This window comes from Rhinolophus ferrumequinum, assembly GCF_004115265.2.
Source record: "Rhinolophus ferrumequinum isolate MPI-CBG mRhiFer1 chromosome 15 unlocalized genomic scaffold, mRhiFer1_v1.p scaffold_54_arrow_ctg1_1, whole genome shotgun sequence".
Classification (NCBI taxonomy): domain Eukaryota; kingdom Metazoa; phylum Chordata; class Mammalia; order Chiroptera; family Rhinolophidae; genus Rhinolophus; species Rhinolophus ferrumequinum.
The window spans coordinates 5211191-5439300 of NW_022680357.1; the positions used below are offsets into that span (position 1 = coordinate 5211191).

The 228110-nt window shown below is 42.3% G+C and overlaps 2 protein-coding genes and 2 pseudogenes across 4 annotated transcripts; 3 read left to right on the plus strand and 1 right to left on the minus strand.

Moving 5' to 3' along the window:
- Positions 1 to 42318: 42318 nt before the first annotated feature.
- On the plus strand, positions 42319 to 43321 carry LOC117019347 (annexin A1-like; annotated as a pseudogene).
- Positions 43322 to 70052: 26731 nt separating this feature from the next.
- On the minus strand, positions 70053 to 196036 carry ADCY9 (adenylate cyclase 9). 3 transcript variants are annotated; one of them, XM_033101188.1, is made up of 11 exons: positions 195998 to 196036; positions 188887 to 190623; positions 101913 to 102103; positions 90046 to 90150; positions 88818 to 89035; positions 86278 to 86380; positions 85268 to 85476; positions 81004 to 81163; positions 79913 to 80061; positions 77276 to 77317; positions 70053 to 72092 (listed from the first exon to the last, which is right to left on the minus strand). In XM_033101188.1, the coding sequence occupies exons 2-11, from the start codon at positions 190577 to 190579 to the stop codon at positions 70901 to 70903; spliced, it is 4062 nt and encodes a 1353-aa protein (XP_032957079.1). In that variant the 5' UTR covers positions 190580 to 190623; positions 195998 to 196036; the 3' UTR covers positions 70053 to 70900. The 3 variants fall into 3 exon arrangements, with proteins under 3 accessions (XP_032957079.1, XP_032957076.1, XP_032957078.1); XM_033101185.1 differs by lacking the exon at positions 195998 to 196036 and adding an exon at positions 190915 to 191467; XM_033101187.1 differs by lacking the exon at positions 195998 to 196036 and adding an exon at positions 190899 to 191467.
- On the plus strand, positions 145138 to 145643 carry LOC117019475 (60S ribosomal protein L32). Its single transcript, XM_033101189.1, has one exon. It carries the CDS (start codon positions 145189 to 145191, stop codon positions 145594 to 145596), a length of 408 nt encoding a protein of 135 aa, XP_032957080.1. The 5' UTR covers positions 145138 to 145188; the 3' UTR covers positions 145597 to 145643.
- Positions 196037 to 222846: 26810 nt separating the features above from the next.
- Positions 222847 to 223150, plus strand: LOC117019388 (non-histone chromosomal protein HMG-14-like; annotated as a pseudogene).
- Positions 223151 to 228110: the final 4960 nt, after the last annotated feature.

Genomic DNA, 228110 nt, shown 5'->3' on the forward strand with positions numbered 1-228110 from the left:
TCCCCTTGTTTTGACTCTTCCAAAAACGTTGTGCTCAGAATTGATAGGGGAATAGCAAGGAAGTTAGCTGTCTGCCTGCACATCCTTAGCTGGGGATCAAGGTCAACATAGATAAAAGGGACCCAACACTGTTGAGTCCCTTCTGTATGTCAGGCCACTTTGCGACATGCTGCACTTGGATCAGCACTTCCCACAATCCTGGAAGGAAATATCATTGTCTTCATTTTATAGATGAGGAAATAAAGCACAGAGGAGGGCAAGTCACTCAGTTACTAAGAAGCTCAACTAGGGTTTCCAGGCAGGAATTCCTGCCCGTTCTCAGGAGTTTTTTTCATTTTCCCGTTCCCGAATCCCAAGATATAAACTGTTTTCTGTTCTCCATGATGAATCCTTTCCACAAAGTGACAGCCAATACTACCAACCAGCTGGGTTCAAGGAGCCGATTTTCCCGATTTCCCGACCAACTTTTCTCGGGATTTGGGAACGGGCAAGTGAAAAAATTTCATGAGAATGGGCGGGAATTTCCACCCGGAAACCCTAGGCTCAACTGGATTGCAAACCTAAGGCTGCCTGCTCTTTCCACAGACCTCACCCTCTCTAGTCAATCCCAGAGGCTACAGGACCAAGGAACCCCACTTACAGAATGCTTAGGGGCCAAGAGAATGAGGTGAGGAGGGGCCAGCAGAGGAACAGAAGGTAGAAATCAATCAGGAAAGATTTCCTGAGAGAAGTCCATTTGAATCCCTCAGCCGATGAATGGATACACATACTGTGTTACATCCACACAATGGAATAGTATTCAGGCATACAAGGAATGAAGCACTGACACAGGCTACAACCTGAATGAACCTTGAAAACGTTATGCTCAGTGAAAGATGCCAGTCACCAAAGACCATATATTATATGTTTCCATTTATATGAAATGTCCAGAATAGGCAAATTCACAGAGACAGAAGGTAAAGTAGTGGTTGCGGGGGCGGCGGTGGGGGCAGGGGCTGAGGAGAGAGGGGAGATAGTGGATGGTAGTAGCTAAAGGATATTGGGGTGATGAAATGTTCTAAAATTAATGATGATGATAGTTGAACAACTCTGAACATACCAAAAACCATCGAAATTTACACTTTGAATGGGTGGATTGTATGGTATGTGAATTATAACTCAATAAAGCTTGTTTTTAACATATCAATTTAGAAAGAAGGAAGAGAGACCAGGAATGACGGAGGGAGGCAGGGGCTCCCAACAGAGGGAAACAAGTCAAGGGGCCAGCTGGTGGAGCACACAGAGATCGGCACGGTGGTGCCAGGAGGAAGGCTCCAGGAGGGGTAGATTTGATGTGACTGGGATTTCCCAACTGGGGGCTGAGGGATGAACTGGCACACAGTAAACGAAGACCGAGATTCACAGACTGAACTAGAAAAAGAGGAAACTGAAGAGGAGAGGCTTTCCCCCCACACTCCAGTTGCACAATCAGCTGCCTCCTGCTTTGGACCCCAGTGGACACCTCACACCCAGTGGGCTGCACACAGAGGCCACAACCCTCTTCCCACACCAGCTCCTCCTCACGTTCTCCCCGTCCCAGGAACACACCCCTCTCTTCTGTGGCCTACCTTCCCACCTCCCCTGTCCAGAACCTTTACCCCCTCCCCCAATGACTCCTCTGGAGGGTTTATTACCCTCCACAGGGAACCCTTACACGGCTCCATCTCTTCCATTCCCAGACAAACTGCTTGACCAAGTTGTCTATACCACAGACCTCACCCTCTCTAGTCAATCCCAGAGGCTACAGGACCAAGGAACCCCACTTACAGAATGCTTAGGGGCCAAGAGAATGAGGTAAGGAGGGGCCAACTTGCTTCCTTTGCTACCATTCACGGTTTTGATTTTTTCTCACGAAAAATTTCATTCTGGGTGATGAACACACAATGTGATTTATAGATAATGTAATACAGAATTGTATACCTGAAATCTATGTAACTTTACTAACAATTGTCACCCCAATAAACTTTAATTAAAAAAAAAGAAAAAAAAAGAAAAGTTCCAAACAAGTAGAAAATAATACATAGACGCTCTGTCTACGTGACTAAGGTACACAATGTTAACATTTTGCCACACCAGCTTCAGATCTTTATTTTACTTATTTAAGAAATAACATGTCAGAGACAGAGCTGAAGCTACCCCCTATTTCCTGTCTCCCTCCACCAAAGTCACCACTCTACTGAAGTTGGTGTGTATCATTACCCTGTAAAATGTGGATTTTTGTTAAGTCGAACCATATGAAACTGCCAATATTTGACAGTTTTTGATCCTGTCCAACATAACAACTACTGCATGTGAATGTTGTATGGACCCTGATTCCAACAAATTAAAATCATGAGACAACTGAAAATTGGCTGGTAGGGAATGATAGTAAGAAATTCCTGTTCATTTTATTAGGTGTGATAATTATATTGTCATTATATATTTTCAAATAGTCCTTAGATTTTAGAGGCACAGGCCGAGGTATTTGGAGGTGGGGTAATATGATGCGTGGGGGGAGTAGATGGGGAAACGTTTGGAACAAGTCAGGTGATGGGAACATGATTCAATGGGATTTATTATATGGTTCTGCGTATTTTGTGTATTTTTAAATATGGTTCTGCGTATTTTGTGTATTTTTAAACTTCCCATAATAAAAAGTTTCTAAACTATTGAAATATTGAGTATTTCCATCCACAAATAGCTGTTTATTTATTTAAATTTTCTTGTCTTGCAATAAAGTTTTATAATTGTTTCATAAAAATGCACATCTTTGGCTGATTTTGAAAAAAGCAAATTTGCTAAAACTGTCTTATTATTTCTAACACTACTAATTTTTCTCCAGAATCTTTGGATTTTCTATGTAGGCCATCAGTTCATGAGTTAAAAAACAAAAGAAAGAAATTTTGTTTCTCTTGTCCAATACTCGTAATTTCCATTTCTTTGTCTTGTTATACACTGCTGGCTAAAGCCTCCAGAATAATGTTGAATACGAATAGTGATAGATGCATCTACGTCTTGTTACTGACTTGAGTAAGAATGATGGCTTTTGTAGGTTCGTTCATTCATTCCGCAAATATTCATTGAGCACCTATGATGTGCCAGGTACTGTACTAGGCACTCAGGATATAACAGTGAACAAAACAAAGGTCCCAGCCCTCACAGACCTACATTCCAGCAGGCAGAGAGAGAAAATGAACACAATCAATGAGTAAATCCACAATATATGTGAGAAGGTGATAAGTACTATGGAGAAAAACCGTAGAGTAGGTTAAAGAGGATTCAGCGTGTCAGTGAGGTGATAGGTGTAAATTTAAATAAAATGATGGAGTCAAACCTCACTGAGAAAATGATACTGGAGCAAAGACTTGAAGGTGGAAAGGAGTGAGTGTGTGAATTTCCAGGGAAGAGCTCTCCACGCCTAGGGCTCAGTCAGCTTACAGCCCTACAGCACTAATGTCCTTGGCTGTCTGAAGATGAGAAAGGAGGCAAGTGAGACTGGAGAGCCTAGGCAGACTGAGAGGAGGAGGTGAGCTTACAGAGGAAATGGACCAGGGTGGGAGCGGATGGTGGAGTTGTTCACTCCATTCTTGGACCTCCTCCTAGTTTTTATTTTATTAAAAAAAAAAATCTCATTCTCTACAGCATCCTGACTTCAACAATACTTAGACCCTCTGGGGACTGTCAATCCATGAATACTGTCCCTTTCCATTGTGCCTCAGCCCCAAGACTCCCTTTTCCTTTCTTACCCAGCTGAAATTCCATGGTCAACTGTCCTGCATACATGCTCCATTTTCCACTCTCACATTATTGTACTTGGTTGGCAAAACCACCATCCTGAGTAACTCCAGCTCCTTGCCTACTCTTTATTTACACCCAAGTGTTGAACATGGCTGGAAAAAAGCACATGACCAAACTGACTGGTGTCACTTAAACTAATGGTCACAAATCTTGAATGGGTCCGTACTGCACTGGGCAACCATACTGTGATTCTACAGTCATTTGCTTTCCCACTTTCCTCCCAACTCAAACCTCTCCTTCCCCATCCTCTCTCAGCTGGATGACTTCTTCTCATTTTGCTGAGAGAACTGAACCAATCACAAGAGAGAGAACTTCTGCACACTCCCCGAGGCACATCTACCCATGAACTTGCACTGGTGCCTACATACCTATCAGCCTTCTTCCTGGTGCTGGTACCTAAAACCAATCCCCCCACCTCTGAACTCACAAGATTCACCTTCCTTTGGCCTGTCGAAGCTCTTATCTCCAAGAACTCTCTCTGACCTATGCCATCAATTTCCCCCTTTATTAGATCATTCCCTTCAGCGTATAAATATGCTCTTACTTCTCTGATCTTAAAAAGAAAAAAAAGCCTTCTCTTGACCCCATTTCCCCTGTCAGTTACCACCCCATGTCTCAGCTCCATTTTACTGCGGAACTTTTAAGATTTGTCTGTACATGTCGTCTCCTATTTCTTTCCTCCAGTTTTCTTTTTTTAAATTCCATTTACCTGTCCTCCTTCCTATGTGATTGTCATCTCTTTTACTTCAACATGCATTAATATACCTCATCTAACACGTTATCATTTAAACAGTCAATTGTTTTTAAGTGAATTATAAGAAAAAACAAGATCTGTTATATTTTACCCACTTATTCACTGTTTCTAGTGCTCTTCATTTCTTCCTGTAGATCTGGGTTCCCATGGAGAATCATTTTCCCTCAGCCTGAAGGGTATGCTTTAGCATTTCTTAACATTGCTGGTCTACTTGGCAACAAAGTTTCCCAGCTTTTGTTGATCTGAAAGTGAATTTATTCCACCCTCAATTTTTGAAGGATATTTTTATGGATATAAAATTTAAGGCTGGTGGGGTTCTTTTTTTTTTTTCTTTCAGCACTTGAAAGATGACTTCCCATAGTTTTGCATAGTACACAGGGCTCCATCACTACTAATGAGTCATTAATAGGCATTCAGAGTTTCCAACTATGTAATATGTCTTTGTTCTCTTGATTTTTTCAACACTTTTTTTTTAATCCTTGTTGTTCAGCAATGTGACCGTAATGCATTAGGTGTAGTTCTCCTTTCATTTATTCCTGCTTTTGTGATAAAAGTTAAGTATATTCTTTATTTGTCATCAACCTTGGGAAATTTTCCACCATTATTTTCTTAAATGTTTTTGTCCTCATGTGATTCTCTTTCTGGGATTCCAATTACATGGATGTCCAATTGCTTGATATTGTCCCTGAAGCTTTGTTCATTTTTCTGCAATAATTTTCTCTCTGTTCTTCAGAGTGAATAATTTCTATTGATGTGTCTTCATGTTTACTGACTCTTCTGCCATATTCAACCTACTTTAAGTCCATCCAGTGAATTTTTTTCACTTCTGTTATTTTATTTTTCAGTTCCAGAATTTCCATTTAGTTCTCTTTTATATTTTCGATTTCTCTGCTGAAATTCTATTGGTTCACTGTTCAAGACCACATTTTCTTTTAATTCGTTGAACTCATTTTCCTTTAAAAAATATACACTTAATAGCTGCTTGAAAATATTTGTCTGCTAAGCCTAATATCTGGGCCATCTTTGATTCAGTTTCTATTGACTGCTTTTTTTCTTCACTTTGGATCACATTTTCCTTTTTTTTTTTTTGGTATGTCTAGTGACTTTTGATTGAATAATAGATATTTTTATTAACACATTGTAGAGGTGATGGAGTCTCTTATTTTTCTCTACAAAGTATTGATTCTTGTTCTCTCAGACAGTTCTACGACTGGCTAATCACTTTGAACTTCTGTAGGCTCATCTGCACACTTGTTACCGTAGATCTATAGAAACTCAGGGTTTTCTCCAGGGCCTCTGACTTGGCGGGACTCAACCTTTCAATCTGCCTCTGCTGTGGATCCTTTTGTGGTTTGGTGTTAGACTTTGTTAGAATGAGTCTAGGATACATATTATTCTAGGGCAGGTTTTGGCAAACTACAACATGTGGGCCCAATCCTCCCATCTTTACCTGGTTTTTGTAAATTAATTTTTATTGGAACCATATCCATTCATTATGTATGTCTGTGGCTGCTTTCACAACACAACAGCAGAGCCGAGAAGTTGTGGCAGAGATCAGGTAGCCCGCAAAGCTTAAAAATGTTTAATATCTGTCCCTTCTCAGAAAAAGTTTGCTGATACCTGCTGTAGGGTACGGTCTTACTCCTAAGGCCCATGTCTTAGCTGAGTGCCAGAAGTCTTGATGAAATGTTCACATAGTCTCTCTTCTCTAGCAGGGCCAGAACTCCAATGCTCTCCCTCCAGCTCTGCTTCATCCTCCTGTTTGGAACAACCACTTTCTAATAAGCTTGGTGTGGTTTCAGCCCTGCCCCCAGTCATGGACTCATAGGGGACCCCCAAGACTTTTGGGGACCACCTCTCTCCAGAGCTCCTTTCTAATGCCTCACCCCACTGATTTCAGCTACTTTAGATGTGCTGAACCCTAATTTCTGCTTCCTCATTTTAGTGTGGCCTCCATGCTTTTTTCAGAGTCTGGCTCTTTGACTAGGTTGAGAAGTGGTCCTGAGGCAGAGAGCTGGTCAATGGTGGGACTCACTCATGAATTTCCCTTCTCTTGGGGGTCACAGTCTTGCACCGCCTGGTATACAGTACCTGAAAACTGTTGCCTCGTATATTTCTCCGGTTTTATAGGCAGTTATGTTTGCAGGGCTAGTCCAACAAACATTTATATCATGGCAAGAGGCAGAAGCTCCACATATTTTCTTAAACCCATTTCAGATCGGATTTCATCCCCACCATTCCACTGAAAACTACACTTGTCAAGGGCACCATCAACCTCAAAGGTGCCAAATGCAATAGTTAATCCACAGTTCTCATCTTTCTTGGCCTATCAGCTGCATCAGACACAGCTAATGACTCCCTCTCTCTGGATTTACTTTCTTTACTTAGCCCTGAGGACACCACACTCTCTTAGTTTTCTTCCTAGCTTTACTGGTCTCTCCTTCTCGGTCTCCTCTGCTGGTTCTTTCTCTTCTGAGTTCTTGATGGAATGTTAGAGGGCTCGGTCCTTTTCCTTGGACTTGTCTATCTTCATTTATGTTCTTGGTAGTTTTATCAGTTCTCATGGCTTTAAAAACCACCTAAATGCCCATGACTTCCAAATTGATATCTCTATCCCAGACCTCTCTACTAAACAACAGATACAGATCAAATAGATATCTCAAAATTAACAAACTCCAAAACTGACCTAATGAGTCCCTCCATAAAACCTGTTCCACTCAATGTCTTTTCCTTCTTGGTGATTACAGCTCAGCTTTTTCCAGTTACTTTGGCCATAAAATGTAGTAATTCTTGATTCTACTATTTCTCTCACCCCACATCCAACTCATTAAAAACATCCTCTAGGCTCTACCTCAGAAACATATCCAAAACTCAACCCTCTTCATTACTTTGCTGCTCCCTCTCTGGTTCAAGGCACTGCCATCTCTTGCCTAGATTATTACAATACTCTCCTAGCTCGTCTTCTTGCTTCATCCTCACCCTACTACAGTCTATAATCAAAGCAAGGTTCACAAGGATAGTTTTAAAAATATAAATCAGATCATACGCCTTTGCTTGAAACTATCCATGGCTCTCCCATTTTTATAATCATTCATTCATTTAAAAAATATTTATTGTGAGCCTTTTACGGGCCAGGCACTTTCCTAGGAACTTGAGTACATCAGGGAACAAAACAATAAAAAGTTCCTGTCCTGGGCCGGCCCAGTGGCTCAGGCGGTTGGAGCTCGGTGCTCCTAACTCCGAAGGCTGCCGGTTCTATTCCCACATGGGCCAGTGGGCTCTCAACCACAAGGTTGCCAGTTGGATTCCTCGAGTCCCACAAGGGATGGTGGACTCCACCCCCTGCAACTAAGATTGAACACGGCACCTTGAGCTGAGCTGCTGCTGAGCTCCCAGATGGCTCAGTTGGTTAGAGCGCAGGCTCTCAACCACAAGGTTCCCGGTTCAACTCCCGCAAGGGATGGTGGGCTGCGCCCCCTGCAACTAGTAACAGCAACTGGACCTGGAGCTGAGCTGCGCCCTCCACAACTAAGACTGAAAGGACAACAACTTGACTTGGAAAAAGTTATGAGAGTACACACTGTTCCCTAATAAAGTCCTGTTCCCCTTCCCCAATTAAAAAAAAAAGTTCCTGTCCTTATAGAGAGAGTCTAAAGTAGGGAGACAGTTAGTAAGCAATAAACAACAAATAAATTCTACAGTGTATTAGAAAAGAATAAGTGTCTACTGAGGAAAGATATAGAGCAAGGTAAAAACAAGTTGGGAGCCGTGCGGCAAGGGAAATTTTTAAATAAGAGTGTCAAGGTAGAGCTCATTGAGAGAGTGAGGTTTGAGCAGAGGCTAAGAGGTTAGCCATGAGGGCTTCTGGAGGAATGGACCTCCAGGCAGAGGGAACAGATGACAAAGGTCGAAGGCAACAGCAGACTAGACATGTTCTAGAAACAGCAAGGAGAAAAATGGCTGGGAAGGAGGGAGTGAGAGAGAGAGTGGTAGAAGATGAGGTCAGAGACATAACGCTGGACCTTGTAGTGTTATGTAGGGCAGTATAAGGAGTTTGCCTGTTACTCTGAGTGAGATGGGAGCTGTTGGAAAATTCCAAAGCTGAGGAATGATGTAATCTGAATTAAGTTTTAAAAGAATCCCTTTAGTTGCAAATCATATATTAGGTAAGTGACTTGTATCTGGAATATATAAAGTACTATTACAACTCCATATTAAAAGATAAATAACCCAATTTAAAAATGGGTGAAGGATTTAAATAGACAGTTCTTCAAAGAGCATATACAAATGGCCAATAAGCACATGAAAAGATGCTCAGCATCATTAGCCATCAGGGAAATACAAATCAAACTACAGTGAAATACCACTCCACACCCACCAGGATGGCTATAATAAAAAAGATAGAACATACAAGTGTTGGCAAGATGTGGAGAAATTCAAAATGTAAAATCGTGCAGCCACTTTGGAACAGTCTGGCAGTTCTTCAAAAGGTTAAACACAGAGTAACCATTTGACCCACCAGTTCCACTCCTAAGAATATCCCCAAGAGAAATGAAAACATATGTCCACACAAAAACTTGCACATGAATGTTCATAGCAGCATGATTCCAAATAATGGCCCCAAAGTGGAAACAACCCAAATGTCCACCAACTAATGAATGGATAAACAAAACATGGTCTATTTATACAATGTAATATTATTCAGCAATAAAAGGACTGAAGTACAGATACATGCTACAACATGGATCAATCTTGAAAACAATGTGCAAAGCGAAAGAAGTCAGTCTCATAGGATGACATATTATATGATTTTATTTATATGAAATGTCCAGAAGAGGCAAATCTATAGAAAATTTATCAGTAAGTTGCCTAGGGTTGCGGGGAGAGAAGGTGGGGGAGGCATGGGGGAATTGGTGGTTATTGACTTAGGGGTGCATGACTTCTTTTTGGGTAAGGAGAATGTTCTAAAATTGATTGTGATAATAGAGGCACAAGCTCTGTGACTACCTTAAAGGCCATTGAATTGTATCCTTTAAATGGGTGAATTGTATTCTAAGGGAGTTCCATCTCAACAAAACCATGTTAAAAAAAAAAAAAAAGGATCCCTTTGTATGCTGCACTGAGAGTAAATACTGGGCGGGGTGGGGGTGGGGGTGGGGGACAGTGGGCCAAGCTGGAAGCAAAAATTCCAGGAAGGAGATTGGCACATTGAGCTAGGTGGCGGTGGCTTGGACTAGAGCTAACAGTGGAGATGGCTAAGGAAGTCACCCCTCTCATCTTTGTTCACCAAGAATTACCAAAAAGAGTGTTGAAGTTTATCAAATAGTTTTTCAGAATTTAAGATGAAACTATATATTTTCTCCTTAATCTGTTAATGCTATGAAATACACTAGGAGATTTTCTAATATCAAACCTCCATTCTATTCCCGGGACAAACCTTACATGATCCTAATGAAATTATGAGTTTGTTTATTTGTTTTCCTGTTATAATTTTTAATATATTGCTGAATTTGGTTTGTTAATATTTATTTAGGATTTTGCATCTAGTTTCATAAATGAGATTGGCTTGTAATTTCCTCTATTCAAATTGTCCTTGTGTCATAGAATTAGATGAATTGCTTTCCTTCATTTTTATTTTTTCTTTTCTGGAATAGTTTGTATGGGATAGGATATAATTATTCTTTGAATGTTCAGTAGAACTCACCTATAGGATAACTTTTGTGTGTGTGGTTTTTGTTGTTGTGCTTGTTCTTTTACTTTTATGGATAGAATTTTAACTACTGAATTAAATGTTTTTATGGTTATAAGTTAATGCATGTATTAAGCCATTTTTAAAAAATTGTCTGTTTTATCTGTTTTTAAAAGTATTGGTAAAAAGATGTTCACAGAAATATCTCATTTTAAAAACACCTGCTATATCTGCAGCTATCTTGTTGATTTGTGTTTTCCCTATCTTTTTGTCTATAGGTCTCTCCAGAGTTTGTCTGTTTTTCTTTTTATAAAGGTAACTTTTGTTTTTGTTGATCCACTTTATTGGTTCCTTGTTTTCTATTTCATTAATTCCTGCTCTATAGAACTATATCAACGTAAATGGCCTTAACACCCCAATTAAAAGGAAGAAATTGACATGTTGGATGTAAAAACAAGATACAACTATATGCTATCTATAAGAAATTTTAGTTTCTAATTATACATTAGTTATAAAGACACAGATAGTTAAAAAGAAAAAGATCATGTAAACACTAATTAAAAGCAAGCTACAGTGACTATATTAATACCAGACAAAGTGGTTTCAAAAACAGGAATATCAGCAGAGATAAAGGAATATTTTACACTGATGTTAAAGAGGTCAATTAAAAGTTCATAATAAAACTAAAAGTACATATACCTAATAGCAGAGCTTCAAAACACATGAAGCAAAAACTGATAAAACTGAAAGAATAAATAGAAAACTCCACAGCTAGACTTGGAGATTTCAACTTTCCTTTCTGTCCACTGATAGCATAAGTGGACAGAGACTCAATATGGATATAGACTTAAAAGACTTGGTCAACCCATTTGACTAAATTGACATTTATAGAGCTCTATACCTAACAACTGTAGAACACTGGGGGTGCCAAAAATATGTGTACAAGTGGACACTTGGGTCAGCATTGCTCAAGCAGTAGTTCACCATAATCAGAAGTGTCTGGACGCTGATGGTAACCACTGTGAGCACCTCTTGTAATTGCAGAAGTCAAATGTGACTTGTATGCATCTTTTGTTATCAGTATATAGTGAGTATTGCAATTTTAATAGTTTTCCTTTCTTAAAATGTGTATACATTTTTGGCACCCGCTGTATACATTGTTTTAAAACACCCATGAAACACCTACCAAGATAGGCCATATTCTGAGTCATAAAACAAGTTTGAATAAATATCAGAGGATTTAAATCACATAAAATATGTCTCCTGACCATAATGGAAACTGAAAAAAATAAAGGAAAGCTATCTGAAGAATAACCAAATGTTTGGAAATTAAGTAACATGATTCTAAACAACCTATTGTTCAAAGAAAAAACAACAGAGATATTGGAAAATATTTTGCACTGAATGAAAAATTACCACACATCAAAATGTGTGAGAAGTACCTAAAGCAGGGCTTAAAAGGAATTTTTTAGCATTAAGTACCTAAATTTAAAAAAAGAAAAAGGTCTCAAATCAATGATCTAAGTTTACATGTTTCGAAACTAGAAACAAAAGAGCAAATTAATAACAAAATAATGAGAAAGAAAGAAATAAAAAGACAAGAGTGGAAATCAGTGAAAGAACACAGAACAACAACAGAGAAAAATCACTGACACCAAAAAGCTGGTTCTTTGAAAATATCAATAAAATTGATAAACTTCTAGGAAAAAATTAAAATTTCCAATATCAGGAATTAAAGAAGAGAAGCCTTACCTACCCTGGTGGGAGGGGTAATAAAAGAATACTATGAACAACTTTATGCCAACAAATCCAAAAACTTAGATGAAATGGATGAATCCCTTGACACAAACTACCAAAGCTCACTCAGGAAGAAATAGATTTAATTTTTATGTCTATTAAAGACATTACATTTGTACTTAAAAATCTTCCAACAGAGAACATTCTGGGCCCATGAATTTGACTAAACATTTAAAAAAGAAAATAAATCTAAATCTAAACAATGTTTTCCAGAAAACAGGAGAGGAGGGAACACTTATGATTTCATTTTACGAGGCCCGCATTCCTCTACACCAAAACCAAACAAAGATTACAAAAAACCTGCAGACCAATGTTCCTAATGAACACGCACACAAAAAGCAAATTTAATACATCATGACCAAGTGGGGTTTACCCCAAGAATGCCGTGTTTGTTTAACACTTGAAAACCAATCACTGCAATTAAACATATTAGCTGACTGTGGTAACCTAAAAATGGCTCCCCAAAAGATATCCATGTGAAATCCCTGGGACTGTAAAGTGACCTTATTTGGAAAAAGGGTCTTTGCAGATGTGATTAGGTTACAAAATTTGAGATGAGGAGATAATCCTGGGTTATTCAGGTGCCTCCTACATCCAATGACAAGTGTCCTTATAAGAGAAAGCCAGAGGGATATTTGAGACAGAAAAGGCACAGACTTGAGGGAAGGCTTGTGAAGACAGAGGCAGATTTGAGTAACTCAGCTCCCAGTGAGGAACGCCCCGGGGCCGCCAGAAGCTGGAGGAAGCAGGAAGGATCCTCCCCTGGTGCCTTCAGAGGGAGTATGACACCTTGGCTTCAGACTTCTGGTCTCCAGAACTAAGTAAGAAAATAAAATTCTATTGTTTTAAGCCACCCAATTGGTGGTAATTTGTTATGGCAGCCTCAGGACACTAATACACTGAAAAACCTGTGATCATCTCTTTTGATGCAAAAAACCCCTCAAATTTGACAAAAGCAAAACCTACTCATGATTTTAAAAAAAGAAAAGAAAAACAAAAACAAAAAGCCTCTCATCGAATAGAACAGAAATGGAAGGGAACTTCTTAACTCCGACAAGAGGCATCTACAGGAAACCTACAGCTAACAACACATTTAAAAGAGAAAGATTAAATTATTTTCCCCTAAGATTAGAAACAAGGCAAAGATACCAGTTTCACCCATCTTATTCAACATTGCAGTGGAGGTCCTATCCAGCACAACACAGCATGGACAGGAAATAAAATGGATACACAAAGTGAAGGGTGAAGTAAAAGTATCTTTATTCACAGATGACATAATTGCCTCTATACAAAATCCTAAGGAATCTAGAAAAAACTATAGGACTAATATGTGAGTTTATCAAGATTATAGGACACAAAAATCAATAGCATTTCTACATACTAGTAACAAAAATTTGGAAATTTCTATTAATTAACAATAACATCTAAAATAGCATAAAAATATGAAATATTTAGTAATAAATTTAACAAAAGATGAGCAAGACCAGTACCCTATAAATGGCAAAATATTTCTGAAAAATTAAAGACCCCAATAAATGAGGGGTGATACTGTTGTGGTCTGAGTATGTTGTTCCCAAGTCATTTATTGAAAACCTAATGTCCAATGTGATGGCATTAAGAAGTGGGGGCTTTGGGGCTTTGGGGGGTGATTAAGTCGTGAGAGCAGGATCCTCATGAATGGGATTAGTGCCTTATAAAAGAGACCCCAGAGAGTTCCTTAGCCCGTTGTTCTATGTGGGGATACAATGAGAAGTCTGTGACCTGGCAGAGGGCCCTTGCCCGGCCATGCTGGCACCCTGATTTCGGACTTCCAGCCTCCACAACTGAGAGAAATCAATTTCTGTTGTTTATAAGCCACACAGTCTACGCTATTGTATTATAGTCGCCTGAATGGAAAGACAGATACCACGTTCAAGAATTGGAAGACTCACTATTAACATGTCAATTTCCCCCAAGTTGATCTCTGGATTCAATGCAATCTCAGTCAAAATCCCAGCAGGACTATTTTAAAGAAACTCACGTGCTGACTAAAAAATGTATATGGAAAAGTTAGGGACCGAGAAGTACAAAAAGGCCGTTCTGGCTATGAAGTATGTACATTCATAGTGTGCATAGAATAGATTGGAGGAACAAGACCAGAAGTAGGAAGGCCAGTTAGGAGACCGCTGCTTGATAACCCTGGCTAGAGACTGGCAACAGTGACAATGGAGACGGAGAAAAGTGGATGGTTTTGGGAGAAATTAAAGAAAGACCGTGGTTTTGGAGATTAAATGTTGAAGTGTGTGTGTGTGTGTGTGTGTGTGTGTGTGTGTGTGTGTGTGTGTGTGTTGGGGGGGCAGTACCAGATTTCTGATATGGGAAATTGGGTAGACGGTGGAGGTATTCATTGTGACAGGGCACACAAGAAAACTAATTTGGAGAGGAGAAATGATAATATTAGTTCAGGACGTGATAAGTTAAAAGATCCTGCAAAAGGACATGTCCAGCAGGCAGCTGCATTAGTAGGAGTCACTGGGGACTGGAGGTGCACTTTCAGGAGTTATCAGCAAAGAGATGGCAACTGAAGACAGAAGTGGATGAAATATCCCAGGCGGTGTGTAGCGTACGAACCAAGGTCAACCCATTGAAGTGTTCTCAGCATGTGGAAAATGAGCTGTGTATTAGGAGAAACTGGTTTGGAAGTTACTGCTTTAGACTTGTTGCTGCTGTGGTGGTCTAGACCAAGGCAGAGGAAGTGAAAGTAGAAACACTTGGATTGATTCCGGTGATATTTAGGACTTCTATTCAGGCATGGGCAAGGAGCTCCTAGTGGATCAACCCTTTTAAAGCTTGCAACTACAAATTCTAGACCAAATATTAAAACACAACTACCTAAAGGCCCTGGAGAGAAATCTAAAGCAATACTGGAGGGGCATTAACACTTGAAAGAATGAAACTGCTTTAGATGTTTCACATTTTTTATGGTTTCTAGCCTGAGGGAAGGCCGCAGTAACTGCCACTCCAGATGGCTAAAACTCCAGTAGAAAACTCATAGCTTTATGGGTTTGAAGAACCAGAGGACAATTTGTGACAAGCATAGCTGCGGGAAAGGAAGGGAAAACCTGGAAAGAACAGAAACAGATGGAGTGCTCCAAATTCTATAAACTCGGAAAAATATCTAGTTGACTCATGAACAATGCATGCACATGGCACCAAGCCAAGGCTAAAGAACTGACCCGAGGTTTCAACTGCTGCTCATTATGGCAAAGACAGAATTTGCAAACTGAGTACAACCAAGTTAAGTGCCTGCTAAAAACAATAATAATAATGAACACTCTTGGGAGGAGAATAACAGGATTCAGAGTCTCTGCAATGTATCATTCACAACTCAGTATAAGTAGACATACAAGGACCTAGAAAATGTATCCTACTCTCAAGAGAAAGGAGAATGGAGACTGACCCTATGGTAAACAAGATGTTCGAATTAGCAGACAAGGCTAGTACAGCAGCTATCATCATTTATATTGGCTGCCATAACAAAATACCACAGATGGGATGACTTAAACTGTAGAAGTTTATTTTCTCACATATCAGGAGGTTGGAAGTCCACAATCAAGGTGCCAGAAGGGTTGGTTTCTCCTGAGGCCTCTCTATTTGGCTTGCAGATGGCCACCTTTTCTCCATATCCTCACATGGCTTTTCCTCTGTGCACACACATCTTGAGAGCTCTTTCTCTTTTTACAAAGACATTATCATGTGGGATTAGGGCCCCGCCATTATGACTTCATTTAACCTTACTTACCTCTTTAAAGGACCCATATCTAAACACTGTCACATTGGGGGTTAGGGCTTTAACATATATATGGGGGGGCACAATTTAGTCCATAACATAACTGTTCTCAAAGATATTACGTGTGTGTGTGTGTGTGTGTGTGTGTGTAGAGAGAGAGAGAGAGAAAGAGAAAGAGAGATATGTAGATACACAGACACACAAAGTTAGGATATAGAATATTTCAGGAAAGGGGATAGAAACAGAAACCAATAAAAAGAACAAAATGGAAATTCTAGAAAAAATATCTTTAATAAAAATATTCATTGGATGGGCTTAATAGCAGATTAGACAATGTAGAAACAAAAATCAGTGAACTAGATGACAGGACAACAAAAACTATCCCGACTGAAGCTTAGAGAGAAAAAAAGCATGGAAAAAAAAAGAAGAAGAAGAATAGCCTCAGTAACTTGTGGGACAAGATCCAATGGTCTAACAGATGAGTGGTTGGAGTCCTAGAAGGAAAGGAAAGGAAAAAAAGGACAGAAAAAAAAAATATTTGAAGAAATAATGGATAGAATTTCCCTATGTTTGGCAACATACACTTACAGATTCAAGTCACTCAGAAAATCCCAAGCTGGATAAACACAAACAGAACTACATCCAGGCACTTCATAGTTAAACTGCTGAAAACCAAATATAAAGAGACAATCTTGAAAGCAGACAAGAGAAAAGTGAAACAATCAATACAAGGCAACAAGGATCTGGATGATACTGACTTCTCATCAGAAACAGTGGAGGCCGGAGCACAACGGAACAACACCTTTAAAATTGTAAAAGGGAAAAAAATCTATCAACCTCAAACTTTGTATCCAGTGATATTCAACATTTAAGGTGAAATAAAAACATTTTCAGATAAAATTAAGAGAATCTATTGCCAGCAAACCTTTACTTATAAAATGCTAAAGGAAGTTCTTTCCATAAAGACTGAAGAGACATTATATTACTAGGAAAATGAATTTTAAAGAAAAAAACAAACAATATTGAAAATGGTAAATATGTGGATAAATGTAAGATAATATTTTTCCTTAATTTTGTTAAAATACATATAACTTTAAAATAAAAGTAAAAAAATGGATGTAGATAGAATATATAGGACAACAATAGCATAAAAGGATGGAGTAAGGAGTAAATGGACTGGTACAGTTACAAGGCTTCTACATTTTGGGTGCAATAGCATAATATTAACTCTAAGTAGACCAGGGAAAAATTAAGGAGCTACATTGCAATTCCTAGAGCAATTACTAAAGAAATATTCTACACAGGTATTGCTAAAAGTATTCAATTAACACAAAAGATGGCAGGAAAGGAGGAACACTGGAACAAAAATAAAGAGGGCAAACAGCAATTAAATGGTAAACCTGAATCCAACCACAGAAATAACTACACTGTATGTCAATGAGCTAAGCACTCCAATTAAAAGGCAAGAATTATTGGAATGGATTTTTTAAAAAAGCAAACCCCACTGCTGTCTATGAACAATTAACTTTAAATAAAAAGACAGGTTAAAAGTAAATGGATGGGAAAAGATATGCCATACCAGCAGTAGACGTAGGCTGCAGTGGTTATATTAATGTCTATTTTTAGACTTCAAGATACAAATTATTACCAGAAAAAAAGAGGGATATTTTATAACGATTAAAGGGTCAACTCATTAGAAAGACATAACAATCATTAATATATGCATTTAAGACTTCCATTTGAAGATGGCAAATCAAACATATGCATTTAGTTCTACCTCCTCAAAATACCCTACTAAAAATGATACTAAGAAGATATACTTATTATTAAAAATTCCAAACCTACAAAAAGTATAATGAATTCCCACTCACTCGTTATCTAGATTTAACACTTATTCACATCATACTATATTCGTTTTTCTTCTTTTCCCACTGAAGTATCTTATAATACATTTAATTTTTCAAAATTTTAAGTGGTGGCATTTCACCCAATGAAGTCATTTTTTTAAATTAAAAATGCATAAATTCAATAACACTTTTAGAAGAAAAATGGGAGAAAATTTGTGACCTTGGGTTAGTCAGAGTTCTTATATATGACAACAAAAGCATAACAACATAAAAGAAAAAATTGATCAATTGAATCTCATCAAAATGCGCATCTTTTGTATTTCATAAGACACCATTAAGAAAATGGAAAGGGGTCATCAAAACGGCGGCGTGAGGTGAGCCTCTGTAAATCTCACCTGGAATTTACAACTAATCGGACAACAATAACTCCACAAAGGACTCTCTGCACAGCAGACAGGCAAGACGAAGAGGCCCACTACTGAATTCACCTAAAGGTGGGCGAATTGCACAAGCTGGGGAGGAAGGAAGTGAGAAGTGCGGAGACTGAGCCACGGGGCGCAGGACGCAGACCTAGCTCAGTGCTCCGAGCTCGCTGAATCCTGGAACTACCGCCACTGTGGGAGAGGGAAGAACTCGGACTGCTAGGGCTCTGTCTATGGCCCACAGGGCTGAGGGGGCAGCATATAACACGGCTGAACCCAAAGTTCACGGCAGAGACCTCGGAGCAAAGACTGAGGGAAGAAGGCTGAAAACGGTGGTTTAAGCCCTCACTGCTGAGCAGAGAATGGAAGCCTTAGGCACTGAGACTAGCCGCCCCCTCCCTACCCTCCCAGAGCTCACCCCGCCCCCACCAGCCCGGTGCTAGAAGCGGAACAGTAGCAGTGTCAGATCAAAAGAACAGAATATTTGCTGTTCTGAGAACTGTGGACCGCAGATACAGATTCGCAGCCGAACTAGTTCCAGCAAAGGGGAGGGAGCTGTGGAAGCAGGACCGGCTGTGGTGGTGGTCGCCGCCATTGCTCTGGGCCACCTCTCACAACTCACCCTGCCCCTGTCCCCACCTATCTGGGCAGATCCCTGCAGGAGTAAACAGAACTTCTGAAACATACAGGCTCTGAATCTGGTGCAGGAAGAGCTTTGGAACTTCAAAAGCTCTCCACATACCCACACGGACACTGCGCCCTGTGATCCAGGCAAACTATTAACAGAGGAGAAGCCCGTCTCCCAGGGAATCCCCCCATTGTGTGAGAAGCTGGAATAGTGCAGAGAAAACATAGCACTACTGTGTGTGAGAGAAAAAAAGGCTGCAGTCAGAGAGAAAATAAAACATTCTACCAACAAGTACTGGAAAACAAAAGGAAGACCTCTTCCTATCAACCTGTTGCAGAAGTCACTCCTGTAGATGTCTAGGAAGAGAAATAATAAATCAGTAATTGCCATGAATAACCAAGGCCACAAGACAGCTCAGAAAGAAAGTGAAAAGTCTCCAGAAAAGGAACTTAAAGATATGGAAATATGTGACTTAAATGACAGAGAAGTCAAGATTGCAGTTCTGAAAAACTCAATGAGATGCAAGAAAACACAGAAAGGCAGTTTAATGAACTCAAAAACACAATCAAAGAACAACATGAGCATTTTACAAAAGAGATTGAAATTTTAAAAAAGAACCAAATAGAATTTCTGGAGATTAAGAACTCAATAGAAGAAATTAAGAATGAAATAACCAGCTTAGGTAGTAGAGTTGATCAGATAGAGGAAAGAATCAGTGACATCAAAGATAGAAACCTGGAAATTACACAGATGGAAGAAGAAAGAGAAATGAGACTTAAAATAAATGAAAGAACTCTACAAGAACTTTCTGACTCCATCAGAAAGAACAATATAAGAATAATAAGCATACCAGAAGGAGAAGAAAGAGAGAAGGGAACAGAGAATATATTCAAACAAATTGTTAATGAGAACTTCCCAAACTTGTGGACAGAACTGGATCCTCGAATCCAAGAAGCAAATAGAACATCTAATTACCTCAATCCGAACAGGACTTCTCCAAGGCACATTGTATTGAAGCTGTCTAAAATCAACGACAAAGAAAGAATCCTCAAGGCAGCCAGGGAAAAGAAGATGGTAACCTACAATGGAAAGCCCATTAGATCATCATCAGATTTTTCAGCAGAAACTCTACAAGCCAGGAGGGAGTGGAAACAAATATTCAAACTATTGAAAGAGAAATTATGAGCCAAGAATAATATATGCAGCAAAGGTATCCTTTAGATATGAAGGAGGAATATAGACCTTTCCAGGCATACAGAAGCTGAGGGAATTTTCTAATACACGACCTGCACTACAAGAAATACTAAAGGAGGCTATTTGACCACCATCAACAGGGACAATTTGTGGCAACCAAAACATAAAAAGGGGGAGAGTAAAGGCCTGAACCGGAATATGGGAATGGAGAAAGTAAGCGTGCTGAAGAAAATGGAATACTCTAAATATCAAACTTTCTTTTACATAAACTTAAGGCTAACCACTCAAAAAAAAACCAGAACTGAAATATATACAGTAATAAAAGAAGAAACAGAGGGAAACATCATAGAATACCACCACACAGAAATAATAGACAACAACAAAAAGGCAAAGAAACAATGGAGACACAGCCTTACCAGAAAACTAAAGATAGAATGACAGGAAATCCTCACATATCAATAATCACCCTAAATGTAAATGGACTGAACTCACCAATAAAAAGGCACAGAGTAGCAGATTGGATCCAAAAACTAAACCCAACCATAGGCTGTTTCCAAGAGACACATCTCAGCTACAAGGACAAGCATAGACTCAAAATGAAAGGGTGGAAATTGACACTCCAAGCAAATGGTACCCAGAGATAATCAGGTGTAGCCATAATGATATCAGATGAAACAGACTTCAGGGTGAAAAATATAACAAGAGACAAAGATGGACATTTCATAATGGTAAAGGGGACTATACAACAAGAAAACATAACAGTCATCAACATTTATGCCCCCAATCAGGGAGCACCGAAATATACCAAGCAACTACTAACAGAACTAAAAGGAGAAATTGACCAAAACACAATTATACTAGGGGACTTAAATAAATCATTGACAGCTATGGATAGATCATCCAAACAGAAAATAAATAACAAAATAGCAGCCCTAAATGACACATTAGATGAAATGGACATAATTGACATATGTAGAGCATTTCATCCTAAAACATCAGACTATACATTCTTTTATAGTGTACATGGAACATTTTCAAGGATAGACCATATATTGGGACATAAAATCAGCCTCAGCAAATTTAAGAAGATTGAAATCATACCAAGCATATTCTCTGATCACAAGGCTTTGAAATTGGATATCAACTGCAAAAAGAAAGCAGGAAAAAACACAAATACATGGAGATTAAACAACATACTTTTAAAGAACGACTGGGTCAAAGAAGAAATTAGAGGAGAGATCAAAAGACACATAGAAACAAATGACAATGAAAATACATCCTACCAAAATTTTTGGGATGCAGCGAAAGCAGTTTTAAGAGGGAAATTTATATCATTACAGGCCTATCTCAAGAAACAAGAAAAATCCCAAATAAATAACCTCATGTTACACCTTAAAGAACTAGAAAAAGAAGAACAAGTGAAACCCAAGGTCAGCAGAAGAAAGGAAATAACAAAAATCAGAGCAGAACTAAATGAAATAGAGAACAAAAAGACAATAGAAAAAATTAATGTGACAAAGAGCTGGTTCTTGGAAAAGATTAACAAATTTGACAAACCCTTGGCTAGACTCACCAAGATAAAAAGAGAGAAGACACTAATTAACAAAATCAGAAATGAAAAAGGGGAAGTTATCACGGACACCACAGAAATAGAAAGGATCATCCAAGAATATTATGAAGGACTATATGCCACCGAATTCAATAACCTAGAAGAAATGGACAAGTTCTTAGAAACATATAGCCTTCCAAAGCTGAACCATGAAGAACTGGAAAATCTAAACAGACCGATCACCAGTAACGAAATTGAATCAGTCATCCAAAACCTTCCCAAAAGCAAAAGTCCAGGACCAGATGGCTTCACTAGTGAATTCTACCAAACCTTCAAAGAGGATCTAATACCAATCCTGCTCAAACTCTGCCAAAAAATTGAAGAAAAGACAGTACTCCCTAACTCATTTTATGAGGCCAACATTACCCTGATACCAAAACTTAGTAAGGACAACACAAAAAAAGAAAACTACAGACCAATATCTCTGATGAGTACAGATGCAAAAATCCTAAACAAAATTCTAGCAAATCGAATACAACAATGCATTAAAAAGATTATTCATCACAACCAAGTGGGATTCAGCCCCGGGGCACAAGAATGGTTCAACATCCACAAATCCATCAATGTGATACATCACATAAACAAAATAAAGGACAAAAATCATATGATTACATCAATTGATACAGAAAAAGCATTTGACAAGATACAACATCCATTTATGATTAAAACACTTAACAAAATAGGTATAGAAGGAAAATATCTTAACATAATAAAGGCCATATATGACAAGCCCTCAGCTAATCTCATAATTAATGGTGAAAAACTGAAGCCCTTTGCTCTACGTTCAGGAACAGGACAGGGCTGTCCCCTATCACCTCTGGTTTTCAACATAGTGTTGAAAGTCCTTGCCAGAGCAATCAGGCAAGAGAAAGAAATAAAAGGCATCCAAATTGGGAATGAAGAAGTTAAATTATCACTCTCTGCAGATGACATGATGCTACATATAGAAAACCCTAAAGACTCCACCAAAAAGCTATTAGAAACAATCAACGAATACAGTAAAGTTGCTGACTACAAAATCAATGTACAAAAGTCCATTGCATTCCTATATACTAACAATGAAATCTCAGAAAAAGAAATACAAAAAACAATTCCTTTTGCAATTGCAGCAAAAAGAATAAAATACCTAGGAATAAACTTAACCAAGGATGTGAAAGACCTCTATGCTGAAAATGACAAGACATTTTTGAAAGAAATTGAAGAAGACACAAAGAAATGGAAAGACATTCTGTGCTCATGACTTGGAAGAATCAACATAGTTAAAATGGCCATGTTACCCAAAGCAATATACAGATTTAATGCAATCCCCATCAAAATCCCAATGGCATTTTTTAAAGAAATAGAACAAAAAATCATCAGATTTGTTTGGAACCACAAAAGACCCCGAATAGCCAAAGCAATCTTAAAAAAAAAGAACAATACTGGAGGTATCACACTCCCTGACTTTAGCTTGTACTACAGGGCCACAATAATCAAAACAGCATGGTATTGGCAGAAAAACAGACACATAGACCAATGGAATAGAATTGAGAACCCAGAAATAAAACCACATAAATATGGACAGATAATTTTTGACAAAGAAGCTAAAAACATACAATGGAGGAAAGACAGCCTCTTCAATAAATGGTGCTGGGAGAATTGGATAGCCATCTGCAAAAGAATGAAACTGGACTGTTACCTGTCACCATGTACCAAAATTAATTCAAAATGGATCAAAGACTTAAGCACAAGACCTGACACAATAAACTGCATAGAAGAAAACATAGGTACTAAACTTATGGACCTTGGGTTCAAAGAGCATTTTATGAATTTGACTCCAAAGGCAATGGAAGTGAAAGCTAAAATAAACGAATGGGGCTATATGAAACTTAAAAGCTTCTGCACAGCAAAAGAAACCATCGACAAAATAAAGAGGCAACCAACTGAATGGGAGAAGATTTTTGCAAACAGTGCTTCCGATAAGGGGCTAATATCCAAAATATACAAGGAACTCATGAAACTCAACAACAGAAAAACAAACAACCCAATTGAAAAATGGGCAGAGGACTAAAGAGACATTTCTCCAAAGAGGACATACAAATTGCAAATAGACATATGAAAAAATGCTCAACATCACTAATCATCAGAGAAATGCAAATAAAAACCACAATGAGATACCACCTCACCCCAGTTAGAATGGCTATCATCAACAAGACAAATAGTAACAAGTGTTGGAGAGGCTGTGGAGAAAAAGGAACCCTCATACACTATTGGTGGGAATGCAGACTGGTGCAGCCGTTATGGAAGGCAGTGTGGAGGTTCCTCGAAAAATTACGAATACAATTACCACATGACACAGCAATCCCTCTGCTGGGTATCTACCCAAAACATCTGAAAACATTTATACATAAAGACACGTGTGCTCCAATGTTCATTGCAGCTTTGTTTACGGTGGCCAAGACATGGAAACAACCAAAATGTCTTTCGATAGATGAATGGATAAAGAAGTTGTGGTATATATACACAATGGAATACTGTTCGGCGGTAAGAAAAGATGATATAGGAACATTTGTGACAACAAGGATGGATCTTGAGAGTATAATGCTAAGCGAAATAAGTCAGACAGAAAAAGCAGAGAACCATATGATTTCACCGATATGTGGTATATAAACCAAAAACAACAAAAGAACAAGACAAACAAATGAGAAACAAAAACTCATAGACACAGACAATAGTTCAGTGGTTACCAGAGGGTAAGGGGGGTGGGGGGTGGGAGATGAGGGTAAGGGGGATCAAATATATGGCGATGGAAGGAGAACTGACTCTGGGTGGTGAACACACAATGGGATTTATAGATGATGTAATACAGAATTGTACACCTGAAATATATGTAATTTTATTAACAATTGTCACCCCAATAAATTAAAAAAGAAAAAAAGAAAAAGAAAATGGAAAGGCAAGTAACACACTGGGAGAAAATCTTTCCCAAACACATATCTGTTCAAGGACTTGTACCCTCCAGAATATATAAAGAATTCTTACAACTAAATAAGACAAACAATCCAGTCAAAAAATTGGGAAAAGATTTAATTAGGCCTTCACCAAATAAAATATATAAATAGCAAATGAGTACATGAAAAGATGCTCAAAATCAATAATCATTAGGGAAATGCAAATTAAAGCCACAATGAGAAACAATTCATACCCACTAGAATGGCTACAATAAAAAACTGAAACCCAAAAAAAACAGATAACAAATGTTGGCAAGCATATAAAGAAACAGGACTCATGCATTGCTGGTGGGAATATTAAATAGTGCAGCCACTTTGGAAAAATAGTTTGTCAATTTCATAAAAAGTTAAACATTCTTTGATATGATACCAGAAGCACAAGTGGCAAAAGGAAAAAAAAGATGAAATAAACTTCATTAAAACCGAAAAGTTTTATGCATAAAGAACACCATCAATAGATTAAAAGGCAACCCACAGAATGGGGAAAAATATTTGCAAATGATTTATCTGTGGGTGGTAACCTCCAGAATATATAAAAAAATCCTGAAACTCAGCAACAGCAAAACCAACAACCCAATTAAGAAATGGGCAAAGGATTTGAACAGACATTTCTCCAGAGAAGATATACAAATAGCCAATAAACACATGAAAAAATGCTCATCATCACCAAGATTAGGGAAATGCAAATCAAATCACCGTGAGACAGCAGTTCACTTACTAGGATGGCATATAGATATCTCCAAAAGGCAGAACAGGGGTGGCCGGTTAGCTCAATTGGTTAGAGCGTGCTGCTAACACCAAGGTTGCCGGTTCAATCCCCACTTGGGCCACTGTGAGCTACGCCCTCCTCAAAACAACAACAACAACAACAACAACACAGAAGACAAAACAAAATAAAAACAAAAAATAACAAATGTCAGTGAGAATGTGGAGAAATTGGAACCCCTGTACAACTTTGCTGGTGGAAATCCAAAATGGTGCAGCAGCTGTGGAAAACAGTATGGTATTTCCTCAAAAAATTAAACATAGAATTACCATATGACCCAGCAATTTTATTTCTGTATATAAACCCCAAAAAGTCAAAGCAAGACTCAGTTATTTGTATATTCATGTTCATAGAAGCATTATTCACAATAGCCAAAATGTGGAAGCAACCCAAGGGTCTAACAACAGATGAATGGATAAACAAAATGTGGTGTATATTATTATTTTAATGTATTTTTCAATTAAAGTTGACATACAATATTATATTAGTTTCAGGTGTACAACGTAGTGACTAAACATTTTAAAACGTGGTTTATATTATTCAGTGGAATATTATTCAGCTTTAAAAAGGAAGGAAATTCTGACACATGCTACAGCATGAATGAACCTTGAAACCATTGTGCTAAGTGAGATAAGCCAGAGTCAAAAGGACAAATACTATATGCCTCCACTTATATGAGGTATCTACAATATCAAATTCATAGAAACTGAAAGTTGAATAGCGGTTACCAGGGGCTGGGTAGAGAGGGGCGTGGGGAGTTATTGTTTAATGAGTACAGAGTGTCAGTTTGGGATGATGAAAAAGTTCTGGAGATGAATGGTGGCAAAATGAAAACATATATCCACACACAGACTTGCACACAAATGCTCGGCAGCATTATTCACAATAGCCCCAAACTGGAAACAACTTAAAGGTCTATCGACTGGACAAAATGGATTATATCCATGCAATGGAATACTATTCCGCAATAAAAGGGAATGAACTATTGATATATACTATGATATGAATGAAACTCAAATATCGTGATAAGTTAAAGAAGCCAGATGCTGGAGAGGGTCAAAGACAGAGTCTCTGAACTGGGAAACACCAGATGCAGTAAGGGCAAAGGATGGATACTGAAAATATAAGGATTAAATGCAAGTTTGCAAATGAATGCAGAGACTCTCAGTGGCTCTCCCCCAATTCAGATCCCGTGACAGTGGTACTCAGGCCCTGACTCTCCAGGCAGGAGATGGGAAGGTCTTCTCTTGGGATCCTGACCAGACTAAGATAACAGATCTCAAGATGTTCACAGATGGAGTTCTACTTGCCACAATTCCAGGCAGAGGGACCAGTCCTTACCACATGCACAGAGCTTCCAGTCTGCCTTCTAGCAGCCCACTCTCAAATAAGAGTGGGTGGTCAAGGATAATCAGACATTTGAGAAACACATCTAATTGCTCCAACCACAAAAGAAAACCACGCAAACAAATAAACAAACAAACAAACAAAATGAACAACCTGGAGGGAATACAGACCATGCAGGAAGAAGATAAAATAGCACATTAAATAAAAAGAAGAAACTGTATTTTAAAAAGGAACATTCAAAGGACATTTTAAAAAGCTTTTGGAAACTAAAACTATGACAGCAAAAATGAACAATTTTAAATGGAAAGGTTGGAGGAGGGAAAAACAGCAGAAAAATAAAAGGGAGGGAAGGGAGGGAGGGAGGGAGGAAAGAAGGATGAAAACAAAAAGAAGGAAAAGGAAATAAGAGAAAAGCTAAGAAAATTAGGAGACTTACACAGAAGGTCCAACATACAAGCAATGAGAGCTCCAGAAGGGAAGGAGAAGGTGGCAGAGAGGAAATCATCTAAGAAGTAACTCAAGAAAATTTCCCTGAATAGATAGACATGAATTTCCAGATGAGTGGATACCCACCAGTGCCCAGTGCCAAGCCCACTCCAAACACTTTGGGGTCTTGGGCAGGAGTATAAATGGAGGCCAATATGCCACATGTCTAAATTTTTTTAAGTTATGAAGTTAACAAACTAATAAGTAAAATATGTTCGGTCCTCCTACCTTGAGAAATATATCTTCAGAACTACCTGGAAGGCCAGGTTCTGATATAGAATACTCAGGCTCTTTGGAGTTCTGCTCCAGAAGATGGTGGGATGGGGACTATTGGCCACTCCATAGCATAAGCCCACAACGGTGTGGTTTGTCCTCAGGACAGACCTAGGGAAGATGTCCCAATGGGTCTTAGAAATGGGCTTCGGCCTATTTGGGCAAGGAATTCCAGGTTTCCAGGTATGTATGTACCTTGGTTATTGTCAGAGTGTGGGCTCTGAGTTGCCTAGGAGACTCTTTGTCCTTTGGGAAGAAGCGTGGCTAAAGGACAGCCAGAGAGGGGCTCTCTGAAGGGCCTAGAACAGGGAACACTCTTGCCCACGTCTCAGGATGGCCCTTCCCAACCTGATGGATGAAAAGAGACACACACCAAAGCACATCACTGTGAAATTTCAGAACACTGGGACAAAGAGAAGATTCTAAAAACTTACAGAGAGAGAACCAACTATCACAATGACAAAGGACTTTTCAACACCAACACTAGAAAAAGTAGAAGACAAGGAAGCAACACTTTCAAAATTCTGAGGAAAATGGTTTCTAACCTAGAAGTCTATATCCAGCCAAACTTTCAATTAAGTGTGAGTATTGAATAAAGGCAATTATAGACATTCAAATTTCCTTCCACGCACCTTTCTTTAGAAGCTCCTGGTGAATGTGCCTAACTTAAACCAGGGAGTAAACCAGGAAGGAGAAATGAGACAACTAATAACTTTCTGGGAAATAAAATGTTGCTCAGGAAAGAAAAAGTAATCATAGCTTCTATGTGGCTCAGAGGTTTGAATAGTGTGCATATTATGACATAGTCATAATAGTGAAAACCCAAATACTGATCTAACCAAAAAACCCCACTTATCTAATTTTGGAGGCTAAGGGGAGAGAAAGTGTGTGTTGGAAGAGAAGAGTGAAATGCTCATCTACCACAGTAGAAAGTGTCTCTAATTTAAAAGTTAAGAAGAAGGAACATAAGTACACTACATTTAGCGATAGTGAGGTCAGTAGTGGCGGGAAAGTCAGGTAAAAGACTTAAAAGTGAGGTGGGTGGACAGGGAACGACCTGCTTTGTGATGAATCTTGGTGAATTCCTTTACTCTTTATGTTCATGTGTATCTTACAAAAAAATACAAATTTAATTTAAAGAGGGAAAATTTTAGAAAACTGACATACACAGGCCTTTAAACTCAGCTCTCCTCTTGTTGTTACCTAAATAGTCTTAACTGCCTGTGGCTTCACCTCTTGCTTATTTGCTGGAGACTCCCAACTTCTCGCCTTTCCCCCAAGGTCTACTGTGCAACAAAATGCTTCCTGGACATCTCCACCTGGCAGACCCACAGCACCTTTACCTCAAGTCGTCCAACCTGTCCGTTTTTCCTGGCTCCCAATCTCACCCCAAACCTGCACCTGTGTTTCTTGGCTCAGTGCACCTGCCCAGGTGTTCAAGCCAGAGACACCAGAGGGTTCCAGATTCCCCCTGGCCCCTCACTCCACACTGAATCAATTTTACCTTCAGCTCTATTGCCACTCTCGAGGATCACATATCTAATATGGACTCTTGTAATAGTGTCCTCATCTTATTTCTTATTTTCTCCAATTGATCCTATGCACCACTTCCAGAAAGATCCTTCAAACAAACAAACAAACCAACAAACAAAGGTTTGTTTCAGCCTCCTCTAGCTGACTGCAGGGTAAGATCTAAAATCTTCAGCACAGAACACAAGGCCCTGTCCACCTACCTTTGCACATTCTTGACAATCATTGTCCTAAGTGTAACCTGTGTGTTAGTTGTATAATATCAAACTGCCTACAGCCCTCATCCACTGTCCCCCCCAAAACCACACATTTCCTCCTCCAATTTCATCTGCTGCACTGCCCTCCCCCCTCCCCATCTGCCCAAGAAATTCCTACTTCAAGTCTGCTGTCCCTCAAATTCACTGCAGCCATCACACTGACTCCCTCCTCTCTTACAGCACCATGGACCCCTTGAAATCAGAGAAAGTACTGCATTGTGAAGGTTAGAAAATGCATGCTGAATGAACGAATAAACAGAAGCTGTGTTTGGGAGACCCTTATCGGTTAGGAATCTTTTCGTTGCAAGCGACCGAAAACACAGCCACGCTGTCTTATCCAAAGGGAAGTTATGGGCTCACATACCATGAGCTGTAAAGTCTGGGCAAGGCTGGCTTCATGGGCCTGTGAGCTGCTTGAGGCAATGGTCTGCTATGACTGTGTTGCAATTCTTTATAATGCCTTTGAACTTGTGTTTTGTAAGTCAAGTCTGGTGGGACAACAGAGCACGTGTGTGGGCGGAGGAGCAATACCATGCAAGTCCGCTTTTCCTTGATTCTCATTCACATAAAGCGTGGAGATGCCCCACGAGCACAGAATTCAGGGGACCCACAATGTGTGGAATTTTAGCAAGATTCAAAGTGAACAGAAAGTATTTGAGGTCTATGACTGAGTAGTTGGGCAGCACTCACACCCCCAAGAGACCACACCTTCCATTTGGACCAGAACTTGCTTCAAATGCAGAAAGAAGGCAATGGTGTTCTAAGAAACAGAAAGGCAATGGTGTTCTAAGAAACAGAACCATCAAGGAACTCTCTCCTACCTTTCAGAATTGCATGTCACATTCTTGCATCCACCAACCAATTACACTGAAAACAAGGACGTAGAAGGAAAGGGACAGACAATGCAGTGGTAGTTCCTCTTCCTTTCCATCCTTCCTTACAAATCAGTAAGCTGGAGGTTGAGAGTATCAGTAAAATGTGCTCCTATCAAAAAGTGAAATAAAATAGCTGAGTTAGTTTTTTGCACTGTATTTCTTCTGTTCTGGAAAGAACAAAATGTATTCATGTGCTGTGCTATGTAGTCCAAATTGTGTAATTTTGGTAATTCCACATATGAGTTAAGGCTCTCATACCTGCGTTTAAAACTGGCATTGTACAATGTAAAGATTAAAGGCAAAATTCATCTAATAATTTACAATTTTAATTTCTCTTGACTTAGAATGACATGCAATAGCAAATTTTTAAAAAATACCACAAAGAGTTGACAGAGAGAACCTGGAAGAGGGAAAAAAGCTTTATATTTTAGTTTCTTTAACAGCACTTTGCTCCTGCTTTTGGAACAAGGGGCCTGTATTTTTATTTTGCATCAGACCCTGCAAATGATGTAGCCAGGCCTGAGTCTGTAAGTAGGTCTGGCTTCAGATGCCTCTGGCTTCAGGATTTCAAATGATACAATCAAAACTTGGCTTCTCTCTGTCCTTCAGCCCTGGCCTCCTCGTGCTGGCTTCGGTCTCAGGTCTCAAGTGGTGGCAGGACAGAGGCGGTAGCTCCAACACTAACAGTTGAAGGCTTTTCCCCAGAAGCCCCAGCAAAAGTCTCCTTGAGTTTCCACGGGCCTCGTGTTTTCCTGAACCCATCACTCCTAGTGGGAGGTGTGATGCCCAGATAGGCTTCATCCTGATTCACTGAGACTCATCTGAGCTGAGAAGGGGGGAGGGGCAGATCTGCACAAGAAAATCAGGACACAGTGACCAGAGACGAGCAAAGGGGTTCAGGTCCTTCCTGGATGCCTAATAGCCACACGGGCCCTCCCTCCTTACACACCCTCTTTCCTCACTTACAGCTACATAGATACATTTGTCTATATACATACAATTTCTTCGCTCCCTCAGGGCAGAAAACTCAACGTTTATTCGGTCGCAGTTTCCTACTCTAAGACCGTAATCTCTGGGGGCTTTGCTGTACTTTCTGCCAGGACTGGGATTTGGGTCCCCATAGTATGGCTGGCTATGGCTGAATGACGAATTTGACCAACCTCAGCACATGAATAGGGTATTCTAGAAAGAGATCTGTAAAACCACCCCTCTTGGAGAGAGGAGATTGTGAAAGACTCCTCATCAGTCCATGGCACATACATTCTGACGTTCACAGTCCCTACCCCACCCCCACCCCCATTCTGTTCTCTGCAAGTCCTTCCCATAGCCCTTGCTCTCTCAGGGTGTGGTGTGGTCCATTGTGGAAACATCTGAGTTGGCTATTGGGGAGAATATCCCTTCAGGAGCCTGCATATTTTCAACAGGCTGCTTCTTATTGGCATAAGAGAGCACGCAGAATATAAGAAATCGCCCACTTTTGTCAGCCAGATTTGGGATTTTTCTGGGGACAAAGACCCTGAAGGCCTAGCTCAGCGTTCTATCTATTACATCCTGCTACTTCCACAGGCTGGAGTAACAGAAGCCAGAGATCTGTCAAGTCAGAGTCTCTGGATATGAAAGGTGGCCTGGGAATTTCTGTTTCCTAGCAACAGGCTTCCATGCTTGGCCTCTGCTCCAGAAGCTCGGTGTCATGGCTGCCCGTTGGGCCAGTGCCGCCATTGACCCCCACCCACATCCGGGTTTCTGCCACGGGGAAAGTGGAAACCATAGCGTCAGAGGTGGGAGGTATTGCAACCAGCTGGCAGGCCCCATGCCAGCTACGTCTTTACAAAATTAAAGCGAGGCCTTGCACAGACCAATGCTGAGATGGAAGGAAGAACCAAGGAGCATAAGTCACTTAATCCTCTATGCCTGGGTCAATAGTAAACTAGAGGGCGAAAAAAAGACTAAATACAAATTCATGTATCACTTGTATAATTTTCAAAAGTTGTATTTAAAAAATCATGAGAAAAACTCAATAACCAAAGGAACCACTGTCAGGGAAGGATTAAAACCTACTGAAGAACATCATTAGCTTTGACGAAGGGCCAAAGGCCTCAAAGGAGTCACCGGGACCTACAGATGACTCATGTGTACACAAGGCCTGTAAGTGAGTGGGTTGAGTAAAGACACCAGAGTGGGGCTGAGCTCTGTTCAGCCATCGCTGGGGCTTCAGCAGCTCCCATGGAGCCATCAGCAGGAACCTGAAAGACAGTGCTTTCTCTCATCCAATGTTAACAGCGGATGACCATACAACACAACATAGACTGAGCATGGAGGGGAGTTGAGTTGTGAGCAAATACACTTGCAACAAGATTCTGACACGTACTTGGTACTATGCATAATCCTTGCTGGGTAACATACCATCAGCATCCGTGGCGAGCATGTGTAATTAGTGATATTGCTGGTGGTTGACCAAGCGTACCCTGGTCAACCACGGGGAGAACTGGAGCGGGGTGGACAGAAATATGTGCTAAGGCCCCTCTTAAGTCCCTGTGACTGTAACTCACTGTGACTCAGGTGGATCCCCCACAGGAGATATCCATGAAGCCTCATGCTGACAGTTGGGCTGATCCCCCTTGAGCTGGGAAAGGCACAAGGTGGGTGCTGTGTTCCAGGTTGCATTGGATCGGGGTGAGGCAGCCCTCTTTCTCCTGAAGTGGAGGAGCCCTCTGCTCATTGTTGGCTGAAAAGTGATCAGAGCTGCAGGAACACTGCAATGACTCTCCCCAACTGGGAGATCCTCAGGGTTGAAGGATCTCATCCCCCAACTGGGGCGGCGCTCTGAATTGCCCTTGGTTGAGGAGATTTGCCTCATTCGAGGTCATGCCTCCTTCCTGGGGGTCTGTGTTTCAGGTGATAGATGCAGGGCTAGAAGGCTCAGCCGCTTGCCCTAGCCCCACTCTGAAGGGCCATCCTGACATCTATCCCAACTTTGCCCTCTGCCCGATCCTGCTTCCTTACTTTCCCCACAAGGGCACCCCTAATACACCTCCTGCACGCTCATCTCCATCTCAGAATCTGCCTCCCGGGGAGCTCAGCCTTCTACAACAGCACTTGTATTAGTTTCCTATGGCTGCCATTTACCACAAATTGGGTAAAACAATAGAAATTTAGTGCTTAACGCAACAGAAATTTACCATCTTGCAGTTCCGGAGATCAGAAGTCTGAAATCAAGGTGTTGCAGGGCCATGCTCCCGCCAGAGGCTCTAGGAGAGGACGCTTCCTGTCTTTTCCAGCTTCTGGTGGCTCCTGGCATGCGTCGGCTTGCTGCTGCATCATTCCAGTCCTGCCTCCATCTTCACATCTTCACACACCCACCGCCCCTGTCTCAAATTTCCCTCCTTTCTTGTAAGGACACTTGTCATTGGATTTCAGGCCCACCCAGATAATCCAGGATGATCTCATCTTGAGATCCTTACCCTAATGTCATCTCATTAGGGAGATCCTCATTCCAAATAAGGTCCCATTCTGATATTCCAGGTAGAGACAACTTTGGGGGGCCCCAGCTAAATATACTGTAGCAGACCAGGCTTATGTTACTATGGCAACAGTGAGAGCAAACTGTGAGCTCCAGGAGGGCAGGGATCTCTGCTGTATTGTCTCCGAGCCTCCAGAGGCCCCTCAGAAGGAGAGATGGAGTGAATAGCCCCACTTGCCACTGGTCTGTAGAGCTGGTGCTGAGAGTAACACAGAATGTGCAGCAGGGAGACAGACCTCATCCTCTACACCAGCACCCCCAAACTGCAGCCACTGAGAAAGCCTGGCACACAGTGGGAGCTCCACGTAGGACTCCATGGGATTAGGGATGCCTGCCTTCATGTCCCACGTGGGTCTGGGAATCCGTGAGGTGTGATCATCATTTCTCTGCATATTTATGAATTTTACTCACTTTGAGGCACACGGGTGTTTAATGACTTGCCTAAAGCTAGCTCCAGCGAAAACCACCACGTCCTACTACTGTGGGGTTCTAAACAAGGGATAGAACCGTGTTTGGTCCACATGACTCATGATAGACACACAGAAGCCCTTAAATGCTGCAAACGTGGTTGTGTGCATTTATATATCCCTGGATAGGTTCATGGACTGTCTCTGAGATAAATAGTAAAGGCTTACTGGCAAATAACAGATGAGCAGGAATGCTGATATCATACTCCGTGAAGTTGCACAGTAAGCCTCGGCACCCCAAACACAGGCTGGTTTGCTGCATGGGTCAGGGGACAGTGGAGCTGCCTTGTAGAAAAGGTGCTGAGAGCTACAGGCACTGGGGGTTTCCCTTCTCCACAGGAGGCGGAGCCAGGACCAGGATCCAGAACTTCATCCTTGGTCACTCTCTCCTGCTACCTGGTGGCCTCTTCTTTCCCCTTACATCCTTCTGTTCCTCTTTCCATTTATCTCTACCCCTCCATGTGTGCCAGCACATGTCCAGCCACGAACTTTGATGGATGCTTTTGTCCCCCCTTTGCTACTCTTAACACTTCCAAACCAGCCCACAGGTGAACCGTGACATACAAGTATACGATCTGTCAAAGGTAACAATACTTCACCTACTTACATAGTGAGATGAATCTTGGAGTAGAAATGGTTCCAGGGTAAATGCATAAGACCAGCCTTTGGGACATTGGTGGGTCTGATGCGGGTGGGCCCCTTTCTCTCCTGACCCAAGGAGGTTTTTGTCCTGACCCCTCCATCCCTCCGCATCCAGACCCCTCAGGAGTCTGACTTGCAGCGTGCAAACCAAAGGCCGTAGGAGTAAGAGAGTCAATGTTGATGGGATCCCAACACTCCTTTTGATGAGCCACAGCACTGATGGAGAGCAGGGCAGCTCCATGTAAACGTTCCTAGACCAGCACCAACACATCAACTGTATGAAATGGAGCCACCCTGCTGAATGGTGATGATAAACTTGGACAGCTAATGTCCTCTGAGTGCTTACTATGTGCCAAGGCTGAGCCAAGAGCTTTCCTTACATTGTCTTGTTTAATCCTGTCCACAGCCCTGGGAAGTAGATGCTGTTCTTATTCTTCCCATTTTACAAATGGATCACCCAAAGCTCAGAAGTCAGAATATTTATTCCCGTATTGCAGAGAGGCGGCTGCCCATGCATTCCCCACAGCGTCAATCTGCCCTTAATTGCATAGCTGGGAGTGATCAAACAAGTTCTATCACATACCATCACCACATCCCCTCCGGCTCTTGCGAGACTCCAAAGCACCTCCTGGTGATGGACCAAGAGCAGAGAGAGGAGGCCTCTGGTCCCACCTTCCCAGCCCCACTCTACTGAGAGCCTTGCCATCCACCTGGTGGGTTGGCCCCTCCAGGCCTTGATCCAGCCCTGACTCAGGCAGCACAGGAGGTCCCGTCTGGACTCGAGTTTGTGTCTGAACCTAGTGGGTACCCTGCGCACACACTCCCTCTGGCCCTTACTGCACTGTCTCGGTTTTCCAGTAGGGAAACACTAGGTTGAGGCTTAGATTTGGCCCATGGCTGGATTCTGACAATTTTGGAAATGCAAATTGAGCTGGTGGGTCTGGAAAATACCTCACCTGAGGAAGGAAGTAGCCAGGCCCAGAGAGCTGACCCAGCACCTGGGTGACTTATATGAGGTACTCACAGAGCTGGAGGAAAGGGAGAGCCATAAATACAAACAAACTGGGACTAGTTGACTGTCTAAAACAGGGTGCAGGCACTGCTCTGGCGGTTAGAGCAGCCGCCATACCTAGAGAGAGCAGACAAGGTCTAGCAAAGCAACAGAAGCCAACTTGTTTGAACATACTCTCAGATACAGACGTCTCTTCAGGGGCTGTGACGAGGCCTATGGACTCCACTAATGTGGCAGCTTCCTGGTCTGTGACCACCTCTCTCAGCAGCACGGCATCAGAGGAAGGACCCAGGCTCTGGGTTCTAATCCCACTCCTGCCACTTCCTTGAAGTATGATGTGGGGCCCATTAATTAAGAACTCTCAACCTGGGGTGGGAATGATGCTGCCCATTGCAGTGGTATGTCTGCAAATTCTTTGATTTTCCTTTCTTCAAGAGGTGAAGCCTAGTTCCCCTACCCTTGAGTGTGGGCCAAACTTAGCAATTCACTTTTAGAATAAAACAGAAGTGACCCTGTACAACCTTGGAGACCTGGTCCTAAAAGGCACTGTGGCTTCCTGCCTGTTCCCTCTCTTGCTCTTGGATCCCTCATTCTGGGGGAAGCCAGTTGCAATTTATGAAGAGAGGCCCACCTATGAAGAACTGAGAGGCCTCCAGTCAACAGTTATGTGATGGTGCCATCTTGGAAGTGGGTCTTCCAGCCCCAGTCAAGCCTTCAGATGATGGCAGTGCCAGCCAATATCTCGACTGCAACTCATGAGAGACCCTGAACAAGAACCACCTAGTGAAGCTGATTCTCAATTCCTGACCCATGGAAACTGGGAGATATAAATGTTCGTTGTTTATTTTAAAAAGTCAGTACATTTTGGTAGTAGAGGTGGGGTAATTTATTTTATGGCAATAGATAACTGATACACCCATCTCAAGGTATTTATCGAGATTCACTAGGATAACATACACAAAGGACCAGATGTCTGATGGATACTCTGTCTGATTAGCTCCTTTCTACTGTAAGGTTTCAGCAGGCCCCTCCCCAGGGGGGGATAAGGTTTGCACTGTGGGTTATGCCCCTGCTGGGCCTGCCCTTCCAGCCAGGTTCCTGGCTTCCTTTCCCTTTCCCCTGCATGGCTTGCCCGCCAGAGACACTGTCATACTGAGGGAGGCTGGTTCTCTCTTTTATACAAAGGATGAAAGAAATTGGTTGGCATACAGTTTAATCCAAATCCTGTGGCAATACTGTACACCAAGGTCTCTTCCCAGATTTATCTTCTGTACAACAACACAATTTGCATGCCCAAATTGAAAATCAGTTCACACCACTTCTTGCTTAAAACCCTCCAGTAGCTTCCCTTTAACCTCAGAGTAAAACTCCTAACCTGCTACCATGGCTACAAAACTTGTGATATGCTCCACCTCCATTGTATAACCATTTATTATGGTCCAGGTTCCCGTCTTCCGCATACCTCTCAAACATGCAAAACTTCTGCACTTTGTTTCTTCCATGTGAAACAGTCTCCTGCCAGACCCTCACAAGGCTGCCTCCTTCCTATTATTTTGAGATTTTGAGCTTGACTCAGTGTCACCTCCTCAGAGCTCAAGCCCCACCCCAGTTCCTCTCCACCATATTATTTTATCCTTTTTATCACCAGCTAAAATAACCCATTGGCTTATATATTTCCTGAAGCCTACATTGGAGTGGACACTCCTGCAGAGCAGAGCTATGCTGTGCTTACTTTGGGAGCTAGAATGGTGCCCAGAACCTAAGAGACACTTGGATGAATGTTTGTGGGCCACATGGCTTTTTGAAAATCAATCAAATTCCCTTTTGAAAGCTTTGGAGGCAGCTTTCTTCATGAGGAATGCTCTGGAAAATCCTTCCATAAAGGGAATAAATCACCTTCAAACTTTCTAACAGTGGGTCATATTTGCATCATAATCATTTTAATCCAGGAAGGGTCTTGATAGGGATTTTGAAACACTGGTATTATAAGGGGAGGAAATCTTCCTTTGATTTGGTTCCAGGAAACATATGTGAACTGGAACATGCTGATGATTTCCCCTTGGCTTGGTGTTCATGTGAGGTTTGCCAGGCCAGCTGTCCCTCTGCAGAGAACAGGAAGGATTCTGAGTATCTCAGGGCCCCACGTGCAAACCTCCCCACCCACCAGGAGGGCAGGATCTGAGCAAAGGTGACATGAAGAAGCCAGAATGTTCTGAGATTCTAGAGGGTGGAAGATGGAAAAGAGAAAGGAACAAGTGGGCCCAAGCATGGGACTGAGTGGGACCCACTCTGCCAGAGAGACAGACTACAGGGCCATCCCCCAGTTATAAGGGCCAGCAGATGAGGTGGCCATGGCTTCCAGGGCCAACTGGTAGACGACTCTGCTTGTTCCTGCTTCCAGTACCTGGGAGTTGTACTAACTAGTCTCCTTGCTTTTCTTGGTGCTTGAACACCAACAGAGTCATCTTCTATAAATAAGATCACATCATTCCTCTGCTGGAGGTGCTCCCCCTGTTTTCAAGATACAGACCCATCTCCACACTGATTCTCACCTCCTCCAGCCCAAGCCCCTGATGCTCACTGTATCACTCTCTTCCCAACCTTGGCCTTCTCTCAGTTCCCTCTGCTGCAGTGCTGTTTTCCACCATGCTGTCTCCTGAAGGAGACCATCCAGGCTCTCCTGGCCAGTCTAATCTGTCTCTTACTCCTCCCTGTCCTGTGTGGGAACAGCACTGCCACGCTCTCGGCTCTGAAGTGTGTTCTTGATTACTGCCTGCTGCCCTGGCTGCAGTGGACTCCCTGGAGAGCAGGAACGTTGTCTGTCCTACCCACCACTGCACCCAAAGGGGATGCCCAGGGGAGTCCCTGACACTCAGCAGACCCACAGAACATACTTAGTGAATAGGAAGCTCTCAGGGTCAGGGTCAATGAGGCATCATAGGAAATGTGATGAAAATGACAATCGGGGCTGGAGACCTAGCTGAAGAAAGTTCATGCAAGTCTTGGGTTGTGTCTCTATCAATTTCTTGTTTAATATCTGCTGAATAGATGAGCAAATGAATGAGTGGACTGAAAATGCACACCCTCTTATGGATCCCATGAGCCCCTTCCTTGGCTCTGAATTCAGGTAGAGGGTACCACTTGTGTGGTCAGGAAAATGTGGGTTCTGTGAGGATGCTGAGATCTTAGGGGTCCCCTCACCCCAAAGTGAGCCCACATAGGCTGGCTGTGAGGGACACAACATCCTGCCAGAGAATCTGAGGGCAAAGTTGCAATCCCCAAGGGCTGGAACTTTGAAGTCTGGGCTGAGCACAGTGGAGGATTGCCTTAGATGCACACTGCTGCGCTGATGGGATCTTTTCAGCACAGACATCACCTTTGAGCCCGTCTCATGGCACATGGGCGAGATCCCTGTCTTTGAAACATTGTTGGCATTGCCATGGACCAAAGAACTATCACTATTAAATTTCACTCTCCATTCTGTCTGACAATCCTACTGGCATTTTTTTTCCCCTCTGGAAATATTTTATTCTGCCCTGACTGGCTGGAAAGGTGGTAACACAAACAAAAAGAGTGGTAAAAAAGGATTTAATTAAAGGGCATGGGCCAAAGCAAAAAGCTGTGACATTTCATCCTTTTCTTAGCACCACACTAAGGGTAGTAGATGGGAGAGACCAGAGAACTTCCCTTACTCAGTTCTTTGGTGGCCTCAACTGGGAAGGTTTCGGCCAGATATTTCCCAGGATAGGAGCTGAAGGTAAGTCCACTGGGGGTGCAATGCACATGCTGTACCTTTCCCTCCCCTGAGCTGTGGGCAACTGGATGACCCTCACCTACTTGTGATGGGTCCCTTGCCCTGCACAGCCCTGGGCAGAGCCACTGGGTCCACATGCTGTCGATCAGCAACAGGAAGTCAACTTGCTGGCCGACCCCCTGCATACATGGGGGGAGCAGCGCAAGGGTCCAGACCATAGAGAGGGCAGGGAGGAAGCCGGCTCACAGAACTAGGAAAACCTGTTCTGGTGTAGGAGGCGCTGTGCACACAGCAAGCCCTGATCAAGGAGCTGAGCCAGCAGGAGACATTAGGGGAGGACCTAGGGGATGGTCTTTGCAAACCTTGAATGGATCCCTGGCAGGGAGATTTTTAAAAACTTGTATATAAATTGGGTAAGATGCATTGTTTAATCAGGAAAGGGGGGAAGAGATGAGGCAAGCAACTCTAAGACTTAAAGAACACCTGTGAATTCTGACCCTTAGTGGAAAAGCTGAAATAGAGGGAAAATCCTAATAAAGATGGAATTAAGCGTTTGCCAGTCTCACTGACAAAGATTTGGAAACGGCTTTCTTTCTGCAGAATGAGCTCAATGGGTTCACCTCCATCCAGAGGATGAAGGTGAGGCAAGGAAGCTGAAAACAGAATCGGAAGTGAAAATGAAAGACAGCATTGCTCTTCCGGGCAGGTCAAGATATGGTGGCATTATTCATCACCATCGGGGGAGCTGTGAACCAAAGCCACTGATACACCACTTCATGCCCACTAGGACGGCTATAATAAAAAACGCTGGTAATAGCAAGCGTTGGCGAGAATATGGAGGAACTGGAACCCTCACACACTGCTGGTGGGAATATAAAGTGGTGCAGCTGCTGTGAAAAACAATGCGGCAGTTTCTCAAGAGGTTAAACATAGAGTTACCATACGATCCAGCAATTCCACTTCTGGGTAAAGAGAAATAAAACCTTGCATCCACACAAAAACTTGTCCATGAATGTTCATAGCAGCATTTTTTATAATAGCCCAAAGTAGAAACAACTCAAATGTCCATAGACTGGTGAATGGATAACAAGCTGTGGTCTATCCATACAAGGGAATATTAATCAGTCATGAAAGGAATGAAGTGCTGACACAGGCTACAACGGATGAACCTTGGAAACATGATGCCCAGTGAAAGAAGCCAGACATAAAAGGCCACATGCTGAATGATTCCATTGATGTGAGATGTCCAGAACTGGCAAATCCATAGAGACAGAAAGTAGATTAGTGGTTGTCTAGAGTTGGGATTGCAAAAATGGGAGGATTAGGGAAATGATGATTAAGGCGTGTGATGTTTCTTTTTGGGGTGATGAAATGTACCAAAGTTGATTGTCATGACAGACGCACAACTTTGTGAAGATACTAAAAAAGTCACTGAACTGTATGCTATAAATGAGAGTGAACTGTATGGTATGGGAAGGATATTTCAATAAAGCCATTTAAAGGAAAAGGATTTTGGTGGGTCGGTGAGTCTCTTCTCAGCCTGAGGTGGGGGGGCGCTTGTAATCTTGACAGCCACTACTGGGTCTGTGAAACGACCACCTGAGCCAGACAGGGCAAACAATAAAGAACTGCCTTATTATAATAAATGTATAAGATAAGGGGTAGATTCCACCCTGAGACACTCATAGAATGTAAGGATTAGAAAAGAAAATGGCATTCTGAAAATTCAGAATCAACACAGAATCAACACAGAATGAATGAGTGCAGCGATCTACAGCCATGAAAGAGAGCGCTGGCTTGTTCTGAAATCTCTGTCTGGTGGACTGCACCTTCCCTGCAGCCCTGTAGGTTTCTGTGTTCCCTGCATTACAGCATCAATATGTGTCCTGGTCTCTGGCTCATGGATACACTAAATACAAGATGTCTTCCCCAGGAGGCTCTGAGCTCCTTTAAGATTGAGATCTCTTGTTTACTTCTCTTTGAATACTTAATATCTCTAAAATAGTAACTTACATAGAGCAGGCACACACACAAAAATATTTGCTTTAAAAAAAAAAGTGAAGTGGGTACTTCTATTTCTAGTAACGATGGTATAGGTAATTGGTACCAACCACGACACTGGAAACAAAACATTAAAAATAGAAAAGAGCGAGCAAGATCATGAGAACTACTGGGCCAAAATCTAGGCAGGGCAGAGATTTCCAGAGGTGAGTTCCACATTATGGATGCTCTCTGTCCAACAGCATCAGGACTGTTTGATGACCTGAAAAGACAGCCAAAAAGCTGAGCTTCATGTTTTCAAGCTTCATGGGGCTATGAGAAAAAAGTTGCTGCATTACTGTAGCCCAGCTGCAAGTGATCAAGTAGTCCAGAAAATACCCAGTCCTGAAATAGGATTAAGGAGGTTCCCACATTGCTAATGTCCCCAGACTCTTGGCCAAAGAAAATGAAATCCTCTTTGGAGTAAGATAGCATTATACCAGGCCCCAGATTATCCTACAAAAAAGAAAAAAAAAATACAATGTCCAGCTCAGAGATAGTTAGGCTCACGTGGTGACTTGACAGAACAAGAACCAACAGGAACAACAGACCACAGAAATAGCTCTACAGGGCTCCCAGGTATTAGAATCAGACACAGACTATAAAACAATTCTGCTTGCTATATGCAAGAAGATAAAAACCGAGCTTGAAAATTTTGGCAAGAAAGTGGAAACTATATTTTGAAAAGTTTGGGAAGAGAATCTATAGGAATTTTAGAACTAAAAGACTATATCATGATCAAAATTAAAAATTCAGTGGAGAGTGTGAAATGATCAGAGAAGAATCTCTCTTTAGTTCTTGGAAAAAGGTGAAGAAAAAGAAACTTCTTTAAAAATGGCAATAGTATCAGAATTCCTCAAGCAGACCTGGTTTATAGAAAATGAAGAACAGGAATACATTAAAACTGTGAAAGGGTCCAAAGGTGATCCTGGGTCAGCAATGAGCCCCTATCCCAGCTTCCATCCATCCTCAGATGTTGTATAAATAACAGTTGAAGGTGTGGATGAAACAACTATAATTGACATTCTAACTAAGAGAAACTGCGCAGCGTCAACAGATGAAAGCAGCATATCTTCAGGATAAAGGAAAGCCCCTGATGAAGCTCTGAAGAAAGCTCTTACAGGTCACCTCAAGGAAAACTGCTTTGTCTCTATTAAGAACTCCAGCCCAATTGGATGCTGATGAAGTCCATGTTGCCATCAAGGGCCTTGGAACCGATAAAGGCACTCTGAATGAAATTTTGGCATCAAGAACTAATAGAGAAAATAACAGAGTCTATAGAGAAGAACGGAACAGAGATCTGGCTAAAGACATCACCTCAGACACATCTGGGGATTATCAGGAGGCTTTGCTTTCTCTTGCTAAGGGTGACTGATCTGAGGACCTGGGCGTATATGACTTGGCTGTCTCGGATGCCAGGACATTATATGAAGCAGGAGAAGGGAGCAAAGGGACAGATGTGAATGTGTTCAGTACCATTCCTACCACCAGAAACGCTCTGCAGATGTACTGCAGAAGTACATCAAGTATAATCAGCATGACATGAACAAAGTTCTGGAATGAGAGATAACATCAAGAAATGCCTCACAACGATCATGAAGTGTGCCGCAAACAAATCAATGTTCTTTGCTGATAAGTTTCAACAGGCCATGAAGGGTGCTGGAACACATCATAAGACATGGATCAGAATTATGGTTTCCTGTCCTGAAATTGACATGAATGATATCAAAGCATGCTATCAGAAATTGTATGGTGTCTCTCTCTCTGCCAAGCCATCCTAGATGAAACTGAAGGAGATTATGAAAAAATTCTAGTGGCTCTCTGTGGAGGACAGTAAACATTCCTTTGATGATCTCAAGCTTTTTTCTCAGGAGATTTTAAAATCATATCTTTTCATTCTATATTATAGACTTGAATAGGAAACTTTCTTCAGCAGGATTAGTCTAGCTAACCGCTTTCTGAAAACTATAGCCTATAAATCATTTTTATATCACAACTCTGTATAATAGAGATAAACTTTTAAATAATATATTTACCCCAATTATTGAACCCCATAAACAGGTTGTTCTAGTAATATTACGCAAAAAAGATGTTTATGTAACAGAAAATAAAATGATTTTCTAGGACAAAAAAATCCCCCAACCCCCAAAACAAACAAAGCTCAATGGAATGGTCTAACAGGAAATTAAACACAGCTAAAGAGAGAATTAATAAAATGGAAGTTCTGTGTTCTGTGCATGGTATAACAATTTGTGAGGGATGTGTCATTTCCCTCCCAAAAGTAAACTTCTTTTGATGTTTTACCTCACTTTGTTCAATTGTAAACACCTTGTTCTTACAAAAGGTCATAAACATGTTTATGTGAAACTTGTTTTTGAACATGATATTCTTGAGAAAACTCTTTCTAAAAAGGAATTAATGTAAAAAAGTGGCTTGCATTTGTAATAAAGCCTAAGGAAACAAAACAGTTTAATACTCCTGGTTAATATAACCTCTAAGGTCCTAGTAGAAATTTTAGCATAAATTCTCAGCCCACTCTAATGCCACTGGGCACTGAACAACGATCTTCCCACATCTCTCTGGAGAACATTTAACTGGGTATTTTGCAGGCCACAACACAGAGACTGTGAGGATACTCCACCCTCATGGCTAGCAAAGGCCACTGATGCACCCATTGAGTCAGCAGTGGCTGAAAAAGATTGAGTGATTCTGATAAGGTCATATGTACCTGCCTGTTACCCCATTTCCCCCTCCCCACTGACTTGCTCCCTTCTTAGGTGAAGGTGTGTGAGTGTGAGTGTGTGCGTGTGTGTGTGAGATCAGTAACTTCCCTCAGTATTGTGTAACCTTTGACATACACAGCTTAAGTTTTTATGGTAAACCCCGAGTTAATACTCACAATAAAACAATCTAGAGTGAAATATGAAGAGACAAAAGAACAGAAAATATAATAGAATAGCTAAAATAAATTATTTGCAAAGAATGTCTAACAGGTTGAATGTGAGTTTCAGGAAGAGAGGAGAGAAAAAATAAGGCAGAAGCGATGTTTAAATAAACAAGCTGAGAATTTTGCAAAACTGATGAACACATCAATCTACAAATTCAATGAGTCAAATAAATCTCAAGCAGGATAAATAGAAATCCATACCTACTACAGAAATGCCCCAAACAATGAATTTAAAAAGTAGCCAAAGAAAAACAACAGGCGACTTTCAAAAGTTGTGTTTACTTTTCAGCTGAAACAATGGAAGCCAGAAGTACTAGAATTATATCTTTGATGTGTTGGAAGGAAAACTAAACAACACAACAATAGTAAACCTGCCAAACTAGACTTCTACTCAGGGAAAAAAATCCTGCATTAAAGGGTATTCTAGGGTGTTCTTCAGGCAGGAAAAAAAATTGTCTCAGAAAGGAGATTGGGGATAGAAGAGGAATGAAATGTCAAACGCAAGGGTAAATGCAAATGAACATTGACTTTATAAAATAATGTCTTGTTGGGTTTGTGATATATAGAAAAATAAAATTCAAAACAACAAAAGAGAAATGTAAATATCCTAAATTCCTTGATTTTTCTAGGAGAGGAGTAAAGGTAATAATCCCTATTTGATGGTGATAGGTCAAGGTTGCATATTATAATTTCTAGACTATAATCATTAAAGACAATGGTAAAAGCCTGAATAACTATCAAACTAACAGATGAACAAAATGAAATATAAAAAACTCAATCAAATTAAACCAACGCAATAAAAAGATAAAGGAACAAAGAACAGATGTGGTGAACAGAAAGCCCATCATGGTAAGACAGTAAGATCAATAATTATATAAAATATAAGAAGGTCAACTGCTCCAGCTAAAAGACAAAAATTTGATAGATAGATACAAAATCTGATATATGCTAAAGACAAGAGACATGTCTAAAACATAGGGATAAAAAAGACTGAAAGGAAAATTATGAAAAATTATATACCATTGAAATACTATTAGGACAACTGGTGTAGCAATCCTAAAAAAATACCCAGAAAACAAAAACAAAAACAAACAAACAAAAAAACAAAACATTAAAATAAAAAGCATCACTAGAATAAAGAGGGTCATTTTCAATAATAAAAGATTATTCTGGGGTGGCCGGTTAGCTCAGTTGCTTAGAGCATGGTGCTGATAACACCAAGGTTGCCGGTTCAATCCACACATGGGACCCTGTGAGCTGCGCCAAAAAAAAAAGAGAGAGAGAAAAAAAAAAAGATTATTCTAAATCTGTATAAACCTAATAAGAGATATATAGAGCATATGTAGAGAGAATTATATGGAAAAACAGACAAATCCATATTCATAGTGGGATATTATGATGTACTTTTTTCAGTAATTAATGGAACAAGTAGATAAGAAATCAATAACACTGTAGAAGATTGGAAACAATGTAATTAACAAACATTAATTTATGGATATATATAGAATGGAGCACCCAACAGCTGCAGAATACATTATTTTCAAGAATATACAATCCATTTTAAAATTTGAGTATATGCTGGGCCAAATACAAGTTCCAACAAATTTCAAAGGATTGATATAAAACAGATAATGTTCTCTAACTACATTGTAAATAGGCTAAGAATCAATAACAAAAATATAATTGGAAATATCTCTGTATTTTGAAAACTACACTTTTGAGTAATATGTTCCAAAATGCCCTTTTAACTAATGCATTGTCTCAGAAGAAATAAAAATGGAAAATAGAAATTATTTTGAACTAAATCATATATAATGAAAAATACAGCACAAAATTTATGGAATACAGCTAAAGCAGCATTTGAAGGGAAATTTATAGTTTTAATTGCATATTTTAGGGAAGAAAAAAATCTGAAATAAATGAGCTAGGCATTCATTTTAAGAAGTTAGGAAAAGGGGGCTGGCCCGGTGGCTCAAGCAGTTGGCGCTCCATGCTCCTAACTCCAAAGGCTGCTGGTTCGATTCCCACATGGGCCAGTGGGCTCTCAACCACAGGTTGACGGTTCAAAGTCCCGCAAGGGATGGTGGGCTGTGCCCCCTGCAACTAGCAACGGCAACTGGACCTGGAGCTGAGCTGTGCCCTCCACAACTAAGGCTGAAAGGACAACAACTTGAAGCTGAACAGCACCCTCCACAACTAAGATTGAAAGGACAACAACTTGACTTGGGAAAAAGTCCTGGAAGTACACACTGTTCCCCAATAAAGTCCTGTTCCCCTTCCCCAATAAAATCTTAAAAAAAAAAAAAAGTTAGAAAAAGAACAGAAAATAAACCCAACAAAAGTAAATGTGGGGAAATAATTTAAAAGTATAAATAAATGTAAAAGAAAACACACAACTGAGAGAATCAACAAAGCCATACCTGAAAAGACTAACAAAATTAATAACCCTCCAGTGAGAATGACTAAAAGAAAAGACAAGGCATGAATAGCAAGTATAAGAAATGAAAAAAGACTTCCCCACAAAAATAAGAGGATATTAACAACTTTATGCAAATAAACTTGAAAATTTAGGTGAAATGGAAAGATCCGGAGATAAATACAAGCTAACCAACAGAAAACAAAACAGAAAATATTAGTCCTCTAACTATTAAAGAAATTCAATCTATTTAAAAACATCTGATGATGAAAATTCAGGACACAGATGGCTTCACTGGGAAATCCTACCAAACAGTGAAGAAGGAAAAAAATGTTTACTTACATATCTCTTCCAGAAAGTAGAAAAAGATTCACAAACAAATTTTGTGAAGCTAGTATAACTTTTACACTAACACCCAACAAGAATAGTACTAGAAAGAGAAGACACAGGCCAATATCATTCATAAATATAGGTGCAAAACTCTTAAACAAAATTTAAAAAGCCGAATCAAGCAATATACAAAAGGATAACACACAATGACCAAATTGGATTTATCCTAGGAATGCACATTGATTTAACATTAGGAACTCAATTAATAGAATTCACCAAATTAATACATTAAAATAGAAAATTCATGATCATGTCAAGTTTGGCAGGAAAAGTGTTTGATAAAACTCGATATCCATATACAATAAAAACTCATAGGAAAGAATGAAACTTCCTGAATTGAGTAAAGGACGTCAATAGAAAACCTACAGCAAACATTATACTTGGTAAAAGTTGAAAGCTTTCAGCTTGAGATTGTGGATGAGATAAGGAAGTTCACTACTATTATTTCTATTCAGCATTGTACTGGAGGCTTTAGCCAGTACAGTAGGTAAGAAAAAGATATAAAAGGTATAAGAGTTGGAAAGGGGGGGAAAAACCTAAGGCAGCCATTATTCTCAGATAAGACAATCCAAAAGACTACTGATAAATATTAGAACTAATAAGAGATTTTAGCAAGGTTACTGGATATAGAATCAATATATGAAAAACAAGAGTGTGCCAGTAGTAAACAGAAAAATAAATTTAAAAGATACCATCTACAATAGCTTACACAAATCAATGCCTAAAGAATAAAATTAGAAAAAGATATGCAAAGACATCCAAACAGAAAGCTAAAAAAAAAAAAATTAATTGCAAAAAATTTCAGACCTAAATAAATGGAGAGATATAATACATCCGAGGATAAGAAGACTCAATAATGTAAGTACATCAATTCTCAAACTGATCTACAGATACAAGGCAATCCTAATCAAAATCTCAAAGGTTTTCAAAAAATGGAACTTGACAAACTGATTCCAAAAAATGGAAACAACTCGAAAGTCTACCAACAGTAGAATGGATAAACAAATTGTGGTATATCGAGAGGATGGAATTAAAATGGGTTAACAACATGCAACAACACGAATGACTCTTGAGAAGCAAGACACACACACACACACACGTAGCCATAGGATTTAGGAATGCATGTTTTGGTGAGAAATTATAGGTAAACACAAGGAAGTGATTAAATAAAAAGTTGTATGGGAGTGGAGATTTGTGACAGGAAAGGGCATACAGTGGGTTCTGGGATGCTGGCAGTATTCCATTTCTGTATTTGGGTAGTGGTTGAACAAGTATTTGCTTTATGATTAACCATTGGGTAGTACTTTTTTATTTTGTGCACTTTTCTGTATGGGTATCATATTTCACAATGATTTTTGAAAGATATAGAATATTTGTTTTCTACTCTTAGAACCAGGGTGTCTTAAGTCTCTGTTGCAGAGACAAACTGAAAGTGAATGCAAAATAAGCAGTTGTTTAATGAACTGCAATATGACAAAGGCCATAAGGGAAAGTAGTGGCCTGGACCGAGTCTAGGCAAAAGGTTGCCAAAGGCTAAGAAATTGCTGTTGTTTATTCAGCACTAACAATGGCAGAGGGACACTGAGTGGCACAGGATCACCAGCCAGGAACAGGGATGAGTCCATGTTCCACCTCAGCCTGGACAGAACAAATGCTGCACTGCCCCACTCCCTGTGCTCTGCCTCTAGGCTCACTAAGAAGCCTTCTCACGACTAATTCGGTTTCTTGAGTATTTAGAGACGAAGGAGTAAGTCGATTCCTTGAATAAAAGGCATGAATATTCAGATTTCAAGAAAGGTATACTTCCATTATAAATTAATAAAATGACACCTTGATATAATCATTTAGTCTCTACAGGCTTGTACAGTATGATGCAATTCCCTAGGTAATTATCATCTTTGGGTGATCAGATAAAATTGAGTTCTTACACCTGTATAGCAGAAGCTCAGACCGTGGTCCCAGATTTACCCACCAAATGTACATACTAAGAGACCCAGGTGGAACTTTCAGCCAGATTATCGTATCTCATCTCATCATCATTGGCTGATTATTACAGAAGGTATACTTGGGAGCAAGACTCTACCCGGACAGGATCCTGGACTTGGAAATCATTTCTGTGGGGAGGACTTCCCAAACCTTCACATTTTATTTAAGAAGGAAGTAGGGCTCTGTAAAAAGACATTATAAAAAAGAAAACTATAGACTAATATCCATCATGAACACAGACACAAAGAGATTTGTACACACATGTTCATAGGAGCATTATTCATAATAACTGAAGAGTGGAAACAGCCCAAAAGTCCATCAGCTGATGAATAGATAAACAAATTGTGACCTATCCATAAACAGAATTCTATTCAGCAATAAAAAGGAAAGAATAGCTGATACACACAGAAAAACATGATTGGACAACGGATCACTGTGTAGCTCCTACCAGGTAGCCCTGAGCCAGGCACAGGCAGTGGGTGATCTTGGCTGGCACAAAAGCCTCTCCCCAGAACCAACACACCCAGAAGCTGGCTTCAGACCACAACAGAGCACTACTCAATTAGTCCCACACTCAAAGGGTGGTCTCAACAGGCACATGAGCCCACCAGAGCGAATTTCGCTCTGTGGGGTCGGCCCCCACACAACAGTTCATATGCTGTGGGTGTGGCCAGTCCTGTCAGCCAGTCAGCCTGAGAGTCAATCCCACCCACTGATGTACCAACAATAACCAAAGCTCAACTACAACAGGAGGGTACAACACACCCGACAGAAGGGTCACTCCTGGAGCACTGGCTCAGGTGATCAGGGAAACTGCCACACTGGGCCACACAGGACACCTACTACATCAGGCCACCCGATGAAGACTGAGAGACATGGGAGATCGACCTAATACCTAGAAACAAACACAGAGAGGCAGCCAAAATCAGGAAACAAAGAAACATATCTGAAATGAAAGAATAGGAGAAAACTACAGAAAAAGAACTGAATGAAATCGAGGCAAGCAGCCTACCAGAGACAGAGTTCAAAACTGGTGATAAGAATGTTCAAGGAACTTAGTGAGAACTTCAACAAAAGAGATAGTAAGAATAAAAAAGGACATGCCTAGAAACCATAAAAAAAACACCAGTCAGAAATAAAGAATGCCATAACTGAAATGAAGAATACACTAGAAGGCATCGATATCAAATTAGATGAAGCAGAGGACTGAATCAATGATCTGGAAGACAAGGCAACAGAAAACACTCAGTCTTACCAACAAAAAGAAAAAAGAATGAAAAAAAAATGAGGATAGTTTAAGGAACCTCTGGGACAATATCCAGCGTAACAACATTCGCATCATAAGGGTACCAAAAAATGTGGTAGGATCTGAGAGGCGTTATGTTGAGCAAACAAAGCTGGACCCAAAAGGGTATTCATGGAATGACTGCAGTTATACAAAGTTCTAGAACAGGCAATAGAAATCAGATCAGTAGTTGCCTGGAGCAGGGGTAGGGGTTGGGGAATTGACTATAAAGGAGAATGAGGGAAGTTTCTGGAAAGATGAAAATGTTCTATATCATGGTAGTTATGTGGGGGTATACATTAGTCAAAACTCATCAGACTGTAGACCTAAAATCTATGTATTTTAATATATATATAAATTATACAGTAAACTTGAATAAATGAATATAAAAGAGCATGGGCTCTGGAAATAAACTACCTAGGTTTGAGTCTTTCTTTCTGGCTCCACAGTTCAAAAGCTGTGTGACCTTGGACAAGTTACATATCCTTTCTAAGCCTCAGTTTCCTCATCTGGAGAATGGGGATGTCACTCAGATGTAGGAGGGGAGATACACCTGTTGTATCCACATGTTGTATGTGCATTAAGAACAACTCTGTGCTGTGTCAAGCACTGTGCTGAGCAGTTTGCACAAAAGGGCAACCAAGTGGAGGGGGAGAAGAAATGTGTGCACCAGGCTCCTGGGCTACTTTTTCAGCCTTGAACTCCAGGGATGGGCTTGGGGTAGGGGTGTATTTGTTTTGGCAGCTAGAGCTGCCATAACAAAATACCACAAACTAGGTACCTTAAGCAACAGAAATTTATCTTTTCATAGTTCTGGAGGCTGGAAGTTCAAGATCAAGGTGCTGGTAGCTTCAGCTTTTCCCCGCGGCCTCTCCCATTGGTTTACAGGTGGCACCTTCTTGCTGCGTCCTCACATGGTCTTCCCTCTGTGCGCACATCCGTGCCTTTCTCTCTCCTAAGGACCCCAGTCAGATTGGATTAAAACCCACCCTGATGGCCTCATTGCAGATTAATCACCTCTTTAAAGGCCCTATGTCTACATGCAGTCACATTCGGAGGTCCTGGGGGTTAGGACTTCAACATAGGAATTTGGGGGAGGGGGTGCGGGGTGGGGGGGGGGACACAATTCAGCCCAGAATAGGATGAATCCAGGTTTGACCCATCTTGGATAGGAATGTCCTATCCAAGAACAGGACCTTCATCCTCGGCTAGTAGAGAAGCAGCTCAGAACAATCGATAGAAAGACCAGATTGGCTATCCATTTTGCCATTTTACAGCTACAGGACCATAGATGTGACACTTAAAGTCCCTGAACTTGACCGCACTAAAAGGGGATATAGTCTTATCTCATAGGGTTATTGGGAAGAGCACATGGAATGACACTTGACATGGGATTAACTGGATCAGGCCATATCTGTACCATGTAACAACACAGCTATTGAAATGGTAGGGTAATTATCTCAAAGTAGAACGTTTAAAAGAATGATAGCATAGACCTGTATATATCTGCGTATAAAGAAGCTCCATGATACACAACTGAACGAGCAAAGCAAATTCCAATGCAGTATCAGTGGGCCTCAACTCTCCTGCCTCAGAATCACTGTGGATTCTCACCCAGCTGACACTGGTATTTAAAAACAAACTAACTAAAAGCAAACAAAGTTTTTTCTCATATGTAGCTCAGAGCTAAGAATTATGGAGTAATAAAGGCAAACTATTATTTTTGTCTTCACTGTGTTCCAGACACTGTTCGAAGCACTTTGTGGATATTAACTCATTGAATCCTCACAACCACCCCATTTTACAGATGAGAAAAGTGAGGCACAGGGAGGTTAAGAAGCTTGTTCCTGATCACGCAGCTAGTGGATGGTGGGGGTGGGATTTGAACCCAAGCAAAGTGGTTCCAAAAATCTAGAAGAATTCCATGTGGTGGGGAAAGGAGAAGAGCAGAATTTGGAATTTTCAGTTTGAGTCTCTAGGGGAGGGGCCCAGGAATCCAAAGATGGGCCAGATTTGGAAACCTAGGACAGTGGTTCCCAACTTCTGTAGAGATGGCTAAACATCTTTAACTGTAGAGATGGCTAAACATCTTTCCTGGGGATTCTGATCCCAGGAACCCGTATGTTTAGCCAGGGTCCCAGGCAGGGCCGGCATCATGGGCGCGGGCTTCTGCGGTCACATAGGAGCTTTGGTTCAAAGCTTTGCTGTGGACAGCTTGAAATTCATCATAACTTTATCTTTCAACTCGTGTTTTGTAAGTGATGGGACACTGTGACGTGCACTGCGGGCTCAGAGCCTGGCCCACCTGCGATCTCGCCTCCCGCCACCTCTCTGAAACTGGTTCTCTATAGCCAGTGCCCCACACGCTGCGGCCCTGGTGACGCTGCTGCTCTCTGCCCCTCACCCTCTAGTCCTGATTCTGCCGGGGGTTCCGTCTCTGCAAAGGCAGGTTACTGCTTTTCAGTCCTCCCTCCCCGCGTCTAGGGAGACAGGAGAGCACAGGAGAGGACAACACCAGAGTTGTATACCAAGCCTATGGATAAGTTCATTCAAAGAGGGGGTGTGAGCACAGGAAGCAATTCAGAGAATGCGGGTGCAAACAGGCGCGGGGCTCACTCCAAGTGCAAGACTATGTTCTTAACCCTTAGCTGTATGGTACCACAACATCAGCTGGCAAAAGTGGAAACTATTGATGCCCCACCCTCCCCCAGTTCCATGGGTCTGGGGTGGGGCCCAGATACTAAGAAGTTCCCCTGTGATTCTAATGACCCTGCAAGGTTAAGGGACTACAGGGGCGTCTGGAAGATTTCCATGGATGGATTAGGGGCTGTGGGTACTCTGTGCAGTTAGACTCGGACTCTCAAAGCTGGAAGCACCCCGGATGTGCTCAGGGCCACTCCTGCCTGCTGTCACACAAGAAGAAATTGATTCCGGGAAGACTGAGGTGGGACTAGGACCCTGTCCCAGCTCCCACTCCTTCCTACCCTAGGCACCTGGACGCCAGAAACCCCAAAGTGAGCGTGCCTCCATGCTTGCAGAACGCTGCGCGGAGGAGTCTGCGAACACCAGGCTGGCCATGACATCCAGGTGTTCCTCCAGCTTTATTTTATCCAGGGGAGGAGCGGGGCGGGGTGGGATGGGGGCGGCTCCGGGAGCGGCAAACGCTAGGTGGCGCCCGAGAGCCGGACCTGCTATGCTCCCCGGAGTCCTGGGGGTTCTGCGGCACTAGGCGCAGAGCATCGCCCCTTGTGTGGCCCCGTTTCCTTGCCTCTTTCACAGGACTGTCAGGCAAATTACCTGTAATAGAACTTCTCAAGACCTACCACTGGTCCAGCCGCTAGACAATGTAACGGAGGGTACCTACCTTCCCTCTTGCCTTCTCTCACTAGACAGGCCTGGTTTTCCAGGTGAGTTGTGCATCATTGTTAGCAAATCTGGAATAGTCTTCAAAGTTTTCCTGCTCAGTGCGTTCCTCAGAGGACAATCTATTGGCAAGAAAAGCACATTTTTTAAAAACAGGCAATTTATCAGAATAGAGTCAAAGAACATATTTTCTACACTAATCTGATGGGACAGTAAAGTCACAGTGAGGAGGACCCTGAGTCACTATAAATCCCGACTCATAAAGAATCCAGTTTTATTCAGCGTTATTTCATGTAGCTTGCTTTAAATACTTTATAACAATGTTAGAACCAGGGACCTATCCCTGAGGCTACTACCAATGGTAGCCCTCCCTAACACAGAACACCACAGAAAACCCAACAGCCAAACGCATTTTGAAGGTGTCATCTTGCAGTTCTGAGTACTTAAAATATTTCCTTTTTAGAAACTTGAGTTACCTAGCTTCTGCAAAATGGTCTTTCCCATTGTTACCAATTATTTTTTTCTCCTTCCCTATTTTATTTAAAAGCTTTCTTAAACTAAAATTTATTTGCCAGTCTCTGAGTCAGACCCTGGAAATATTATAATAATAATAATAATAATAATAATAATAATAATAATAAACAAAAACAACATAAAAAAACCATCCCTACCCCTCGGAAACTCACCATCTATGGGGAGAAAGGAAGGTATGCAAATAACGCCAACACTGTGTGTTCAGGGATTTTATGGAAACCTGTGTGTTCAGCAGAAGCATAAAGGAGCAATTCATTAATTTTTTTAAATTTTTGTATTATGAATAATTTGAAACAGAAACAAAAGTAAGAGGAATAGTATATGAATCCTCTCTGTCACTCAACTTACAAAATTATCAGCATTTTGCCAATCTTGTTTCATCTATGCCTCACCACCATGCTGGCTTTTTTTTTTTTAAACAATGTTATTAAGGTATAATTACAAACCATAAAATTCACCCACTCTAAATGTATGAGTGTAGTGCAATGATTTTTAGTAACTTTATAGTTGTGCAACCATCATGACAAGTTTAGAACATTTTTACTATCCCCAAAATTTTGCTCCTGTCTATTTGCAGTCAATTCTCATTCTCATCCCTAGCCCTAAGCAAACATTCATCTTCTTTCTGTCTCTACTGATTTACCTTTTCTGGACATTTTATATGATTGGAAATATATAATATGTAGTCTTTTGCGTCTGGCTTCTTTCACTGAGCACAAGATTTTCAACGTTCACCCATGTTGTAACATGTATCAGAACTTCATTTCTTTTTATTGCTGAATGATATTCCATTGTATGAATATACCACATCTTATTTATCCGTTATTAGTTGATGACACATTTGGGTTATTTCCACTTTTTGGCTAGTATGAATAACATGTTTATGAATATTCACATTCAAGTACTTGAGTGGATATATATTTTCATGTCTCGTTGGTAGGTATATTGGAGTAGAATTCCTGGATATTTGTGGTAAGTTTATGCTTAACATTTAAAGAAACTGCCAAATTTTTCCCCAAAGTGAATATTCCATTTTAAATTCCCATCAGCGATGTAGGAGGATTCCAATTTCTCCACATCCTTGCCAACACTTATTTCTTTTTAATTATAGCCACTCCAGTGGGTATGAAGTAGCATCTCCATAGTTATTGATTTAATTTGCATTTCCCTAATGAATAATAATGTTGAGCCTCTTTTAATGTGCTTATTGGCCATTTGCATATTTTTGTTGAAATGTCCATTCAAACCTTTAGTCTACTTTTAAAATAAACTTTTTAATTACAGTTTTAGCTTTACAGAAAAATTGTGAAGAGAGTACAGACTCTCCATATCTCTCACATCTAGTTTACCCATTATTAACACCTGACAAGAGTGTGTGCTTTTGTCACAGTTAACCGAAATCCACACTTTGTTCAGATTTCATTATTTTACCTAATGCCCTTTTTCTGTTCCAGCGTTCTATCCAGGACAGCACATGGCAGTTAGTTGTCATGTCTCCTTAGGCTCCTCTTGGCTGTGACAGTTTCTCAGACTTTTTTGTACCTTGACCTTTGATAACCTTAGCAGTTTTGAAGAGGACTGGTCAGATATTTTGTAGAACGTCCCTTAATTGGGATTTCTAGATGTTTTTCTCATGATTGGAATGGGATTATGAGTTTTTCAGAGAAGAACTCAGAGGTAAAATGCCTGTAGTATTAGTCTCCTCAGGGCTGCCGTAAAAAATACCACAGACAGGTCAGCTTAAACAACAGAAATTTATTCTCTCACAGTCTGGAGGCTGGAAGTCCAAGATCAAAGTGTCAGCAGGGTTGGTTTCTTTTGAGTCCTCTCTCCTTGGTTTGCAGATGGCTGCCGTCTCCCTGTGGCCTCACATGGTCCTTCCTCCATGCCTGTCTCTTACTCTCCTCTTCTTATAAGGACACCAGTCAGATTGGGTTAGGGCCCACTCCAATGACCTCATTTAACTTCAATTACCATTTTAAAGATTCTAACTCCAAATACAGTCACATTCTGAGGTACTGAGAGTTAGGACTTCCAACATTTACATTTTTTTGGGGGGAGGGTAGGAAGACACAATTCATCCCATAAGTATGCCATTCTCATCATATCAAGGGTCTGTGTTATCAACCTGACTTATCACTATTGACCTGGATTACCTGGCTGAGGTATGTTTTTCAAATTTCTCCACTGTAAAGTTATTCCATTCTTTTGTAAGGGGTGGGGATTATGTTCCATAAAACTCTCAGAAGAAACACAGGGGTAAGTCTTCATGACCTTGGTTTTGGCAATAGAATCTTAGATATGGCATTTAAAGCACTAGCAACAAAAGAAAAAAATAGATAAATTGGATTTCATCAAAATTAAAAACTGTTATCAGAGGATGTTATCAGGAAAGTGAAAAGACAACCTACAGAATGGGAGAAAATATTTACAAATTATCTATCTGGTAAGGGTCTAGTATAGAGAATATATAAAGAACACCAACAACTCAACAACAAAATGGCCAAACTTTAGCTTTTACAAATAAATGCTATAATAAAGAACCTTGTGCAGAAGACATTTTGCATGTTTGAGCAGATCTGTAGAATAAATTCCCCAGGAGGACAGGTACTTTTTAAATTTTGACAGCTATTGCCAAATTGCCCTTTGTTGAGGGTGTACCAGTTTAGTTTCCTGCCAGAATTCATTTCCAAACCTACTCTGAAATATGCTGACACTGACCAGACTGCTCATGGCAGTGTTATTCATAATAGCTCCAAACTGGAAAACAACCCAAAGACCCTCTCAACAGGAGAATAGATAAATAAATCATGGGCTCATCATACACTGGAATACTACAAAGTAATGAAAAAGAACAAAGCTCTGCAACCCACCATGTGGAGGAATGTCACAGGCACGTCACTGAGTGAAAGAAGCCAGACACAAAACAAGGCTTACTGTGGGATTCCAGTGACACGAATCAATCATGAAATTAAGAGGAAGATGCAATCTATGGTGACAGAGGTGAAAATAGCGGTTAGCCTCGGATGGTGGGGGTATTGACTACATGGGCGCAGAAGAGTCCCCTGAGACGCTGGAAATGTCCTGTACCTTGGTCTGGGTGATAGTTACATTGGTCTATAAATACACAAAAAGTCATCGAGCTATGTGTGCTTCACTGATGTAAGTTATAGCTCAACAAAAAGGAAAAAGATTAAAAAAAAAAAAAAAGCCACCACTAACGTGCTAACGACAGGGCCAGGGCAACAGGCGGCGGTCTTCTTAGCTCTGATGAGTCATGTGCAGACCCTGTGTCTCTTTCGTCTGGTTTTGAAGTAGCTGTGGGTTCCAATTATAAGGAGGGGAGGCCTAGGAGGGAAGGCTCACAGCTCCCTCCCCGGCTGTCTAGGGTTCTTCCTCACGCTCAGAGGTGCACCCCGTTGGGCTGCTCTCTTAGTGAGCTCTTCCCCGCGCCGCCCCTGCCCGGACCATTCTCTACACCAGCTGTTGAGCAGCTGCCTGGTTATTTATAGCCTTGGGGCTCTGCATGAAAGGAGCCTCACTCAGCAGCTCTTTCCTCCTTCCATTGACCTCGCTTCTGAGCACTTCTCTCCCCACCCCACCCCCAGGCTTTCATGTTTCTGGAACATTCCAGGTCCCACTGCTAGGCTATGTATTGCTGTGGTGAGGGGCCTGTTCTGCGGAGCTAATTCCTGGGGCTCACCTCTAGGACTCTCCTGAAGTGACCTCAACTCTCTGAAGGGCTTTTGGGTGAGACAAGAGAGCATATTTCTCACCAGACTCAGGCCAGGCCCAAGGGTCTTGGGCATTCAGCTGCCATGCTGTCTCTCTGGGTGAACACCCATTCAGAGGCTCAGGACGGGGGGTCAGTCCCTTCCTGGGAAGCATGACGGTGGCCCTGGCCTTGCCTCCTCAGGATCTCCTGGGCCTCCTGGCTAAAGAGGCCAGCCAGCCTCTGTCCATCATGCTTCTCCTATGCCTGGTGCAGGCCTCCCGGAGACCTGGCATTCCTGGTTCTGAGACCAACCGCCTCCAAGACAATTTACAAGGGGCTAAACTCTCGTCCCTCCTCCCCAATCCCTCTACCAGTGGGGCCCGATGGTAGCGTCCTGCAGGAAACTTGAATTTTTTCTCTAAGCCCCACTGGGCCCCAATTTAGTCTTTTTTCTTATTTCAGAAAATCAGGATGCTCCTACCCCTGCCCCAAATTGGAAGGGTGGTTGGCTAGCCACCTCATAAGCCACAAAGAGAACAAACCAGACCCCATGCTTTCCACTGTTTAGCTGAAAACCCTGTGGGGAAGCCCACTCCCTGAGCATAAGGTATAAAACCTCAGCTCTCTCATGTTCCCAGAAGAAGGGCACTTACTGCAGGAGACATGTTCTGAAAATGTCATCTGGAAATGGGTTTAAAAATCAAATCCATTTAAAAGTAGTAAAGGTAATTGCCTGTCTGCTCCTTCCTTCCTTCCTTCCTTCCTTCCTTCCTTCCTTCCTTCCTTCCTTCCTTCCTTCCTTCCTTCCTTCCTTCCTTCCTTCCTTCTCTTCCCTCCCTCCCTCCTTCCCTCCCTCCCTCCCTCCGTCAACTGAAGGATCTGGTCAGGTAAACCAGATTTAAATGGACTTCACTGCATTGGCGAAAGGCCTAAGGGTCCATTCTCTTAACAGACAAGCTGAGTGAATTGCCCGCCCCCTGGATGGTGGGACTCCCCCATCTAATGGGCTGAGAGGTGGGACTACCAGGCTAACCTGTTCAGGAGCAGAGTTCACTTTGCTATGAGCCACCACCTCCGTAGGTCCAGGGTTTTCGGTGGCCTGCGTGCAGCGGATGGATCAGAATCCCCCCTCAGGCACAGCATGCGGGGCCAAGGCGTTATTGGCAGAAAAACAAGAGCAAAATTAGTTTGCGTCCTTTGAGTCTGTGGCTGCCTGCCAATGTTTCCTTCAAATACGCACATTCTCATTTTCATTCTGGAAGTTTTTGTCAGGTTTATTGCAAATGAAAGGGTGAGCAGACAGAAACAAAATGACATTTGCTGAGCTGGAAAGACCGTTCCTAAACCTATTCTCAAGAGCACACCAACGTTTGTGCGCTTTTCTGGGCGACTTTCCTTCATGGGGGTTTAGAATCCAAATCAGAGACGGCCTTATTTTACGACCAGGCTTGGGTCTAGACGCATGCGCGTTGCCACACGTGCACAGTAAATAGGCATATGGCCAGTATATGGTGAGGACCATTGTAAGCCACCGCTGGAAACATATGCAAGACAGATGGGCACCAAATCCACAAGATAATGGAGAATTCTAATGAATTTCATTGGCATCAAATTTTTATGTTCCTATAAACTTATGAAAGCCATGAAATTAAATGACTGACTCACAACAATACCAGCGTGACTAATTTAATTGGAAAAGAAAAAGAAAAAGCACTCTAGAAAAACTAATTGATAAATCCAAACTAAAATGAATACCCTTTTAAAAATGGAGAATGATATCCCTGAATTTCAACGTTTGCTCCCAGTTCCCTTTGGCTGTAAGAGTTTGTTATACAAGGTGGTTTCTTATTTTTCTAAAGAACGTGATAACCAGGGTACTCTGGCTGAGTCAACGGAAGGCTCTCTCCAGATGGTAATGGGCTAGGTATGCCCTGTCTCTCACCACACAGGGCACGTCCGAGGTGCTACCTGGGATGACTAGCTCAATTGCAGGAAAGCCACTGAGCTGCAAAGGGGCACGTTCCAGGGCATGAGATGCTTTTTCATTTTCACATGGGCTTGATAGAAACAGACGGTGAACAAGATCTCCTTCATGGACCAAAATGCCCATCAGGCATTTGTTCATATGCACAGCTAAAGACCTCTGTCCTCATCCATCCCCCTGCACATCACTCAGTGGCGTGGAGAGCAAAACTGTTCTTTCTAGACAGTTGGGCTGAATTTGAGAACAGAAACACAAAGCCCAATCTTCTCCCAAGGGGAGCGCAGCTTCTCTTTGTATTGTGTTTGCTAATCAGCTTTGCAAACCTGTTTATCTAACACCAGCTAAAAAGTCAAACTCTGAGGCAAAAACTACACCCCAGCTAAAAAGTCAAACTCTGAGGCAAAAACTACACCCAGGACAGTCCCACAGTCCGTGCAGGAAATCTGACCCAACCGCGCACGTGAAAAGAGCGGTCTCTGACTCCCGGGCGCCTAAGCTTGTCGGCTCATTTTCAGCATATTCTTACAACCCAGGGAACTGGCAGTCACACTTCCAACTTAAAAGATTGGGAAACTGGGCCAGTGAATAAATACTTACTTTGGATCTGTACTATTGGATCCAAAAAAACAGTCATTGGAAAAAATGAGCCCTTTTCTTCTATTTTTGCTCAAAGTAGTCCAAAGAAAACAAGTTTTTGTTCACTCCTGTCCATGAGCTCAGTTCAGTGTTGAACAAACTCCAGCGAAATCAGAGAAAATTGGCACCAGACATGTTATATAGCAGTTCATCCCATTCGTGTTCCTTAATGTAAGGGTTTCATTTTCCCCTTCGGCTTGGGGAGGGAGACCCTGGGGAGAGGGTGCTTCTTTGCTCACTTTCTATATTTTCCTGTCTGCACATGTTCCTCCTAGAGGAAAGGGGCCACTGAACCATCCAATCTCAAGGGTGGCATTCAACGCCCTGAAAACTTGCAGCTACACAGTGTGTTCTGGACATTTCTTCTCAAGCTTGGGGGAACTGATGGCGGTCCAGCAGAAGGCAGGCTGGATCACGGGCTGCAGCACCTTCTTCCTGAAGCTCCTGCATCTGGACTAAACCAGTCTGCGACCCCACTGGGCTACACCGTGCACACGTGTGGGTAAGCTCTATGTGAATCGGTTTCAGGAGTCTTCCAGATAAACTCAGTGTCTGGTCGATAATTTATATTGAGCACAGTTTTTACTTGAAATTGTGCCAAGCCCAGAATAAATAAACAACAACATTTGAGATAATTATACTGTATTTTGAATTATTTTCCCAGCTTTTCTTGATCAATAGTGTGCAGTTTTCTCTGATACAGTAAAACATTTTAATATACAACAGATTACAAGGTCTGTAGTAACGAATGAAAGATAATGTGCTTTTATCTATATACAGAGACAGTTTAATATTTCACAGATACAATTCTTCCTGGTTTTGGTTGACAGAGCATAAGCAGTTTCTTATTTTTTTATTTACAACTAGGCTCCTTCGCTTTAACTGAAAGGAAACCTTGAGTTCCTCTCTCAGCGGTGCTTTTATCTTCTGGAAAAGAGAAGATAGCTAAGTGTAAATGAGAAAAAGGTTGGAGGGGAGGAAAGAAAGAACCACAGCACTTTCTACAAAATACAATGATTAGAAAAGAAAATTATCCATGCTTTGGAATGGAAAGATTATTATACTCTTCTGTGATGTCTTTCTGTATCTCATGATAAGCAGGGTGCAATGCCCAGGCGTAGGAAGCCTCAGTCAGCTTGTGTGACAGAATGTCAGTTTTGAGATAGAACACATAACCACCCACAAGTCAAAAGTCGGCTTGAACAAACCGTGTTACCCCTTCGCAGTGATACCACACCAAAAACAAGGAAAACATGCTCTGGCAACCTGTCGGGACAAAGCTGGGTGGGGGGATGTGACTGTGTCACGTTACACCACCGCTCGCGTCTCACAGAATCGGTTTGGGTATGAGGATAGCTGCATGGATTGACAGTGGAAGTTCATTTTAGTAACTGGATCGTCTCAGGGACAGTTGAATCCTAGAATGCTGTCTGTTACAAATTGTGCAATTGACACAGGATTTCCAAGAGGATGTTAAGGCTTTGGGTTTTTCACTCGGTGCTCATCTGTGGGTTGTCATTGGTGCTTCAGTTTAATGCTGTAGCGTGAAGAGGGTGCAGCTGGAAGCCCTGCTGGCACACCCTGTCTGATGGCTTATGGTGCACCTGCAGCTGTGGCACTTGAGGGGCGCAGAGGTGGCTCAGGGCTGACGGGGAGCCGAGCCTCGCTGCATTGTCACTGAATGTTGGTGAACTGTACTTTGACATTCCCAGCTGGTCCTCTGCTCTGTTCCTGCCCACGTCCAGGACAGCTTGTCCCCGTCCAAGTCCAAGGACAGCTTTGGGGCGCCCAGGACCATTGGTGGAATTGGCTGGGGTCTCTGTGGGTTCCATGCTGGCCTGAGAGTCTGGCTCAGTGCTGCGGGGCCAGCCCAGGAGCAGAGGGATGAAGACCCTCTTCTAAGCCCAGGTCGGCCCAGTGCACCCAGCCTGCCACTCGGGCAGCTTCTTGGGGCTGAAACCGCAAGGGGCTTGCAGACAATTTAAAGGGTGGTGGGTGCCACAGGCTTGCCCAGGACCTGGTGGTCGTTTATGGCAATGGGCTTGGAGCATCTCAAGGTGGGTCAGTGCATGAGGTGCGGACGAGGAAAAGTGTTACAAGCAGACATGAGGTCACCAGAGTTCACCAAGAAGCCAGAGAGGCAGCAGGACAGTTGGTGCTATGTTGGGGCTCAGAGGAACTGGAGGAAGGGCCAGTCTCCTCCCTGCTGTCAGCTGGCCTCAGGGCATACTGGATGCTCTCACTGTACGGTCAGAGCTCCTGCCTGAAGTCATCCACAGGGCTGTTGCTATGGGCACAGATGTCCAAGGTCTTGTGTTTGCATGGTGGTGACAAAAGCCACCAGTCGGGGAAACTCTTTTGGAGTTCTGGTAACCATCGAATGGCTAATTCACTAGCACTCGCTAGGTTTTCTCTCAAAGCACGCAGGTCTGAGCCTATTGTAATTCTGCCAACAAAATGGATGTTGAAGGAGGTGAGGAAGTTTGGAAATCAGATGTTAGAAGGATTGAAGCAGCCCGTTGTATTGGCTACGTAAGTGAATTGAAGAATTTGGATCACTATCCATGTGATTCATGCAATAAATGCATTCAATACATTTTGTCCCATTTGAAATATTTTAGAAAAAAATGATGCTTTTATCCTAAATTATCTGGATAACTGCTTCAAATCTCTCTTTTTTTTCAAATAGTTTTCGTTTATCTTCTTAGGCTTTATTGAATTAATTTCCTGTAAGTTCATATAAATGACATTCTTCAATGTTAAAAAACATACAAACAAATTTGAACATTCTTCCTGGTAGATTAGAATTCTTGAGAAGTCTATGGAAGTCTTTGAAATTTGGGGGAAGTACAACTTAGCATGCAATTAATATAAGTAGGAGACCAAGGAAAATATTCACACGTATTCTTCTCTGCTAAATGAACATTCTAAATATATCTGTGAGCCTCAGAAATCTTTATTCTTGAGGAAGAAGGGCTATCATTCTGGCAAACCAAAATTACCAAAAAAAAGTTCTGCCAACACACCATGTTATAAAACAGGTGTTTTAGATTTCCTTGGCACAAATCTAAATCTTTGCTTCTAAAAAGCAAACTCTGGGCTTCTTCAGTCCTCTGTAAATAGTGAGCAGTCAGTTTTTCACCCAAGATCCCCAAAATGGTGTGGAACTTGCAAATTCTGTTCTATGTTATTTATTTCAAGTTAAATGGCCAATCGTCAAGTTTTTTTTCTTTCCCTCTAATATTTTCCTGAAATACTGGAGATGTACAGATATATAATAAAGGTGATTAAAAAATGACCTAACATTATACAGAATAAAAAATGTATAATTAACAGGAAACAACTCGATTTTGTGTTAAAGTTACATGACCCATTTCTGTTACATTGGCGGGTAATACAGGACACCAACATAATTTGTGTTTTACGCTGATCTTTCTGAAGGCACCGCGTGTTGTGAACTTTGCCTCTCTTCCCTGATGGTCTTTGTTAACACATGGACACAAGTCCATATGAACACTTGAATAATTTAAAGTCTCCATTTTAAGCACACACTAGAGAATAACTTAAATGTCCAAACACATAAATAGCCAGTGTTACAAAAAGAAGGGGAGAGGGAGAGAAGGGAAGATGTATTTTACCTTGTTGGTCACTTGCTCACTACCGTCTACTCTCACCATTTAAATGCACAATGTCCCACTTCACCACCTGGATTCTTTGTTCTTTTCTGGCAAAAGAAGGAGGTGGCCAAGAAGTTAGATCATTTGGGTTTACAGCATGCTGTTTTCTGGCTGTGCAGTTGGAAATCAGGGACAATGGGCTGAACCTGGGAAAGCTCCTCAGTGGCTCTGAACCTGATTTTTCCAATCTGTTGGAAAAAAACACCTCTGCCTACCTACTTTGATGAGGCATCTTGAGGTGTTTTAGGTTTCATTGGTAGAAATGTATCATATAATGGGAAACTACTTTACATGTAAAGGCATATATGCATACGTGAGAAGTGAATTTAGTGGCTAAAAAGTTGCTTTCTTTAAATCTAATAGAGTCGATTAATAAAGTTGCTGTAGTTTTATCTATATTCCTGAAGTTAAGGAATGACAATGGCATGGCACTGAAACCTACTTGGCAGGTCAAAGAAGATGGTGGCATGGGGCTGGGGGCACACGTGTCCTTGGAGAAGAATGACCATCCATGACACACAGAGATAGAACTGGGCAGAGCTGGTCCTCGGCTGGAAGATTCCGAGGCCAGTTCTAGAGACCACAGAGGCTGGGGAGCTGGGAAGAACGAGAGATGGCAGTCCTAAGGAGGAAGGCGTGGTGAGCCGCTGAGGCCCGACTTGAGCACGAGGATATGTGTCTACCCACGCCCAAGGGAGTCCAAGCACAGCATGTGTGTCAACATCACTCTCCTTTCCCATTCTGCTTTTTCCCAGAATCACATGGACAAGTTCAAACAGTTCCTCTTTTTTGATACCATTCCTTACCCTCCCAACCTAGAGGGCAAGAGTTTTTGTTTGTCCAGAAGATCAAGGTCAGAGGAAGATGGAAAAAAGAGTAACTCTGTCAAAAGACTGCTGGAAGCCTGGCTGTCTTACCTCATGGCCGGCACAGGGCGGAGATGGGATCAGCAGAGACTTCCAACCAGCATGCTTCTCTCCGAGAGCAGGACATGCTTTCCTGGATGGTGTTATTCCGGAATGGCGCCCACCAGCCAAATCAGTCCAAGCCAGTGCCTTGTCCTGCTCTGAGACCATTGTGCTAGGACCCCAATCACCATCAGGAGAGGACTGTTTTAAAAATAAAACGTCTGATCTTATGAGAAGCATGTGGAGTGGCACCTGTCTAGTTGAGGGTCCAACACAATATTGCTGTAGTTGTTTTTTCTGAACATTTCTCATCTGTTGCTCTTTTGAGAGACTAAACAATCCATAAGACCATAAACATGAAAATAATTTCTAATGGGTTATAGAAGACACTAAGGAGTCAGTGTTTTAAAACATCAGTAAGGAGAAGGACGTCACTATGTAACCCCAAGTATCTCAAACTCCCCTGCAGTTTACTAGTGGAATTCATAACAGTAAAGTCATCATTAAAAGCAGTTTCTAATCACATCTGTCCCTCAAATAGTCTCAAGTATCACGGTGAATATAACAACCTAAATAAAGGGAGCTTTGGCATTATTTGGCATTGTAGTTACTCAGTAAATACTGGATAAATATTACTTATCTGTTGGGAAGAGTTTGACTAACTTTATATATTGAAAAGCTCATTGAGTGGCTCTTCAAATATATTAGGTAACTCAGATATAAAACTCTAAAACAGAATTTTGATTGGAGAAGTATAAATAAACAGCATTAACATGTTTAATCAAGTCCCCAATGGAGAGCCCAGAAATGCTTGGAAACCGGATCTGCAGATAGTTACAACTAAAAATCATCATTCGTCTAGTTATTGCATATCAGGGGTACTTTATTTGGATCCAGGATCTCCTGAAATTGTGTGCAACATTAAGAGGGTTTATTTTTATGTGCATTTTTTCTGGAGAAAGGAGCCACAACTTTCATCAAATTATCAAAGGCTTTGTGAGCCAGAAAAAGGTTAAGAATTGCTGCTGTTGATGACAGATATCAGGAGGCACTAAGATTGCTCAATACATCATTGCCTAATTCACTTCTCCTTCTGACTTTCAGGCCCAGCAGGAATACGAGAATTCCCCAAGCTTAAATTACTCTAATATATAGTAACAACTCTCTGGAGTCATGTTATTAAAAAAAAAAACACAAAAAAAAACAACTCTTACAAAGGAACCACATAAAAATAGACGCTCAGGAGATTTTAAACTTACACATATATGGCGTGCAAGTGTGTACTTTTTCTTAATCACTTCCTGTCACTTATCTCTTTCCCCAGTTAGCTTCCTTTTCCTGGAACTTGGGATCTAATCCAGGTGGCCAGGATAGATTCCCACAGCAGAACAAAGTAACCACGTGTGAAAGAGATTTTACACGAAAAGAGAAACCAAAAATAGTAAGTTCTGAGGCTGTTGTAAAGATTAGATGTTGCCTTTCAGGGCTGTTTGAGAAATTCTCTAAGTTCCTGGGTGCCCTTTCTAGCTGAGAGACCCACGTTCTCATCAGACCTTCCATGCAGCAAAGACCGCCATTCCCTAACGTCTGGAAAGGTCCCTAGGGATGCCTGCAGCACAGCCAGGGGAGGAAAGAATGCCCTCATCAAGGAATAGCATCCTCACTGGCATCAGGTCCCAGCAGAGAATCACCTCGAAGCTCCATCCATGTGAGCTGATGAGCAAGGATGGACGGTCCCACACCTTTATCTCCCTTCTCTGAGTCTACAAGATAATCTGTGTGTTGATTGCTCAGAAATACTGGACCCACCAGGAAAAATCCTTTCTTGGAAAAGGCTCTCAACATCAGCAGATCCAGTTTGGCTCCAACTTTGGAGTTGTTGTGAAAACCTAGGGTATGTATAAAGGCCATGTTGTGTTTCTGGGAAGAGGCTCTGTGACTTCAAACAGATTCTGAAAAGGCTTTGTGACTTCCCTGTGATACGGGCATCCCCAGAAACTCTGCAAGGGAGAAGCTACGTGGCACATCTTTTCAGGAAATCAACTTCATTTTCTCAGTCAATTCCTCTCTTAAGATATTGCAGAAAAAACTACTTAGAAGACCTAGCAGGGATGTTGACGCAAGCAAAACTAGTCCTGCAACCTGCTTTTTCTTTTTTTTTAAGTTCCATGTAAACATAAATACTTCTCCTCCAAAGTTAACTAGTGCAAATATGTCCATAAAAACCCCCAAAACACATACACAAATAGGGTTTTTTTGGTTTTGTTTTTTTTAGTTGCCTTGTTTTCAAAGTCATGACGCGAAAGAAAAGTGAATCTTCCTATTTCAGCCACAAATTGCAGGAAACGAGGGGTGCCCCAATCTCTGAAGTGGTACTCATCTTTTCAATGAGGAAATACCAGGCATCAAATATTTAGATTTTAGAATATTTTAATGTCCATTTCTTCAGTGGATGCATTTTGAAATTATTAGAATTAACAATTTAAAAAGAGTAGAGCAAAGGAAAGCTGGAAAATGCAAACAGTTGGTTCTTGCTAAATTAATTTCAGATTCTAGACATGATGTGATTTTCTGAACCAACCAACCAAAAAATGCTTACCTCAAAACTCTAAAAATGCAAACGCAGATGGATCTTTGGAAACTACAAATTATTACAGCCCACGTAACGGGAAGCATGAGGCCCTCTGGCTCTCAATGTCATGTGCAAATGTGCAGGTGTCATCTCCACGAGTGAAGTCAGTGTTAACGGAGTCGTGTGCAGGTGTTGCATAATCTGTGCGACTCTTCAAGCTACTTAAAGGTTTCATAACTGATGCTCTACATTTGTTTGCATTGAATAAAATTATGTGCTTGTTTATACATATATATATAATTTGATCTGACCTGGGGCCAAGAAAATAGCAATTGCAACTCAAAGCAACTATTTACACACATTCAATTCTGAAGTATTGCTTCCTGCCCTAAGTTCAGAAGAGGTATTGCCACTCTGAAGAATGCATCCGTCGTGTTGGTAGCACTTGAACCTGCTGCTTAGAAACCCATCTGTCCTCCGCAACTATCTGTTCAATGCCAACAGGGTGAGATGCACTGCATTTCCATTGCAGAGATTCTGTGGTTCCGCGTTGAGGTATACTTCAGAGTGGGGAACTGGGAAGGACCAGAGAGCACATCTGGACTGGTTAGTTAGGAAGGTTCAGGGCGTTTCTTAAACACAATTTTGAACTCTGGGTGAGCCGCCCATTAAAGGCTCCAGTTTGCACAATGCTGAACCAGACCATCAGATGGCATGATTCTCTCCCTGTGGTTTGCAGCTTCTTGGGTTCCCAGGGTCCGGAATCATAAACCCCTTTGTAGGAGGGGAAGGAAAAAGAAGAGTTTGGCAGGAAGGAAGTGTGTGCAGAGACGAACTTTGTTGAGCACATTTTGAACGGAACAGCAGAGACGCCGGTAACTCACGGGCAACTGCCCAGCCCCTTAGGTGCCACCAAAGCTACAGAGCCCGGAGCAAGAAGGCAAAGGGACAGGGTGACACGCCAACACACATCTTAATACTGATGGCAGAAACCCCGAACGCGCCCACAGTCCTACGGACCAGGTGGGCGTCAGGCAGAGTTTTCAAGACAAAATAAAAATAAAAATTCTGCAGTATTTTCTAGGAATACATTCTTTAGAAGCAAGAGGTATTGTCACAACCATCCTTTCTCTGGCACTGGAAGAACAACAAAGTGACAGTAGAACCTGAAGGAGTATCTTAGTTACTGAGAATGCTCTCAGTTCCCCAGGGTGTTGAGATCTTGGCTACGGCTGCACAGCGAGGTGGTCGTCCCATGCATGTCCCCTGGAAAGATGGCTGATCAGAATCAATATTTCATGATGCTGGAAATGGCAGATTCTGTACATATTTGGGCAGGAGGAGTGATAACGGGACTTAACGCAGATGTGAAAGTTACAGATTTATCAGTGAAAAACAAATGCACAGGGCACGTCGGTGAAGACCTTAAACAGAGAAGGAGCTAGTCCGCAAATTATCCCATGAGCTGTATGTCAGCGTCACCTTAAAAATAACTGGGACTATGGCAGGGCAACTCTAGCCTGAGTTCAGTTCTACATCAACTTCAGACTCCACGTGGCAAAATGTAATTATAAGCAGGATTGGCAATGAAGGGCACAGAAGTGTTTCCTAGGTTTTCTATACTGCCCATGGTTCAACACCTTATTTGCATCCAGACAGTTCTGTCCCCACATACAGTGCAAAAACTCCATTTAAAGAGGGCTGGCATTCGCTCACCTGGTCCAGTCCTGTCAGAAACAGGCCCTGTGCAGGGCAAGAATGGGAAGGACGGAGAAACTTCTTGAATGTGTCAAGGCCAAGACAGCGCCGGCACTGCTTGCCACCCTGTGCTCTGCCCAGACCTCCTGCTTCACACCCAGCAGGGTTCGGATCCAAATCCTGCAGCGGCACGCGGGGCAGAAGGAGCGGCATTCGGTTTAAAAACGGTGGCAGAGGGCTTCTCTGACCCAGAGCACTGGCCGTGTCCGTTGGGGTCCTGCTTGGCCCCCAAAGTGGCTAAAGCACTAACAGACACGTTCCCATCCTCTGATGTGGGCCCTCTGCTTCCCCCGACTCCCCCCAGAGCCTATTTCCCTTCACCAGAATGACCCAGCTCCCCCCACCCCCTTCCTGAAACACACATTTCCTGATTAATAAATAAATAAATAAATGCAACCCTCAGATGTTTATTTTCATTTCCCTCTCAGACGAGTCAGACTCAAAGCCAAACCCCTCGCTCCCAGCTGGAAGACCCCTTGGCACAGGGGCAGACTGAAAACAGCTTTTAAATCCCTGAGGCCTGGGTTCACAAGCTTAGTTACTGGTTAGCATTTGTAATCCTGGCCTGTGTGTGGACACGTGGGGAGTGGGGCACCCATAGCCCACAAGGGCCCCGGTGCTCTGGAAGGCGCAGGGAGGGAGGGGCACCAGGCCGTCCTGGCTGACCGCTGACCGCTGTTCTCAGCCCACACCCCCACTTGACACCCTCTCTCAGGGAGTTACTGGCACTTGATCTCAGATTCATAAAGCAAGTGTGTGTGCGTGTATGTGTTTACATAGAAAGGTCAGGTCATTGGAAAACTCTACTATGTATATAGAAAAAAACAAACCCCAGAAACATTGTATTAGCAAAAAAAAGTGTCTTGTGAGAAAAAGCAATAAAAATGATATCTTAACCACAGTTTTTGTTTTCAAAGTCCAACGACACCCGATGCCATGATCTCCACCTGCGGCCTCTGTCCCTAGACTCCAAAGCCATGGCCAGCCCCTGAAGGCACTTGTTCTCCACGCTGCTAAACGGTTATACCAAGGGGAGAGGGTTGGTTCCAGGGGGGAGAAAAAGGAAAGCAATGGATGAAAATGAACCCTGAATAACTGTGATCCACACAGAAGTTAGGGCTGCAATGACCACATGACACCACATCCAGGGACGGAAACTGTGGTGCCTGGAACGCATAACAGCCAAATACAAATATTATTGTGTTGCGAGGAGCAGAGCACCGCGGGCAGCATTCGGGCACTGTGTCACATACTCTTTGAGACATTGAGCTTGGTGAGTTCATTGGCTTCTTCCATCCCCATTTCTTCACAGTCGCTTTTCTCTATGGCTTTGCCAAATCGACATCGTTCTTCGGCTTTGACAGGCTCTTTCCACAGTCTCTTTGAAGACACGTGAGTGTCCTTGGCCTGTGCATTGTTCTCAGAACCCAGAGATGTCTTGTCCGCGTTCTGGACAGAAGGCACCAGGTTGGCAATCTCGTCCGTGGGAGAGCGTCCAATGCTGCCGTCCACCTGGACCCGGATGTCTGGGGAGATAGACAGCTGGTGCTGCGGCACGACCCCGTTGTCCGTGCACTTTGGGTAAAGGTAGGTCTTCATCTGCCCTTTGCCCTTGACGTTCACCGTGCCCCTGTAGTCAAAGTCGTAGCCCATCTTGCTGAGGACGCGGTAGCTCTCTTCACTCACCTGGATGCGACACTCCACCCCCGTGGTGTCCATCCTGCTGGCAATGTTGACGGTGTCCCCCCAGATGTCGTACAGCAGCTTGGTGGTGCCGATGACCCCCGCCGTCAGGGGCCCATGGTTGAAGCCCACTCGGAGCTTGAAGTTGAACCACAGCATGTTGTTGTTGAAGTCGTCCACCACACGCATCATCTCCTTGGCAAACTCGAACAGGATCTGCAGGTGCTCCTGCGGGTGGCTGCCGTCCTGGCACTGGGTGGCGTTCAGCCCCGACGCCGCCATGTACGTGGCGCCAATGGTCTTGATCTTCTCAATGCTGCTGTAGTCTGGCTTGCTCAGGAGCTCGTCAAAGTCCCCGATCAGCTCGTTGAGGACCCGGTAGCACTCCTTGCCGCCCTCGTAGTTCTCCTCGTAGAACTCGCTGAAGTTGACAATGCTGGCGAAGATGACGCCCCCACTGTCGTGGTTCTTGGAGTAGGTCTGGGACACCTTCAGCTGCTCGGCCACGTGGTAGGGGATGATATTCCTCAGCAGCCAGTCAGCCTGGTCCCTCATACTCTGGATCTTCGTGCGGTGCAGGTCCGCCTCCACGTCCCCGTGGTAGTGAAGGCGGTAGCTGACTTCAAATTCTCGGTTCAGGAACCAGACCAACAATAGCAGGAGAAAGAAGACAAGAATCACCTCCTGGCCAATCAGGCTGGCTGGTTTCTTGCTCTCATGCAGCAGTGAACTATTGCATGGATGCCTCTCGGAACTGAAGAGGAAAGAGAAGAGAAAGGATGTACCTTCTTAAATGCATCTTTTAAAGAAAAGGTTACTCAGTACTTCCAGGTTCTGAAACATCCCAGCTAACCAGCATCCTGCACAAAGTTTTGTTGAGCTCAAACCTTCAACAACCTGCAGCTGCATAGTAACCTGTTTCTGTTTAGTTGGCTGGCTGAAGATGTGGAGAGATAAAGAGTAACTTCTGTAACTGATTTCTTTAATAAGTGCTTTGTAATTGCTTTATTTTTCAGAAGTTTGGCTCCTTGATTTTAAAAAGTATGTATATTTTCTTTTTACCCAACTTTTTATTTTGAAAAAACTCAAACCCATAGAGAAGTTAAGAGACTGTAGCAAAACCAACATTCATACATCCTTCTCTTGGATTCAACATTGGTAACATTTGTTTCTCTCTGTCCACACACACACACACACACACACATTCATCCTCCCTGCATGAACCACACGTGCACACACATTTTTACTGAGCATTCTGAAAGCTGCAGACATCGTGACACTTCAATCCTGAATCTCTCAGTACATATCGCCTACAAATAAGGACCTCTCCCTACATAACCCAAGATTATCATACCCGAGAAATTTAACAGTCTCTGGTATACTTACTTTTTAGATTCCGAATCCAACTTTAGTTTTAAAAGATGTGTAATTTTACAAAGAATTTTTCTAAGTTCTCTACTTTCTACCTGTATAAACGTTTGGCAAAATAGCATTCCCCCCAGTCTGGGTTAGTTCTGTTTTGTCAGAGTCATTTAAGACAATTTTAACATTTTTTAAAAGAATATAAAATGTGTACTTTTAAGAGTAACACACTGCAAGAACCTCAACCAGTATAAACAATGGAAACTTAGTGTCTTTCCTCCAAGGTAACCAACATGTCATTTTCTTGACGTTGTGCATTATTCTACTATATGGATGTACAGTAACAACTAGTCTCCCGGTGGCCTTAGGCTGGGAACAATGTTGCAGCAATAGTCCTGTGCAGAATCATTGGGCATAGGAACGAGTCTGTCTGTGGGATACACTTCTGGAAGCGCAATTGCTGAGTCATTTAAAATACTGCACATTTGCAATTCCACTAGAAATTTCCAAATTGCCCTTCTAAGGGCTGAACTCATTTCTATTCCCTAGCCAAGCGTGCTTTCAGGGGCTGTTCTCTGGTTCCACAGAGCTGAGGGGAGACAGCTGTGACTGGAAGACTGAAGATTAGCACAAGGAACACATCGTTTTCTAAAGTTTATTTTTTAAATATAAATTTTTTTTCATTTAAAAACACTACATACTCATCGTACAAAATTTAGAGAAAAAAATAGAAAGGAAAAAAAAGATTCATCTGTTGTCCTACCATCCAGAGTCAATCACTGTTAACGTTTGTTGAAGTTCCTTCTCGTCTTTCTTCTATTTGTTCACAACACTGTGATTGTTCTGTTCATATAAGTTTTGTACCCTGATGTACTTTTAAAGTACACAGAGTGGGCTACTAGGTTTTATATAACAATGGGCTGGGTCACCATATAAACATAATTATATATAAAACGGGTAGGTCCTCAGTTTAGATAGCTCCATGGCACAAAAAGCTGAGTTCTTTAATCAAAGTATTTAATGAGTTTCACTGTTTCCTGTAACCTAAGGATATTAAAAAATAATGAAACTGACCCTCTATAAGGTGTCACAAAATCCCTGGCCTTGGAATGATGACACCTGGGCTCTGTCCTGGCTGGACCACTGCAGAATCCTAGAACCTTGGGCAAATCATGTACTTTCCAGATCTCAGTTTCCTAACATGTAAACTGAAGACGGGCTGGGGCTGGAATATCGCTGTGCAGAAAGGAGTAAACATAGCAGGACTGAGGCTGTCATCTGTAGAAAAACCTGCTCCAACGGTGCCCTAGGCTGGTGTCAGACAACTTGGATGTGGGGAGGTGCCCACCATTCCTTGGTGAGGGGCTCACTATGCCTAGAATGTCTGCACAAACAACACAGTTTATGCTGAGTACCTGCCTTCCTTCTGAAAGCCTGCACTTTGGGTACATGCTAGGCAGAGGGTGCCTATGTGTCCATCATCCAATAAAAACCCTGGGCTGAGTCTCTAAAGGGCTTCCCTGGAGGACATTTCACACGCATTGTCACAGCTCATTGCTGGAGGAATTAAGCGTGTCCTGTACGACTCCACTGGGAGAGGGCTCTTCAAAGCTGACGCCTAGTGTCTTCTGGACTCTGTCTCACGTGCCTTTTCTCTCTGATTTTGCTGGGTGTCCTTTTGCTGTAATAAACCATAGCCATGAGTGTGACTATGTGCGAGTCTTGAGTCGTCCTAGCGACCTTATCAGACCTGGGCGAGTTTGGGGGATTCCTGAGAGGTTCCATGACTCAGCGCCTGTGAACTAGGAATCCAAAAGGTATCTATGGTAAGACACCCACGCTTCACTTATTTATTTCACCAACTGTCATTTAAACAAATGGCAGTACATATTATGAATCTCAAGTACTACACAAAGTAACTATTTATTTTAGATGACTACAGCAGATTTATGTCTGGCCCCTCAAGCCTGTGGCCTGGCTTTAGAGTAGGGAGAGAATCTGGAACAGGAGAAAATAAGCCTTCTCTGTGTGAGTCCATCTCATTGGGTTAGGACCTTTCTTTCTGTTTCTTCAAAGTGGTGACACTGAGGAACAGCCCTCTTTATGAGCAGATGTCACCAAGCCTTAATGACCGACAAGGCATTGTCAATCCTGCGGTAAAAATGGGTGATGTGTCTGCGTTTCCTCAGTTGTTCTACTGCTCTTGTCGCTTTTCTTGCTGTGTTATGGCCAAAGCCAGCAGTGTGGCCTGACTCTGGAGACGGACGCCAGCCAGCCCCCTCTGGATGGAGGAGGAGAAGAGCAGCAACAAGTGGGTATGAGAGGGAAAGGGGAACAGACTGCACTGTTTGCTTTTACCTTTCTGCTTTCTAGGACCAGCCCTCATACACAGAGTTACAGTTAGTACCCAGGGGCTGCCCTGCAACAGCAGAGAGCCATAACACGCATGTGGGAGAATTACTTCCGATCTGTAACGCGCTTTTCTTATTTTACTACAGAAGAACAAAGGTGATGGCCCTATTCCTAAATCCAAATAGCAGAGGCCAGGTCCAAAAGGAAGAGTTTATGTAACTAAATGGAAGAATAAATTCATGACTTCATAGTTGGACATCAAATCATGAATGAAAATTAGAGTAAAATACAGTATAGTTTATTACCATGAACAAGGATTGAAACATAGAGAAAAACAGAAAACAAAGATCACTCATGGTCCTAACCAGCTAAACACAGGATTTGTTAACATTTGGGTGTATTTCAGTGCCATTTAAAATCTATGCCTAGGATGCAGGTGTGGGGGGCATCACCTGGAGGGGACACAAGGGGGGCTTTTGGGGTCCTGGTAATGTTCTTTTTCTTGGTCTGCATGGTTGTTAAATGAGTGTGATCACTTGTGAAAATTCATTGAACTGTATTCTTATGATCTGAATACTTTTCTTTGCATATGCTATATATAAATAAAAAGTCAAAAAAAGCTGCTTTGCTTTTAAATACTATAGTTGTAATCACACGTAGAAACACATTCACATTCTGCCTTTGTTCCACAGTCACTTTAATTCTCCTTTCAATGTCTAAATGTCCACAGATAAACTTAATTTTTTAATTGCAGAAACATAAAAATGTCATCCATCACTCATTACTAAATCATAACTATCACATCTTACATTTTTTTATCTATATAAATTACCCACCTGTAGCTACACAGCATGTGCAATTTCACAATGAAAAATGAAAACCATAAATGTTTCCCATAATGCTGCGTTTTAACAGTTGCAATATTTGAGTACATGTATCATAACTGATTTTTTTACTGGAAAATAAAGATTCTGATGAATTTTCAAGATTATCAATTATTGTGATGGATATTTTGGGGCATGCAGCTGTTATCATATGCTGAATTAACTCCTCAGCAGGTAAGCAAAAATAGAATTACTAGTTTAAAGGCTATGGACATTTTTTATAGATTGTCAAATTACTTTCCAAAACAACTGTACCATTCTAAGGAGTAACAAGGTAGGCAGAAAGAGCGTGGTCTGGTAGTGAGAGAGGCCAGGGTTTAAACACTGCCTGGCACCACAGGCAGGTTCTCTAACTTCTCTGAACTTCAGTTTCCACTCTGGAGAATGGGACAAAGTCCATCTCATTGGGTTAGGACCTTTCTTTCTGTTTCTTCAAAGTGGTGACACTGAGGAACAGCCCTCTTTATGAGCAGAGGGCTTATGTGTCAGGTTATTGTGAGGATTAAATAAACATATTTTGTATGTGCCTGGCAGCTCAACAAAATCAAACACCACTAGCAATTTATGAATGTGCCACACCCTCTCCTGGGTAACCCCATTGTAACTTTTTGAAGATCTAATTTAAAAGACCACAAGGAATTTTGTAGTTATTTTAATGTGCAATGACTTCAGTAGTAACATCTTTAACTACTACCTCCATTTCTTCTTGTGAATCTTTTGTTTTATTTTGTCCTTTACCTATGCAGGACTTAATTAGCTTTTCTTACAACAGTCCCACAAATATTTTTCTCAGTCTGCTTTGATCTCCCTACCAATCAATCTGTAAATTTTATCTCTGTGTGTGGTTCTATTATTATTTGTAAGATTGGAAAGTTATTTCTGTCTTAGAAGCTTGGGGATTTAATTTTATTTTTTCCAGATTTTTATATAGTTTTATATAATTTAACTTTTATTTTTGACTATTTAGAATTTAGTGTGATGTTTATAATAAAGCAGGGTCTAACATTTATTATTATTTCAGATTTCTAGTCAGTTATTTCAAAATATTTTGGGGAATAAGTACTATTCTTTGGTGAGACTTCCTTTGAAACATGCTAAAAGTCTTATATAAAATTAAACCAAATCTAATACATGTCTTAACAATCATTTCATTTTCCCAATAAGATATTATAACTATGATCTGATATTTTAATGAGTAGATATTTTCCACTTACTCTTTTCAAAATGTATATATTGTTCTTTTTATTCAAGATATTTTAGGAAGCTGTTTTTAGGAATACACAGTAATAATATAGTTACTCTCATTTATTCAGATATAGGCACAATGTTAAAAGCTTACCTGAAATTCTGTGCTGCGTCAAGGTGTGACATTACTATGGAACTGAAATTAAAATGCAAAAAAATATTACTATAAAAAGCAAAGAAGGCATTATATAAAGCGGTCTGAGAAGAGATTAAATAAACAACTTTTCTTTTTTTATGTGGAGATCCATTTAGATAGTTAATGATAGTTACCTTTTTACTATTATTTGATACTGTGTGTTGATTAAGAATCACAAAAGGTAAGAACAATGATATAGCTTAAAAGCCTTCACATCAGCTATGGGAAGTAGATACAATGCCAAAGAGCACAATCAAACAGGAAAATTCTCTCAGGCACTCATTTTACTGTGAGGACTTATCCATGGTGCCCTATAGAATAGAAACTTTGGTCACGTTCAAACAGCAATGCCTACTGACCAAGGGTCAATTTTGAAAGGTACTGCTACAGGCCTTGGCAGATTTCATCTTACCATAAAGCCAGACTTTGCTACTGGTGGTGTTCAAGGCCATCACATTCCAATTTGGGGGCATCAAAACCACCCATAATTAAAGAACTCTCTCTTGGTGTTAGGGAAGGTACTCTCCACACTCTTAGCAGCTTCTTTTGGGGTCATATTACACCCACAACACCCAGTGCTGCACTCAACAGGAACTTTCCCACCCAGGGCGCCTCATGCCCCGACCCTTTTTAGTCATCAAGATGCAGCAGCCATGCTCATTGCGAAGGCAGATGTGGCACAGCATGTGTGAGCAGCTCTCCTGGGCAGCAAAGGCCAGGTGAGGGCTCAGAGTGGCTTTTATGATCACATGAGGTGTTAAGTGACTTTACAGAAAAGGAAAGAAAAGCAAGAGGTACACAACACACAAATGATAAGACGTCACTTCCTCGTTACGCCCTGTCCAGACACAATTGTGACAGCACTATAATCCACATCTCTATGTCCCCTCAGAGCTTGCCACAGTTCTCAGAGTCCCCTCCCCTTTAAAGGAGTTGATTAGTTTTTGCTCATCACCCCACATACTCCCTACCCTGGACAGACCCAGCAGAGACAAAGGGCTGACCAGGCTCAAAGGAACTTGTGTGTATGGAGAAGTACTAGGACAAGGGGGGATTTAACTGACAGCCCTACCCCAACTATTTGAATTCTGGGCAAAGAGGTAATAAGGAGGTCCCCCGTTACAATGGCACTCTAGACCCAACTGGAAAAGCCCCACTCCGGTGACTGAATGATACTGTGAATAGCTGATGAGGTATTTGTGATAGACCTAAAAGGTTAAAAGGCAGATTGCTGAATTTCAGGCTCTTGGGGAAAAGCTTTATAATGACCATAATTCCAGATAGCTGCATCTTCAGAAAGGAAAAAGTAGGCTTTGTTTTGCTTAAAGTAATTTAACTACTCATTAAAGTTTCCTTTCAAATACTGAATGATAGTTCTACTTTATATCCCCTTTTGATCTTAATTTGCAGAGAACCTGAATATCTTTCATGTCGTTACTATTTTATTAAGTAAATTGGGGAAGGATACTTTGTCTATTTCCGACCACTGCTTTGGTCATACTCAAAGATACATATTATGACGACTTCATTTGATATTGATACCGTGACAAATTGGATCATTTCCTACTTTTGAATTTGCTAAAAATGGTTCTCAGCAACAGTAATAGCATTCCTGAGGGGCATTTCGGAAACATTGGGATTGTTTCTGGTTGTCATAATAATCTGGGGAGCCAGGAATATTAGCCGTCCTGCAAAGCACACTGAATAAATGTCCCATGTAACTCTGAATAACCTGCTAGCCTAAACCCACTGTGATTATAAATAAGTGGTCCTTCAGTACGTGGTAATAGTAACAGGTTTTTATAAGCAGTTGCACAAAAAGTCCAATATTTAGGAGAAGTCTGTGCACAGCAGTAAGAACTGGTCTTGTCCCCAGGGGTCTCCCACATGGCTCCTACCCCTCTTCCCTTCCTATCCATTCTATCCTTGGCACTTTTCAGTGATATGCTTTTGAAGGCTATATGAGTCCCAGGGACTGAATGTAATTCTTTAATGTGAGGGGGGATTTCAAGCTAAGAGATGTATTTCCAGTGATTCATCAGTATTCTAATGTTTCATGTCAGAACATAGGGACTATTTTCACACAATATTTATAAATAATGCCCAGGTCACTTGCAAGACCATCACCCTCTTCATTTCCTCCACTTCAGCAAACCACAGTCTGTCTCGGTACATCAACCCCACTTCAAATAAGGTTAGAACCCGCTTCCTCATTTTACTTTTGTGTTGCACCTCTATTCCTTCATTTTCGTGATCATCTTTTATGAATTGGCTTCTGGTCCTACAATTCTAAATACAAACGTCTTCATTATAAGTAACTGCATTTTGTCCCCCAGGGGACAAGAGAAACCCAAGAGTTTCTCTATGCAAATGCATGTTATGTTATTAAAATTACTATCTTTTTCTTTTTTTTGCATACTACTCATTGGGCATTTCATTACATGTTGACATTATGTGTGTTGAGAGCTATCTCATGCTGTGACAGTGAATATCTGTTAGAGCAGAAGGTATTAGTGCTGATGCGAAAATGCAGTGAGAGAGACATAAGCGACGTTGGAAGAGGCGGCCAGCCCGGGACCGCAGGGGCCTACGTACCTGTCGGGGCACAGTGAGACGTAGAGCAGAAACAGGGGCCCGGCCCCAACGACAGTGGCTAAGGAAGACCGCATCCAGGAGCTGAGCTGGCAGAAGTTACAGTAGTGTACGACGGCGATCAGGACAGCCGAGCCCGTGAACACCGTGAACTGCAACAAGGGCAGGCGCTCCGTTAGGAACCCACCCACCGCCGCGGCTGGTGAGCCCACTCGCCACCTGCCACCCGAGCACAGTGAGACCAAATGATTTGCTCACTTATCTGTGTTTCCATTTAATATAAAAATATTAACAAAATATCCAGGAGTTTCCAGGACAGATCGTGAATGATTAGGCTAATTACCCAGAACTTGAGGGTGCAAGTTCTCGCGGTACTAACATTCTCCAGATGTGTGGAAATCGCATTATGGAGGAAAGGGAAAGTAAGCTGCCCTGTTTGAGAACTACCACTGTGTAATCAGTTACCTTCAAAAGGCCTTTCCTTCTGGCATCTGCTGTGTGTCAGTGGAAATGTAATTTGGTGTTAAAGTATCAAACGTATCAGCCTAACCTGGCGGTTCATGTTACAGTCACTTTCACCCAAAATATAATCTTCCACAACAGCATTAATTTACTCTTGTGGGGTTCAACTCTGAAGCTCCTTCCCTAATCACCAGCAGCAGATTCAGGCACAAACTAGTTACCTGTGCCAGACCTGCAGGCCAGCACATTATCTTGTATCCCTTGGAACGTTTCTTTATGTTGTAACACACCTAAGAAAATAACGGATTTGGACCTTGGTGGACACCAAGAAAGGCTGGACAGGACACATGTCCACTGGGAACTCTCCCCGGGGCAGGGCAGCATCTAATCAGCATTCATGAGTACGGTCAAGGATAGGCGCGGGCATCTGGGCAGGCCGCATGCTAACCCCCCTGCCCGCGCCTCTGTCCCAGGCAGGTCTTTTAAAAAGACAAGCTCACAGGAGTGACAAAGAGGTCGCACCTCCTTCAGGGCCTATATTAGTTTTCCCAAGTCATCAGGCTTATTTTTTTTAAGTGATGAGAGAGAGAGTCCAGAGAACACAGAAATAAAATTGTCAAGCCTTTACTTACATGTATGTTTGTCTCAAATTCCGAGGTGATGTGTGAATAGACTGCGAGAGCGGGCAGTGATATCAGGATGGCCCCGATGAAGTGGCGTGGGAGCCAGCCGGCTATCCACTCCAGCAGGCGCTTGGTGCACGTCATCACATCCTCCAGGAAAAACACCATCCTGTGACAGGGAGGGCCAAAAGGAGAAAAGGGATGTCTGTGGGTAGGTCAGTGTGCCAGGGAGGACGGGGGTGGAGGACCCACAGCCTGCGCCAGGCCCCGCTCTCGTCCATGTTGCTGCCATGGCGTGAACTGCAGGCAGAGCTCCCAGGCCCCTCACTGGTAGATGGCAAGTGCACTGGACTTGCTCAGCTTATCATCCCTTAAGGTCACTTGCTGCATTCTGATATAGGTGCTTGTAAAAAGCCAAGCATCAGCCTCTAAGGGTCTAACCGGAACAGGTAAGAAGTAGGCACACAGATACTAACAGGCCTTGTGAAAGGTGGCAACCTTGTTGTTGTCTGCTTCTGGGGCACGAGGTCTCGAGTGGACAGTTCAGGAGGCATTCTGGAATTTTGTGGGGCCTTTTTGGTTGCCACAGTGATTGCGGGGTGCTACTGGCATCTAGCGGGCAGAAGCCAGCGATGGGAGGCATTCTGCCCTGCACCCCACACGACTGCCACTTGCCCCCTGGACACGCACTGAGGAGAAACACCTGCTGACAATGACCTCAGCCTAGAGGTTAGGTGCATTTCACTTACAAACAGGAATTGGTTTCTACATGGTATTGACATATACTTTTCCAGGAATAAACTACTGTGTGAAACAAACAAGATTACCCAATGTTTTGTCTGAGACGTCACCAAGAGTCATTCAGCATTTCAGAAATCATGTCACAGGCTGCAACCCAGCTCATGGTGCTTGTGCCACCAAACCTGCACACCTGATGGTCCACGTTTGGAGCTGTCACATTGGCAGATTATGCACGACGGCAGACAGCTGACAACTCCGTGGGGGTACCCTGGCACAGTCGAGGTGAAGTACTGTGTGATTTATTTTATTATAAGTGCCTTTCCTGTTGTTTCTTCATAGTGGAGTGACAGCATTTCACTGGTTCACTTTGAAGCTTTGCATAGGCGGGCTATTTCAGGATAGTGACGTGGACATCATAAAATACTTTTCACAAAGGGAGCTGAGTGTGTGGGGCTGAGAACTGTGGTCCTAAAGGAAGAACGGCCTTGGCTAAGCAAGGGATCCCAGGGTCAGGAGGGGCCTGTGCCTCCTGGGAGATGGGGGACAGGGCAGCAGAGGTCTCTTTCGGGAGGGAGACCCACGCATACAGTCCCTCTCTGAAGCCAGCCCCTGGGGAGAGTAGAAGGGTGCCAGGCCCGCTGGAGGGGCCAGGAGCCGCTGCTGAGCTTCAAGAACACAAAGTCCTGTTGGAGCGTCTGTCAGACACACAGGCACCCGTGCCTGCAGGCCTGGACACCTGCAGTGCACGACCACTCTGGCCTCCAAAAGGAAACCCCAATCTTGGCCACCTCCCATGCAGAGCCAGGTCCCATCTGACCCTTTTAGGTCCCGGATGTTTCTGGCCTCCTGATGTTAAAGGATAATAAAATCCTTGGAATATTTCCAAGAATAACCACAAATATGCTCAAAGGCAGTCTGCATAAGCCCTACAAGGAGACAGAGGGAGCTGAGTCCCAGCCAGAAGGCAGGACTGAGAGGCCCTCCACGTGGGTCCCCAGGACTGCAGAGTTCCGAGCATGAGACCCTGTTCTTATGCCTGCCTAGGGCACAGCGCAAACAGCTGGAGTGGAGGGACAAGAGCCCAAGCCGAGATGCGGGCAGCCTGAGGACGAGGTGCCAAGCTCAGAGCTGGCCACGGAAGCAGCCTCAGAAGCGGCCTTCCTGGGCACCTACGAGTAGGTTCTTGTTGGTCGGGGATCCTAAATATAAACATGCCCTTGGGGTCCTGACTTTCCCCAGGCTTTGAGAGTGAACTTTTCAAGTTGCACCAGAGGTCATTCAGGAGCACAGTGGCCACCTCATTCGCCTAGCCCAGCATCCCAACACCTGGGCAAAGCCAGGCTTGGTGTCTGCAGTCTTTAAATGTGGGTTAGCACAAACACTGCAGAATTAAGTCTGAAGGAACAGAGAACGGTATAAAAGTTTTTTTAAAAAAATGTATGGAGACAATGCTAGCCTCAGAGAGACCAAGGGCCTTATGTAGTGGTAGGCTCTGTGCTAGACAGAAACCTGGGGCTAGGGCGGGGGCGGGGACAGGGAAAGCGAGGGAGGGGAGCAAATGGGGACTGTGCTTTCTTTGGGATGATAGAAATGTTCTAAAATTACATGGTGATGTTTGCACAACTCTAAGTTTACTACAAATCACCGAATCGTACACTTAAATAAGTGAGTTTATTATATGTGTTATATCAGAATAAAACTACATTTAAAAAGGAAAGAGGAGGGGGCCGGCCTGGTGGCTCAGGCGGTTAGAGCTCCGTGCTCCTAACTCCGAAGGCTGCCGGATCGATTCTCACATGGACCAGTGGGCTCTCAACCACAAGGTTGCCAGTTCAATTCCTCGAGTCCCACAAGGGATGGTGGGCTCCGCCCCCTGCAACTAAGATTGAACACGGCACCTTGAGCTGAGCTGCTGCTGACCTCCTGGATGGCTCAGTTGGTTGGAGCGCGTCCTCTCAACCACAAGGTTGCCAGTTCAATTCCTCGACTTCCGCAAGGGATGGTGGGCTGTGCCCCCTGCAACTAGAAAACAGCAACTGGACCTGGAGCTGAGCTGCGCCCTCCACAACTAAGACTGAAAGGACAACAACTTGACTTGGGAAAACAAACAAAAAAACTGAGATGTAACTGACCAAAAAAAAAAAAAAAAGGAAAGAGGAGCCTGAGAATGCCTGGTTTGGGTTCCTCAGAAGTACAGCTGCTTTGGGAGTGGGTCTCAGGCGGCCAAGTGAGGGGTGCAGCGCCGGGACACCGAGGGGCAGGCCCATAGGTAGGGCTGTGTTATGGAGGAGTCACTTGCTGTGGGCAACGTAGCTCCCCGCAACTGGAGGGGAATTTGGGGAGACAGCAAGGACATACCTCAGAGTTACCTCAACCAGGGAAGAGATGAGGGTGTGGCCTCTGGCAGCAGGGAGACAGCCCTCCACAAAGAGCCCACTCGAGGGGCCTCAGGGCTACACCTGAAGTGACTGCTCGTCTGGGATGTTGGGGAAGAGGAGCAGAAACTCAAGGTCAGGGCCCTTCTCCCTGTTTCTGTTTTACCCCCAGCTTCTGGGAGCAATTGCCAGTGGGACGTTGCAAGGCCGAATGGCTGTCCTGTTGGGAGTGGCATGGCTAGACAGAGGAGGTGGCTGAGCACACGGACCAGTGGCAGGCGTCCAGGAGGCAGACGGCGCAGGGGCTGCATGTGTGTGCGGGGAGTGCCCTGTGCCTTCACACCTGCCCAGAAACGTGCAGAGCAGCTGCGAGATTCCTCGGTGCCGGGTGGAACCCCAATATCAGGCAACGCCGGTCCTGAGGGGCCACTGCTGTTTACTTAGACCCTCTGTAAATGGGTGGTCTTTTTATTAGTGAGCTGACAGCATAGATATTAGACCCTGGACATAGATATGACCTGCAAATACTCTCTCCCACTCTGCAGGCTCCCTCTCACTTTCGTGACCAGGGTGTTCTTTGAACTTAAAAGCTTTGAATTTCAACCAAAGTCCAACTTATCTATTTTTTCCTTTGGCTACTTGTACTTTTGTGTCACATCTAAGAAACCATAGCTTGATCCAAGCTGACAAAGACTCGTGTCTCTGATTTCTCCTAAGGGTTTTACAGTTTTGCTCTTACATCTGGGAAAGGTACCTGCTGCTCTGCTGGCAGTCACCTACCTATCATTTGCACCCTATACACTTCTTTTCTTTTTTCTCTTCCCTTTCTTATTCCGTCTTCCCACTTTTTCTTTTTAAGTCTCTGACTTGGGAGATCCAGAGACTAGCTGGTGACATCGGGCTGCAGAGGACACTGATCCTCTGGTAAAGAGGGTGCCCGCCTGTGCCAAGGGCCAGGGTCTGCGAGGGAGGAACCTGCGAAGCAGGGCTGGGGGAGGGAAGGAAAGAGGACTTGTCCTGAAATGAGCTCACAGAGAGCTGATGTCATTGCAGACTGCTGGTCAGTTGTGCCACCAACTGTTCAGTCATAAACTGTTGAGCCAGCAGAGGGAGCTAAAGGCTAAAAGCTGAGACCCACCGTGCCCGGGAGGCTTTACCTGACAGAGACCACCAGAGACAGCACCTCCAGCAGCAGAGCCGCGCTGAAGACAGCCAGTGCGGCGGGCGGGGGAGGCGTGGCGGCAGCCCCGTATTTCAGGAAGCAGGTGATGGAGAGAATCAGAAACACTGTTGTCGACAGAAACACATCCAGGAGGGAGCTAAAGGTAGCACTGGCAAAAGTCTTTACAGGAGAATTCTTCATAACCTGTTGGGGGTAGGAGGGAAGGTGGAGGAGCATGACAGACGGCCGCGGGGTATGATTTAGGTGGAAAAACCCAAATGTTTACCGAGCACTTGCCTATCCCCGACCAAGTACAGGGTGATAAGTACTTTAGGTGGTCAGCTCCCTAATAGCCCTCCACTTAAAAACTAAAGAACAGAGGAAACTAAAGAACAGAGAAGTTAAAAAAACACTTGTCCAAAGTCATACAGCAACTGATTATAAACCAGTAAATTCTCACAGACATGTTACATATTGAGCCTGAAAGGTGAGTTATCAACTAGCAAAGTCAATGAATCTGCTTTCTGTACAGGTAGTCACACGAAAGCCATGTGCTGGAAGCTTCCACTGAATGGCTGGGTCCCAAGTTCAGAACGTGTGAAAACTTGGTTTATGCGGGAAATAACAGGCAGGGATTGAGGCAGCACATGAAAACATGGGTGTGTCAACTGACAGGAAGAGATGCGCATGCCTTCACCCAGGATCTTTGGGGGTGCTAGGGGCAGGCGCGAACCAAGGCCCGAGGGGAGCTCACAGCCTAACGGTGGATGCACCACCCGCAGAGGAAAGGGGCCAGGAAATGACAGGCCTGCGCGGTTAGATAAAGGAGCACAGAAAGATTTGGATTTTTCTCCCTGGTGTAGATAAATTCACAGAGATGAAATTTTAGGGCTTAATGATTGTGGGAAATTAATATGAGCCTTCATTTTCCTGCCACTCAGGAAAACAACAAAGGCTGCCAAAGCACAAAACTAATCGTAAACAGACATTATATGGAACACACACCTCTTCTTGATAGCTGGTCCTGTAGGCTTGTTCGAGTTCCTGATCCAGGAAGTTCAAGCTGAACTGATTAATGGGTGGCTTAAAAAAATAATCTTTCATCAGGCTGTAAGAGACGAAAAATGCAATCGATCAACATGCAGCACAATCATTCTATTTATTTTATCAGAAGATTGCCAATTAGCTACCGAAACACCATTCATTAAGCACATCAAAAATGTTGTATCTAAAAGTCACTATGTTAGAGATGTGGCTCCATCGCTCTTTTTAGAACATGTCTCTGGAAAGTGTTTCCAAACATAACCACATTTTATGCTTCCCCTCCACTAAAGAATGACCATTCACCATATTTATAACACTCATCATTAGAACCCTGCTTTTGAAAACATCTTCCTGATGACCAGACCGAGAAGAAAGCAGCTTTTTTGTTCCATGAAACCATCCTTCTGAAGGACCAGCAGATCCATGCACTGACAGTACTTAAGTTGATTTGGAGGCTTCCAGTGAAAACATAATTCAGAGCTGGCTGTCCTGTCATTCAGAGTACAGACAGTAATCACCACTGTGAAAGCTAACAGGTTGTTATTACAAAACTGTGTTTACAGTTAGTATCATTTTGGTGCTATTGTCGCAAATGCAAACTGCGTGTGAAACCTGAACAATGATAATGCTCAATGACTTTAATGGCAGAGAAATCAAACCTGTTTTATGTGACTCATTCTTTTGTAGATTGCTAGCAAATAGTAATATCCTTTTTCTACTGCAGAAAATTACTATAAGTTTAAGGAAATGTTAATTTCATTTCAGGAGGGAAATATAGCCGTGGGATGTATAGTCTCTCCCCCTAATATAACAACTACTAGACTTAAATCAGATGAAACAGGTAAAGTGCCTAGCACGTGCTTGACACACAGTAGGGTTCACTGTACATATGCTCCCTGCTTCCCTTGCAGCACAGTGGACTCTCTTTTTTCTTTTTTGTTAAGTGTGCAATACCTTACTGCACTCTCAGACTCGAAGAGAAAATTCTACCCCCTGATGTTGACCTCCTCATTACAACACCCTATGAATGCTAAATGTTTTTTTCAAGTGCACATAGTATGTTCACCAAAAAAGAACACGTGAGGCCACAACACAAGTCTCAATAAATGTAAAAGGACTAAAACCACATAGACTAGATCTTTGACTATGATGACATGAAATTAGACAAAATAACTGACACATTTAAATCCCATTCATCACTGAAAGGAGCAAGGGCTCTTTCAAGAAATGGCTGACTCCTGAGCTGGCGGAGGGAAGATACAAAATGAGCCTGGACTATCCTGTTGTGCAAGAATGTAAGAAATTGCTCAAAATCAATGATGGAGCCATGTCAAAAGGACACCAGAGCCAGCCTAAAGTGGGGCTCCCAATGGCTAGACTCAGGAAAACTAGAGGATCAAAGGAGAGTAAGGGCAGTGATGGACTGTATAACCTATTAAGTAAAACAGGACTCCATGAGTCCAGGTTGATAATAGTTGGGTAGATAAGGGAATAAATGGGGAAGGGCTTTTCTTTACAGTAGAATGCCAGGTGCCAAATGATAACTGTGCAGTTGGTGCTGGAGTAGGAAAATCACTGTTCTGAACCATCAGAATAAAGATTGTTTCAGGCAGGAGCCATCAGTGATTACATCTAGGGGAGGTTGATGAGGAATGGGATAATTACATGATCGCAAAGGTTCTTCCCACAGACTGCTTATTAGGCACAAGGAGAAAATCATAACTACAGATTGGAGACGTTGGCAACACTTGCCTGGTTGATCAAACTTACTATCGCAGATGAAGGACAAATGGGCACCTGTTACTTCTGGATATGATACCTAAGAAGGACACACCCCTTCTGTAGGGTCTGTCCAGCCTGAATGTAATCACAAGGAAACATTACACAAGTCCAACTTCAGGAATATTTTATAAAAGAACCGGGCCTGTATTTTCCAAAAATTTCAACGTCATGAAAGACTCCGAATGGCTGCAAAAGTGTCTTAGATTGAAAAAACCTAAAAAGGCTTGACAACTACATAATGCAGTCTGTGATCCTAGAAAGGAAGAGCTATCACGAATGTACTGGACCCAGTGACAAAACTGGAATATGTATGGCAGATTAGATCAAATATCAGATCAACGTTACATTTCCTGGATTTGATAACTATGATTATATAAAAGAACACCCTTGTTTTTAGGAAATACTACTAGAGATAAAGACAGGGATGTATCCAACTTACTATTAAATGGTTCAGAAAAAATGAAAAATAAATTTCAGAGAGAGAGAGAGAGGAGACTAAAGCAAGCGTAGTTAAATGTTAAAAGTTGGAAAATCGAGCAAAGGGTATAAAGGGAATTCTTTGTATTATTCATGCAACATTTCTATAAGTTTCAAATTATTTCAAAACAGAGTAATATACTCATACCGGAGGGCAAACACGTGAGGGATAAGGTAATTCAGAAAAGGGGAGCAGCTTCCACCTGCAAACTTGCCTCTAGTGCCCATGGCTCCACTCTTACCTGTCTTCTTTGATAACATCAACGAAGTGGGCGTCCGTTTTCTCCCGGATGTTCTTGAACCTCAGTGGAAGGAGAGCAGACTGGTCCAAGCTGACACCTGCCCACCTTCCCTTTTCCTGTAGGATCTCACACAGGGAGGTCTGGCTGTTGGTGAGCTTCTCCTCTTGGGGAGGGCTCAGAAGTCCATTTTGCGCTTTGGCATGAGGTCCTCCAGAAGCCTGTTTCAAGCCAGGGAAACAGACACAGAGGTGACCCAGGGATGTGTAACAGTGCTATTCCACCAGACCTTTCTGCCCTGCTGGGGTGCCAATGGACTGACTGCATGCTGTACCTTCAAATCTCTGTCTAATCCGAATGCTCAAACCTCTCTACCCATTTGCTTTTTCCCATCCCCCTAGTTTGACAAACGCACCTCCAGGTGTTCAGGCAACAAGGGAGGTGATTTCACGGCTAGTAGGAGGTGGAGAGAAGGCTAAGGGAAGAGCTGAGGCTCTCAGAGTTTGCTGACCACAGAACCAGGGTTCCAGATGGCCCTAGGGAAGGTTTGGACATTCAGGGGAAGTACAAGGGTGGATCCAGGAAATGTAAACCCAGAGCCATAAGGGCAGTGACTCAAGAAGGGGTGACTAGCTGTAAGTGACACAAACTGACCCAGCATCATACAAGTCCACAGGCAGATGACGCGAGGGTAAAGGATGGCAGACGGAGGCTTCCCTGGAGGGTCAGCCTGCAGAAGCTGCTTGAAGGGCTCTTGTGTTTGGCCTTTATTCTGCTTTCCACTGCAGTCCTGGCTCTGGCTTCCAAGTGAGACTTCTCTGGCAGTCTCCTTGCTGCTGTCTCTAACCCCACACCCCTCTTCATGGTGCATGTCTCATCCCGAGGAGGCCCCTCTTCTCTTTGCACATCCACATTCCACCATATCTTGAGCCCAGCTTCCAGCCCCACAAACCTCCCCTAACTACTCTAATCCACACATCTTCAAACCCTTATTGCCCCTTAGGGGTCCCATCCAGTTCAGCATATGATTACTCTGCTTCTCGTGGGTTAGTTCTGACTCTCCACCCTGTTCTTTATTGGTTTGTTCAAAGCCAAAGGACTCTAAGGTATGGAATGCTATCACCTAAGAGGAGTTAGTCTCGGAACTGAGATGATGACAAAATAGGAGTGTCATTTCAGGTGGGTGAGCCAAGAGAGGAACTGACAGGAATGACAGCCAGGAGCTTGCTACCTTGGTGTTATTTTTATGCTCCTCTTGACAGCCGTTTTGCACTGCTCCTCCTTCTGTGCCAGCTTCCGATTTGGGAGCAAACGTGATTCCGCACGAAGGGCAGGTCTACAAGAAAAACACAGATCATAGGAACTCACCTAGGAAACAAGACCACAATATGTAATTCAAACAAGCCTGCTATTGTTGCAATTTGCTGTCACGGAGAATGGCTGTAACCAAACGGAAGGCTTACTGAACCATTCAAGGCTGAGTTAAAGAGAAACTGGCAAAGAGAAAACGGAAACATATCCACACAAAGACCTGTAATGAATGTTCCATAAGAGCCACAAAGTAGAAACAGCTCAATGTCCATCAATGGATGAATAGATCAACAAAAGGCAGTCTATCCACACAACGGACAATATTATTCAGCCATCCAAAGGAATGAAGTAGTCACTCAGGGTACAACATGGATGAATGCTGAAAATATTACATTCAGTGAAAGAAACCAGACACCAAAGGCCGCATATTCTATGATTCTATCTATATAAAACGTCCAGAAAAGACAAATCCATAGACTTGGGAAGGAGACTGGGTGTTGCCAGGGATGAGAGGGATATGAGAATGGGGAGTGATCTAATGGACAAGGGATTTCTTTTTGGGTGATGAAAATGTTATAAAATGGATTGTGGTAATGGTTGCACAACCTTGCAAATATACTAAAAACCACTGAATTGTACACTTTAAAAGGCTAAGTTTTCTGGTATGTGAATTACATCTCAATAAAGCTGCTATTGAACAGACAACCTGGCCACTACCCTATCTGAGCGCACCAAGCCAAGGGCCTCGAGCTGTGTGTGAAGGTGAGCTGTTTCTATAAAACAGGCTGACTAATCAGAGTGACCTGTTTACAGACCTAGGAATTCTTAAAACGTGCAGGAATTAGCTGACCTAGAAAAGAAAAGGCAAGACAATACTGACAGAGTAGAAAAGGCAAGCTTTTGTTTCTCATAAACCGGGGTTCAAATCCCATCTCGATTCCTTACTTGTTTGGAGAGTCCTGTTCAAATCACTCACCTCAGTTCTCTCATCTGTAAAACATGACTGACAACACTTTTCTCGAAGATCTGTCATAGGATTAAATGAATACGTGTATAGATAGCCTAGCATCATTCTTGGCTCTCATTGTATCGTTAATAAATTTACTATTATTATTAATGTGATCCAGTGAACTAGGAACCGTCATTGAGATAGCAACCAACTGATTCCAGTGGAGAAGACAAACTGTAGCAGGAAAGATTTATTAGGACTCAAACAATATCCATGCATAAGCATTGTTAACCATTGGACAACATTATAGGAGGCCAGATAGTACCTCAGAAATTTAAAATAAATACCACTTACTGCCTAAAGACAAGGATATGATCACATCCCAAGTAAGATGTCAGGTGTATACTGTATTAAATAAAATAAACACTCTATAAAGATGTGTAATTTGGGAATCTGATGTAATACACATACTAAGTTTGAATATTAGTATTCATTTGAAAAATGAAAATATACATGCCAAAAGAGCTGGCCAAATCATTAACATACCTGAGCAAACAGTAGCACCTAGGTAAAATTTATTTATAGCTATGTAAAAATTGACATTATTAACGGGGTAAAATGTTCTAGTTGTCAGTGACAAACAATATAATGATTTTAAAGCACCTCTTGGTATTGACTGAGTTAAACTTCAAAATATTTTACCAGTGGGGCCACTGATCTTCTCAACAAAAAAAAACAACTAATACCACGTACACAGAGTGACCCTCCCAGCCATCAAGAGAGGAGTAAAGTACTGGGGGTGCCAAAAAAATGTATACAGTGGACACTGCGGTCAGCGTTGCTCAAGCAGTAGTTCGCTGTAATCAGAAGTGTCTGGACGCTGACGGGAACCACTTTGAGCACCTCTTGTCATTGCAGAAGTCAAACGTGATTTGTACCCATCTTTTGTTATCGGTATATATTGAGCATTACAATTTTAATACAGTTTTCCTTTCTTAAAATGTGTATACATTTTTTTAGCCACCTCTGTATATGTGCCCAAGACACACCCAGCAAGATCCTAAGGACACACTCTTGCTGGGATGGGAGTAAATGGCTTTGGTGGTGGCAGTGGTGGTCGGTTTGCTTCTCTAAGGGAACACCACCCTTTTCCGGGGCCAAGTGGTGGCCTGGGGGTGAAGTGGATACAGCTTAGAGTGTTGGGACGATTTGAGAGACTCTGATTTCAAACCCATACGAAACAAGGTCGAGGGATTTTCACCAATCTCGTAAAGACACGATGAAACAGTAAACAGCTATTTCTCTGACTACGTTTTAAACATTAAGACTGGAGAACTAGTGCAATAGTAGTGATTAAAGGCACTGGCTGTGAAATCAAACTGTCATGGACTAAATCCTGGTTCTACCACTTACTAGGGAATCTCTCTGAGTCTCATTTTCCTCCTTTGTCAAATGGAATTGTATCTACCTTGAAGAATTATTATAAAGGCAAACTGAGGAAATATAAGTAAAGCATGTCAGAGGTATTTTAAACCAGCTTCATTTTGTGCACTGAGTCTAATCCCAAGGCACGGACTTCCTACAACAGTGAACTGAGGATGATGAGCTCCCGCCCTGGCCCAATGGGAGGAGAACTGTGATTGACTGGTGATTTCTGCCATGGGTAAGGGTTGGACAAGTAGAGGCACGCATGTGCATATCACACTTGGCTCCACACAATGCTTGAAGTGTTAGAGAGTGTTCAGTAAATGTTGGTACTTAATATTAAAACTTCTGGTCACTGTTCTCTCTAGTTGTGAAGATAGTTCATCTGGTAACTTAATGGCCTTGATCACAGACAGGACAGCCATCCGTGTTATCTATTCTCGCATAGCCATTTCTTTTTTAGGTATCTCTTGACATCAGTTTGTTTCCAAGTATTTTTGTCTCCTCAGCTACACCTGATGTACTTTAAGAACAGGCCATCTGCTTCTTAGGAATTCCCATAGCACACTGGCTTTATGTACAGAAGATGTTTTATACATTTTAAGCCACAAATATACAACAGTGACTACTGAACCTATTGGACAGCAGAGGGCACACACCCTCTGCAAAGGATTCCCTCAGTAGAAATCAAGACCATGTAACTCAGATTTTGCATGCTCTCTGTGCAGGTCTTGGCTGTGAAGGGGTTGGAAGGCTAGTGGAGACTAGGGGTGCCCGTGGGGGCTGGCTGATCCCAGGGAGCCGGGGGTAGTGGTCTTCACAAATGGGCAAGTCAAAGTGACATCCCTTTGATAAAGAGAGGCTATGTGACCTGTACACTGCTGCGATAAAATGTTCTAATGTGGAGGTAAGGTCTCGTAGAGCTGCCCACAAAAGAACCTCAGGGACTGAAGGTGCAGACATATACTGCCAGAGCCCAAATGTTCGTAAATGGTCTAGGAGTCTGTACTCAGGGTGGTCTGGGGACTCACTGGGGTACCCTGCCACCTCGGGAAGCATGCCTGAGCAACTGACTCGGACAGAGGCAATGGTGGAAGGTACATTAGATAAAAAGCGCTGCTGTACTGATAGCAGCTGCTCTGGTTTAGAAATGGCAGGGTGCAGAGGGCACATCAATGAACGACAATCAGGTCCTTATCCAGGCGAAGTCTGCAGTCCCGTGTACTTGATCTCAGTGAATCCTCGTAATACTGGGAGGCAGATGTGGTCACGCGGGGCTCCTGGCCCTTGACTACCATGCAGCCTCTCTCGGGCTCTGCCTGGCACAGGAGGACCCAGCAATAATCCTGGCACTCTGACCTCCTCTGCCTCATTCCCTGAGTGACCCACACAGTTGGGACCACCTCCTGGTTCTTTTAAGTGGCACTTTTAATTGGCACATTGGGACCAAGGGAAGCTTCATCAAGAACAGCTAAGGTCCCCAAAACAGAGTACTCTGCAGGCCAAGTCATGTCCTGGCCGTTGCCTGGGAAACCTGAGTTCCCTGGAGAATGCCCAAGAGCAAGCTCCGCATTTCCCCAGATTATCTGTGCTCCTTCCCCAACGCGGATGTGGGCTCGAACGGAAGATTGTAACTATTTCTCTAACACACTTGGGCTCATTTGCATTTGTTTCTAACACATTTCCATACATGCACCCTACATTCTGTTCAGAACACATGGCACAGAGCTATAGTTTTTTCCAAGGCCATTTCTCTTCACAAGATAAATCATTTCTAAACCAACAGCTGTCCTTTTTCATAACTGTCAAGGGAGGGAGCAGGGAAGCCTCTTTTCTGAGAAATGAGGAGGAAACATCAGAAAAGCCCTGGCTTTAACTGTTTAGTCTGCTGAACATGACTTTTTAGCAAGCTGTCCTGTGACCAGAAGCACCTCTTGCTCCCCAAACTCAAGGTGAATATGGCAGACAAAAACATGTAGTAAGAGCAAACGTGGCTCACTGAGGCACTTTCCAAGTTCCAGGCTCTTTGCCTGTATCACTTCATTTAGTTCTCAGCAGCACACATGAAGCCGACACTATGATTAATCCCATTTTACACAGGAGGAAACTGAGGCAGAGAAGAGAAGGGACTTGTCCGGAGTCACACAATTAGAGAATGGCAGGGAGATTGGGTGGTCAGTTAGCTCAGTTGGTTGGAACATGGTGCTAATAACACCAAGGTTGCCAGTTCGATCTCTGCATGGGCCACTGTGAGCTGTGCCCTCCTTAAAAAAAAAGGAGGGGGGCCGGCCTGATGGCTCAGGCGGTTGGAGCTTCGTGCTCCTAACTCCGAAGGCTGCCAGTTCGATTCCCACATGGGCCAGTGGGCTCTCAACCACAAGGTTGCTGGTTCGACTCCCGCAAGGGATGGTGGGCTGTGACCCCTGCAACTAGCAACGGCAACTGGACCTGGAGCTGAGCTGCACCCTCCACAACTAACATTGAAAGGACAACAACTTGACTGGAGAAAAGTCCTGGAAATACACACTGTTCCCCAATAAAGTCCTGTTCCCCTTCCCCAATAAAATCTTTAAAAAAAAAAAGAAAAAGAAAAGAAAGAAAGACAAGAAAAAGAAAACAGCAGGGAGAGGTTAAGGCCAGGTAGCAGAGCCCTCACCCTAACCATGCATGTGACATCTCCAAGTGAGCATGAACTGCCTGCAATGTGGGCAGAAGTCACCCTCGCTACTACTGCCACTGACAGGCCAGCCCATCACCACTCAAGGTAAGGGATTAGGCACAGGTGTGAGTACTTCCAAATAGGTGACTTCTGCTAATCAAATACTAGAGAAAAAGAGGAGCCAAATATTAGAGGAAATAGAAGCAGTAATTGTTACAGAAAAAGAACAGCAACCCCGAAGCAATAAGAACAGGAAGCGGACAGACGGAGAATACTGAGAATACTAGAGGCAAAACAACAAAGAAACAAAACACAAACCTGTCAAAATCAGGCACAAGATCTCAAGAGTCATGAAGTGGAGAATCATAGAACCCTGCTCAGATTCCTGAGTCCTAAATGGCTACTGCATTTAATAACTGAGGCCAATAAGGCAAGAAGATTGTTAGGGAAATATCCCATCAGAAAGTCAGAAAAAGAAAGTATTTGATATTTTGGGAAATTTCATTTATGTCCAATATCTGACGCTGCCAATTAAATGATGTTGGACTTATCTTCCCATTTCAATTCATAACTAGAGACTTTATTCAGATTTCCCAGTTTCCCCCGTGATGTCCTGTTTCTGTTCCAGGATCTCATGTTCCAATTACTTGTTGCATCTCCTTCGTCTCCTCCTGTCTGTGGCAGGTCCTCAGTCTTTCCTTGTCTTCAATGACCTGTCACCTTTGAAGTATCCTGGTTAGGTATTTTGTGGATTGTCTTGAATTTGGATTTATCTGATGCTTTGCATGAGTTGACTGAGGTTTAGGATTTGGGGAAGAACCCCACAGAGGTGATGTGCCCTTCTCAGCACCTCACATCAGGGGGTACGTGATGCCATTAGTCTTATAAACCGTGACACCACCTTCATAATCTGGTGAAGGTGGGGCCTGCGACATTTTCCAGCAATTAAGTTCACGAACTCATCCTAGAAAAAGTGCTACATACCTCATTGCTAAATATCACTACGGTCACCTTCGAAATACTCCCCTTGGGAAGCTATGCACCAATGCCAGAGTCTAGTCCACCCTTCAAAGCAATTTTGTAACTCTTTTTCTGGAATGGCCATCAGAGCTGTCATTGTATTACCCTTATGTCCTGAATGTCATCAAAATGTCTTCCTTTCAATATTTTCTTTATCTTCAGGTAAAGAAAGAAGTCATTGGGGGCCAGATTAGGTGAGTAGGGAGGGTGCTCCAATACAGTTATTTGTTTACTGGCTAAAAACTCCCTCACAGACAGTGCCGTGCGAGCTGGTGCGTTGTCGTGATGCAAGAGCCATGAATTGTTGGTGAAAAGTTCAGGTGGTTTTTGTCTAACTTTTTCACGCAGCCTTTTCAGCATTTCCAAATAGTAAACTTGGTTAACTGTTGGTCCAGTCGTTACAAATTCGTAATGAATACTCCTTCTGATATCAAAAAAGGTTAGCAACATCATTGCAACAAGTTCGCAAACTTAATTGTCAGACCTGGTATTATTCTTCCCTTTATAATGAATAAATATCTGTTGGGGGAGACATACTTGGAGGCTACGCAAATACCCTGTTTCTCCTTAAACTTATACCCACAAATTTTAGAATTCATTGACGGATCTTGCCTGAAGCGACATTGCTGTGATGTTCTAAATGGTGAGTCTCTTTGACTCATTCCTTCTAGATCTATTAGCTGAAATTCTGTAAGGAAGACTTGTCAATTTATATATGATATGCTCTCTCTTAATTGAAGGAAACACACAATTTAAAATACAGGTAAAACTTGAAAAGTCCCTTTTTAAAAAACTTACTTTATATCTACATTTCAGAGCCAGCAGTCACATTACTATTTATCTATTTTTATAAGTTTTACTGAGATATAATTAACATACCATACAATTCACCCATCAAAGTGTATAATTCAATGGCTTTAAGTATATTCACAGAATTGTACAATCATCACCACTATCAATTCAGAACACCACTTATAATACTTATTTAATTACTGAACTATATATGTGTGTATATGTATATATACATATATGTGTATACATGTGTGCATATATACACAGAGAGAGAGATAGAAAGATATCTACTACCTTTTCCATTTCTATAATGAATTAAAATTAAAAGCAGGGGCCTTCTGCTTCCTCAAACTGAGCCAACTGAGCCTATTCATAATGATTTTACATAAAAATAACAAGAAGATAATAAAAGAAATGATCATTTATTTAGAGTCATTAAAAAAGTCACTGCAACTGTCACAGAGGAGGGTCCCTAGGGCTAATGACCTTAGAAGGAAAGTATAAGCCTTTTGAAAACAGGACAGGTCCTCTCTGAATTGCCCCATGGGGCAAATCCACACCACTAACCTCATCACGGACTGTAAACATGTAGAAACACCCAGCAAGCACGCAGCCCTGGGGTTCTGAATATAGATTAAGGTAAACTCACAGAGACAGCCATGCAGGTGCATTTCCAGTGATGTCTTTCAGAGATGAACTAAGATGCTGTCACAGCTTACGCAGTTCACTTATTAGGACTGATGTGATTAAAAACCATCCACATCTTTGGATTTTATTTCTTTGTTCTTCACAAAGACGTTAGAGCAGCTATTGTTATTGGCATGTGTCTTGACCCATCCATCATCAGCAGCTCCATGACAAATCAGAGCAGACCTCCACTGCAGAGCTGAGGTCACACTAAACAGGCCAAGTGCCCATGCTCCAATGTCACATTTGTGACGTGGTGACATCTGCCACAGGAACAACCAATGGCAATAACCAAAGAACCTCCCTCAAGTCAGAACAAGTGGAGAAGGCGAGATCCTCCCAAGACAGTCAAGGACTCCTGTGGGCAAATCAACAGTATCTCTGTCTCCTCCTGCCCTCTTTCCTCCCACCATGCCCCTGTCCATCTCTGCGTGCCAGTCAGTGAACCTGTGTCCTGGTGTTTACTGTCTACTACGAACGGAGCATTACTTCAGTTCACCTTTACAACACCCTGAGAGACTGCCTCATCATCACTGTTTCACTGAGGAGTTAGGTGACTTGCTCCAGTCCCAAAGCCAAGGCTTTGCAAAGCATCCTGGATTTTGAGTTCCGGCCCGCCCACAGCACTGACGCTGCCTTCCATGGCTGTGACAGAGCCCTGGGTTCCTTGCCAGGTTGCCTTCTTGACTCCTCCTTCCCTCAACCCAAACCATAGGGCTCAGAGAGCTGAGTGCCCCTGCCCCGGCCCCCCATTATGCAACGCCAGGGCTTCTGATGAGAAACTCACTGCCAGTCACTCAAGAAGCCAAGGCTTGGGTGTGGGCGGGCTCTCTGACCTTGACTTCGGGGCCAAAGCCCTTGCCCTTTGACATCACTACTGTTTCTTGGTAGGTTATCCCAGTACTCAGACTAGGTTACGAAATATTAGGTAAGAATTTGCCAGCTATGAGATAACTTACAGACAAAGAGGACACATGTGCTAGAACGCAAAAGAAATGCTTCCTAGACACTACCTTAGTCCTATTTAGTTCTATTCAGGCTTCTAAGTTCCATCCTTCTTAGTCTGCCTGTGCAGAGCTCTATCTTTCTGTGTGTCATTAAAGAATTAAAAACTTAAGTCAAAGGAAAGTTGTAATTATCTAATATATGCCAGGCACCACCCTGGGCACTTGGGAAGTCTGTTATTTAACATATGGGCCCAGCCTGCATTCAAAGAGCTCATAGGAAGGCGCATAACAAGCATAAGGCAAATACCGAAGACTGCGTACATCATAGCTCTAATGTTACAGCATCCTTAGGTAGAGGAGTCAGAGGAAGCCTTAATGAAGCTGAATCGTGAAAGGAAAAGCGTTTTTAGGGAAAACGGAAGCAGAGGGTCCTGCAGGTGAGAGGGACAACAGGACCAAGATATGCATGTACTCATTTCATGAATATTTACTGAACACCTTTTCTCTAATGTCTTGGTTCTTGCTTGAAGCTCCTTCTGCTAGACAAGCACTCCCCCAAATGGCACAGCTTGAAAAAAGATAACTGTGATCAAAGAGGCCTGAGAATGCTGCATACCACATCCATTTTTGTGGACCTAAGGATGCACATTAGCATACCAAAGGCTCTGAGAAGTCCTGCAGTGAAGAAAACTTCAGTGTTGTTTAACCTAGAATTTCCCCAACTTACCTGACCACAGAACCCTTTTTCTACACTTGACACTTATTTCCATCCTGAGAAACTACTGCTCCAGAGAATGCACAGGAAACACCGCTTTACATCAGGGGAAGAGGGAAATGTGAGGTTGGTGTCCAAGCCTCTAGCTGGATGAGGTGATGGCAGCAACAAAGGAGACTGAAGCCTGCTGACAGGAAGAGTCACCAGACTGAACAGAATTAGGAGGAGCTAGTCTGCTTCTCGCTGACGAGAAGAGCTAGCTGTAGTTCAGACAATATAAGGCAACAAACCAGTGAGGCACTGACAAGTTTAGAGGACAAAGCCACCCAAATAACGTATGAACAAGCAACAGTATTTTACATTTCTCTTATTCTGCAATTGTTACTTGAGGGAAGGCCTGATAAGTTGATAGAGCGTCTAAGGGTGTAACCTTTGAGGCAGACCTCGGTTTTCTGCCTTTCACGGTCAGGCTGCTAGCACACAACGATTCCCTCAGTTACTCAGTGCGTAGGGTCCACAAGGCACCACAGAGCCCTGCTCTCAGCTGATCCTCACCACAGGCACTAGAAGCACAGAAGGCAAGAGTGTGGCAAGGGCTTCCCAACATGGCAAAGCCTGGAGTGGCGGCCAGGTCTTTTATCTCTTCCTGCTCCTGCCATGCCAACTGCGAAGCCAAGGAATGCTAACTTTCTGGGACAGCCCTGGTCGCAGATGTCCTGTTATTCTCCCCATGCCATCAAAATACCCCAGAAACTATTCTTCAAGATCCAACTCACCTACCCCTTCTGGAAGGGGCACAAAGGTCCTTTTTTTAATTTTTTGCTCAAATTCCTTTTGGCAAACACGGGCAACTTAACAGATCACAAGATTTTCAGAAAACTTTCAATGATTATTTGGAAAATGTATACAAGGCAATAGAATATACTACATAAATAGTTTTTGTCCATCCAGATTAAAAAAAAAAAGTAAAGTCAGCAACTGTGCTCCCTAATGGATAGAAACATACCTACACATAATCTAAAATGGCAGCAAACACAACAAGTCATTTATTTTTGGCATTGGGCTCTATTTCTCTCCTAAAATACACCTGTTTGAAGCCTGGTAGAAATCATTTCTCCCCAGGTAATGAAACCGTATTTGGAAAGCCACGTTTTTTGTGCCCCTCCCCACACGATTCTTCCCTGCCAGACTCAGTGACAGTCAATGCACTGAGAGCTCCTTTCTGGCAGCTGCAAAACCTCAGGCCAGCATAGAGGCTGTCCTGGATGTGCGCCGGCATTAAGGAAATTTCAGGTCTGTCAGCCGTTACGCAGGTGCCAGCGCACACGGGGAAGACAAGGTCTGATACCTACACTGGTCCAGCCTGCGGTGATTTTACCCTCTGCAGCCCTCAGGGGACACTGAACGATGTCTGGAGACACTCCTGATTGTCACAATGGGTAGAGGGGGTGCTACTGGCATCCAGTGGGTGGAGGCCAGAGATGCTGCTCAACATCCCACCGTGCACCGGGTGGCCCCCACCACAGTTGTTGGCTCAAAATGGGAATAGTGCCGAGGCTGAGAAACCCTGCACTAAGCTGACAAAGCAAACAATGAAAATGACATATGAGTGCTGTCAATAAACCTGAACGCAATAATTACACAAAGTAACGGGACGATAGGCACTATGGGTTCTGACACAGTGAAATAATCTGGATACCCCAGCTGATTGCCACGTTTTGATGCCTCTTAAGCTTAAATTCCAGCATAGCTAGTTTTCGAATCTGTTACTGAATGTGAATACGAAGGAACGTACTGGACTAAAGCCGTAAGAACAGGCCATCATCCTGATCAACCCATCACTGTGTTACTTGAAAGCACAAAACAATGAAGTGCATATATCTTAAAACTATCTCTTTAAATAAAAATGCAAATGGCAAATATTTAAACTGTAAAAATAAACAAGAGGTACCAGTAGGAGAACTAAAGCAAATGTGAAACTGAGGAACAGCTCATAAACGAGAGAGATTTCATATGCCCACGATCCATCCCGCTAATTCCTTGGTAGGCTATTAAGATAGAAAGGGGTACTTCTAGACAGCCACCACATCTCTGTTCCTATAATGAAATACTGTAATGTTCTTGGCAAGACTGCACTCTTTCAGTAAGCTACATCATCAGTTTTACCCACACCAACAAAATTTAACATAATCATAAAACTATGCATTATAGGAAACGTAGGAATACTTGAGAAAGTGGTCTCTGAAATAAGACAGCAACTAGCACTCCGGCAAGACGTAAGGAGAATCACCTTTACTATCATTTATGATTAGCTTTTAGAAATTCCAAGACATCGTAAGTCTCAGAAAAAAAACACAACTCAAGTGAGAAGCATTGTTATGTTGGACAGAAAGAAAATGGAGGTGCAGAATGTCGAAAAAAGCAAAGATTAAAAACGCAAAATACTGCTACCTTAACACTACATTAAAAAATAATAAAAACCAAATTGAAGGGCATTCCAAATCTGCCACAGACCCGAAGGCTGTTTATTATTTCACATGTTCTACTGCAGGATTAATATAAAGTTTTAAAAATAGGAAAAAAAAAAACTAACCTTAAGGTTATCAAAGGTTTTGACAGTCTGCGCCAAGTCACTGACACTCCCTGGCGATGCTGTCCCCTGTCCCCTAGGGCCTGAGGACACCCGGGAGCCGTCAATGACCTCAAAGCCAGAAAGCAAGGCCTCTGAACAGCTGCAATGAGACTCCTTCGCTCTCTGACCCGCTATCAGGTATGTCTTCAAACCTATGGATAAAAATTACAGTCAGCACAGGTTGAAACCACCGTTGGTTGAAATGCAGCTCCATCTTGTTCTCGGTGCAGGATATGTTCCTGAAAAGTTGAGAGTAAAGTGAAAATGTGAATATATCATATTTTACTACGGACTTCCATCTTTTCAGAGACACATTGCCTCCAGGAAAATGTACGCCTCCAAGACACACATTACATTTTCTCTAAATAACGGCTACATGTTTTACCTTTGGGGACTGAAATGAACATTAAAAAGTTTCTCCTTGAAAGGGTCACATTGACTTCTTTTTGATGGCAGCAGAGCCAACTGATGGTGGATCCTATACATTTCTTGGGTTTATTTTGATCTGTCAATACCAGTCACTGACATTTATAATAGATACTGGGTGATGTAGAGTATGGACCATTTTACCTATGTCAGAGAAGGCAAAACTACCATGAAAAGTGAAACCATTATATCACCAACAGGGGTAATTAAAACCTCACTTGATTCAGATTTATCAAGTATCTACTTTCTGTTGGATCAAATATTCACAGCAAAAACATTCACCTTTTGTCCAGCTCCAGTCTATGTGAATTTTATTCTTTCACAAAATCTTCATTAAAAAAAAAAAAAGTTGGTTAAATGGACAATTAACCTACATCTCTATGATTTTCATTAAAGGCTAAAAAAATACACTACTGTATTCTACACTGTTAAGTAGCTGTAACAGGTAGGTCCCTGCTCTAGGTATTCAGAAAAATTATCACTGGGAAAATAATGAGGAGCAGCTTTTCCAGACAGAACTCAAGAATTTCTGAAAAAGTAGACATTATTCAAAGAAATTCACTGTTAATCCTTACTGGAATTTAACCAAACTACAAATGTATTGAAGGGGGGTAATGATGTAATTTATTCAATAAACATTTATTTTAGGCCTGGTGTATGCTATACATGGAGAATAATAAAATAAAGAACAAAACAAGGTCCCTCTCTTAGAGAGTTTAAGCTCCAGCAGAAGGTGGTAATGAAATGCCACCATGGGAGAGCTGGTCAAGATGGTGGAGTAGGTAAATGCTGTGCTTACCACTTTGCAATGGCCATATCAAAATTACAACTAAACTACAGAATAGCCATTATTGAGAATTGCCTAAATTCTAGCTGAACCAAAGCCCTACAACTAAGGACATGCAGAACAAGCCACCTCAAGACTGGTAGGAGGAGCAGAGATGTGGAACAGGCTGGTCCCACATCCACGTGTGACCATTAAAAATCGCGAAGGATAACTTGGCTGCAGAGGACCCCACCACCAGGAGTGAGGGGTCCCAGCCCTAGACCATGCTTCCCAGCCCAGGGTCTCAGTGGTGGGGAGAGAAGTCCCCACAACTTTTAGCTGTGAAAACCAGCGGAAACTGTGGCTGAGTGAGATGAGAGCAGCTGCACTCTCAGCCACTGCTCTTCAAGGGCCCGTGCATGGACTTACTTGCTGATGGACTCATTCACTCTGAGCTCCAGCACAAGGGCAGTAACTCAAAAGGTGCCAGGGACATACAGGGAGGAACTGAGTTGTCTGGCTCCAGGAGGAGGTCTGGAGGGGCAACTTTCTCCCAGATGGAGGAACTGGCAGAAACCAGTTTCTTTGTTGAGCTCTCCCACTTCGGGTGTGCAGACACGGTGGCTGCCATATCTGAGTCCCTATCAACCTGGCTAACATCGTTCCTTTGCTCTGATTCCCTGAGACCCCACCCCACCCAACTTTCAGGCCCACCCGAGAAGCTTCCAGTGGCTTTTCCATATGAATGGCTTGTTTTGGCTCATGCTGTGGACTTTCCTAAAATTTTTCAAAGGTTCACAAAACCCAAACAAGCTCATCTGGCTTTGTCATGTCCCATATCTCTTTCTGAGCAGCCCTAAGCCCAGCACTAGTGACAGTCAGCCTCAGTTCATGACTTGGCCTCTCAAAGCACTTCCAAGCCTGGGGCAGGCAGCAAACATCTGCAGATTGCTTTGTGGCTCATGCCAGGTGGCCCCAGGCAGAACATAGGCTGTGGCTGAACTTGGCCTGTGGTGGGGCCCCTCCCAGGAAGCCTCAGGGCTAGCACGCCCGGTGGCCAGCTTCAGACCCAGCCAAAGCATTACCTGGCCACCTCTGGGGATGACATAAACAAAGGGCAGACTGCAAAGGCACCAGAGCCCTGCTGAAGTAAATCCTGCTCTATAGAGTCAGTCCCTGCACCACAGCTCCTCCACTGTAGTCATGGCCGGTCCTCACAACCAATCAGCCCAAGGGTCAATCCCTCCCATTGATGTGCAAACTGCAATCAAGGCTCAACTACAATTGGAGGGCATACACAACCCACACAAGGGACACACCTGGAGCACCTGTCTCTTTTGACCAGGGAGACCGAGCCATTGGGCCCCACAGGACACCTACTACATAAGGCCATGCTACTAAGACCAGGATATACAGCAGCTCTACCTAATACATAGAAACAAACACAGGGAGGCAGTCAAAATGGGGAGACAAAGAAACATGTCCCAAATAAAAGAACAGAACAAAGCTCCAGAAAAAGAACCAAGCAAAATGGAGACAAGCAATCTACCAGATGCGAAGCTCGAAACACTGGTTATAAGGATGCTCAATGATCTCAGGGAGAACTTCAACAAAGAAATAGGAAACATAAAAATGGAGATAGAAAACATAAAAAAAGAACCAGTCAGAATACAATTTAACTGTAATGAAGAATACATTAGAGAGAATCAACAGATTAGAAGAAGCAGAAGATCAAATCAGCGATTTAGAAGATAAGGTAGCGGAAAACATCCAATCAAAACAGCCAAAAACAATCCAAAAAAATGAGGATAGTTTAAGGAGGCTCTGGGACAACATCAAGCATGTACCAACATTCGCATCATAGGGATATCAGAAGGAGAAGAGAGAATAAGTAATTGAAAAGCTATTTGAAGAAATAATGACAGAAAACTTCCCTAACCTGGTGATGGAAATAGACATACAAGCCCTTGTATGTAATAGACATAAAAGTGCAGAGAGTCCCAAACAAGATGCATCCAAAGAGGCCTACACCAAGACACATTATAATTAAAATCCCAAGGTTAAAGATAGAGAGAGAATCTCAAAAGCAGCAAGAGAGAAAAGCAGTTAGTTACCTGCAGGGGAGCTCCCATAAGACTGTCAGTAGATTTCTCAACAGAAACTTTGTAGGCCAGAAGGGACTGGCATGAAATATTCAAAGTGATGAAAAGCAATGACCTACAATCGAGATTACCATGTCCAGCAAAGCTGTCATTTAGAATCAAAAGACAGATAAAGATCTTCCCAGACAAGAAAAAGCTAAAGGAGTTCATCACCACTAAACCAATATTATAAGGAATCTTAGAAGGACTTAAGACACAAAAAAGATAAAAAGTATAAATAATAAAATGACAATAACTACATATCTATCAACAATTCTTTCAATGTAAATGGATTAAGTGCTCCAATCAAAAGATAGGGTGGCTGAATAGATAAGAAAATAAGACCCTTACATGGTGCCTACAAGAGACTCACTTCAGATCGAAAGACAAACAGACTGAAAGTAAACAGATTGGAAAGATATTTAATGAAAATGAAAACAAACAAAACGGGAAAGCAATACTTATACTAGACAAAATAAATTTTAAAACAAAGGCTATAACAAGAGACAAAGAAGGATCCAGTAATCCCACTTCAGGGTATTTATGTGAAGAAACCCAAAATGCTACTTTGAGGCGAGGTGTGCATCATCCGTATGTTCATTGCAGCATTGTTTACAGTGGCCAAGATGTAGAGGCAGCCTGGGTGTCCATCGATGGATGAATGGATAAAGAGGAGGTGGGACCTATATATTATACAATGGAATATTGCTCAACCAGAGAAGGGAATGGGTTTTTGCCATCTGTGGCAACATGGATGGACCTGGAGGGTACTGGGCTGAGTGGAGTGTCAAACAGAGAAAGACAGATGCAGTGTGATTTTGCTTATTTGTGGAATATAAAGAACTAAATAAACAAATAAAACAGAAACAAACTCATAAATATGAGTACAGAAAACATTTTGATGGTTGCCAGATGGGATGGGGGCCGGCAGGTGGGGGTGTGAAAAAGGGGATGGAATTAAGAAGTACAAATTGGTAGTTATAAAATAGTCATAAGGATGTAAAGCAAAGCGTAGGGATTATAGTCTATATGATAACTATGTATAATGCAAGGAGAGTACCTGACTAGTCAAGAGGCTCACTTCTTAAGTTATATAAATGTCTAACCAGTATGCTGTACATCTAAAACTAATATGAAATAATATTGAATGTCCACTGTAATTGAAAAATTTAAAAGGGGAGGGAAAGGTGAAGGGGGATAAGAGGTTCAAATTTCCAGGTATAAAACAAATAAGTCATGGGGATGTAAAATACAACATAGGGAATATAGTCAGTAATATTGTGATAACATGGTACAGTGTCAGATGGTTGCTGGACTTATCATGGTGATCACTTCTTTAGGTATAAAAATGTTGAATAGGGCTGGCCCAGTTGCTCAGGCGGTTGGAGCTCTGTGCTCCTAACTCCGAAGGCTGCCAGTTCAATTCCCAGATGGGCCAGTGGGCTCTCAACCACAAGGTTGCCAGTTCGATTCGAGTCCTGCAAGAGATGGTGGGCAGCGCCCCCTGCAACTAAGATTGAACACGGCACCTTGAGCTGAGCTGCAGCTGAGCTCCCAGATGGCTCATTTGGTTGGAGCGCGTCCTCTCAATCACAAGTTTGACTCCCACAAGGGATGGTGGGCTGCGCCCCCTGCAGCTGGCAACGGCAACTGGACCTGGAGCTGAGCTGCACCCTCCACGACTAAGACTAAAAGGAAACAACTTGAAGCTGAACAGCACCCTCCACAACTAAGATTGAAGGAACAACTTGACTTGGAAAAAAAAGTCCTGGAAGTGCACACTGTGTCCCAATAAAGTCCTGTTCCCCGTCACAATAAATTCTTAAAAAAAAAAAAAATGATTTGGTATTAAAAAAAAAAGTTGAGTAACTATGATATACTCCTGAAACTAATTGTGTGTTAGCTATATTTTAATAAAAATCTTTTTGAAAAGACTGTATCTAATAGCAATGGGAGACATTTATTGGATACCAAGTGAATGCATCGAAAAAACTAAGTTGTTTTCCAGTAGGAATATGTTCCTAAAATAAAATCTTACACATAATAATTTTTAGAAAGCCATCATGGAAAGATTCAATCAAGAGGTGATGTGTCTACACTGCTGAACCTGCATAGTTTCTTACACTCAGTACATATTTAATAAATGCTTTAAAAATAATCAAATAACCAAAGAAGTACTTAATAATCCTTAATCATTTTATAATCACACCAGCATTTCATCACTTAATCTTTCTTCATCTCCTCTCTCCTCACAAAAATACTATACAGTGTATCTTTTTAAGTCAACTGTTCTGAGAATTTGGCACGAGTCCTTAAGACACCTAGGGAATGCTAGAATATAGTCAAATCCGAGGTGGGAATCAGAAGACTTAGATAAATAATTTTAGATACTAACTGACCCCAAAGAAGATCGTTACATGATTACTCTTAACTAAGGTCCTGAAGTTCCTTTTTTTCTCCAACAAAAACACACATCCCAATTTATGTATAGGACCAACCACAGTTATAACTAATTACATGCATAATCCTGAATTGGATACATGAACTGGAATATAATGGAAGAGTAAAAGCACCTCTGTATGAATTTCTCAGGCTCCTGTCACAGACAACACTGAATTGATTATGTCATTTTGCCTTGGGAGAGTTGAAAAACACAACCTCTGGGAGCTAACCAGAGAAAAGGCCTATTTCTGGCCTGTCTTGGAGTCTGCCGGGGTTTATTCCTGGTTGATCAGAGAAGTGCATGGAGAGGCCAGGCCCTGGAGCTGCTCTAATGATCTCTCCCCTGACTCCCCAGTAAGGCAGGTAAGTCACCCAGCAGTGGGTGGGGAGAGGGGCCCGAGGGAGCTCAGGAACACATGCTGCCACTGCAGAGGGCCACCTGGGAGACCAGAGGAGAAAGATCATTTTTTGATTGCAGAGGGTGAGGAGCTGCCACTGAAGGGAGAGGTTTTCTGTTATATCTGCAGCTGGCCCTGACCCCGGAATAGCGTTCCCTGGGAGATGCCGCTGGCTCTGGGCTCCCCTGGAAGCTGTGGAAGCCAGAGAGACACCCTGCTTTCAGCCCTCAAACTCAGATAACTGCCTGTCCCCTCCCCGTGCAGCTCCGGACCTGCAAGAGCCACTGACGGAGGTGTGACTGCCAAAGCAGAGACCGGGCTGAGCCAGCAGACCTGAAGGACCACAGCCTGAGTCCTACCAGGACATGCATGATGCTGAAGCCAGCGCTTCCCAGCAGGAGCCTGCCCACCTCTGGGAGGGCGAAGCAACAGTGCCAGCTCTGCAGTCACAAGCTCTGACACAGCCTTGGGGCGCACACCCGAGGCTTATTGTTGCTGCCATGACCAATGACAACTGAGGCCCTGTGCATTCATCACTTATTAAGCGCTTCCTGTTTACCATGCACTGTGGTGGGTGCTGAGAGGACAGGCGTGAACGTGTCAGCCACGACCCTACCTGTCTGGGGCCATCCCCTGAAGAGGGATCTAGACAGCAGGCCGGTGTGACCACAGTCCCGGGACGAGGTAGTGAGGGTGCTCTGGGAAGCCCAGAGGGCGGTGCCTGGCAAAGCCTCGGGGGTTAGGGACGGCCTCCTGAATGAAGTGCCCTCCAAGCTAAGGACTGAAGACGAAGAGAGGGCCCAGTGAAAGGCAGCAGGGCCAGGGGCTGGCGCAGCCATCATCAGGCCGTGAGTGCTACTAGAACAATCCATGAACAGGCCCTCCAGAAAGGAAGACTTTGGCATGAAAATGAGTTTAGTGTGGTCGCAACAGAGAATGTGTGTGTGTGTGTGGTTGTGGGGGGGATGGCCAGAGATGAGCGGGGGCTGTGCTGGCACAATGTAGACCAGCTCCAGGCGTCTTCATGCTGCGAACAATGATGGGGATGGTGGGGCAAGTGGTGAGTTGGCACAAGGCTCAGGAAAGGCCCGGGAGCTGTGCAACCACCAGCTACAGTGGGTGGGAAGGGCGTCAGGGGAAATGGGAGGCAGGAAGTAATGGTGGGAAGGGGAACCTGCTCTCCCCCTAATGTGGTGGCAATAGCAACGCTCCCACGCCAGGCCGTGGACACATGGGTAAGGGCAGGGCTTCTGCAGAGCAGCCTGATTCAGGCTCCACCCTGCTCACTGCAGGTCCTGTATAAAGTACCCTAGTGTTCTGCATCTCGGTTTCCTCATCATGAAGTAAGGCTAACAACAGGGCTCACTCCACAAATCTGACATGAGGATTAAACAATTAACACTCATGAAGGCTTTACAACAATGCCTGGCACATGTAAAAACTCAGTAACATTACTTACTATTATCAATGTGGGTGCCTGACCTGCTTCTCACTGGAGTCTTTTTCATGCTCCTCCTATGTATAAAAGCATTTGCCAAACAGTTAAATCAATAATTGCTCCGAGTTTGTTTCTAACTTGCATTTTTCTCTAGGGAGCCCACAATGACCAACTTGTATTAATAACACACTACCGCTAGTGTTCCCAGGGTCGAATGTACATGTGTCCATAGCAAGCAAAACTGGTGAACAAATTAAGTATCTTTGTATTTATGCTTTGATACGGAAGTCTCAATTTAAAGCGAAAATTTTGCCCAAACTGGAGGGACATCAGCATGATAAAGCAAGGCTCAGCTGTCTGATGTAGAATACCAGGGAAATATATCTGGACCGGGGTGACTGAGCTCCAGCCTTGTCAAGTCTAAGTCAAGAGAGTTTATAAGAGATAAGGATTTAATGAGTAACCACACACGTGGACCCCGGGTCCAAGTTCATTAGAATGACTCTTTAGGAGCAGAAGGTCAAAACATGGCAGTTAAATGATTTATTTTGTTAAGTAGTGTAAACAGGAGAATGATTAATAAGATTTCTTATATTCTTTCCTGATAATTAATTTTAAACCTCACCAGCACTGATGCTTTTTATCAGCTTAATTTCACAGAGGCTGGGGGGCAGAATACACATTTCCTATCCTGGGCTCCTAACTGACGGAGGAGCTGGTATGTGGCTGCTCAAGTCGAGAGTGTCGTGATTAATATTCTTAAGGCTTCTTAAGTATATCACCAATTATCTGAGGACAAAACCTGTGCCTTGCACACAACCGATGCTTAGTTTTGATGAACTGAGTAGAATCTGAGTGTCATAGTCTAGTTTGGAAAAGAAAAGACTATTTTGGCCTCCTTTCTATACTGCAGTCTTTTTTCTGTGGGACACTTGCTTTGGAGTGAGACTTCCTCAAGCAACGAGAATCAAGGACCTGACTGTCAACTCTACAGAAAGAGGAGAATAATCAGGAAGGAAAGAAAGTTTGGAGACACAGCCTTGGGAGCTAGCAGCATAACATAATAAACACCTAGAAGCTTGCATCACCAGTGATTTGAAACAATAAACATACAAGAGGCGATCAGTTTGGTCTAGTTCATACACATTCTAAAAAGTTATTTCACTTTGTCCTGCATTTTTCCTCATAACTAGGTATGTAGTATGAGTAGCACAAGGATTATTTAAACTAAAATGTAGTCAGTCAATAAGGAAAATAAAAATGGAAAGTACTCTTAACCTTAATCTACCAAATAACCCAAGTGTACAAAATTATAAAGAGGGTATTTCATAATTACCTATTGCTCCTGATTAAAAAGACCTAAAGTTTTGGTGGAAAAAAATAAACGTTTTTCACCTTGTTGATATTAAAACAGCCTGGATGGGTTTAAGTCCTTTCTACTCCTACATAAAACAACTAATCACAAGGACTGATTCATCCTGGTTGTCCCACCACTTGAAAATAAATCACAAGTTCCTTCAGCAAATGGCTGTTGGTGAAACATCTCTAAAAAATGAAGTCCCAAGCACTATAATGAGACAGATTTGCCCAAGCGGGTGAAAGAAACAAAGGTGGTCACCATGCTTGATCTTGACTCAAACTTTTGCCAAACGAAACTAACTTTAAAGAACACACACACACACACACACACACACACACACACAACGTCTGCACCCTGCTCCTGAAATGGTGCTATCTGTACCCAGCTCCCTCTCTCTACCAGTAAAGGGTAATGTGGTGCCATGACAGCCCACGGTGAGTGGTCAAGTAACCACTTAGTGACCACGCCCGTGCACAGTCTTCTTAGCTCACATATTTGGCATTAATAAATGCTGCCTTGCTATATGTTATTGAATATTAACACTGGGAGAGTCCAGTGGTAACAAACTTCAGAGACCCACTCCTCCCACCATTAAAAATCTCCTGCATTATGTTTTAATACCACAGACCTTCACAAAGGCTACAGAAGCGAATTCTTTGAAAGATAACATTTGGCACACCCATGAACAGCCTAACAGGTAGTATCTCATGCATTCATTTGCTCATTCACCTACCAACAAATTAAATATTAATTGAGTATTTACTGAGGGTTAGGACATGGGCTTAATGTTGAAAGAAATGATAGGGGGAAAAAAGTACTCCAGTCTCAGAAAATAAGTACTGATGAAAACTGACTTAAACACGCAACTTCAGTTCCCTCATCTATAACACGGAAATATTAGTAACATAATAACACCATTTCATAGGACTGTTGCGAGGATTACATGAGATAATGCACATAAAAAAGGAAAGGCAGCGCTTTTCCTTATTCTTTACGAATAACTCAGTAAATGGAGGAAAGGCATGAAGTAATGCTCATAAAAATTAAATTAGAAAGGATGGCTGTGAATGTGAGGACAATAAGTAAGTGATGACACACATCTACAAAAAGAGAGAATGACATGAATTCAAGTCTATATGCTGACAAGGATGTTCATAAGTGACAAAAGGAATTTTACTGTGAGTTTTAGAAAACCAAAAAAAAATTAAGGTCTACGATAACTATTTTGGAATACTGTAACAGAGTTTAAATAATCAGAAGAGGCTATGAAACAAGAGAGCTAGAAGGAAAAGTGTCTGGAACTCAGACAGACTAACAACTAACAACTAGTTATTCACCAAATGACAACATGGAATGCCACCAAACAGAAGAGAGTGCGTTGGGTTACATATGAAGTAGGTATAAGAAGAATACAAAAAAAAAAAAAAAGAAGAAGAATACAAATTGTATTCTTTTCCCTAGAGAACTGAGAAATAATAGTTGATTTTAAGAGTTTAATAGTTAATTGTTAAACTAATAGTTTACAAATCAATAATTTTAAGAATTACAGATTTAAGTACAAACATAGACAATGGAAAATAGATTCCAGAAAAAAGATAAATGAAAGACTCAATTTAAAATCTGTGTATATAGGTGGCAGCTAAATAATTGAAAAATAAACCCAAAAAAGGGGAATTCACTGAAAATAGAAATAGTTACATTATGCTCAGTGAAAGAAATCAGTCACAAAAGGCCACATACTGTATGACTCCATTTATATGAAATGTCCAGGACAGGCAAATCCATACAGACAGAAAGCAGACCAGTAGAAGGAGCAACTGCTAATGGGGACAGGGTTTCTTTTGGGGGTGATGAAAATGTTCTAAAATTAGTTTGTGGTGATGGTTGCACAACTCTGTGGACATACTTTAAAAAAACCACTGAATTGTATACTTTGGAGGGGTGAATTTTATAGTATGTGAATTATACCTCAACCAAGCTGTTTCTTAAAAAAGTTAAACTATGTGAACTTCAACAAGATGCAACAGTTCTCAGATTCGGAGAAGACATAAAATAAAGCCAGTAAATAATACACTATTTGGGGGACTTCAAGGTAAAGGAAAGGGCAGTGGCAGGTAAAAGAAAAATATTGAAAAATCAAGGCTTGGAAATAGATAATGTGGTAAAGTGAGGATAGAAAAACAAATCAATAAGAAATGAGGCTAAATAACCTTGAAGGACTAAAAATTGAATATGGCCAGAGTTCAGAAGTCTGGGAGAAATGAAACAAAAGTTTGACCTTCACGAGATATCTCCAAGAATCATCAAATTTGCAACTCTCACTGCTGCAGTCTAGTCCAAGAGAGCTGGGCCGACACCCAAGCTGTCTTCTTAGATTGCCAACCCAATTCTCCTTGACGGCAAGAGTTCAACGTATAGCACAGCAAGGCTGCCTGAGTCATGCCTGCCTCTGCCACCACAGAGCAGAAGGCTCAGGCTTTCCCTGGCTGCCTGCAACAATGCTGTTTCCTTTTCATCCATGAGGATACGTATTTGCAAAGGCATTTTCTTCTGATGCAGGGGCAGTGCTACCCACAATGACATTTCCTGTGAGCACCTTCAGCTGGGAAGAAAGACAACAAAGCCCGCCTCACCTTCCCTCACCTGGAAACTTCATATTATACAAAGCAAAATACGCAATTCTTTATAATTCTTGACTGGCCTTTCCAATGCCTTCACCACCTGTTACTTCATGGAAATGTTTATCCCGGCTCTGGCTTGCTCCCAACTCACATTTCCAGCACAAGTCACATGCTTGCTGCGAATCTCCTCACTTTTCAAATCTACCAGTTTTCAACTCAAATTAAGGCCTTTTCTCTTTTGATGAACGTTTTGCATATTGGCTGGAGCACTGACCAGAGCAGTTCCCCAAGCTGCACTGTCTTATTCCTATAGAGCACATGGCAGCCTTGCTCAAGCCATGAACTGAGAAACCCCAAACCTCGATTTTCTGATCAAGAAGCAATATCTTCTTAGATAGCTCCAATTTCTCTAATTTCATTTCAGCACTGGAGGTGGTCTTTCTTTTTCAGACCTTTCTCAGAAGAATCAAAGTTGTGTCTAGGTAGTATATTTTCAATAACCTTAGAAGTGTTAATGGGCATCAGACGAGAAGTCAAGGGTAGAGCCACTTTGCCACTGTAGAGGTCACTGGCTGGGTGATTCGCTCTCCCACGCTAGCCTCACACCGTGCCAGCATGTGGCTGTCCTTCATGCCTCAAGAAAATCACAGCCATGTTGAAGACCCTCATATAAGCAAACCTGCAAGCGAACCCCAGGCAGTGAGTAGTGAGTGCCCGTATATGAGCAGATGAGGAGGGACTGGAGTCCCGAGGCCATCAACACACAGAGATGTGGCTTGAATGAAAACGTGACCTGGAGCTGCAGTCAACAGCCCGTCATTCACGAAAAGGGAGGATGAGTCTTCAGAATTTCCCTGTCTTAGGATGGAAAGTGGAGCTCTGCTAGACCCTAAAAGACGGAAGTGAACAGAAGGCACATACATTCAGACTCCACGGGAAGAAAGGTTCCAGCCCCTCTAGCAAGCAGGTCCCTGGATCAGTAGAGGTGCTGGCCCCAAACATAGCAGATGAGTCTTTGGAGAAGAGAAGACACAAGAGCAGCTAACATTGTGGGGAAGAAACAAAGTGTTACTGTGAACAACATCAGACTATGTAAGAACACAAGGTCTGAGGATCTAGACTAAAACTTGGTGACTATAGTTGATAACACTGATTGATAGTATAATTGAAATTTGCTAAGAGACTAGAGTTTAAATGTCCTCACATACATGAAAAAGAGTTGTGATGTGAGGTGACAGAAGTTAATTTCCTCCCTTTTCAAGTTAACCAGTTTTCAACTCACATCAAGGTTTTCTCTCGTTTGATGAGTGTTTTGCATAAGTGTTAACCAGATGGAGGTTAACACTGTATAGTATTTCAAATCGCAATGTTCACTTTGACTATTTTAGGACAAGAGGACTATGGAAAACATTCACTTTCTATATTAGAAATTTTCCCCAAATATATGGTGATGGAAGAACTGACTCTGGGTAGTGAACAAACAATGTGATTCATAGATAATGTAATACGGAATTATACACCTGAAATCTATGTAACTTTACTAACAATTGTCACCCCAATAAACTTTAATTAAAAAAAGAAAAACAAAAAAAGAAACTAAAAATAAAAGAAAAACAAAAAAAGAAATTTTCCTCATTTATTTTCACTTTCTATATTAGATATTTTAAAATTTACTTTATGTTTAAAATAAGCATGAAATTTTTTTATTAGTTTCAGGTGTACAAAACAATGTAATAGTTAGACATTTATCGTTTATATCCCTCACACAGTGACAACCCCCTTCTCCCCATTCAGTGCCCCTCTGACATCGCACACAGCCATTACATTTCCACTGTCTCTATTCCTAATGCTGTACTCCGCTTCTTGTAATTATATTTGATTACAAAATATTTCAGACATAGAAACACGAAAGGAAAAATAGGCTGAAGACTCCTGACCTCACCTAAGAAACAAAATGTCACCTGCTTGCAGGTTCGCTGTGGGCCTTCCCCCACTGCAAACCCTTTTCCTCCACACAGTGGGTGACTATTCTGAATGCCACTGCCACGTTGCTCCTTCCCATACATTTCTTCAGGTTTTCACTACATATATACATGTGTGTATATATATATATACAATGTTAAACAATACACAGCTTTTTAAAAATATGCTTTTAAAATTTACATACATGACATCATGTTACAAGTATTCTTCTGAAAGTTACATTGTTGTGTCCAGCAATGTTTCAGATTCATCCACATTGATATGCATGCTCTTTGTTCATCTATTTTTAAAACTATAAAGTTTCGCACTGAAAAAATATACCACAATTCAAAAAAGAAAAACTGAAAGATTAAATTAACACCAACTATGAACTCTGTGTTCTGCTAAAAATAAGAAAGAAATATAATAAATAGGGTAAAGATATATTTAACACAAAAATACCACTGATTCAAAGAATACACCATAAATAGAAATTTAAGAAAGAAATGGAACTTCTGGAGACCAGGAAAAAAAATAAAGTCAGGAGAGGAGCTCAAAGAAGAAAGAAAGTTGTTGGAAAAAAAATCAAAGAAATCACACTCAGAGAAGGTGGTAGGCCAGGCATCACAAAAATCACATTAAAATGGAAAAAAACAAAATAGAGAAATAAAATAAAAGGCATACAGAGGTCTTCAAATTATTAGTTAACAAGGCTGAGAGTGGACAATCCCTGGTTATCCCTGGTTAAGGAAATCCTCATGCCTGCTGTAGATTAGGCCAATACGCCTGCCACTTACTACAATTATAAAATGGACAGGGGGTCCCAGGGAATAAAGCAGGATCGGGCTGACTCATGGCCAGGTAAAGGGCAAATATCGGCCCAGTCAGGTCAAGGACTCAGCATTATGGCTAGGCCTTGATATTTCAGCCATACACAGCTGGGCTTAGAGGAGTATGAGAAGAGAAAGTTCCAGATGGTTCCAGAAAACTGGAGAGAGTTTCATCAAACCCCTGAAAGCAACTGTAAGTGATGAGATAATACAGGAAGTGGGTTACTGGAGTGTATAAAGAATCTAGACCAGGGTTGCCCAAGAGAACTTTGAAAATGGAAATGTGTGACAATGTTATCTGCCAGTTCAGCAGCCACAAGCCATTTGTAGCTACCGAACACTCAAAATGCAGCTAGTACACGTGAAGAACTGAATTTCTAATGTTTTTTGTTGTAACTTAAATTTTAAATAGCTGGGCCAGCCCGGTGGCTCAGGCGGTTAGAGCTCCATGCTCCTAACTCCGAAGGCTGCCGGTTCGATTCCCACATGGGCCAATGGGTCTCAACCACAAGGTTGCCAGTTCAACAACTCGAGTCCCGCAGGGGATGGTGGGCAGCGCCCCCTGCAACTAAGATTGAACACAGCACCTTGAGCTGAGCTGCCGCTGAGCTCCCAGATGGCTCATTTGGTTGGAGTGCGTCCTCTCAACCACAAGGTTGCCGGTTTGACTCCCACAAGGGATGGTGGGCTGCGCCCCCTGCAGCTGGCAACGGCAACTGGACCTGGAGCTGAGCTGCGCCCTCCACAACTAAGACTGAAAGGACAACAACTTGAAGCTGAACGGCACCCTCCACAACTTGGAAAAAAGGCCTGGAATCCCCAATAAAGGCCTGTTCCCCTTCCCCAATAAAATCTTTTTAAAAAAAAAGACAAAAACTCAATCAAAAAATAGGCAAAGACATGAAAATAGAGTTCACCAAGAAGCTATATGAATGGCTAAAAAGCACATGAAAAGACACTTAACATCATTATTCATTAGAGAAATGCAAATTAAAACCACAGTGAGATTCCATTTTAAAAAAAATAAATTTTAAATAGCTACATGCGGCTAGCTGCTACCATATGGAACAGTGACATCTAGATAATAGAGGCATCCTTATTGAACAAAAGGAATGAATTAGCAACAGAAAGCTCTCTCTTACCTTTATTAAGCAGAGAAGAGGTGTAAGAACTGTTAAAAGAAGAATAGGGAGGATAAAGAGGAAAACTAAATGTGAAGCCAGTAAGTATTAGTTTTCATTCATTATAGATGTAGTAGCAAATACAAGGGCGAAATTACCCTGTATACTAATAGCAGGAACAGCCAATTGGAAAATAGGATAGAAACAGATACTCCATCAAACAAAATGGTAGATAATCGCTAAGAATAAGAAAACAGAAGAGCTTGGAAACATTGAATATATTTTTTAAAAACTTAAAATGGGTTGAAAAAGTGGTTCAAAAAGCTAATTCAAAGCCCATCTGTATATAGCTCAACCTTGCTTGACATATATTATTCCTAAAAATGTTTTTAATATGAATATTTATAAGACATGCCATATTTTCTCCTTTTATACACTTTAAATTTTACTACATGATTCCTAAAAGCAGTATGTAAAACGAACACCGAACTCTCTGATCTTTCACACCCATTAAAAACAACACATGTAGTAAAACACACGACTGAACAAATTACCATTTCGTGGGGGTTCTCTCTGACTTGAATGTTTAACTAGGCACACAGCCACAATGCTAACAGGATTTGGCACAAACCCAGGAGGCCGGCTCAGGAGAAGGTTTTCCAGGAGCAGCGTTACTGTACTGCCCCTTCTGCTGAGGCCTCAGCCCCAGGCAAATTCTTGAAGCAGGTAAACTCATTCTGGTCACCTCTGCCAACCTCCCCTCCTCTTTCTGCCCCTCCAGGATCCCACTACCTCCAGGGTCCCCTCTGGCCTGCCCACCTACCGTCTGAATGTCTACTAGCAGTCCACGTGATCGCAGGTCTTGTGAGCAGTGTGAAATCATGCGTGACATGCTGGGAGCACGAGGGACTTACCCTGCCCACTGCTCCCACAAGCCATCAGTGGTCACGGAATTCACCCCTGCAGCTGACTGATTGCATATTGTATCTTCCTGACGTGAATACAACATCTGGTCCCCCCGTCGTAGCCCAGAAATTCCTGTATCACCAACACCCAAAGTTTCTGAAAGGCACTGCACGATGGTGCCTCTGCACCTAAGTGGCAGGTCCCAGCAGAAAGTTCTGCCTCATCTGGGGATCAGAATGAATCATGACATTCCTGTTGGTTCTTTGAAATACTTTGAATTCCTTGAGGTCCCATAATAATACCTTCTGGAAACCAGACGGTGAACTACGGGTTCTCAACCCAATTGACCCAATGGCTCCTTTCTACTACATTTTTATTACTTAATTTGTAATGTCTTCTTTACTATTCTGAATAAAATTAAATTCATGGACAATATATAAACCTTCATCACTAAAACCATCAAAAACACCTCTAACAATTTCCCAAACGCCCTTTGCGTAGCCTTTCATCAAGCCACCTTGGGATACACCAGTGGGTGCTTGGCCAAGAGGGGCAGTGGCAGAGCCCGATGCTCTAAGAGCAGTTGGAAGTCCCAGGGCCCTCTGCCCATCCTTCTCCCTGCCAAAAGAGAACCAGCTTGAAGGATATCTGAAAGGCTAAAGATTCCACAATGCTGTGTGTATATCTATGACATAATTGTTTATATATGAAGATGTGTGTATATATCTGCAGCAATTTAAAAGGAAAAGATTTCTTATTCTATTCTTTCTTTCAACAGATAGTGAGCTCCTGAAATCTGCCAAGAATGATGTTAGGCCTACTAAAAATGCTTATAATACCTTATGTTTGACGATGTTTTACTCATCTTACTACCTACAATACCTAGCTGAAAGCCTAGCACAAAGCCCACTCAACTACATGAACAGAATCGATCTCTAGAGCTGTGGTCCTTCTGCAAATAGCATGGACATCAAGGAAGGGCAGAATGAAGCCTGCAAGTACTGGAACTTCTCTGGAGACTGAGTTATACAGTAAATTTGCCTTACACAATATGGAACAAGGAGTTATTTGTTTATTGATTCCATCTGAGCACTGGCTAGATGCCAGGCTAGACACTAATGATAAAACTGTGAGAATGACATTCACCATCCCTGACCACATGAAACTAAACACCATCTGTGGATAAGGACCATGAAAAAAAACTGAAGGTTTCTGCAACAGAGAATAGTAGTGATTCCTAGTTTGAATATGGGAGTCAGGGAAGGCCTCTCGGAAGAAAATGGTGTTGAAGTGGAGACCTCAGTGGTGAGAAGGAGCTGATCATGGCGTGGGCCTAGGGAAGGCCTCACTGGATGGAGGGATCTGTGTGGAAAAGATCGTCACACCTTTACTGGCTGAAAGAGGGCCACTGTCTCCGAAGCACAGTGAGGGAATACGTGTGGCATTCCAGGAGGCTGGAGGGTGGGCACGGCCAGGGAGCCATCCAGAGCAGTCTGAGTTCCGTGCTAGGTCAGGGGAAGGCCTCAGCAGAGTTTTAAGCATGGAAGGACATAATCGGATTTACTTTCTTTCATTTTTTGCATCTTAATTTTTAAAAAAACTTTTAAATTTGAATTTTAGACATACAGGAAAATTACAAATACAGTACAAGGAGTTGCCTTATATTCCTCACCCCACTTGTCCTAATGTTAACATCTCACTGTACTATATGAAGCACAGAGCAATAATCAAGAACAGAAAATTCACATCAGTACAATATTATTAACTAGACTACAGACTTTATTCAAATTTCACCAATTTTTTGTCTGATTTCAGTTCCAGGATCCTACCCAGGATTCCACATGGCTGGCTGGCTTTTTTAAAAACCCACTCAGCTGTAGGTGGTGAATGGCTTGGGAGGCGTCAAGAGTAGTAGCAGGGACTCATTCTGAGGTTGTCACTGTGGTCTAGGCCAAGGGTGAGAGTGGCCTGAACTAGGGTGACAGCAGTACGGGAGCGGGCAGATTCAGGATGTAACGTCTGGGCAGAACTGACAGGACATGCCCACAGACTGGATGTGGGGTGAGGAAAGGGAACAAGGACTCCCCAGGTTCTGCCTTTAGTAAATGGATGGATTACGCTACGTTTACTGGGTGAATAAGACCGGGGACGGTGAAGGTTTGGAGGGCAAGATCAGAAGCTCAGTTTTGAACCCTTTAAGTGGAAGATGCCTGGAAAATCCCCAAGTGAAGACGTGAAGGAGGCATCATCCCATCAGAAGGGACATCTAGGCTAGAGCTGGGATGTCGCTGGAGAGGATGACAGAGGGGAGAGGGCCAGGAGGTAAGCCTAAGGACCTTCGCTGTTAAGAACGGTGCAGGAAGGGATCCAGCAAAGAAGTCCGAGGAGGACACAAGGGCTCAGAAGACAGTCATACAAATAGGACTCCAAGGAAGCACAGAGCAGTGAGTGTCTCAGGAAGAAGGAACGGCCACCATGTTGATGCTGCTGAGAGCTGAGTGTGATGTGGCCAGAAAAGTGACCCTCCATTTGGCAGTATGAAGATCGTCAGCATTACTCCAAGTAGGGGTGCACTGGGGAGGGTGACAGCACAGGCCAGGCTGGGCGCGCTGACATTTGAGTGGAGAAAAGGAGAAAGCACATGCGGTCAATCCTTCGGAGAACTCTGACTATGGAGTGTGGCAGAGAAATGGGGGTGATGGGAGGATTTGTGCAGGGCAGAGACCAAAGGAGGCAATCTTCTGTAAAGGAAAGAAGAGAAAAACACACATCTATGTAGACTTATGGGGAAGCGGGACACGTTTGATTTGGTGGGAGTAGGGGCAGGAACGTAGGACTCTCAAGGTGTGGCTGCGGCTGAGAGGGTCACATCAGGTGAGGTTCAGACTGGTACAGATGCTCTCAAGGCAAAGTACCTGGTGCTACCAGCTGGACAAATGACAGTGGGAGCTAGCTTTGCCACAACACTACTCAGAAGGCAAAGGAGCAGCAAAGGCACAACTAAGGCACTCAAATAGCTGTTGAATATATATATATATATATACATATATATATATACATATATGTATATATATATATACATATATGAATGAATAGATGGATCAATTAATCAACTCACAAATTAAAGCCTGTTATAAAGGCAGAGCAAGAGGATAGTGGAATAACAAGATATGCTGTGAACACCTGGAGATGAAGTATATAAAGAATTCTTATGATGAACAATAAACACAAATAACCCAATTAAAAAAAAAGGCAAAGGGCTCTTTTTGAGGAAGACACTGCAACCATGGCTTTAAAGATACCGGAAAGGGGCCAGCCCGGTGGCTCAGGTGGTTGGAGCGCTGTGCTCCTAACGCCGAGGTCGTCGGTTCGATTCCCACGTGGGCCAGTGAGCTGCACCCTCTACAGCTAAGATTGTGAACAATGGCTCTCCCTGGAGGTGAGCTGCCGTGGACTACCGTGTGCTGCTGTGTACTGCCATGAGAGGCCGGAGGCCAGAGTGAGTGGCCAGCAACTGGTGAGAGCTGCCGTGAGCTGCTGTGAGCGGCCTACCGATGACCGGTGACCGACGGCCTCAGCCGGGGACAGCGCAAGGCTCATGATACCAGTGTGGGCCAGGGAGCTGTGTCCTACACAACTAGACTGAGAAACAATGGCTTGAACCGGAGTGGGGCGGGGGGAAGGCGGAAGAAGGGGAAGAAAAAAAAAGATACCAGAAAGACACCCGAGGAACCAGAGGTGGTGGGTGATTCACCAAATTGGAATTACTCTAACCAGTTGCAACATAAAATCCTTGGAGAAGGTTGTGCTGACTTCATCAGAGGCGCAAAGGAAACGAATCTCAAAGTGAAAGGACCATTCGGATGCCTACCAAGACTCTGAGAATCACGACAAGAAAAACGCCCTGCGAGGAAGGTTCTAAGACTTGGGATCGTTTTCAGACGAGGATCCATCCACAAGCGACTCGCTGACTTGCACAGTGCTTCTGAGATCGTGAAGCAGATGACCTCCATCAGTACAGCGCCAGGATGTAGGGTGAAGTCACCACTGCAGATGCTTACATCAACCTTTCTAATAAACTGACTATCAGTTGTTACAAAAAAAGAAGGCAAAAGGTCTGAATAGACATTTCTCCAAAGAAGACACACAAACGGCCAATAAAGCACATGAAAAGATGCTCAACTTACCCATCAAGGAAACTGCAAATCGAAATCACAGTAAGATAACACTTCACACCAACTAAGATGGCTATGATTGAAAAGACAGACAACAAGGGTTAGCAGAGATGAAGAGAAAACTGCAATCTTCATACACTGCTGCTGGGACTGTAACATGGTACGGCCACCACAGAAAACACCTGGCAGTTCTTCAACATGCTACGCACAGAGTTACCAAATGAGCTACCAGTGATTCTGTTCCAAGGTATCTACCAAAGAGAAATAAAAACATATTTCCAAGCAAAAATTTGTATACTAACATTCATTACTAATATTCATAACAGCATTATTTGTAACAGCCAAAAAGTGGAAACATCCCAAAGGACCAGCAAGGTCTATCCATAGAATGAAATATAAATATTCAGCCATGTAAAGGAATGAAGTTTTGATTCACACCACAACATGGGTGGACCTTGAACCTTATGCTCAGTGATCAAGATGGCAGTCACAAAAGATCACACATTGTATGATTCCATTTCTATGAAATGTCCTGAAAAATAAAAACAAGCAGGAAGACTTCTTGTGTTACAAGATTCCAATACTCTTACAGAGCTATAGTGGTTAAGACAGTGGTGTACTGCCACAAGGAAGGGCAAATAAAGAGGAAAGAGTTCAGAAACAGACTCACACATATGGACACTATTTGTGACAAAAGCGACACTACAGAGCATGGGAAAAGCAAGGCCGTTTCAAAAATTGTGCTCAGCTCGGAGTGGATATCTGATGCTTTCTTTGCAGCCACCTTCAGGTCCTGGGCTTGAGAAAATATTCAACATCATTAGCCATTTAGAAAATGCAAATTAAAATCAAGAGATGTCACTACACAACTAGCAGTATGACTAAAATGAAAAACACTGACAATATCAAGTGCTGAAGAGGATGAGGAACATTTATACATTGCTGGTGGCAATTAAAAATGGTATAACCACTTTGGAAAAATCTTCAGCAGTTACTTACAAAGCTAAACATACACTGACCATATGCCCCAGCAACTCCAATCCTGGATATTTACCTTGGAGAAATTAAACCTTATGTTCACACAAAATGCTTTACACAAATATTTGCAGCAACCCTATTCATAATTGCCAAAATCTGGAAACAACCTAAATGTCCTTCAGTGGGTGAATAAACACACAGTAGTACAGCCACAGGATGGAATACTGTTCAGCATAAGGAGGAATGAACTACGGATCCACAACTAGGATGGCTCTCAATCTTTTACTTATACTAAGTGAAAGAAACCAGTCTTAAAAGTTTACACGCTGCATAGTTCCATCTTAATGACATGCTCCCAAAGGCAAAACTATAAGGATAAATAACAGATTAGTTATTGCCAAGGGGATAAGAGGGGACAGGAGGTGGGTCTATAAAAGGATCAACATACGGAAAAGACTGGCGGGGAGAGTTGATCTGTTCTGTATCCTCCTAATTGTACTGGTGGCTACAAAATCTATACATTTGTTCAAAAAAATCATAGAATTATACACCATAAAAATAATGTTAATTTACAAAGGATAATTTTAAAAATAAAATTATAGGGAAATTACCATACAACCTTGCAATTCCAATCCAAATCTCCACTCATGAGAAATGAAAACATCTATCTACACCAAGACTTGTACACAAGTGTCCAGAGAGCTTTATTTATTATAGCCAAGATGTGGAAATAATCCAAATGGGCACCAGCTGGTGAATGGAAAAAAACAGTGGTCTAGCCATACAATGCAATTTGACTTATTAATAGAAAGAAACTGAATACCGATCCACGCTACAATACGAATGAACCTCAAAAACAATATGCTAAGTGAAAGAAGCCAGATGCGAAAGACCACATATTGCATAGTTCTAACTAAACGAAATGTCTAGAAAAGGCAAATATGTAAGGTCAGAAAGTAGCTTCCTGGTTGTTGGTTTGGAAGCAGGTATTGCCTGCAAATGAGCACGATGGGCCTTGTGTGGTGATGGAAATGTTCTGAAACCAGCTTATGGTGATGCTTAGTCGGCTCTGTAAATTTTCTAAAAATAAGTACACTTTCATGAGGTGATTTTATGATGTGTAAATTATACCTTAATAACAATGTTAAAAATAAACAGTGCTTAGACAATTAGATAGCCATACTTTTTAAATGAAAACTTGACCCAACCTCACAGAATACACAAAAATATTAATTCCACATGGACTATAGATATAAATTTGAAAAGCTAAACAATAATGTATTTAGGAAATAATACAGAAGTATAATTTCATGACCTCAGAGGTAGAGTAAGGTTTCCTAAATAGGACACAAAAAGTATTAACCTAACAAAGAAAAAGACTATTGCATATTAGGTTGAACCCTATGAAATTGCCAACATTTGACCATTCTGATCTACAAAAATGGTACTTTCATAGTTAAGAAGGCAAAACCAGAGTGGGAAAAAGTATTTGCCTCACATACAACTGACAGAGGGCTGGTAGTCTAATTATAAAGAGCTCCCAAAAGTCAAGAAGAAAGCAAAACAAAACAAAAACAGATCACTCAGTAGAAAAATGTGCAAGAACCTGAACAGGCACTTCACAAAAGAACAAATCCAGATGGCCAAAAGACTAAGAAAATGCACTCAACCAGGGAAATGCAAATCAAATCAGGAAATCAAAATGAAAGCTACCAAAAGAAACTCCACAAACCCACCAGAGTGGCTAAAATTCAACAGACTCACAAATGCTGGATGCAGAGCAACAGAGACTCATTCATCCACTGCTGGTGGGAGGAAATAACAGGCAAAGCCACTGGTAAACAGTTTGGTATTATCTGTTAATTTTTGAAGATACTCATACTCTATGGTCCAACAATTGCACTCCTAGACATTTATTTACCCAGAATCACAGGCAAGTGTGCATCAGGATACAGTACCTACCTATTCATAGGAATTCTGCAGAAGCTAAGATGGGAACAAGCTACATGTCCATCAACAGTAGGATGGACAGATTGCCATACAGTGAAACAGAGAGTATGTCACAGCAACGAAAATGAACAAGCTCCAACTAAAAACAACAGGAAACGAATCTCACAAGCATAATACTGAGTGACAGGAGCAGCCATAAATTAATACATATTGCAGGTTTCATTGATATGAAATCCAAACACAGGCAAAATTAATTGATGGGGCCAGAAGTCAGGAGGTGGCTACCTATAAGAGGAAGGGTACACAAGGAGGGGGGCTTCTGGGATGCTAGCAATGTTCTATTTCATCTGGCTGCTGGTTATATGGAAGTGTTCATGTTGTGATGATTCTGCAAATGTACACTTATGCATTCCTGCACTTTTGTTTATGTGTATTACACTTCAATGCAAAAATTTCTTTTAAAAAACAGGCATCCAAATTCTTCAAAAATGCCAACATCATTAAAGGCAAAAGAGGCTGGGGAATAGTTCTAGATCACAGGAGACAACACAGATGTGATAACTAAATACAATAGATGATCCCTGATTGGATCCTAAATGAAAAGAAGAAAAGCTCTAAAGGATACTATTGGACAACTGGGGGAACTTGAATATAAACTATATATTTGATAAGAGCATTTTGTTACTGTTAAATTTCTTGAGTATGATAATTTATTTTGTCTATATGGGAGAATGTCCTTGTTCTTAGGAAATACATGGTGGAGAATTTAAGGGCTCAAGGCCATGATGCTTGCAACTTACTCTCTAATGATTCTATGGCTCAGGAGAGAGAAAAAGATACACACACACACATATATACACATATACACACACACACACACACACATATATATATGGATATAAAGGATATATATACATACACATATGTGCATGCATGTATGTATTAATATATACATACATTTAGAAAAAGACAGAAAGCAAATTTGGCAATGTTAACAATCGGTGAATCCAGACGAAGGCCGTATTAGTGTTCATTACACTATACTTTCAACTTTTCTATAGGTCTGAAATTTTCAAATAAAAAGTTGGGAAAAAACAAAAACCAAAAATCTGATAAAACCAAACAACTTAAGCCAGGAGATTGAGGATGCACACCGTAAGGAGAGAGGGATGTGACCCCAGGTCAGGGAAAGACCATGGTCACCTTGGCAGGGAGGGGACAGGGAGGGGTGCACCGGAATGACGGCGGTTTCTCTTTTTTAACCTGGCGGGTAGATACAAGGATGTACACTTGACAATCATCAGGCTGTACGTTTGTTTATGCGGTCTTCTGCATACTATTTCACAATTTTATAAAATTGTGGCTTTACAAAGAACAAACAGACTGCGCAAAGTAGAGTTTTGTGTGCAGTTTTGCAGGAGGGAGAGAGATCAGCCCAGCTTTTGAGCTCCAGGCTGCCATGGATTTGCCACCACACTCTGCCAGCCCCACTGCGTCGCTTCTGGCGTGGTTACATAATCATGACAGCACTGCTGTCTCTTAGCTGCCAAATGTTCTCACAATTTGGTTGCTATGAAAACACACCTAACTTATACTGCAGACTGATTTATTAAAGGTGTTGCAAGATGGTTGTTTTTATGAAACAAAGATGTTTTCCAGGAAGTTACTTTCCCATAAGTCACATATAAACACTTACCAAAAAATATTTAAAACTCCCATAGGTTTTGGTCCTAAATTCTTTTCTCCTGCTATTGCTACAAAGATAACAGAAACGAAATATTTATTGTTTACAGCTGCTTGGAATTTAATTCCAAACAACTTGGTCAGTAGACTCATTTATTGAAGAACTAAATATGCAAGATTCCAAGTTGAGGACAAATTCTCTCCACACAGGACGAAGGAACCCTTGACAGCCTCTCATTGAAGTCATTCGTGACAGACTGACGACAGTATCTATGTTATATTCAACTCATGGGCTCCAAAGCCAAACTGCCTGGGTTCAGACCCCAATTCCTCCACACACAGCCTGTGTAGCCTACAGCAAATTACTTACCCTCTTTGTGCCTCAGTTTTGTAATCTGAAAGGACATGATAACATCACCTCCCTTATACGGTTGTTATGAGGATTGCTTGAGTAAATATCCATAAAGTGCTTAGAATTGTGCCAGACACTTGCAAGCATCGTATAAGTGTTTCTTGAAAGTCAGTATTCAAATAAATGAGGGAAACGGTGGTGCAGAGAAATCATCTGGCTAAACAACCATGCGCAGAGAATGTGGTTGAAAGGGTCAAGCAGAAAGGAATGGGATCGAGACAGAAACAAACTGCTCTAGAATTTAAGAACATAGATTCTACTGCCAGGCTATCTGGCTTTAGGGACCAATCTTACCACCTTAAAACCAGCTATGATTTAACAATCTGTGCCCTAGTTCACTGGTTTCTAAAATTGGAAAAATGAAAGTTACTAGCTTATAGGATTGTTGTGAGAATTAAATAATACATGAAAAATGCCTAGCACATAGGAAGAACTCAATAAATGTTTACTACCACTACACCAATGTATTTGTGCTATGCTGCCCTATAAGATAATAGGGCTGTGTACCTGATTCTGGTCTCTTCAAATATTATATTATCATTTGGTCAATAATTTAGAGGAAGACACGTCTGTTTGCCATATATGCAGCGAAGGTATTGGAGGAGCTGCAGGCCTGACGGCTGCCGCATGCCAACAAAGTCAGCCAGCAGATCAGAGACGATGTGCTCGAGCTGTAGCAGTTCCTGAGGCCCCTGCACTGACTTTCTGAGTGTGAAAAGAATGTGGCTGCTGCTTCACTTCTGCCTCCTACATCTTGTGCATTATCTCTTGTGGCCCAAGCTATATACAGGGCTCCCATTTAGCCAAACTGACACAATATGAATCAACCACAATCCATCCCTGTCAACTTGCCATATATATCTATATCTATATGTAGATCTCTATATATCTATCTACATATATAGATATATAGATATATTTATATCGCTATATATAGACCTATATATAGATATATATAGGTATGTAGATATATATCTTTTTAACCATACTTAACTTCCAAATAAAGTCAATCGTAAAAATCAGGCTCCCACCTAATAATGCAACTATCCCTTCATACAACCAAAAACATGCTAAACCTGTCTCCAAAAGAGGATCCAAAGTCCCTCTGTGCTCATTTCTCTTCTAGCTGAGTCATTTCCCCTTTGATAGCCTGTGGAATAAAGAGAGCGATCAATGTTCTGACATAAGGCTGGAGAGCTGATAGAACCCTAAGGCATAACCGTGAAGGTAACTGTTGACCCTGCCAGGTACAGAAGAAAAAACCTTTCACTAGCATGCCAGGTGCCAGGAAATATGCTGATTTGTCCCAGCAACAAAACCACATCTGGCCCAGCAGCTGCAACAGGGGCCACCACCTACTTAAGTTTATGTAACCCACTGTCAACCTCCAAGATCCATCCTACACAGGCCAATGAATGGTGGGATGAATGGAGATGTGGCAGGAATCACCACCCTTGCATCTTTCAAGTCCTAGATGGTGGCACTAACCTCTGCTATCCCTCCAGGAATATGATATTGCTTTTGGTGTACTATCTTGATGGGTAGAGGCAGTTCTAGTGGCTTCCACTCGGCCTTTCACACCATAACAGCCGTCACTACAGGGAGCCAATGTCAGAGTTCTGCCGGTTGCTGAGTATGTATGTTTCTGTTATGCTTTCTAGAACTTGAGAAGGAACCACAGGATAGGTAATAATATTTTAAAAATTACTTGATATATAATATGCAATAGGTATGGGTATTGAATATTATATATTAGTAATTATTCTGAAATTGATGAGAGTAAGTTGACATAAGTGTAACACTGAGTGATTATGTATGCTCACTCAAAAGTTGGCCATACCTATTCATTACAGACAAAAACACAAAACACACATAAAAATATGCTCAGATTACCCTGCAAAGCCTGTGTACGTGAGAAACCAGTCACACACATGAGGAAAGAAAGGAACACTGAGCAGCTTCACTCTCTCATGGAATCCTCATTTCTTTCTTCCTTGTCAGGGAGACTCATTTCTCCTGGCTTTCTTCTGACTTCACTTCATGAATGCCACACCAGATCTCCAACTTCCCAGGTCGTGGCCATAAAGATTCCATGGGACTCTGGTCTCCTTTGTCTTCACCAAATACAAGCCAGCTCCTCATCATCGGTGATGCCAGGACTAGACCTTGGACCTCCTCTCAGTACACAGGATCAGTGCCTTTATCTTCCATCTCTCTCAGTAGGTTGGTTTTCATCCTCAGATGGATAGAAAACCTTGGAACACAACCCAGGAGATGGTGTTTCTCACGATCGTGTCATAGTAACCTCTGGTCCTCTCCAACTTCTCTGAGAACTCACAAAGGTACGAGTTTTGTGCATAATGTTTTTGGCCACATCTAGCAACTGTCTTCAAGCAAAGAGACCTGTACTACAGGAGATCACACATGTATTAGAATGCAAGGGAACCGACATGAGAACTATCAACTGGCGCAGGAAACAATAAAGGTTTTTCCTCATTTTTAAAACCTATGTAACAATACAATCTTTACAGTATGAAGGCTCCATAGTGTCATTTTGGAAAGGATGAACGGAATAGTTGGTTCCTATCCCCAAAGCTGCTTTTCTCCTGTTCTCTGGGGCATTCATTCCTCCATCATCCAAACCAGAGGACTCCATGTAACTTTGTCCTCTTGCTTCTCTCTCACCATCAAGACCTGTCAGTCTCCTTATGGAATCTGTCACCTTCACTCCATCCACTGCCTGATCCTTCATTTGCCTTGAGTACTGACAAACAGCTTTTTAACCAGTCTACTGCCTTCCAGTTTCTCCTCTTCCAATTCATTCCCTATACTGTCACCCAACATATCATGCTCTAAAACCTCCCATAGTTGTCCTCTGATAAACAAAAAATAATAGCAACAACTATTACAACTCCCACTTAGAGAACACTTGCTGTGTGTCAAAACTGAGCTCAGCACACCACATGCATCATCACAGGTCCAATGAAGGAGGTACCATTACCAATTACTCGTAACGACGAAGCATACACCCCAGTGTGGCACAGACTGCCACTCAACCCCAGCTCCCATGTCCCCATGTACCTGTAGTGCAAGTTCCCAAACATCCCACATATTGTCACACTTATATGCCCTCGTGTTGTCACCTTGACTTTTTAGGCGTTCCACTAATGTCCCAATTCTTTTCTTTTTAAGTGTTCCAATTACCCTAAAAATTAGTGCAGGATTTCACATTTGAAAATTAAAATTTTACCTTTACTAAATGAAACAACTAAACGTAATGTTCTTTCATACAAGTAGCTCCACTTATGGCTTTAATCTAGTCTAAAATTTTTCTTTCTATGAACACAGTATTTTACTAATAATTGAAAGTTCTCTTATGCTCCAAGGCAGATAGAGCTCCCGAAACTGAAAGTATTTGGGAAAAAAATCTAGGTTTTAGGACATAAGCTATGCAATTAACTCAAACTATGGTGGTTTGTTGTGTGTTTCTGAGGTTTTTTTTCTTTTGTTCATTTTTACTGAAGATAACCTCTGTAGAAGCAAGGAAGTTGCAAAGTAATATTCTCTGGAACTCTGGTTCTGTGAATCGCTGCTTTTAAGACAAAGACTTGGTGAAGGTGATGATCACGGTCATATTTCCTGGTTTCTTCCTTACTTAATTAAAAAAGGAATTGCTCATTAAAATGACATTCAATTAAACATTTAACAAGTGTCTAGTGAGTGTAAGATACTGATTCCAGGTTAAATAAAGTATTAAAACAAGTCTTTTTACCTGCTGATTAAACTGTCTTTAATAACTGTACTTCTTTACATTTCCATTACCTCATTTGATTTTCCGATGAGACAGGTGAAATAATTCTGCCTCCAAAAGAGATGGGTTCATGGAAGTGGGAGGGGTTGTACTTAACTGCACGGTTCAGTTTCAAGTGGGAGGTAAATATGCATCCAAAACTCCAGGATGGAACAGATCACACAAGACAAGGCAAAATATCAAAGCTTAGAGAGGAAAATCACTAAACACCAGCAATGTCAGAAGACTGCTTGAGGAACAATAGGTTCTAGAACAAACTTAAGTTTGGGTAGGAGCTCACTCTCAGTAAGGGACCCATTCATAATTTTCTGTGTTTCTACCCTTACTTTTTTCCTTAAAAAGCTAAACTCCTTTCTAAATTTTTAGATTTATTGTCAAACTCAAGGAACACTTGATTGCAAGAGCGTGTAACTCTGAAATCACAAAGTACTAGCAAACTTCATCTTTATATACTATCATTTTACTGTCATGTTAGTACCTTAAAAAGAAAATAAAAAGTTGATAGCTCATGAGTTTAAATTTAAAGTTTATTTTTGTTTTATTTATCTGTATCCATTTAAAAAAAAAAGGAAAAAATATGCTCCCTCCCGCCATTATTATTTGATTAGATTATTTTATAAGCTGAATTCTTGCGGTATTTTCCCTATTTCTTTCCAAAAAATTCATTTTTACACCAGGACCTTAATCTAACTGATTCTGCTAAAATAGAATTTAATTTAGGTAACTTCCCAGAGGACCTGCATTCAGAGGTTAGTTTAACTGAACTTCATAGTTACGGGGATCTGTAATTATCTGAAATTAATTATCTGAAAGAGAATGAACATGTAGTTTTGGGGTTTTTTAAAAGTATAATGTGATATCAAAAGATACCTAGAAAACTGGACCAGACCAGTGCTGAGCCAAAAGCCACCGTCACCTATTGAACTCTGTGCTACAATGGTCTGTTTTACAGTATAGGATGTGACTTCTTCACCTATAATACTTGCTTTCTCTGGGCTTTCTGGACACCATTTGGATAAACTGTTTTTGACAAATCTAGTTTTGGTCTTTTAACTTACCAACTATACGACTAATGTCTCTGTGCTTCATTTCTCTCTTTTATAAAATAGGATTAAGAATATCAAAACTACTCCACAAGTTTTGCTTTGAGAATCATATAATTTCTAATATATAAACTTAAAGCTTCATTTTAAGACAAGAGAGTGTACCAATGGAACAAAATCAAACGAAGAATTCCTCATTTTCTAATAATTTTGAGTCTTTTACTCTTTGCCTAGAATTTTCTGTACATTGCAAGAATGAGCACATTAAGAAGTTCAAATAATGAAGTGGCTAAATGCCTTCGTGACCTTGGGGGCAGGGTACTCAAGTTCCATGGACCTTGGTTTCATCTTTTTAAAAAAATGAGATCGTTTAACTAGAATCATCTAAATGATAAAGTGCCTTTTATTAATTCTAAAATATTAGAAAATTATAAAATAAATTTCTATGATTTGATATAGCAATTTTGTCCAAAATGTTTAGCAATGCCTGGCAAAGGAAATCTAAAAAGAGGTTCCGAAACAAGATTTATGTTTTAGAGACTTGGACTTCTCAGTCATAAACCTACGCAGTCAAATTGTTTAAAATCTACCTACCACCAGTGACAGCAGTTTAATATCAACAAACATATTTGCTTTTAATCTTGAACACAGAGGTATACAGCTGTTTTTCATGTAAATCGGCTTTGTCTCTGGATATTCATAAACCCCAATTCAGAAGGATGATCTGTTTTAAGAGAAACACAGCAACAGGGTATCGCTTTTGAACCTTAGTGCACATAAATAATGTCTCTAAGTTGAGCGCCTGCATCAAAATCCTACCAATTTTCCAGGACCCAGCTCAGAGGCTGCTCCAGCACTCTGGAAAGGCAGATGAACTCACTCCATCTTGCTTCTGTCGCCCCCAGGGCAATAAATCTTTTCTCAGACAAATATTCCACTTCTCCACGTTAGTGATGAGCTCCCGGCTCCCCTAACCAAATGTAAATTCTCTAAGACTGTGCTGGCTCTGCGTTGTTCATGAAGCAAGCATGCAATAAATATTTGTTAAAACAAACTGATAAATTAATATAATCTTAATTTATGGGCATAACTACAAATTACAAAAGCATTATAAGCGACTCTGGATAAAGTTCTGAACTGAAGAGCCCTGTTCCAGTTTTAGACACTTTGATGCTTTGAGTGGAGGCTGAGGGTGGAAATAAGTGGCTGCTGAGAAAAAACTGAAGCCTAAGTAAGAAAAAGCAGTTTGATCTGTTTTAATTAAGGAGGAGCCAAATAATTTTGCTTCCCAGTTTTCTTGATTCATCCAAGAGGAAGAAAAGAGCTCAGATAATAACTAGCCTTGAAAATATTTATGAATTTACAATTCATTTTAATGATGAGCCTGACGCTAAGCTTTAAGTAAACTGTCCAAGGTTACATCAGTAGTGAGTGGCAGGGCTTAGCTCGAACCACAGCACATGCATTTCCCCATATTTGTGAAATTCATATTGATCAATATATTCTGTACAGATTCACATGTGAGCTCAGCTACAATTCTCATACTAGCTTTGGAAATAAGGAAAAAGTTATATTGGCCAGGAAACTTTGTTATGTGTGTTTTAAGTACTAAGGATATAAATGGAGAAACCAACAACATTTCCACTCATCCAGAAGGAATCACAAATTCTGAATGGGTAAGCTAGTAGATATTTCTAAGGCAATGTTAAATGTGGAGACTCCACAGAAAGGTATTGTGGCTGTTTCAATGCCCTTTCATTTAAACTTAGAAAGTGTGCTTCTCTAGGTGAGCTCTAAAGAAAATAAGATTCTCTAAAAATTCTGGGCTAGACATCAATGTTGAAAATCTTAAACCAACATTTTCTCCCTTATCAAGGTAACATTTCTCTCCAGTTAATGACTGGATTTACATATTTGTTACAAAGTCACGATGTAAAAAAATCTTCAGTTCTTTTGGGTGGGGGGTATTATATCAATCAAGAGGTTTCCTTTGCAACCAATTCACTTATGTGTGGACCTTGAGACACATGCTGGTGTTCATTCAGGATGGAAAGCAACACGACGCGGATGCTGCAAAGAGTCTTTAAAGCTCTGCCTGTGTGTCACCAAGAAGCTGCTTCTGGTTGAAATGTTTCACGGCGATGGTAACTAAATGATTAAGTTCTATCTACTTCAACACACATTTTTTTTAATAAACAGAATTTTGGATATTTTTCATTCCTTCTTCTTCCAACACTACATACACAGCTGGCTCAAGGACTGGCAGACAGCATATTTTCCTGAACAGTAAGCTGCAGGTCTAGTCCAAGGTTACCCACAGACTGTGCTGACAGTGCCTAAAATTTGCAAAGTATTCTGAGAACAGAAGATGAATGATCTTTGTTTTTGGATGAACTCGCATCCCCTCAAATGTTTGCTGTTGTTTTAACTGCAGATATCCCCTAACTTACCCCTGGCAGCAATAAGGCCTCTTGGTGAGAGTTGCTCTTGAGCTGTACTTCTGTTCTCGCTGGGGCCCCACCCTGACCCACTTGGACTTGTAATGCCATCCTCCCTTCAGCCCCACGAGAGAACCCAATTCTCCACTGTGCTCATCCTGGGCGGAAACAGGTCTGAGGCTGGGAAGGGCGCCAACAGAGGTCTTTTCATTGGTTTCTGTTCCCTGTCATTTTGCAGGGAAAAGGAAACACCCAACAATCAGAAATTGTCAAGCACACATAAAAGAGATTTAATTAATCATAAACACTATTTTGAAATTGTATTTGCACTGCCATTTTAAAAGTAGGCAACACTAACAACATTAACATGAAGTCTGTTAAAAGAAAGGGACTACATATTGATCAAATTTCAATTACTTCTTTGTTTGACAATGAAAAATCATCCTCAATTAGTTACACACTCTTACTGTGAAACACATTAGTTCATCTCTTTGTCACACCCTTCTGTAGTTTATATAACTTCTCTTTGTTCAACAAACGGCAGTACAATATCACGATGGAGTTTATTATAAAAATGGAGCTGGGGGGATCAAATATATGGTGATGGAAGGAGAACTGACTCTGTGTGGTGAACACACGATGGGATTTATAGATGGTGTAATACAGAATTGTACACCTGAAATCTATGTAACTTTACTAACAATTGTCACCCCAATAAATTAAAAAAAAAATGGATCTGGTAAAGCCTACCTAAGAATTAACAGGACTCTACAACTCCACTACTTGCAAAGGGCACGGTGAGGTAGAAGGAAACATCAGAGCCCTCAAGAACCACTCAGACTGGCATCTCAGTCCACCTCCACTGGAAGATCAAAACAGTCACGACGGAGTATGACCACTTCCAGCTCCCTACCTTCCTAAGGGTTGCCCATTTCTGCCCTTTCTAGATTGAGTGGAAACTCCTTGCAGTTGGGAACATGTGTCATCCTTATTCACTACTCTCTCTTCCACAGAGCCTGACTCAGTGTCCCCACAGGGCTGGTGCTCAATAACATCAACATTCCTGAGTGACCCCACGACCACCCTCTAGCAGGGCGGCTCCAGTTCCCAGACCACTCGGAACCCTGGTGCTCTCAAGGAGCCACCCGAGCAGGTCCTCTAGTCACTCACTGGAGAAAACCCCATAATGTCTCCGTCAAGTGAAAACCCCAGTCTCCAGAACATGACTCAAAGCCCAAGTAAGTGACCAGAAAGTTCCTGGGGCCATCAGGACTTTCACTGACCAAGGGGCCTGTATCAGTCACAGCTCCAATAAGGAAACAGTAATCCGAGATCAGAAAGCTTTTAAAAACAGGGAAGCACAGGGCCGCGGAGTAGAGGTCAGGAGACCAAGTCTGAAGCAAGTGACTCATGGCGTTCAGCAGAAGGCGCTACCAGAGGAACTTCCAGGAGAGCCGCTGCCAAGCACCTGTGATGTGCCAAGCACCTCGAACACCATGGACAGCACGGCAACTTCTCCCTGCCTTCCACAGCTGAGCAGAGCCTAACCTGTGGCCACATAGGAAAGGCTGGGGAAACACAGCTGCAGGCTTTCCCTGCAATAAAGGCACAGTCCGAAGAGGACAAGGGCTAGCCAGTCTTAGACAACCAGGCACAGGCGCCCCGATGATGCTGAACACAACCCCTCAGCATTCCTGGACCCATCGGATGCAAGCCAAGCCCACGGTGAGCAGCTAACAAAACACTGGATGCTTTCTGCCTGGATATGTCGTTCTGTTTAGGCTGTTGCTATAAAGAACTATCTACAGACTAACTACATGTCTTTTTAAGGCAAAAGTGTAGATTTAGAAGTGCATGCTGACACAGGCTGACAGGAATCGGCCCACCGATGGGGGAATGGACGCTCCTAGGGCTGGGGAAAGTGACAAGACATAACAGCCCGTGGTTGGGAAGACTGGTTACATACAGGGAGACTGACCAAATAAATGTTTGTTTGTCACAGATGCTGGGAGCCATGGGATAGTCTTATTGTTGGAGAAGAGAGGTATGACCAGGGAAAAGAGGAAAGCCAAGATGAAACATGATCTGACTAATTGAACACATCACGGCTCCTATAGCACACTGGGTATATAGAAGGACAGAAAATATAAATGTATATGTGTGCATCTGCATATATGTACATACTTCTGTGTGTGTGCACATGGTTGAGAAGTACTCGTACATACATTAGTTTCCTAACTACACCCACGGAGAAGGCCTAGTAGCCATGATGTCCCAATAGCAATGGACACACCTAGCACTCAGATCTTGGTTTCTAAAACCCACTTTCCACTACAAGGAACCAAGGCTGACTGGAAAAATGGCTAATTCCAGGGTTGGGGCAAGGACAGTTCAAGATAGTCCTGAATGTGTTGTTCCAAAAAGTAAGGAAGTGCTCAGAGAATAATGTAGACATGTAAAAGGACACAAGAATTAGTTTGAATCTGGGACAACCTGAGCATCAAAGTAGAGAATGATAGCAATGGACTATAACCCCATGAATAAGATAGGAATCTATGAGTCTATTGTTAGGAAGAGAGGAAGGGAAGGAGACAGAAAGCGCTATCTTATAGCGGGACACCAACTAAGAAATGTAAAATAAAAGATGCAATTAGAAAACTACCATCTGGCAACTATCATATGAATTGACTCAGGAATCATCAAAGGATGCTAAAACTAGCAGGTGAGAGTTTAATGAGAAGCAGGATATTTACATGATCTCAAAACACTTCCCCACAAAATACTTACTTAATAATTAGAAAATGCTAATTAATTTCACAGTGAAGAAATCTAGTAGATACTTTGTCAATCCTGTAGTAAAAGTTAACATCTCTGGAAATGGGACCAACCCTGTGCCCTCCTGTTGTGATGCACGGGGAAGGCACAGCCCCACTTCTGCATTCCTGCTGCCAAAAATGTATAACCTGAATCTAATCATGAGGGAACATCAGACAAACCCACACCGAGGGACATTCTACAAAGTAACTGGACTGTTCTCTTAAAAAAATGTCAAGGTCATGAAACACAAAGACTAAGGAACTGTTCCAGGTTGAAGGAGACTAAAGAGCTATGACAACTAATGCAACATGTGATCCTGGACTGGCCCCGTGCCCGGAAAGGTCATTGCTGGACGCCCCGCCAAATGCAAAGGGGGCCTATGGTTAAGAAGTGTATGGCAACAATGTTAATATCCTGAAACAGGTGGGTATATAGTGGCCACGCAGGAACATGGCCTTGTTTTTAAGAAATATACACAGAAGGATTTAGGGACACTGTCTGCAGTCTATTCTCAAATGGTTCAGGAAAAATAAACGTGTGAGTGTGTGTGTGTGTGTATGTGTGTTGTAGAGACAGAGAGAGACACATGTGGCAGAATGTTAACAATTTAGAGAATCTGGGTGAAGGGTTGGCACAGGATTGCTGGGTACGCCTGACACCCCAACTACACAGTTCTGGTCACACACCCCAGGGGGCAGCTCTTAAGACAATCTGCTTGGATTGGACGACCACACAGAAAGGCATGTTTATGGGGTCTCTCTTACTTTAAATACTAAATGGTGTTTGATCGATGCCAAGAGTGAAGAATCGGACATCACAAACTCCTTGAGGAAAAGGCTATGTCATTTATCTACGAATCCCCACCCCCATGCCACTTTTAGTGCCTTGTAAATATTCAAACAGGGTGCTCAATAAATACATGTTGAATGCAAGCCACTTATAGTGGGTTGAATAGTGTCCCCCCAAAATTCATATCCACCAGCACCTCGAATGTGGCCTTCTTTGGAAATAGGGTCATTGCAGACGTAAGTTAAGGATCGAGATGAGATCACACTGGATTCGGACGGGCCCTACTTCCAACAAGTGTCCTTACAAGAGACAGAAAAGGACAAACAGAGTCACAGGGAAGGCAACATGAAAGATGGAGGCAAAGGCTGGAGCCCAGGAACACCGAGCACTGCCGGCAGCACCAGAAGCTGGGGGAGAGGCATGGGATGGAGTCCCCCTCAGAACTTCCAGAAGGAACCACCTGCCCACACCTTGATTTTGGACTTCTGGCCTCCAGAACTCTGAGACAATAAATTACTGTTGTGTGAAGCTACCTGGTTTGTGGTGCTTTATTACAGTAGCCCTAGGAAATGATTATACTACTCAAAGAATATTTAAAATGGCTTTTCAACAACACTAAAATCTCACGTAACATGTTAACTAAGGTAACTCACTTTAACATTCACATTTCAACTAAATGAATGTGACTTAACACCTTAAGCCACACACTGCACAGACATAGTTTCTTCATGCCATTAGCTGCTCTTAATCATACGAGGAACAGGAGATTGTCAGAGACTAACATGAGCTGCACACTGTGCATTTTTTCCTTGAGAGACAAACTTACTTTAAATTACTGACAACCTACTATACAAATGCATAGTTTCAGATGTTCTGACATGTCACAAATAAACTACAACAAAAATTTTATGGAATAGGACCTAAAAATATGGAAATGAACAGGATACTAAATAGGCATGACTTTCCAGCCATGAATCATACCACTTACACATCACAATTATCCATAAATCTATCACTTAAAATTGGGCCATATGAAATTTTAAAACGCAGTGAAGTGGGCCATCAGGCAATCATTACTAAATAAACACAAGAAATATCTATAATTAACAGCAAGGAGAGAAAGTACTTTGGATTTCAATATTGGGAATATTTAAATTATGCAGTGCCTCTGCAGAAAACACAGTTGTTGTTTTTTAATTTAGTCAGTGAAACATAAAATAATGTTGATGATGTCTGAGAAGGGCTTTCAATGGGAACAGCAGTGTGCGTTCATCAAGAAGGCACTTGCCCTTCCTCTGGAGCGTTTCACATTCAAGCCTTGTGTCTATTTATAATGGCTGGACACATGTCACTACAATGGTTGATTGTACTGTGCAGCTGTTTGTGTGTATCGAAAAGGGCAGCCATGTACAGCCTGCACGCTGATGTTTCCCTTTTGGGGAGATTTAAAATAACATTTAAAAAACTGCCAACCAGCAAGGTCACAAAATATTTTTGGATGGCACAGGGAATGATTGCAAACTTGTGGTTCACTTCAGATGCGGGCGTCTGGGCCTCGGCCAACAAGCCTGATTGCACAACATCCTGCCAATGCCAACTTCAAAAGTTATTTGCTTCGGGGAGCTCACAAACTACTCCTCCCTGGTAATAAAACCATGTTTTATACATTTGCAGAGGGTCTCCCTGATAGGGAATATCCAAAGAAACAAGGATTTCCCTGACCACCTTCTTTATTAATACAATTGTAACCACCACCAAGTCTCTCTGCTGCCTTCAACCCACAGCACCCCAAAACCCCTGCCCTTCCCTGCTGAATTTTTCTCAAAGCATTTACCATGGACATACTATTATGGTTTTCTAATCTATGTGTCAATTTTTGACTCCCCCACTTTATCCTATATGGTCTACAAAAGCAGGACTTTGTGTGTTTCTGTTCACTGATGTAGCCATAGGACTGAGACTCGTGCCTGGCACATAGTATTTACTGAGCACATACTTGTGGAATTACTTAATTTAAATAGCAGAGACAATGGTTTCAGGAAACACATGGGAATACCGACTACCAGTACCAGATTCCAGAATGCTGTCCCCCTCCTCCCACCACACACAGAGTCGGGTTTTGCTCACATATTTATGACATGCAAAAATAGAAATGGACCTAATACCTGATTTTCCAAAACTGTGGTAGACTAAAAGGACTACAACCTCACAAGGCTCAATTCTGAAATAATATTCATTCAAATTGTACCTCTGAAACTCTTCAGATCACTGTCCATCTGCCAAATCTGCTGGAGATTAGATATAGGAAGCACCTGAACTAATGAAAAGTGTAGCCCTAATTAAATGAGGATTAAAATATCATCAAGTTATGCAAAAAAAATTTACTGGACTGTGTACAAAAATTCTTGAGATTTTAGTTTTTTTCAGTTTTACATCAATATATCATGAAAACATAACTAATTATTTTAGGTAAATAAAATTCAATGATACACCCACCACTCAGAAATTCTGGAAGGACAGAAAGAAGCAGAGAACAGGACCCAATAAAAGGGGAAGAGGGCAAAGAGAGGCAGGAGAGCAAGTGGAGAAGGGGTCAGGGGCTGTGCAGATAAACTCTGCAAAGTCTTTATTCCACACAGTACAGAGATGGGCGGAGGGGCAGGGTAGAGCCGGCCACACTCAGAAAGCTGGTTCAATTCAGCAGAATTCACAAGTGAAGCAGCCTTAGAAATGCTTTTTGGGAACCCTTCACTAGCAGAATAAAGGTGCCGCTTCCTAAGTGAGTAACTCCTTATCAAAGACGCCTGAGTGAGCAACAAAGCCCCTGTAGGTACAACAGCAAGACGACTTCCCCCCTCAGAGGTTGTCTTTAAAATTTTTGTGTATAAAAGCAAGTTTAAAGGGGGCAGTAGACCTCCCAGGAGTCAGAACTGGACTTTAATGTAAAAAAGCAGAATTCTGATCTCAAAATTGGTCTTCTGGGGACACTGGGAGTCAACATGTGACCTGTAGGGACCAACCAACAGACATCCCAACTCACCTCTGCATCAACAGCACACAGTGCCACGTGTGGCACATAATGGGTTCTCAGAAATATGCTTCCTCATTCTATTGGAGCATGTTGAAGCCCAGAGACGTGCTGAGTGTGACATGTGCATTCTTACCAGCTCCCACTGACAAGGCAGCCATAGCCTGCGTGCCCATCCCTACCGCTGTCATTTCCGAAGCTGCCTCACCATGGCAACACCACCCACGTCAGGCCCTTGGATCTGGCGAGTACAACTCGCTGAAGCCCTCCTGGGGGCCAAACCTGGTGCTGACGCATGGCTGGTCCCAGCAGAGCTCTGCCTAAGCACCCAGTCCTTTCATTTCAGGCCACGTGCACTGATGGAACGCACCTCAATCTTATTCTGCTACTATTATAATGCATTTTGGCAAATACAATAACATTCTTGTTTTTTAACTTATATTTGTTTTTTCATCTTAAAAGCAATAAATACTTATTGCTGGAAATATCTAAAAGATCTGAAAGTGTAGTGTAATGAAGTAAAAAGATGATCACTAACCCCAACTGGAGATCAACGGCTGTTAACGTCTTTATTTCCTTTCCACTATTTTTTAATAATGACTTATATTGAGATATAATTCACATACCATACAATTGACCCATTCAAAGTGTACAATTCAGTGTTTTTAGTATATTCACAGAGCTGTACCACCATCAGCACAATCAATTTAGAGCATTTCGTCACCCTAAAAAGAAACTCCACGGCCGTCAGTAGTCACTCCATCATCTCGGCTTGTGTTCTTCTGTGCCTGTCCAGCCACTGTCCTGTTCTGTTTTCTTCGCGACATCAGCCTCTCTTCTCAGCCTACCATCTCCCAGCCAGCTCAACATCCCGCAACCTGTAGGAAACTCCTGACTCCGCTCAGTGGTGTAACTACCACCAAAGCTTCTCTTACTTAGCACAGAAGAGGCCCCATTCAAAATCGTCTCTCCTACCTGGAATGTCACATTAAGGGGTGCGTCCTTGTCGGTAATAATCATATGGTATCAGTGACAGGAGGAGGACCAGGGGAAGCACTGACTGTGTGCTCCCAAGGTACTAAGCACTGTTCTAATGCACATTACACAGAGTATCCTATGACATCCTTATTACAACCCAGTACAGCAAGGACTATTACTGACCCCACATAAAGGGGAACCACAGTAAGATTAACAGCTGACTTCACATTAGAAATGAAGGAAACCAGAAGGCAGTGTCAAGACATGTTCTAAGTGCTTTAAAAAAAACAACAGGGCTGGCCCGGTGGCTCAGGCGGTTAGAGCTCCATGCTCCTAACTCCGAAGGCTGCCGGTTCAATTCCCACATGGGCCAGTGGGCTCTCAACCACAAGGTTACCAGTTCAACTCCTCGAGTCCCGCAAGGGATGGTGGGCTCCGCCCCCTGCAACTAAGATTGAACACGGCACCTTGAGCCAAGCTGCCACTGAGCTCCCGGATGGTTCCATTGGTTGGAGCACGGACTCTCAACTACAAGGTTGCCGGTTCAATTCCTCAACTTCCGCAAGGGATGGTGGGCTGTGCCCCCTGCAACTAGAAAACAGCATCTGGACCTGGAGCTGAGCTGCGCCCTCCACAACTAAGACTGAAAGGACAACAACTTGAAGCTGAATGGCACCCTCCGCAACTAAGATTGAAAGGACAACAACTTGACTTGGAAAAAAGGCCTGGAAGTACACACTGTTCCCCAATAAAGTCCTGTTCCCCTTCCCCAATTAAACAAACAAACAAACAAACAAAAAACAAGAATTCTATGTAACCAAAAACTATATGTCAAAAATAAAGTAGAAATAAAGACATCCCTAGATAAATAGAGACTGAGAGAATTTGTTGCTAGCAGGCCTGCCTTACTAGAAATACTAAAAAGTAAAAGGATGGAAAAGATATACTATACAAACAAAACCGTAAGAAAACTGCAATAGCTATACTAATACCAAACAAAATAAACTTTAAAATAAAAAAAAATTACTAGAGGAAAAGAGAAAAATTTTATAACGATAAAAGGGTCAATTCATCAGAAGATATAACAATTATATACATATAAGCACTTAACAGAAACCCAAAATACATGAAGCAAAAACTGACAGAACTGAAGGGAGAAATAGACAACTCAAAATAATATTTGGAGACTTCACTATCTCACTCTCAGTAATTGATATAACTAAACAGAAAATCAGCAAGGCTATCCAACGCTCGAATAACACTGTCAATCAACTTGACCTGCCATCTACAGAATGCTTCCAGCAACAATAGCAGAATACACATTCTTTATGCACACACAAGTAATATTCTCCAGGACAGACAATAGGCTAAGCCAAAACAAATGTAATAAATTTTAAAAGATTAAAATCATATAAAGTATGCTCTCCAGCACAATGGTATTAAATTGGAAATCAAGAACAAAAAATTTGGAATCCCCAAATATTTGGTAATTAGGAAATATGTCTAAATAATTCAAGAGTCAAAGTAGAAATCACAAGGGAAGGTGGAAAATACTTCAAACCAAATGAAACAAACACACAGCAGATCAAAATTATGGGATACAGTTATGGAAAGTGCTTAGAGGGAAATTTATAACTGAAAAAAGTCTGTAGGAAAAAAAAGAAAAATCTCAAGTCAGTAACATAAACTTCCACCTTAAGAAACTAGAAAAAGAAGTGTAAATAAAACCCAAAATAAGCAGAAGGAAGGCAATAATAAATACCAGAGTAGAAATCAATGAATTAAGAAAAAACAGAGAAAATCAATAAAACCAAAAGTTCATTCTCTAACCAGGAACAAGGCAAGAATGTTCATTGTCACCGCTTGTGGAGGAAAGACTGTTCCAAGCCATGACCGCGGTCTGCCCTGCGAGCTGGACCCAGGCCAGAAGGGGGAGATTGCTTCCCACAAATCCCCCCTAGAGATTGTCTAATCATAATCGATGTTCATTCTGACATAAATCAACACCCCTCCCTGCCTCCCACTACATGCTGGTTCCTGGAACAGGTCGCTGTCCTGACCTGGTCAAGCATGTAAAGTCATTTCCCTTACGTGGCAGCATTCAGGTACTAGGACCTGTGACTGTCTCTTCCTTTTTACCCTATATAATTCTTTGGCACCTGCCAAGCAGGGCAGAGAACATCCACTTTGTTTTGCAGCCACTCAAGATACTTCGCATATGTAAGTTTCCCTTAATAAACTCTATTAATTACACGACTGGAGTGGCCAGCCTCTTTCTTCCGCCCTTCCCCGCCCTCCACTTATGGAGGCAGCATTTCAGCCCCAGGGCGTTTCCCAGGGCGTTTCCCTAGGTCTGCATGTATGAATACCACCTCAGGTCAACACCATCAACACCGTACTGGAGGTTCTAGTCAGTGCAATGTGGCAAGAAAAGAAAACTTTAAATATATGGAGTGGAAAGGAAGAAGTAAAACTGTATTCACAGAAGACATGATCTTGTATACAGAAAACATGAGTCTAAAAAAAACAAACCTACTAGAATAAGTGAGTTTAGCAATTTCACAAGACACAAGATAAATATCCAAAAATCAACTGTATTTCTTTATACTAGCAATGAACAATCCAAAAATGAAAGTAAGAAACAATTCCATTTACAACAGCATAAAAATTAATAGCTTCCTCTGCGCTGCCTCCGGAGGTGGCGTTCATCTTTTACCCGGTATCATGGCTGCCCTCAGACCACTCGTGAAGCCCAAAATCGTCAAAAAGAGGACCAAGAAGTTTATCCGGCACCAGTCAGATCGATATGTCAAAATTAAGCGTAACTGGCGGAAACCCAGAGGCATTGACAACAGGGTGCGCAGAAGATTCAAGGGCCAGATCTTGATGCCCAACATTGGTTATGGGAGTAACAAGAAAACAAAGCACATGCTGCCCAGTGGCTTTCGGAAGTTCCTGGTCCACAACGTCAAGGAGCTTGAAGTGCTGCTGATGTGCAACAAATCTTACTGTGCTGAAATTGCTCACAACGTCTCCTCAAAGAACCGCAAAGCCATTGTGGAAAGAGCAGCCCAGCTGGCCATCAGAGTCACCAATCCCAATGCCCGGCTGCGCAGTGAAGAAAATGAATAGACAGCTTGTGTGCAAACTGTGTTTTAATAAAACCATAAAATTCTTCCAAAAAAAAATTAATAAATGTTTAGGAATAAATTTAACAAAAGAAATGCAAAATGATTGTACGCTGAAAATTATATTGAGATATTAAATAATAAGTAACTGGAAGGAGATATATACTATGTTCTTGGATTGGAGGACTCAATATTAAGGTGATATTTCACCCCAAACAGAGCTCCGGAATCAATACAATCCAGTAAGTTTTTAATACAAATGGACAAAAATGGCCATGAGTAGATAATTGTTTGAAGCTGTGTTATGGCACCTAATGTTCAGTCTACTACTCTCTTGGCCTTCATATGTTTGAAATTATCCACAATAAAGTGTGTTTTGTTAAAAAAAAAAAAAAGTATTGAAGGAAAGTAAAAACCAACAACTATGTCCAGGGCTGCCGTAACACTTCTCACTCTTCATCTTCTACTTACATCACTCACCTACAGCTTGATCCTTGCTCAGAGTCCATTCTTAGTACACATGGCTAGTGAGTGGATGACAAAGGAAGACTAAGTGAAAAATCATAAGCATTAGCTATAGCCTTTCCTGTAGTCTAATCCACCACCAGGTTTAAATTTTTGGCAGTTTATAGCAACTCTACAACTACACATGCCAATCTGGAAGCTACCAGACTACTGTTACAAAACACCCTTCTATTGTTATGTGAATTGCACAGTAATTTACTTGGATGTGCGGCTGAGTACAAATTAGTGGCGCTCAAGATCAAAGCACGCAGGTCTTTAAAGTTGCCACCCTCACTGCCCCACCCATCCCATCCTGTCGGGAACACCTGCACAATCCTTTCACTTTCTAGTCCCAAGGCACACTATTAAAGCCCTGGCCAAAAGGGAAAGTAAACTCTAGTTTAGTTTCCTTCCAAATATCTGGTGCTTTCCAGTTTTATTCCTTTCTTCCCTAATGGAATAATACTTTACATTTGTAAAGCATTCATCCCCTAAGATCCTTACACCACCAAGACAAAGGAGTGCAGGTATTAAGCCTGAAATAATGGTAGAAGTCCAATGTCACATAGCAGCATCCAGCCTCCCATCCAGGCCCAGGACTTTCAGTGGGATGTAATTTTTTCCACTTCCTGCTGCTTCCTCTTAAGGCACAGAGGCACTTCCTAGCAACAGAGAAGAAACCCTATTCTAGTAACGGGTAAGAATTTGCCTGAATAGCCTATGATGGGCAATTGGGAATTCCATCTACACATCATCATGGAATCCCCGCAAAATGTGTAAAAACATACAATTCTGAGGTTTTAAGAAGCATTAAATAGTTCTAATATATAATACCCCATTAATCTTTTGTCTGGTTTTCTCATTTTGATCTACTACTACAAACTCCCTCCAACTCCTTGACTGTATTTAATTTTCTCTCTCCTCTTCCTAGCCTAGAGCAATAATTTTAATTATTTCTAGTGAGGCAGATCATATGTCCAATATCATTTCCATAAGACCCATGAAAAAGGTGAATATCACTCTTTAGAATAAATAATTCACATCAAAACACTTAGCTTTAAAAGATTTCCACTTGTAGGAACAATCAGAAATTCAAAATGCCCAGTTAAACATATAATTGTCCATCCTAACTTTCTCATGTAGATACAGTTCAAAGAAAGAATTTGCTTTTCCATAAATTTCCATTTTCTTTAATGCAGGAAAGATTCTTTTATTGCATCAAAGCAAATGCGACTTTACTATTCAGTTTCTTTATCTGTTATCCAATTAATCTGCAAATCCTCATCTGAGACAGAACTAGAGAAAACTGATGCTGATGCCCAGCTCTTACGCAAGAGTTTTAAGAACTAAAATGACAACTTTTTAAAAACCATTAAATAACGATGGAGGAGAAGGGATCAGAGAGAAAAAAATGCATCCCAAGTTAGAAACATGAACTCCTGCTCAAAGTGCAGGTTTTTTATGAAACAGACTGAAATAATATTTATAACCAAAATTACTTCACAACTATAGTAAAATACTAATTTTTAAATCCTTCCTCTTGTTCTATGGCTATTTTTGTGTTGGCCAAGCAAGTCACTTCCTTTCCCCAGGCTTCTAACAATGAACATAATCTGACAGCATGAGACACACCACAACTCCACTGCAGACCAAGATGGTTCTGGGTCAAACCCAAGACTTCTGGTTCAAATTAGGGTAGTTATCAAGTTAAGATAGTTTTGGATCAACTGAGTCATCCTGCAACGGCGGCTGAGTTGATTTCAAGGCTAAATGCCTGCTCTGGGGTAACCCTGTGCATCCCAGATGGCTGTATTTTATGGTCTGTCCTAAACAGAACTGGACCCCCTGAGGAGTTCCAAAACCAACATAGCCTCCAGGGGACCCTCAGAAGCAGTTTAAGTCAGGGCCGGCGCTGACCAAGAGGACAAGCTCTCTGTCACCAGCAGGTGCAATGCCGTCTCCCTAGGCACACTCTCCCACAGTGAGCTAATGTACGCAAACATTTACTTTGTAAATTTGTACATCTTCACTAAGTCAGCAGAATCAACTCTCTGAATCTTTTTTCCACAATTGAACTAACTCTGCAGTTGCACTTTTGGTAAAAACTTGATTCCTTTTAATTAAATAGGCTGGGGGGAGGGAAGTAGCAGAAACATTTTTTTCCTCTTTTACTCTTAGGATTTGAAGGTCTTTAAATAAGAGTTTTCCTATTTGTGGGAAAAACAAAGTATTTTAATATGATGATTTATACTTTAAGCTGCTTAAATAATAAAGAATGTACAGAATGTAATATTCTCACACCGAGACAAGTCTACATCCAATCTGCACCCAGTGTACAGCCAGAGTTTATTTTGCATTTACTCAGTTAAGTGCCTTCAACATGCATTTCTGCCAATTAGGATAACTCATATAATGGCTTTTTAAATTTTTTAATAGTTTTTTTGCTAAGAAAATACATATCTGTTGTAGAAAAACCTGGAAAAAAAAGTATTAAGTATAAAATTAGAAGTTCCTCTAATCCCACCCTAATGACAACCACTATTTATAGATTTGTGTACATCCTTTAACGCATATACCATTATCTATATATACACATACTATCAAATACATCTGAAAAATGAAATGTTTCACATACAATACAGTTACTTTCTTCAATTAACAATGACAGCTATTTTGCTCATGTTGGGACACACAAATCTGCCTCTTGATTACAAATATTGACAAGTATTCCACTATATGGATAGACCCACTGTAATTCACACTTGACAGATATTCAAGCAATTTCTAGTTTTCCGTTATCACAAGTAATATAGTAACCAAGATATTCCTAACTACATCTTTTCACATGTATGCAAATATTTTCTTAGGGTAAATTCCTAAGAGTAGAATGGCTTGGTGAAATGATGCAACATGTAAAATGCTTGACAGATACTGCTAAAAGCCCTCCAAAAAGGTTTTCTCAATTTGTATTCTCAAACACCAATGGTATTTCCTGGTTTCCCTGCCCCCTCACCACCAACAACTATAACCAATCTCTCCCATCTCTGCAAATGAAAGAAATTAAAAAAAAAAATTTTTTTATCATTCTCATTTTAATCTACTCTTTTATCAGGAAGGTTGTGCATTTAACCCTCATGTTACCAGCTGTGTAACCGCGGAAAGGCATTAATCTCTCCGTGCCTTCTTGTTTATAAAATGGGGATGAAAGTGATGTCCACCTCCTGGGGGAATTGTGAAGATCTAAGGAGGGAAGGCATCTAGGACACTTAACATGAAGCTTGGCACACAGTAGGAATTCAACAAAGCTTTGTGGAACAATGAATAAATATAACATTCTGTCAGGTAGACTTACCATAGTTACCCAGCAATCACCATTGCTGGGAATCTGAGCACTATTCAATTTTTGCTATTATCAATCGCACTACTATCTTTGAATAAATTGCTCTTTGTTTTCTTTAGTATCATCATTTAAGGCTATTCTCCCAGGATTTGTAGAGTATTATAGTCCTTGCTTCTACCCTGTTTCCTCGAAAATAAGACCTAGCCGGACAATCAGCTCTAAGGTGTCTTTTGGAGCAAAAATTAATATAAGACCCAGTCTTATTATATATATTATATCATATCATATTATATCATATCATATTATATAAGGCCCAGTCATATATTATAGTAAAATAAAACCGGGTCTTATATTAATTTTTGCTCCAAAAGATGAGTTAGAGCTGATTGTCCGGTTAGGTCTTATTTTTGGGGAAACACGGTATTCTTTAGAAAAAGTGAACTAGCAAAAATATGCCATACATCAATTATGACTTTTTTCTATTTAAAAAGTAAATAATGGTACTTGAAAGCATTCTCATTTGTACTTTTTAAACTAGTTGTAAGGATATACATTTTCTATATTCACTATTTGTAATTTGGAAAATAAACTTTAGCAATTATAATTTTCACATATATGTTTCCACAAGTTATAAGCTGAAATAAAGTTATTTTACAAGGAGTAACTGAAAAATTGAGATCATATACTTATAAATAAACACACATATTTCTTATATGTGACTTTTCTCTAACAGTAAAAAATGAGACATGAATAAAAGTTTAAAATTACATTATCTTATAAAGCTTTTATAACTGAGCTCAATCGAATTTCTGAAATATAACCAAGGAGAAGTTATTTTTAGAAGGCTAGAAAGGTGTCACCCCACTTCATAAAAATTAAAATCAAGATAAGCTAAAAAGGACCAGCCTGGTGGCTCAGGCGGTTAGAGCTCTATGTTCCTAACTCCGAAGGCTGCCGGTTCGATTCCCACATGGGCCAGTGGGCTCTCAACCACAAGGTTGCCAGTTCAATTCCTCGAGTCCCCCAAGGGATGGTGGGCTCCGCCCCCTGCAACTAGGAAACAGCAACTGGACCTGGAGCTAAGCTGTGCCCTCCACAACTAAGACTGAAAGGACAACAACTTGACTTGGGGAAAAAAAAGGCCTGGAAGTACACACTGTTCCCCAATAAAGTCCTGTTCCCCTTCCCCAATAAAATCTTTAAAAAAAAGAAAAAGAAAAGATAAGCTACAAAATCACAACTTTTCAGGCGGCTGCCACTGAGCTGCCGGAGGGGCGGCTGGATGGCTCAGTTGGTTAGAGCGCAAGCTCTTAACAACAAAGTTGCCAGTTCAATTTCCGCATGGGCGGTGGGCTGTGCCCCCTGCAACTAAAGATTGAAAACGGCGACTGAACTTGGAGCTGAGCTGCACCCTCCACAACTAGATTGAAGGATGACTTGGAGGTGATGGGCCCTGGAGAAACACACCGTTCCCCATAATTTTCCAACAAAATTTCTTTTAAAAATCACAACTTTTCTTGAATCTAATAAAGAGCTAAGGCCACAAGCAACCAAGTGACCCAAAGTGGTAGATAAACTTCCACACAAAAAGAGAAGGGACATGTGGACTGTCCCAACAGTGGCACAGCCCAAGATAAAGACATGCCTACCATACAAATGGGATCTAGTGGAACAGGTTGACAACATGCATGAATATATTCAAAATTAGAGCAGAGAGACACAGAAGATGAGAAAGAATCAAGTGAAAATGATAGAAATAAAAAACATGGTATCAGAGATAATACCAGAGACAGACTTACCACAGCTGAGGTAAGAGTCACTGAAGTTAAGAACAGTTCAACAGAATACCAGAAGAAAAAATGAAGAATGGAAGGAATGCTTTGAAGAGATAGTAGCCGAGAATTTTTCAAAGCTAATGAAAGACATGAAACCACAGATCGAAGAAGTGCAGAGGACCCCAAGCAAGATAAATACCAAAATCACATCATGTCCAAATTGCTAACAACTAAAAAGAAGGAGAAAACCTTAAAAGCTGCCAAGGTGGAGGTGGGAACTGGGGACACACATTACATTCAGAGGAACAAAGAAAAGAATTACAGAAGACTTCTCATCAAAAACAATGCAAGCTAGAAGGCAACGGTGTAACATCTTTAAAGTACTGAAAGAAAAAGATTCAACACAAAATTCTATACCCTGAAAAAAATATCTTTGTAAAATGAATGTGAGATATCGAGTTTTTCAGACAAAAGCTGAGAGGATTCATCCCTAGAAAACCTGTGCCATAAGAAATATTAAAGGCAGTTCTTCGGTCAGAAGATGATATGAGAAAGAAACCTAGATCTATACAAGAAACCAAGAGTTCCTGAAATGGTTTAAAAAGAAGAAAGTAAGTACAAAATAAATTAAATTAAAATGTAAAATTCAGTTCATCAGTCACAAGTAGCCACTTTTCAAGGACTCCATAGTCACATGTGGCTGGTAGCTACTATATTGAACACTGCAGATATAACTATTTCTGTTATTGCAGAAAAGTTCAATAGGAGAACACCGCTCTAAAAGGTTTAGTGTCTAAAGCAAAAATACGTAACAACAATGTATTACGGGGTTTATAACACATGAAAAATACAGTATTATGTCCGAAACTAATAGCATTAAGTATTCTTACAAGGTTCTTACACAATAGATGAAGTAGTATAATATCTGAAGGCAGACTGTGATAGGTTACAGATGTGTGTTGTACACTTTGGGCAATTACTAAAATAGGTTAGAAAAAGAGATATAACCAATAAGTTAATAGAGGAGACAAAAATGGAATCATAAAAAATACTCGATCCAAAAGGAAAGAGAAAAAAAGGGGAAAGGAACAAAGAACACACAGGCAGGGATACATGTTACCAACAGCCAAACTATACACCTAAAAGGCCGAATTTTAGTGTTTGTAAATTATGCCCCACTAAACCTGACTGTTTTATTTTTAGGGAAAAAAATAACTATGGAGTCTTGGTCTTACTAAATGACTTAAATTTGGCCCCACAATAGAAGTATAAGATTTAATAGTTATTTCACTATATATAGAATCATTTTATATTTGAGAAGTGCTGGGCTGCCTCACTGACTGCAAAATTCCCAGGATGTGTGCAAATACAGGTGTTCCTTGCTAGTGACCACAGAGCTCACAAGCAGTAAAGCTAGGTAGGATATAATTTAAATCCAATTAAAGTCCATCCATTTAGTCACTACACTAAATCCAACAGGATTCTGAATTTGAAGAGTTTATGAGTTGAGTCAGAAATGTATTTAAGAGCAAGCTCTTGCTAAAAAAGGGCGGGGTCTTTCACGATTCTTTGCCCTGATACTAGCATTGGGAATGCTTGTGTGCTTAGCACTTTGCCGATGCTCTGGTACACTGGTTGTCCTAATGGAGTGCCCAGCTGTCAGTTGAACAAACAAGACAGGAGATTGGGAACAGACCAGTTAACACCAGTTAACAGGCACATGTAGGTGACTGCTGTCAGATGTTCCCTGGTTGCTGGAGAACTTGCTTCCCAGACACGGAGGGAGGCACCCTCCCCACCAGGAGTGGGTACTGATCGCCAGCGTCCTGTACCTTCCCTCTCGTCCAACGACATGAGAAGAAAACATACCAGCAGATTGTCTACTAAGAGGAAGGTTAAAAAATGACAGAAGAAAAAGAGAAGTTAAATATTTTTTTGTATGGAAAATCCAAAAGATTACTTTGAAACTAACAAAAACTTAGTAAAACTGTTAAGCTTTTAAGAACAACTTTATGCAAACAAAACAGAAACAGACTCATAGATACAGAGAACAAATTGTTGGTTACTAGATGAGAGGAGGGTTGCGGGGCTGGGCGAGAAAGGTGAAGGGAAGGGATTAAGAAGTACAAATTGGTAGTTACGAAATATAGTCTCGGAGATGTCAAGTACAGCATTGGGAATATAGTCAATAATATTATAATAACTATGTATAGTGTCAGCTAGGTAATAGACTTATTGGGGTTATCACTTTGTTAAGTATATAAATATTTAAACACTATGCTGTTTTGTACACCTGAAACTAATTTTTTAAAAAAACACTTTATGTAGAATATCAACAAAATGAGTCAAAAGATTGCACTGCTAGTGTTGAGAGGCGTGTAACACCGGTGCTTGTTTTTATTATTATTTGTGCAGTTTAAAGAAAATAAAGAGTGATGTTTTGAACACTTTCAATGCTTTATTTTAATCCCTAAATTAGCATTTTAAACCCCAGAGGATTCCTGATTTATAGCAGAAGTGATGAAGGACAACTGGATGTACTTACAAGAAATTTACTTTGCTGTTATTCCTTTAAGTGACGGATACCAGTTAGTGAGGAGAAGAGAAAAGCACAAAAGCACTAAGTGATGACAAATCAAAAGCAGAACAGAACCAGAGCCCAGTCCCTTGGGTTTCTGCTTAGCTGTTTTATCTATGACGTCTCTGCTGGAAAAGCTAACAGAGCTAAAAAGAGAAATGCAAAAGTCAAACCCAGGACTTATCCTGGGTAAGTGGTAAATCTATAAACTTTTCCATTGAAAAATTCAACAGAAAAGAGATTTAGAGTTTGCATCTTTTCTGTCCAAACGACAAGAGTTCTGCTTTTCTACCTCCCATTCCATGGCTTTATATCATCTGCCAAGTCACAGAGAGGGATGAGTGATCCACTGTGCAGATGAGAAACGTTCAAGCTCCACCTCTATGGTCTAAGTGGATATTGCCAAGAGGTGAGGCACACTGAGGATTTGAGAAGAAAATACCTGAAAGGGTTACAGGAAAGAGAAGTGCGCTCAGTCAGTAGCTGCAATTGCCAAGGGACCTCAATGCATTTGATCTAAAACTCATTGACAAACTAAGGAGACATCTATTGGTAATGCTCCAAAGAGCTCCAAAGGACTGAGATAATTATGTATCACTCTCCTTTCTTTTTTTTCTTTTTTTTTATTTCAAAAGGTTTTTTTTTTTAAATTAAAGTTTATTGGGGTGATAATTGTTAGCAAAGTCACACAGATTTCAGGTGTACAATTCTGTACTACATCATCTATATAGATCACATTGTGCGCTCACCACCCAGAGTCAGTTCTCTTTCCATCACCATATATTTGACCCCCTTTACCCTCATCTACCACCCCCTTCCCCCATCCTTTCTATATATGCTTTCCACAGCTGGCATGGGGACAAGCTATCTGTTGATTGGATTATGGGGTACAAAATGGAGCCAGAATTCAGGGACTTATTCAGGGGAGTTTTAGTTTTGTTCAAAACTCACTCCCACAGGAAATGGCCTGAAGGCAGAAGTAGAGACTCATTCGCATCTAGAGAAACTGTACTGTCCAATTCCTAGTGCCACCTGAGTACCAGGGACAACATTCACAAGGACAGTTTTTGTTTCTGGCCTGCTTAGGAGGTCTTTTGGGCTGTAGAGACATCAAACACTCTTCCCCGAAGTACTTTAGGAATTAAATGACCAGCTTAGTGGCAATGAACACTTAAGAAATAGGCCAGAAAACCGGACGTCATAGGAATGGCGGCAGCAGGGCGCACTTTCTGAGTTCTCCTCCAGATCTTGTTGCAAACGGGAACTATAACCCATCGAGGAAATTTTCGCTCACCACACAATATAGTGGAGAGATTCGTGGATTGCTTGAAGCTAAGAAATTCTTGGGGGTAAGCTAACTGGACAGAGCAAGGAGAGGAGGAGGAGAAACGGCGTGGGAGCGCCCGGCCGGCAGCGGCGGGAGAGCCCAGCCCCCAGCGGAGCCTCAGCTGGCGGGGGCGAAAACCGAAAACCACAGAGCCGGGCAGGCGCGGGATCCCAGGCAGAGCGGAGAGCGCAGAGACCGGGGTAGGCCCTTTCCCTGCTCCCACGGCTGATTTCTCCCGCCGGGAAGGCGGCGCGCCCTGCGGCGGTCGGGGGCGCAGTCTCCATACCTGGGCCCCTCCCCCCCCCTGCTCTCCCAATCCTACCCCGCCCTTCCAGAGACTGGGACTGGAAACCGCGGTGCAGCCCCGCGGTGCCGGGCGCACACAGGGGCCCAGGCAGAGCGGAGAGCGCAGAGACCGGGAGGCGGCTCTTTCCCTGCGTCCCGCGGCTGATTTCTCCAGCCGGGAAGGCGGCGCGCCCTGCGGCGGTCGGGGGCGCAGTCTCCATACCTGGGCCCCTCCCCCCAGCCCTGCTCTCCCAATCCTACCCCGCCCTTCCAGAGACTTAAACCGGCCCCTGAACCGAGAAGTGGTATCAAAAGCTCACGCTTTGGGAAGCCTGACGGGCAGCCCTGACCCAGGCAGTCTGGGCAGTGTGCGTGATTTTGGCTGCGCTAGGAGAGAAGAGACGCCTCCACCCCCAGCCACCACCTTTTCTGGCCTGCGGGAAGAGGGCGACACACGGCTGGGCTGGGAGAGTGAAGACCCCTCCATCTCCAGCCCCCACCCTTCCTGGCTTGCCTAGGGTGGGGTGGGTGCAGCGGCCGAGACACACCCGGAGATCAGCAGTGAGGCAGGCGCAGCTCTGGGCTTTCAGCAGATCAGAAATCTCCTGCCCGCACTCACACACACACACTGAAGAGGTGCCTTAAGACTCAAGAGTTTTGGTCACATATCTGGTGGTGCCACTCTCAGTGTGCATTTGTGCAGGCAAGGGCAGAAACTGCACTGATATTGTAAAAACTATCATCCAGACCCCTCAGGCCCACGCTTTTAAGTCTGCAGTCCCAAAGTCTCTCTGGGCACCAGGTGACCGGCTCTGCCTGCGCAATAAGCAGGGGGCTCCTTGGTACAGCAGAGAACAACCTGGACATTGCTTGGTGGGCTTAGGCCGAGACTGTCGCTGCTTTTTGTATTGCTTTGTTTTGTCTTGTTTTGCTTTGTCTTTATATCTTTGATATCTTTGCCTCTGTCGAGTGGGGTTATCAGGTGGTTTTTGCATATGAACGTATTTGATATTTTTCTTTGTTGTTGTTGTGGTTGTTGTGCTTGGTGATTTGCTTTGTTCTGAAACTGCCCTGCCGGGGCCCAGCTTGTGAGGCACGGTCAGCAGATCAGAAATCTCCCGCCCGCACCCATACACACACACTGAAGGAGTGCCCTAGGATTCACGAGCTCTGGACAAAGGACTGGTAGTGCTCCTCTCGGTGTGCATACGTGCGGACAAGGGCAGAAGCTGCACTGACTTTGTGGAGACTATCATCCAGACCCCTCAGGCCCACGCTTTTAAGTCTGCAGTCCCAAAGTCTCTCTGAGCACCAGGTGACCGGCTCTGCCTGCGCAATAAGCAGGGGGCTCTTTGGTACAGCAGAGGACAACCTGGTCATTGCTTGATGGGCTCAGGCCGAGACGGTCGCTGCTTTTTGTTTTGCTTTGTTTTGCTTTGCTTGGTTTTGTTTTGCTTTATCTTGTATCTTTGATATCTTTGCCTGTGTCGAGCGGGGGTTATCGGCTGTTTTTTTTTTTTTTTTTTTTTTTTTTTTTTTTTTTTTTTTTTTTTTTTCTTCTTTGCTGTTGTCGTTGCTGCTGTGCTTGGTGATTTGCCTTGTTCTGGGACTTCCCTGCCGGGGCCCAGCTTGGGTGGCACGGGACTCGGCATATCTGGGGGCCAACTCCAGACCAAATCGGAGTGCAGCCGGGGTTGACCTGCAGGTCACATACCTAGAGGGGGTTCTCGGCAGGCTCTGGAGCCCATAGAGGCCAAACCACATTGGGGTGGTCAACCCTCACGCAGCAGAGTGCCCTGCGGGGGGCAGAGCCAAGTCTCACGGCAGGTCAGCCCAGGAGTTGACCCCACCTGCTCATTAGCGGGAAGCAATTAAAGATCTTCTTGAACGGGACAGTGTACACAACACAAGACTCACCTTTGGAGCACACGCAGAGGAGGACGACGTGGTGCGAGTCAAATATAAAGGACACATACTACACAAGATAACCTAGCAAGAACTAAGAACTCTAGGGGATCTACCTAATATATCAAAATAAACACAGTCAGCCAGAATGGGGAAACAAAGATACACGTCCCAAATAAAAGAACAGAAGAAGCTTCCACAACTGGAACCAAATGAAGCAGACGTAACCAACCTCTCAGAGACAGAGTTCAGAACACTGGTGATAAGAATGTTTAAGGAGCTTAGAGAAGACATAAAGAAGGATGTAGAAATCATAACAAACGAGCTTAGAGAAAACATAAAGAAGGATGTAGAAATCATAACGAAAAACCAGTTGGAACTAAAGAACACAATTACCGAAATTAAGAACTCACTTGAAGGAATTACCAGCAGGCTAGATGAAGCAGAGGATCGAATCAGCGACTTAGAAGACAAGGTAGCAGAGATCACCCAAACGGAACAACAAAAAGAAAAAAGAATAAAAAACAATGAAGATGGCCTAAGAGACCTCTGGGATAACATCAAGCGCAACAACATGCGCATCATAGGAATACCAGAAGGTGAAGAGAGCAAGCAAGGGATTGAGAACATATTTGAAGTAATAATGTCTGAAAACTTCCCCAACCTGATGAAGGAAACCAACATACAAGTCCAGGAAGTGCAGAGAGTTCCAACCAGGATTAACCCAAACAGGTCCACACCAAGACACATTATAGTTAAAATGGCAAAGCTTAAAGACAAAGAGAGAATCCTAAAAGCAGCAAGAGAAAGACGGAGGGTTACATACAAGGGAACTCCCATAAGACTATCAAATGATTTTTCTACAGAAACATTGAAGGCCAGGAGGGAGTGGCAGGAGATACTTAAAGTGATGGAAAACAAAGGCCTACAACCTAGATTGCTTTATCCAGCAAGGCTATCATTTAAAGTTGATGGAGAGATAAAGAGCTTTCCAGAAAAAAATAAGCTAAAGGAATTTATTACCACCAAGCCAGCATTGCAAGAAATACTAAAAGGTCTTCTGTAAATAGAAGAAAGATCAAAACAACCTAACTACAAATTTAAAAATGGCAATATCTATGTACCTATCAATAATCACTTTAAATGTAAATGGATTAAATGCTCCAATCAAAAGACATAGGGTGGCTGACTGGATAAGACAGCAAGACCCTTGTATATGCTGTATACAAGAGACTCACCTCAGAACAAAAGACACACACAGGCTGAAAGTGAAGGGTTGGAGTAAGATATTTCATGCAAATGGAAACGAGAAAAAAGCTGGAGTTGCAATACTTATTTCTGACAAAATAGACTTTAAAATGAAGAACATACTAAAAGATAAAGATGGGCACTATATAATAATAAAGGGATCGATCCGACAAGAGGACATAACCCTAGTAAACATCTATGCACCCAACATAGGAGCACCTAAATATATAAAACAGGTACTGACTGACATAAAGGCAGAGATCAACAGTAACACTATTATAGTCGGGGACTTCAACACACCTCTGACCACAAGGGACAGGTCTTCCAGACAGAAAATCAATATGGAAACAACAGCCTTAAATGATACATTGGACCACTTGGATTTAATCGATATTTTCAGAACATTTCACCCCAATGCTGCAAAATACACCTTCTTCTCAAGCGCACATGGAACATTTTCCAAGATAGATCATATGTTAGGCCACAAAACAAGTCTTGATAAATTTAAGAAAATTGAAATCATACCAATTGTCTTCTCTGATCACAATGCTATGAAATTAGAAATGAACTACAGGAAAAAAACGGGAAGACACACCAATTCATGGAGGCTGAATAACTTATTACTAAATAATGAATGGGTCAAGCAGGAGATCAAGGAAGAAATCAAAAGATATTTCGAGATAAATGAAAATGAAAACACGACGACCCAAAATCTTTGGGATGCCGCGAAAGCAGTCCTAAGAGGGAAATTCATAGCTTTGCAGGCCTACCTAAAGAAACAAGAAACATCACTAATCAACAGTTTATCTTCACATTTAAGGGATCTGGAAAAAGAACAGCAAAATAAGCCCAAAGGGAACACAAGGAAGGAGATAATAAAGATCAGAGCAGAATTAAATGAAATAGAAACCAGAAAAACAATACAAAAGATCAATGAATCCAAGAGTTGGTTCTTAGAGAAGATAAACAAAATCGACAAACCATTAGCCAGACTCATTAAAAAAAAGAGAGAGAGGACCCAAATTAATAAAATCAGAAACGAAAGAGGAGAAGTGACAACGGACACTGCAGAAATACAAAGAGTTTTAAGAAGTTACTATGAGCAACTATATGCCAACAAATTTGACAATTTGGAAGAAATGGACAATTTTCTAGAGGCGTACAACCTTCCAAGGCTAACTCAAGAAGAAACAGAAAACCTGAATAGACTGATTACCACCACGGAAATTGAATCAGTAATCAACAGTCTCCCAACAAACAAAAGCCCTGGACCAGATGGCTTTACAGGTGAATTTTACAAAGCGTTCAAAAAAGAATTATCACCAATTCTCCTCAAGCTCTTCCAAAAAATCCAGAAGGAGGGAAGACTCCCAAACACTTTTTACGAAGCCACTATCACCCTGATCCCAAAATTAGACAAAGACACCACAAAAAAAGAAAACTACAGGCCGATATCTTTAATGAACATAGATGCAAAAATCCTCAACAAAATATTAGCAAACAGAATTCAGCAATACATTAAAAAGATCATTCACCACGATCAAGTGGGATTCATTCCTGGTATGCAGGGGTGGTTCAACATCCGCAAATCTATTAATGTGATACACCACATTAACAAAATGAAAAATAAAAATCACATGATCATATCAATAGATGCAGAAAAAGCATTTGATAAAATCCAACAGCCATTTATGATAAAAACCCTTAAGAAAGTGGGAATAGAGGGATCTTATCTCAACATAATAAAGGCCATATATGACAAACCCACAGCTAACATCATACTCAATGGGGAAAAGCTAAAACCATTCCCCCTAAGATCAGGAACAAGGCAAGGATGCCCATTATCTCCGCTTCTATTCAACATAGTTCTGGAAGTTCTTGCCACAGCAATCAGACAAGAAAAAGAAATAAAAGGCATCCAGATTGGTAAGGAGGAAGTAAAGTTATCATTGTATGCAGATGATATGATACTATATATAGAGAACCCTAAAGACTCCACCAAGAAGCTATTAGAGCTGATAGATGAATTTAGTAAAGTGGCAGGATACAAAATTAATATTCAGAAATCAGTTGCATTTGTATATACCAATAATAAAACATCAGAAGGAGAAATTAAAAAAACAATCCCATTTACAATCGCTCCAAAGACTATAAAATACCTGGGAATAAATTTAACCAAAGAAGTAAAAGATCTATACTCAGAAAATTATAAGACACTGATGAAAGGAATGAAGGAAGATATAAATAGATGGAAACACATATCATGTTCATGGATAGGAAGAATTAATATAGTTAAAATGTCCATACTGCCTAAGGCAATATACATATTCAATGCAATTCCTATCAAACTGCCAACGTCGTTTTTCACAGAAATAGAACATATAATCCTAAAATTTATATGGGACCATAAAAGACCCCGAATAGCAAAGGCAATCTTGAGAAATAAGAACAAAGTGGGAGGTATAACAATACCTGACTTCAGATTATACTACAAGGCTACAGTAATCAAAACAGCATGGTACTGGCATAAAAACAGACACATAGATCAATGGAACAGAATAGAGAGTCCAGAAATAAATCCACGCCTATATGGCCATTTAATCTACGACAATGGAAGCAAGAATGTACGATGGAGTAATGACAGTCTATTCAATAAATGGTGCTGGGAAACCTGGACAGACACATGCAAAAAAATGAAGTTGGACCACCTCCTTACACCATATACAAAAATAAATTCAAAATGGCTTAAAGACTTAAATGTAAGGTCTGAAACCATAAAATACCTAGAAGAAAACATAGGAAGAAACTTCTCAGACATTACCCGGAGTAAGATTTTTACTGATATACACCCTCGCGCGAGGGAACTAAGAGAAAGAATAAACATGTGGGATTATATCAAACTAAAAAGTTTTTTCACAGCAAAGGAAACCATCAATAAAACAAGAAGGGATCCTACTGAATGGGAAAAGATATTTGCCAGTGATATATCTGATAAGGGATTAATATCACAAATCTATGGAAAACTTACTCAACCCAACTCCAAAAAAACAAACGATCCAATTAAAAATGGGCAGAGGACTTGAAGAGACATTTTTCTGAAAAGGACATACAGATGGCAAACAGACATATGAAGAAATGCTCAACCTCACTAACCATCAGAGAAATGCAAATAAAAACCACAATGAGATACCACCTCACCCCAGTCAGAATGGCTATCATCAATAAATCAACAAACAACAAGTGCTGGCGCGGATGTGGAGAAAAGGGAACGCTTGTGCACTGTTGGTGGGATTGCAGACTGGTGCAGCCGCTATGGAAAACAGTATGGAGGTATCTCAAAATTCTGAAAATGGAACTACCTTATGATCCAGTAATTCCACTCCTAGGTATCTATCCGGAGAAATCCAGAACTTCAATTCAAAAATCTCTATGCACTCCTATGTTTATTGCAGCACTATACACAATAGCTAAGACATGGAAACAACCAAAATGCCCATCGGTAGATGACTGGATTAAGAAACTGTGGTACATTTATACAATGGAGTATTATGCAGCCATAAGGAAGAAAGAAATCTTACCATTTGCAACAACATGGATGGATCTAGAGAACATTATGTTAAGTGAAATAAGTCAGACAGAGAAAGATAAGTTCCATATGATCTCACTTATTTGCGGATTCTAAAGAAAAGAATAAGTGAATGAACTAATCAGAAACTGTTTGGGAGACAATGAGGAAAAACTGAGGGTTGCTAGATGGGCGGGGGGAGTGGGGGGTGGGGGGGAGGGTGAGGGGATTGGAGGGCAGTCGGTGACCACAGGATGGCCACGGGGTTTGAAAATTAATCTGGGGAACGTAATTTGGTGGTTACCAGAGCGTAAGGGGGTTGGGGGGTGGGGGATGAGGGTGAGGGGGATCAAATGTACGGTGATGGAAGGGGAGCTGACTCTGGGTGGTGAACACACAGTGTGATTTATGGATGATGTGATTCAGAATTGCACAACTGAAATCTATGTAATTCTACTAACAATTGTCACCCCAATAAATTAAAAAAAAATAATAATAAAATAAAAAAATAAATAAAAAAATAAAAAAAATAAAAAAAAAAAGAAAACCTAAAAAAAAAAAAAAAAAAAAAAGAAATAGGCCAGCATTTCCTTTATTATGATTATTTCCTGCACTTTACATCACCCTTTCTTTTCTTAGGAAGGGAAAACACACACAAAATAGAGTAATTTGTTACTGTAATTTGTTACTCTAAGCAGAGAAAAGACATATTTTTGACCTTTCTATTTCAGTTCAATAAAAAGTTATAAGACATATAAAGACTAAAAAAGAAGGAATTTTAAATTTATATGATTTTCTAACAAGAAAACCTAAGACTATCAGATTTTTAAAAATTAGAACCAATAAACATTCAATTAAGTAGCCAGTTACGCACACAAAAAGTAACATTTTCAGCTTTATAGTTCCACATAAAGTTAAACACACACTATATAACATAGTAATTCCACACCTATGTATTTAGCCAAGAGAAATGAAGACATATGTCCACAAAAGGCTTGTGAATATTCACAGCAGCTTTATTCATCATAGCCAAGAACTAGAAACAATCCAAACATCCACCAATTGATAAGTAGATTTGTGAAAGCTGTGGTACGTCCGTGCAAAGGAATACTACTTATCAATAAAGGAATAAACTACTGATACATGCAACAACATGGATGAATCTCAAAAGCATTATTCTAAGTGAAAGAAACTAGTCACTAAAAACTTCATACTGTGTGATTCCATTTCTATGACATTCTTCAAATGGCAAAACTATAGTGACAGCAAGCCTATCAGTGTGGTCACCATGAGCTGGGGACAGGGAAGGGACTGACTGTAGTGGGGCTTGAAGGAATTTTTAGGGCTGATGGAAACATGCTGTATCATGTGTGGTAGTAGTTACATAACTGCAAACATTTGTTAAAACTTACTGAACTGTGCACCTAAAATGCAAATTATAAAAATTGGCAGCTTTCCTACATACCAACAGAAACTAGGTAGAAAATATAATAAAAACAGATCCTATTCATTGGTCATAGCAATGAAAAATCGTAAAACTTAATTTTAGAAATATGCTCATGAAAACACTATAAAACTTTACTAACATAGAAAGCACTTGTATAAATAAAGATATATATTATATATACCAACTTGAAGGATAAGAAGACTCAAAATTGTAAAGGTATCAAATTAACCTGTAACCTGGAAGAGCTTGAATCAAAATGCCAAAGGGAATTTGTGAGGAAACAAGTCTGTTATCTGGAAGAATAAATGTATAAAAACAGAAAGACAGAAAGATCTGCAAGAACAGACTCACATATAAATCAGAATTCTATATACTATTCATAAATGGTATATATCAATATGTGAGATATATATATATACTGTATATATCAATAAACAGCATAAAATAACTGCCTATACCCCACACTAAAATAAATGTTAGATCGATTAAAGATATTGGTATGAAAAAAGAAAAAATATAAAAGCATTAGAGGAAAACATAGGTTAATATTTTACATAATCCTCGAGTGAGGAACGCTTAACCATGTCACCAAAGGTAGAAACCATAAAAGAAAACAGTGATATAGATATGCCCAATACAAACATTTTAAATATCCACATGCCAAAAAGTATCACGATCAAAAGGCAAATTTCACAGTGGGGGAAGTTTTACAACAAAAAGACAAAGATGGAAGATACTTATACACAGAGACTTCACAAATTAATAAGGAAAAGACAAAACACCTCAATTCAAAGGCAACTCATAAAAGAAGAAATACAAGAGAGCAATCAAAACACATATGAAAAAGGGTTCAGCCTCACTAGTAATTCATGGGGATAAAGACAATTACCAATAAGGATGTTTGCCACATCATCATAACTTACAGTACTATATTTCATCAATGCTTAGATGCCAGTGATTGTAAGATGTATCATTACTCTTTGTTCTATGAAATAAAAGAAAGTGCTACAACTAAACTATGACATACATTAAATTGTATAATGCATCCTGATTTTAAGGATGGATGTCTGGAAATGTACATCTTAGTATCATGATATATAGTCATACAAAACTGGAAACAATCTAAATTTCCAACAAGGGCTGTTTCCCAAATAAATTATACTACATCCCTATAATAAAATATTATAGTCATTTTAAATGATGAGACATACATACACACACACACACACACACACACACACACAGATTAACAGTGGAAAGATGTCCATGATCTATTAGGTGAAAAAGGAGGTTATAAAACAATGTTTAACATGACACCATTTTTGTTAAAAGACAATCATTGATATGTATATCTGCATTGAAAAAGTCTAAAAGCTTTATATCAACACTTTCACAATGGCTAACTCTAAGTGGTAAGCATTTTTTATCTTCTTTTTGCTTATCCGCCTTTTCTGAAAGTTAGACCACGAACATGTTTCACTTTTATGATAAAAAATAAATAAAAATAGGGTGTGATTTGTCTAAACATAAAGCTTCAAAAGTCACACATTTGGGGCCGGCCCAGTGGCTCAGGTGGTTGGAGCACCATGCTCTTAACGCCAAGGTCACTAGTTCGATTCCCACATGGGCCTGTGAGCTGTGCCCTCTATAGCTAAGATTGTAAACAATGACTCTCCCTGGAGCTGGGCTGCGGTGAGCAGCCGGAGATGGGTGTGTGATGCTGTGAGCCTCCGGTGGCCTCCGGTGGCCAGCGAGAGCTGCCGTGAGCTGCCGTGAGCGGCCGACCAACGACTGGTGGCCGACTGTCTCAGCCGGGGGAGCGCAAGGCTCATAAAACCAGCATGGGCCAGGGAGCAGTGTCCTACACAACTAGACTGAGAAACAACGAACTGGAGGCTGGGGGGGGAGGGGGGGGTATGTCACACATTCTTTAAAGCTGCAATATTTACAAGGAAAAAAAATTTGAAGCAATCCAAAAGCTCAGACAGGAAATAGTTAAACAAAATGTAGTACATTAACTCAAAGTAACATTATATTCTCCTTGTACATAAAAAATACATAAATTATGTAGATGCAAAGAAAAATCTACATAAAATAGCATCAGAAAATGAAAATACAAATTGGTTGACATCAATTGGGACCAAGAAAAAATTCCCATTTGTACCTAAGAATATGAAGAAGTTTCAAAGTCTATTTGACCATTTAATTAATTTTTCATATAAAATTAATTTCATAGAGATGGTTAAAAAAAATACACACTTCCAGAACCACTACAGTGTGCTATAGGTCACCAACGTTACTCTCCAAAAACATCCCACAGAGCAACAAGAGGCCAACAGATAACGCTCTGCTCGGCTTGGACCTTCTCTAAACTCCTGTCTTACTTCACAGTTTTGTTCTTCAATAACCTGTTCAACAAAAAAGAAAAAATCTCACATAGAAATGTCTGTGCTACAGGGAAAAACCTAGCAAGAAGTTTCCTCCATCTCTGTGTGTGCTTTTTTCTGTTTTCTGGTTAAGGAAAACATTTTCAAGTTCATAAAAACAAGGAACTAAAATTAGATAGACAAGAACTGAACCTTGACTCACGGTAGGGAAAACACTATTTTTAAACTGAGAAATATTTATAGGCCCGTGCTTTATGGAAAAGGAAGACAGGCGCTAACGTATGTCGATGGAACAGCCTGGGGCAGGGATAGGAGACTGAGGGAGAGAAAATACTTTCACTGCATGTTTATATTTCAGGAACCGCTGGCACTTCCCATATTTTCTCTCATGGAAAATGAATGAGAACCAATAATTAATGAGTATTTGAGAACTCTATTCACTTAACATTAAAGAAAGTGCTGTAAATAGCTCACACCAGACCATGAGACCATCTCTCCCGCCTTCTATCGCCAGCCTTCCGATTGGTGTGCTCCCAAGTCCACAAGAGCTAGTTATGCTCTACATACTTCATCAGCCTTGCAGGACAACCATTACTTTTCAGAGCTCTAGATGAAAACTGAAGAAATATGTTTGTTCCAAGGTTTTTAAAAAAGACACAGCAATGAAATCTAAGACACTTAACAGGTGATTAAGGAATAAATCTCTGGAACACGTTAAAACCACATTCATCTTGACATTAATAGCATGGCTCAAAACCCTTCGAGGGTTTTACCTCCCACCTCAAGTCTAAATGTCTTCCTTTCATTTATGCACACCCCAGCAGTCAACATCAGTCGTGTGTGTGTGTGTGTGTGTGTGTGTGTGTGTGTGTGTGTGTGGAGGGGGGTGTAACAGCTAATGAAGGCGCCAGGAGGGCAGGGGGAAGGTGCAAGCCCATCCACTCAGAAGGCTGAGGAGACGGGAGGGCTGCAGAGAAGAGCTGCTCTTTGAGCAAAGTCAGCTCGTGCGGTGTGGGTTCTAGGTGGAAGGGGCAACCGGGCAAGGTGTGTGTGTGCGAGGTGTAAGGGGCTAGGACCATCTTGGAGAAATGGAGAAGAGAAATGCAAAGGCTGAGAGGGTTGCATAATCCAAGTTCACAAGTTTCTCCTAAGAACGAGTACTAAATCTTCCTTTTTTAAAACACTGCATGTTTTAACTAAAGTCACAGCCTTAATGCTTTCCATCCCTCAGGGCCATTTCCTCTCTTCATGCCCCCACCCCTAAACTTCCTCCATAGAAGAAGCTTGATTTTCTTTGGGGGATCTCCCTCCCACTTGCTCAGGAAGAAAATCCCACCCCACCTACCCCAGTGGATGGAGCGAGGAAAGTCTAGGCCAAAGGGGCCTCCGTCCCCTTGCCGGTAACTGGTGTGGGCAAGGCACTACCCTGGCCAAAGGTCTGCTCAGGGACTGCTAGGAAAAGTTTCCTTGCTAATAAGACATGTGTGAGAGGAAAAGTCTTTCTTCTTCACTGGATCTGTGTTACCTGGCATGGCTGCAGCCACCTGTGCCACAGGGAAGACATCTCCCACATAGCAAGGATGGCAGAGAGCAAAGAGAAGGCAGCTGGGTCCTTGAAAGTATCATCAAATCTCTGACTTATGCAACCCTGGGAATGCCATACTTTTTATGTGAAATAATAAATTCCTTTTTTTTAAGCAACTTTTAGTTATGTCTTCATTAACTAACACACTACTAATTTGAAACCATCTTGGCTTTTTCTGTAAGCATTTCTGTGTATGTTTACATCCCTTCTGAAGCAGAGAGATTCCTACTTCATGATTAGGTTTTATTTTATTTTTTGTATACTGATTTGTTTGTTTTGTAACATCTCTTCTTTAAAGGAAAGCACAAGGTGAGAGCTTTGGTGATGTTTACAGTCCAGGGAAGGCACTCGGTCTGTGAATATAAGTGTAAGAGCTCTAGTCCCTGGTAAACTGTTCTCACTGGGATTTCCCTGGTAAACTGTTTCTCACGCTTTAGGATCCTTTGCTCCAATACTACACTCCTTAAGCAATCTTGTTACTATGAATTAGGCCTCCCACATGTCTTGATATCATGGAGGAAGTGCCCTGGGCAGTAGATATGAATAATCTAGCCACTTGAAAAGTACACCATATACCTAGTGTAAACTAATACACTGGTACGTGATTTATGTATCAGTCTCACGATTGGCATGAATCAGTCCTCTGAAACCTGTACAACTCTGAACATTGATGGAAATGAAGATTCTGAATCTCCGAAATTGTGAACCAGATCCCCAAAGCTCACAGATTCCCTAAACACCCCCGTCTCTCCCAAGAGGCTGCAACAGCACCGTCCGCCTAATCTCTCTGCTCTGTGGAGATGAACTACAAAATCTCTTTCCAATCCTACTGTCTTATACAATATACTCTAATTAATGGTCAACGTCAGTTAATGCTTGTCTGGGAGGTTTGTTTTCTGTAATAGCTTTATTGAGATATGATTCACACATCATACAATTCACCCATTTATAGGAGACAATTCAGTGATTTCTAGTATATTCCCAGAGTTGTGCAAACATCACCCCAATCAATTTCAGAACATTTTCATCACCTCAAAAAGAAACCCTGCACCCATTAGCAGTCACTCTCCATTTCCCCTCAACTCCCCCAGCCCCAAGCAACCACTAATTCACCTTCTGTTTCTATGAATTTACCTGTTCTAGACACTTAAAAAGGAATCATTTAATATGTGGCCTTTTTTGTCTGGCTTCTTTCATTTAGCATAGGTTTGCCAGGTTCATCCAGGTTGTATCATGTTTCTCCGAAAGTAGGACCTAGCCGGACAATCAGCTCTTATGCATCTTTTGGAGCAGAAATTAATATAAAACCTGGTATTATATCATATTATATTATATTTTATATTATATTATATAAGACCCGGTCTTATATTAATCTTTGCTCCAAAAGGCACATTAGAGCTGATTGTCCGGCTAGGTCTTATTTTCGGGGAAACATGGTAGAAAAAGGAATGTGTCAGTACTTCGTTCCTTTTTATGGCTAAATAATATTCCATCAGATGGATGGATATTTGGGTGTTTCCACCTTTTGGCTATTACAAATAATGCTGCTGGAAACAAACACCTACAAATATTTTGGGTGAGAGTTTCCCACTCTTTTGGCTGTACACCTAGGAGTAGAATTGCTGGGTCACATGATACCTCTGTTTAATCTTCGGAGGAGCAGCCAGGCTGTTTCCCACAGCCCGAGGGTACTCCACGTCACACTCCCACCAACAAGAATGGGGGAACTGGGACATTTTTGAGACGAGGACTATAGTTTATTTGTCCTCGTATCCTCGATCTCTAGTAGGTACTCAAAAACTTCATTCAACAAAAGAATGCAAGCAAAGGTGGCTTTAAAAAGAGAAAGCAGGGGGCCGGCCCAGTGGCTCAGTTTGTTGGAGCTCCGTGCTCCTAACTCCGAAGTCTGCTGGCTCGATTCCCACATGGGCCAGTGGGCTCTCAACCACAAGGTTGCCAGTTCAATTCCTCGAGTCCCGCAAGGGATGGTGGGCAGCGCCCCCTGCAACGAAGATTGAACACAGCACCGTGAGCTGAGCTGCCGCTGAGCTCCCGGATGGCTCAGTTGGTTGGAACGTGTCCTCTCAACCACAAGGTTGCCGGTTCCACTCCCGCAAGGGATGGTGGGCTGCGCCCCCTGCAACTAGCAACGGCAACTGGACCTGGAGCTGAGCTGCACCCTCCACAACTAAGACTGAAAGGACAACAACTTGATTTGGAAAAGAGTCCTGGAAGTACACACTGTTCCCCAATAAAGTCCTGCTCCCCCCCAAAAAAAATAAAGAGAGAAAGCAAAATGCAGTCTGACAGCAGACTAGCAGGGCACTTTCAAGGAACAGTTTTCTCCCTGATGGGACCCTGACATACACTGTATGCTCCTCGTGTCTCCTGGAGAAGCCACCTGTACGTGTCCTGAATAGTTTTACCTACCCACCTACAGGCTTGAAAAATACCCTAACAACAGGTGACTGACATTTGCTCGGCCTCTGGGTCAGAGGGCTGCCTAGCAGTTCTGGCGCTCATCAGTTGTGACCATCGTAACAGCTGCCCTATAGGGGGTCCCAAGCTGCCCCATGACGGTCACTTTTCAAGAGGATTGATAAAAACAGTTGGGGAGAGATACCACTCACCAGAGGGAAGGCCTGAGGCTGTCCCCAGTGTCGCCCTCACACCCGTGAACATTTCCCACCCACCCACCTTCTCAGGAAATGGCAGCCTGAGCCTCGCCCATGTCCAACCTCCCCCACACGGCCACAGAAGGACCACTGCCTCTTCCTTTGCCCTAAAGTAAGAACAGTGTTTTTCTGATTAGAAACTTGGTTTTCTCCTCCTCTACCCTAAGTAATACTGACATTTGGTAACACTGACAAGTTTACATACCCTTTCTTGTTTTAACTACATAAAAACAAACAAAAATGAACTCTGAACTAATGTCCATATTTGGGAGTGGAGCTCTTTCGGTAGCCAAGTTTTTTTAGAAAAACGTTCTATATTAAGGCAGCATTGTGGGAACACTGCTGGCTGTGGACAGTATCCCACATTCCCGCGCTCTAAGGATAGCTAACAAGCAGTGAGTGTCCCAGACGGGCAAAAGAGGCCCACAGGCTCACGCGGCCCCACGGAAACCCAAGGGGAAGCCTAATTTAACCATGCTGTATTTAGACAGTTCAAATTCATTTGAACACGAAAGTTCCTAGAGTTGTTTTGGGCTTTTTTTCTTGTCAATATTTAAATAGTACTTTGTTTAAAGCTTGCTCTAGATACCCACTGTTTATCTAACACATGATTCCAAAGTTGCCAAATCCATTGCCAGCCTGAAGGGGACACCCGAAACCCGTAAGTTTATCAAAAAGAAAAAGGTCTCTAAACATATTATATCTACATTATAATTTTATCCTAATCACAACACCATTCCAACTTAGGGTGAACAAAGTCATTTCAAACAAGACACGTAATTCACAGCATTACCTATTATTACCAGCTTGACTCTCAACTTCAACAGTGTTTCCTGAAACATCTGACTACCAGATGTGACCTTTCACAAGTCTCTCACTTTAATCAAAAAGTTCAACATAGAGTTACCGTATGACCCAGCAATTCCACTCCCAGGCATACACCCAAAAGAATGGAAAACTTGTGCTCAAACAAAAACTTGTACACAAGTGTTCCCAGCAGCATCATTCACAATAGTCAAAAGGTGGAAACAACCCAAATGTCCTTCAACAGACGAACAGATAAACAAAATGTGGTCTGGTCTATCTACGCAAGGGTGTGTTATGCGGCCGTAAAAAGGAATGAAGCACTGACACAGGCTAAAATCTGGATGAACCTTGAAAACACGATGCTCAGTGAGAGAAACCAGACACAAAGGCCACATACTGTATAACTCATTCATGGGAAATACCCAGGAGAGGCAAATCCATAGAGAAGGAACGTAGATTAGTGGCTGTCAGGTGATGGGAGGAGGGAGGAATGGGCTACGACTGCTTAGGAGGTAGGTTTTCTTTTGGGTTCATGAAAATGCTTTGGAATAAGAGATGATAGTTGTACAACTTTGTAAAAGAACTAGATGCCACTGAATTAAGTTTAAAATGGTTAATTTTCTGTTATATGAATTTCACACCAATTTTTTAAAAAAGTAGAACATCAGGGGGCGGCCCGGTGGCTCAGGCGGTTAGAGCTCCATGCTCCTAACTCCGAAGGCTGCCGGTTCGATTCCCACATGGGCCAGTGGGCTCTCAACCACAAGGTTGCCAGTTCGATTCCTTGAGTCCCGCAAGGGATGGTGGGCTGTGCCTCCTGCAACTAAGATTGAACAGGGCACCTTGAGCTGAGCTGCCACTGAGCTCCCAGATGGCTCAGTTGTTTGGAGCGCGTCCTCTCAACCACCAGGTTGCCAGTTCGATTGCTGCAAGGGATGGTGGGCTGCGCCTCCTGCAACTAGCAACTGGCAACTGGACCTGGAGCTGAGCTGCGCCCTCCACAACTAAGACTGAAAGAACGACAACTTGAAGCTGAATGGCACCCTCCACAACTAGGATTGAAAGGACAACAATTTGACTTGGGAAAAAAAAAAGTCCTGGAAGTACACACTGTTCCCCAATAAAGTCCTGTTCCCCTTCCCCAATTAAAAAAAAAAAAATCTTTAAAAAAAAAAGTAGAACATCAGGAAACTGCAGGATAGCAGCAAGTAGGGGAAAAGTGGCAGGATATGAGCCCTTAGAAAGTTCTAGATATGGTACAAGAAGCCTGACGTCAGTGGCCCAGTATCAGAGAAAGTTTACAAAAGCAATCGGGACAGCACCATTAGGCCTGCAAGAGACTGGGAGGCAAGTTAGGTTTAGGTAAATCCTAAGTCCCTACCCAAGGAATTTTCGTGACAATCTTATAAAGACTATTATAAGAAATATTGACACCCTAGTGATTCCCTATAGAGAAGTGTGAACTGAGCACGTGACATGTGAAAATAGATGTTTCTTTATCTGTAAAAGGGGGGGAAGCAGGAATTCAAGTGCTGCATTCAGAGTACTAAAACAGTCATTCAGAGAGATTAATGCACCTTTTGCCCACCAGATATAAAGCCACAGATATCAGTGTCTGGGTTCTCACCTTGCTTTATTTTTCTGCACAGCCCCCTGGCTATAGGACGCTGTGTCCAGCTTCTGTGCGTCTGTTTTTCACGGTGTTCCTTACTGTAATCATGCTGTGCTACCTACACTAATATAGCCAGCTGGGAGGCTGAGATCAGGGCTGGAAGAAGCACATGCAAAGGGCAGGTAAACACCAAAGACAAAAGGTAATTTCTGCCTTGATATTAGGGAAGCCTGCATCTGACTCCTTCCTTAAATCTAAGTGGGGGACCCCCGAGCTTCCTGCTGCTAGCACGGGTCTGACGTGAGGTTTCAGCATTACAGAGCTCATGCGCCCCTGTGCCCCTGCTTCCTCATAGCCGTTCCTGGGGTGCCATCAATTACATGGGTCTCAACACTGATGAAAACAGGTTTTGGGGGGTAGGGGAGTAGGATGGAAACCAACAACATTTCTAAACACCCACCATGTGCCAGGTGTTCTTATTTGCATTATCTCATTTAATCCTAACCCAAACTCTTCAGGTTAGGCAACTCGCTTCCCCTAAGAGAAAAACCGATGCTCAGACTGACATTTTTGAGCAAACTATGCACCATTTATTACGTAACCACATATTGATCACTTTGAAAATTAAGACATTGATAACCCACACTCCTAAGAATTGAATCTACTTTAATTTTTACACTTGATCTTAGCCAAAAGGCCGAGAAGTGATAAATCTACTTTAATTTTGAACTGAAGAGAACAACCTTACAAAACTGGAAGGCTGACTGATGCCTTAGTAGACTTGGCAGACATACGGACACAGCCTGTGGAGTGAGGGGCAGCACGCAGACCATGTAACTTACGAACCAGCTGGGCACGCACTAGGCAGTCTGGCACCTGGCAAGGCCCTTCAGGAAGAACAAACCTTCCAAAAACAAACAACAAACAATAACCACCTAGCACCGTTTCAGCACTACTGAATGCCAGACTAATACATTTCTAGGAAGAAAATGCATGCACACCTTCAGTTTAGACCAAAGGGGAAGAAATGTGGCAGGTTTCTCCTCGGCAGTATATTAGAGAACACACAACACACAAAATTTCTACAGTTCCTTTACCAGGTGTTTCTTGGGAAAATCTGCAAAGCTGTTTCCCAAAATTCTGATAAATTTCAACAAAAATCAATACTTTCCTCAGTGCTATTTACAATAGCCAAGACTTGGAAACAACCAAAATGCCCATCAGTAGATGACTGGGTTAAGAAACTGTGGTACATTTATACAAGGGAGTATTACTTGGCTATAAAGAAGAATGAAATCTTACCATTTGCAATGATATGGATGGACCTAGAGAACATTATGCTAAATGAAATGTCAGTCAGAGAATGACAAATATCACATGATTTCACTTATATGTGGAATGAATGAACTGAATGAGCTAAGTAAACAGAAATAGTCTCAGAGATATAGAGGAAAAACTGATGGTTGCTAGATGGGAGGGGGGTGGGGATGAGGGAGAAAGGGAAGAAATTAGACGGCATAAATTGGTAACTACAATATTGCCCCGGGGATATGACAGACAGTTTGGGGAATATAATCAATAATGTAAAGATTCTGTAGGGCGTCAGATGGGCACATGACTTATTAGGGAGACCTCTTCACAGACTGTGTAGATGCTTGACCACTACACTGTACACCTGAAGCTGAAGCTGAATAATATTGTATGTCAACTATAATTTTATATACATATGGTCACAGGATATGGAGTACAGCACAGGGAATAGAGTCAATGGAATTGTAATAGATACATACCATGCCAGAGGAGCAATAGATTGGGGGAGAGGGGTTAGCACTTTGTGAGAGGTGAGATGTCTAACTATTACATTGTTTTGTACACCGGAAACTAGTAATAAAAAAAAACTTTCCTAATTTAACATTAACATTGTAGTTTTATAATAAAATTAGTTATAGAATTATTAATTAATTCTTCATTAGTTATAGAATCTAATCTGTAATTCCCATTTTCTACATCTATACATACTCGAAAGAAATCTACTTTGATCTTGTGGAAAATATGCTCTGTCTACTAAGACACAAATTTGATTCAAATTTCCTTTCTCCTCCCCTTTAAAAATATACTAAAAATAACTGTAATAACATCTTACTCATCCTGAACTCAACACTTAGCAACCTCACTTATTCAGAATATAGCTGACAACCAAAAATTGCACAAAGACTGAATTCTTAGTCCTTTTAATCAAACTACCTTTACAGGGTTAACAAGCTTGATTATGTGGTTTTGGGTTTTTTTTTAATGGAATAAGGTGAAAACCAGGAGCAAAGCTATTACAGGAAAGCATACTAATAGCTACATAAATTGATAGCAAGAGAGCAAGCAGAAAAATTATTTTAATACATAAGTACTGAAAAAACAGCAGTCTTGGTTTATTTAAAGTAAAGCAAAAATTCCTGTTTTTATAGAGAAATTACTATATCAGTAAAAGCCAAATAAAAGGCAATATAAATAACTGAGTCATCAAGAAAATTAAATTTTATTTGGTATATTTCATTTTTATGAAGGTGAGAACGTATTTTATACATTTCAGAAATATAAATTAGTTAGAATAGAAAAATGTCTGACTGAAAGGGAAAATCCTCACCTCTTCAGAAAACTCAACTATCCATAAAGACTTACTATAATTGATATTTATATCTAACAACATATCAAATGAGGCTGGTTTCATATTTAACCATAGCTGCCCCTAAAGCTGTCTGTTAAGGAACTGTCTTGGAGAAAGGGGAGGATCAGAGAATTTAATATTTAATCAACCTGGATGGATCAAGCTTAGAAAAGAGGATAGCTGTTTAAAAAACAAAAAAAAACTAAACTGATTATGTAAAACATTTACACTAAATTATTAGTATTAAATCTCATTTAATCATGCCTTTCAGGAAAACTTCTAAACACTAGTGAAAATAAAATGATAATTTTTGTTAAAGTATATTATTAAATAAAAAAAGACTTTCTACCATTTCAACTTATTTTCAAACAAACAGCTTGATTGTTAATTTCAAAAAAAAAAAAAGAATTGCTTCCATCAACTGATGAATGGACAAATAAAATAAGGTCTATCCACACGATGGAATATTATGCAACCATAAAAAGGGATGAGGTACTTACTGACACATGCTGCAACATGGATGAACCTTGAAAACAATATGCTAAGTGAAAGAAGTCAGTCACAACAGTCTGTATATTGTATGATTCCATTTATATGAAACGTGCAGGTAGGCAAATCTATAGAGACAGAAAGTAGATTTGTGGTTGTCAGGGACTGGGAGGTTTAGGGAGAAATGGGGAGTAACTGCTAATGAATATAGTGTTCCTTTTTAGGGTGATAAAATTGTTCTAAAATTGATGGTGGTAATGGTGGCACATATCCGTGAATACACTAAAAATCACTGAATTGCATACTTTAAATAAGTGAACTATATGGTATGTGAATTATATCTCAAAAAAGCTGCTATTAAAATAATAAAAGCTTAAAATCATCCACTCTAAGAACTTGGTTTATATTCCTTGTTCAGGAAAGTTCCAGACTCCATAAGCAATGCTGTTGAAAGGAACAGAAACCTTAGTGCAAACTGGAACACCTCCAGAGAAGTATATGGAATTGGAAATTTAATAGCTACTAAATAAAGTAACATCATGACTAGAGTTATAAAAGCAAACAATTCCATCTGAACTTCAAATGGCAGAGGGACAAAGTTGATATCTTAGAATCGCCAGTTCTGAAAGTGTTCATAATCACAATTTCTTTCAGGAGCCAGAAAGAATACAGAGTTAATTATTACAGCTGAGAAACTCACTACGAAATCTATGTTAGAATGAGAAAAATCCTTTGAAATTGTTCTGTTTGCATGGTAGTTCTAAGTTTTTAACCTTCTGCAATGATTTACACACTGAGTCAGTCACTTTAGTCCGCAGAAAACATATGACTCTAACAGGCTGTGAATAACAGTTTCTCCAAGGGAAGCTACAGTTTCACAAATTGGGTCTTTGTTGAGGTAAAATTTTCTCTCAGGTCGGATGACATATGTACCCAATGACAACACTGTCTTTCAAAACAGAGTTTTTTTCCTTTTCTACTTTGTTTCACCAGCCATGCAAATCACAGCAAATGTTATATTACTTTCCATGAGCTGCTTTGCTGTTCGTAAAAAAGGATAAGAAAACCATTCAAATCTTTTATAAATCCTTTATAATGAAATCCAAGGGTTTCAGTTTATCATTGGTGACCTCTAATTTATAATTACAAGGTCTAAAGTAGACACTTCCCAGATGCACCAAGTTTTGGACTTCTAGAGTCATACTAAATATACAGTAAATATATAGGACCCCGGCACACTAAACATATAGTCAGCAGATCCAAGAATTCAGGAGCGAGTCTTTTATTCATGGAATAATCAGTAAGAACATTATTAATCCAATATTTGCTGTTCTACTAGTGAAAAACTTGCCAACGCAGTGAAATGCATTTTATTGGCAACTAACCTTTCAATGTCTCTCCAAAATAATGTTCTAACAGGAACTGAAGCACATTTAAAATAAAATTAATCACTGCATTTTCTCCACACAATTTCAAAAGTTTTTCAAACTTTCAAAATTAAATGGGATTCCCCTAAAGATACCTTTGTGTTATACAACAAATGTAAGCCAAAACAAAGTGAAATTATACTTTAACTCTTTCTTAGTTATTTATATTTAAAGGAAGTAAAAATCCTTTGGGAAGTTAAGAATCTCACCCACGTCCTGCAATTTAGCGGTTCTGTAAATCTGAGTTTCCATATACTAAATTTAACAAAATGAGGGTTCATAGTTTAAGCAAATGGACAAAGAAGAAACCACTTCTTCATATTAGGAACACGTATTATTTCCAAATCATATGAGAAACTCAGCTATTCTTAGAGAATTGTGGGGAATTTAAAGCACATTCAGTTCAAACTTTATGTTTAACAAATATGAGGAAACTGAGAACCAGAGAGATTAAATTATTTTCCCAAAAGTATTTAACTAGTTAGTGGAGAAAACGCCTTAAGATGAAAAGCTAATCTACTGAACAAATTCATTTTTACAAATACTAAGATAATTCCATGAAAGGTCTTCCTTTCAGAAACATCCCCCAACCACCGCACACACCCCTCTCCCAGGTTTTGGACAGCTCATTCACAAAACAAAAATTAATACTGATAACCATAAGAATAATTTTCTCATGAAGAAAAGAACTCCTTTATGAAGTTACAGAATGCAGTGTAATCTACACTTTGAATATTAGCCACTTAATAAGATAAAACTAACTGAATCAATGTGCAATAGACTTTTTTACTTAAAAATGTCAAAGCCTTAACAGTATATTGCATTTTAATATACATAAACAAGATAGTAAATCACACGCATGTGGGTTTTCTTCCTCTCTACAAACTAAATGGTAAAAAACTTAATTTAACATTTCCCAAACAATTCAAACACAAATATAAATGATTCAAAAGCTGTTTTCAGCAGATTTTTCTTTGCAAGGGATAAACAAAGAACAGAATTTAACAGCATTACATAAAAATCCTGGAAATTATGCACAAAGACTATCTAGGAGCTTTGCCCAAAAAAAGGGTATGCTCGTTTTTCATGTGCATAAATGACAATCAATAAGAATTATAAGGAGCTACAGTATTACTAATGGTAAATACACTACTTGAAATCTCCATTTTAAAAAAGCTTAAAAATGATTGCCTAAACTAAGCCATTCAACAGGTATTTGCTGGGCCCTAAACAAACACGGGTGTTTAATCATCTGCGTTCCTGACAGCCCCCTAGAGCCGTGAGGCTATCCCTCCACTCTCCTGCACCCACCGGCCTACTTCACTTTCCCAGGCACTATGCATTTGCAACTCTCTCTGTCTCCTTCCCCTTTCAAGACCGGATGTGTAGCCTCTATTCAATAAACCACTCAACTATTCCTAGAAAACCAGTTTTCTACCTTCCAGTTCGTTCTGTGTGAATAGTTATAATATTCATTCATTCATTCATTCATTCATGCCACAAATATTATTGAGCATCTACTCACTATGTATGCTAGGCTACGTTCCTGGCACTAGGAATATAGCCATAAATAAAACATGCAAAAATTCCTGCTCTCAAGACCCATTTTAGTAGAGTGGAGACAGATCATAAACAAAAATAAATTAAGTCAAATGCACACTATGCAAGATAGGAAGGAGAGTGGCTGGGTAGTCATTCCAGGAAGAGCTATTCAAAGTAAGGTTCCTAAGAAGGGAATTCCTGGAGTTGGGCCTTCTGGAACCTTCCACAGCTGTCCTAGGGGATAGGGCTTGCTGGGTTAGGGTCACTCTTAGTCTGCAAACAGATAATCCACATTTTGGTTTAGGATTTCTTCCATTTTATTGTTCTTTATCCCTAGTTACCAACATTCACTGGCACTTGCCCCTCAACAGGCGTTGGTGAGAAGATTTTGTAATAGAAAATGCTGCATTGCTCTATAACTGTCAATTGTAAGAAAGCAAATTAAACCTTCCAAAGAGCTTAAGAAGCACGAACTGTTTCTTCTGTGGCGCTATTTCATCATATAAACGAGCACAGACTATTAATTTTCTTTTCAAAAAAAGGAAAGGGGAAACTTTAGCTCAGTCTCTCCAAATAAATATACCAAACAGAATTAATGATATTTTAATACCTATAATTTCTCTATTCCTTAAAAACATTACTAAATGAGTAAGAAAGTTATCAAAGACTATTGGGCTGTATGAAAAGGACTCAGGGGCCAACCTGAAGGGGATTGGCCCACCGGCCCACGACGGGACAATATGAGCATCAAAAGACATATATATCTGTAACGGAATGAAATACATCAAAAAAGCTAAAACCCAAGAGTTTGTATATTAAGTCTTGAAAAGTCACTGGTTACCTTCAGAAGATATTAAGAAACCAACTTAGCCTGAAAACTGATATACAAAGGGAAAGAACCAAACAAATAAAATATAAACTCCTAAACATACACAGTTCCCACGATCCTAAGATTTCACAATGGTTGAGATTATAATGTGCATGAAAACACTCTGAACTGGGAAGAGCTAAACAAAGGTATAGCTGTTGTTTCTGCTATTGCTGCTGATAGAAAATTGTCCTCACTTTTGATAATACTAGCTCATGAATCTAATCACGACAGTGACCTATGTGCCAAGTACTTTTCTAAGTACTTAACATTATTTTCTCCTTTAATCCTTACAATAATTCTATGCAGTGGGAAATAGTGTTTTCTAATACAGGCCTTCGCATTTAAATACAGTAGTCTCCCCTTATCCTCCGGAACTATGTTCCAAGACCCCTAGTGGATACCTAAAACCTCAGATTGTACCAAACCTTATATACAGTTGACCCTGGACAACAGGGGTTTGAACTGCGCGGGTCCACTTATACGATGATTTTTTCCAACTGATCTTTGAAGTTCAAACCCGTGCTGTTCAAAGGTCATCTCCATGGTTGGGAATCCGTGCAAGCTGATGGCCAACTGTAGTTAACAGATTTTCAACTGCGAGGGAGGTCAGTATCCCTAACCCCCAAGTTGTTCAAAGATCGACTACATATAATAAGTCCTCACTTAACATCATGGATAGATTCTGTGACGTTAGGCAAAATGACATGTTGAAACCAATTTCACCACAGACTAATTGATATAAACGAGTTAAGTTCCTACAGCATCTCATCAATATTAGAATGAAAAGATACTGAACAAAATGACAGTATTCAAAAACCTGCCGTACTAGTTTTTTCTTATACATCTTAAACCTATGATCAAGATTAATTTATAAATTAAAGAATTTATAAATATTAAGAGAATAATAACTAATAATAACAATTATAACAATATACTGCAATAAAAGTTAGGTGAATAGTTTGGGGGCCATTATTAAGTAAAATGAGGGTTATTTGAACACAAGCACTGATACCATGACAGTCGATCTGGGTAGTTACACAGCGTGAATACGCTGAACAAAGGGACGGTTCACATCCAGGGTAGGATGGAGCGGGATGGTGTGAGAATTCATCACGCTACTCAGAACAGCGCACAAGTTATTAGGTTGGTACAAAAGTAATTGCGGTTTTTGCAATTATTTTTAACCTTTTAAACCTCAATTACTTTTGCACCAAACTACTAAAACTTATTAATTGTTGGCAAGGATGTGGAGAATAGGGAACACTTGTGCACGTTGATGGGAATGTAAACTGGTTACAGCCATTATGGGAAAGAATATAGAGGTTCCTAAAACACACACACACCCTTATGAATTATTTCAGGAATTTTCCATTTAATATTTTTGGACCATAGTTGACAATAGGTAACTGAAACCGTGGAAAGTGAAACCACGGATAATAGGGGACTACTGTACTGGCTCTACCACTTAGCAGCTCTTTCTAGCTGTGTGAGCGTCCCATTATTTAATCTCTCTGTGCTTCAGTTCCCTTATATATAAAATAGAGATGATAAATGTCCTCACCTCCCAGCCCTATTTGTAATACGATAAGTAGGTCTAGTGCATATTTGTTTAGGTAATTATTTGATTTACGTCTACTTCCCCTTCTAGGCTCCAACAGGGCAGAGGGCTCTATCTCCAGAACCTAGTGTAGGCCTAGCAAATAGTAGGAACTCATTTGATATTTACTGAATAAGTGAGTTTACAGTAGAATACAATAGAGCTGAGTAACTGCTCTAGTTCAAAACTCAGCCTATATCTCCAGAATTGCAAAGTGAAGATTTCCCCATAATTCCTCAACTATCAAGGGCCACATCGTGTTAAGTAACTCTAAGCTCTGAGGACTAGAAGCAGCGCAAGAACAATACTGCCTGAACTCCCTGGGGTTTTCAGTAAAGAAGCTGCCAAACTTGGCAGCTACAGTTTAACCAGGGCAAGCTATCAGTGTTTTGTATTTTGGACACTTGCCCTTTTTAATTCGAGAAACTGACACAATCACAGTCCCTGGTGTGTTCTGGGTTTCAGTACCAAATTATACAAGATGTGCACCAAATAGAGTGTAGGAAAAAAGAAAACACCCTTGAGTGCAGTACAAAATGTGACTCATCAGAGAGAAGAGTTGGTTATTATTTATTGAACAGCTGTTGTGATCGAGTCACTATGCTAATAAGTGCTTATCTTGAATCATCTTCTCATTTGACTCTCTCAATAACCCTCTGACAGAGGTTCTGTCATTCTGATAAATTGGGAGAGTCCCTACATAGTTTGCCCAAGGCTCCACAGTTCAGAAATTGCAGAACTCAAAATTGAATCCAAACATACTGGAAAACAAAATCCATGCGCTCACCACTAAGCTATACTCCCAAAGGGTGAGCCCTGTAAAAATAAATTAAAAAGACAAAGTTGATCGTCTTCATCATGAACCCTTAACACCAGCAACAACCATTTGGCAGAATCACAAGGGTTTTGAGAAAAAGTACATGTCTGAACTTGCTACTTCATAAACTGAACTTGCTAAAGTCACTTGCTGCTTCCACAATAAATGTAACATGTCTGTCACTGTTCCACATGAGTTGTTTAATGCAAAGGTGTGTTTGGGTAGTAGGTACAAAACTCTCAGTCTTCCTATCTTACTTACTTACAGCTTAGGGAAGCAGTTCTCAAAGTGTGGTACCCAGACCCGTAGGGCAAAGAACAAAATGAGTCTGTCACTTCAAGGAAAACAACTGATAGTATTTGTTGCCAATGATAAAATTCAAACTGCTAAGTGAAAACTAGAATTCTGGAAAACTTTTATCTGCTACTGTGAAGCTGACATCTTCCCAGCACTTCATCCTCCATCATGACAACGCTCCGTCACACATCATTACTGGTACGACAATTACTCCTAAATAAAAACATTACGGTGTCCTCATCACCCCAATTCACCGAATCTGGCACCATGTGACTTCTGGCTCTTCCCCAAAGTTAAAATGACCATGAAAGGTAAATGTTTTGAATCGATTTAGGACATTGAGGCAGCCATGACAGCGCAACTAAAGACACTCACGAAAGAGGACTTCCAGAACTGCTTCAGAAAGTGGCAAGAATGATGGGCTAAGAGTTCAAAGCGAGGGGGAGTATTTTGAGGAGGATTAATGGCAATGTGTCTTTTACCGTAATAATTTTTTAAATTTAAACATTCACTATTTTTTATCACACCTCGTAGTGCCACACTTCTCACCAAATTGTGTTTATGAAAAGTTTTTTTTAAATGTAGTTACTGTTATAAAATATGTTATTTATATTAACATGCACTGGGTGTTTATATCAATTAGTAAACAGGTTTACGACTTTGAAATGAATTAAGAAAAGATTTTAGAAACTTCTCAGTCTGTTTCAGTTTCTAATAAGGTAAATGTCAATAGATAACTTACATAAACACAAGCTCTTTAGCTTCCACAATAATTTTTAGGAGCGTAAAGGGGTCCTGAGACCAAAACGCTGGAGAACCACTGGCTGGCGGAGTCACTGGCCTGAGGCTCAGGAGTCAGTTACAGCTGTTCCTGGACATGCTAGTCCCAGAATTCCACCCTCTTCTCAAATCTGTTTTTGTCCTCGCTCCCACTCTCCGCTCTGGCTCCTGCCACCACCACCACCAGCCTTTGGGGAGCTTGACCTTCCAGCCTATTCTAAGGGAATGAGCCTCTCTTACCTCGGCAGAGCATGCTAGGCATTTACTCCAAATACAATGCCAGCAAATGCTGGGGAAACACAGCAAAACCTGACTTACAAGAGCAAGCAAGTTTTACAGAGTACAGTTTCCTTCACCAAAGGTGACCCAACTTTAGCCACAGGTTGGCTTGGCTGCTGCAGTTTACAAGGAACATGAACAAGATTGAGGAATGTCACGGCCGTCTCGTTTTCCTATGGAAGGCGACCCCTGCCCTTGGCCCATTCCTCTGTCTCTGGTAGCCCCCGCCAGCCTGTGATGTGCTCAGTCCCTTCACCTCCATCCTGCATTAATGTCTTAGCCTGGCTGGTCTAGACCGCAAATAGCAGTTCCCTTCTTGTTTCAAAAACTCTCACCTCTTTATAAAATTCCCTCCCAAGATGCTAGCCAGTTCCTGTTGGGAAAAAGGTCTTTAGGTGTCTCACATGCAACGTACAAATGATGCCAAGAGCCCCAGGGATAAGGAGCCACTCAGGTCCTTGTCCAGGTTGTCTGGTGGTCAGCAGTTTCCTACCACCACCAGGAGAGCAGCCCTGCAGAAATCTAATGATTAATGACCATACTCTTACAATATCGAAATCCCAGCAGAAATACCAATACTGAAATCACCAATCTACAATAAAAGGAAAATTCAGGCACATATACACATAATAGCTTTTTTTTCCCAAGATTATCATACTATAGCAAAGTACACAGGCAACACTGACCATGAGACAGAAACACAATTATTATTTGCACCAGGCTGAAAACTGAAATTTCGTTGCTTACTCTATTTGCTTCTTTTTATTTTTTCCCTTTCTCGGTGACTCTACCTAAAAAGACTACCCTCCTTCCTTCTTCATTCTACCGGCGGTTCAGAAAACTTTCTCTTTAACGTCCCTTGCCAAAGGCTAATCCTACTCAAAGGCTGATCCTCAGAATTAACAGCTGTGTGCTCCTTGCTGGAAGCCATATAGTAATTTGGTCTGAAGGAGCCTGAATAAATTGTCATCAGGGGCTGCCTAAGCAGACTCCACAGCTGTTTGTCATCTCCAATCCCAGCTGTCATGCCAGATTTTCTGCTTCATCTTGTCTCTGCCATTTGCTACCCAAGAAGCTATGTTTCCACGTGCCCAAGAGAGCCCGCTCAAGAACACAGGTGAGCATGAAAGTTCTCTTCAACATGACTTAAGAGGGGGACCGAGCTGTCAACTACAGGCTAGAGCTACAGTGGCAAGGGTCACATGCTTAGGTGGGGATAAGCTATCCAAGCCATCAGGCGAAGCAAGCGATGCACTTGAACAAGCAAACTGCACCCAAAACTGGTACTTGGCCAGGGCTCCTAGCTGGCAGGAAACTAGGGAGCCCAGACTCTCAGACTGGGACAGCTGTGGGCCAAGGCTAAAGCACAGAGTCCTCGTCAGTTTGGGGAGTGGCTCCAGACGGGGGCTAGACAGGAACTCGTCTAAGTGCCACCTATTAGCACATGGTGAAAGTCTCGGTCTGAGGTGGCCAGTGGGTGACGATCTGTCCCAATGCACATCTGAGGATCTTTCCCCCAGTTGCTCCATGAGCTTAAAAGCTTGGCTTTGGGGGGAAAATCTTGTTTTATTTCTGGATCTCTCAATGCGTTAGCTACCGGGGATTCCCTTCTACAAAGACATGATTGTGGGGATGAATCTGGAGTAACTAAGCACTTTGTCTTATCTTCCCTAATATTTAAGGGGGGAAATAAGATGTCTGCAGGTATTCTCTGACAGTTTCACCTTCTGTCTGTGTGACTCTCTATCCATGATAGGAAAAACCTACAGTTCTAGACAATGTGTCTCACCTTTTTGCTTGTGGCCCAAGACACAACAGAACAGCCAGTACCCTTTTGGTCCCAGTGAAAGGAACCTCCTTCCCATCACTCAAATCAGACTATTTCTCTTTATATTTAATAATAACTGCCCCTCCCTTTTTGGATCATTTCCAAAATCCTAGTCCTATACTGAAAATTCGTTTAACCTTCTGTCTCAGTGATTCGCCATCCTATCTAAAATTTCACACACACACATTCCATATACTCCTTCCTGCTTTATGTTTTCTCTTTAGAACTTAACACAAAACAAACTTTATATTTTACTTATTTGTTACTGTCTGACTGCTATATCGGAACAGAAACACCATAAAGGCAGGAATTTTTGTCTGTTTTGTTCACTTGCTATTTCCTGAGCACCTAGAACTGTGCCCAGCACTAAATAATTTGTTAGTGAATAAATGAACAAGCCAGGGGTTCCTGGTCTATGTCATATTCTGCAACTCAATCCTGCATTCTCCATCCATACCACAGAAACGTCACCCATTCTTGACTCCAAATTGTCCCCAGGTCCATTCCAGAGACTTGAAATGCCATCCGCATTCAAATCATCAAGGCCTTCACCTCCCCCAGTCATCTGTTTAAATCTGGTTCTAAGTCCTATCAAGTTGACCTTACGACTGTTATATTTGTCCCATCATCTCCATCGCCACTGTTGTTACCTCGGTTCAGGCTGCCATCAATCCTGCCTGGGATCTTTCTGAAACAGCTCACGAATCTCCAGTCTCATACCCTTCCAACCCATCGTTCCTAGAACTGAAAGAGTAAGCTTTCTAAAACTGTAAATCAGATCATCTAAGCCTCCTGCATAAAGCCTATCAGTGGCTCCCCATTTCCTACAGGAATGAATCCAAACTCCTTCCTGTGTGACCCACAGCCTTCTTTGTCCTAGTCGCCCAACCCACCAAGAAACACAGCTCTAAGCCCTTGCCCAAGCTATTCCCATTGCACCGAATGTTCTTCCATCTACCTGGAGAACCACTGCTCGATCTCAAAATCACCTTAAGTACAGGCACCTCTCGAAAGCATTCCTGACTCTACATACTCTACTCCATTCAGACCTGTGAGCTCTCCGAGATCAGGAACTGTCATGACACCATCTGTGCATCGTCAGTTCCAGGCACGTTGTAAGAGCACAAGAAAGATTTTCAAAGAGGGAGTGAATGTGCAGAAATAATGAAAGTCCACCCTTCCACAAAGCCTGTTCAGATCAATTACACAGGAAGAGCCTCCTTTCACACTACCAGGCTAGTTCTGGAATCCCCCAGTTTACTCTAGCACAATTCATTTCCACAGAGTCCTCTGCTGGGTATTTTTTACCCCGTTATCAGAAAAGGGAATGAGACGTAAAGGCTAATGCCCAACACTATATAGAGAAAATATCTGCCACAAACAAAGGCTAAAAGAAATCTTACCCCCATATATAACCTTAACCCCATATATGAAAAGGGTCTTCTACAAACTATGTGATCATCTCAATTTAGCAGATTTGTGCAAATGTCTAGAGAAGTGAACTGTGCAATTTCAAAAAGGGTGAAGAAGCTGTGTACATATCCTCTATTAGTGGAGTCCTGTCCACAGAGGTTTTCAAAATGAGCTGAATAAAGCAAAAATCATAGTCTCAGGTAAACAGTTAAAAAAGGGAATACCATATTTTAAACAATCACCATTTCAGCTAAGCCTTCTATCTTTCCCTACCTCCCATCCAGTACTAAACCTTTTCCTTACAAAATTTACAAAATTTACAAAATGTACAAAGTTTAAAAAAAAATGAGTTTACCAAATTTACACTATTTGAGGTGAAAAAAAATCAACAAACCCACTCTAGCATTTCTGTCAGTATCTTTAGACCTTTGATCTATAAATTCAAAATAAAATTACCTATAAATTAACAAAAATGGATATTGCCAAAAGGTCAAAGACTTGGCGATTTCCAGACATACTTAATAATTACATGTTTTTATTTCTGAAATTCAAGTAACATCCTGTTCAAAGTCCTACTTACAGAATTGCTATCGTTGTCATACTTAATTTAACACCGTGCAGCACAGCTCCATTCTCTGGAATCTGTCCCTCTATCCCTGAGGACAGAGCCAGCAACACTCGGATCCTAAAGATGCCAAAATGTCTAGCAGAAATTACACCCACATTCCACTCCACTGGCACCTTCAGAGTCGAGAGCAGGGACCACCCTCCTACAGAGAACGACATTTGTCATGACTGAATCTCAAAGTGTAGTTTCTGACCTCATCAATGTGGCATTTAGAGCTCTCTAGATAGAGGGAATTACCAGGTGAAAATATTTTTCTACTATATCCATAAATTCTTCGATCACTAGCAAAATTAACATAACAAAGAAAAATCAGGAGAAGGATAAAGCACCCTCACCAGATAACGAATAAGTAACTGACATGGAGCACTCCATCACAAGCAGAAAACGGAAATACCAACTGAGCATACAGGATTATGTTAAAGCTGACAACCTATTCAGGCCCTTGAATTCAATCACTTAGCCCTTGAATTCAATCACTTACCGTCGCTGGTTTACACTAGTACTTCTCCCATGTCTGATTTAAGCTGTTACTTCTCCTTCTGAGGATTACCTTTCCAGAGGCTTTTCACTGTGTAATTATGCAATGTGTGGGCACTACAAATATAGCTTTACAAATTTAGGCTTTTAAAAATCAATGCAATTTTCTCTATATACTTCCAAAATAGATGTTCCCTCCATCTGGAAGATTTTAGTAAAACATAAGAACTGTTTTTAAAAAGTGATAGTTATTTAGAATCCTTACTTTTGGTCCCACTTACTTAAACATCACTTCCCAGATCTCAAATATTTTTGTCCTATATGAAAAATAAGAAAAATAAAATAAAAGAAGAAGCGCAGTGAAAACATTAAGAATAGAAGAAGGAGCTTAAGATTGAGACAAGGGACCAGATACAAATCAGAGGAACTGGGGGTGGGGAGTCGAAACACTGCTCTGGGTGCATTGCTCATTTTCAAATCACCTGGTGGCTTAAGACATTCAACATTCTAAAATAATCTGGTCTATATGGTAAGTCAAGTATCATGATAAGAAAGCATCATTAAATAAAGTTGAACGCTGAAAATGCAAACTTTTTTTAAGAGACCCAGGCAAAGGCAGTGTACACTTAGCGGTATACAATTCCATCTAATCCTCAAGAGTCCTACAAGGCTGAGCCAACTTCCTTCTCCCAGCAAAGGGAGGTCTAGACAGGAGAAAGGTTTTATTCTTCACATTGTTGGGAAAAGGCATAAAGAAACATTTTGATGGGACTTAAGGGCAACCAAACGAAATGCAAAGGCAATTTCTTAAAGTGCCTCAAAGTTCTGACTGCTGGGCTCCGGTCCCCTGACATTCATCAGACTGCCCCCAGAATTTCAGAAATATTAACAGCCGACTGGTAGGAGATGCATTTTCAAAGTTCTCCTTTCTAAAGGTCTCATCTAGGTCAACTGCCGCGGTGTGAACAGATCTGTAATATCTGACTCATTGGAGCAAAAGTCCCACTGGCCCTGAGATGCCCCCACGGTAAGGTGTCCGGAGACAACAACTGATCTGCCTCCAGATACTGATGCTAGAAAGAGACTGTTTGGTTTTTTCAACACAAACAGGACTGGGGAGGGAAATGACAAGGCAAAGAAATGCACGTACCTTTCAACTGGTCAACAACAACGCTCGGGCCGAGGCGTTCAGTAACTCTCCCATCTTCCATTTCGTACCGATCATCTAGATATTTTGCAGTGGCCTCAGAAATATGAACTTTGCCAGCCACTCCCAGCTGCTCCATGAGATTGGCCAGGTTCACATCATTGGACCACACATCAAATTTAAACCGCCTCATGCCCAAGATGCCACACAAGACAGTCCCTGTGTGAACCCCAACACGCATGTTCACCATCTCTTTCTTCTCCTGGCAGAAGTGCTCAATGGCTCTTATCATGCCCAAGCCCATTTCAATGCAGCAATAGGCATGGTCGGCCCGGGGCTCAGGGCACCCTGCCACACAGTAGTAGCAGTCTCCCAGGGTGCTGATTTTCTCACACTTGGTCTCTTCACACAACCGGTCAAAGCGACCGAACAGATCATTGAGGAGACCCACCAGGGCATGAGCGGACTTGTTGGCACTCATCTTGGTGAAGCCCACAATGTCTGCAAATAAAATACTGACCTCTTCAATCTGCTGCATCTTAAACGGGCGGAATGCTATAGGGGCTTTCTGTATGGAAGACTTTTTCTTCCTGTTTTTGGGGCTGGAGGTAGCATGCCTTTTCACAGAATTCTCACTCTCCTCATCCCCCTGTTTCATCAAGTCATCAGCTATGATTCTTGGCATCACAGAATGAATCATCCTCTCTTTCAGGGCTTTTTCCACTTCCAGATCCTTTCCATGCATAATTGACTGTCCCACCTTGAGGAAGGTGCTCCTGGATCTCACCTGGGACATGATGAATAGGTGGATCCCAATGGCATGAATGCAGATGTGGAGCAGGGCTCGGCTCAGCAGCTCCCAGTGCGGGGGCCCTGCTCCAGGTGAGGGGAAGCAGTTCTCATCCCGGAAATGATAACCAAAGGTCTCAAAAAGAACAGAATAGGCCACTCCCAAAAACAAGCTCAAGTACAAAGGTAAGTGCATGACGGTGTAGAGCAAAAAGAGCACTTCGATGCACATGGAAAAGCTCCCCACTTGGGATAAGCAAGTGTCTGTAGGCTTGGCTGCCGGAGTATGATTGGAGCTGTCAACACGTCCTGAGACAGGCGTCAGAACCTGAAACTGGGCAGCCAGGGTCAGGGCGAACACCAGAAGGGTGAGAACCAGCGAGGTCCACACGTAATGTCGGGCATACAGCTTGGTGAAGGTAAACAGGAAAAAACCCACACACACCACGAGGAAGCACAGAGCAGGGGCTGCCATGACAATCAGTTTGGATCTCATGTGGACCCCAAAATAGATGCTCCAGAGCAGGCATGCGAAGCCAATGTAGAAGAGGGCGTACCGGAAGCGGCGCTGGGTCTGCGGGAAGCAGCGCTCCAGGCAAGCCTCCTCCAGGTTCACCGAGTCGAACTTGGGGTCCCACCACCGGCTGGAGGCCCTCTCGAACAGCTGGGGCAACTTCTTCTGCCTGCGCAGGCGACCTCCGGCGCCTACTCTCCGGGGGACAGCCCCTGAGTCCCCCGAGCTGCTACAGCTAGAAGAGATGCTGTACTTGCAGTGTTTGGGGTGGCTATTGGACGACAGCTGCTTGGGGTTGATTTTGACCCTCACGCTGTTGCTGTCTCCGCTGGAGTCACAACTCACCTCGGTGCTGTGGTGCTGCAGCAGTTGCTGGTGGGGCGGGGAAGCCATGTTGCCGCGCGCTCGGAGCCTTCCCCAGCAGGGGTCACCGGTACCTGTCAGTGAGACAAGCAGAGTTAAGCTGGTGTTTCTTCTCACCCAGGTACACGCACCTGAAGGCCCTGAGCTCTATCCCCTTCCTAAGTGGCGGCCCCTGCGGTCCGCTTGCAAAGGCACTATATGCTCACAAAACCGCGGTAATGTCTAAGCAGCTCTTCCACCGTCCCCCCTCGAGGCCGACCCCAGACACCAGGGAGCGGCCAGAACGCCCAGGGTCCGCGAGGCGGCGGCCACCCGAGCCCTCGGCGCCGGCACAGCCCGCGGCGCGTACCCTCGTGCACACTCGCCTGCAGCGCCCGCCGCGGCGGCGGAGGGGAGTCCGGCCCCGAACACTCTCACGCCGCCCGCGGCTCTGGTAAACGCGGCTTTCCCGGCGGCGGCGGCGGCGACGGCGGCGGGCCCCTCATGCTGCGCAGAGCGCGGCGCCTCCACTGCGTCAGGCCGCCGGCCGGACCCCTCAGTCCCGCCCCGCGCTCAGCGGCCCCGCGGGAGGCGGGCAGCGAGTTTGCGGAGCCCGCGGCGCTGCGGCCACCCCCGTCGGCGCGGCCCTTCTAGCGGGGCCTGCTCCCAGCCCCGCCCGCCCTCTCCCGGCTGCTGGGGCCGACCCAACGGGCGGGGATGCCTCGGGCCCCGGAGCCGCCAAGCGTAGGGCGCTGGCCCCTCAGCCGGCGGCCCGTGCGCGGCGCTGCCGCAGAGCCCGCTCCCGCGACGCCGGCCCGGGACGCCCGCCCACGCCCGGGGGCAGCCTCCCGAGCTAGAGATGCCGCCGCGGCTGCGGCCACCGCCGAGCCCCTTGGTACCGCTGCCTCATGTCGGAGGAGCAGCCACAGCCACCGCCGCCACTATCTCCAACCCCCTCCCCCTCCCGCTGTCACTGACAGACTCGCGCCCGCGCCGCCCCTCGCCCCGCTGCAGCGCGCACGCGCGGCCCGCGCACGCCGCCGCCGCTGCCAGCCCCGGGCACGCGCACGGTGCGCGCGCAGGGCTGCGGGGCGGGGGCAGGCGCGCTCTGCAGCTCCGCCCTCCGCCCAAGGCAGCGCCGCTCCCCGCCGCCCGCTGGGCACGCTGCGGGGAGGAGGGGGCTGGCCCGGCCAGTTAGGGCAGGCTGGGAGCTCGCGTCTCCGCGGGGTTCGATCCCCACACCCAATAGAGGAAAACTAAAGGGGCCTGCTAGTTAAGGAGCAGCTGGCGTACGTACGTTGAAGAAATGAAAATGTTTACTCTCCACCTCAGCACACCTTTTTTATAAATAGAAGTTTGCAACGATTGTATTTGCCTACAGGGAGACGCCCCTTTCTCTATAAACAGTGAGCACGTGCCCCTGGGGGTACACGCTCCTTCCTGAGCGTGCTCCTCCGGCTGCCACCACAGTCTGAGCCCCAGCCTCTGGTGGCCAGGTGGGCAGGCCTCCAGGCGACCGTGGTTGCCCCTAGAAAGCTGGTGCCACTGAGAACCAGATTCTCCCGCCCCAGATTGAGTTTCCCTTCTCCCATCCTTGGGTCATCTCCCTCTCCTCAAGAACAACTGTTTTTCCTTTTCCACAAATGAAATTTTCAAAGCAATCTGCTACCCAAGCGACAGTCCTACAGGGGCCTCCATAAGCACTGTGTAAATAAATACAGCCTTATACTTCACAGTGTGCCGATCTTCTCCCCATACTTAACAGTAGTACCTCCTGCCAGGCACAGGGGTCTCCTCCTTCCTTCCCTCACCTCCCAGGGCCAGCCCCTCACCTGTGCCAGGCTTCAGTGTTGAATTGGAAAATGAAATAAAATGTGGTCTGTCCACATAACGGAATATTATTCGGCCATAAAAAGGAATGAAATACTGATTCATGCTACAACATGGATATACCTTGAAATATTATGCTAAATGAAAGAAACCCAAAAGAACCACAAAAGGTAACATATTGTATGATTCCATTTCTATGTTCAGAATAGTTAAATCCGTAGAGATGGAAAGCAGATTAGTGATTGCTGGGGAATGGGAATAGGGAGTGACTGCTAATGGGTAAGGGGCTTCTTTTGTGGGTGATGGAAATGTTCTAGAACTAGATGGAGGTTGTGGTTGTACAACACTGTGAATGCACTCAATGCCATTGGATTGTATACCATTGCTGTGGTATTTCTCCCAAAAGTGCATAACCTCAATTTAATCATGAGAAAACATCAGAGTAATCCAAATTGAGAAATATTTCTTCCAAGTAATTGACCAGTTCCCATCAAGAATGTCAAGGTCATGAAAAACAAAGACTGAGGAACAGTTACATTGGAAAAAGCTAAGGGATACAACAACTAAATGGAACGCAGGATTCTGATTTGGAACCTGGAACAGAAAAGGACATTAAGGGAAATTATAATAAGGTCTGCAGCTTAGTTAATAGCATAACATTGTGCATATGTTAATTCCCTGGTTTTGATCATTATGTGCTATGTTAACTTTAGGGGAAGCTTGGGTGTAAATTATAGGGGAACTCTCTAATATTTTTGCAACTTTAAGTCTAAAATTGTTTCAAAATACAAGCAAAAAAAAGTTAAAAATAAACCTTCCCTGAGTATCAACTATGTGCCAGTCACTCCTGTATTCCATTCTTAGATACGAAGAAACTGAGGTTCAGAAGAGTACACTGCAGTGAGATAATAATAATAGACTTACACTGATTAAACAGTCATAAATGCCAGGAAACACCACATGCTCTCACTTGTGATCTACTTGGTCCTTACCACAACCCTCTGAGTAGAGATTATTGTCCCTGTTTTAGAGATATGAAACCAAGGGTTGAAGAGTGACGTGCCCAAAGTCACACAAAGGCTAGGGATAGAGTTCAGATTCAAAACCAGATGGGACTCCTGCTGCCATGATGCTCTGAACAGCCTTGGCACCACTCTCTGTCAGCTTCACGATGGCCCTTCACATACTCCACTGTCTCCTACATCGTTGTCAACTGACCCAGGTACACAGGAAGCCCTTGGAGATAGCGCTCACCGTTTACATTTCCCCCAGTTAATGCAACCCTGCGCTCCCCACTTCCTGGTTTCCCTCAATAATCTGAAAGAGCCTGTCTGCACTTTTCCTCCCTTCCCCAAATCAGTTGAGTCCACACGCCGTTTGTGGTGACTTGGCTTTTGTAAATCAATTAGTCATCAGATTTAGACGTGAGTAATGACATACCCACCCCCACCCCCCAACCCTGCTCCTTTTCTGTTGTACGTCTTCGGCAAGCAGTTGGGCTGCATTCCCGGCTGTTGAAACCTATAAACTGCCAGAGCCTCCTTGATCTCCAGGTTAAAGTGAGTCATTCCATAAACCCTTGGGATTGGGGACGATGTGCCTGGCACTGTGCATTAGGCCATGGGTGCACAATCATACAGCATCTCTGTCTTTAAGGGGCGTATAGTAGCTGGGAAAGATGCTGTGGGAAGGGGATGGGGTAGGAAAAATAGAATCAATTAGGCTGGGTAACAGCCCTACAAAGGAAGTTAAATATGTTCTCATAATGCCAAGACCTGGAGAGGAGTCATGGGAGGGTCCTGTGGCCCTTCTCCTAGACCCCCAGGAAGCATAATGGTACCTAATACCCAGCAGATACAGGATAAATTAACAGCTTTCTCCAATTATCCAACCCAGGTTGCTGCCAGATCTGCAGGGTTCTCTCCATCTGTGATATGTGTTGAACTTCCATCCAGATGCAGCACGAGTCAGAAGGTGTTCATACCCTGTTTCCCTGAAAATAAGACCTATCCGGACAATCAGCTCTAATGCGTCTTTTGGAGCAAAAATTAACATAAAATCTGGTCTTATATTATAGTAAAATAAGACGGGGTCTTATATTAATTTTTGCTCCAAAAGATGCATTGGAGCTGATTGTCTGGCTCAGTCTTATTTTCGGGGAAACACGGTACAAACTCTGCCAAGAGCTCTCAGAAAGCCTCACCGGTCTTATCATCTCATCCTCGCCTCCCTCACATGCAGGTTCACCCAATCAGTGAAGGCCTCAGCTCTGAGTTATACAAAGTCACACAGGGTGACTGACCACCATTACTGGCTTTAAGATAAGTAACTTGTAAACCATCTCCCCCGTCTCGTTCGTTAAGTGACACAAAAGGCACATTCAAGTGGACTAGGGTATAAATGCATCAGGACACAGATAATCACCGTGTAAATCATAATACAAACATCTTGGGTTTATGAAATACTTTACGGTTTGCAAGTACAGTTTGTACCTGTACTCTTTCCTTTGATTCTCACAACAGTGCTGAGAGGTGGGTCCTGGAGGTCACAGAACCATTTTTATGCCGGAAGTGCCCTAGAATCCCAGGCTTCCCAGCTACCGTAGCTATTCTCTCTGCTCTCCTCCTCCGTGTCTGGCATTTCCCATTTATTATTTCATTCAATCCTTGACTACCCTTTGAGGAAACCAAGGTTTAGCTAACAAATACTAGAGGAAGGCTTTGAATTTGAGTCCCTGAATGCTACCTTGTAACTAGCTGTATTTAATTTACTCCTGTTCCATCCAGCCCCTCCCGCTCATTTGTACTGGGTCCCGGGTACATACAGGGTGCTGTGCAGCCAGACCACAGGCTGGCCAGGGTCAGGCTTCCAGGCCAGGGTAGGGCTGGTCTTGTTTCCCAGGCCCCACACCCATGATTAAGGATGTGTTAGTTTCCTGCTGCTGCTGTAATAAACTACCACAACTCTGTTGGCTTAAGACAACAGAATATATTGTCTCCCAGTTCTGGAGGCCAGAAGTCCAAGATCAAGGTGTTGCAGGGCTGTGCTCTCTCTGGAGGCTCTAGGGGAGGATCCTTCCTTATCACTTCCAGCTTCTGGGGGCTCTGACAGTCCTTGGCTCAGAAGCTGCATGGCTCCAATGTCTGCCACCTTTAATCTCCCTCCACTTCACTTTTATAAGGACAGTTGTCAGTGGATTTAGGGCCCACCCAAGCAATCCAGGATGATGTCATCTGGAAATCCTTGTTAATGACACCTACAAAGACCCCTTTTCCAAATAAGGTCACATATACAGATACTAGGGGTCAGGAGTTGGACATATCTTTTGGGGGAGACACTATTCAACCCACTACAGGAAAAAAGCAGGTTTAGGCCTAGTGTCAGCCTGTTTTTCCGTGGGGAAAGGGGTACAGAGGTAACTGCTCCTGCAGGCAGGTAGGTGGTGGGGCCAAGACCAGGCAGCTGTCATCCAGGAATCAGGAAACGGGGCCGGCCTGCTGGTTCCCAGGGCAGTGCGTGAGCACAGCACCAGGCTGGGCAGGGTAGAATAAGCGGTTCCTGAGGTTCAGGGAGGTAGGGAAAGAATGCTAATCCTAAAGGGCCAGGGCAGTGTTGCCAGGACAGCCTAAAATCACATACCTGGGCTGCTCCAAGTATCCCAAGAAGGCAGAAGTCGTGTTCATTGCCTCTGCTGCAGCCAGACAGCCAGGCCAGGTGCCCTGCTGGGCACTAACCTCATTTGCCTTCATAGCCCAGATTCCTTATCAGCTGAGCCTATGGTCACAGTGCTGTTTGCAGGTGTGGCCCTACTTGCAGGTGTGGCCCTACCAGGACCCAGCCAGGAACGGTAGCCATGCAGGAGTGCCCTGGCTACCAAGATGGGCTACATGGTGGGGAGCTGACTGATCTCCTTGATATCCTTCCTCACTGGCTCAAGGTGGAGGTCAGAGACACCGGGCCACATACAATTCTTTTTGAAGTAATTTTTTTTTAATTGGGGAATATTGGGGAACAGTGTGTTTCTCCAGGGCCCATCGGCTCTAAGTCGTCCTTCAATCCAGTTGTGGAGGGCGTAGCTCAGCTCCAAGTCCAGTTGCCGTTTTCAATCTTTAGTTCCAGGGGGCACAGCCCACCATCCCATGCGGGAATTGAAACGGCATCCTTATTTTTGAGAGCTCATGCTCTAACCAACTGAGCCATCCGGCCGCCCCTCCTGGAAGCTCAACAGCAGCTCAATCTAGTTGTGGAGGGCACAGCCCACTGGTCCATGTGGGAATCAAACCAGCAACCCTGTCGCTCAGAGCTCGCGCTCTAACCAACTGAGCCACCCAGCCGCCCCATGCAATTCTTGACTTCATTTATATTCAACAAACCCTCTACCTGGCTCCCAATAAGCAGAAAGGGGTATAAGACATGAGCAGAGAAGGGAAAATGCCCCGGAGACCTGCAAGTCCCAGTAGGACCCAGGGAAGGGTGACAGGATCTGTTCCAGATTCTGGAAGGGGAAGCAAGATTGTGTAAGGCTAAATCAGTGGGCTGTGCAGTGGAACCGCCTGCCTTCAAACCCCAGCTCCGTAACTCGCTGTGCAACCTTAGGCTAGTTACTTAACCTCTCTCAAGCTAAACTCTCTTGTCTACAAACAGAATCAAAACAGAACCTATTTCATGTGGCTGTTATGAGGATTAAATCAAACAAGCCAAAGAAAGCACTTGGCACAATACCTGGCCTGTAGTAAATACTCAGCTAATGCCTCCCATTATAAGCCATCAACATTGAAGGTGAACGTTGACGACAGGTGTGAATGTTCATTTTATGTGTTAACTTGGCCAAGCTATGGTGCCCAGCTATTTGGTCAAACATCAGTCTGGATGTTGTTGTAAAGGTATTTTCAGATGTGATTAACATTTAAAACAGTTGACTTTGAGAAAAACAGTTCACCCTCCATAACATGGTGGGCCTTATCCAGTCAAAGGGAGAAACCTGAGGCTCCACAAGGAGGAAAGAATTTCCAGCCTGCCAGCTTCCCCTATGGATTTCAGGCTTTCCAGTCTATAAATATATATCCTATCGGTTCTGTTTCTTGGGAGAACCCTGACTAACACACCAATATTGAGTCTTCCAATCCACGTTCATGGCTGGGGAGAGGGGCCAATGTGAGGGGAGGGGGCAGCACCTGGTCCTGGCCAGAAAAGCAAGTCACAGTCAATGATGCGCCCACTCTGTGCTGAGTGCTTCACCTGTGATGAGAGGTGGGCACACGTCACCATTTCACAAGGAGAAGACCGAGGCTCAGATAGCTGTAGTGACCTGTTCAATATCACCAACGAGGAACGGAGCTGCCTGCATTAGAACCCGGATCTGACTCACAAACCCATGACTTTTCCCATTAGTCCAAACGAGCGCTGTCAGGGGAAGAGAGGAATCAGCACATCAGGGAAAAGGATGGAAGGCTGTGGAGGAGGCGTGGGGGCAGAGAAAGGGCACAGGCTGAAGGGTCAGAGAAAGCCGCAGAACCCCAACCCACGTAGGAAGGGAAAGGGTGAGCCCAGCACTATCTAGAGGGTTAACTGCATTTGGTTGAAAAATATCATTTGGACTCAACATCAGCTCTTCCCTGGGTTTCAGCCCGCCACTTGCCCTGCAGATTTCAGACTTGTCAGCCCCCATGCTTGTGCATGCCAATTCCTTAAAATAAATCTCTCTAGATAGATAGATAGATAGATAGATAGATAGATAGATAGATAGATAGATAGATAGATAGATAGATAGATATAGACAGACAGACATCTGATAGATGGATCGATCAATCGAGGTCCGCCTATCTATCTATCTATCTATCTATCTATCTATCTATCATCAATCTATCTACCTACTATATACGCATTCTATTGGTTCTGTTTCTCTGGAGAACTCTAACAGACTGGGCATTAGGGCCGTGGTCAGGACCCACAAGGACAAATGTCCTAGACAGAGACCTGAGGGCCTGGGCTGGGCTGGGGAGGCTGAGCAGGCCAGCTGGGCTGCAGTGCAGAGGGAAATATGAGGCAATGAAGCAGGTCAGGCAAGTTGGGGCCACGTGGAGAGGAGGCTCAGAAGGCTTTGGAAGACTCGTGAGGCAGAGTGTAGGTGCCTGGAGCTGCCCTTACAGAAGAGGCACAGCACAGAGCCACAGGTAGACTCCTCCTATTGTATCTGCTTCCGAAGGTGGAACCAGGCCAGTTGCACAAATGTGCTTGGGATGAAGAAGAAATCTACCTCTTGTCTGGGACCAATGATGTCATGCACAAATGCAGACACATCCCTGCCTGACAGCATCATGGCTCAAAATCACGAGGCAGAAACATGTGAGAAGGTGGGGAGGGCGTGTAGAAGGAGCCGGGTCTGCTGAGGTTCTTATGTGGAATCTGGGCGCGGCTGCCCTACACAGGGATCTGGAATGTGTGGTGCTGAAAAGTGGATTCCTGGTGCATTTTTGAGACTCAGGTGATTCTGAAGGTAGGGGCCGTCAGGAAAAAACAGCATTCTGTAGACAGAGGCTCTGAAAGGTGGGCAGCGGGAGCTGGTTCCACCCAGGAGCCCTGCTCACAGCCTGGTGCCAAATGGATGTCATCCCCACCAGAAGCTCTAAAAGCTGACCTAGGTTAGTAAAGCCTTCACTTGCCAGTTCACGTGAGAAAATGGCCAGGGCTTGCTTCCTGGTAACAAGGGAGAGTCACTGAGTTCCAGGGACTTCTCTCTTTTTTATTAAAAATAAATCAGCTTCCTGCTGATTGCTATAAAATTGTGTGTCTGTACCCATTCTTTCTTCCAATGATATAAACACCAAGATAGAACAAGGATGGAGCAGAAGTCATTAGTCTAGACACTCTAGAACGTCAGGGCCAGTGTTCCATTTCTAGTAACATTGAAGCCTAGATGTATTGAAAAATCCTTCTGCTCCAAAACACCTAAAAAGAAAAAAAAAATTATTCTGGTAAAACATATAACAAAATTTACCATTTTAACCAGTTTAAGTGTATAGTTCAGTGGCATTAAGTACACTCATATTGTTGTACTGTTGCCAACTATCACCACCAGATAGCTCCAGGACTTTTTCATCTTCCCAAGCTGAAACTCTTTGCCTATTAAACAATAATTTTCAGTTTCTTCCTTGCCCCGAGTCCTTGGATAATCTCTAATGTACTTTCTGTCTCTGTTTATCCTTTTGTGTCTGGTATGTTGTACTAAGCATGTCTTCAAGGTATATCAATGTTGCATTTGTCAGAATTTCATTCCTTTTTAAGGCTGAATAATATGCCATAGTATACAGATAAACCACATTCTTCATCAATGGACATTTGGGTTGTTTCAACTTTTTGGCTATTGTGAATAAGGCTCTTATGAATATCGGTGTATAAGTATTTGCTTAAGTCCCTGCTTTTTCTTGACTTAGTTTTGATGATATTTTTCTAGAAATTTATTTTTTTCTGAGTGTGAAAATTATTGATATAAGATTTCTCAAAGCTTCTTATTATCTTTGTAATCTCTGCTGCATTTATGATATGTCTGCTTTTTAAATCTTCATATTATTTGTGTCTTCTTTTTTCCAGATTATCTTGTCAGAGATTTACAAACTACATTACTCTTTCAAACAGCTATCCACATTAGTTAGAATTGGGTTTAGCTCTGGGTTGGAGAAAACCTCCAAATAACAGTGGCTTAACAAGGCAAATTCTTTTTTCTCTGTAAAATGTCCAGAAGGCTCAATCCAGGGTTGATTCGGCAATTCATGATGTCAGAGAACCAGGTTCCTTTGATCTTATTGTTCCTTCACTGTCCAAGGAAGGAAAAGTCACTGTCCAATATCCAAAGGTCACCCTTTTGTCCAAGATAATTTCTGGAGCTTTAGCCAGAATTCCAGGCCGGGGGGCGGGTGGCGGGGGCAAGGAAGAGAAGAAAGGTATGCCTTCTCTCTATCTCCTGAGAATTTCACACACCACTTCTTCTCACATCTCATTGACCAGAACACAGTCAAATAGCCAGTCAACTTGCAAGACACTCAAGGAAATGTTGTTTTCTTGTTTTTTCCTCTCCAAACCTTTACGCTATTGCTGTCCTATATTTTACATTGATGTATGAGGTCTGAAAATTAAGTTTGCGAACTCATCCTAAAAAAAGTGCTACATACCTCACTGCTAAATGTCACTACGGTCACTTTCAAAGTACTCCCTTGGGAAGCTATGCACCAACACCAGTGCCTAGTCCACCCTTCAAAGCAATTTTGGAATACTTTTTCTGGAATGGCCATCAGAGCTGTCATCGTATTACCATTGATATCCTGAATGTCATCAAAATGTCTTCCTTTCAATATTTCCTTTATCTTCAGATAAAGAAAGAAGTCATTGGGAGCGAGATCAGGAGAGTAAGGAGGGAGGTCCAATACAGTTATTTGTTTACTTGCTAAAAGCTCCGTCACGGACAGTGCCATTGTCGTGATACAAGAGCCATGAATTGTTGGCGAAAAGTTCAGGTCGTTTTTGTCTAACTTTCTCATGCAGGCTTTTCAGCACTTCCAAATAGTAAACTTCATTAACTGTTTGTCCAGTTGATACAAATTCATAATGAATAATCCTTCTGACATGAAAAAAGTTTAGCAACATTGTTGCAACAAATTCCTGAACTTGTCAGATCTCATATGTAATAAACTCCACAATATAAGGTTTATTTTGCTTTAAAACAGTCAATTATATTTTGAAGAAAAACTCTTTTCTATTTCTCCTTTCCAGTGGTCTTCATTCCTTTATGTACATCCAAGTTTCCATCTGGTATCATTTTCCTTCTGACTGAAGAACATTCTCTAATATTTCTTATACTGTGTATATACATGAAACAAATTCTCTCAGCTACTGTGTATTTGAAAATGTTTTTTGAAGAATATTTTCATTAGATATAGAATTTTAGATTGACAGGGTTTTTTCTCTTTTAGTGCTTTAAAGATGTTCTAATGTCTTCTGGATTACATTGTTTCCGACAAGAAATCTATGGTAATTCTAACCTTTGTTCTCCTATATTTAATGTATCTTTTTCTTCTCTGAAATTTTAAATGTTTTTTTTCTCATTACCACTGGTTTTCAGCAATTTGGTGATGATACATCTGGGTTTGGTTTTCTTTATGGTTATTCTGCTTGCAATTCTTTAAGTTGGCTTAGATCTGCAGGTTTATAGTTTTCATCCAATTTGACAGAACTTTGGCCATTATTTCTTCCAATATGTTTCTTTCCTGACCCTCCCCCTACTGGAACTTCAATTATACAATTACACATACACATAGTTATATGTGCTTGATATTTGAAATACTGCTTGATATTTTCCCACAGACCGGAGAGGATCTGGTGGGTTTTTGTTTTTTTTTTAACTTTTTAAAATTCATTTTAAGTGTTTTTTCCCATCGGCTCCAAGTCAAGTAGTTGTTTCAATCTAGTAGTGGAGGACGCAGCTCACAGTGGCCCATGCAGGGATCAAACCAGCAACGTTGTTGTTAAGAGCACTGCGTTCTAACCAACTGAGCTAACCAGCAGCCCCACTGGTGGGTTTTTTTCTTCTTTCTTTCTGTGCTTTAGTGTGGATTGTATCCATTACTATGTTTACAAGTTCACTGATTTGTTCTTCTGTAGAGTCTAATCTGCTATTAATTCCATCTAGTGAAATTTGCATTTCACATATTGAATTTTTCAGCTCTATAAGATCCATTTGGTTATTTTTTTCCTACATTTCTCATTACTTAAGTGATTTCCTGTGAGTCTTTGAGCATATTTACAATAGGTGTTTTAAAGTCTTTGTCTTTTAGTCATGTCATCTTTCTCATTTCTGAGTCTGTTTCTATTGACTGATTTTACTCCAGATCATGGATCACATCTTGCTGCCTGTTCTCATTTCCAATATATTTTATTGGATGCCGGATGTTGTGACTTCTACATTGTTGAGTGCTAGGTTTTGTTGCCTTCTTTTCAAGAGTATTAGACTTTGTTCTAACAGGTAATTAGGTTACTTGCAGATTAAGTTAATTCTCTCGAGGCATGTTCTTAACCTTTGTTTGGATAGGTCTTTAAAGTCTTTGCTCTAGAAATAGTTTAGCCCAACTACTAAGGCTGACCTTTCTGAGGTCTCTATGAATGCCGTATGTATTCAGTGAGGATTCTCTCCTCTAGCTGGTTGGAACGCGAATATTTCCCAAGCCTAAGTGAACTCTTACAATTGTTAAGTTTACAGTTCTCCAGTTGTCCTTTAACCAGCCTCATGGAGTTTCACCCCACGTATAAGTGGCTTAGTATTCTGTAACAGTCTCCAGATTTCTGGAACTCTTTCTTTGCATAGGATCCTCCTCTCTGGGACTCTTTGCAAATTCCAATTGCTTTAGCCTCTCCAAATGCCTACGTTTGTCTCCTCAGCTCGATGAGATTGCCATGCTCTGCTTGAATTACCCCCAGTGGCCAGTAGGGTATACCAGAAATGTAAGGTTTGTTTGATATTAGAACATCTATTAAGGTGATTAACCACATTAACATATTAAAGGAGACACAAGATAATCTCAGTAGACAGATGCAGAAAAATCATTCAATCAAATTCAACAATTATCAATCATTTTTTGAAAAATTTTCAGCAGGGCGGCTGGGTGGCTCAGTTGGTTAGAGCAGGAGCTCTCAACAACAAGACTGCCGGTTCAATTCCCGCATGGGATGGTGGGCTGCGCCCCCTACAACTAAAGATAGAAAACGGCAAATGGATTTGGATCTGAGCTGCGCCCTCCACAACTAGACTGAAGGATGACTCAGGGCTGATGGGCCCTGGAGAAACACACTGTTCCCCAATAAAATTTATAAAAACAAAACATTAAAAAATTAAAATCAATAAAAATAAAAACTGTCAGCAAATTAGGGATAGAAACTTCCTTAATCTAATAAAAAGTATCTACAAAAAACTCTATAGTAAACTTAAAACATAACAGTAAAATGTTAACCTTGGGGCCGGCCCGGTGGCTCAGGCGGTTAGAGCTCTGTGCTCCTAACTCCAAAGGCTGCTGGTTCGATTCCCACATGGGCCAGTGGGCTCTCAACCACAAGGTTGCCAGTTCAATTCCTCGAGTCCCGCAAGGGATGGTGGGCTCCACCCCTTGCAACTGAGATTGAACATGGCACCTTGAGCTGAGCTGCCTCCCGGATAGCTCAGTTGGTTGAAGCACAGGCTCTCAACCACAAGGTTGCCAGTTTGATTCCTCGAGTCCTGCAAGGAATAGTGGGCAGCGCTCCCTGCAACTAAAATTGAACATGGCACCTTGAGCTGAGCTGCCACTGAGCTCCTGGATGGCTCAGTTGGTTGGAGCGCGTCCTCTCAACCACAAGGTTGCCGGTTCAACTCCCGCAAGGGATGGTGGGCTGTGCCCCCTGCAACTAGCAACGGCAACTGGACCTGGAGCTGAGCTGCGCCCTCCACAACTAAGACTGAAAGGACAACAACTTGAAGCTGAACAGCACCCTACACAACTAAGATTGAAAGGACAACAACTTGACTTGGAAAAAAAAAGTCCTGGAAGTACACACTGTTCCCCAATAAAGTCCTGTTCCCCTTCCCCAATAAAATCTTAAAAAAAAAAAAAATGTTAACCTTGAAAATCAGGAAGAACAACGATAACAGCTTTCACTGCTTCTATTCAACATAATTCAGAATGTTCCAGTCAGTATAATAATATAATTAGAAAAATTAAAGGTGTAAGGTTGAAAGGAGGAAACAAGTTTATCAGTTATTCATTCACAAATCAATATTCAGCACTTACTATGTACCGGGCACTGTTCTAGACACTAGAGACATATTACTGGAAAAAAGAAAATTCCTACCCTTATGGAACTTACATTCAAGTCAGAGGTGGGGAAAAGTCAGACAATAAACAAAATAAATAACCAAGAAAACTGTGTAGTCTTCTAAAAGGTGGTAAGTGCTACAGAGAAAAATAAAGCTGGAAGTAGAAGAGCAGAACCATGATTTAGACAAGCTCAGGGAACACTATTCACTTCCTAATCTATGGAAATGGCAACTGTGAAATTGTACAGGAGTGCTGGTAATGGGATGAGAGAATGGCTGAAATTTTAAATAGGGTCATCAGGGTAGGTGTCATTGAGAAGGAAACCTGTGGGCAAAGATTTGAAGGATGTGAGAGAGGGGACCATGTGGATATCTGGGGAACAATGTTCCAGGAAGAGTAAAGACTCACTTAGTAGGTATGGCGTGGACATGGGAGCCCACCTGGTGTGTTCCAGGAACATAAGGGAAACCAGTGTGGCCGAAGTGGAGGAAACCAGGGGGAGAGTGGCAGATGAACTCAGAGAGGCCCTGGGGGCCAAGCCCCCCTGAGGACTTGAGGATTTATTCAGAGCAGGATGGGCATCTGGAAATTTTTGAGAATTGAGGGGGTCTCATGATTTGTCTTAAATTTTTAAAAAGACTCCCTCGACTGACTGTGTTGAGCATAGCTTATAAGAAGGCAAGGGCAGAAGCAGGACACCCAGCTAGGAAGCTATTTCAATCGCCCAGGTGTGCCGTGATGGTAGTTTGGCCTAGCATAGCACCAGTGGAGGTAGTTCAAAGAGATGACATTATACATACATGCTCAAAGTAGAGCCAACAGGATTTGCACATTGGTCAGATAAGGAAGATAGAAGAGGAATCAAGATGACTCCAAGGTTATTAGCCTGAGCAACTGGAAGGAGGAAAGATGGAGAAGACATTACTAAAAAAGAAGGACTCTATCCTGGTTGCTTCCGCTACACCCATGAAAGCGAGTAGCTAGAGACACTTAAAAAGTCTCCTCTCGATTCCCATCCAGCAGGGTCTGCTGGCCAGACCACATCACATATCTGTGGAATTAACTCCCGGGGCAGCCCTTTGACTTGCACTGATCAAAAAAGCTGAGGGGGACCCAGCAGGCAACCTGCTTACCTTTCATCAGCAGCAAATGCGGTTCACATTTCACACCACTAGTGAAAGTGGGAAAGAAACGATTACCACATGTTTCCTTGATGAAAGCAGATTTAAATTCCAGCTTTCGTCTCCTAATTTGCAACACTACTTTGACAACAGTTTATTTTAAAGAATCATTTTGAGTCGTGGAATAACCACAGAATACATAAGGCATTTTTGAATTGTTTAACTGATTGTGGTATCAAAAGTCCAGTGATCAATTCAGTAAGTCTGCTTGACCCCAGAGTTATTCAATGACTACTTTATTGAGTACCTACTGTGGACCTCGATATTGAGGACCAAGTTGAGGCCTCACCATGATACCGATCTACTCACAGTGCGATTATCAACATTTGCTTACTTAACATAACATTAGAATATGATTCTTTTATTTTTAAATGGGCCTATTTATATCCAAATGCTGTGATCCATTGAGCTCACCTATTTACTATAGTTGGAGCTTCATGTCTGCTCTGCTACAAATCACTGACAGATTCTTCTCAAACACCCATGACCCAGGCACCGAGGTCAGCTCAGAGCCACATTTGTCATGATACACACAGGCTTTAAGAAAACGGATGAGCTGAGTTTTTCTATTTTGCTTTGTAACTATAATTAATTCTGTCAAGGCCATCAGAAAACTCACTTGGACTTGGTTTTCTTTTCTTCCCTTTAGCATACATGGGTTGTCAGGAAACATCCACTCCTCTGCGTTACCTGTGTTCAAGGAGAGGGAGATAATACTTGGGATAAAGTCTGACTTTTAGGACTAGAAAACTCCCTTTCAGGCAGCAGATAGTCTGAAAGCAAACACACAAAAGGAGTAAAACCAGTTGGTTAGAAAGGCAATGCAAGCCACCTTTTTGTGTGTGTGGTTTATTCCAAGACAAAGTGTGGGCTCATCACCTCACAGTCCAGACACACCCTCCCACCCCTGCAAGGGAAGGGCCAGAAAAGCAAAAAGCTGGGCCTAAGAACAACTGAAACATATGAAGTCAGTTTGTACCTTTTCAATTGCACCCAGCCAGTGTATCCAGAAGACAGGACACCAGACCTGAGATTAAACCCTGCTCTGAAAGTTGCCAGCTCGGGGCAAGTCATTATTTACCTCTCTGGGTCTCAAATTCTTCTTCTGTAAAATAAGGATACTCACCTTGCCCATCTCACAGAGTTTGGCAAGACCCAAATGAAAAAATGAGTGACAAAGTGCATTATGTACAAGGATGAAACATAGGCTAGGAAAATGTAACATGTTATTGTTAGTCTTAGCTCTGCCACTGACAGTGAGATCTTGGACAAGTTACATCAGTTCTTTAAGTTTACACATCTGTGAAGCAGTGAAAAGATTACCTATCTCGGACAATTAAAATAGGGATTAAGTCAAATAGCTAATATAAAGCAGACACTGTTGATTGGCTTTCCCAAGCCTTGGGGTGGGCTTCTCCTCTTAAATAAAAAGGTAAGGACTTGCTAAGAGAAAGCCCTTCCTCTTCTTATTCTTCTTCCTTCTTCTTGCGTAGAACATAAATGTGATGCCTGGACATACAGCAACCACCTTGCAACCATGAGACAGGAGGCTTGAGAATGAAGGTTTACAATAACAATAGAGGAGGGCCGGCTCAGGTGGTTGGAGCTCCATGCTCCTAACTCCAAAGGCTGCCGGTTCGATTCCCACATGGGCCAGTGGGCTCTCAACCACAAAGTTGCCAGTTCAATTCCCCGAGTCCCACAAGGGATGGTGGGCTCCACCCCCTGCAACGAAGATTGAACACGGCACCTTGAGCTGAGCTGCTGCTGAGCTCCCAGATGGTTGGAGCACCGGCTCTCAACCACAAGGTTGCCGGTTCGACTCCCACAAGGGATGGTGGGCTGCGCCCCCTGCAACTAGCAACAGCAACTGGACCTGGAGCTGAGCTGCGCCCTCCACAACTAAGACTGAAAGGACAACAACTTGACTTGGAAAAAAGTCCTGGAAGTACACACTGTTCCCCAATAAAAGTCCTGTTTCCCTTCCCCAATAAAATCTTAAAAAAAAAAACTAAAATAACAATAGAGGAATGGAAAAATGGAAAGAGACTGGGTTCCTGACGATCCAGCCCCAGAGTGTCTACCTGTGAACTTTCTGCTACATAAAAAATAATAATAATAATAATAAATAAATCTTTATTGGCATTAGCCTCTAAAACAGCGTTTTCTGTTACCTGTATCCATATGCATTCCAAACTGATACACTGTCTTAATTTACATTAACTCTGGTCCCTACAGAGCACAGCTGTGGAATATGGCCCTGGAATATGGCTTTTACTTCATTGGACAAGATTGCTGAAGTGAAATTAAAGTTTGAGAATTGGATGAAAAATGTTAATCATGGGAACTATGAGTAATTTGAGAATCCTCATATATTTCATAAGTGATGAAAAATCATAATGTTATTGTTAAAACAAAGAAGGTTATCAGTCAAAAGGAACTTTCCTAACTGGAAAAAGTCCTTTGGCAAATACTTCCCTTAAATGTCAATGAATATAACAAAAGAAGTGCAAGACTTGTACCATAAAAATTATAAAATATTGTGAACCAGAAAGTAGATTAGTGGTTACCAGGACAGAGATTGGGATGGGGTAGGGAGGTAATACGAAGGAATGAGGGTTTCTTTTGGAGGTGATGAATATGCTCTGGAATTAGATAGGGGTGATGGTTTTATGACTTGGAGAATATACCAAACACCACTGAATTGTACACAAGGGTGAATTTCATGACATGTGGATTATATCTCAAGAACAAGAGTAAAATGACAGGCCGGCCCGGTGGCTCAAGCTGTTAGAGCTCCATGCTCCTAACTCCGAAGGCTGCCGGTTCGATTCCCACATGGGCCAGTGGGCTCTCAACCACAAGGTTGCCAGTTCGATTCCTCGAGTCCCGGAAGGGATGGTGGGCTCCGCCCCCTGCAACTAAGATTGAACATGGCACCTTGAGCTGAGCTGCCGCTGAGCTCCTGGATGGCTCAGTTGGTTGGAGCGCGTCCTCTCAACCACAAGGTTGCCGGTTCAACTCCCGCAAGGGATGGTGGGCTGTGCCCCCTGCAACTAGCAACGGCAACTGGACCTGGAGCTGAGCTGCGCCCTCCACAACTAAGACTGAAAGGACAACAACTTGAAGCTGAACGGCATCCTCCACAACTAAGATTGAAAGGACAACAACTTGACTTGGAAAAAAGGCCTGGAAGTACACTGTTCCCCAATAAAGTCCTGTTCCCCTTCCCCAATACAATCGTTAAAAAAGAAGAAAAAAAGAGTAAAATGAAGAGGAAAAAGAATAAAACCAGCAAACAAAAAAGTAAATGAGATTCACTAGTTAATCAGAGCCCTTTCTGGACTTCCATATGAGTCTAATAAATAGACCTCTTAGCCAGAAGACACATTGTGAAAATTTCCACCAATGATAACTTGAACATTTTCCTCATAGTGCGTCCTCTTTGGCAGAATTCCAGGCATTTTCCCTCAGTGGTTATCTTGACATGGCTCATAAAGCAATGGAAAAAAATGCCATTTGTATCCACAGAGTTTGCAACACCCCTAGGCTCCAGAAAATAGCCCAGATCCTTTCATCGATTGCACTGTCAGTCCTCTTTGATTCAATATATGTGAGTCCCAGGATGACAAAGGCACAGCCCTGGTGATAATATTGTGGTCTGTTGCCTAGACTCATAATTGAAGGAAATACTAAATATCCATTAGGAATGAATAAAAATAAAGATGTAATTTTTTCCCATCTAAAAAAAGCCCATAAAGATGGATAGATATAAAATACTTTGTTCAGTTCCAGACATACAGTAGGTACTCAGCAAATGTTAGTGATTATAATTATTAGAGGACTGTCAGTGAATGTGTATAGAATTCACAGGCTTTCCATTTTTCCTTCTGTGCTGACTTCCTCTCCTTCCTCCCAAGGTCCCAATATTTGGTTACCCCTAGTTGGCCTGCCACAGTTCTGACAGATGACTCAAATGGCTAACAGAGCCTCATCGTGCTCCCTCTCTCCCTTCCCTTCCCTCCAAAGTTTGATCTTACACAAATCATTTCTTTGGGCTGTATCACAACTAAGTCATCCATACTTGCCATGCATGTGAGTGTGTGAATACATCATCTTTCATTGACCCCATGGCTTCCCTGTTTCTCCAGGAAGTAGGAAGGATGGTTCTGAGCCAAGACAGTGTGGTCTCCATGACAGCAAAGCAAAGTGGTTCACCCAAGGGACTGGACTTCTGACCTCAACCTCAACGTAGTAATCAACAAAAGAGCCAGCCTTAGGCTCCCACAGCCTCAACACCCACCCTCGCGACACGACCAGGCTCCAACCCGATCCTGCACTCTGGGTCCCACACTCCCAGTCATACTCTGACAAAGAGGCTGAGGTGGGGAGACCAAAGACACCAGACAGATCCAGGGTGTTCTCACCACACCCAGAGCCAAAAAAACCCCACTGAAAACAGAGAAGCAAAACCTACAAATAATCAAGGCTTGTTTCCAGACCTTCAGAGTCCTCCCACCAGGACCTATTTTTGTGTATGTGTTATAGCTATAGATGACATAGATCTATAGATGATACAGATATAAATGTGGATATAGATGGTGTAGATATATCTCAGTTAAATACTCTGTACACATTTTCCCATTCAATCCTGTCAACTTGGGAAGAAGTATTTTATTGATGAGAAAATTGAGAATTATAGAGATTTTTTTTTTTAACTTAGCCAAGATCACCAGCTGACAGATTTGAGTGAGGCTGGCACAAGATTTGAAGGCTCGGAAGTCCTCAAATGTACTCCTTCCACCTCGTTTTCACTGCACACTGAGAGCCCATTTCTCAGACTTCCCTGATGTCACGACTTTGTGTCTTCGCCCAGGGCTGACCCCACCAGCACAGCACTGTTTCCATCCTTCTGAGATCCTCCTTACACAACAGGCTCCAACTAAACCACTACCACCCCTCCCCCTAACCCTGCCTCCAACACCATGGGAAATTAATCAGTTCTTCCTGAATCTCCTCTGCCAGAGTGCAAGCTTCACTCATTGAATCAGGGGTTCACGGGCCAGGTCTTCCTCTTCACCCTCCGAATCTAGGTCTAGAAGACTAAGCCTGGGACTAAACCTGGGAATCCTCACGCTGAGCTCGGGGGCTCAGATGGAGCAGGACACCAGGAGTGTTGGTTGAATAAGCAAGCAAATCCAGCAATATTTTTATATCTCACAAATGTTAATTCAGAGTATTATCTTTCAGAAACAGTGGTACCTCGGTTTTCGACCGTAATCCGTTCCAGAAGACCATTCGAGTTCTGAAACGTTGGAAAACAGTCGACAGCTAGGCCTCAGGCTCTTGCACTCAGCGGAAGCCGCGCGACATGTTTGACTTGCGAGGCGTGTTTGAAAATCGAAGCATTTACTTCTGGGTTTATGGCGTCGTAAACCGAAATGTTCGTCAACAGAGACGTTCAAAAACCGAGGTACCACTGTAATTGATTATACCACAATTTTTAAAATGTAGGATACCGATTACTCACACACAATTTTTTAGTGTGCTAAAATATAAATAACACGAAATGTACCATTTTAAGCATTTCTCAGCGTCCAGTTCAGTGGCATTAAGTTCCTTCACATTGTGTACAGCCCTCACCACCGTCCGGCTCCGGAACTTTCTCACACTCTTCAAAGGAAACTCGGTCCCCACTAAGCAACACCCTATCTCCTCGTCCCTCAACCCCTGGCACCCACCCTTCCATTCTCTGTCTCTGTGAATATGATGACGGTAGGTACCTCACATAAGTGGAGTCACACAGTATATGTCTTTTTGTGACTGGCTTATTTCACTGAGCTTCATGTCCTCAAGGTCCACACATGTGGTAGCAGGCGTCAAAATCATATGATTTTTAAAAGACATTCACTGGATGAACTAATCAGAAACTGTTTGGGAGACAATGAGGAAAAACTGAGGGTTGCTAGATGGGCGGGGGGAGTGGGGGGTGGGGGGGAGGGGGAGGGGATTGGAGGGCAGTCGGTGACCACAGGATGGCCACGGGGTTTGAAAATTAATCTGGGGAACGTAATTTGGTGGTTACCAGAGCGTAAGGGGGTTGGGGGGTGGGGGATGAGGGTGAGGGGGATCAAATGTACGGTGATGGAAGGGGAGCTGACTCTGGGTGGTGAACACACAGTGTGATTTATGGATGATGTGATACAGAATTGCACAACTGAAATCTATGTAATTCTACTAACAATTGTCACCCCAATAAATTAAAAAATAAATAATAAAAAAAAATAATAAAAAAAATAAATTAATTAATAGGTTTCGTTTTTAGAACACTTTAAGATTTACATAAATATTGACCAAATACTACAGAGTTCCATATATCCATCTTCAGTTTCCCCTGTTATTAGCATATTGCCTTAGTGTAATTATTTTTTTTTGTATTTGATGAACCACTGTTGATATTAATAAACAGTTGCAATTAAAAAAAAAAAAAAAAAAGACATTCACTGGATCATCAAAAAATGTTGATGATTTTCTGTTATTGGCAGGGACCATACTCCAGGATCCAGGTGTGTGTTTTTTTTTTTTTTTTTTTTTAAAAAGGTAAATGACAGAGTCTCTGCTCCAAGGTGTCAGCCAACTAATCTCATTTTTAAAGGGTCCAACATGCTACTAGATGAGAGACAGACAACAAACGTGGCCATCCTCTCTACCCTTGAAAATGGCTTTCTACACTCCAGCCTATAGACTATTTCTCCATGTGAATCTATGGATTCCAGAAGGCAACTTAAAAATGGAAATGACTAATGGGAGGGCAGTGAGTAAACAAGTAACAGATGGAGTCCAGTATCGACTCCTCAGGCCATACCTGGAATAGCATAAAGTGGCCACTTACTTTGTCTGTGGATCTCTCTGAAAGTTCTAACAGGCACCAAGACTTTCCATCCAGTAAGATGCTCCTCCCACACCGAGGACCACCAGCATTCCTGCTGTGTTGCTGCCAAGAAGACCTTAGAAGGAATGAAGATCAGAGCTCCAGGAAGTGACGGAAACTGGAGAAAGGGAGATGGCATTCACTGAGCTCCTACTCAAAACCAAGTATTACACCAGGTGCTTCCACTCACAGTACCTCATTGAACAATTTCAACAACCAATTACAAGAGATGCCATCACCTCGTGTTTATGGATGCAGAAACTGAGGCTCAGATGAGTTAATACACTAACCAAGGCCACACGGTTGACTAGCGTCAGAACTAATTCAAACACATTTAGGCTTGTCCAACCTCAAGGCTCTTTCCTTTAGCCCACGATGCTTCTCATTCCATGATGGGAAGTGTTGCATTCCTCATCTCTAGCCCCACACTGCTATGCTATCCCACTTAAGACCCCAGACATACATCTTGAGAAAACAAACCAACGGTGGGACCAGCCAAAAGCACAAGAAAAGGGAGTCATCCTCTACCCGCAGAAACCGTGAAGGGGGTTGGGAAGAGCGGTCCCTCCAAAGAGGGCCATCTGGGAAGGACAAGCCTCCTATGAGACTTTAAAAGAGACAAGAGCAAATTCCTACAGCACCCACAGCTTCAGCATGGGCAGGACTTCTGGCTGAAATAAAGAAAGCTCAGGCAGCTTTTCTATTTAATGAGAGTTGAGTCATAAGAAGAAAGAAAAGTTGGCTCCAAGCTGATGCTGGGAGGATTCCCACCATGAAGCGCCTGCGTAGGTGTCTCCTGCAGCCGCATCCCCCACTCTCTCCTGTAGCCCTGATGCCACACCTTCTGGCACTTTCTCATGTACAGAGGCTGCAAAGAAGCAGGAAGCCTAGCCTAACTGGTTTGGGAGCGCTCACTTTGGCCAAACAAATGATTGGTGAGGATGTTGATAAGGAAGGCATTTCCAAGTGGTGGAATGGATCGTGGCTGGTCTTGTTTACCAGCTACAGTCTAATCTGAGGGTCAGTGCCGAGTTCCCAGCCAAAAACACCTCTCCACTTTGATGTCACTGCTCCTGAAATTTCACTTTCAACAATGCCTTTCTTTGTATTCCTCTCCCGGGGAGAAGTCTTCTTGGGAGGAGAACATTGATCAAGTCCTGGTAAAGTGTTAGACACAGAATCAAATGGCTCTTGAAGGTCACATCCTGCCCAGTGCAGGAATCTCTGACAGTACCTGCTTGTATATTCCAGGGATATAGACATCACAATCAGGCAAGGAAGCCTATTCCATGGTTGTACAGTTCTCATAAGTTCTTTACATTAAGCCAAAGGGTTTTGCCTATAGCTTCTTTTCCTCCACATATGACATAAGGAACACATGTGCTCCGTCTTCCAGGCAGTCTTGCGATCCCCCAAGCATCTCGGAAGAAACCCAGTTCTCTCAGGTCTTCCTTGTAGCATGCCTTTCGGAACCCCCAACCCCATCCAGGATGCCTCTGATGGACTCATTCCAAATTATCAACAAGATCTCTGCCTGTGTGTGACAAAACCACAAAGTGTAGGGTCCTGGTTATTTGTGGACACATGCACACACTTACACAACGTCACAATTGAGGGGAAAACAAAAGGCTCCAAACTGAGATAACACAATAGACCCAAGGGGATTCTCAGATGTGTGTGTTGGGCACTCCTGGATTCAGGAAGCAGCAGTTCCCTCATTAGTTCCCGCAAGTGGGAGGGCAACACGGTTAGGACACTTGAGGAAATAAGAAACAGAGGAATCTTCGTCATGGAGCCAGTTTTCAAGGACCCTTGGAAAAGTTAAACACCTGAGCCTTGTGGGAAGCGCAGGAATGCCAGGAGAGCGAGGCCTCCCAGGCACTGGAACTGGAAAGCCACTGGAAATCCAAAGCAGTGTGGGAGAGCAGACCCTCAGGCAGTAGGTATTCATGGCCCCCACTCCAGGGCTCTGCCATTGAAGTCATTCAGCTCCCCTCTCATACTCCGTCTCTTCTCATCTCTTTTTCTCTCCATTCTACCAAGTGTGTGGTTGATTCTGCTACATTTCCCAGCTCACTACAGCATAGCTCTCCAAGCCAGGCCCCGCAGAGGTCGCTGGCCACTGCTGTTCAGGGAACAGCCTGAGGAGACTCATCGGGAGCTGAAGACACTGCAGTTTCTCTCAGGATGGGACGGGAAGCAGGACCAGCCTGTGCCTGACCAACCTACCTAGTACACTCGTTGACCAGAAAGAGAACTAAGCACAGACGCAATAAACAAACACATACTTCGTGGCTATCGTGTCTCCATACAGAGAATTGGCTTGATTCTGATATCCAGATGGAGGGGACTCAGTGAGAATCACCCGTATGACCAACTGCTTCTTGCTGGAGATTATTTGGTGTGCCTAACAGGACCCCAACCCCAAACATCAGCCTTTCATCTGTCTACCATTTCACCTTCACCTCTCTGGGGCTTCCAGCTTCCTCTATTAAAATAAAAAAATGCTACTTAGGAATAAATTTAATGAAAGATGTGCAAGACTTCTATACTGAAGTCTACCAAATATTGTTGACAGAAATTAAAGAACACCTAAATAAATGAGGAGATGTACCATATTCATGGATTGGAAGACTCAATACTGTTAAGACATTAATTCTCCCCAAATTGATCCACAGATTCACTATAATCCCAATCAAAATTCCAGAAGGCTTTTTTTTTAGAAATTCACAAACAGATTCCAAAATTTAAGTGGAAATGAAAAAGACCTAGAATAGCCAAAATAATCTTAATAAAAAACAAAGTTGGAATACTTACCCTAGCTAATTTTAAGGCTTACTATAAACAACAGTAATCAAGACACTTTAGCATTAGTATACATAAATAGATCACTGGAACATAAAACAGGGTCCATAAACAGACCTACATCCCACAGTGGCCCACATGGGGATCGAACCGGCAACCTTATTGTTAAGAGCACCCTGCTCTAACCAACTAAGCTAACCGGCCACCCCTCCATAGCAGTTTTATTCATAATAGCCAAAACCATGTATAACAAAATAAATAAGGAAACTGTAGTAAAGTCATACTACTCAGCAATAATAAAAAAAAGAAAAAAAAAGACACAAACTACTGTCACAGCCACATAGGCAAACCTCAAAAACATGCTGAGTGAAAGAAGCGTTCCACAAACGAGTACCAAATATATGAGGTCTGACAATTACATTCGTGAACTTGCCATCATGCATTTATATTGGCAGCACTGTACAAACAGCGCAGTAAGGTTTCATACCGTTGGTATATCAGTGTCTCACAACTGTGTTCATGTCAACATGTGCCGTTGTCTTGCTGAGTGGCATTCATTATTGTGTGTCTGTTTTGTGTGCCATCGCGAGAATGTCTGAGCTTGAATTAGAGCAACGAGCAAACGTTAAATTTCTTGTTAAACTTGGCAAGAGTGGAAGTGAAATCAGGGACTTATTTGTCCAAATTTATGGGGATAATGCCATGAAGAAAACGGCAGTGTACAAATGGATTAAACATTTTTCTGAGGGGAGATAATGTGTCACTGATGAAGAGAGGTCAGGACAGCCAGTAACGAGCAGAACTAACAAAAACATTGCAAAAATTTGTCGAATTGTGCGTCAAAATTGTCGGATGGCTGTAAGAAGCAAAGCAGACCAAGTAAACATCGATAGAGAAATAGTTAGGAAAATCTTGGCATAAGAACGGTGTCTACAAAAATGGTCCTGAAGGGGGTGCTGGCCCGGTGGCTCAGGCGGTTAGAGCTCCATGCTCCTAACTCCGAAGGCTGCTGGTTCGATTCCCACATGGGCCAGTGACAAACAACGGCTTGGACTTGGGGCTGAGCCGCCAGTGGGCAGCCAGTTCGATTCCCACATGGGCCAGTGAGCTGCACCCTCTACAACTAGACTGAAAAACAATGATTTGACCTGGAACTGAGCTGCGGCCTCCACAACTAGATTGAAAACAATGACTTGATTTGGAGCTGAGCTGCACATCCCACAACTAGATTGAAAACAATGACTTGACATGGAGCTGATGGGTCTTGGAAAAACACACTGTACCCCACATTCCCCAATTAAAAAAGAAAGAAAGAAACATGGGTGTACCAATACAACTTTGAAACAAAGTGTCAAAGTGCACAATGGAAGTCAGCCAATTCTCCGAGACCAAAAAAGTTCCTTCAGTCCAAATCAAGAGTCAAAACGATGTGGCTCTAACCTTTTTTCGTATCAGAGGGATTATTCATTATGAATTTGTACCAACTGGACAGTTAGCCAAGTTTACTCTTTGGAAGTGCTGAAAAGGCTGCATGAAAAAATTAGATGAAAACAACCTGAACTTTTCACCAGCAATTCATGGCTCTTGTTTCACAACAGTGCACCAAGAGCACTCTCCCTACTCACCTGATCTGGCCCCCAGTGACTTCTTTCTTTACCCAAAGATAAAGGAAATATTGAAAGGAAGACATTTTGATGACATTTAGGACATCAAGGGTAATATGACGATAGCTCTGATGGCCATTCCAGAAAAGAGTTCTAAAATTGCTATGAAGGGTGGACTGGGTGCTGGCATCGATGCACAGCTTCCCAAGGGGAGTACTTCGAAGGTGACAGTAGTGATATTTAGCAATGAGTTATGTAGCCCTTTTTCTAGGATGAATTCGCGAACTTAATTGTCAGACCTCATATGATTCCAATTATATGAAGTTTTTCTAGAACAGGCATCAATAATGTATGTTGGAAAAAAACAGAATTGCAGTTACCTCTAGGATGAGTAGGGTGGAAATTGCCTGGGAAATGGTGTGAAGGCACTTTCTGAGGTGGTAAGAATATATCTTTTTTTAAATAACAGCTTTATTGAGATATATTCCATATGCCATAAAGTTCACCCTTTTAAAGTGTATAATGTGGTGATTTTTAGTATGTTCAGAGTTATGCAACTATCACCACTACCTAATTCCAGAAGAAACCTGATACCATTAGCACTCAGCTCTTACCCAGCCCCAGGCAACCACTAATCTACTTTCTGTCTCTATAGATTTGCCTATTATAGACACTTCATATCAATGGAACCATACATGTGGCCTTTTGTGTCTGGTTTCTTTCACTCAGCATAATGTTTTCAAGCTTCATCTACATTGTAGCATGTGTCAGTACTTCATTCCTTTTTATGGCTGAATTTTTCTGTTGTATGGACAGACCACATTGTTTTTCATAATAGAAATGTTTTATATCCATTTTTTAAAGATTTTATTGGGGAAGGGGAACAGGACTTTATTAGGGAACAGTGTGTTCTTCTAGAACTTTTTTCCAAGTCAAGTTGTTGTCCTTTCAGTCTTAGTTGTGGAGGGTGCAGCTCAGCTCCAGGTCCAGTTGCTGTTGCTAGCTGCAGGGGGCACAGCCCACCATCCCTTGCGGGAGTTGAACCGGGAACCTTGTGGTTGAGAGCCTATGCTCCAACCAACTGAGCCATCCGGGAGGCAGCTCAGCTCAAGGTGCCGTGTTCAATCTTAGTTGCAGGGGGCAGAGCCCACCATCCCTTGCGGGACTCGAGGAGTTCAACTGGCAACCTTGTGGTTGAGAGCCCACTGGCCCATGTGGGGATCGAACCGGCAGCCTTCGGAGTTAGGAGCATGGAGCTCTAACCGCCTGAGCCACTGGGCCGGCCCCACATTTTGTTTATCCATTCATTTATCATTTCAGTTAATGGACATTTGGGGAGGGACTTGACTGGAAAAGGCATAAAGGAACTTTCTGGGGTGACTGACACAGTAATTATATGAGTACATATATTTGTGAAAAATTATTGAACTGTACACTTAAACTATGTGCATTTTATTGAAAACTTATATAATCCAAAAAAAAAAAAGATCCAGAAAGAAAAGAATAAAGGAGGGAGAGAAAGAAAAAAAAGAATAAAGGAGAGAGAGAGACTATAGGAAGGGAGGGAGGGAGGGAGAGAGAGAAGGAAGAAAGGGAAGGAAAGAAGGAAGGGAAGGAGAAAATACAGATGATTCCTCCTTGTTTTAGCCACAGCCGTCGTGGGTTATTTGAGGCATGGGGAATCAGCCAAGTCCACACCACTGGCTTCTCCCATGGGCTGTTGCAAACAGTGGGGATCAAGCACTGCACCCCCATGACCCTGCCATTATCTTCGCATGCTCCCCAATCAGTTCTCATCACCTTTGTAGGGCACAGTCTGTCCTGCAGAGAAAACCCACCTTCTGTGCAGTGGGCTTGCCGGAGAAGGCCCTCAGCGGGGCCTGGGCCGTCTGCCTCAGACTGGCCCGGCCCCGCACAGGCCCTTGATCTGAGCACATTCCATTGAGAGCGCCTGAGTCCCCTGCCCACCAAGCAACTTTGTGATGCCAAGTTGTCTTCATAGGGAGATATTCCTGCTACAGGAGGGGGTTGATAACTGGTTAGCCTGGCAGTTCTAGCTCTTGATGAAAATCGAAAAACTGACGTCAGGTTTGACTTTTTTTTAAGTTTTGGGGTGTTTTTTTTAACCCCTGATGGGAGGCCATGTCAGAAGGGAGGAGGGAAGAACCTCCTAGGAAGGAGGTCTGAGGACTCTGCCACCAATTGCATCAGGACATCCTGAGCAATGAATACTTTGTCCCCTTGTCAAAAGACTCTTAGTATTCTGTACGTTAAAAAGCAAACAGTGGCGTTTTCATTTTGCTCAACCTTTTTGATCGTCTAGTGGTTGTAAGACCCTGTGTGTGGGGCTGGATATCTCTGTCCTAACTGGGTTGCAGGGTGAGGGCATCTGCAGAAAAAAACAACAACTAATAAGATGAAGTGACAGACACTAAGTGCTGGACCAGTGCAGGCTCCAGACCATGAACGCTGTGAAAGTTCAAAGAGCAGAGAGGCCACTTCACACCCTTCTGTCCACACGTGCTATGTGCCAATGAGATGGTACAATGGATGCGATGATTAATCAGGTGCAGCCACAGGATTCACATGCTCTCTCCCTCCCGCCCAGGCAGACTAACCTGCAAGCAAAGAATCAGAATGCACTGTGGGAGTCGTTACAATGGAGAGGTGTCTGAGTTCTGCCAATCAGGGACTTCTGCCTCAGAGGGGGCAGTAAGGTCCGAAGGCGGAGACATGCACAGTCCTCAGGGTGCACGGCTTCCTGTTACACCCTGCGTCAAGAGGCAACAAGATTTTCCCATGTCATGAGCAAAATAAAGAGGAAGAGATTCCCACCCTGGGAATAGCCTGGCTTCTTGAGCTAGGTTCTAGCCTGAGCCATTCCTAGATGGTTGACATCACAAACAACAATGAATGAACCAACTGTATCATCACACCTGCATCGCAGCATGAGACAGGTAGTAACTGGATGATGTTTGGTCACAAGGGTGAGAAAATCAGGAGATGGAAAGAAGACGAAGAAGAGAGGAAGGAAGGAGAGCGGGATGCAGGAGGAAAGAAAGAAGAAAGGGAGCCAGAGCTGGAGAGAAGGAGGAATGTGCATCTCCCTTTGTACGAGGAGTGCAGGCCGGACACTCCGAGATACAGGGAGCTTCCTTGGACTCTCAGAGAGTAAGCTCTGGGCCATGGCAGAGGAGCAGGCTGTGAGGCCAAGAGGACGGACTAGCCCCTGCTGGGTCTGGTACCGAACGTGTGTAAGCCACAGACCTTGTCTATGACGCCAGTCAGAGGAGAGCCTGAGAGACGATAGTAAATAGATTTTGCACATCATTTTTTTAAATTGTCATTACTTAAGTGCTAAAACATCTGAGAAGCACCATTTTCCTCCCTAAGCAATCAGAAATAATAAAAGGAGAACGCTCTGTACTTGGTAAATCTGCGTTGGTGTGGGCCCACACGGCCGAACATGGCGGAGGGGGTAGGCAAAGCTATGCAGATCCTCAGCAGAGTTCCAATCCCAGATGGTGCAGGCGTGGAGACTGAGGGGGCTGCAGCCAAAGGCAAACCAGGAGAGAAGCCAGCTCCAAAGAAAGGCGCAGGAGCAACATGGGGGGGAAGTGGACATTTGAAGCTCAGGTGGGCAGAGGCCCCCTGGAGAGGCCTGCACCGGTGTCCGCTGTCCTGGCCCCTCCTTTGCAACATTGGCTCCGGGATCACAGGCTATTGGCTGGCCTAGATCAGATGTGTGGAGCTTGAATGGAACATGCACAGACAGGAGAGCTGGGAGCTCTGGCTCTACTACCAATGGGCCATGTAGCACTGAACCAGTCATTTCTTCTCTCTGGATCCAATCCCTCATCTTGAAAAGGATGGTGGGTGGATGGGGCAACACACTTTTTTGGTAATGCCTAAGGCCTATAAAAGTATCCCTGTTGGAAGAAGAGAAGGGCTTGACAACCCTCCACCAAATTCTATCAAAATATGTTTCTAGCACCTCCAACCTTAAACTATTTGCCATCTTTCCTCTAGTTTTCTTAGCCACTTATCTTTCTTACCAGGCCAGTAGGCTTGCAAGGGGGCACCCCTCCAAATTTATCAAGGAGGGACCTGCTAAGTTGGATACATGCAGAGCAAAGCCTTGGGAAAGCTCTTCACACACATGCAAGTCTATGACTGAAGCCCAAATGCTCTCATGGTCTTGGTGGGGTTTCTTGGCTGTCTAGGGACCAGCCACATGCCATGGTGACACGTCCAGGGCTATGAAACTAATGGTGTGACTGCAGGCCATCAGAAGATGAAGGGGAATAACAGGTGTGGGAATTGGGAGGGCCTCATTAAGGCCCTACATAAAACAGCTTAGGCAATTGCTTACCCAATTCCTGAGAAGACCCACCAAACATGGTATTTTCTCTCCGGTCAGCCTCTGCAAATCCTGGGTTGGGGGGTGAGGCTCAGAGATACCCCAGGCTGGCTGACTCCTCCCTGTCCAACTTAGTATATCTGCCAAAGGAGGTTTGCTTGCCCCCACAGATGAAATAAAGGGGTTTCCTGGGTTAGAAGAACCTAAGGTATACTCAGGTAAGACAGAATCTGACGGAAGGAATTTGGGAATTCTGAACTGATTTGGGAAACTGGAGAGAGAGAGCGTGACTGAAATTCTGGATAGGAATGCAAATTCACCAAAAATTTGTAACATTCACTCCTGCTCAATAGAGTTGCCTACTAAGTAGTAACATTTACTATTATCACTATTACCGTTTTAGTTCTACTTTCAAAACGCAGCATTTTAAAAACAGCTTTATTGAGATATACTTCATAAGCGTAAGATTCACCCATTTAAATTGCACAATTCAGTGGTTTATAGCATGCTCACAGTTGTGAAACTATCACCACTATCTAATTTTAGAATATTTCGTTACCCCAAAAAGAAACCCCATACCCATTAGCAGTCAATCTGCATTCTGCCCCTCCCCTTCCTAGTCAATCTGCATTCTGCCCCTCCCCTTCCTAGTCAATCTGCATTCTGCCCCTCCCCCTCCTAGCCTTAGGCAACCACTAATCCAGGCGCATCTCTGTAGATTTAAAAGGTTGCACTTTGCCCCGTTAGGTACTTTTCATGCAATTAGGATATGGCATACATCAGATGGCAATAATGGCTTAAACAAGATCTCATGACCCATCTACAAATGGCCATAAAGCCCAAGAAAAGATGCTCAACATTACTGATCATTAGGGAAATGCAAATCAAAACCACAATGATATAATCACTCATTAGGATAGCTACTATTAAATCATTCAATCAATCAATCAATCAATCACAAGTGTTGGAGAGGATGTGGAAAAATTGGAACGCTTGTGCATTGTTTGTGGGAATGTAAAATGGTGCAGCCATTATGAAAAACAGTACAGTGGTTCTTCAAAAAATTAAAAATGGAATTATCAGCCAGTTCACTTCTAGATATAAACCCAAAAGAATTGAAAGCAGGGTCTCAGGAAGACATTGCATATCTATGTTCATAGCATAATTATTCTCAATAGCCAAAGATGGAAGCAAGCCAGATGTCCATTGACTGATGAAAGAATAAAAATATGGCTTTTTCAATATACTGGAGTATTATTCAGCCTTAAAAAGGAAAGAAATTGTGACACATGCTACAACATGGATGAACTTTGAAACAATTATGCTAAGCGAAATGAGCCAGTCACAAAACATATATATGTATATTGTATGAGTCCACTTATATGAGGTACCTAGAGCAGTCAAATTCATAGAGACAGGAAGTAGAATGGTGGTTGCCAAGGGTTGGGGAAGGGGGAATGGAGAGTTGTCATTTAGTGGGTACAGAGTTTCAGTTTTGAAAGACGAAAAAGAGTTCTGGAGAGGATGGTATTGACGGTTGCACAACAATATTAATGTACTTACTACCACTTGTACACTTAAAAATGTTTAAGATGATAAATTTTATATTATGTGTATTTTACAATAAAAAAAAAATGATCACGGGTTCCGTTCGGTGCTCCCACCACCGCCTATAGCAGAGCCCAGCAGCTCCCGCTGGGAGGAGCAGCAGCTGCCACGCAGCCCAGCTTCCCACCGGCACCACCGGCTTGCACACTCCCGGTCACCACGATGCCCAAGAGGAAGGCTGGCTCCGCCAAGGCGGCAGCGAAGGAGGAGCCCAAAAGGAGGTCGGAGAGTTTGTCAGCTAAACCTGCTCCTGCAAAAGTGGACATGAAGCCAAAAAAAAGTGGCAGGAAAGGATAAATCTGCAGACAAAAAAGTGCAAATAAAAGGGGAAAGAGGAGCAAAGGGAAAACAGGTCAAAGTGGCTCACCAAGAAACTAAAGATTTACCTGCAGAAAACAGAAAAACTAAAAACAAGGAGAGTCCAGCCTCTGAGGAAGCAGGAGAGAAAGAAGCCAACTCTGACTAATACCATACCATGTCTTATCAGTGGTCCCCGTCTCCCTTCTTACACAATCCAGAGGAAGATTTTCATCAACTATTTTGTAAAAGCAAGTTTTTTAATAGCTCTAGAAATGTTTTTAAGGAGGAGGGAATTCCACCTCATCCCATTTTTAAATGTAAATGCTTTTTTTAAAGAGGTGAAATCATGTGCTGGTTGTTTATTTTTTGGTACAACCAGAAAACAGTGGGATGTTGAATATGGGAGGCTTTGATTGTCATGGGTGTCAGCTTAACATTCCATAGATGGGGGTAGTTTTTATGTCCTATACTTCAAAGCAAACTAACTGGCCATTGGGAGTCAGTTGTGCATTTAAAATGTCTTAAATATTTTAAATTACTTCTATTCCCATGCTTTTGGTAGAATTGTTTCCTAACAAGACCACTCCTTGATCTTGGCTCTCCTGTCAGGATTTTGTGCACTCTGTACCATCTTTGGTCGTGGTAGTCCAGTTTTCCTAGTCATTCTGTTAATGTGCTGTGAAAGATTAAAAATTTGAGTATGTGATGTATAGGGTACTAAATTGTGAGTTAGGGAGACTTTGATGCAACAGCGTATCAACATTTGAAGATATTGGTACTTGATAGTCTGCTAAAGAAAATTAGCCTCCAAATTTGAGGCTGGAAAGTCACTGGAATAGCTGTTTAGAAAAGGATCAAACGGCATGACTTTTGAAGTTTTTGGTGCGTACGTTAAGAATTGTGTACAAATTGAAACGTCTGTGTACTTATCCTCAAAACAACCAATAAAACCTCGATTACGAAAGAAAGAAAAGAAATTTTTAAAACATGATCTCATGAACTATGCAAAAAGCCTTACACCAAGAGGTGCCTTTCTTAGGACACTCAAAAAGCCTACTTTTCTTCCTTTTAAAAATAAAATATAACCCTTTATTATAAACGAAACATAAGCTACTTAGCAAATATTTTTTTAAATGTTATTCACAGTGTGTGCTTTAAAAAACTAAACAAGCATAATTTGTTCTTTTCTCATTAATCCTTAAATATTAGCAAAGAAGTTTAATCAATTATTTTTGTAAGATGGCTTTTACTGAATGCTTATATGCAAAGAAGGATGCTAAGCATATAACATGCATTAATTCACGTACTCTTCCTGGGAAGTAGATCATTACTGATTCCATTTCACAGAAGCATAAGTGAGGCTCAGAGATATTAAATAATTTGCCCAGATACCCAATGCAGTCTTCTGTACCCAAGCCCAGTGTCAAGTGCTATTTCTGTTAAAGAACAAAAGTTCTGGGCCGGCCCGGCGGCTCAGGCGGTTAGAGCTCCATGCTCCTAACTCCGAAGGCTGCCGGTTCGATTCCCACATGGGCCAGTGGGCTCTCAACCACAAGGTTGCTGGTTCAATTCCTCAAGTCCCGCAAGGAATGGCGGGCAGCGCCCCCTGCAATTAAAATTGAACACGGCACCTTGAGCTGAGCTGCCACTGAGCTCCCGGATGGCTCAGTTGGTTGGAGCCTCTCAATCACAATGTTGCCAGTTCAATTCCTCGAGTCCCGCAAGGGATGGTGGGCTGCGCCCCCTGCAACTAGCAATGGCAACTGGACCTGAAGCTGAGCTGCGCTCTCCACAACTAAGATTGAAAGGACAACTTGAAGCTGAACGGCACCCTCCACAACTAAGACTGAAAGGACAACTTGAAGCTGAACGGCACCCTCCACAACTAAGACTGAAAGGACAACTTGACTTGGAAAAAAGTCCTGGAAGCACACACTGTTCCCCAATAAAGTCCTGTTCCCCTTCCCCCCCCAAAAAAAACACAAAAAGTTCTCAAAAAAACATGAAAATGTATTCACCCATCAGTTAGGGACCGATTTAAACAAATGCACCCATTTTTTCTCAGCAATTCTCTACCAATAGCTCACCAATTAACCTTCCAAGAATCATTTTTTTAAAAGCCTTCATCCCTCACAACAAAAACCTTCAAACGATTCAGTTAAGCACTCTTCTTTTTAATAGAATGTGGTTTGAGAACAGACACGTACAACGATTTCTTAGCCAAGTCCTACAACTTTCAAGGCCTCTACTATGAAATCGGGTGACCTGTGAAGACCAGAAACAAGCCAGATTCTGTTCTTTTATGTAGTTCCTCCTGTCACTCAACCTCCATCACCACCACCGTCTCTACACAATCTCTAGTTCATTGTGAAGCATTGTGAAACAGGAAAACCATTCCAGTAACAATGAGTTGTTGACCATCTGTCTAGTTTGGCACCAGGAGTAAGCCCCTTTTGATGAATTAGGCCCCTGTCACAGGCAAGACCTCCAACAGCCAGGGTTTGTGTCCATGATACCACAATGGTCTCAGTTGGTTGGACTAAGGGCGGTTCTCCAGAACATATTTGGAATTGGGACTAACAGATCCTCACTGAGTCTTGGCTGGTCTCATGAATGAAGAGAATTATCATTTGGGCAGATGGGGATGGCCCTTTTCTGACTCCTGTGTGAACTGGAGGTAGGACAGCCAACCTACCACAGTGCACGTTGAAGTAAGCACACCGAGTTTGTGCTGAGACGTTGCTTCTGGATGGTTCTCCATGTCCCAGTTCAAATCCTTTCCTGAGCCCCACTGGTGTCCCTGTCCTTTGATCTCATAATATATCTCTGAGTCTTTTAAATAGATTCCACTCTTTGGTTTAAACTAACTCCAGCTGTTTTCTGCACACGTAGTAACAGAATCCTAACTAATACTGTAATAAACTCATTTCCTCATGATTTGTATCATCACTGGATTTATTGTTTCCTAGTCAGATTCAAAGAAGACAAAGGGGTCTCCAGCCCAGTGTCACCCACCTGCCTGAAGAGGAAAGCTCTCCACATCATTAGGACCAAAAACAGACCTCCGTCTCCGTATGTGCCTCTACAAAATGTGCAACAGTACAACGTGAAATGGAGTCCTGATTGCCAGAGAGGCAATAGTGTTAGATAAGCTATATAATGACATTTAAATGCATTCAACTTTAATGCTACATTTGTCTGCAAAACTGAACATGAAGCAAGTCAAGTTCCTTGGTTAAAACAGTACTTTTTAAAGAAGAGTTAGTGTGGGACCGGGAGGCGGGAGTGAGCATGAAGGGAGACCATCTTCTACAGACATGAGCTTCAGAATGGGCCAGAAAGAATGGTCCCCCCTCAACACAGCTGTATATCTAGGGCAGGGAGGGAAGCTAAAAAGCCCTAAGTCTTAACGAAAGAGAGAAGGAAGAGAGCAGAGAGCTATTTTCTCAGATTGAGGTAGCACTGCCTCCCTCGGTTCAGACCCGTGGGCTCACATCCCATAAATACACCATCTTTGCTCAAACCTGCACGTCTTTGCCCAGCTCTCTCTGCTGCCTGGAAGGCTTCCCCTCTGTCAACCAACTCACCCCATCGTCCTCTAATGCCCTACGAAGGTGCCCCTCCTCCCTGCCATCAGCCGTGTCAGCCCCTAAAGATGTTCGTCTCAACTAAACTCCCAAAGCCCAGAAAATCACAGTTGGAATAACCCTTAGAGAAAACATCCAACCATTGAAGCTCATTATTACAACAATTTCTCTGACGATGTTAGGATCATTAAGATTGGAAGTCTTTGAAAACAGGGCAAGCACAAAACCACAGAGAAGCTTTGTCCTCCTGAGAGTGGTAAAGTCCCACAGTACGGAGAAACCACGGTGAAGAAGCACACTGACACGGGCATTACCTAATGCACCAAGCCTCTTTCACGGAAGAGAGTCTGACGTTTATAGGGACCCCATATTTTCCATCAAAGCGCCTTTGTAATCATTGCAACAGAATGGGGACAGAGCAACAGGGACCATGAAATACGAGTTCCCAATCACCTAATTTATCAGAAGTGGTAGCTGACTCGCCCTATCTGCATACAAATGTCACCGTAGGACCCATCTGTGCGATCTCAGTGTCAGAGTCCAAAAAAGTCAAGGCAGCCTGAACACTGAGTGCTGCCCAGACGCTTGGCAAAGAGGGGTTTCTGTGTTCAGCTCTGCTGCTGCCCGTGGCCAATGGTGATCCCAACCCCTTCGTCCCCCTTGAACGTAGCGCCTACAGAGTTCTCATGTATGCCTAGGCCTTACCACTGGGCATCAGGCATCAGACTAGGGGCCCTGCCCTCTCATTGGTGGGAGAACCAGCTTCCCTGAAGGTAAAAGGCATGAATTAACGGAGCCTGGGGATACCGAATACTTGAAATCCACTCAGAAACTCGCTGTCCTTCCTGTATGCGGGCAGAATTAGCCGTGGGGTTTCTGTCTATTAATACCACCACCAACCTCCCCGGCAGTCCCTTAGATCATCTTAGATTCCTCTCTTTCCTTTGCCCCCAGATGTGCACGTGTCTCTCAATATCTGTTGTATCAACCTCCTCCTCTTTTCCAAGACAGTGGAGGGGAAGGAGGGGGCTTTGGAATTAGACCTGCCATTTAGTAGCTGTGCCTTTTTTTTTTATTTGAGCCTCAGTGTTCCCACAAATAAAATGAGGATAATAACAATACCTACTTTATAACTTTAATGTGAGAATGGAGGTGACATTTGTGAAAATGCCTGGTATAGTGTTTGCCATGTAACAAGTTCTTGCCACACCTTAGCTTCTTTCCTCTCTTCCATCTCTCCCACCAATGCCTGCAGTTAGCCCTTCGTTACTCCTTTCCTACTAATATACCAGTAGTAGGCAGAGTCTTAATACTCTCCGCCCCAAGATTTCCCATATTAATCCCAGGACTGTGATTATGCTAGCACATGGCAAAGGGGATTTTGCAGATGTAATTAAGGTTACTAATCAGTTGATTTTAAGCTAATCAAAAGGAGATTATCCAAATAGGCCTGACCTAATCACATGAATCCTTTAAAAGCAGAAGGTTTTCCAGAAATAGATTCATTAGAGACATAGAGAAAAAAGTGATGGTTGATGG

Bases quoted from the DNA above. Each gene is read 5' to 3' on its own strand.
- LOC117019475 (XM_033101189.1), top strand. From the start codon at position 145,189: ATGGCTGCCCTCAGACCACTCGTGAAGCCCAAAATCGTCAAAAAGAGG.
- ADCY9 (XM_033101188.1), bottom strand. From the start codon at position 190,579: ATGGCTTCCCCGCCCCACCAGCAACTGCTGCAGCACCACAGCACCGAG. The intron at 90,151-101,912 runs GTTAGTTTTTTT...TTTTTCTTGTAG, and splicing joins AAACCTTTGATAACCTTAAG to ACCTGCCCTTCGTGCGGAAT. The intron at 86,381-88,817 runs GTAAGAGTGGAG...CGTCTCTTACAG, and splicing joins GATGTTATCAAAGAAGACAG to CCTGATGAAAGATTATTTTT.